General features: G+C 41.2%; 22 protein-coding genes, 1 non-coding gene and 4 pseudogenes across 39 annotated transcripts in view; 11 read left to right on the top strand and 16 right to left on the bottom strand.

Moving 5' to 3' along the window:
- The window catches only part of LOC109466074 (TNF receptor-associated factor 2-like), a 19,221-nt gene extending 7,372 nt beyond the window's left edge, over positions 1-11,849 (bottom strand). The window contains exon 1 of one of the 4 annotated variants that reach the window (XM_019763680.1): positions 11,831-11,849. The gene's annotated coding sequence lies outside the window, so the exon portion shown is untranslated. Of the gene's footprint in view, positions 1-2,971; positions 3,074-6,141; positions 6,162-7,389; positions 7,501-11,830 lie in introns of those variants that run through there. The other 3 variants (XM_019763678.1, XM_019763679.1, XM_019763676.1) reach the window with 3 other exon arrangements.
- On the top strand, positions 9,293-9,364 carry Trnae-cuc. Its single transcript has one exon. It is a non-coding gene; the product is annotated as a tRNA-Glu (tRNA).
- A 7,396-nt stretch (positions 11,850-19,245) lies between the features above and the next one.
- LOC109466097 (TNF receptor-associated factor 2-like) lies at positions 19,246-26,068 on the top strand. 2 transcript variants are annotated; one of them, XM_019763718.1, is made up of 7 exons: positions 19,246-19,413; positions 20,929-20,992; positions 22,441-22,545; positions 22,802-22,948; positions 23,124-23,285; positions 23,396-24,178; positions 24,293-26,068. In XM_019763718.1, the coding sequence occupies exons 1-7, from the start codon at positions 19,271-19,273 to the stop codon at positions 24,515-24,517; spliced, it is 1,629 nt and encodes a 542-aa protein (XP_019619277.1). In that variant the 5' UTR covers positions 19,246-19,270; the 3' UTR covers positions 24,518-26,068. The 2 variants fall into 2 exon arrangements, with proteins under 2 accessions (XP_019619277.1, XP_019619278.1); XM_019763719.1 differs by having other exon boundaries at positions 20,932-20,992.
- A 59-nt stretch (positions 26,069-26,127) lies between these two features.
- On the bottom strand, positions 26,128-36,990 carry LOC109466095 (TNF receptor-associated factor 2-like). 5 transcript variants are annotated; one of them, XM_019763713.1, is made up of 8 exons: positions 36,865-36,990; positions 31,989-32,132; positions 31,523-31,580; positions 30,440-30,547; positions 29,811-29,981; positions 29,335-29,496; positions 28,381-29,175; positions 26,128-27,723 (listed from the first exon to the last, which is right to left on the bottom strand). In XM_019763713.1, exons 2-8 carry the CDS (start codon positions 32,129-32,131, stop codon positions 27,499-27,501), a joined length of 1,662 nt encoding a protein of 553 aa, XP_019619272.1. In that variant the 5' UTR covers position 32,132; positions 36,865-36,990; the 3' UTR covers positions 26,128-27,498. The 5 variants fall into 5 exon arrangements, with proteins under 5 accessions (XP_019619272.1, XP_019619273.1, XP_019619275.1 ...); XM_019763714.1 differs by lacking the exon at positions 36,865-36,990 and adding an exon at positions 34,327-34,409; XM_019763716.1 differs by lacking the exon at positions 36,865-36,990 and adding an exon at positions 34,294-34,397 and having other exon boundaries at positions 30,440-30,544.
- A 527-nt stretch (positions 36,991-37,517) lies between these two features.
- Positions 37,518-43,663, bottom strand: LOC109466096 (TNF receptor-associated factor 2-like). Its single transcript, XM_019763717.1, has 8 exons — positions 43,439-43,663; positions 41,746-41,921; positions 41,151-41,208; positions 40,740-40,844; positions 40,305-40,475; positions 39,845-40,006; positions 38,923-39,711; positions 37,518-38,709 (listed from the first exon to the last, which is right to left on the bottom strand). The coding sequence occupies exons 2-8, from the start codon at positions 41,886-41,888 to the stop codon at positions 38,488-38,490; spliced, it is 1,650 nt and encodes a 549-aa protein (XP_019619276.1). The 5' UTR covers positions 41,889-41,921; positions 43,439-43,663; the 3' UTR covers positions 37,518-38,487.
- An 8,499-nt stretch (positions 43,664-52,162) lies between these two features.
- On the top strand, positions 52,163-72,004 carry LOC109466099 (TNF receptor-associated factor 2-like). Of its 3 annotated transcripts, none has more exons than XM_019763720.1 (7): positions 52,163-52,273; positions 68,519-68,673; positions 68,791-68,857; positions 69,138-69,233; positions 69,486-69,554; positions 69,739-70,458; positions 70,790-72,004. In XM_019763720.1, exons 2-7 carry the CDS (start codon positions 68,531-68,533, stop codon positions 71,012-71,014), a joined length of 1,320 nt encoding a protein of 439 aa, XP_019619279.1. In that variant the 5' UTR covers positions 52,163-52,273; positions 68,519-68,530; the 3' UTR covers positions 71,015-72,004. The 3 variants fall into 3 exon arrangements, with proteins under 3 accessions (XP_019619279.1, XP_019619280.1, XP_019619281.1); XM_019763721.1 differs by lacking the exon at positions 52,163-52,273 and adding an exon at positions 63,229-63,269; XM_019763722.1 differs by lacking the exon at positions 52,163-52,273 and adding an exon at positions 63,638-63,709.
- A 15,854-nt stretch (positions 72,005-87,858) lies between these two features.
- Positions 87,859-89,653, top strand: LOC109465918 (TNF receptor-associated factor 1-like). The gene is made up of 3 exons (XM_019763404.1): positions 87,859-87,994; positions 88,354-88,898; positions 89,423-89,653. Exons 1-3 carry the CDS (start codon positions 87,859-87,861, stop codon positions 89,651-89,653), a joined length of 912 nt encoding a protein of 303 aa, XP_019618963.1.
- A 2,134-nt stretch (positions 89,654-91,787) lies between these two features.
- LOC109466094 (histone H1-beta, late embryonic-like) lies at positions 91,788-94,838 on the bottom strand. The gene is made up of 3 exons (XM_019763710.1): positions 94,550-94,838; positions 93,225-93,281; positions 91,788-92,517 (listed from the first exon to the last, which is right to left on the bottom strand). Exons 1-3 carry the CDS (start codon positions 94,614-94,616, stop codon positions 92,414-92,416), a joined length of 228 nt encoding a protein of 75 aa, XP_019619269.1. The 5' UTR covers positions 94,617-94,838; the 3' UTR covers positions 91,788-92,413.
- Positions 94,839-95,455: 617 nt separating this feature from the next.
- Positions 95,456-103,840, top strand: LOC109466090 (kynurenine--oxoglutarate transaminase 3-like). 2 transcript variants are annotated; one of them, XM_019763707.1, is made up of 16 exons: positions 95,457-95,741; positions 96,779-96,811; positions 97,520-97,620; positions 98,031-98,110; positions 98,238-98,289; positions 98,559-98,657; positions 98,898-99,047; positions 99,962-100,048; positions 100,454-100,579; positions 100,836-100,956; positions 101,392-101,558; positions 102,004-102,113; positions 102,365-102,441; positions 102,779-102,852; positions 102,997-103,083; positions 103,292-103,840. In XM_019763707.1, the coding sequence occupies exons 3-16, from the start codon at positions 97,522-97,524 to the stop codon at positions 103,355-103,357; spliced, it is 1,395 nt and encodes a 464-aa protein (XP_019619266.1). In that variant the 5' UTR covers positions 95,457-95,741; positions 96,779-96,811; positions 97,520-97,521; the 3' UTR covers positions 103,358-103,840. The 2 variants fall into 2 exon arrangements, with proteins under 2 accessions (XP_019619265.1, XP_019619266.1); XM_019763706.1 differs by lacking the exon at positions 96,779-96,811 and having other exon boundaries at positions 95,456-95,741; positions 103,292-103,418.
- Positions 103,841-104,360: 520 nt separating this feature from the next.
- Positions 104,361-109,788, bottom strand: LOC109466092 (ubiquitin carboxyl-terminal hydrolase isozyme L5-like). The gene is made up of 11 exons (XM_019763708.1): positions 109,640-109,788; positions 108,702-108,765; positions 108,462-108,567; positions 107,883-108,008; positions 107,590-107,651; positions 107,214-107,344; positions 106,950-107,013; positions 106,575-106,686; positions 106,254-106,355; positions 105,795-105,893; positions 104,361-105,574 (listed from the first exon to the last, which is right to left on the bottom strand). The coding sequence occupies exons 1-11, from the start codon at positions 109,710-109,712 to the stop codon at positions 105,506-105,508; spliced, it is 1,008 nt and encodes a 335-aa protein (XP_019619267.1). The 5' UTR covers positions 109,713-109,788; the 3' UTR covers positions 104,361-105,505.
- A 370-nt stretch (positions 109,789-110,158) lies between these two features.
- LOC109466093 (serine/threonine-protein phosphatase 6 catalytic subunit) lies at positions 110,159-113,792 on the top strand. The gene is made up of 9 exons (XM_019763709.1): positions 110,159-110,284; positions 110,642-110,737; positions 111,003-111,068; positions 111,225-111,292; positions 111,540-111,613; positions 111,736-111,815; positions 112,379-112,496; positions 112,784-112,875; positions 113,233-113,792. Exons 1-9 carry the CDS (start codon positions 110,213-110,215, stop codon positions 113,479-113,481), a joined length of 915 nt encoding a protein of 304 aa, XP_019619268.1. The 5' UTR covers positions 110,159-110,212; the 3' UTR covers positions 113,482-113,792.
- A 2,613-nt stretch (positions 113,793-116,405) lies between these two features.
- LOC109466165 (60 kDa SS-A/Ro ribonucleoprotein-like) lies at positions 116,406-121,946 on the bottom strand. The gene is made up of 8 exons (XM_019763822.1): positions 121,524-121,946; positions 120,830-121,052; positions 119,376-119,596; positions 119,062-119,208; positions 118,776-118,913; positions 118,052-118,288; positions 117,477-117,582; positions 116,406-117,354 (listed from the first exon to the last, which is right to left on the bottom strand). The coding sequence occupies exons 1-8, from the start codon at positions 121,851-121,853 to the stop codon at positions 117,161-117,163; spliced, it is 1,596 nt and encodes a 531-aa protein (XP_019619381.1). The 5' UTR covers positions 121,854-121,946; the 3' UTR covers positions 116,406-117,160.
- A 778-nt stretch (positions 121,947-122,724) lies between these two features.
- Positions 122,725-129,074, top strand: LOC109466101 (parafibromin-like). Its single transcript, XM_019763725.1, has 17 exons — positions 122,725-122,901; positions 123,520-123,625; positions 123,916-123,954; positions 124,198-124,291; positions 124,421-124,500; positions 124,661-124,722; positions 124,937-125,040; positions 125,218-125,330; positions 125,439-125,555; positions 125,758-125,833; positions 126,000-126,064; positions 126,312-126,369; positions 126,522-126,645; positions 126,970-127,131; positions 127,342-127,442; positions 127,677-127,818; positions 128,211-129,074. Exons 1-17 carry the CDS (start codon positions 122,771-122,773, stop codon positions 128,245-128,247), a joined length of 1,611 nt encoding a protein of 536 aa, XP_019619284.1. The 5' UTR covers positions 122,725-122,770; the 3' UTR covers positions 128,248-129,074.
- Positions 129,075-133,316: 4,242 nt separating this feature from the next.
- LOC109466103 (glutaredoxin-2, mitochondrial-like) lies at positions 133,317-136,763 on the bottom strand. Its single transcript, XM_019763727.1, has 4 exons — positions 136,642-136,763; positions 136,544-136,607; positions 135,210-135,461; positions 133,317-134,452 (listed from the first exon to the last, which is right to left on the bottom strand). Exons 3-4 carry the CDS (start codon positions 135,459-135,461, stop codon positions 134,324-134,326), a joined length of 381 nt encoding a protein of 126 aa, XP_019619286.1. The 5' UTR covers positions 136,544-136,607; positions 136,642-136,763; the 3' UTR covers positions 133,317-134,323.
- An 18-nt stretch (positions 136,764-136,781) lies between these two features.
- Positions 136,782-139,773, top strand: LOC109466102 (ribosomal RNA-processing protein 14-C-like). The gene is made up of 5 exons (XM_019763726.1): positions 136,782-137,215; positions 137,585-137,710; positions 138,063-138,511; positions 138,676-138,834; positions 139,219-139,773. The coding sequence occupies exons 1-5, from the start codon at positions 137,089-137,091 to the stop codon at positions 139,342-139,344; spliced, it is 987 nt and encodes a 328-aa protein (XP_019619285.1). The 5' UTR covers positions 136,782-137,088; the 3' UTR covers positions 139,345-139,773.
- Positions 139,774-141,308: 1,535 nt separating this feature from the next.
- Positions 141,309-142,317, bottom strand: LOC109465919 (annotated as a pseudogene).
- A 1,026-nt stretch (positions 142,318-143,343) lies between these two features.
- Positions 143,344-145,424, bottom strand: LOC109465953 (beta-1,4-galactosyltransferase 2-like). 2 transcript variants are annotated; one of them, XM_019763442.1, is made up of 2 exons: positions 145,342-145,424; positions 143,344-144,563 (listed from the first exon to the last, which is right to left on the bottom strand). In XM_019763442.1, the coding sequence occupies exon 2, from the start codon at positions 144,450-144,452 to the stop codon at positions 143,373-143,375; it is 1,080 nt and encodes a 359-aa protein (XP_019619001.1). In that variant the 5' UTR covers positions 144,453-144,563; positions 145,342-145,424; the 3' UTR covers positions 143,344-143,372. The 2 variants fall into 2 exon arrangements, with proteins under 2 accessions (XP_019619001.1, XP_019619002.1); XM_019763443.1 differs by having other exon boundaries at positions 143,344-144,560; positions 145,342-145,420.
- A 542-nt stretch (positions 145,425-145,966) lies between these two features.
- LOC109465920 lies at positions 145,967-146,719 on the bottom strand (annotated as a pseudogene).
- Positions 146,720-150,483: 3,764 nt separating this feature from the next.
- On the bottom strand, positions 150,484-151,482 carry LOC109465921 (annotated as a pseudogene).
- Positions 151,483-153,279: 1,797 nt separating this feature from the next.
- Positions 153,280-158,386, bottom strand: LOC109466181 (eukaryotic translation initiation factor 3 subunit G-like). 3 transcript variants are annotated; one of them, XM_019763844.1, is made up of 12 exons: positions 158,285-158,386; positions 157,661-157,713; positions 157,374-157,400; positions 156,904-156,933; positions 156,333-156,418; positions 156,057-156,116; positions 155,731-155,835; positions 155,344-155,530; positions 154,635-154,736; positions 154,251-154,384; positions 153,901-154,007; positions 153,280-153,330 (listed from the first exon to the last, which is right to left on the bottom strand). In XM_019763844.1, exons 1-12 carry the CDS (start codon positions 158,305-158,307, stop codon positions 153,312-153,314), a joined length of 933 nt encoding a protein of 310 aa, XP_019619403.1. In that variant the 5' UTR covers positions 158,308-158,386; the 3' UTR covers positions 153,280-153,311. The 3 variants fall into 3 exon arrangements, with proteins under 3 accessions (XP_019619403.1, XP_019619404.1, XP_019619405.1); XM_019763845.1 differs by lacking the exon at positions 156,904-156,933; XM_019763846.1 differs by lacking the exons at positions 156,904-156,933; positions 157,374-157,400.
- Positions 158,387-172,431: 14,045 nt separating this feature from the next.
- On the top strand, positions 172,432-180,210 carry LOC109466200 (putative methyltransferase C9orf114). The gene is made up of 9 exons (XM_019763869.1): positions 172,432-172,718; positions 173,156-173,299; positions 174,845-174,933; positions 175,652-175,722; positions 176,699-176,838; positions 177,615-177,745; positions 178,157-178,431; positions 178,721-178,868; positions 179,305-180,210. Exons 1-9 carry the CDS (start codon positions 172,520-172,522, stop codon positions 179,401-179,403), a joined length of 1,296 nt encoding a protein of 431 aa, XP_019619428.1. The 5' UTR covers positions 172,432-172,519; the 3' UTR covers positions 179,404-180,210.
- A 724-nt stretch (positions 180,211-180,934) lies between these two features.
- Positions 180,935-183,926, top strand: LOC109465933 (torsin-1A-like). Its single transcript, XM_019763419.1, has 7 exons — positions 180,935-181,223; positions 181,399-181,533; positions 181,890-182,020; positions 182,273-182,448; positions 182,814-182,938; positions 183,078-183,193; positions 183,744-183,926. The coding sequence occupies exons 1-7, from the start codon at positions 181,025-181,027 to the stop codon at positions 183,906-183,908; spliced, it is 1,047 nt and encodes a 348-aa protein (XP_019618978.1). The 5' UTR covers positions 180,935-181,024; the 3' UTR covers positions 183,909-183,926.
- Positions 183,927-185,732: 1,806 nt separating this feature from the next.
- LOC109465938 (transmembrane channel-like protein 3) lies at positions 185,733-209,384 on the bottom strand. The gene is made up of 20 exons (XM_019763424.1): positions 209,242-209,384; positions 205,935-206,078; positions 204,981-205,056; positions 204,718-204,799; positions 202,321-202,427; positions 199,206-199,304; positions 198,898-199,040; positions 198,342-198,489; positions 196,934-197,028; positions 194,625-194,694; positions 192,977-193,114; positions 192,446-192,574; positions 192,183-192,250; positions 191,068-191,307; positions 189,666-189,791; positions 189,081-189,159; positions 188,433-188,475; positions 187,365-187,566; positions 186,729-186,914; positions 185,733-186,261 (listed from the first exon to the last, which is right to left on the bottom strand). The coding sequence occupies exons 1-20, from the start codon at positions 209,382-209,384 to the stop codon at positions 186,075-186,077; spliced, it is 2,505 nt and encodes an 834-aa protein (XP_019618983.1). The 3' UTR covers positions 185,733-186,074.
- A 2,958-nt stretch (positions 209,385-212,342) lies between these two features.
- LOC109465922 lies at positions 212,343-222,228 on the bottom strand (annotated as a pseudogene).
- A 740-nt stretch (positions 222,229-222,968) lies between these two features.
- On the bottom strand, positions 222,969-226,788 carry LOC109466077 (iron-sulfur protein NUBPL-like). Its single transcript, XM_019763684.1, has 11 exons — positions 226,684-226,788; positions 225,982-226,132; positions 225,556-225,590; positions 225,264-225,354; positions 225,106-225,145; positions 224,676-224,766; positions 224,340-224,433; positions 224,119-224,204; positions 223,836-223,956; positions 223,446-223,528; positions 222,969-223,125 (listed from the first exon to the last, which is right to left on the bottom strand). Exons 1-11 carry the CDS (start codon positions 226,786-226,788, stop codon positions 223,042-223,044), a joined length of 981 nt encoding a protein of 326 aa, XP_019619243.1. The 3' UTR covers positions 222,969-223,041.
- A 296-nt stretch (positions 226,789-227,084) lies between these two features.
- LOC109466076 (flotillin-1-like) lies at positions 227,085-243,428 on the top strand. Of its 2 annotated transcripts, none has more exons than XM_019763682.1 (13): positions 227,085-227,199; positions 232,815-232,890; positions 233,455-233,545; positions 236,182-236,325; positions 236,858-236,977; positions 238,562-238,657; positions 238,996-239,115; positions 239,231-239,263; positions 239,602-239,783; positions 240,082-240,127; positions 240,292-240,429; positions 240,721-240,885; positions 241,575-243,428. In XM_019763682.1, the coding sequence occupies exons 1-13, from the start codon at positions 227,151-227,153 to the stop codon at positions 241,602-241,604; spliced, it is 1,290 nt and encodes a 429-aa protein (XP_019619241.1). In that variant the 5' UTR covers positions 227,085-227,150; the 3' UTR covers positions 241,605-243,428. The 2 variants fall into 2 exon arrangements, with proteins under 2 accessions (XP_019619241.1, XP_019619242.1); XM_019763683.1 differs by lacking the exon at positions 236,858-236,977 and adding an exon at positions 237,211-237,330.
- Positions 243,429-247,003: 3,575 nt separating this feature from the next.
- The window catches only part of LOC109466078 (kynurenine formamidase-like), a 4,850-nt gene continuing 1,642 nt past the window's right edge, over positions 247,004-250,211 (bottom strand). Inside the window, exons 3-12 of one of the 2 annotated variants that reach the window (XM_019763687.1) lie at positions 250,057-250,147; positions 249,758-249,862; positions 249,462-249,510; positions 249,168-249,253; positions 248,908-248,980; positions 248,618-248,721; positions 248,355-248,433; positions 248,014-248,149; positions 247,478-247,582; positions 247,004-247,224 (exon numbers count right to left, since the gene is read on the bottom strand). In XM_019763687.1, the coding sequence (XP_019619246.1) occupies positions 247,195-247,224; positions 247,478-247,582; positions 248,014-248,149; positions 248,355-248,433; positions 248,618-248,721; positions 248,908-248,980; positions 249,168-249,253; positions 249,462-249,510; positions 249,758-249,862; positions 250,057-250,147 (858 nt within the window). In that variant the 3' untranslated portion in view covers positions 247,004-247,194. The remainder of the gene's footprint in view (positions 247,225-247,477; positions 247,583-248,013; positions 248,150-248,354; positions 248,434-248,617; positions 248,722-248,907; positions 248,981-249,167; positions 249,254-249,461; positions 249,511-249,757; positions 249,863-250,056; positions 250,148-250,211) is intronic. The other variant, XM_019763685.1, reaches the window with a different exon arrangement.

A 250,211-nucleotide genomic window follows, 5' to 3' on the forward strand; every position in this document is an offset into this window, starting at 1 on the left:
TGGTTATTGAACAGGCGATACGTGTGCACACAAATCACCATGAAAAGACGAGGAAAACGGAGATTTTTAGGGAGTATATATTGACAAGGAAAACATGATAAACTTCAAAGTGATGAGTACCGTGATAGCGTTGCAGTTCGGCGGCCATATTGCCCTCTTTCCTATAACAACATTGACTCAATTTGCTGCATTAGCGATAGAAACATAGGAGTCAAATAATTTGAAAAAATTTAATACATTTGACACCACGTTGTAGTTAACTTCTGTATAGTCTTCGAATTCGTGCCTCGGAAGTCGGAACTAGCCTGTGGGCACACTGTTTGAAAGCAAAACGGCACCAATGGAAAAACGATGGAAACGGGGACTATTTGGAGTATTTTTGACCCACGTCGTTTTTGTTCAAGACCGATGCCTCGAAACAGTTCCGGATCAGCAACAGAAACAATTGCAATGAGAATTATAGAAGCTAGATTAGTTTCGTCTCTTAGTTTTCCCTCACAAGATCGCGATTTGGCAAAGGAACAAACCTTAACGTACCCGATGACTTTTTTTTCAATCATTTTTAAAATATCCCATGGCAATACGAGTACATACATGTAGTTCAAAATACCGTTTACGTAAAATACTATAAAAAGTTGATAACGGCGAATATTAATATGCCCTATCATTCTAAAATTCGGCAGCAAACTATACTTACAAAACTTCAAAAGGCTATGATTTTTACTAGCACCCCAACCATACTGAATTCCTGAATATTCAGATAGTTGTTAGGTAAATATTATTATGATATACAATGATAACATTAAGAAATTTAATCTGGTCATTACCTACCTGGCGATGTAAGAAGAACGTCAAGTTGACGAACTGATAAATGACAAATGCGACAGACATAAGTCGCATTTTGAATAAAAAGCAAGTATGACTAAGACCTTGAGTCGTTGAAATTTTCCAGGGGAAAGGACGTGATGGAAAATTACGTATAAAGTTACATCTGAACGCGTTTTTCTCTAGAAACATTCTATTTGTCACTTAACCAAAATGTGACGTGCAGTCAACACAAAGGCTAGCACTGAGAAGCGTCTTACCTTTACTGACTCTGCCAAAGAGCTTGAAGTGAAGAAACATGACGGCCTAAAGCATTTAAATCATACATTACGTTACATTTCCTTTTTTAACGTATACCAGGAGTTTTCTAAGAAACGACGGCGGTTGTCATACGGAAACTGCGGGGGATGCCCCTCTCTCCGTAAGCTCATACAAAAATATCACGATGTCGTGTGTTGACCCGGAAACCACAACTTACGCTAGTCAATTTCTGATGGAACTATCCGATGATACTTGATAAACATATCATTTCATCACTGCAATTTGTTATATGTTTGATGTTGGAATGTTAGGGCTACTATTGAGTCTTAGAGACACCAGTCTACCCAAGACGACGTCTAGTCTTTACTCTAATGGAATCTACCAGCGTGCAAATGTGTGACAAACGTTCTAAATATAATCAGGGCGGTATGTTTACATCACAAAGGTCCCTAGTTGTACTCGTGAGGTAGGTATGCCTGACAGGTAACTATTGATGACTTTTAACATTTAGAACATGTGTCATATATGGATAGACGTATAATGGTTTTTGCTGTGAAAAATATCACCTTTGGAAACCGAAATTTACGGCGAAACCCTTTCTCTTCCGATAGTTTTCAGGTGGTAATAGTAGTTTCGACGTAAATTTACCGACTATAGTTACTATTATATTATATTTACCAGTTGAACAATCTTGATTTCTTTTCAGTCTTAACATCTCAAAGTTAACCATACAGTTACATTGCTCTATTGGCTTTTTTGTAGTCAGATCTAGTATACAATGTACCGATACTATTTTAAAGATATGTGTATAGGGCTATCTAACCGCTATTTCGTGGCATCAAAACTACGTCACAATGTAAACAATCACATGGTGTTGTTCGCAAGCGCCATGTTGTACTATGGTACTATTAAAGCTACCTTTGGCCGATTTCAACTTGTACCGGGAGGGAACATTCATGCAGTCTGCGTTAGCGATAAATAGTCAAGACACTCCTTCAGTTTCAGAGTATTGTGCTGTATTTGAAAAATCACAGCGACGACTAAAATGGTTACGTCAGGCTGGTGGATATTACTACACACAACACTGAACCCCGGACAGAGAGTGCCCTCTATAGTCTATTTTGACTGGTACCGGTGATGATGCAATACCTACAAAAACAACATAGCTCACGGTGTAGTCTGGTGAATGCAAACTTGTTTACATTTTTTTTTAAATCACAGTCAATATGGTTAACCTTATTTACCTCTCGAAACAACTGTAACTGAACATGACACACCATACGCAAAGAGGGGATTTTCGTGGATTTTTTTTAAAGTTCTGTTTCCTTGAGGAACTGTTTATGGCAGCCATTGACATGTTCACTGGGCCTGGGGGTTAACCAACTATTCACTGTTTTACACGAGCGTTGAATGTCACTGGCTGCATACATGGATCTCCTTCTGTTATGATCGTTAGGTTCATATTCATAGTGTATTTGCTTTCCACATACGTCAGATTCAGAAACATTTTGAGACACAACATGTTGTCTTTTGTAAAAAAAAGTTCCTGTGTCGACGTCTTTGCTGCATGCGCTGAGTTCTGGTGGGCGCTACCTTTCATGCTTTTTGGTGGGCGGGGGCACTGTGTGGGGGCTAGATTACCCAGGACCTACTGTGACCCCTCCAAGACTCAGTGAGAATTACGTTATGGTAAAGATGAATCACAGTTGTGAATCACACCAGTCGTCATTCTAGGTAGGACATTAGTAAATGTCATGTGTTCAAAGCTGTATTTGACTTGGCGACCACAAGTAATGTTTTCATTGAAACTTGATATGGGACCAATGCCTAAGACCCCATTAACCAACCAAGGACACAGTGACCTTAGAAAGACAGGTGCACTGACCTTACGGTGGCTGTGCACGTCTGACTGTCGTGGTAGACATTGCTGAGACCACCAGTCAGGACACTGTGGGCGCAATTTTCAACTGCGTCACAAGCGCACTATGTCTATGCATATAATAAGTGACGAAGGGGATTCCCCCTTCGTCACATGCATAGACTATAGTGCGCTTGTGACGCAGTCGAAAATTGCGTCCTGACTGGTGGTCTCAGTACAACACGACCGTTCCATTTCGAAGAGGGAAGGGGAATGCCGCCCACACCCGGAAGAAATAATGACACAAGCTTTTACTTGACAGGTAAACGGCCGTATCCCTACCGTTCACATTAAATTTGCCAAGCAGCGTAATTTTGTCATTTGCATGTACAATGTATTACATAAAAAGGGTACAGTTTGTTGAGCTAGAGTCGTGATTGTTGCTTCAAGCGGACGTTGTAGCTAATGTTGGTTGAAACCTTACACTGCATCCACAACCAACTATTGCGTGATCTTCCATTACCAACTATTATCCACTATGAATATTTAACAGTCCATAGCCATGTGGCCTTTTCTACTAGTGGTGATCTGAGGTTTGTACCGGTTAGGATATATCAAAACCAGTAAAACATTTCACAGATCTAGAGTGATCCCCACGCAACAAGTTCATACCGATTGTCGACAATCTATATCCTTCCATAGGGTCAATACAACTCACACATGACACTATCTATTTCGGATATGACGAATACTATGAACAAAACTGAAATGATATCCGATAAGCACGATTTTACGAGTAAAATACTTTCAGAACTAAATAAATAGGATACATAATCAGGTCTAAAATCGTACCTCAGTACTTTGACGTTCCTTGTAGCTATCAGAAAAGGTGGCACAAAAAGCTACTCATTGCCAAATTTTAGGCTATATACAATTTCTGGTCAATCATATGAAGCCACGTATATGCTGAGTCATATTATGTTTTTAGGCTTCTAGAACATTCAATGTTTGACATTGTCAATGACTGCTATGTCATGATGACGTCAACTAAACAGGGTAGGGGCAATTGAACGTAGCAATTGCATTTATGATCTATAGAGACCATATTCTTTATAATATATATCATCCCATCTAGCCTGACTAATTGTGCTCCTGGTGGCCGCCCGCCCCTACGGTTGCAGACTTGCAGCCCCCCAAAAGTGGGTGGGGGTTAACTCCCGGCCGAGAGTGCTTCTGTAAACGCAGGCTACCATCCTATCATGTCAACACATTTTATACACTGTATACATGTAAGGTATAGCTAACATAGCAACGTATTTCCCGTCCAACAGCCTGCTGAGTTCCAAATAGGGGAACACCCTCGCTAAGATCGACGGGAGTTGTGTATTTAACCGCGCGAGGCGGACGACTCCACGCTTGAGGGTCAAGGGTTGCCTGTCTGACGCTGTTGGTAGCCGCCCGCCCATATCTTTCTGCCAAGACCCTGGTTGCTCTATCGTCGATACAAGTCCTTCGAATGGGTTAAGGAAAAACAGGAAGGATTAACAGCTATAGTGGTAGGAAAATCCTTAATATGCTTCCATTCTAACATTAACGATCATTGTGGTTACAATCACTGCACCCTATGACGCACACTAGATAAATTTCACCTGTTTACTATGCACCATATTTATGTAGTTGTTTCTGCACCAGTCATGTGTTTGTTGACCTTCTCGTTCTTGAGTCTGGCATAAGTATTTGTGAACAATGTTAAACTATGCAGCTGAAATATCCTGTGACGTTATGATTATTATTGTCTGTCTAGACATACTACAAAAGATGTACACGTGGCAGGGCGTACGTCCAATGACTCAAAAAACAAATTAGGTATATGTATTTGCACTTCTGTCACAATGTGGCACCTGTCTAGAAAATTTAAACCTACTATTATTTACTTAAAATGCATTTAATGCAGTAATGCATACAGTTTCCATCGTTTTTCCGGTTACATGCATGTACTGGGTGTACTAATTTGCATACGCAGTCCTGCTTCCGCCGTGAACTTCCCATGAATATTTAATGTGTTGATCTGTGTGGAAGGCACATGACTAGTCTCATGTATATACAAAATGTGTGTCAGGGGATTCCCCTGACCAACACAAGATCGACGGCGCCATTTTGTGGCGCAGTAGGAAAAGTATAATTTCTACGAAACTAGTACTGCCTTTGGCAGAGTAAATTCTACGGACATAACTTAGCTAGTTTAGTTATGACCCTGATTGCAAAATTTAGGGGTATAAAAGACACAAAGCTTGAGAGAATTAACTAGATGCATTATTTCAATTCTATGAAGTCTCCAGCTAATGATTCAATGACGTTCACAGAAAGCCTACCAACATCAGTACTAAATCGCCCTGTTTTTACAAGTAAGTTTACAATACAGCTAATCTGAAGAAGTGACAAAAAAATCTGGCACTGGTGCAGGGGAAACATGATGACTTTCAAAGTGATGAGCACCGTGATAGCGTTGCAGTTCGGTGGTCATGTTGCCTTCGTTCCCTTAACAACATTGACTCAATTTGCTGTATTATAAAATTGAAGAATAAATTGAAAAACAGTTGTGGGAGGCACAAATACTCCCCGAGCCGAGCTAACGTGATAAACACGCGCGACTGGAGGCAGAAAAAATGAATTTCGGTATCATATCAATAGATGTCAGCATCTATTCCACGCAAAACCTTGTCACACACTTAACTATCCGTCAGATACCTCGGCAGTACTTGACTTGTCAAATCTTCGCGCAATACTGTTTATCGTTAATATTGACACATTAGCGATAATAAAAGATAAAAATTATCAACAAATGGCATGGCTCTAATTCCAATGGAGCCAAAACAAACATGTAGAACAACAAAGAACAAATACTTTGAAAATATGCTGTTTTCCGTAAATTTAATGATAAAAGGATCATGTCTTTGGGGTTGAGTATATCAAGCAGGTTTCTGTCTCATTATTTTTTTTTGGAAAAAGGTTCTAAGACATTCTAACTATACAAAAGCCACGTCTAGACCGAGAGTCTTATTAGCCATCACAGAGTATGTCAAGTGCCGTCGCATGCACCAGTCTATGGCCTCCATATGGAAATGTATCTTAAGCTTATTCAAATAAATGCGTAATTATGATAATTTATGTGGCATACTTATATATCCTACACGTACCTGATGATATATCTGGATACTTTAGCCGACGTACATGTAAATTCTGCTGTGTAGTCGAAAACACTGTAGCAGACAAATAATGTAAACTATGAACTCCCAGGATGCATGGCTGTAAACTACTAGCATGTAACGTTATAGACTCCAATTTTGTAGTACCTGGTACGTGCTATTCGTGGCTTACGTGCCGTGAACTTCCTGTGGCATTGTAATGTGGCACGTACGTTTTATTGGCATCTGCTTGAAACCAGCTGTATATTTACCATGAAAATGAAGGTATCTGTCTGTCTTTATGTTTGTGTTCTGCTTGTGTTTCCACACACAGTATTTCCTTTCTGGATTGTGACGGTACAAGTGCTAGTATGTTTGTAAGTCTTGGGAAGGCGAAGGGCATGCAGGGTCAAATGTGATCTACCTGGCGGCTGTCGTTCACATCTGGTTTTTGTACCTTTTGTCACATGAAGATGCCAGTTAGGGTCTTTAGGATTTTTGGGTGGCAGGTAGTTTTTGATATCAGGAAAAAGATAATTTGCATAATTAAAGGGGACATTCCATAATTCCTCTGTTTTACATAATAAGACTTCGTGACACGTAACACATGTAATGTATGATTAACGATAATCGACATTAATGGATAACGACATTAACGATACAACAAGGAGGTTAGAGAGAGAGAACATGACCTCAATGTTTATATAACGTTATATTGGAACCGCAGAAATACAGATAGACAGGCATGCAGAGTAGACACCTCCCCCCCCCCCCCGCCAAAATCACTCACTTTAGGTAAAGTAGCTATATAACCTACTACCAAACAATCATACACCGTAGTAAACACATCCAATCCAACATCGGATAGCTGAGAAACAGAGGGGCGGAAGCCGTGCCCAGAAACAGTACGTTGGGAGCTGTGTCCCAGTTCATGAATACGTGGCTGGCTGCACAGAGGCAGCCATGTTGTTTGAACAGCTCAAGCATGTAAGAGCTAGTAGTAGGGGCGTAAATTTGCACGTCGTGGTTCTGCCACTAAATGTATTCTGTTAGAAATACTAAGCATGTGCATGGCAGCCGCATTGCATTCACTACTCAAGTAAGCAATGCATTATGATCAGGAAAGCTGTCTATACTGGTCCTACTCACTAGTAGTAGCATTCAAACATCCATTGAGAACTAGTACTGTGCCATTCCAAATTCCACGGGTGCACTGGCCTGTGTCTAAACACTGAAATCGCGCTGTATATGTAGACTTACCGTCACAAGTTATGATTACACATGTGTAGTACCTATTCCGGATGTTGGGGATGGCGTAAGCTGACGGTGGGCGATGTCGTGGCCATATGGCAAGCTTTTTTACCATTCCGTGAGCGGCCTGTGTCTTTACTAAAACATTTTGCCACGGGCACTAGCTTGCATATAATTTGGAGTCTCAATGTTGAACCATCGGGTAGACGTGAAAGCCTTTCCTACCCTCCCCCTTATAATTTTGTTTCTAAAAGCTATCATTATGTCTATACTTACAACTAATCGAGTTCCATTCTAAAATCAAAGACCAATAAATTTTAAAAGTTACACTCATCCCCGCGTGACAAAGTGAGCTCGCCCTCGGAAAGGGGAATCCCCATTACGTCATGGCATCATGACATCATGAGGAAATACCATTACACAGGAGTGTTCATGTTTGGTTTTGTTTCGATTTCGAAACTAGTATTAAACCTTAGAGGGCTGTATAGTGAACAGAAAAGGGGGGTGATGAGGTTAATTCCATTTCTGAATATAACTTGATATGTCTTCAAATAAGTAACTCATATTATTCCAACTTCACAGGGGCGGTTTTCTTGTTTAAACTCTGTCAAAGAAAGTAACAAGAGGTCGTAGATCACATACCTCCATGAAATATTTGGGGCTTTTGTAACTTTTGTGCTCTAATTAGGGCTGAGACTAGCATAATCTATGTTAAATGATGGACTTTTCAACGATATGAAATTCGTACATGTCATTGTCCAAAGCGCTTGAAGCATTGTGCTGTTTTTAAGTATTTCACATACTAAGCTGCACGCTGTGATTAAAGTTTTCTGGAACTTATTTTGTTATAATTTTGAGACTTAAAGTGATGAAAATTATTGTTAGGCTAAAAGTGACAATATAGCAAAAAGGACCCGCCCCCCCCATACACACACGTGACACACACCAAAAACAATACATCCACTTTTAATGGAGGAAATAAAGAACTTAAACAGGTCTGGATATGTTAAGTACGAAAATCTGTGTCACAGGAAATTTTTAGAAATAACAAATGTAGAAATGACAGAATTTAACCTAAAAGTTTGCAAACAGCATTGCTGAAATTCAGAAATGTTTGATTTTTAAGGACTTCCCATAATTACCGTGACGATAGATGCTGCGATTTAAATATTTTTCTCTCGTTAGATCTAGAATTCACTCGTCGTCTTCGTGCCTAGTCATTTCCTTTGAAATCGAAAGATAACGTATATATAGCTTAAATATCTCACATGTACACTTGGCTATCTCCATAACACCCCTTCAACAAACGCGCGACCTTGCTAAAATATTCTAATTCAAGATAGTTGTAGCCTTACCTTGTCACGGACTGGCAACTCTTTGAATTTGGAAATGTGAATTTCAAATGATAGCGATGTAGACACAAATAAAACTGACGGTCCAGTTCGTTGTGACCTTAAGTCCATACTCCACACACAACAAAACTGAAACCGTTTGAATGTTTATTTAGTTACCAGAGAATGTGGGAAATACTGATAAGACGCCATTCTACTGGTGTTTTGAATACAACGTAATTTCAGATAGTCGTGGATTGGGACTTATTAGCAAACGCATGAAAAACACACACCAATCTATTTCCACCTGTATGACTATTGTAATTAGGGTAATATGTAAATGAACATGTGGAAAGACTTGTTATAGAGAGCTATGCACATATTAGCGCATTAGGTAGGCCCTGATTGGTTGGTGAGAGCAACCAATCAGATGAAGGACTATTGATAGCATAGTCGGTGACCGAGGACCGAGTACGTGTACATGTGTAGTTGTAGCTCTATAGATTAGTATTGTATAACTGATGGTACCTCATCTGTATAATCCTAGACCATTGTTAACTCTGTGTAACTAAGTGCTAAACTCCCATATGGTCTAGTGGTTAGGATTTGGCGCTCTCACCGCCAAGGCCCGGGTTCGATTCCCGGTGTGGGAACCACTGTTATTACACACCATATAATTACTTGCAACAGCGACATAATCATAGATTCAAGGATAGAATATGATAAATTATTACGTACAGGGCAGATTAGCAGAGAGTTAGAATTAATGAAATGGACAACAATATCAGTAGACCATAGTGTGGTCCACATAATGACCCAGTGTGAGTGAAACACATGCTGACTAAAGATTAAAACCATATATCCTTATGTCTGTATTTATGACGAAAAATCAAATCTAACTCCATACCTTAAAACTCGAAATGAAACGGATCCTTTGTGTAGACCTTCTGTGCTTTACTGCAGTTTTATTAAGCATTTCTCTCTTTATATATACATGTACAATCAGTGTTTCCATGTGCAAATATGTTATTTCTGCCCCATAAATTGTTTTAGAAAAAAATCGGGATTTTTAAAGACAGAAACGTTCATAGGAATCCTACCTTACCACACCGAAATTTGGGGGAAGATGAATAGGCTTTCAGCTAGTCACGACACGCAATTCATGTCAATACTAGTCTATAGCACAAATAGGGAAGTAATCACTTCCCCCTTATATCATTTCCGCGCGGCCTATTCAAAATTTTCTTATAGTCGCTAAAAGAGTATATATAACTAGTGGCCTACTCGTCCATGTTGGGTTGATTTTTATCTTACACCAGGGCCGCTGTTACGAATCAGCTAAGTTTGAATAGATGTATGAAAACCCCACAAATAGTATTTTTCCAACCAAGATAACCAATTTATTGTTAAATGATTAAAATGTATTGTAGTATCATATTCCTTTAATATACTCCCAAACAGACTGGAAGTAAGGACTGAGGAATAATCCTATTCAGGTAACAAAAGTTAAGATACATTAAAAATATCATAACTGTATATGCTACGTTAACAATCCGCATTATTTTATATGCTATAGCGGAAAATATATTAAAACTAATGTCAATCTTGCCATAAAGGTAACCTTAGAAACCCCTACCTGGCAACGAAGGGCCCTTGCAGCAGCGGTCTAAGTGAGTGCTTCTGTTTACCTTTGGCGGAGTTTAAGTTAAGTTTGTTTTGTTTTGGTGGTGACTATGGCGATGACCATTAACTGCCATTGTATTGTCTTCAACCAACCGTCGTTAATTAATATTGGCACGAAGTATGTACAGCTCACAAGACACAATAAACGTCAACGATACTCATTTTCATTCCAGGTGTCAAAGCATTATATTATTTACATTTGACTATTGTCTTATTTTTTTTGCCTAATATCACAAAACACAAAAATACATAAACTACTAGTATGTATGTATGTGACATGATACGCTCACTTTCAACGGAATTCAGACCTTACACCTTTGCTCTTTTCGCTTCCTTAGATTGTGAATATTTGATTTAAATGAAGAAGTCACTTTCCTCCCAGCCTTGGTTCTTGCATAATGAGCGGTAAAACAAACTTACGACACTGTCGACATTTGAAATAGATAATTGATATAGGTCTACAGCACTGCAATTATCCAGTTCACCTTCTGGATTCCGCATGGTGAGATCCACTGAGGAAGCTTGTGGTGATTCATCCAATGAAAGCAAATGTCGACACAGAACACACGTTCAGACTTAGACCAGTTTCACCAGACCGGTCACATGTATTCTCACCACCAACGTTTATACGTTTCTGCAGGCACACTGGGGAACAAGAAACAAAACCATGTCCTTTCCGTATACGTGTAGCTAATCCCAAAGTCTGTGTATAAAAACGTTGACGCAACGCCGACACCCGCAAAAACATTTCGTATAGTGCAAGCAATCGTGACAACTGTGTACGAACATGAACAACAACAAGTCGGTCATTATGTCGTCATGACAACAAGTGACGTCAATTGATGGGGATTCCCCTCCTGGGCGGAGCCTAACACACTGGCGTCGGTCACAAGACTCGCAGCTGAAAACAAACATGTTTACATTTGAAGAATAGCGAATGTTCTAGACAAGGGACAAGGGCTGCAAGTGAAACATATGGCCATGGATATCAACTGCTTAAATGAAGTAAAAATCTACACTGTAGGATACGTACGAGTATGTACATTTAATGTGCACACATTTTTTGTTCTGTTCACTTGGAAATAGACATCGACAAGGCACCATGGAGGTATAAAATTTTATACCTCCATGAAGGCACCAAGTGGTTATTGACCGAATTTGTACCGAATTCTACGATGCATAACCAATCATGAACGTCTGTTGGAGGCTAAACCATGTCCGGTTTCCCTTTAATATGCCATCCGTTTTCAATCTCATCTCAACTTGTGAAATGGAATACAAGAGTTGGTAAAGACAGATCTTTTTGAATTCACAGTACTGAAAACCAAACCTTAGACTCAGGATCAAGCTAAGGCTAAGTGAGGCAATGTCACCTTTGGCGCTACTCTACCCTGTTCGGATTCAGGGTCATTGCTGGAATAAGAAAATGCGCCAACCTCAGTGGGTAGTTGTGCACGCCTGCTTCAGGTTGATCACGTGACCCCCAACAGTCAAGCACATTTAACTGTTCTTAAATTTAGGGTGTGTTTTTTTGATGAATTCTTGCTGCGTCATCATCTGAAAAAAAAACTGAAAAAAATATGCAGGTGGATAGCATAAGGGGATTCCCCTGCACACTGCGCATGCGTGTGACAAACTTCAGTCCATTTATGGAGACGTTGTTCCACGTGAATGCGCAGAACTGTCAATTATTTATGAATGATTTTTTTGCGAACCCAACAAGTGCCAAAATGCTTGGTTTTCCTGTTAAATTTACCCTAAATTAGCACTGATACAACCGTTTGTGCTATATACACTTCAAACGACAAAAGAAACAATGTCGTTGTCGACGATGTATGTATCTGTATCTGTATAGCCGGTATAACCGCCTTTCGGCGTAACACACCAGCTTCGCAGGCACGCGGCGCGGCGGCAGCTGGCTACATTACACCGATCGACTTGTTACACCTAACCCTTCTAGCTCTAGACATTGTTTAAAGCTATCTATTGACAATGCCCCTACTGTACTTGGTGACAGTGAGTTCCACTCTGCGATAGTTCTAGGAAAGAATGAATTCTTGAACACCTCAATCCTTGGTTGATAACTCTGGTACTTGAATGCGTGGCTATTTCTTGTTCTCTTCAGGGCTGGTATTAGGTACTTAGTAGTTGGGACATCCACCAGTTTATTAGTCATTTTGTACATCATGCATAGTCTAGACATCTTTCTTCTGTCTTCCAGTGAGGTCCACTGTAGGTTTCTTTTCATTTCCGTGACACTAGCACCTCTTACATAGTTGTTCATACAGAATCTTGCAGCTTGATTCTGTACCCTTTCCAATTTGTCTTTGTCTTTCTTTGTATATGGATCCCATACTGTCGCAGCGTATTCTAGGTTCGGTCTTACAAGTGACGTGTATGCAAGTGATTTTACTCTAGTTGGACATGCCCACAGATTACGTTTAATCACTCCCAAAGTCTGTTTCGCCTTAGTTGTGATATTATTTACATGTGCACCCCACTTCAGTCCGCTTGTCAGCGTGACGCCCAGATACGGTGATTGATTGATATGATGTGATTGATATATGTGACCTCAAATCTTGTTGATTTGATTTGATTTGCTGAGTATGCAACTTCATTCACTTCAATCTATTCGGGGTAAGGATGGCCTCTTTACGCCTATGCCACACCCATGGTTTGATACGTATACCATGCCACACCCCACAACCGGACGAGACCACATCAAATGACATACCCTTTATTCTTACAGTGTCAGAGAACCTCAGAGGAGTGTTATGTATCACAATACACATAATGTATTGAATATGTATGGTTCATTTAGGGATTTCATATTTTGCACGTTGTAATAATCTCGTTGGAACGTTCACACCACCCATGAAAAATATCACGTGACTTAATTTGGTTGCGTCTTCGAGCGTACATCGCCGCATAGAGGAAGCTCTGGCAGGAACAAAGGCCACATCCTTTTAATTAAAATTAAGTTGGTGCAGAGACTTAAGAAGTAACGTCGATAGGGAAATCTTACCACCAGAGGGGCGTCAATCGTTCTATCTAAAGACGGAGAGACGTTCACAAGAAAGTAAACGTTGTGGGAAATATTTGAAGGGAAGCAAAGGCCACAAGGTCAGTAACACCGTTGCATAGCTTGCTCCAGAAAATGTTTCGTAGTATATAGCTATAGCTCTGTCTTTGTTACTTCTAGTGGCGATATAAATCGGTTAGGCCCCATACAGATTACCTTAGAAACTATGCATCTTTATTGCTCATTCTTTCACAAATGTACAGCAGCAGTATTCGTTAACTTTACTGTATTACATGTATAATAAATGAATGAATTGTGCATTATAATACTGAATCATAATGCGGTAACGAAATACCTCTTGATTGAATGAAAAGAGACTGAGGTCTCCCCTCTTTTGTGCTCACTTGGAATGGTCGGGGAATCCCCTTCGTCAAGATGCAGAGGTCAATCTGTGGCGCAGTACAAAAAGCTACCACATCCTCAGCTCATTCAGTCATTGCATAGGCGTTAGGCAAAGGAGTTTTTGTTGAATTGTCCTTTTAAACTTTTCAACTGTTCTTCATTACTCGAAGCGGAGCGGTTGGCGGGTGGGCGCCGAAGGCACACGAAGGTCGGTGCGGGTTGCAGTGATCTAGAGAATGCTGACCGGGTACCAATTTTTGCAAAACCAGAGTGTGCAACAATAATCATATAAAGGTTCGTTTTGGGCCTGCGGTGTAATTACATGCAAAATGCCATGCGTCATTTTAATGTATCATTCAAATCACTGATGCTTTTCATCTTTTTGACAGGTCATGAAAAAAATATATGTAAATAATATAATAGTATTGCGCATTAAGACTACATACAGTTGAAGAAACAACGTATTTATTATTATTACCTTCGCCAAGAAGGTTATGTTTTCAGAGGCGTTCGTGTGTGTGTCTGTCTGTAAACACGATAACTCAAGAAGGCTTAAATGGATTGTCTTTATACTTGGTAGGTAGGTAGGTCTTGATAAAAGCTAGAAATGATTAGATTTTGGGCCCCCTGGCGGCTTGTTGTGGTACTGCAGCTGAACTTCCGGTTTTGATATCTCGTGATCTGGACGTGCTAGGGTCACGAAATTTGGATGGTAGGTAGCTCTTGTGCTGGGGAAGAAGTGACGTAGGTTTGGGCCCCCTAGCAACTTGTTCTAGAACTGCAGGTGCGTTTCTTTAAAAATATTTAAAAGAGGATAACTCAAGAACCGGTTGACGGATCGTCGTGATTTTTGATATGTAGGTAGCTTAAGTGACGCTTGACGCAATTAAGCGACAATTATGCAAATCTGATGTAATTTGCATAATTTATGAGGAAATTCCATGAATCAGCTGCATTTCATTATAGGACTATTTAAGCTTGTGACATATGTAATTGATAACAAGAGAAACACAGGCAGATATTGATGATGTAAATTAACACTTAATTTGCCTGGAATTTCATACTTGGGATATTTGAAAGTTAAGTGAAGGTTACCATCATTAAACATAACTTATTCAAATAAGGACCTCATTTGCATAATTAATGAGAAAATGACAGAATGGCTTTCTTTGTGAAGATAAGGCTGTCTTTTGATGGAGAATATAATCAACTGATATAATTAATGCAAATGAGGATCCTATTTGCATAATCAGGAGAAATAATCTTTACTTTGTCAGTCATAAAGATTAACATCATTTGGCGAAGGTATGAGATCGTGGAACTCTAGTTTTCACGTCAATTGATGCTTGGCTTTCAGCCAGAAGTTTCCCGCCAATATATATTTCACGTGATGCCCGGTATGTCGTCGGACACATGTCAATTTTGAACATGTGAAGGACCAAGAACAGTAAAAGGTCCGTTTTCTAGGTACATGTATTAGGTACATGTTTTCTAGGTACATGTATAATAATTACTTTATCAACACGACATGATATTGGACATTAGGTGGCTCTTTCACATATGATCAGGGGGGGGGGCAAAATACGAATGCAAAAATGAGGAGTGTATAGAATTTTACAACAAAGATTCGACCCCTTCCTCTTCGAATAGTACAGTCCACTGATAGTCCTGCAGCCAATAGCAAGTGTAGCGGAAGGTCAAATTTGGCCAATGAACGTTCACGGTTGGACCCTCTTGCCTGTTTGTTTGCGCCCGTTTGTCTGGTGCCGGTCTAACAGAGGCTGCAGCTGATGGCGCAGTCGAAATTCTACGTATTAACTAGAGGAGTAAAACAAGCTTTCTAAGTGGTACTCAATCAATTCCATGTTGTTCCGAGAGGAATAAGGTAAGTGCTTTTTACCCGCTATTTACGCTGAGGGTCAAAATTTCGATTCGACGTGCACGCGTACGTGCTCTGTAATGCTTAGGTCACAGTTCAAGAAAGGGGCCCGCTCGGCGCGTGTTCGGCGTGTTTTTTGGCACTACCGAACGGGACCTGGACGGAGACCGGCGGGCTTCACGACGGCTGCCGGCCTATTTTTGGCCCCGCGCGGTCGCCGAATCGATTTTAACTCAGAGTTAAAAACACTTCGGGCCCCGTTCGGCGAAATACGCCGAAGCGACGCCGTAACCTCACTGCCCGGGACCCGTCGGGCGGCCGAACAGGCACCTGCCTAAGATTATGACGTCACATGTGCTGATCAGTGCATCAGATGGTCAGGAAAAGGGGGTTATAGGGAGCATATATAAACTCCTGCCGCAGACCACGTCGCACAGTTCACCACGTGTGTGTTACGAGTGTACTTGTGTGTGTTACACCTTGTATTTGTGTGTCAGAATGTCGAAGGGCAAGGGAAAACAGCCGGCACGGCTCTCTTGCCAACTTCATAAAACAGATCATAACAGGAATAGAATGTGTCTGACATTTTCTCTTGTTACATCATATGCCTTCGTAATAAAATGGAATCAGAAGTTATTGGCATTTATTTTCAGTCCAAATTTCAACAGAAGTAACGATATTCAGTGGTTTTATTGCTCAATAGCAAGGAGCTGCCACGGCACACTTCCTGCGTCACTGCTGAAGTACTTCCTGCGTCACTGTTGAAGTACTTTCGAAAGTAGGCCCTCGGGTACTTTTGCGACGCACCAGTTCTGCCTGCCTCTCTTCTTCAGCTACCAATGCCAGAAGACCTACATGTAGGTTGTCACCAATCTCAATCTCAGACGGGCTTGTAAGTTGTTTGCAGGTTGCACTGAACGCTGCATCGCCAACTTCAGTGTACTCTTTACTTGACGTGTACTCTTTACTTGAAGTGAACGGTAGCAGGCAGTGCAGCGCTTATATATGTACCTGCTCAAAAACACGAGAGGAGCCCGTCGGGATCCCGCCAGGAACCCGCCAGGGACCTGACAGCTGCCCGGCCGAACTGTAAGAGCCGGTCGGCACCCTACCACACGCCGCACGGGTCAAGACGGGCACCGGACGGGTCCCTGACAGAAACCGGCCGCAAAAGTTTATGAATATTAATGAGAGCCGCCGGCCGGAGAACAAGCAGGCCCCGACAGGGAGCCGTAAAGGAACATTTAATTGTGACCCTGACAGTACGGCGCACGCTCGGCGTCATGACGCCGGCCGGCGTCTACGCCGAGGACATGCCGAACGGGCGCCGTTTCAAATGTGACCTAAGCAACGTGGCGAACATGAGTACTAACACATGCATTGTTACACAAAGCTAGGAGGTCAAACCTCGATCCTTGCACACAATAAATTATACAAGTCCAGATTTCAGACAAAAAAAGTCATTTCACTGTTTATCTGTTCACATCTTATCAAAGGAAAACCTTTGGGAGAACTCTGTACCCATTCTATTCAAATGTATGGTCAGACCACATCTAGAGTATACCAATGTGGTTTGGGGCCACTTCAGTAGTGACCAGGCATTGATTGAGAGGGTACAACACAGGGCCACAAGTTCTCCTTACAGGAGTTACCATACTCCTCCAGGCTGCAGAAGCTTCACTTAGATACAGGAGAGTTAGGGGGGACATGATGCAGATGTACAAGATCATGACCAAAAGAGAGAGAGTGGGTTACCTGGGGAGTTTTTTAATAGATAAATAAGCATGGCAAGGGGGTTTGTCCGTTGAGAGAACATTTCGGGGTGCGGCGAAAAATAAACTTTAAATTGTGCCATTTAGAAATGCAAACGTCTTTGCACATTCATTGAAATAGGTATTATTCTGAGTTGAAAAGGTTTGTCGCCCCCCCCCCCCCCTCAGCTTCGAAAGTCATGTCAACCTCTGTGTTTATAGGTCAACAGAATAATACTTGATACACACGTAGTTTATGGACGGATAAGGCCACTGAGGTAATTACTCTACCAATGAATGCATTGCGAAGGACACGGGAGATTCCCTGGGAGCGCCAATACTAGTGACGCTGTTGTAAACACAAAGCCATGAAATATAAGACTAATGCTTAGGTCACATTTGAAACGGCGCCCGTTCGGCATGTCCTCGGCGTAGACGCCGGCCGGCGTCATGGCGCCGAGCGTGCGCCGTACTGTCAGGGTCACAATTAAATGTTCCTTTACGGCTCCCTGTCGGGGCCTGCTTGTGCTCAGGCCGGCGGCTCTCATTAATATTCATAAACTTTTGCGGCCGGTTTCTGTCAGGGACCCGTCCGGTGCCCGGTCAGTCGCCCGTCTTGACCCGTGCGGCGTGTGGTAGGGTGCCGACCGGCTCTTACAGTTCGGCCGGGCAGCTGTCAGGTCCCTGGCGGGTTCCTGGCGGGATCCCGACGGGCTCCTCTCGTGTTTTTGAGCAGGTACATATATAAGCGCTGCACGTCAAGTAAATAGTAGACTGAAGTTGGCGATGCAGCGTTCAGTGCAACCTGCAAACAACTTACAAGCCCGTCTGAGATTTAGATTGGTGACAACCTACATGTAGGTCTTCTGGCATTGGTAGCTGAAGAAGAGAGGCAGGCAGAACTGGTGCGTCGCAAAAGTAACCGAGGGCCTACTTTCGAAAGTACTTCAACAGTGACGCAGGAAGTACTTCAGCAGTGACGCAGGAAGTGTGCCGTGGCAGCTCCTTGCTATTGAGCAATAAAACCACTGAATATCGTTACTTCTGTTGAAATTTGGACTGAAAATAAATGCCAATAACTTCTGATTCCATTTTATTACGAAGGCATATGATGTAACAAGAGATAATGTCAGACACATTCTATTCCTGATATGATCTGTTTTATGAAGTTGGCAAGAGAGCCGTGCCGGCTGTTTTCCCTTGCCCTTCGATATTCTGACACACAAATACAAGGTGTAACACACACAAGTACACGATGTAACACACACGTGGTGAACTGTGCGACGTAGTCTGAGGCAGGAGTTTATATATGCTCCCTATAACCCCCTTTTCCTGACCATCTGATGCACTGATCAGCACATGTGACGTCATAATCTTAGGCAGGTGCCTGTTCGGCCGCCCGACGGGTTCCGGGCAGTGAGGTTACGGCGTCGCTTCGGCGTATTTCGCCGAACGGGGCCCGAAGTGTTTTTAACTCTGAGTTAAAATCGATTCGGCGACCGCGCGGGGCCAAAAATAGGCCGGCAGCCGTCGGGAAGCCCTCCGGTCTCCGTCCAGGTCCCGTTCGGTAGTGCCAAAAAACACGCCGAACACGCGCCGAGCGGGCCCCTTTCTTGAATTGTGACCTAAGCATAAGGTAGATCTAGGTAATAATACCTCTGTTCCTGTTATTTTGACGTTTATATCATAGACTATAGAGGGCCGGTTTAAAACAGTTGTACCATAGTTGCAGTAGATGTATTTCTGTCTCAGAATGTATACCATTTGCCCTGTAGGTGGTCGTGTGAACAAAAAGAGATTTCAGTTTATCAACCCCTACACAATGCCAGGATTTTCTGTGAAGATAAAAGGAGAGGGAACCGATCCAAAGTACTGCTGTTCGTCCTGTAATCTGCTGTTGAACGAGCCGAGACAGACGTCATGTGGACATCGGTACTGTAAATCATGCCTCGACTACCCGAGTCGGTAAGAACATTGTTGCCTATGTTGATACTCCACCCACAGATGTAATATTGTCTTTGTTCTAGCGAGGACGAAAATTATGTCTGCGATGCTTAGAGTAAACTTTGATAGCAATGTTAGTGGAGACTGTTAGAGAGAATCCTTTGTCTCGATCACCATAGCCATTCCATCCAATAATTGAAAGTTTATTGCAAATTCATGCCCGAGGGCTAATTACAAATACAAACAACATGTGTGAGAAAGAAAATACAATAATATGAGAGAATATGTGCAGAGTTATACAGCATTCTACAACTATCCACGAGTTCCACGATCTCATACCTTCGCCAAATGACTTTCTTATGACTAAGAAAGTATACATTAATCCCCCTGATTATGCAAATGGGATCATCAATTGCATGAATTATATCTGTTGATCATATTCTACACGAAAATACAGTATTGTCTTAGCAAAGAATGTCATTATAGCATTTCCTCATAAATTATACAAATGAGGCCCTTATTTGAATAAGTTATGTTTAATTATGTTCACATTCACTTCACTTTCAAATACCCCAAGTATGAAATTCCAGGCAGTTAACACTATGGAATTATAAGATTTTCTTATTAATTATGCAAATTAAGTCGTCATTTGCGTAATCGATATCTGCCTGTGTTACTCTCGTTCTTAATTACATATGTCACAAGCTTGACACATAGCCCTATCATTGGTATGTAGACAGCTTAAGTGATGCTTGACATAATGATATTACAATTATGCAAATACGGATGTAATTTGCATAATTAATTTCCTTATTAATTATGGAATTACATCCGTATTTGCATAATTGTATTATCATTATGTCAAGAATCACTTAAGCTATCTACATACCAAAAATCACGACGATCCATCAATCGGTTCTCGAGTTATCGTCCTTTAAACATTTTTCAACAAACGCCCCTGCAGCAAGCAGCTAGGGGGCTCAAACTCATGTCACTTCATTTCCAATACAAGAGCTATCTACCATGTAAATTTTGTGACCCTAGCATGCCTGGATCATGAGATATCAAAACAGGAAGTTCTGCTGCAGTAACATGACAAGCCGCCAGGGGGCCCAAAATCTAATCAGTTCCAGGTCTCATCAAGACCTACCCACCTACCAAATATCAAGACAATCTGTCCAGGCGTTCTCGAGTTATCGTGCTCACACACACACACGCGCGTGTGTGTGTGCGCGCGCGCGTGTGCTTGCGTGTGTGTCAAACGGAAGGTCCAAACGGGAGCTTTGCATATTCTAAAATAGGACGTATATAGGTTTGATAGGTTGCTTAAGCAGAAAACCATACTTAGTCGCTAAGTATTGATAAAGAGATCATAAAATGTGTGGACTTGATAGACTTGGGGGGGGGGGGGGCATAGCTCCAAGTGGTCATGTCTCTGGGCAAATCACTCTCATTGTCCCTGAACCGGCTGTCACAAGATTCGTTTCCCTTTCTGACATATATTTATGTTCATTGTTTGGGTATCATTTCTTTCAGCAGCGGACGCGAACGGTTCCAGTGCAAGGTGCCAATTTGCGGTCAACAAATTAACACTGAAAACGTGAGTTGTAAATTAAGTTAATGTCTGCACTTAAACGTCCCACCGCTGCCACCAAATATAACGTGGTCGAGGGAGGGGAGATAGAGAGATGCTCACGCGACGGATACACGCCCCAGACTGACCCTGGTCGAGGATCTTATCAGGAAGTCACATTATTATAATGTATTTATTTGCAAAATCATGCCCGAAGGCTAATTGCTTTTACAATCAAGTATAATACTCATTGCAATACAGTAACAGGAGACAGGTAACAACTGTCTGGAAAAAACTTCTACTTCTACTACTACTACGCTAGCTATTATGGGGTTCGACTTCTTCTTTGAAGGCAGTGGATAATGAATAGTCCCACATTCTGCATAATTAGTGCTTTTTGTGATCTTAGTAGAAATGCAGTTTTTTGGTGATCTTCTAAATGACGAAAGGATGGAGAAATTGTTGTAACTGTCTGATATAATCTGTTTCTTTCGGTCTCATAGTGAGGGCACTGGCTAACAAAATGTATTTCATTTTCCATTGCATTCACTGTACAATATTTACATAATCTCTCGTGCACAGGTAGTTTTCTATAGCGGCCTTTTTCTATCTCTAGTGGATGCGCACTTATTCTAATCTTACACATGGCAGCTCGCTCGTCAAATTCATTGTGGTATAGGTATTTTTCCATAGAGTAGTCGGATTTGAGAGTCTTGTAAAATCTTAGCTTGCCGTTATCTACAGACAATTTTGAGCGTTTGAACGTTTGAACATACATATCAGTTAGTCTATTTTTTATTATTGACACCAGATGTGTCGCTGGGGGGCGGACACCATTATACTGGTTCCTACACGTGAAAGTATAGACACACTGTTCTTTAAAGCAAAGAATAAACTCAGGTTATACAGACTATTAGAACATTCTTATAACGAAGGAGAATATCTTAAATTAGCAAATGTATATATCATAGATCCACCATTACAAAACTAAGAATCAGTTGTCACAATTTGCGAATCGAAGCAGGAAGACATAACCGCACTCCCCTAGAGCAAAGAATCTGCCAATTTTGTAGTCTAGAATAAGATAGAGTAGAGGACGAAGTACATTTTACCATAGATTGTCCTTTATATGACAGTGATAGATGCATACTTTTCGGACATGTTTTAAGTAAATTTCCCCACTTCGGATTCTTAACAAGTAAAGAAAAATTCATATTCCTGTTAACCTTTGATAAACCAAATCTAACTACTCATGATACAGCATCGTACATTTATACAATTACTAAGAAGCGAGAAGAAGTTGAAAAGACTAGACTACATTAGACATCTATATATACATGTACATGTAATAGTTACATGTATGTTTATATGAATATGTATTCGTATACAGTATGTATAATGTGACCTGTGCTTAGCCCAGTGGGGCAAAATGTACAATAAAGGTCTTCATTCATGTAATTTGGTGGTGATTGCAGGTCTTCCCGGACAAGGCTATTGAGAGAGAAATACAAAGCATTGAAGTGTTCTGCAACAATGACGACGACGGCTGCAAATGGGAGGGGCTTCTCAAGGAACTTAAGGTAAGTGACGTTAGTTGTACTATCATGACTTACAGTACAACTGGGAGATACGAGAAATTACGAAGCTTTCTTAGTTGTGCTACTTGTACATGTACATGGGGCTCTTTTAAGAGGCTGAACAAATCTTCGATAATCATTAGCGAGAGTTGGTAATCAGTAACAAAGCGAATATCATTTTACACGAATACCTGAATGCTCGATTCGAACATAGAAGTCCGTGGTGTCCTTTATATTCATTAGGTCATTTACATTACAGATCCATCTCGCTGAGTGTGGGTATGAAAAGATCGCCTGCATTCACCAGGACTGTGGAGAGAGATTTCCAAGGAGGGACCTTTCCAAACATCTCACCGACAACTGTGCGTCTGCCGCCTGCCAGTGGTACCCTTTCAAGGACATTGCGGTAAGACCTGATACATGATACTATGTAATTTAGCAACAGAATTTAGCTGAATAATCAAATATTTCGTCTGTGTTGATGTCATTTCAACTGTTTTGGTATTAGTTCTTCTCAATCTTTTTGCCTTTTTTATATTTTGATCAAAGTTTGGTAACATTTTGTTTTCCATGATCACCAGAAACACCAGGAATCATGCCCCATGGCGCCTGCCAGGTGTGGGTGGTGCGGTAAGAAGGGTCTGACCCGCGCACAGCTGCAGGACCACCAACATCCGCAGAGTGGCGACTGTCCCAACATGAAGCTGCCCTGTCACTTCGAACCCGTGGGGTGCAAGGAAAAGGTAAGAGAACAAGATTGTTGCATTTGCACAACAGCATCAAATCTATTCAAACTATGAAGACAATTGTTCATTAATTAGGGATTTCACGAATCGCATTCTAAATTCTGCAGCTGGAAAGGAAACAACATGGGGATCACCAGAAGAAGGCCATTACAGCTCGGCATCTGGCCATGCTTCTCCTGTTGGCAACACACTTGGAGGGACTAGTACTCCGGGACCAGGACATCGGGTCTCGCGAGAACATGCGAGCCGCAATTCCTCGCCTGGACAAGGACCAAGGCAGCAAGATTGCTCAGCTGGAGCAAAACGTTTCCGCTTACCAATCGGAGGGGGCGACGGCATCAGGATCAGGCAGTTCTGAAGCGCTGGAAAATCGAGTTGAACAGATTCGGGCTAAAGTTGAAGACGCGATCAAGAAGCTCGCCGCCTGGGAGCCCCGGGTCGGCACGTTTGAAGGGATCGTGGCCGTCCTGAACCGTGAGATCGAGAAGTGCAGCTCACAGATGGAGGCGTACGAACGACAACGTCGGCAGGACAGGGAGATCATCGAGACCCTGGAGCGGAAGGTCAGGTCTCTGGAGAGGATCATCGCTCTGAAGGACGTCGCCCTCGCCGAACAAGACCTCCGGATCCAGACCCTGGAACTGACCAGCTATGACGGCATCCTGACGTGGAAGATTCCGGATTTCATTCATAAGCGCCACGACGCCATCACGGGGAGAACAAGAAATCTCTACTCGCCATGTTTCTTCACCAGCCGTACAGGGTACAAGATGTGCGCCCGGATCTACCTGAACGGAGACGGGATGGGGAAGGGCACTCATGTCAGCCTGTTCTTCGTCGTCATGAGGGGGCACTTTGACGGGCTGCTGCGCTGGCCGTTTCGTCAAAAGGTACATGTAGATTACACTGTACATAGTAACGTTCATTGGCTTTTGTCTCAGGCAGTTATGTACGAACCGTAAGCCCTGCTTCTTCTCAATTTACACAAAATCTTTCAACTCCAGGTGACCTTCATGCTCCTGGACCAAAACAACCGTGAGCACGTGATCGACGCGTTCCGCCCTGACCCGACCAGCTCGTCCTTCCAGCGGCCCACCAGTGACATGAACATCGCCAGTGGATGTCCGCTCTTCGTGCCGCTCAGTCAGCTGGAGAGCAGCAGCCATGCCTATGTGAGAGACGACACCATGTACCTCCGTGTTATTGTCGACACAAGTGATTTAAACTGAATGGCCCTATCGTTCACGGGGTGGAAATCACAAAAAAGATCGTTGCACTTGATACGTTCAAAATTAGAAATAACATTTCATTTTCTGCCCCGGCCAGGTGTTTTGTAAGACGTATTGTGATGTTTAGGCTCCACCCTTGGTGATCAGTTGTGACCAAACTTTGTGATAATGTGACGACAATCATGTCATAACATCTGCGTACCAAAAGCTTATGTTGTCAATATTTGAGTTCAGGTAATCAGATTTTGTTACAACCAGGGACATATTTCCCGGTGACAAATTAAAACCGCTGGAGACTAACTATGACAAAGTGGGGCTAGAGACTTTGATAAGTACATGGCATGGTTTGCTAAACATTTCTGTACCCCAACTTCATAGTTTTCTGCCGATAGGCTCAAGAGGCATCCATGTGCTATATTATTTTGTTTCTGTTGGTAGCGCTGCATAACATAGTTTTGATTGTTTGCTTGTTTGTTTGTTTGTTTGTTGTGACTGAATATAACTGTAAATAGATAGCTCCAGTTTGCCCTGATATTCATTTTATAAGATTGTGCTATAGTGAGTGAAGTGTATGTGTGTACATAGTTTTTCAACCTAGGTTTGCATCATCTGCAATCCATCATTCCACAGACTTAGTGCATCAACAAGGCTCATTCCAATTTGTTAAACAAATACACCTTATTTGAATGGAGAATTTGTGTGTATTATATATACACATTACGTGAATTTGTTGTTTTTCTGTATTTTTTTCCGAATACACAACTTCCATTTAATCGACTCTGCATTTGCAGTGTATATGACTGTATTCAAGGGCTATGCATCAGATCCATTTCTTAATCTGTTACAATAAAGATATTGCTTTGTACTGGGCTAATCTGTTTTGGCCTGAAGTAGGCAAGATTTATAAGCTTTTACATCATATGATTTTGTAAAAAAAAAAAGTACTGGCATTCACTATGTAACTGAAAATGATCTTTATTTGTGTATAGCTAAAGCGATAAAATATGTCACGTAAATTAAGGTCGTAGACTTTTTTGTTTTGGGAAATAAAAAGTTCATGCATGTCATATAAACGATCGTCTCATTTAATTGCACTGCTAATTGCGCTAACAATCCGTAGATAAATATGACATAGTAAAGTATTGTTGATAGATATGGATATCCTTTCGTGTCCTTAGTACATCACGTGGCAAATATTATTATAATTCTAATATAACAATATAATATAATATAATAAAATAATATGATATGATATATTAACTCGCCAAAAAGTAATCTGCCAAAACAGCCAAACGTTTGTAAACAACAAATTAAACCAAATGTAAGACAAGTACCCACACCAATCGTATGGCATGTTAGATAATGCACACGCATAAAATGGGACAGCTGTTTTATACCCATTGAAGTACGTGACAGGTTAACGCGAAGTACACTTTAATGTTCCTACGTGAACGCTTTATAACCGTAAGACTAACATAATGGTGTATGTACTGCACCAGTGCTAAAACACGCACACATGCAAGTATAATTACAGATGACAAAAACACCTTCACCCTTTTTTTTAATGTAAGGTTATGTAACCCAAGTTCTTCATAAGAACTTGGGTTACATAACCTTACATTATTCGTCATCCTACTTCAGGAATAAACTAACAATGACAATGATTTCTATTAGATATATTTCTGTTCGATTTATCTAACTTATTTATGTTTTCATTAACCAGGGTAGCGTCCTCAGTGGCTGATGAAGAATGCTTTCCAGTGAGGTCCAGGGTACACGCATACACAACCAATACAATAACATGTACATAACAAAAGCATAGTGCTCTCAAAATCGTGTCCATACTCATAGTCCGTATCCATGCCAGGTCTTAGGGGATAGAGGTCAGGAGTCACACACAATTCTCTCGCGCAATTTGCTTTGAATGTTTGTATGAATGAAGTGCTTTTTACATCTATTGGGAGAGACTTCTAGCTCTCTGCCTCACTTTGTGCAAATGTTCGTTTTCCATATTTTAATTCAAGTCAATTCTTTATCATTCTATCAACCTAGCAGACATACATATAATGTTGCCTGAATGACACTGATGTTCACAATATTTAACTAAACACATCTATGCATCACATAAATAATGTTAATCTACAGCTGAATCTAGTTTACATGCACATGCCTATCCAATTTTCTTAAAACATATTCATAGAACTGTATGTACTATACGTAGTTACATGTAGGGATTAGGTTGGCAGGTTGCTATATACAAATACTATGCTATGGATTATCTCATTGAAAGTTAAAATGTAGAATATAAGAGACTACACCATATCAATAATCTATAAAATTCAACTGATAACCCAAACTTTCATCAGTTTTAGGTCAAGCGTTCTTTTTGGTCAAACTAATCCTGTCTTTTCTATATACATTAAGAAATATGTATCACGCTACTTTTCACAGTGACTTTCTATGATTATTATTAGTTTGAGCATGGAGTTCGAAAATCTTCTAACTCCATGGTTTAGTACATTATATGTTACGTTTACAAGTTTAAGTTGCAGCACTGTCAATGAAATACAGCATGTATCCTAGTGTAGTTTATAATAGGCAGCATTTGCGATCAATCCTACAATTTCATAGATAGCATCCCTGTCCCAATGCTCAGTTGATGTTTATCTTTACCTTGCAGGGTGAAAGCCAACAAAATTATAGATCTCATGTCATGAAAATCTCATGTTACATAACAACTGTTCAATTGGAACAAGGATGCCATCTTTCATAGGAATTACTCGTGCATATCTTACTGTCTTACAGTAAGACAGTATCTTAATATCTTACAGTTGCCGAACGTATTCAATATATTATTAATATTGTGATATGACACACTGTGTATATAGTCTTCGTAGGCCCTACAATTTACATTTGTACGGCCCCCACTTACACACATGATCAAAAACTATCCAATCGGCACAATATTTCTTATTCTACTCTTAATTCAGATCAGAGGTGTCCACGATGACCCTGATGAACAGGGTGTCGTCTCTCACATAGGCATGGCTGCTGCTCTCCAGCTGACTGAGCGGCACGAAGAGCGGACATCCACTGGCGATGTTCATGTCACTGGTGGGCCGCTGGAAGGACGAGCTGGTCGGGTCAGGGCGGAACGCGTCGATGACGTGCTCACGGTTGTTCTGGTCCAGGAGCATGAAGGTCACCTGGAGTTAATATATATAAGATAAATTTTATAACGGTTAGATATCTTAAAAACAGGAAAGAAAGTGGGCTATGAAAAATCACAGTAAAACGGAATTAGTTTCGAAACATCGGAAAATCTATTCAGTTATTACAATTGGCCACTTGTAATGAAGTCACAGAGTCACAGGGTACAAGGAGGGCAGCCATCTTGGGTGTCAAGTTTTGCACTGACTAACATTGTTTACACAAAGGCATTTACGAAATCTCCTTATGTCACAGGCGTTACCAAACGTTTGTCTGTGTCTGTCATTGTGTAGCATACATTGCATACATCTTCATTGTTCTTAAAATATCATATTGTTCTATGGAATTGATATGAGTGTGTGTTCAGCACCAAGGAGAGGACCATTTTCTGAAGGAAACGCCCATTGCCAAGGCTTTAAAAATGGTACATGGCCAAAATAAAGAAAGTAGATTTCTACACGAGAAATTGCCATAAGCACCACTGCTTTAAACGTCAGTTAGAAATCCATGTAGACATGAATGGTTTAGGGGTTATAAGTTGTTATGGGTGATATACTAAGCATATAGTCAGGTGCGCTGACCGTGTGTAACATGCAGGGTGGATATACCTGTAAACCAATTTACATTAAGAACATGCAATAATTAAAACTGACCTTCTGTCTAAACGGCCAGCGCAGCAGTCCATCGTAGTGCCCCCTCATCAGGACGAAGAACAGGCTGACATGAGTGCCCTTCCCCATCCCATCTCCGTTCAGGTAGATCCGGGCGCACATCTTGTACCCTGTACGGCTGGTGAAGAAGCATGGCGAGTAGAAACTCGCTGTCTTCCCCGTGATGGCGTCGTGGCGCTTGCGAGTGAAATCCGCGATCTTCCACGTCAGGATGCCGTCATAGCTGGTCAGTTCCAGGGTCTGGATCCGGAGGTCTTGTTCGGCGATTGCGACGTCCTTCAGAGCGATGATCCTCTCCAGAGACCTGACCTTCCTCTCCAGGGTCTCGATGATCTCCCTGTCCTGCCGACGTTGTCGTTCGTACGCCTCCATCTGTGAGCTGCACTTCTCGATCTCACGGTTCAGGACGGCGACGATCCCTTCAAACGTGCCGACCCTGGGCTCCCAGGCGGCGAGCTTCTTTACTACATCTTCTAGTTTTCCCCTCACCTGTTCGATTCTGTTCTCAAGTGCCTTCGCACCACTCGACCCCGGGGCTGTTGCTCCTTCCGACGTGTCACTGGCGATCTTCCGTTCCATTTGGACCAGTTTGCTGTCAAAGTCTTGGATGGTTTTCTGTAACTGAGGGATGTGGAGCCGCATGCTTTCACTTGACTCCACCTCTTGGGTCCGGTGCTGTTCAAAATTGGAAGCCAGCTGAAGAACTAGAGCCAACAGCATGTTTAGATGGACGTATGATGACTTTTTCTGATGTTCATGGAGGTGTTTCTTTTCCATCTGCAAAAATCGTACAAAGTTTTATCTGCTATCCTCGTCCCACCAATGATTCTATAGTTGTAACGATAATAACAATTTTCAACCTACACTATACAGCAGGTACATTATGTAGGTACATTTTGTAGCTTTCTCCTGCTATATGTTATTAGCAATACTTACCTTTTCCTTGCATCCTGCTGGTGTGAAGTTGCAGGGTATCTTCATATTGGGACAGTTTCCTGTCTCTGGATGTTGATGCTCCTGTAGTTGAGCCCGAGTCAGACCTTTCTTACTGCACCAGTCACATTTAGCCGGTGCCGACGGACATGACTTCTGATGATCCTGCACGGTGTGAACAAATACACCTCATAAAACCACATTTTTTTTACGTTGATGTAGGTCAGACATCAAGATAAACAACATTCAAAGGCAAATCAAACTCTACTACTGGATAAATAACGGAGATAACTTCCGGAAGTTTCGAGTGACATCCGTTACTCTTCTTCTGCGTCACTATAAATGAATTTCGAACTGAGAGCACATATCTTTTTTACCAGGGCAAACACTAGATGCAGGAAGCTAGATGTAACGGTTGATCAAGTAGGAGGCATGATCACACACATATTGAGACATATTGATTGACGGTTAATACAAACCTTCATATGGTTGTGTGGAAAGCTGGTCTTGCACCATTGACAGGCGTCCGTACGGAAGTCACATTCCTCCTGCAGATGTGTCGCCAGGTCCTTCCTCCGGATGCTCTTCTCACAGCCCTGGGCCTCGTGGATGCAGGGGAGCCTCTCGTAGTCACACTGAGACAGGTGGTCCTGAGAAAATATCAAAGACGTCCTAGGTTCAAAATCCCTTTAGGCTTAGCCATACAATATCATTGTCGTTCGTTAATTCAATTCGTTCTTACATGATTCACCACTTTCTAAAAGGATGAAGATACAAAAGTTTACTGTTGCTCAATGATTTACCATTGGGACATAGTAAATACGTGCAGTATTTTTTTCAGTGTATAGTTAGTTGATCATATGATCTTTATTACACTCTGTCAAACACAATAACCGTTGACCATATATGTAGAATTATGATAGACTCATAGCAACTAGTAACATTATTATTTGCCATACATTGTACCCGTGACAATCGTTGTGCAATAAACTTTAACTTGACTTTGACTTGACTATGAACGAATCATACGAAACACACGGCCTAGCAGTTTTATACAAGCAATTTCCTACAGATCCTCATTAGAATTTGTTACGGGAACAAAGCTCACCTTAACTTGCCGCACGACGCCTTCCCAATCGCAGCCATCCTTCACGTTGTTACAGACGACAGCAATGCCCCCGACTTCCCGTTCAATCGCTTTGTCAGGAAATACCTGCTAGAGGGGCGGAGGTCTAGCGAATTAAGATGTTCTTGGTACAACAATGCCACTTATACATCTAACGTTATATTCATTTCACAATTCCTTCTCGGCGTTACAAGAACTTCTGTCTATAAAGTTAAGTTTCACCTCGTCATAGACTTGGACTGAGAATCAGACTCATCAAGAATGAGAATTTTGAAAGAAGACAAGATAGGAGAAGACACACAAAGTAAAATGCAGAACTACAGAAATACCTGTTGGGGTAGATTTCAATAAGAAAGAACACTGCACGCCCAACAAGGGCTCGCAGTTCTAACCGCGTATAGAGTCCATACTTCTTGCTATTCAATGTAATGTAGTACTGCCGAGGACGCCGACCGGTCAACAGCAAGAACCGCCACGGTCACCTGCAAATAAAATAGTTGAACAATCAGTCTTTGGATACACAAAAGATTCAATGGGCAAGGCGACCCATTTCTAACTACGTGCGTGCGCGTTCGTGCGTGTGTGTGTACGCGTTTGTGTGTGCGTGCGTGCGCCCTCAATTAGTAGCCTCACAGAACAACCATACTGTGCAGTATAACCTTATACTCACCAATATTGAGACAAAGGAGCGTTGGCGGTCACCTTGAAATGAGACCTTTTGTTCCCCCAGTTGGTCTGGGCGTGTAACAGCCCTGTTGTCTTCTTCTTCCTCGGTACCTAAAAATACCTTTGCTCATAGATATACATAAACATTGTGTGCAACATTCAATGTAATCAGGGGGGCACACCACCAGGCTCCAACCTGTTTTAAAAACAAAAGCTATTTTCATGTGAAATCGGGTTATCTTTGTGAACCTAACACTGAACTTGCAACGCCGAGAAAGGTGAAAATAAAACTTTCTACTTATTTTGGGTTAGTATCTGACACTTATCTAAAGTAATACATAATGGAAAGGTACTCGTACGCGTATCACATCCTACTTGCAATGATGATCCAAAACTTACGTCGTTCAATTTGATAGTTTCTCCACACCTATGAGCTGCACATTTGCCTTCGCCAGTCCTGCAAATATAAGACGTTAAGATGTATGTAACGCAAAAAGTACATAGATGATATGGCACAATCACATTTTTGCTAAATTATTTTGAAATACACAGCCCTATCTGCTAAACTGATATTCAAAGACACAGCATTGTGAAGAAACCTAGATTCCTCGATCAAGTGAGCCATCTCATATTATGAGTCTTCTTGCTGCACTGTATTTTAGTGTACAAGTATATCTACAACTTGTAGATATACTTGTCTTGTAGTACAAGACAGAGGCTCGACCAACTAGGAAACAAACGTCCAAGCAAGTCGTAATTTTTTTTGTCAGTACAAAATCACCGAAAAAAGACCGTGTAGATCATGACGCATGCCCATGCCGGTTAACAACTGACCAAAGAAACATTTTATTGATTCCCTAGTTACCTTGTTAGTTCTTCTAGACAAGTCCTGCAGTATCTATGGCCACACTCTGTCTGTCTTGGCTCGTCTAGGAGGTTGCCACAGCTTGAGCAGCAATACTTGGGATCCGTCCCCGTTTCTTTCAGAATGACTGAAAATCCTGGCATACTAGGGGGGATGAGATAGAATGTGTTAATTTGGGAGAATGGACCGGGAATGTGATGATTGGATTACTGACCGAAATTACACTTGAGTCTACTGCAAATTACATATATTTTACAAATAATATTTGCTTTGCCTTTATTTTGTTTCGTTCCGCACTGCCTGGAACACACATATATCTACTGTATACATCTGGGCGTTTCTTTACCAACGAGACTAGTGAATCATGGGAAATAATCCAGAGAAATAGCTGATCTTTTGTTTAGTTTAATATGAATAGCCTGAGTGTCAGCCTTTTTAGCTTTCGTCCGCTCCCCACGACCCGCTGCCGGTAGCGAGACGTGGGAACGAAAGCTAAAAAGGCTGACACTCACGCTAGGTTGGGAATGCTTTAATATAAGTAAGTATTGTCAGCTGAACTGAACTGATTGTCAGCTGTTGATAAACCCCAGTTCATCGAGAGCGTGTGCCGTGCTCTCTCAAGCGTGAAACCACTGTTTACATGGGTGTCACCTTGCTGCAATGCTGACCTTTGCCCTTGCCCTGTGGTATACACCATTACACGGAGCAGGGAGTCTCTATAGCTACTACGAATATTGATTACTTATTAATTGACGCTCCGAACATTGATTACTCATACAATTGACAGTGAGGGGTTAGCTATTCAATGACACAACACTGTCTAAGTGGCAAGATGCCAACACGCTCCTGTGGTTTACAAGAAAAATTCGTCACCGATACCCATCCCTCTCCAAAACATTTTAGCTTCGCCCGTCTCCACGGTGACACACATTGACGTACGTGTCTCGTGACAATGAGCAACTGCTAGTATTGCACGATCACAACAGATCCGCTAAAGCACGCTACCGACTAGTACTACTACTACTTTGTACCTGTCATAGAATCATGATATAGGTGATAATCAAACCAGGTACTATGGATGTTGTGGAACTTTGCAGCCTAGCTCTTCTGTTATAATGTTTTCTTTTCGATCGTCAAAACATTATTATGTTTATACAGTGAACAGCATGTACTTGGAAGAAACCTTTTATCACGGAAAAGAAAAACAGTACCTTTCCATAAGTTACATTATTCGACATAAGAAAATACAATGTAAGATTGTTTCAGTCTGCTTGATATGTCTATTAAAGGCTGATAAAATCGCAATGCATAAAAAGTTGAATCTACAGATGCGAAGGATTTTAAGAAAAGGTCTTACAAATATGCACAGTAATACTAACGACATATCCTGTTATTTGACGTTTTGTACATTTAGATTGAAAAAAAAAGGATAATAATACTTTGTGTAAAAATAATTAATGGCAAAATTTACATAAGTAACATAATTGAAACAAAAAAGTCACTCATTAAAAAGTAGCCTTCGCTAAAAACTTACCCAACTCTTAGTGGACTGCCGATACTCCAGTACAAGTGTTAACTAGAACTATACTAAACAGACTTTTCGCTTTATATAGCTTATCATGACTCATCATTTCGTAATATTCTATTTGGAGTGATTTGACTCATGACTATGACTTTTCTGCCATGCTGGAATGATTTGCCAGACACGTTTTCATGTACAATTACATCATGACTTGCAACATGTTTAATTATAGTCATCATCGTGACATCACAACAGGCAACCGCAATTACCTGACCCTTCCAGGTTAGACCAACAATGGTTTAATGGTTGACTGGTACATGCGAAATGCCCGCGGTCGGGATATTCAGTGGCTTCATACAAATTCTTTCCACGCAGTGGTTACCCATACACCTGGCTGTGTAGTCAACGATAGAGAATCAATCTGATCCAACCACATTCCAATGTTTCAAGTGCCCCATAATACATACATACATACATACAGACAGACAGACAGACAGCTACAGGTCTCATGAGTCGCCTGTAACAAGTTGGCGATTTTAGGACAGAATAATTTAACATTTCATTGTCTTACTGGTCAAACTCACGGAATAGCACACAGCAATTTTGCCTTATACAAACTTATAGAACCCACGACTTAGAAGGGCAAAAAGAGTCGTCTAGACATGAATGCATGTGTCGAACTGTTCCTGAAATTGATATAGAGTGGCAAAACCAACATACGTGAAAACAGGAATTTTGACATTAGAAACGATATTTTCCATGAAATATGTGACTAAAACACACCTTGTTAAGGTGAATGACCTTGTCCAAGTTTACCTGACGTCATCATGACGAAGGAGTTTTCCAGTTTTGCAAATTTCTAGGAGGAACAAGTTAATGCGTCACAGAAAAAAAACGGCGAGTAATGACAAAGGGGATTCCCCTGGAGCCTGCTGGAGGGCAGCAGGAAGGGGAAAGTTCTCGAAGTTCAGGTTCCTGCGACACAGAATAATGACGTAACATCGAGATTGCACGACCTGCATACATTACTCCACATTACTAACATAGTAATAATCCTTATAGCTTGTGTTATGTCACAAGAGGAGATCAATGGTTCTAAGGGACTTTCCCAGAATATAGGACATCTGGACTGTTCTTGATCTGTTATCCACCAAAGAAACACATGGCTGGCTAGCCGGCTACACAATGAATGGTGGAGCAAAAAGAAGATTGTATATGTATTCCCGAATTCCCCGTCATACTTTGATGTTTCCAAACGTTTCAGACAGGCCACAAGTCACATCGATCTTGGCATGGGTCCAAAAACAACTGTACAACTGTAACATGTACCAAACCAAATACACAACCTATACATAGTATTTACCATATTTGGTAAATACTATATATATAGTATTTACCATATTTGGTAAATACTATATATAGTATTTACCAAATATGGGCATTGCACCGTGACGGCGCATAGTACGTCATACGACATACATATGGTAATAGTTTTGTCACACAACGGCGGTTGGCTAGTACAAGTTTCATGACAACATACCCAGTATTGTTCTCGTGACACGCTGTGGCAACTAGCACCCTTGCTACCTGTTGCAGTTGGCTGCGGAAGAGCGGACAGATCTACACGGGGACGTATCGTAAGGTAGGTATAACTTACCTCATTCCGGTGACACTCCTAATCGTGATATTTGAGAAATTTGCTGAAATATTGCAGGATCAATATGATACATGTACTAGTAACGTGTAGCCTCTATCAGGCTTCGGGAGGCGGCTGGAAAGGGTGGAAATCGGCCATATAGAGAGATAACATGTCAGGGGAGTCAGCTGCAGTCCGCGGTGAGAGAACAGTTTGCCGCACCCGAGACTCCGCACAGGCTTCGGGTGCGGCAAACTGTTTTCTCCCCTGACGTGTTACCTCTCTATTTGGCCGATTTCCACTCTTTCACCTCTTTCCAGCCGCCTCCCGAAGCCTGGTAGAGGCTAGTAACGTGCACATCACATGGACAGCTCAAGTTGCATGCACGGCAGAATGAGACACTTTGCATTGGCAGAAACCATATAACATAACCTACGGCAAACTGTTCTCTCACCGCGGACTGATGTTATCTCTCTATATGACCGATTTCCACCCTTTCCAGCCGCCTCCCAAAGCCTGATAGAGGCTACCTTTGCAGGCGTTCTGTGAGCGGTCGGCTTTGTGTGTGTGTGTGTGTGTGTGTGTGTGTGTGTGTGTGCACGTGTGGTTGTGAGGGGGGGGTGTATCTTCTAATGTATACGATCTGTGTACGATCTACGTACGTTTGATCTGAAAATCGTTGCAACTGTTCTCTTGAAGTGGTTGAGGATGCATATCAACGAAAAACTAACAGCTGAACTGATTGTCAGCTGTTGATAAACCCCAGGCGAGAGTGTGTGCCGTGCTCTCTCAAGCGTGAAACCAATTGCTAGTGTTTACATGGGAATACCTTGCAGCAGTCCTGACCTCTACCTTGTGGTATGCACCATGTGGTATGTACATAGCATGGTGCCCCGACAGTTCCTCATGTCATAAAATTGGTTACTCATTCAAACCTCCTTGACAGTGAGGGATTGTCTATACACAACAGCATATAAATTAACTTCCCGGCCCGCTATGCGTTTTGTTTTTGTTAGCATCTGCCCGCTGCATCTGATCCACGTGTTAGCCTCTTTTGCAGGCGTTCCGTGATCGTTCGGCTTTTTTTGGGGGGGGGGGCTTATTCCAGCAACTTCCAACACTTAGCTCCTTCTTCTAACGTGTGCGATCTACGTTTAATCAGAAAATCGTTGCAACTAAGCCCCCTCCCCCAAAAACGACCACTCCCAGAACGTATGCAAAGGAGGCTAGTCAATATAGACGTTATGTCGTTTATGTTCGGAGAGATCGTATTTTGTTCTGTACTGTGAATAGCTCAAGGGGTGCTCGTTGTTTTTGGCACTTCCTTGGCACCACCATCTTTCTTGGGTTGTTAACCGCCGAAATGACTCCTTAGCATGGTTCACAGAATAACTCATAGCGCCCTGGGTCACCAAGGCGGCCATGTTGTTGAGCACCTTCAACTTCAAGCCCTGAACTGAATGTTCTGCTATTTATACACCTAAGGTGGGTAACTACCTCATCAATATATCTATTAACCCCTATGTTGCATCAAGGCGCTTCTATCAACGTTGATGGAAGCTCCTTGGTTGCATGAATATAGATTGACCATAAGATATGATCAGTGAACTCTGTTCAATGGACCCGCTGCTGTGGTCGCAGCAGGGAAAAACAATGCCACGCCCCTTGAAAGGTAATACACCACATGATTCCTACATGTGAAAATGGACCTGACCAACCTGTTAAAAAGTGTTATCCATCTTTCGTCGAAGACATGCAGTACTGATTCCGTGTTAACGACGTCAAGACGTGGTTATAAGAACAGCTTGGAACATCCAGTTCACAGCAAAACAGATTACGTCACATGTGTTGAAGCAAGAAGGAATGAACCATTCATTTAGCTCTTTGGTCATCACGTAGCCAAGAAAATCAGCGAGCAAGAACCCATGTGGACAGACCAAAAAAGGATATATATACTTTGCTTTTTTAGAAATATTTCACTGTCACTGGACAAGTAGGAATTTTAAAAAATGCGTAAATGAGATCGTCCGCGCGATTACCTTATGACAAAGGGGAATCCCCTGTTCTCTTCCACCCAACTACGTAAACGGGGATTCCCCAACGGCGATCTCATCTTCAACATCAAAGGGGGTAGTATATGTGTGAATATGTTGATTTGTTAAGTATATCGACAAGAGCAGCTAAGATACATATATACCGTTATAAAAAATTCTTCTAATGTCTGTTTATGATTCAACACTCTTTCCCTACAAGAGTGTGAATTAGTTCAGAAAACGGTTCATTTCAGTCGCACATCCCCCTTCACCAATAGGCCAATCCTTAAGGTCATCCAGGGCTAGAGGTCATCGGTCATTTGTTTTCACCCGGATAAATAACCAAAGCTCTACATGTATATTTCATGAGGCGTGTTTTAATGTGTAACATTGATGCGTATACACAAGTACCTTTTAGTAAATGTAAAGTATCACTTCAATCCTGTATACATTTATGCTTATATTCTACGTTAGTAACATTTCCATAACCTACATTACTGTATTGACACATAGGCTATGATAGGTCTGTTTTCTGTGAGGGAGAAAACTACACAGTGAGTTTTTACAAACATTTGCAAACTGTATCAACTGTAAAATCATACAAGTAGTTAATGTATTTTTAAAGTGATGAATGCCATGCTGGTGAGCTATCAAGCTAGCGCTGCAGTACGATTTGTGATTTCTGTAACATTCCTTGCGCTGATTATCTGTATCATGGTGATACGTATAATAAAGAAGCTGCACATAGATACAACACGTACACACCCCTATGGGATAAACCTTACTAGTTAGTGTTACTTGATGATTGTTTATAGATGCAGTCACTGTCTGATGACATTCCACGTACTACTGTTTCTTATGTGAAGGTTCTCTATTAGTATCCGGAATTTTAAAGTCTCGATATTGACATTTACTAAATGACAACATTTAATAAACTGTAAGTCAGAAAAAAATCCATGCACTATGATATTTTCTAATACACTTTGTCAGACCTAGCATTTATTTTTTCCAGCATTTATTTTTGTCCTCCATCCCTTCTTTTGTTCTAAATATAACATACTGAACGTTTCTTGGAAACACAGGTGTAACCTTTCATGGAAAGTACTTAAAACTGTTCAAGACGTTTTTCGTAGGAAACTGTACATTTTAGTACTTATGATTATGTGGGATTCCTCTTCCTCAGTATTGAAAGTATTCCTGTATCAGATTGTCTTTCATCCTGTAATGTTTGTACGGCATAATGTATCTAATTCCCTACGAAAAACGGTATGAACAGCTTAAAATACTAACCTTAGTATGTTTGTTTAGTTAAAGATCTGATGTATCCACGATGACCCTGATGAACATGGTATCGTCCCTGACGTACCCATGGCTGCTGCTCTCCAGCTGACTGAGCGGCACGAAGAGCGGACATCCACTGGCGATGTTCATGTCACTGGTGGGCCGCTGGAAGGACGAGCTGGTCGGGTCAGGGCGGAACGCGTCCGTCACATTTTCTCGGTTATTCTGGTCCACCAACATAAAAGATACCTGGGGAATCAGAAAATGGACTTGTTGAATTTTACCGATGATGGGTATAGTAACATTTGATTCAGAAACTTCATTTTCAGTGTCTTCAACACTTACAACCATTATGTCACTCAGTGTTCTGAGACCTGAACTATGAGAAATGTTGACATCAATCAATCAATGTGTGCAAAAGGTCACAAAAAAATTAAAAAAACGTCAACTGTATTTATTTACCTTTTGTCTAAACGGCCAGCGCAGTAGTCCATCGTAGTGCCCCCTCATCAGGACGAAGAACAGGCTGACATGAGTGCCCTTCCCCATCCCGTCTCCGTTCAGGTAGATCCGGGCGCACATCTTGTACCCTGTACGGCTGGTGAAGAAACATGGCGAGTAGAAACTCGCTGTCTTCCCCGTGATGGCGTCGTGGCGCTTGCGTGTAAAATCCGGAATCTTCCAAGTCAGGATGCCGTCATAGCTGGTCAGTTCGAGGGTCTGGATCCGGAGGTCTTGTTCGGCGAGGGCGACGTCCTTCAGAGCGATGATCCTCTCCAGAGACCTGACCTTCCTCTCCAGGGTCTCGATGATCTCCCTGTCCTGCCGACGTTGTCGTTCGTACGCCTCCATCTGTGAGCTGCACTTCTCGATCTCACGGTTCAGGACGGCGACGATCCCTTCGAACGTGCCGACTCTTGTCTCCCATGCAGCGATTTTCCTCCTAAGCTCTTCCACCTTAGTGCGTTCCTGCTCAATCCGGTTTTCTAGAGTCTTGTTGCCACCAGATGAAGCAGCTCCTTGTGGTTGCTCGCTTGACAGCTTGCCTTCGATCTCAACAATTTTGGCATCGACATCTTTGATGCCCTTTTCCAGTTGAAGAATCAGGATTCTCATATTTTCGCGTGCTTCTTCTTCTTTTTGTCGGTGTTGCTCGAAATTGGTAGCTAAGCAGACAACGTATGTGTTGGTCAAGCTCAGATGAGGCTGAACCGTCTTCTTCAAGTGCTCTGTTAACTGCCTTTTCTCCATCTGTGCATGTCAAGTACAGAACCACAAATTATGAGTATGTACTGGTACATGGTCATCTCGCAACACGGCTTTATCATAAGATCATGAAAAACTTAAACATTTCAGAAAATGATTAGTATATAGTTCTAATTACCCTTTCCTTGCACCCCAGCAGTTCAAAGCTGCACGCTATCTTCATGTTAGGACAGTTCCCTGTCTCTGGATGTTGATGCTCCTGTAGTTGAGCCCGAGTCAGACCTTTCTTACTGCACCAGTCACACTGTACTGGGGCTGAGGGGCAGGTCCGCTTGTGCGCCTAAGCAAAAAAAGAGGAATTAATGTTAAGCGAAAGATAAAAAATGCAAAACCCTGTACAACAAAGAACTGTCACATCACTGTCACATCACTATCATGTTTATCTTTCCTAAACCTCATCTGTATAAAGGTTTGCTTGGTACAAAATAATGTATTATAATGCATATAAGGGATTGTATATATTGCCAGCCCTGCGTTGTCATTTCTGTCATAATTAATGATTAGCCAGTTGTACCCCTCCCCCTTTAAGATATTCTAATGCTACTAGATGTAACTCAGCGAGTGTTCTAACTCCTTACCTTCATGTCTTTATGAGGCGTGGTCTCTTCACACCACTGACACGTCACAGGTCGGTAGTCACAGTCAGACTGTAGATGGTTCGCCAGATTCTTCCTGCAGATAGTCGCCACACAGCCTTGGCCAGCATTGATACACGTGATCTTTTCATAGTCACATTCCGCCAAGTGTTCCTGTACAAATATTCTCGTGGTCATTCGATGTCACATAACAATATATACAACTGATCAGATAAATGGAGCTTCCGTCCTCTATTCGGTGTATGTATCACAAAGAAATAATTAGTGGCATAATTCATGAACTTCATTTTTTTTCCAAGAATATCAAACGTTGCATCGTTTGCATCGAAAGGTATATATAATTTTCGTGTTTTCTTATAATGTAATAAAATGCCAATCGTCCATAATTGAGTGCAACTCGTTATGCCAGCATCTTACCATGAGATGACGAACAACGCCTTCCCATTTACAACCATCATCGACATTGCTGCAGAATATCGCAAGGATCAGAATCTCCCGTTCTATGGCTTTGTCGGGGTACACCTGGAAAATAAAATAAAAGATCCATATCATCGATCTAGTATCAAGGTACCATCATCTAGCTTCCACATACAAACACATGTACACTACATGGTGGAATTGATATCATGAATATCAGTGTTACAATCGACGTTATCGTTTATGTTTGAAGCTACGACAATTTTCGTGCCATTTTGGACAGTATCTTGTTGGTAGTATAGTTGTATCCACCCAACACTGTTGTAGTTTTTATTGTAACACCAATTCTTCTAAAGTATTCTATTTTGAGTAGTCTCCAGAGTAATTTTAAACGTTTTTAACACAACTTACGTCCTGTGTTTGAACCACCTCGCCACAGCTCCGTGCTTTGCATTTTCCTCCCCAGCTCCTAAACGTCAGGCAAAATAATGGTTAAGACACGGTAGCCTCATCAGCCTGAGTCTTCGAATTCTTAATGCCCACTATATCAAGACTGTGTATATAAGATAGCCCTACAAATTTCTGTTATAGAGGTGAAGAAAGCTTATGTTCCCTAGAGCAATACATTTTCAGTGCATTGAAAAGGCCACGCTCTGCAGATGCATCGCACGAACTCGCCGGTAGGGGGATTGTAATGCCAATGGGATCCCGATCACAACAACGAGGGGATTCCCCGTTGCTACTGACTACATGTACATAAACGACACGGTGCGGAAGGGGTCTGATGTGACTGGTATGTATCCTGTAAAAACAACGTTTAAATCTTAACTTCGGTGTTCTAATCAAAAAGTTTGGAATATTGTTGGCATCCGTGATGCTCCATGTACGAATATGTACATTCATGGCAAACTATGGAAAAAGCTTGTCTCGAGGAACATGATCATTGTGCCCCCCACCCCTCCCGTAGTTACGTATACGCGCTATAATAACGCTACAAATATGTTACCTTGTGAGTTCCTCCACACATGACTGACAGTACCGGTGTCCACATGGTGTTTGTTTGGGTTCACGGAGTAACAACCCGCAGCTGGTACACAGGTATTTAGGATCAGCTCTGCCTCCTTGTAACTTGACAGAGTATCCTGGCATTATAGGCTGTCACTTGGCCTATCCGCAATGTACCTGTAAAACAACAAAATAATATCTAACATAACTACAAATTGATTGGTTATAAAAGTAATACCATCTATAAGCGATCGTAGACATGACTATTAAAGAAGCGTGCTTGGTTCGTACCTGTGAACATTTCTGTAGCATAAGATAGCTCGCGTATGTTTATGTACATTGTACGGTCAGTTCGTTGCTACATGCAGCTAACGCCCATAGAGACCCGTGGAGCGAGTACATGGCACTGATTGGTTGAATCCTGGACGCCTGATGCGCAAACGTTAGTCATAGTTATTGTTGTCTCTTAATTTAAGGCCACACCATTTTGAATTGTTGGTTCTCGGAAAAACTGTCACAACAACGAAGTCAAGGAGTTTTCTTCAACTGTTTGGGCCAAAATATGAGAATTTTGGAGTTGATTCAAAACCTGAATCTTTTTTTTTTTTTTTGCGAAACAGAAAAAAAATGAAGCGGGCGAATCCAAGAACCAACCAATTATATTGGTATGGCCTAACGTCCCCATTCGGTTGCCACCAAGTCAATTTCCGTCGGTCATGGTTGTATGTCTTGCCTGTATGGGGGCATCATGTATATGTCATCTGACGACAGACAGTAACACTTGCCACGTACCCCATACCTTAACTGTCAGTTCACCTTAATAAGCATTACATTGTTCTTTAGTTCCAACCCTTTCGTGTTTTTGAAGTTATGAATGAGTCACACACTGACATTGATTGTTTTAGTTATTTCAATCCAATATCCTGGTGGTTGTTCTAGTTTACTATATCACTAGTGAATGTTACCAGGGATATCATAGGGAGATCTTAAATACATACACATGTAATGACTGAATAATAGCTACCATGTGTACAGTACTGTCGCGATGTCAATCTAGCAAGACCTTTAAACTGTGTACGTGGCATGGTATGGCGCCGGGGAATCCCAAGTCACATGATGCTGCCACGTCTACATCAGCTAATCATGTCAACCGATCCCAATGTAAAATGTGACATATATATACAGTAAAATCACTTATCCTTGGTTTGAATATCTTGTATGTGCAAAATTGCGTTATTGTCATGATTTTGCATTTTGACTTCACTTTTTTGACGACCCCTGATCAGTTTAACGTTGGCTTGCAGCTAGTTTCACTTTTTCGGATCCGTTCAAGTACCGGCAGTAGTCCTCACCAGACTCTTTTACAGTTACTGCAGTAGAAATCGGCCTAAGAAGACTGTAGCTGGCCAGGGAAGTTGGCCGGCCATAGAGGGTACAGTTTGCCTACAACTACAGTCATTGTAGGCCAATCACTACTATTTTATTCCCCCTGCAAAAGAGTCTTGTGGAGACTATGGCGGCAGTACCCAACGGGCGGATGAGGCGAGTAAAGTTACAGATTATTTTATCATATTTGACTGAATTTTTAATAATTACTTTTAATAATTACTTTTACTGGAAAACTGATCAACACAGTGCATATTACGTATGACCCTACATCGAAGTTGGTGAGTATATGTATAAGGCGTACATACCGTATCTTGTATCAAGGGACTCAAACAGTGGTAAGCCATCAAGACAGCCTTCTCTGGGAAATTTATCGTGGATAAAGTCTTTAAAGTACCTCGTGACACATGTAGCACGTGCATATGATGCAATACCCTTTTCAAAATTTGGTGCGCATACTAGTATATATAGTATTTATAGTTCCTGAATTCTTCAAGGAAAAGTATGGCTATGTCCCTATTCCTTTGAGCCAGTAGGATATTTAAATGAACTTCGGCTACTAGACAGTCACAAGACCAACCTGTTGACCCTGGTTGAACTCATTTTATAATGTTAGGTGAATCGCAGCAAAGCATCTTCAAATCCCGTGTTCTTCATGACGAAACGCAAAAACCTTTTTACAATTTTGGATTCGACAATGGTGGCATTTACTTGTTACTTCCAATGGAAGCAATTTTATACCTCTACATCATTTCTATGATGGTCCTTTTTAAAAACTAACAAGAGGCCAAACCACCAATATTCAAATGGACTCGTCCAAGGGGATTCCCCATCTACAGGTCACGTGAGTGACGCTATGCAAACATTAGATCATGGTGTGGGTGTATATATTAATATAAGGTGGCTCATATCCGCTTCCCCCACTCAAACGCCAAAATTGGCAAAGGTGAGAATGCAGGCCAATCAGGACTTCAGGTGCTCACAAAGCCAACTTCTCTTTGTAGAGTCAGGTGGGTATGACTATGTGTCAAAGGTATGGTATTTCTTTACTAGTTCACTGACTATGATCTTCTTTAGTGCCCCAGACAAGTTGAGGATTGTACTAGTAGCGCTACTTGTAAGTTACTTGTTTCAGGCGTGCATGTATGTGCTGCATGTGGAAAACAGTTACCGACATTACTGTGAGGAAAAGCCAAACATGTGTTACACATAATGCAGGGTAAACCGTTTTAACTTCTAAATCCAAACGTTTCCCCTGCGTTTCCACTGGCAGTGACGAGAACGGAGGTTTAAGTTGCCGGAGGACATAACGGAAACAGTTCCACCTATAAGGTCAAGTATGCTGTGTGTTACATGTTCGAACATTCCTTTGCATCCAGTATCCCGCTGTAACCACATTTTCACACATTACAGACAAAATTAATATCATAAATCAATTCCAATAAGTAATTTCTTGTAATTGTAGCCATTTACAATTTCGAACCTTATATTTATAGGAAAACCCTACATTAGTAAATGTGAACAGTCCGATTTCCGCACAACATTCAGAAATACCACCGCGCACCTGTTCCGTAGACTTGAAAACTACACACCTTCAAAGCAGCTAAAACCTAAAAGAAAAACGTGGCGGACCTTGGGATAGGAAGGTAAACACTAACCTACCGTGCTGCCGAACAATCTTAGCGAAATCTTTTCTTGCTCGTGGAAACTCCTAACCCACACCGGACACACGTGCGCTGGCTTCTCTCGAACGTGAAGTCGGTTAAGGTGTGGCAAATTGTATGCATGAAAAAAATTTATACCCATGACGCCCACGGAAAGTGACTACCCCCCCCCCGCACCGTTCCACTAGGGACTACGCTAATTCGGCGACCACTGAACGGCCAAAGTTCAGGTCATCGCCGGTTAAAGACATTCAAAGATAAAGAATGAATCTGTTAACGTACGTTTTGCTGTCATTAAGCTATCTTGTATTATATTTCAGTGATACTGATAATAGCGATCGCCATCTAGTGGGAAGGATACTAGGCCTTTGATACAGACTTAAGTTCCCAAATTACCCTTATTATCATCGTCATTATCCTTCGACCCCCTAACATTGTTCCTATCGAGTAATAACTGCCCACGGAGTCATGAAATAGGTCAAATGACACAACATTAAGGTTGGTTGCAATTAGTGACCTCGCACAGTTATTGGTTCTCAGCAGTACGGAAGCATGGGGCCTGTATGCCCACAATAACATGACCCTGAACTTGAATGGCTAGGATAAGAGAAATCATATGGGAAGGGCAAATGCTGGGGTAGAAGATTGTGTCGATTGTTTTAGAAAAACCGCGCTTTTTTTTCAAATGGGAAAGGCAACACATGCACCTTCATGGTAGATTGTAAATACGTCATTCACTTTCAAGTCAGAACACGCCGATCACGCCATATGTCTCTCGAATTTAAAGACTGTTATTCAAAGGCAAAGGGCGAGGATTGCAAGATCTAGAGAAGACGCTGGTCTAAAAGCATCATTGTCCTTGTATACCCCTTGTACAGGTTAGATGATGCATAGTTCCAAGGGACTGAACGAGAACATAACAGCCATGTCGTCGTCCATTTGGGGGAATATGCCGTCTATATACACACGTACCGTCAGCTGAATAGAAGAGGATAGACTTACACAGATGGTCTCTTACGTTGCAAGTACGACTTGCTGGATACGATATTATCATAGACATGGACATAGACAGGAAAACTGGAGGACGAAATGGACATCATGACAGGTTCTTATTGTTCGCCATCTTTTCCATGAGAAGGGGGAAGCCCCTTAAGCTTGTCTCCAGACATTGCATCACCCTCGGCTGAGTCCTGAGTATATCCCAGCATGCACCCATAGAGGCTAGTTCGTTTGCAATGTTAAAAGGGAGGGGTTCGAGCGCATTTGAAGAAACACTGAAATAAGATCGAGATTTACGGTAAATATTGCATGATGATGATGATGATTGCATTTTAGGTCTTTTAATTTCGAGCATCGCCAGTATACGTCTGGAGACAAGCTTAAGGGGCTTCCCCCTTCTCATGGAAAAGATGGCGAACAATAAGAACCTGTCATGATGTCCATTTCGTCCTCCAGTTTTCCTGTCTATGTCCATGAGACGAGGCCAGGGCAGGTAATACACAGTGAGTAGATGGTATTGACTGTATATCTTGCTTCTTTGAGTTTTTATTCCTAGATGAAAATGTCTTATGACCTCGTTGATGGGCGTATTCTCGATTGTTCTGGTCCAGCTCTATCTTTGTGCTGAACCATTACAACCGTGAGTACGTCATCAATGCCAAACTGGAACGGAGAAATACTGAAAACAAGATGGAGGATAAATATTGCCTTCCTTTTTAGGTCTTCGAGCATCACCGGTACAACGAGACGAAGCCAGGACAAGTATTAATACACAGTAGATGGTGTTATTTTGCCCAATATCTTTGAATTGATACTTTGAGTTTCTACTTCTAGATGAGGAGGACTCGTTGATGGGCGTATTCTCGATTGTTCTGGTCCAGCTCTCTTTTTATATGCTGAACCATTACAATCGTGAGTACGTCATTAATGCCAAACTGCACTGGGCTGGATGTGTTATGGTAATGTCACAGCTTAGTATATTATTTAGGAGACGCTATTGATATGACAGATTTGTATTAAACGGTATCTCTTCCATTCTTAGTAGAAAGGGGAAGGCAATGATTGAACTTGAATAAAGAATTATCTTCACCTTGAAATATAGAGTATTACCATATCTCAGGAGACTACTACTAGTTCTAGGCTATGGTGGGTTTCTTTACGCGATAGCTTCTCCTAACAACTGCGGAGCATTGGTGTATTATACGAGGGATTGTATGGCCCCCACTTACGTTAGACATTACATATGTCACTCGAAACAAGCACACTTGAGTTATACTGCAAAAGTTACTCTGATCTCAAAGGACCAATAAGTCTCTGTCAGTCGGTCTCAAAAGACCATACTCTTAGTCGAGTCTTAGGCATACGCATATTTGCAAGCAGTCACATTGCACATGTAAATATCTGGCCCAAGCGCCATTAAAGATTATACGTACAATCCATCCTCTATCGGTCCATGCACTGTTCAATGGTTAACTCTGGAGATCTTAAGCATACGCTCCCCCGAACTGCAGACAGTTTGCGGAGCACAACTACGACCGGTTACGACAAAAAGTTTTAACGTTACCCTATGGTGTAGACCGGGAGTCAACCTCCCCTCTGATGACTCAGCCATGTTTCCTTGGAAAGTACCACTTCGCCCTAAAATAGGAACAGGTACAGGGACTTCCCCATTCTGTCACCATTTTCAGCCAACAGTATCAGTCGTTACAAACGCCTTGTTCCTAACTTGGCGACACGCTGAAAGGAACTGTGCATACGATTGGTGCTAGAAAAATGGAACCATATGCTAAATATGTATTATGAGAAAAAGAGGAACCCATTCATTTGCAGGTCATCTGTATGTTTGTATAAAGTATAAAGACTTGTGTAAGTTTCGTCAATGGCTGATAAAGGGCAATCCGGCGTAACACAATTGAGCCCCGTTGAACTGTGTGCTAAAGGATTACTTCCAGTCTAACGCTACCTACAAAATCAAAAGTTTGCTTAAGCCATTACCGTACTAAGGACTAACTAAGGTTTACTAGATGAACATAAACTTACCCTGTAAGCACATCATAAACTCAATTTGTTTTTCTGAAACCCATGCTTAACTGTGTGTGTGGACATGAGCGTACATGTATACTGCAGCTAGTAACATTTAGAGGACTATCAAAAACCTCTAGCATGATTTATCATGATACCGGAGGACAAGCAAATAGACCCGACATTTTGCCTAGTAACAGAGGCTATAAATAGTACTTCTGTTTGAAGGTTTGGTATGCATAGATTTGGGTAGGGTAGGGCACCAGACAAGAGGAACAGGTTACAGCTGGAAGGGTGTAACGCTGAAGGGTGACTCATTGCTATCCGCGATCATTCTTTCTTAGGCGGAGCACAGGTTTGAGGTTTTCTGCTACAAGAGACGACTGTAATCCCTGGATGTGTGAACAACGTTGGAATAGGCATGTCTGAGCAAGGGAGGGGATTCACGTCTCTTCCGAGTGTAGGAATCTACAGTTACAGCTTCAGCAGGTGCGAGGAGGTGACAGGTGTGTTTTGTGCATGTGCGGAACTTGAAAAGGCAAGGGGCAGGTGGTCACAAACGGCGAACTGCATAGGAAACGTTTGCATGTGGAATACTTCATACAATACATCAGACAAGTTTCCGTCTAATGAAAAGCAAGGCATGTTCACAGGAATTACGATGGATAATTGGACAGGAATATACTAGTATTTCTTCGAAGAACTAAAAGTTTGTCTGGAATTTCTGAGAGACTGTGGGGGCCCCCTTTGGGTGTTGCAGAATCAAGGGCCTCTTGCCACTGTACGTTTTCGTTCATACAACGGCAATAAAGGTAATTTACATGGATATTTTACAGGCTTCTGTATTTAATCGTGTGGATTTTTACTAGTTACTATTTTCAAAGTTGCTGGAATACATTTATTTAAAATTCAACGTGGTGAGATTTAAGTAAAAAAAAGTATGGCGGTATGGAAGGATCGGCTACATACATGTAAGGTGTCTACTCATGCAGGTGGCCTTACTACTACTATTACCACAGCCAGCCTGGCGTCTACGTCAAATGAAATGGCAACTTACAGTGGATATACGTGGATATATACCAGTTGGTCACTTATCATCACACGCCAAACACGTGTAAAACTGCGGCTAATCGAAAAGATTACTGGGTTGTGCGGTACGCCATTATGGTGTCAGGAGGGGTCACACTGTCACTACCATATTAGGGACAAAGGGAGAAAAGCCAACCCTGGCCGGGCGATCATCACCGCATTTGATATCAAACAGCGCGCGAGTGCGGAGGTTTCCTATAAACCAGGCTCCAGGCAGACAGTTGGGTGTCTATTTGGACCCTCCATTGTGTTCCGAAGACAACAGAAATCAGGTAGGTGCTGTTTGAGGTGATAATTATTGTAAAGGGTGCACGTTTGAGCTATCTTTTCTGTCACATACAAGTGAGTATATGGCGGGTTGGTACGTCGCATCGTACATTTGTAGGAAAGATCTAACTCACGTATTACCGCCTTTTCACACAAACTAGCTATTATGGCGACCACACAACTGTTTGAAGGGTTGTCTTTGATCTGTGGTATTCATGTGAACGTGTCAAACCATATGGGTATGACACAACACCAAGTGTTTCTACAAAACAGGTTATTTCCCAAACATATTTCCAACAACACATTTCCTATAATATATACAACATGTGTACACTACCATGTTTTAGTAAGTCACAATTTCGGAGTGGGACAATAATGTGTTTGGTAGATTTTGTGGCCGGTCAAACTGGATATTGCGTTCGTTGTTGCCGCCATATCTTTCTTTGTTTATGACCTCACACTACCAAGTACCTATTTTTCCTTTTCAAAAGTACACATGATGTACAGCTTTAACCAGCTAACTTGTTGCTAGAGCTGACGCAGTGCAGTATGGTATCACTATCCTCGCAGTATACTACTCGTATCAACATGTGGAAGTCTGGTCAAAAGAAGGGGTTTTGTTCAAAATGGAAATGTTGTCATCATGGACGCCTATGAACACCACTATAATATTTTCCCATTCAACCTGCTGCTCCTTCAAAGGCATACAATTCTGTATTTCGGAAAATATGTGCCTTCCTCTGGCGTCCTCTAGCAATATAAGGCACGTGGGTATTTTGTTCTTTGTCAGTGCCTATTCAACTACATGTAAGTTCCATACTCGGTTATCGTTTGGACCACTTCAAAGGGATTGTGGTGACTACACAATCACTGTGGTGGCATTTTCTCGTGACATTCCGTCTTTGATAATTGCTACTGCATATATAACCAGCATGGATAATTTGTCATACTACATTTTAGATATACTTGAAATTGTTTACAAAGAACGTACTGGAGTTTGGTTGGTCGGATGTTATCAATATTGATGGAAGTAGACGTATATCCTAAAGTGTTGTTGGGGGGGAACCGCAAACAGTATCTTGAGATGTCATTACTCTTTGGTTGACACCAAACACCCCAGATAGACTTCCTGAGAAACAAGTTAAACGGAACCAATACAGATGAGTAGGTACATGTACACGCCAAGTGGCTTGTTTTATAATGACACCAGGACACCTATTTCCGCCAGTTACTCGTACACATGTTTCCAATCTACAGAGCATAACCTTACAAACATTACCCGATATGTATACAATAACAGTTTGTTCCGCCTGTCTTTTGTCAATAAACCTATCACTGTAGACATAAATCCTATGAATCCCATATAAATTATGTTGCTATTTTGCCAGTAATGCTCTCAAGAGTAATACAGTAGTCAAATTCATGGAATACCAGGTTTTGAAAGACATGAATTCCATATAGTCACGTTGTTATTTTGCCAGTAATGCTCTCATGAGTAAAACAGTAGTCAAATTCATGAAATACTAGAGGTTTTCAAAAGGTCGCTAAGCGATAACATTGTTTTGTTACACATGACTATAATATTACCAGGAATGCGGTGACCAACTAGGGTATGGGTACTATTTTTGTTTTGTTAATATGAACATTATTCAATTTATTGCGCAAGCACACCTCTTTTTTCACACATGAATAACATCAAAGAATTATGTTTCACAGTAATAGATATGTAACTGATATAGTGCATGGTGATCATATGTTTTCTATCAAGCTACATCTACAAGTAGAGGAAGAAATCATGTCAGTAACGTAACAACGTTAGAAATATGCCAAAAATATAACCTCCATGACATGTCATGGATGTTATTGTATTATTGTCATGGAGGTAACAAACCTCTTTGGTACCTCTGCCCCAACAAATGACTATTTTTTCATTAATCACATGTATAGGTTTGCATTCCTACCCAGCACAATACAATATTTTTGCAATCCGTGTAACACAAATCACAAAAAAAATCGCGAAAATCTGCACATTAGTTACATCTTGGCCTTCTTTCCCCTTCACGACATTAACAATCTGTGAGATGACCTTGCGCTGATAGGGCCACAAAACAAGGGCATTGTATATACTTTCAAGAAGGGGGCCAATAGGTAAAGGTAACAGGTTACATATTGTAGTGTGTGAGTCATTGCACCCCTGACATTTTGGCCAATGTCACAAGATGAACGGTTCTGAAGTGTCTGGGGCTATGAAATGTGCGGCTGTTGTCACGGGTGTGAGAAATTACGGACAGGTGACTCGGCCTAGCTGTGTCCACGTGGCACTACATAGGCCTGGCGACAGGTATGTTGTATGGGGAACAAAGCGAAGCATGTCCTGCAATATGGAGACAGGTCATGCGCACGTGCTTAATGGGATATACGTATTTTACGTGAACGGCATATTCTATTGTATTTTGCTTGGGATTCTATACAGTAGTAGCAGTACCTCTGAGTGAAATGACATCTTAGTTTCTTCTCAGTCAAGTATATGTAACGCTATGGGCCAACACTAACCGTGAGGCCCCCTTGGGATATGCGCGTTAACCCTCGTAAGCGAAGTGGCCTCTCAGTTTTGTTTACATGCAGCACAGCAATGAAGCTAATTTACACCATGACACGGGTCGTTGGATTCTAGAAAATAAAATAAAAGTCTAGGTGTATAACTGTTATAAATTAATTATTTCCTGCTTTTTTCGTTTTTTTTTTTTACGTTGCGAGATATTGACAAATAGTGGGTTTGAAGATTGTTTATATCTGTGAAAAATGTGCCAAAATTGTAAGTCGCCATATTGTCTGTGCGTGAGGGGTGTCGTAACCATTTTCTGCCAACAAAACCAACGTTGTCATGGTAAGGTCTTTCATCGAACAACGTCGACCTGACAGAAATTACTTTGGTGCATGACATTGTTTTGATCATGCCCTTAATATTCTTCCGGTCCACCCCCACGATCTATCATGTGACAGAGAGGCTAACAAAGGGCCATATAAGCACGCTAAAATTCTTGGTCACTACGGGTCTACCTGGGCAACGCTCGACATCCAAGACGTGTGAAACTCTAAGCGGTGAGTACATTGTTGAATAGACAAGACTTAATATCAAAAATATGAGCTGTGGGTACCGTGGTAACAATGCAATCAGACTTACGTTAACGTTTACTAGTACTTTGATTTGCATATTTGGGCGCCAGGTGAACTGACGTGGATTTGTATTATCCGTCGGTGCAAACAGTGCTTTTTGTTCCTATAATCCAAGACGGGAATGAAGGTATTGCTATAAGAAAGTTCGTTATGATTTCTAAATCACGTATCTTTACATGTACCTGTTAATACTTTTCACCTTAGCTTAAATACAGCAGTTGATTTCAGGTCCGTTGATGTATAACAAACATTTCCGGTAACCATTCTATTTGTGTTCAGCTTTTACTAGCCGTTCCCTTCTTTCCCATGTACCACTAGTTTGTTTGATGTTACAAAAAGGATACTAGTATACATAATCTTGGGGCAATGATTTAATTGCGTTGGTTGGTGTGAACTAAGCTGAATTGTAAATAATATAACCAAGTAAACATGTAAATGTGTATAACCAAGGCTACGCCTAATTCTACGCTTGTTGATTTTCAGTTTGTTATCCTGGCTAGTTATTTATCACAGAGTGAGAGAAAAGGATTATATAGCATGTGCCTTAGCCTTATAATTGTGAGTCTTACGTTCCTATATTCATGTTTTTAAATGCCTTCAAAAAGGCAAGCTGTCACCATGAATAGGGGCAAGTGCATGGGAATCTGACAAATTCACTTCAATGAACACCATATTTTAGAGTCTGAATATTAAATTAGATATTAACTATGGGCATTAAATGATCCGTTAAGTTGTAATTCCGATATGGTATGGACATTTGCTTCGCCCCTTTGTCTCACCTAGACTTGGATGTCAGTCTACCTTTGTCTGAAAACGGTCTTGCGCGTGAGTTTCAATTCTTTCGCGTGACTGCCCTACTAAAGACATAATTACCTCCGGGGAATGAGACATCCGGAAGGGTAGAAGAACGGTTTGGGAACGTCGACATTCATTACGAGTTCCTTGCGGCAGATTGAATAGAATTTCATAAGTTCGTTGGTACATGTTATAATCTGCAGATGAAAATGTTGACGTCCTGTGTTAACACAACCTGGAACGATAATTCTAACACAGAATTCAACACCATCAACTATACATAACAAACAACATATAAGAATATACAATAAAAAGCCCGGAGGTATAAAATCTCAGATTTTACTTGTTTATCCTATTTTGTCTTGATGGCCGTCTGGTTTCCACTGTTTGGGCCGAAATGGTGCGAAATAACACTTAAATGGTTGGATCAAAGTGACTCATTCAAAATTTGAAGTACATGTATCTAGAAGAAACCTCAGAACGCAAATTGTGGTACGAGCCATTATGAATGAAAAATATCCATGTGTATACATCAATTATTCAACGTTGTGTAATGGAATTTCACTTCCAATCCGCAGTTATTAAAATGTAATCAAGATAATATTTCCCTGTTGTCTTTTTCGTAATGCCGGTGGGATTTCAAGACTAGCCAAGTGTACGTGTTTAACTATGGGTGGATATATTGCATGACGAAATGTAGGTAGTGGGCTTACAGTGGTAATGTTTTCGGCCACTTACTGAGCCTCAATGCTTCTTCTGACACCATTACAATAATATCGATGAGAAGTACACATTTCTTCAGGTTTTCCAAGTAATCTTGCACGGACCTGCTTTGGTCCGTGTTATATTACCATCTATCATCCTTATCAAGTCTTGATAAGCCTGTGCCAAACAAAGAGTGCCAAAATGTGCCGTATTTGATGGGATTGACGCTTCAATCCACCTGGATTATAGTATTTTCCATTTAAGACTTACATGTATATTGTAGAGGAAACTTTGGTTGGGAACAGCCACAATGATGCCAATACCAATTTAAAGAACCCATTTATTCTAAAAAAATAGTGGAATGACATCAGTACCTAGTATATGCGGTATGCACAAGGAAATACAAGAAATAGCACCAGAAATTTTGCACCATGACTTATGTGAAAATCGACATCTGGCATCTGCATAGTATGATATGATATACTTATACATGTATTAAAAACCAGATTACTTCTAGCCTGATCAACTCTCTTCACATATCAGCCTCAGAGTGCCAGATTATGATCTTGTTAAACTGTCATTCGTAAAGCGATATTCACAAAGACCTGAATATGATTGCATGATAAAATATTAACGAGTATAATGGATGCATGAATGAATGATCTTGGATGAATGAAGTATATGCCCTTACAAGCTAAGTAAAGCGATAAAGCAATTCGAAATTATTAATTTATGAATTACAGATCTTCCTATATATTTCACCATGCAGTTTCTAATACCAGGGGTGAGTGTTTCAGCTTTGACTCCTTTTTTTTGTCATGAAGTGAAAGAATCTGTTGTATATTACAGTCTTCATTGAACATAGTGGAAAGTATTTCACGTATCGGTTGTGGTTTTAGGAATAGCATTAGGTAGGGAGAAAGACGAAACTCAGTAGGAAGCGGCCATGATTTTGTCTGAAGCCCCCACCCCTCATTCAGTATTCACAACACCTGTGAGCCTTTTGTCTGTTGGCCTTGATGTGCCCTCCCACAGTGGTTTGTCTGGGTGGCTCACTAAAACTGATCCGATAATGCGATGGCGCTTTTTGCGACGCGCACTCAATTCAGAAATAGGACGGCCCTGTGATTTACAGCTGTGTGCTGTGAGCTGTGTCTGACTTTCAATCCAGTTCGTAGGTACAGCCAGGATATTATATACACCATTGTGACCATTGTGTACAGCATGTGAATGATATAGTGTGTTCGCAGGCTCTATTGACAATAGCTAACCGTACTTAATTGCACTAAAACAGCAAACCAAATTAGCAATATAGCACTAGGCAAGTATTACATTCCATAACTGGCAGTTAAATCACAAATTATTGCAAATTTGTCGCCTAAAATGCGATAGACGCTATCATGTATATAATGTACCTACGAAGCAACCACGTGTTGGTACCAGACAAAGAACAAAGATGGCGACCGACGCGATGCCAATGACCTGTAACCCTAGACTATAAACAAAACAACAGGTGTGCATACCTCCTTGGGTAGACAAAGAGATTAAATTTATCCGTGCAAATTGAAGTTTTCCCTTCGCTCAATAAGGACTTTGAGAAAATATGTTCTATGCCAATAGCTGCAATATAAATTCCATGCCTTTCTGCTATATCCCATTCATGTTCTTATAACTAATATTTAAGTGTCTAAGTGTCAATATAAGAGTGGTAGTTGAGTATAGTGTACATCTTACACGTGCTTATGGTCTCAACCTAACCAGGTACGAGAATGAACAGAGCACTGATAATCGACATCTTAATAACACTGTCACACTGAACTTATCCAAACTCTGCTGATGCCTTATGAAAAGCAATGGAATTTTGTTATGCTCACCTCTTTGTTTTCCACCGGTAATTCCCTGTTGACCCAAGGTACAAGCACATGGCCCAAACTTGATTGACCTATGAACTCTCGCTCACGTGATCAGCTATTTGGGTCTTTTGTTTATCCAAAATTGGACTTAAGCTTTTGTTTATCTCAAATTTTTTGCAAATGCTTTGGGTAGATATTTTAAGTTGGTGTAAATAAAAAATATAGAGGTGCACACTATAAGGTAAAAGTGTCAGGCGAATCTTTTCAAAATTTATAGTAATTTTGCTTGGTATAATTTTTTTTTATTATAGTGTATATGAGGGTTTGTATATACATGTATTGTTTGCCTTGCCTATTGTACCTTTTTTCTGTACGCAAACTCTTTCAATTCAGGGATTCTTATCCCTGCTGCAAGGTTTGCTTTTGGTGTTGAAATAAATCAATTATTCAGAATTATTGAGAAAACGTGAGTCTCACCGGGATTTTTGTTCATCCTCGTACATTTTTAGGTTGAGAGCATAAGGACGTTTAAGATATGAATAGATAAATAAAAATTTACTGTACAACAAATAATACCATAAAGATGTACTGTACTACAAATAATACCACTCCTATATTGAAAAGGATTGGTAGTAGAAAGGCATGGAATCTATATTGCAGCTATTAACATACAACGTATTTTTCTCAAATTTCTTATTGAGCGGTGTCTCACCCGGACCCATTCAATACCTTGCCAGATAGGAGTTTTTAACAATGCACGCGCGCGTGGTTGTGGCGGAAAAACAGTGAACTGTTGCGCAACACTGCCGGCGTCATACCACGCATGCGTACAATATCAATTCAACATGACGTAACGGACATTTTCCCGCCATTTCGATCTTGCGGGATTCAGACATGCGGAGGAAACTATCACGGGTGAGCCTAGAGGAAAATTCAACCCATCTGTGACCGATACGTGTATAGAGCTGGGACGCAACCACAGCACGCACGGTAAGTTGGCTAGGATACCTTCACATACGATTAAAAAATTAAAGAATGCATATAATCTCACGAGTTATTCGTTTGGCGGGAAAATGGCGGGAAACTACCCATAGGCACCTGATGCATGCTTCGGCCTGCTTTTAAAACCCTGTTCAAAGATCAAAGCCCCATAACTCATCAGCTATGATACGTCAAATCTCAACAACTTAAAAATCGTCACTTATATACGTTTAAGTGCCATCCGAAGGAGAGAAAAGGCAAGTTTTATTTGAACAATGCACGATCGAGCGCGTGGCCTTGGCGGGACTGAAACGGAACGCGGGAAGGCAGGTGGGGTCGATTACATCGGCGGGGCCAATCTCAAAAGCCAAAGTCACTGTGGTTGGTGCGGTCGTCTATTTCGAACTTGTGGCTGTGGGAGGCCCATTGTGGCTGTGGTAGACCCATTGTTTTCTTGGACCACGGTGCTTGAATTCTACATACTAGTATTTTGAAAAGGGACATTTTTACAAAGGCAAAAATTTCCGTTGGAATAGCCCTCTAGTTTGCATTTTAACGTTATATTCACGTGCACCTTCTCGATAGCTGGGACCTCAAATCATCTTGTCGACTAGTCACGAAAGGGAATAATGTCTCCATGTGAGCCGGTAGAGGGTGGGCTTCTTATAATTGCAGCTACCTAGGATTTTCCTACCCTCACGAGTAGGTTTGTGAAATATTGGGATGTCAGGTGCCAAAGTACATTACCAAACCTACGTGTGAGTTTTGAATTGATCCCAGACCGCTGCCCAACCAGTAAACACTGTTTGCGTCCGCATTGTTTACTTTGTACACCACACCACCGTAACAACGCTACGCGACGTGTCTGTTTTGCTTGGGGGGAGGGTGGGTATCAATAGCGTATCAACTTCGGAGTGTTACAAAGTTTAAAGCTACTGTGCATACAAATTTGAGCGGATAACTAAGTATCAGCACACGAAATCACAAAAGGGATCACAAATTGATTCAGCCATGATTGCTATGCAGCCAGCCATTTATTGAATGTATGTTGTCCCTACCTTCTCCATGACCGTCAGACGTCCTACGACAGTTGTTACTATCGCTATCTCACATCGTATGTTACGATCCCAAAGTCATCCCGTTTTAAGCCACATTTTGTTCATTACACGAAAAGTGACTGTTGCTGTTCACTTCTAGTTACGCGATAGACCCGAAAGCATTCTGACTCAGCACTGACGCCGTGAAGGAACTCATCTGAGTGACGCTTACCCTTGATTGGCCAACACTGACCTACAGACGCGTCATGGCAGTTGTAGCTGATCGCGTAAACAAAAACATCCATGGTTGAATGGTTTCAGTTAAACTTTGACCGCAAAGACACATGTAAGTTGGCACATGGCGCAAATGCAAAACGGCCCAGTTTCTACACATATAGAGTACGTATTAGGAGCAAATATCTGGACCGGAGTGCTTTATATTGATGTTCACGGACAATTTGTGATAATCGTCAGGTATACCAATAACCCCCGAACACAAAATGTCTTAACTTTAAACTGAAGTTAACTCGGTAATGACCCGTGATCCAGCTGGTGTCAATATAACATGTGTCACATTTCAACATTATAATCAGTGGAACAGACTTCGTACACGCCTGAGAATACAGACTTTGCATAGACCACAAACGTGAATACCCCCAAGGTACGCTAGTCACTGCAAGCTAGTAGTTGCAGCGTGTAGTTCTAAGGTATGGCTGAGCTTTTATGCGTTGTGCAGGCGATGGTCTCTAAGACTAGATGTTCCACATTTTTGCTTCAGGTAATTTCATATCTTTCCAGTCGAGCAGAAACACAGCCATTCGTCAACTACACGAATTTCCATCAATTCCATATAATTATACTATCAGACCAGTTGTTTTAGATACTTGAAATATATGAACATTTCAATACTGTATATCAAATTAAAGTCAAAGTTCATGATATCTTTTATGCAAGAACATGTGCATAAATTATAAGAAGTACAAACATACCTCTGCTTCTTTCACATGTCAGAATAAATGCAGGGATGGACGAAAGTGAAACCTCCTTGGTACTGGCGTAATCATCCCTAACAATACAAAAGCACATCCCCGTATAACTCAGGTGTGCATGACTGTCGAGGTAAACGAATAAGACTACTGTCAAGTTTGTGTTGCATAACGTTAACTCACCCAGAAAAACTGTCGGGAAAGGGAGTTAGCGCCAAAACCTGGCATGGCATACAGTAAGCCTGCCGGCCATGGTCTGCCTCTGATCACATGTTCAGGATTTCCCGCGCTTTCTTGCCCTCTTGTGTTTTGGATTGTGCCGGTCTGTTGACCTTAGTGAATAAGTGGCTATTAGGTCAAACAGTTGCCAAAGTAACGTCTGACATAAGGGGGTTCCCCAAAACGTCAGGCTACATTATGCCCGGTATGTAAATTGGTGATTGTGTATGACGTCACAGTTTCGGAAGCTAAGAGGGAGCCTGTAGTCACCACGTTTTCCTTGAGCCCATTTGCGCTCTTTTGGCCTTCACTGTACAGTTTATGACACATCAAGTATTTGGGCACATCTGTGGACAAATGTTGGCCATTGTTTCTTCTGTTCCTATTTCAACTTATTGTGCCCATATACGACAGGCTTGAATAAATATTATATGGCACGTTTGAAAGCAACGACTGGTTCAGTATACATCAAAAGTATGCTATTCGTTACAAGAGCCGCCTCCCACCCCCAAAATATCACTATCATGGAAAGACAATGAGCTAATTGGGGTACAAATATCAACTAGAATTTCAACTGGTCTGACATTAAAACATCAAACCCATGTAACGCATTTCTTTAGACTGTATATCTATTGCCTGCTACTACTACAAGCTGCACTATAACTGCATGGTAAGCAATAAGTGCCCGCCATCTTGGGTCCTTTCCTTGAACGGTTTCTCAATGTATGCCATGATTGTTGCATTTATACTTAATTGTGATATACAGCTTCAAGAGTTACTCTTGATACTTTACTTTGGATTAAAGCTATATACAAGTGGATCATTTACCTCTGTCTGCTGTCTGGGTAAAATCTTGGCGTCTAGTCTGACAGAACAGCTCAGCTCGGCGCCCAATGCAGGTCACCGTGACCGTTTTCAAGCTGCCATTTACGTGCGGGTATGTACGTCATGGCTACAACATCATGTTACATGTACTCACTCACACCTGTTGACGACTGATAGAAGGAGTTCGCCCGGTAAGAGGACTGGATGCAACAGAGGACTGGATGAAACAAGCAATGAGCCCGAGACTCGAAACCCAGGGCACAGTTTCAGACCAACCCACTGAAACTAAAATACAATACTAGCTAGTGTAGTAAAACTGTCACGTAATTCCGGGTCAGACATGACATAAGACTTATATATTCCATATTGTATGATAACAGGGAGTGACTGGATGAATGGAACACTGCTTCGAACAATGCATTTTCTCTTGCTCCCCCCCCCACATCATATTAGATATTATTGTCAACTCTTATGACAAAACATGCCCCTTAACGTAACATTATAAACATTGGCGATGGCACAGTGTGCCTTCATAACTTGATAACGATATGTTGAGAAGTTATAGCGATTCGAACGAGAGTCGAGCGCCCGAAACTCCACTTTGTGACCTGCGAACATTAACAAAGGTCAATCCCTGAAACTGATCGAGAGGTCACCGCCCGAATTGCTGCTGAAATGTCCTTTAGAGGTCACGGACTCGATCTACATTGTATTTTCTAGAAGTGAGACACCGACTTAAATACATGTATACGAAGTCTCTGGTTTCAATAGTAGACCATATATTTCAGAACGTCACCTTCAAGAAGTTAAACAAAACCGAGTAAAGGTGATTTCGCACTGGATAAATGATAAAGTACCACGTTCCGGACACTTAACTGGGAACTCTTGACATACGCAGCAGAGAAAAATACAGATTCGATTACAGACAATCTAGCCTGAGTGTCAGCCTTTTTAGCTTTCGTCCGCTTCCCACGATCCGCGGACGAAAGCTTAAAAGGCTGACTGACACTCAGGCTAGATTGTCTACTGACAATCGGGATCATAAGGAGGTGGTGGTACTTTGTAGTACTAGTGACTCACGCACGGTATGAAGCCGCTTGAAACGACGACGTCAACTTTAAAACATCTATATACGACTGGCCTCTTGACTTCATTGCTGTATTTTGAAATCGATTGCTAGAGCGCTAACCATGATAATAGATAAAAAAAGGGAAGAAGACGAGACAAACCTGATTTTCAGCCCTCTACATATACGTTGTTTTTCAAAATGATGATGCAATACAATGAGGCAATGCATATGTTAAGCGCATGACGTAATTAATCTGGTTTAATGTCTCACTTGTGATTGTTTAAATGATTACTGTGGTAATAACATGAAATCATATAGATCTTGTGAAAATTCAAAACAGCTAATATCGGCCTTACGTCGACACAGCGACGTATGTTCCCACGTCCTAGGTCTGATGTCTCAGTTTATTTGGTACGTTGAATACTAGTACGGTGTACGTGACACAACGCTGCGCATAACAATGCAATCTGCCACATGGTTCATGACTCAGTGAGTTCGCCATGATAGACTGCTCACGCGCACTGAAGTCAATTATAAGCTGTACTTCCCAGCGTGACACGTGACTGATTGAACCTGACGTATTTACGGCATGGAGTTTGATCCCATGTTTACGGTATATCATACCCCGTACGCGTGTTCTTTTCTTTTTTTTACTACAAAGTCTCAAATGAAAATATGAATCAACTGACGCGAAAAGCATTTTAAATGTTTGTGTTTATGTGTGTTGTGGGGACTTTTAATACAACAACTGAGACAGTACTGAGTTACTGTTAAAACTCAACCTGTACATGATCTGCACATACCGGCGCCACTGAGCCCTACCGTCTGATTCCCGCCCCGTTTGATTGGTAGGTAAACAAATGTGAAATGGGGCCTAGCCCTAGGCTCTTGTAGGGTTTATGTGGCTTCCCTGAATCTTGAAATGCATTGATTTTCTTCGCTTATTGCTGATATTCATCAACTGCATACAGAATAAATTGGTTTTGAAAACTGTGGCACATTCCTGGCCCCTGACGATTGTGTTTTCTTGCATTTGTTTTATTAAAGTCAATTGTAGGAGACCCCTTTGGGATCCGGGAACGTGTCACGTTCTTTGTTTGGCTAACACGCAAATCCAGTGGTTCCTTCTTAACTCAGTACCGGACCAGCTGGTGTTGTCCTCGCGATAAGGTAAGAATGGTCCCTGTCTGGTCGCTCCTTTCCAGGTAATCGTACCGATGTGCAGAAATGTTATATTCGTGTTGCGTGTAGGTGTGCAAAACAACATCAGACGACTTTCACAGAAAATGCAATGCTGTAAATCTTGTGATTATTAACATTGGGTACAGGAAATGCAGGTATGGGGGTTAAATAGAATTCATTTCGCACGCTTGCTATGCTTTTAATTTTTCCATATCACAATTAACGTGAAGCCTTTCATTACAAGGCAAAGGTAAAACTGCATGTGGCTATGATGTATACGAGTTCGATATTGTGGCCAAGCCAAAATTCGCAATGCCATGCCACATATGGCGATGTGACATGTACCTCGCCTCTAATAATTCTCATTCTCAAATGTCATACCTAAGATCAGTACTATTCCTGCGTTACAGTGGTTAACATGACATTTTTACACATACTGTATGGTATAGGCTTCTAAATACGTAACTTTAAATCATTTTGGGGGTAACAGATGGTGTTGTTTGCAAACTACTGATTGTCAAAGTTCGACCACATTGTTGACTTTTCAACGCACGCCTACCACCACCCCATGCACCCAATCGAAATCGAGGCTATACGCAACATGTATTGCGACATCGAGTAACGATAGCCATACATGTAAGTAAACATGGGTGGATACGCCATGACGCCATGACACAATGTCCGACCGGACCAATAGCAAACAGGTACGTCTATGCCCTGTGTACTGGAAACAGGTTTATGTTGACCAACGTTGACTATGTGGTGGAATGTGCTCTATTGGGATCAACTTTCCGTGTGAGAAAATAGCCCTTTTGGACGCTCAACCTCCAGATAAATTGGTGTCAATTGTGACAACGATATGACAAGGAAGGCTATGGTCTGGAATATACTAGTAGGATTCGGGGAGTACTACAGACCAAGATCGACGATTAACGTTCGTGAGCGGGAACACAGGACTGTGCATGCGAGACAAAGTGAACCAGTTTTTCGACACCGCGGGCTTGTGAACAGAGGAGAAATGAGGGCTAGTGAGTCATGTCGACAAACGACTTTCTTCTACTGGGAGAAAAGGGAACACGGCGGTGGACAAAAGCTATACCGGAAACGACTTTCGACGGAGCTTGGTTGAGACAATACTTGCCATATATCAAGAATTGGACGACATTTCAAGATAACAGTGCCATTTCGTTCTGTAAATATGGCGACCATGTTGGAATGTAACTCCACACCTAAAGTACCTTAATTTCTTGACAGCGTTTGCAGGACAAGGTACGTAAGCCAATTGGCTTAGTGCAGTTGTTTGTCAGCTTTCGTGGACTAAGAATTAACTCTTCTCAGTACATGTAATACCACTGACTCCCTAGCCTCGGTGGGAGTCAGATACACCATGGCTGAATTTCAGTGCAGCATTTTCAAATAAATTGATGAATGGTTTTTCTTGTGTCTGAGAGTATTTTCATTTGTTCAATTGGCTGAAAAACACTCATGTGACAAGCAGAAACTCACGAGGTCAATGGTCAATTTTGCTACGTGTTGCAGTCAGTTGTATGGTTGCAGTCAGCATGGGGGAGCTGTTCACATTGTGAGGGAATGAGTCATATGTGGTCTAGGTGTGTTTAGGCAGAATTAGGGGAGGCGTTGTTCTAAGTTGTTTACTAGTACTTCGGGAAGAAGCTGTTGCCTCAAACATCGTAGAGACAGGACAACAGGTAGGAAATATTTTGGTGTCTCGTCGACCACTTTGTATAGATTGCCAGCGCATGTTCGATTAAGTAACTTGTGTAAAATGTTGTCAAATCTGGGCATACATTTTCAGAGAAAAACATGTTGCTAGAACCTCACGATTACCGGTCACGATAATAACTCATGGCCGGCGAACGTTCAAGCTATCCTCTGACTTGCAGCTGTCAGAATCGAAGTTCAGAACTATTCTAGATCATGGTCGGCACCTTTATGCTGTTGTGGCCAGGCCCACGTTTTAAGTGAATGTTTTAGGGCAAGTTTGTGGGCTAGCTGGTGAGTCATGTCGACCAACACATTAGGACAATCCTGAAAACCACGAATGCCCAAGGGTGGGTCGATCACACAAACACAAATAAGCATGGCGAAGAAAGGCGTTATCCTTGTTTCCAGTCTTCGATTAACTTCTGTAGGTCTCCCTATATTATAAGCTATTATTGGGGATTTTTGCAACCGCTTTAAGTCCCGCGAACCAAACTGATGAGTTACTGACTACTGTACGTTTTTCCGCCATGTTGAATCTTCTAATCGATGTTCGTAATGTCTTCTGTAAATCAGTGTGAGTCATATATAGTTACAAGTTTCTAGACCGTGGTGCTTGTAACTCAATTCTCATTGTCTAGTAGTCTCACTCTTAGTGTTATCAGTACTGGACAAACCCTCTCTGGGGCATAATGACCAGTATGGGAGAAAAACATTAATGTTGCTTTGCTTAGAAAAGAACTCTTTTCTTGTCAACAGTCTAGCCATATATTTAGATGTTTGGTCAATACTTATTGGTTAGAAAATAAATGATTCATGCGTCAGTGATGTTACGTACGGTATGCCTCTACCCAGCCACCAATTTAGAAACATTTTGCATTTTGGGATGTACTCTCGTTGGGTTCTAGGCAATCTGTAAAAACTTCCTATGATTATGGTCTGGTCTAGGTCCATGGGAATATAAAGTACTAATATGTGGACTGTGGCATAAATTTTGAGAGGAAAACATGACACATGTACAAGTCAACGTCGAAAACTGCTACAATATGGGGCCAAGTTTTCATTCTGTGTTCGGTCCATTTGTATGCACTTGCTTACTAACTAGTGTGTACAGTTATACACTACATGATATTGTACATCATAATAGTTAGGTATAGGCCATAATGATCATAATGGTTAGGCATAATTGTTGTATGTCCATGCAAGAACCTCCTTGATCCATTGAAACGATCTAGCTACTAGCATGATATTTTGGAACTTAGTTTGACCTACTGACGTTCCATGGACTATGTTACTATTCACTGAACGTAAATTTTTGTTTTTGTTGTTAACGCTGAATAGTGCTGAGTGAGAACGCCATAATACACCTGAAATGGCTGGAAACGACGAAATTCCTATCGTAGAACATAGTTTATTGTCTGATCACTCGTCAGTGGCCATGTGTGTCTGCCTTTTAGTGAAACACAATGGTCTGTGATCCTTTTAACTATATAATGACCCCACATGCCGATATGAATTGGATAACATAACTACCAGACTTCAGAATGGTTCTGGACTAGTTGTGTAGTGTACATGGGTGGGTGCCTGGCTAAAACAGTTTAGCTTGACAAGTACAAGTTAATACTCTAGTCTTCTAGAACGAATCTTTGAAACACTTTTGAAATAAGACACATGAAGAAGTTAGATTTACCAGTAACCCAGAATATAAAGTGTACTAGTAAATTAGTAATGACAGCTCTGGCTTGTCATGTTCTGGATTGTGGCTTGAGACCTTGGCTGGCAGTTACTTGCCCAGTTCTACATACAGAACCTAAATCCATATTGTTGTATCTGACTGCAAGTAGGCACCTTATTCAGAAGCCATATTTCAGACACAAAACTTAAAAAGCTAATTCAGCTGTGAGAAAGACATTTTGCAAGTACAGATACATGCAAGTAGATATTTTGACACAACAAGGGTATTATATAGAAATTATAATGTCCTTAGATAAAACTTTGACAGGGCTGAAAGTTGGAATTTGAACACGGGTTGATTTTACAAACTGAAAGTTGCAGATAGAATTTTCATGCTTATGTGGCCGTGTAACAAGTATCTGGGTTATTCTGTCTGGTTTGAAAATGTTACATTGAAACAATGTTGTTGTTGTTGTTGTTGTTGTTACAAACCAACATTGTTGTTACAAACCAACCTTCACATTTGCTGCTGATTTTATCAATCAATACAATAGACTGCGGTTGTTTACTGGTTTGCGGACTACGCTATGGGAGTATACCAGCCAGGACCAGCCAGGGATAAATGGATAAATGACCAACCCGGGTAGTCTGTATAAATTATGAAAATTTCGTCATTCTCTGATTGGAGGCGCCCTGTGCCCCGCCTAATAGCTAAGCATGCTCTAGAGAAGCTGCAGCCGTCCCAGATTCACAGAGACTCGTAGGCCTTGGGCATACAACGCCATTTCTTTCTCACATTTCAGACGTTACTCTGACTAAGGTACGTATCTTGTAATACTAATGTTGTAGTATACCACTGAACTGTACAATACTTCACTGCATAGTTGATTTTTGAAGCTTACTAATCTTGTATGTAGCAATTTAGAGCAGACCTGAATGTCCTGTCGAAAAAGTCTAACCGAAGAAAACTACTAACGCTTCCTCCCCGGCTCTGACAAAGCCGGGGAAATTAACCATGCAATTTGAACAATTTAATGGTACGTCTTACTGGAGACATACTTAGTATAACTGTATCTAAGATAAAGCGGACAGTGGAGTGACATGCACAGGACAACTCAATGACCGAGGCCAGGTCTTAGACGTTACGTTACGGTCGACTTACACCAGCGCTAGCCAGTAGATGTACTTGTCTAGCTACTGACGTGACCAAAACTAGATGTCTCTTGTTTTGAAACATCAGTCTGGTCACCAAATTGTAGGGACATGGATTTAGAGTCATGTAATCTAAATCTATCGGGGGCAGCTAAATTCCCCGGGGCTGAAAGGGGTAAGATTGGCGGTCCGACGTGCTACGATAGCCGAGTAGACCCTTGAGTAGGCTCGCTTGCTAGAGCCTATTGAGGATACACAACAATAAGCTTGAAATGTAGTATTGAAGTTTTCATCGGATTGCTCACAATAGAAAGCAGCTTTCTAATTTTGATGACATCTACAAAACTGTTAGTAAATATGGCGAGAGGACAACGGCAGCCGGGAGAGTTAAATTGGCTCTGTCTTGAGACCTTTATGAATTTAAAAAAAATACAGCTCGACGTCGATGGTAACAAGAGGTGTCTGAAAATGAACATTTATTGGGCTCCCCACAAGTATTATACCTTACCTCATCTGTGGTGGTGCACCAGGCATTAGTTACTGTTTTCGGTCAGACCATATAATAGTCATAAAGATGTACAGCCTTGCTCGAGGAAGTCGCGATACCCTGCCCGCCATTTTGCACGACGTTGATGTCGACGTCATAGCGTCAGTGTTTTCAATAACGCGTCTTTCCATGATCTGGTATGAAATCCACCGCAGCAGATCTATGGTTTGAATCCACTGTCCACAATCTTGCTTTCTGGCCTCCTGCAGCTGCATAAAATTGTCATGATGCTCAATGCCTGACATTACATTCCGCTGTAGCCCAACGTATACCAAAAGTAAAGAGAGAGAGAGAGTAAATACGGACGCAGGTGAGGTAGCAGCTGCTTTCTCCACAACCTGGTGTTATGTGTTGGTTTAACCTGACGCTGTGACCCCCAGGGTCCTCTGTGATTGGCTGCAATGGTCGGGTAACCGCATTCGTTACAATGACGTGACGCCAACTGTTGGAGCCAAAGGATCGAGTACTGATATGAATCATATACTCGGAATTCTTGTCACCGGATACCAACATGAGCAACGCTACAGCAGTAGTAATAGTGACATTTGACATCCATAAAATGTAAATATGGAATTAAGATATGGCTCAGTCTGTACATCAAAAACATGTTTTCACAAACCGATTAAGGTAGTTATATTCAATTTGTATTGGACGTGAATGTGGGGAATCATTCGCTTGCTCTTAAAAAGCAGTTGGCTCAAAGGAACAAAAATACGTCAGTAGGTATGTGATAGGGGGACTTAGTCAAACTGAAGTAGACTTTTGTGCTGTTAAGTCAACACTTAGCCTTTTTTGAATGGGCGTTTTTCACCAAGCCACCTGGTTGGTGTTTTCACACAGTATAAACAGGACAAAAAGGAAAGGACTTTAAGCAAATAACGGTGAATGTAATTACATAATATAATGTATACCATGAAGGGCGTTATAAAGACAAACACCAGTACTGCGTTACGTAAACACTGCACAGTGAAGTCAAGGAGGTAATAGATAACGTTACATGATACGGAAATGGAACAATGAGCTGTGAACGCTTGCAGCTGCATAATAAGTACCACATGAACAAAATAATCTATGGACTAACTACTCTACAGCAGACGTTATTTGGTTCCTAGTGCTGGTGCTAATGTCACAAACTTACATAAACCAACATAAAAATTCGAAGGTTAGATAAAGAAATGATATCTACACGACAAAGCAAAAAATATCTAGATATCTACTCAAAAATATGTCACTATTATTTCTTCATAAAAATTATTATTATTAATTCATAAAACTTTTACTGAGCTATGTACACGAGCAAAATATGCGGTGATAGCATTTGTCACGGTACTAGGTAACACTAAATGGACCTCGAAAGGCAAAGTCAGTACCAGTTGTTGCATGTAAGCTGAAGTTCAAACACATAGTATTTTGTGTTTTACAGACAAGCTGCGCCATGCCTGGTTTCCCGGACAAGATCTTCAAAAGCTCGAACCTCCAGAAGTTCCGGTGTCCTATCTGTCAACAAGTTCTGAGGGATCCTGTTCAGACTGAGTGTGGCCATCGGTACTGCTCATCGTGTATTGGAGGCTTCTTGAAGTGAGTACACAACGACACATTTCCTTTGAAATAAAGTTGTACATGTAAGTATAATAGAAATCTTTTTATCATCGGACAAGACATATCTTGGATTATCGGAATTTGTTCCTTGTGCAGCACGAGTGCAGGACCAAGATGTTTGGTCTGCCCTACAGAAGAGTGCCCTTTCCTGGACAAAGATAAGGTACGTACATGTATAGTTCAACGACCATGATTCAAAGCACTTGATTATACATAGTTCATACATAGCTACACATAGACATTGCTTTCGACATGTAAAAACAGTGGTTAATCTGATTATCTGTCGGGATAGTAAGTCAGATGTTGTGATAGTACATTTTGATTTGGTTTTGTGATGTCATTCGTATCAATTGACACTAAAATTCAAAAGATTGACGTCTTTATTTCCTTATTATGCTTATCATTATTATATTGACGCTGAGATTGGGTATGTTGCGTTGTAGATGAACAAGGACAGGTTTGCCCAACGAGAGATTGAAAACATGGAGGTGAAATGCCCTACGACTGGCTGTGATTGGGAGGGAATACTCGGACAGTATGTGAGTTTCAAAGTTTTTTTTCCTATGCTTGCAAAAGTTTATATTTCCTTGCTACATGCGAGTCGAAACAAAAGTACATGTAGCATGACGATGTAGAAACAAAATCTTTAAAAAATTATGATTGAACGTTTATCATTAATTAGCGTTCTTGCTGTATAATGTATCAAGTTTGTATATATTGACAAAGTCAAGTTAGTATGATACTCGTTATAGCAAGGCACTAGTAACTTACCACGTTGACTTTACATTTAGCTCCAAATCCACAAACATCACTGTCCTGCGACGTCGGACGAAAGGTCACCACCTCCCGCTCCCACTCAGGTACAGATTTTTCCAAGCAATGTGGTCAATACCATTTCAGATAGATACACCATCTGATTAAGTTAAAATTAATGTTGTAGGCGAATAATCTGCCTTGACTAAGGTTGAGAAAGTGTACTGATAAAAAATGTTTCCAAACCAGACATTCTTGCAAATTGCAATGCATCGCGTGTCGTTATTGTAGGCGGCAGGGGTCAGCAGACAAGATCAGACGACCCGCCGTCAGACATTTCCGGATGACGCTGACAGCTTCACCCTCACCACAAACCAACATCTGATGGGCCCTTTGAGGGAAGCATGTGCACCGCCACCGCCAACACCTGTCGAAGATCGTGCGTCAAGTGCCTCAAACGACGAGAAGAATCGGGTGGTGCGTCTGCAAGGGCAGGTAGCGAAGATGAGGAAAGAGACGAGGGATCTGGTGAATGCAGGAGAGAGGCTGGACACAAGAATGCATGCCCTGGGAGAAGGTCTTACTAGTTCTCTGCGAGCGACTGAAAGATTGTCAGTCCAGAGGGAGGCGTACGAGCGACAGCACCGTCAAGACCGGGAGATCATCGAGACCCTGGAGAGGAAGGTCAGGTCTCTGGAGAGGATCATCGCTCTGAAGGACGTCGCCCTCGCCGAACAAGACCTCCGGATCCAGACCCTCGAACTGACCAGCTATGACGGCATCCTGACTTGGAAGATTCCGGATTTCACTCGCAAGCGCCACGACGCCATCACGGGGAAGACAGCGAGTTTCTACTCGCCATGTTTCTTCACCAGCCGTACAGGGTACAAGATGGGCGCCCGGATCTACCTGAACGGAGATGGGATGGGGAAAGGCAGTCACATCAGCCTGTTCTTCGTCCTGATGAGGGGGCACTTTGACGGGCTGCTGCGCTGGCCCTTTAAGCAGAAGGTGAACAATATCATATTGCATAATTTGTGAACGTTTTAACATACATTGATGTATTTCAAACCTTTATATCCATTGTAAGTGTGAAATTAGAATACCTGGAATCAATTATCAAAAATATTATTTTCATGCCTAGATTATTCGCCAACCTCAAAAATTATCGCCCCACAACTTTTACTCAGATTCATCCATTTTTTTCTATTCTACAAATGCTATTTTATCCTTGTAACACTTACAGCGTCACTGAACGATGTGGTCCACATTCCATCATTCTTACCAGTATCAATATTAGATCTTTATTTCTCATACTAACTTTCCGCGTGGTACATTTCAGGTGACCTTCATGCTCCTGGACCAAAACAACCGTGAACACGAGATCGACGCGTTCCGCCCTGACCCGACCAGCTCGTCCTTCCAGCGGCCCACCAGTGACATGAACATCGCCAGTGGATGTCCGCTCTTCGTGCCGCTCAGTCAGCTGGAGAGCAGCAGCCATGCCTATGTGAGAGACGACACCATGTACCTCCGTGTTATTGTCGACACAAGTGATTTAAACTGAATGGCCCTGTCGTTCACGGGATGGAAATCACAGAAAAGATCATTGCACTTGATACGTTCAAAATTAGAAACATTTCGTATTTCGAAGATTATCTTTCGGATAGGTTTGGACCATACCATGTTCATTAAGATCATTGTGGACACTTCGGACATTTAGATAGTCATGCTTTTGCAAGTTTTGTAGTTAAAGCTGCAATTGCTGGACATTGTGAAGGACAGAGGCGATTCTAACATATATCAAGCACTGAGAAGAAAAACTAAAACGTCTGGAAAGCTTTAAGTACTTACCGACATGGGTTAATTACAACCTCATTTCTATCAGATATCAGAGTTGGAATCCCGACTGTTGTCGTTCAGCAGACCTGCATGTTGCTGGAATTCAAAGGGCTGTAGTCTTTAGAACCCCGGCGCACTGTTCTGTTCAATGTAGATATAGTTTTGTCCATGACTGTATACACCGCCTCCGGAGCTCCTAGACCTAATTATTCATCCCTTTTGACTTGTTCAGAAAAGAACTTTTCTCGTAAAAACGTAACTAATTGTATTTAATTTGTTTAGCCCATTTTTCACCAAAGGAAGAATGCTGAATCTCCTGTTGATCAAATAGCCATGCCATGTAAATGTACCTAGCATCCTTTTTGAGGACACGACATTAAGATTTTCAGTCAGGTTTGATAGCCCAAACTGGATCTAGCAAGGCAAAGCTAATATGCTTGTGCTTAACGCTATAAGGAAGAAGACCTTATGTATGAATCATATGAATATATGTGAATTCTTTCAAAGGTTTTCTTGAATCATTTCATTGACAATACTTGTGCGAGCTCAAATCAGTTAATTAGATGCACGAATCATAACTCCGACCTCGCCTGACCCAGGGGCCATCCCTGTTGTATGGAACTCACGAGTAGCGGTGGGTGGTGGAGCTCCCTAGCCTGGGGAGCATCTCCCACCCTCCCCCCGGATTGTCATGTCTTCAACATTAAAGTTTACCAAGCCCACTCCGCCTCCTTGTATCAAGGAGCTTCTATCATCTTGCTTGTATCTCCTTGTGTCATATTAAAGCTCTGAAAACCATCGTGTCGGCTGTAGTTGAATGATTTTCCTTCGGAAAAATTAAGTAATTAAGTAAATACGTTGTCACCTTTTGCGACATAGCACAGCAGCATAGTGTAGAGAGTTTCAGATCAAGTAACAAACGTAAGAAGTCAAATTATGGCCACTGCTTTATTAAGCGCGTAACTTGGTACCCCCCTATGCTTGAGTTAGCTTAAGAGTAAATTTAACATTTAAGTCAGCTTGATTGGAAGCTAGAAAATCAGATCCAACTAACTACATGTAAAGAGTCGTAAAGATAAGGTTGAGGAAAGCGATGAGTCCTTGTTTACGTCAGATCACGTGTCTGACGCGCTTTCACCAGCCAGGAATTGACAACTGATAGGGATTTACTAGTATATTTCGTGTCACCTCCCAGTTCTCCCAAGTGTGTGACTGATTCTTTATGAGGACGTAAATATCTCTCAGTTATCAGCAGAACTGGCACATCTTAATCCCTGGACTAGACAAACATACGCCAAACCATGATGCCAAAATGCTCTTTGTCTGAGTGACATATCGGTGACATGGGCGGCCTGCCTAATCCGAAGCGAAGACAACATCCGTCGGCAATTTTCATTCCTCCCAGATCAGTCCACTTCCTGTGTTGGTCTTCGGTATGTATGGGGTAAAAGGGTGCACTGAAACCCCATAGATCGACAGGTAATTGGTGATGGGTGATTAAGGAATAAAACTACACACAAGGACTGTACAAGAACGAATCCGTTCTGACGATGGGCAGGTGACTGCAGTTCTGGTCATAGTCCATTTTCAGCCCCGTCAGTCTATAGCCTTAATTTGAATCCACCGTGGATAGGTTGTAAATAGCAAATTGTTTTTGTCAGTCATACGTCATGGACCTAAAAGTTGTTTGTCTACGTACCTCCTTGGTTACGCCCAGGTCAGGACCCAGACACCTAGAATGCGTGGGAGGGTGAGGCTAAAAATAGCTAACTGATTATATGTTTACCCGGTATACCCACCAACAGCTACCACAGGGGGACCAGAAATATTTCCTCGCACTGCGAAACAAAGGCACGGTGGGATTTTTTCAGTATACCTGAGCAGCAGCATTACCAGAATCAACGTACGAAGGTAAGAATCATAGTTGGTTATATTAGCCAGCTGTGCAGACCCAGATTGTCCTGTAGATATCTTAGTGTCATGGTGGCTGTAGCCATGGCCTACGGCTGGGTACCTAAAATGTATATGTAGGCAATCTACTGAAAGCGAACAAAACTGTCGCCGGGGTATGCTCTCTAAGTATATTTTGTTCGTTATGATATATATATATATATATGCTGATATATTACTGATGATTTTTCGTCCCATTATACTCCCTCGACTGGAGTTGTTTTTCCGATTCACTGAGGTGTGTCTATTTTTCTCTCAGACATTGTCAGACCTGACCTTTGCTGCCCCTCAGCTTGTTGTTGTGTAAGGCTATTCATACCTCGTTAACTTGACACCTTGTTTTTCCCATTTATACCTCGTCGTACGTGATGTTTTTATGTACTAGTATATTCTATTTGTAGCTCAAATGTTATTTTCTGCTACCAACTTGCAATTGTATTGAGATGACCTGCAGTTAACGAAATTATTCCTTTAATAATTGTATTTGGCTAATTCTGTTAACTGTAAATCATGCCATATGTGTACTGTAATACTTTGTTTTTTACATGCAGTGGGTAGCTCTTTTGCTCTGATTATTTTAGATCTGACGTTGCCTCCTAAGAATGGCAAGCAACCATTAAGTTAGAAACATCAAAACTAGTTCTATCAAAACTGTTTTCTTCTTTCACCCAAGAAGGGGGAGGGCCCCGGGTCTCGATTCCGTAGCCGTTACAAATGTGACTGGTTGATACATTTCATCTCCATTTTCAACAACGGTTTAAGACTTGGGAGCTTTGACTTTGTTATCCTTGGAGCATTTGGTTATAATATTACATTGATATCAGTAAACAGTGTTTCAGGTATGAACGAAAAGTTTTATTTTTTCATTATACAATATATCATTATTTTATATTTTTATTATGTCTAATGCCAGGACTGTTGCATGATACTTCACTGCATCTGTAAACTCCATAGAGGTTGAATTTAAAAAAAACCCGGAGGTCAGAATCAATGTTGAAAGACGGTAGTCGGCCTTTTATTCTAAGAACATCTTCATTCACACAATGTACACATTTATTGTGCAAGGAAGTCGTGCAACGTAACAAAGGTCTTCAAAACGTGCGTCGACTTGGACCAAAAACATACCCGGAGGTTCACCGCCATGTGAACAGTAGTTCGACGGGGGCAGGGATAACTTGTCCCGCGGAGCTCCGCGCGTTGAGCCCGTGTTACTGGATTTGTTCCGTCCTTCACTGAATTTAATTTCCTGTTCCGATTTTGAGCACCCTGTAATAACCTTAGTGGTGGATTAATAAATTTTGTGATGAATTAATTTTTACAACCTCCATGAAGAAAAGTAATTACAAGAAGCCGATACACCAGTATCCCTGGGATATCACTGACACAGCTGTCTCTTCCACAAGAAAGTAAGAAACTGAGCAAACTCAATGAATTTCAAATTTTACATTGACAGCATTATTTTAGTTCTGGCATACATTCCGAAAATAAGCACCCCAAAGCGTTCTTACCCTAAGGGCAATTGCAATGCATGGCCCTCTGCTATGTTGAACAGACAATATTAATATGCATCGACACACCCACTAGCTGACCAATCAGAGGGCATTATTTGAACACACCTCCGCTCTGCCCCTGCTTGACAATGCGCCATGTTTTGCCGATCCCAGATTAGATTCGGACTATCAAAGCAGCACAGGTGCCTTTAAGTAGGTAAGTGTCAGGTAAGATGCCATTTCTGCTAATTGCCCGTGTTTCTAGTACACTACTAGACCCTAGTCCTGTCCAGATATACCGGTCAGGAGTGCATATATGCCAAACATGCACTAGTAGTATGCAGATGCTGTATACCGGTGTTGGATCGATATAGCTAGCGCCATTTTGTGTTAGGTGATGACCATTGTATGCAAGATGAGCGTATTTGGTGTGGATATATTGGCAGTTGGGGAAGGTGACTGTGGCAAGTCGATCATACTCTCCTTGCAGAGGCTTGCCGGGCTTATTTTTGGCGTGTTTTTAGTTGTTGTTGTTTTTTAATCGGGCTCTCTTTTTTTTTACTGGTATCTTTTTTTACGCCAGCCCAATGGCCAATGATAACTGTCTGGCAAATGGATACCGCCTAGCCAGTTTGACACTATTTGCGCAGTCACCCGAAAGATATGCTTGGAAATGAATAAACTATAATACATAAATATACAAACTGTGGTGGGAACAGATTAGGGAAAAAATACCCAAACCGGCTCCTCGTGTGATGTTTTGAATATGTTAGTTTCTTGGTGACGTTCTGTTTTGTGATTGCTGCCATTTTCAAATTTTTATTCATGCACTGACCTCTGCAGATCAGGGAAAATGACAAGCAGACTCTGTGGGGCAAGGACCACCTCAGTATCCACTGACTTCCTGTAATCACTGGCCGCCCCACGCTGAGATTAAATATTAAAACTTCAGTCGAAGCTAGGGTCTGTTATGACGGCTGGACTGGGTGGAACACGCACTCGTTCACACACACACACACACGCAACGCTTCAGGAATTTCCCATTGAAGCATGCTACACCACATGCCTGGAGACAAAAAGGATTCTCCCATCCAGCATTTTGTTACTGTTAAAACGGGATAGATATTATATATTCGACTAAGAAGTAAGTAATTGAAACACATGCTCGAGGGATTGTCGTTAGTGTAGCATGAATTAGTATAGTTTAGTGTAACATAAATTAGTATAGTTTCCCACGTTATTCAAGAATACAAACGAACGTTTATCGGATTATTCCAGTCCATTAAAGTACAGTAATCATTCCCTCACATGTGTGCACACCCCTTTGTTGATTTACCTATAAAGGGTACCGGTATTCATCGTTATTTGGACTTCTATAATTACTAGGCAGTTAGGAACCCTTGGACGGTACCCTTGGACTGGGAGCCAGACTAGCATCGGACCGGTAGCCGTTTCCCTTGAGGTAGCCAAAATCCTGAGTGTCAGCCTTGTTAGCTTTCGTCCCCAAGATCCGCTACCCGCCAACAATGCAAGGTGAATTTAACAAGAGTTCTGCTGATATGAGACGATAATCGAGATTTCTTTTATCTTGCATGTCAGTCAGTTCACGGCATGTTGATAAGAGTGTTTGTCTAAAATATTTGGTTTGTGGGGCGAGTTACGCCGTTCAGCTTGTTAGCTTTCGTCCGCTCCCGAAGATCCGCTCCCCGTTGGCGCCTGTCATGTGAAATGCTAATGTATTTTGTCAAATGAAACATAGGACATTTCCATGACAAGAATCACTCTTTTTCTGTTGTTTTTGAACTCACATGGGCAGATGAACAAAATTGCTGTCAACATCTCACTTAAACAGCTGTAGGGGTGAAAGGTTTGGTAACAGAGCTTATCGCCTAAATATAAACTTTCCACTTATAAAAAGCACGTTAAACCAATCCTTCTATCACCATTGTTAAACAAATCCATACCCACCCTACAGGGTTGGCTTCTTATTGTAGTAAATCCTACCAACCCTTACTGACACGGCGAGTGAATACTCTCTTCAGAAATCAAAATGCTACTAGTATCTGTTGTCTCTCGCCTGACTTGATGACCAAAACTCCGGCGAGCTACTGGGCTGTAAAGGTCAAGAGTATATGGTCCAAAGCACAGTCCATTTTAAGAAATCATTTAAACAAGGAGCAAGGGTAGAAGAGACAAAGTGATTATCAGACTCGTAAGGCGGTGGGCGGAGCGGGCGGCCGCCGTCTGGCTCCCACGGTATATCTCTCCGAGCCTGATATTACACGATGTATCAACATGATCAAGCGCTAACAACTTTTGAAAACCCCCAGCCCGCGACACGGGGTCAAACCACACTCGACATGGTGTTCACTTTGACTTTCCGATGTGACAACAGGAAGCCCTGTGGGCGGAACACACCCATTTGACGATAACAAGAAATCGGGGTTGAGAAAGCTGAGGTTACCCCCGGGATCAGACCCGGGGACCTCTGGAGATCTTTCGGTGCACGTGGCCGCACATGTGGCCAGGGAGTATCCATTTGCCAGACAGTTACCATTTGCCACCGGTAGCTGGCCTGGGACTCTTATCAAGATTTTTTTTCTGCCGCCAAACATCTGCCTCAAGCACGATATTCCCAGTATTCGTATCTAGCCCAGTGTGTAAAAATGTGCAATAAAGGTCTGTCTTCTATGTGCAATAGACGTAATTAAAAAGTGCGTCGACTTAAAACATACCTACCCTGGATACCTACTAGTATCGGGCCGTTAGCCGTTTTCCTTCGGCAGCCGAGAGCCCTTCGCCCGCCTGCCTAAATTAGCGCTACGGAGGAGTTGAGCCCGATGGGAGTTGGCTGGCCAGCCAAACTCCCCCGGGCTAGACTCCCCCGTAGCGGTAATTTACACCAGCGGGCGAAGGGCTTTTGCGGCCCGGACAGCGAGTTTGGATTCCAGGGTAAAACATACCCGGAACTTAAGCGTCATACTTTAGTGGTTCGGCGGGGACAGGCACAGTTTGTCCCGCGGAGTTTCGTGCGGCGAGCCCATTTCCGTTACGCCTGACACACTGAAGTACGCGTACGCGTCAGCGGGCCAGGCACAGGCTTTTATTCGTTAACATGTGTACATGATCAAGCGCTAACAACTGATGCTGTCAGTGTGTGAAACTTCCCCACTTCTGGAATCCGGGCCGTTCACAGAGCTGTCTGATCCTGAACGACAGAATAATATGTGTGTTTGTTTACCTGACATCGGAATGTCAGTTCATTTCACATGGGTGAGCAAACAGTCCTAGGTAGGCAATCTGGCCAGCCCCCGCCGTCAGCCGATATCAGATTGATGTATAGTGTTATTTACCATACATTGTATCCAATGCAATTGTTGCGCAATAAACTTGACTTGTAATCTCATCTATCCCTTGTAAGGTCTTATACTGGTAGTTTCTATTACCAATCACTCCTTACCCCTGGGTTCAATGCATGATGGCTGTATCTTTAGTTATCATTCCCGAGTTCCCATCCCTTGACACGGGGTCATCGTACCACACTCGGTATGCTATATGGTGTTCACTTTCAAATTGTGCACCGTGAATTGTCACAACAGGAAACCCTCTCTACACTGTCTGATCCTTGAGTTGGGGTTTGGCCAATTGCCAGAGGGGACATGACCCCTGGCCTCGAGCACGAAGCGAATTGAACGGGGCGGAATATATAATAGTTTCGCGGTGTACACAGCTAGTCACAAGTCGAAGACTGCAGCTGGCAGCACTCCGAGGTAAACTGCGCTACCACTCGATCGGTAAGTTAGTCTTTATAACATTCGCTATAGGTGGAATTATGCGGATATACAATTAAAAATTCTGTGTTGACAAGCTGTTGCCGGAATCGCCGACTTACGGCATGGGACACTGCACTGCGAGGCACTTGGGACATGTTCTTCCGGACCCCGTGATGAATGACTGTAGCGTACGCAGGACCGGACTGTGTGTGTATGCAAGGAGTGAAGAAGGTATACAGGAGAGAAATTTATCTAGTGGCAAACACATAATATTATAAAGAATGTCTATAAGGTAGTGCCCTGAATTTCGGATTGAAACTACCTTATAGGCATTCTTTATCATATGTTCTTACAATATGTAGAAACCCTTCTAAATCACTTAAAAGTTATTCCTCAATTTATCTGGCAGAGTTGTGAAATGCATACTTGAAACTACATATATTTGATATAATTTATGTCGCATATGAATGTTTCTTCATCTGAAAAGCGAGGAAATACTTTAGATCCCACACATCTACCATGTGCAGGGGTGTGTTATGATCGCGATCTGTATCGCACGGACTCGATCAGGTTTTACCGCGCTGCCATTGTGAGCTGCTCGGGTGGCGTGTGGGGCAGGTCCCCGGGAAGTAGGTTCCCTTCCGCCTTCGGCTTTACGCAAGTTCAAGCACGATGTTCCCGGTAGCCATAATTAGCCTAGTGTATAAAATGTGCAAAGATCTTTAATGTATGTGCAATAAAGGTATTCAAAAAGTACGTCGGCTTACTAGTAGTCCAAAAACATACCCGTAGTCCAAAAACATACCCGGAAGTTCATCGCCATGTGAAGAGCAGTTCGGCGGGGCCAGGGACAGTTTCTCCCGCGGAACTTCGAGCGGTGAGCCCGTGTTACTGGGTTAGTCCCGTCCTTCACTGAATTGAGTTTCCGGACTAAGCGATTCATTTCCTGTACTAATTTTGAGCACCTTGTAATAACATGAGCGGCGGATTATATCAAGAAGGTTAAGTATTACGATATCGATGCAATCAACCCAGGTATACGTATTTTAGGGAGGCGCAGTCAGCGACCATGGGAGTCATGATGGGGCGTGTGACCTTCCCAACAAACCATGAACAGTCCGGCCGCTGGACTAGCTATAGTAAAGGCGATCCCTTGAAATAAAGCATTTTGTAAATCATACATACTACTATCACCCTTACTAAATTTATTTGGCTGCAATGGTTCATGTTGCATGTATCATCAATACTAGTACGTAATTTGTCAATATTTCACATACTGTGTTATAGCCCAGGCCACCAAAGCGCTGGACTGAATTAATTAATTAATTAATTGAAATAAGATGTGTCGTCTACTTGTAACCGATAGAATCAAAGATTGGAATCTTATATCGGGTTCAAGTCCTGTTTGCACAAATAGCACAAATCTGTATATATATTTCCCCGAAACCAGATGTGCGACATTGATCATGATGTGCCATGCCACATTAGCGGTGGTTAAAAGCACGCAGCGGCGCGGCGGCAGGTACCCCGCCCCCAATGCGCCACTGAGATATATCGTACTACCAATCTTCGACGGCTAAACATTCTTATCAAATATTCTTACAAGACCCTGACAATAGCTTGTGATTAAGAGTTGAGGCGTTTTAAGAATATTAAAATTCCATCCCGAAGTTGTAGATTTGGCTATGAAACAATGTCCCCCTCGACTCGATCAGCTAAATGCCATATCTAGTCAAATATTTTAGTAAAGCGAAGAAACTTAGAAACTTTAAGAACACCATTTCTTCCGGAAGAAAAATGAGCAGCAGACGAGGTTTAAATGGAGAGGTGGGCTCATAAGTTACATTGTAAATTACATTACAATGTAATTAACTTTAAAAAAAGCTCGGTTTACACGTGCGTCGTGTATATGTTGTCAGGCGTGGAAGCGCGGCACCGCACTGCTCCTTGTGGGGCAGGCCTGATGTGGGGTTTGACCTATGGCCAACACCGTGTTGTCACACCGTGGTTGTTAGAGCGGGCCTTTGAACATAATTGCTGCATCGTACGGCACGCACAATCACAAGACTGGCAGCACTCGGCTGGAGGGAAACTGCGCTAGCACTCGATCGGTATGTTAGACTCTATAATATTCTCTATAGGTAGAATTATGCAGACATACAAATTCTGTGTTGGCCAGCTATTGTCGGAATCACCGACTGGGCATGGGACACTGCGAGCCACTTTGAACATGTTAGTATACCCCGAATGACTGTAACCAAGATGTAACGTACGCAGTGTGTGTGTATTCTGTGAGCATAATCCGGGGCCAGGTGTGAAGAAGATATGCAAGAGAGAACTTTATATAGTGGCAAACACATTGATAGTAGCCCTACTTCTGCTAATGTACAAATCTAGCCTCAAATCTGTGCATATTTCAAATAGTATGGCTTCATTTCTGCGATTTCACGATACACTGAGACGAGCCTTATCTAGCTCGAGACCGGCGGGCGTAGCTGCCTACGGACCCCGCTGTAACCCAGCTGAGTGGCGGGTGCGGCGGTGGTGGCTGTGACGGCCCTGGCACAGCCATAGGTGGCTAATCTCCAAGCAGATCTTTCGGTGGGGGTAAGACAGTATCAAATTGGCTAGCGTGTATCCATATATGATTCAAGGTGTGCTTGGATATTGGTAGCGGTGGCGGTTGCGGTGGTGGTGGCGGTAGCGGCGGCGTGGCGGTGCTCGCTTTCTTTTTTCACCGATATCAACACTTCATCTGTTTAAGTTCTAATCTATATAACATTGATTGTTCAATAAAACTTAGTGAGTGATAAGACAATGCCTTATCTTTAATTTACATGCCTTGTTAGTCCACAATGTGCAGGGGCGTGTTATGATCGACCTGGATCGCACGGACTCGATCAGGTTTTACCGCGCTGCCATTGTGAGCTGCTCGGGTGGCGTGTGGGGCAGGTCCCCAGGAAGTAGGTTCCCTTCCGCCTTCGGGTTTACGCAAGTTCAAGCACGATGTTCCCGGTAGCCAAGTAGCCCAGTGTATGAAATGTTCAATAAAGGTCTTTCCTCTATATGCAATAAAGGTCCTTAAAAAGTGCGTCGATTTAGTTTAAAAAGATACGGAAGTTCATCGTCCTATGGAGAGTAGTTCGACGGGGTCAGGGACAGATTGTCCCGCGATTGTGCGGCGAGCCCGTGTTACTGGGTTAGTTCCAGATTAGGCGATTCATTTCTAGCTCTGATTTGTACGTTGTTATAACCTAAACGGAGGATTTCCGATTAGGATATCCATACAATCTGCACCAGCCCAGCCTGAAGTAAAGTTTAGGGAAGTGCAGTCAGGAACCGTTGCGGCGTGGATGGGCCGGCCTACATACGTACAGAATATAAAATATTGCGTGTTGTGATGATATTGGCCGGAATCCAACACCGTGAAAGTGTACGTGACCCGGGCCGCCTTGACACTGCTCTCCGCGTGCGAAAAGCTACTGTAAATCACTTTATGTCACGCGGTAGCAAAAGTTCGCGATCTGAGAAAAATGGACATGCTCGCAGAACTACACGTTCGCGATGGCGACAGGTGCAGCAAAAAGAAAGTCGGCAAATTATTTGTTCACGGTAATGATCCGTGGTACAGAAGTGACGGCGAAAACCGCGGATATGAAAGTACGGCGAAAAATCATGATTAACAGTGTATGACGAATTAAGGATGGGGTGTTTGAAAACGGCAGGTAGGAATGGGGTCCCGGTATTGGTCAGCTAAACGCGCATCAAAACGGAACCTATATGTGCCACTGTCGCCCAGAGAGGGAGTAACTCGGTAAGCGTAAGCGCAGTCACCGGGACACTTTGACTCACTCAGCTGGAGAGAAACGGCGCTAGCGCACGGTAAGTTGAAGTTTATAATATGCTCTAGAGGTGGAATTATGCAGACATATGAATTCTATGTTGGCACTATGTAGGGCAGTAGTAGCTTTCTCTGCGTAGCTTACGTACACAGTTTTCTATGTCACGGTGTTCACAACAGTTGTGTTCTACGTTTGCCTTCAGCGTAGCCCACAACACAATATCACTGTTGATTCCTGAAGTACATGTATGCCGGGCTATCGTCTCGGCTGTTTTCCACAAACACACGGTGTAACACACGCAAGTGCACGGTGTGACAAACACGCGGTACCGGTGAACTGTGCGACGTAGTCTGAGGAAGGAGCCCCCTATAACCCCCTTTTCTGACCACCTGATTCACTGATCAGCACATGTGACGTCATAATCTTAGACAGGTGCCTGTTCGGCCGCCCGACGGGTCCCGGGCAGTGAGGTTACGGCGTCGCTTCGGCGTACCTTGCCGAACGGGGTCCGAAGTGATATCGATTTTAAGTTTGAGTTAAAATCAATTCGGCGACCGCGCGGGACCAAAAATAGGCTGGCAGCCGTCGGGAAGCCCTCCGGTCTCCGCCCAGGTCACGTTCGGTAGTGCCAAAAAACAGGCTCAACCAGCACAGGGAAGAGACGAGGCCCCGACCTGCCTCCGGCAGCAGCAATCCGTCCACCTGTCCCTTCGTGCCACAGGCGGCCATGCACGCGCCTGCCGCAGCCCCCGAGGCTTCAAAATTTAGAACACCTGTCCGGCAGCCCCCGGCCGTCCTGACATCTCCGCAGTCTCTATGTTGGAAGAGTTAAATGACGTAAAATGCATGCGCCACCTGGAATCTTAAGGGTGGAGCCCCATCTTTTACTTCAAGGCGCGGTCACATTTCCCAACCCGGGGCCCGGTCGGGCAGTCGTATGGAAGGAAAATTATTACATGTGTATAAGACAGCAAAACACAAAAAAAACCTTTTAGAAAATTACCCATGAGCACTATTTGTGTATACTCTTCAGACAAATTGTTTATTTTTCGTTCACGCAAACAACCCAGCAGGGCCCCGGCTTCGAAATGTGGCCGTGCACTTAATGCCCGAACAGAGTACAAAGCGCGCGGGATTTGATACTGTCATTGGTGCATCCTTTGTGACGCTGTACGAGCGTCACGGAAACCTTGGCACACCGCACTGTACAGTGCGGTAGACCAGCGGAGGTGAACCATTGCACGTGTACCTTAAACAGTCAATAGACTGTGTATCTACACTCGGCAGGAGAAAAACGGCTCTAGCGTACGGTAAGTTAGACTTAAGTTCAAAAATTCTCTAGAAGTGGAATAATGCAGGGTCTAAAGATTGTATATATATATGTTAGCAAGTTATTACCAGACTCCCCGACTGCAGTGGGACGCAGGGGTATATGTACCGAACGAATCCCGCAGCACCTGGCGACTAGTGCGGAACTCGCGGGAAAAGTGGCGTCGGCACACGAGGAAAACTCTGCAACATTTCCATGGACCTGACCGCCTCTAGTTTTAGTGAGGAATTCAGGGACCGCTCAGCCTGTCCCGCTGATCATGCCCGTTTTTTTTTTGTCGCTAACCCCCACTTTGGGTGGCGAATTGGACCCTTTTTGGGCAATGGATACAGCCTAGCCAATTTGATACTTTGTTTTTGCCACCCTAGCATCTCCTTGGAGATTAGGTATAGTAGTCAAGACTTCCGAACAATGTCAAATACCGAAAGCACATTTATAAGTGCACAGCCACAGGCCTAGGTATACTTCCAAGTAGAGGTTTGGGTTTTGGCTCATTTTGGCGTGTTAACGTTTTGGCTTTTTTCATCGGGCGTGGGGGAGGAGCAATGGTAAACGTAACCATGTTACAAATACTGAAGGGGATTCCCCGCGGTAAACGTAACCATGTTAATATGGTCGGTCTCCGGCAGGCACTCGGCAGGTACCCGGAAGATTCTCTGACGATGTGCTTGTACTGACCTATACGTAATGCAGAATTCACGCTTTTGTTGTGATCATTTGATCTGTGACGCCACACATTTTACGAAGTATACACCTTTATTCTGTTCATCTGGTCTGTGACGTAACAAATGTGTCCCGGTGGACTGTCGGCAACCGGAGGGGTACCTCTCGATGTTCTCACGATGAGGTCACGGCGTCTTTTTGTCAGCGGGGCCCGGGTAGAATTTAAGTCAGAATATTAAATTCTTCTCGGGCCCCCGCCGGGCCCAAAAATAGCCCGGTAGCCAAGTAGCCGCAGGGTGTCCCGGGGGGCCACGTACGGGTCACGCCCGAAAGTGCAAAAAAATAAAAGCCCGGGGACTACCCGGCAGGGCCCCTTTTTTCAATTGGGACCGAAGCATAACAGGTCGCCACGGGCAGATGTCAGCCCTCTTAAACACTGTATCAGGCGCTAACGACGGCTTTTAACGCCTAATCATGTGTGAAATCACTCAATCTCCATCTGGTCCTGAACGACAGGTCGAGCAGTATAGGTATTAATTTACCTCACGTAGGAATGTCAGTTGGGTCTTTCACATGATTGGACCCAACAGTCCGCCGGGTCACGCGCTAACAAAGGGCCAACATTGTAAACAGAGGGGACCTGCCAATCATTACGTGCGGGATATTGCGTGCAAATGAACAATGATTCGTCGGTTCCCGTCCCATAGACAGTCAGAGAGACCTATACAGTTTATTTCAGTCTGCTGAAGTTACCGTGATCATCTCCTGCAATTCAAGACTTGGACACAATTTTCTACAGGATTTGCTGCATATTGCGGTAGGGTTTCCTTGTCATGTTACCAGTCATTACAACTTTATTACCTCCATGAAATGGAAGGTATTGTTTTTGGCGCGTCTGTGTGCGTGTGTGTGTGTGTGTGTGTGTGTGTGTGTGTATGTGTGTGTGTGTGTGTGTGTGTGTGTGTGTATGTGTGTTTGTGTTTCCGCTTTTTTGTACCTTCATAACTCCATAACGCATTTATGGATTGTGGTGATATTTGGTATCCTGGTAGGTGTTAAGGGGGCGAAGGTCAAGGTCAAATATGGGCCTCCTGGTGGATGGCCTTGGTACTGCAGCAGCACTTCCGGTTTAATGAGGAGTCTGCCAGACAGGGTAACAGATGTCTGATTGTGTCGAGGCTGCCCCGGGCTTGCGACCTGGTTTGATTAATGAGAGGTTCTTCCTCAGGGAATAAGGCGACCTCTGTGCGCTATGATGTGGAAAATTTGAGTGTTAGGGTGGATGGACACCCAGTGTTGACGTAATTTTGGCACTGAGATCTAGTTACCTCCATGAAAATGGAGGTATTGTTTTTGGCGCGTCTATGTGTGTGCGTGTGTTTGAGTTTCCGCATATTTGTAGTCAGCATAACTCCATAACGCCTTTATGGGTTGTGATGATATTTGGTATGCTGGTAGGTCTTAGGAAGCCAAAGGTCAAGGTCAAATATGGGCCTCCTGGTGGATGACTTTGGTACTGCAGCAGAACTTCCGGTTTTTGTATCTTTTGTCCTGAACATGTTATGGTCTTGATTTTTGGGTGACAGATAGATTGTCCTGCCAGGAATAATTGGTGTGGGTTTGGTCCCCCTAGCAGCTTGTTCTGAAACTGCAGGGGACTTTCGGGGGAAAATCTTTAAAAGCCAATAGGTCCAGACAGGAACAATGTATTTTCATCATTTTTGGTAGGTAGGTAGCTGAGAGAGATGTACATAACTTAATGCAAATTATGCAAATGAGGACTTTATTTGCATAATAAATGAGGAAATTCTCTAATTACAGTGTTTTACATTGTAGTACTTTAATACATGTAATGTATGTAATCTTTGGCAGATGGAACATCAACAGATACCAATAATGAAAATTATGACCTCATTTGCATAATTAATGCGAAAATTCAATGGGTAAATGATGGGAATTTCCTACTTGGTGTAAATTGTAAATTCATCAAAAGTTAACATCACGATACATTAATTATGTTAATGTGGAGGTCATTTGCATAATTAAAGAGGAAATTTACATTTACACGTCAAGCCCATATTTCATGGAGGTATGTGATCTCAGATCTCTTGTTGAATGAGTGTTGAAAGTCTTTACTGTCGTAATTCATCACTTGATAACTGAACGTACTTTCTTTCCCTGTCTCTCCTTCTCCACTCCACTATTCTCGATTGCGTTTCACTTACATGCAGGACGAAAAAAGAAATGAAGCAACAACATGTCCCTGTGATTTGAATGTCAAGATCTGAACATTAGTTAACTTTGTCGATGAGCAACATTCTAAAATCAGTTCATCGCGTACACTACTAGTGTTCGTGAATCTATACAACGTTGTTATCCACTCCTACTATTTGTCAATTGCTACCAGACCAAACGAGACAAGGTAGTTATATACTGGGAATGGATACAAGACTATCTAAAAGGACCCTTGAAATTTTGTAGGCTGAGTCGCTCGTTTATGGAGTGGTCATATGATTCATGCCAATTTGACGGGGTTTTCTTGCACATGGGTACTGCTCTGGAGGCATCAATCAACCGCGCGCTTGCCTTACTCCAACCTCAAGCTCACAGGGTACGGACAGGCGAACAAAGTTCTTTGAACGTGAAAGAGTGTGTGAGTTCTCGCGTGCATCCAACCATATGCCATTGTGTATGTGTGTATCGTTCACTGTGTCAATCAAGGACCACTTCCCCATGACTGCATTTTCCGTGTGGCGGAGTGTGAAAATGCAGTCATGGGGAAGGCGTGGTGGAAACAACTCATGCCTTGGGGCTCAATGGAGGGCATGGCTGGCTTATTTCGAATAAACAGCAACTTTGAAATCAGAGACTTCGTATTCACTCTGATAGCACATATAGTTTGTCTACGTCGCTTAGAGAAATATAAATGTTTCTGAAAACACTGACCAAGTCTCCTTAATGAGTGTGCACAAAGAATGTCGCACCAACTACTAGCACATACGTACATGTCGTACTCTCCACACCGGCGGTCGCTTATGTTTGCTTTTGTTCCTTGTGTTGCCGTTTGTGTGGGATAATATGTCAGGCATGTAATGGCATTTGGCCCTACACCTTATCTCTTCAACGTCAACAGCACGCGTCGGTGTAATTCTGTTATTCCACTGCTCTGTTACTCTGTTTTTGGCCTCACGTTAAGGTTCCCACCATCGACTGATACAGACTTAGCCACTTAGCTTCAGCTCAGGCAAAAAGACAAAGGCAAGCGAAGCTGACGGTGACGTCGGCAGGGTAAAACCGGGTTGGGCATTCTGGGGAATGCGGAGAAACACGGTGGGAGAAAAGAGAAAACCAGTCAAGCGACAGAAAGAGAGCCAGGACCCGCCGTAGCTCAAGGCCCAGGGGTACCTGATACCCTGGGTAGGCCTAGGGCTGGCGGGCGAACTCCAAGTCATCAATCAGATCGGCAGGTAGCTATATTTAGCCAGGCTTCCTTCTTGTTGTTCACAGGGAACGTCAAGACTATGGAAAGGTTCGGTAGGGAGAGGGCGGGCAGGAGAGCAGAAGGTAACGGCGCTGACCTGTTGGGAGACTGGATAGGGGAACTTCTGTTGGCGGTACAGCAACTCTCCGATAGGGTGGGCGCCTTGGAGGCCAGAGGTATTTACAAACTTATTGTTGCGTCACACTGTCTACTTATGTTTCATATCAATCCATTGTATTCATTGTATTCTACATTTGTACCTAAAATATTTTGCAAAACTCTTAGACACTTAGCACTTCTAATCAAAACTAGCTACTACAGATCTTTGTATACTCATTTTCATCTGTTAAGCGCGGCTAATACTTTCAAATTCACTCAATTGCGCTTGGCTAACATAGGCTTGAAGGGGTATTCGTCCCAGCTTAACCTAGATCTCGGACTTGTTGTCAGGGGTTTTCAAGCTCCACATTACGCCTCGGGCTACGCGATGAATGGAGTAATTGGAGGCAATTTTCTCCTTAACAATTTGTTCCAGAATCTGGCATCGCTGGTCTGAGGCCCCAGATTGACGGCATAGAGAGGATCATCAAGGAAATCCTCATGGGCGGAACAGCTGACATGGAGACCCGGATGGATCTTGCCGAGCAGGCTGTTTGGAGCGCTTTTGACGAAGTGGAGCGCCTCAACCACGAAGTGGAGTGGATGGAAGAAGAAATCAACAATAAAGCACGGATCGCCGGTCTGCAGAGCCTCATCCAAGCGCTGGAGATGAAGATTGCTGAGCAAGACGCCCGGCTCGCTCAACAAGCTATCCGTCTCAAAATCCTGGAAGACACGAGCTACAACGGGGAGCTTCTGTGGAAGATTTCGGGCATGGCACAAAAGCGCCACGATGCGATAATTGGCAAGATCACAGCCATCGATTCCGTCTACTTCTTCACCAGCCGTACGGGATACAAGATGCGCGCCCAGGTGTACCTGAACGGGTACGGCAGAGGCGAGGACACACACATCAGTGTGTTCTTCGTCATGATGAAGGGAGAATACGACGCAATTCTGCCCTGGCCATTCCGTCAGAAGGTAAGTACTAGTATCACCACGCAGCATTGTGTACAGGTACCATTGACAGATTGCCTTTTGCAGGTGTTAGTGAAAGCGCCGCCTATCGACCATGTTCAGGAACGACAGCCAATTGAGAATGGTGAAGTTCACCGTACAGGAGCGCCCCCTCGCGCCCGAAACGGCGCGATGTTGTTGCAGATTTGGAACTGGCCGTCAGAGGCTGCCAACGAGCCATGTAGTGCTGAGCATTAGGCACCTGACATAATGAGGCTTCGCCACTGTTTAAGATTGTTTTCATGGACGACTGCTTTGTTGTTTCTCAGAGTGTATTGTTCATGAGGCATATGGCTTATTTTTGCATCTCAAGATCCACTCCTGTGCATATTACGACACTTTGATATCTAGCCGCCAGCTTTGCCCTGTAAAAATGCATATGATCCATGATCCAAAAATACACTGTAGACTAGACTTAGTGTCCCTGTCTTACGATACGCGAAGCCTCTAACAACATGACAAAAGTTCTTCCTTCTCTTCATCCTCAGGTGACCTTCGCCCTTCTCGATCAGGAGCGCCAAGAGGACGTGACGGACTCGTTCCACGCCGGTGCCTACCCGACCAGCCCGTCCTTCGCACGTCCCGGCGGCGAGGAGAACCTGCCCTGCGGGACCCCCGACTTCGTACCGCTGGAGCAGGTGTACAACAGCGGTCGCGCCTACGTCCGGGACGACACCATGTTTCTCAAGATCACCGTGGGCACGGCTGGGCTCATCTAATGGTCCATATCTTGTAGCGATAGAAACATAGGGAGCATCGACTAGGGAGCTAGTGAGCAAAATATAGGCTACTGCCTCCTTCATACCTTCATACCCGGTAACTTCTACTTATGGCACTGTATTTCTGTTTTCTCTTCTTTCTTGCGTTTCAAGCGATAAGTGGCAAACGCCTGTATACTTATAAGGGTGTAATGGTGAAGGGTTCAATGAAGACGGATTCTGCCGTCTGACTCTGATGCTTTGTGTACATTTGCATCATTAGTAATACGGTGCATGGCCTCGTACAATGTAGATCATATAGACTATGACATTCCTCTTGAAATAGTGGCTTTATGAAAGAAAAACTGTCAGTTTTTGTGATGTCATTGTAGCGGATAACTGATCATGAAAGATCATCATGGTGTTAAAATAGAAACGTTGTTCTCTGCGTCTTATTTTGTGTGAGTGACCATGCATGTTTGTGGATGGACCAGTCCATTTTGCAGGTGGACGTTGACGCAGAAGTGTGAAAACTTGTGAATTTTAAGTGAACCACCTGTGAGACTTGACCGTTTTCTGTGCCTCCATAACGTAGGGAACAAATAACCCGGGTGTCCATGTAATGTGTAATACCTCCCCCCCCCTTCATTTCAAATGCCACGAGTAGTGAGGAGGCATGAAAAACCGCAGGTATGACCCCTCCAATTACAGTTGGTTTCTTCTAAGGTCTATCACCTGCCCGTAAACAACGACCAACAATTTTCTGAGCAGTGTCTTTCGGCTAAAGCAAGGAGCTATACGTTACTGTCACAGTAATTGTGATATAAACTGTACTTTATCTACCAAAAAGTGAATTAAGCATTCTCAGTCGTTATAAGGTTATTACAGAGTAATATTTTCAAGGTCTGACCCATATACCGGGACACTGGTTACTGGGAAAGCCTTCGGGATATGTCTGAATTCACCATGATGTGTTCCACATCTAATGGAAGATGCGTGAATAAGTTTACTTATACTTCAAGCAAAGGAGACTCGTTGAAAATATCTTATGTGTAGATTGGGTTTAAGCCGTCGGCTAATGTTAACATTAATGCCCATGCCTTCGACTCATACTCTATTGCAAAGTCTCAACATATACCAACTAGCGTCATCAAACCAAGCAAAGCAAAGTACACCTGTAAACCAAAGTACACTGATCGTGACCCGCAAACCACTTTGTCAAGAGTAGCATAACCATTAAGGTATTCCCTTTTTGAAGGTGTTATTCAAATTTTCCATGACTAGTTGTATTGATGTGTTGCCTATTGGGCGTTTGTCTATGGCCAACCGTAGCCTCTACCAGGCACCGCGGATCGTTGGAAAAATAGTAGAAATTGCCGAATCAATACAGGGATAGTATACCAGAGAAGATCCCGGGCCATAGAAGATCCAATTCTCGACCCACGGATCTTGGCCCGGGATCTTCTCTGGTATACTACAACTTTATTTCGGCCAATTTCTACTATTTTTCCAGCGATCCGCGGTGCCTGGTATAGGCTAGGCCAGCCGCCCTCTCACGAAATCACCGTACGTTCCCACACGATCCCGTCCTTGAGTCGTTGAATTGCGTGTGTAACGATATCTCCCATCCTTTGTAACTTGTGTCAACAAAAAGGACGCTACCTGAGACGTACCCAGCGTGCACCGCGCGTTCAAAGACAACAGGTGCGTTCAGTTTGCATGACAACACTTTCAAACAACGCCATGGCCGTGTCCTAGCAACTGGGTCACCACTGTCAATATCATCTGACCAATAAGTAAACCGAGCAGCGATGACAGCCAATCACGTTTAAGGTAATGTTTTAGTATTGACCAATCAGACGCGTAGGTAACATTTTGCGCATGTTTGTTAGAGGGTCGTTGGACATATTAGAGAATGCCTGAGGTAATTGAAAAGCGCGCAGCAACCAAAGCATGTACGTCTTTTGAAGGGAGGCTGGATATGTTTTTGTTCCTACCGTAGGACAGATACTTTGTAAATACGCTGATGTTGGATTGATGGTGCAGTTCACAATAGGGGGCAAGAGGGGCTACATACAGAACACTTTACATAACTGGACAACATGCACGGTCCGGGTGGTCGTTTTAGCATCAAGATACAAACCAACACAGAAGCTTATGTGTAGTAAAACTACGTTTTGATTTTATTTTACAAAAGTTGACATGGTCTACAGAGAAGTCTACGAAATATCTTCCTTTTGAAAGACACGGGTAGTACAATGGTAGGGCACTGATAGAGAGATTTTCCAAACAATAAATAAACACAATAATAGCACACAGAGGGAATAGATCTAGACTTTCTATTGATACTAGATGACAAAGAGCGTTCATCTATGGTTCCTTTCCTTGTCCTTCATACCTTCTCACACATTTGACTCTTCGTGTTTTACACACCTCAGATTCACTTCCTCTACCTGCCCTACATCCTCCTCCTCTCTTTCCACATATCAAACAAGTCGTTTACTCCATCGGAGCAAATTGGTCCTTTTTTCTGAGTTGCCTCAGTATACATTCCACAGTACAGAAAAATACCGATAACTTTGAAATACATCTCTGTATATTTGGTCGTGGCAACCAGTTGCCGTGAAGACATTTAAGAGGAATAGAGAAAAGTACATCTTCAAAACACTGTCTAATATACATCTACTAGTATTTGTGGAGAGTCGTTGTCATCACACAGTCAAACAAAATCTGTCGCAGACACAAAGCTGGACAGAGTCCGAATCTTTAAGGATCCATTCTTCACTTCTTCCTTCCACCAGCCTTCTTCTTGAAGGACTTCTTCGCAGGCTTGGCCCTGGGCTTGGCGGCCTTCTTGCGGGGTGCCTTCTTTGCCTTGGCGGGCCCTTGAAATAATGAGGGAAGCATTCTTTAATCAGTGAACAAAATACTCGCGCTGCCTTTATTCAATGGGTTGCTCATTGGAAACCTAATACCTCAAGGGGGAGAGACTTGTGACAGAATGGCAACTCAGGAAGGTCAAGAACTTCAACAAAAGCTAGATGTATTCACAAGGCTTTCATTTGAATAACTCCGCCCATTTTACCCAGAATTCCAAATTCTGGCACAACTCCAATGCAAACAAGTGGTTGTTAGTCATCGACATCCTAAACACAAGAAAACGCGTCAACTGTTGGCTACCGTTTGTATATAAAAGTAGTCATGTGATTGGCAGTTTACAAGTTAAGCGCTTTCTGATTGGCTGGCATACACGTCATCACGAGATATATGATACCACAACAAAGTTAGCCTGGGAATTTTCCACCGGTGTTGATGTTTGAACCTGCTTGACAACGGGGCCTATGAGGCCGGCGTACAACTAGAATCTGCGAGCGCATCGCTGGCTCTCCTGACTATCTAACAGACATAGAACCTTTCGATTGTTCATTACGTTTACCAGATACATATTTTGTAAGATAGTGAAGATTGCACACACAAAACAGCAAGCTTTGAGACATTTTTTGGCTTCTTTCGACCGATAGGTCAGTTAACCAGGAAGTTATCATATCTGAAAACCCATCCCTTGCCCTCAGTAAGGACGTGGTGTACTCACTTGCTTTCTTGGCAGGCGGGGCGGCGGCGGCTGCGGCGGCGGGCGCTTTCCTCTTGGCTGTAGAACACACGGAGAAAATAGTCAAAATTAGATTTTAAAGCGAACAAGAAAGGAAAACAAAGTAAATCAAAGTTTTCAAGCGGTACAGGACATGCACATTGAAATTCCCTTGTTTAAAATTCATCTCCTGATGCTAACCTTATGAATTAGATCTCCTACTTGAAAGTATTTTTTGCAATGGCAAAAAGTTTGCAGACATTACGTCCGAGCTCCAGTGTTTAGTTAAGGCTTAGGGCCGCCATGTAATCCTTTTTTTCCAACAGACTGTATGGGCGCTTAAGGTTGGAGGGCGGCTAAGTCAACCGATTGATGCGTGTCAAAAGAGATAACGTAGATAATGGAGATGTTACTCGACCCCGCCGCAAAGCAAGCCCTTGTAGCACGGTAGATGGGTCATGGACGCTTAGGGAGGACTTTCCAAATAAACTATCGTCAGGTGACAAACGGGAGAGCTATCCTGGCTTATCTTAAACAAATTCTTCTTCCTCACACAACGTACCGAAAACTGACTATCCACAATCGTCCTAGGACTGAGGTGTTTCATCTTGAAACTACGCGTTTGTCTCTGACGCGCGTCCAAAGACAAAAGATTTTTGAGAAACCCGTATCTCTGACCAAAAATTACGAAAAACTTCAAACAGAACAATTAAACTTGCTTTTTAGAATCATTGTGACCTGTCTACGTGGTACTCTGAGTAGGTGACCAGTTAGGAGGATGAAATGAACAGTTTTCTGTCCATCAGATCTTTTGTTTTTCTAGAAAGTTAAAAAAAGAGACGATTCGTTGCCAGGGGTTTGAGATTAGACTTTGACAAGGCTGCAAACGCTTTCCTTTGCATAAGCTGTACTAAAAGCTAAAAAGTACGAAAGTACGTCAAGGAGTTTGCGCAATGAATTTGAGGATGAATGCCAAACTGAGATGCGACACGAACACCCCTAACCTGCAAAATAGCGTCATCCATCTAGCTACTAGAGCGCCGCGCCGGGGATGCGTAATTTACCTCGAGCTCACGAGAAATCACAACACAAGGGCAAAAACAGGAACCTGTCCATAAAAACACCCCACTCTCCGAATTTATAATCTTAGCACGTATGCAGCTGCGGAGACAGGACAGGTGGACAGGCTGCTGGACGCCCGCCAGCTGGGAAGGTTCGGACGCCGCCAGGTACCAGGCAGCCGTCGGAGACCTTCACCTGACCACCGCAAACCAGGACCGCTTACCCCCCAGCTAAGAACCGCTGTCTGCAACGCTGCAAATACTAACCTGCCGGCTTGGCCTTCTTTGCCGCTGGCTTGCGGCTCCCAGAAGCGGAACGGGCTCTCTTAGGCATGGCTGGTACAGTTGACGGCGATCTGCGATACGCAATGAAATTCCCCGTGCTGGACGTGAGGTGCGCTGGGTGGTGAAGAGACTCGCTGCGGTGCGGTGCGGTAAAGCTCCAAGCTGCAACTGGGGTGGGGGACGCTATTCCAACAGAAATAGCTATGCGCGAACACAAAAGACCCAGAGGTAGGGACGCGCAGCTATGTGACCTGCGACATTGAGACTGGGGCGTACCATCTTGGAAAGGAAGGGGGAACGCTGCTGTACAGATTTTTGTCTAAGTGCCTTTAGAGCATTAAATTGGCAACAGAATTTCCTCATCCTCATTCAGCTATGATTCATATGAATCTTTTTATTGCTATTGATAGTGTCAGTGGAAACTGTGCAGCTTAAGGTTTTAAAAATTTTACTAGTAATATTAAACACAAAGTCTGTCCACCCCCACAATAGGAATCCAAGGTTCCATTTTAATTACAAGCCCAGGCTTCTGGTCGTCTTAGCAACGTAAACGCACGAACCACAAGGACGCTAACTTATGAGGTGTTCAGTTACTACGTCGTGACAAAGGAACTGCCACCGTTTAACTAACGGACGTGCTTTGTTTTGATCACGTGACGCCTGCTAGCAGGCCAAGACCACGATATACCTGGCACAGGTGTTTTGTAAAAACCAATGATGCATTCAGCAAATGTCCGCGGTTTGTGGCCGCTTGTGCTCTTACACGTTGTAAAAAGAAAGTGCGAATCGCATTGTACCTCCCAGGTACTGACCTGGCCAGGCCATCGGGACAAGCCACTCTCACGAACCTTTGTTTATTTTTGAATATATAGACAAAGAGTGGGCGATTCTCCACTCTCTCTGCTTTCAAACGTCCCGCGGAGGGTTTTCTTGTGTTTGTAAGCGAACCCCGGGCATTGTGCGCTTTGTTTGCACGCTATTTTGCTGATGGATCAAGTTTCGCGTCCCCTGGGGTGACGCACTTGTCGCGATCCCAGCATGCATCGCTGCATCAGCATCCCAGCATGCACCACAAGACTCACGACCTTTACCCCTTGACCCACATACGACCCTCGCGGACTGACGTGCAACAACTGCATCATCCTGATTTTCTCCTAAAATTTTGCCTTGAATCGTAAGTATATATGTATCAGCTGCAATGGCATTCATCATAAACTTCCAGTGCACCTTGTGGTTTCGCTTCAAGTGGCTAAATGTCGTTCTAAAGACTTGAGAATCAAGAAACAGTAAGTGGAATTTTTTGGGAGGGGGGCGACAAAAAATGTTTGCCGGCCGGCTAGCAGCTTTTTGTAAGAAACTGAGCTACTCCGACTTCGATATTCATTTATGTATTTATCATTGTCGTAGCAAGTCGTTCATGCCTCCTAGTTCTGGTACCTCAATCAAATCTATGAAAAGGAAGAGATGAAAAAACAACAACAACATGAGTGAACATCTGGTGACTTTTGACCTAAATTATTTTCCAAGGAAGGGGGCGTGGCTTTTAAGTAAAATTTATTACAGTAAATGGCCTGCCGTTCTGGTTTTTGCTGATTTTCAGTGTAGTGGATCAAACTGTTATGAAAAAACTAAAACTGCCAAGCTTCTGCCTCAAAGCAGTATGGATTACATATGCATATGCAGGAAGTGAATGTCACTTATTAACTGGCGTGCTTTCAGAGCTGTGTCTAAACTAAACAAACTCAGCATGTATTGAGAAAGACTGAAGAAAAAGTTGCTAAAATGCTCTCTTATGGGAATAAAATCAAAATAGCAACCATATCTAGAATAAGGTCTATTTCACCTATTCTGCAATGGCTTATCAAGTTGCAATACCAAATGCAAGTGCTCAGCTGACTAAAAAAACAAAAGCTACTCAGGGCTATTCCATTTCATGAGTTGAGGAGGGGTGATCAGAAACTTTGCTTCTTTCACCTGTGAGCCCCCTCTGTCATTTCAATTCAAACACTCCTTTCCTCTTGTAAAATTTCTGTCCCCATTTTCATATTGAAAAATTTGGAACCTACTCGCTTCAACTTTTGAAATGGAACAGCCCTTAGATAATAAAGCATCAATGCCTTGTCCTCATTGTCACAGCTGTTGCATAGTTTGTCCGACAAGAAGTAATGTCCGTATCACTATGATGTCCTGCCTTTGATGTTGTTTCTCTAGCTTCCAGCTTGGTGGTGTGTCTGTCGTCTATAGGTATGTCCGAATACCGGATGGGTGTTTGCATGTCTGGAGTACTAGTATTTAGAATGGTGGGGATGGCACTGTTGTTGCAGCTTTGCACCCATTTTCTGCTGTTGATTGTAGTCCCCACATTTTGATTTTGACTTGATGTAGCTGATGACTAATGATAGCATACTTACTGGTTGATCTACTTGATGTTGTGGATTTCTCCTTGGACTAACATGGTTTGAAACTCGGGTTTTCTGATCTTCTTTTTTGCTTGCTTGTGGCAGATGCTAATACATGTGTACCTTTTTTTTGGATGCATGGTTTGTCAGGGTGAAGCTCTTCATTTTTTTCGTATGGACTATTGTTCATTTTTAACCTCATAAGTATTACTATTAGTGTAGAGTTAATAATCATACAAATTCTTTGAAATATGTTGGTATCCCTTCAAAAGCGTACAATCGGCACATTGCAAAAAAAATCTTGCTCAACATCCGCAACAAAAGTAATGAGAGAATGTAACGGAATGATTTTGTAATCAATGAGCATAGAGTGAGAAGAAATATGAAAATAGAAGTAGATGTACATGTAAATGAATTTTGCAGAATCTTACTAGTAATGAATCCTCCTCTTTCACATACATGTTTGTCTCTCTTCTCTTTCCTGTGTTATCAGGAATGCCTCATCTTCACAGAGGTGCCGCCCTCCTGATTCTTAACCTTTGACCCTTGACAGGTATGCTCCCATTGGTCAGTGCCCTGAGATTTGTGGGAAAACTGACAAAACCTGCCTGTGGTTGTGTTTCACTGCTCGAAACTAGGACGCTATCATCTCAGGTACGTGTTTAATGTCTTCACCAAGTTCTTTTTTGACATTAGAACATGTAGGCTTCCTAAAATTTAGTTAAGACAAAGTAAACTAGAAAGATAACATTTGCAAAGCAAGAGCATAATATTTAAATTTGCAACTACTTTGTTAATTCTTACTCAAACACATTCATACATATGGTAAAAGGAGTCTAAATCCCTCCTGTGAAAAAATTGCAACATGATGTAACCCAACACCAGTTACCATGATGATAGACGTCTGGTTCCGGTCATTGACCTTTTGTGTTCTGAGAAGAGGAAACTGAGCAAAATCAGTATGTTAGCAATTAGCAAAGATAGAGCAATTATTTTCTAGGTATTTGAATCCTTCTAGCAGTCTTAAGTTGGACTTGATGTGGTTTATTGTTCTTTATCTACAGATTGACTTGCAAAGAAGGATGTCTTCCCAAAAGTTTGCCAACCCTCCCAAAAGGTTGGATGGCATCGACAAGAATGTCTGGTAAGTTGACACGATTTGTTACATAGCAGTTGAGTAAATTGCAAGCTGCCAGTATCTAGCTGCTTTTCTTACTTTAGTACATGGTGTAACAATGGAGTGTACATTTATGTTTGTTGTTTCTTTGCAGGGTGGAGTTTGTACAGCTAGTGTTGGACACCAAAGCTGTAAACCTGGGGCAGGTGAGAAAATACAATGTTCTGTTCATTATCGGAAAGGATATTACCTGTCTGGTAACAGACACTTGCTCTTAACTTACATGTAGTTAGACAAGAAAAATGTGGGTGAAAAAAATAAAAGAGGCAAAAAACTTATTTTGGAGATCTCTGTAAATGTCTTTCATTTGTTCAATGTTTGCATCATTGTGATGTTTGTTTTTATTTGTAAACTACTGTGATGTGGAAAACAAAGTTGTGGATGAAAATGATACATGCATTCTTTTTTCTTGCAGGGCTTTCCCGATTTTTTCCCTCCTGACTATGTTACCAAAGGACTGGTAGACGCTGCCCAGAACTCAGGACCTCTGACAAACCAGTACACAAGGGGCTTTGTGAGTAATGATTCTGATTATCATAATGTTATGTGTTAGCCTGGGTGCCACCCGATTTGTAACGGCAATCCCCCCCCCCAAAAAATGAAGTTGTTCTTCTATCTAATGTTTCTTAAGTATACATTTGTGTAAGTTGTAGACATTGGATATGAACAAAGATTATTATGTTGCTACATCAAGCACTTGTATGTTTTACTTTGTTTATGTGTGCATAATCTGTTCCATGTATTTATCCTGTAGGGCCATCCCAGGCTGATTGCAGCCATATCTAAAGTGTATCACAAGTTCCTGGGGAGAGAGCTGGACCCGGCTAAAGAGGTGCTGATCACAGTGGGAGCCTACGGGTCCCTGTTCTGTAGTATCATGGGACTGGTGGAGCATGGGGATGAGGTAAGGACTGTGTTGTACTCTGTAATGTCCATCATACTGTCATACATCTGTTATATGTATGTCAATGTTTATTGCAGTAGCATGAAGGTAGTCAAGAAAGAAACTTCAAAGCAACTTCATGCACTGTAGTCTCCAAACATACAGTGTGAGTATTTGGTGCCGGGCAAGTTGATGTGAAACTCATTGTTTATTTTTATCATTCAAGTCTACTTGAATGAAGTGTCTGAAGTTAGGTACTAGTAATTATATAAAGGAAGATTTTGATACAAATCTATGTACATGTATGAGAGTTGGAGAGCAATATTTGCAAGACTTTTGAACAACACAAAATTAATACTTTTCAGTAACTTATAGTTATTACACATTTCCAAATCTTAAGTTGTAACTGAGCATTATCCTTGCACTTTGGCTTTTATCAGGCCTCAAAATTAACCGTTTTTACTATTGTCCCAGAATTGTCCCAAACATAGATTTCAATTGTCCCGAACTGAGGATGGACTGTCCCAGCCTGCTTTTCAGGAAATAAGTTTATGACAACAATAAGAAAACAACGACAACTGCATTTGTACAACATGATAGTACATGTATCATGGGCATGGCACCATCTTTGAGGCCCCCTACAATGATTGGTCAAATTTAAATGTTTGATTTTTTTAACATAAATTTGAGAATAATGGGCTGCTGGCAGCCAGCAGCAGGATGGATGGATCACGTTCCTAAATGTCTTGGACGGTCTCAGAATTTTCACGTTGCCCCGAAATTGTCCCAAAACGTAATTTGAATTGTCCCGAGCTGAAAATTTAGTGTCATTTGACACTGGGACAATGTTAATTTTGAGCCCTGGCTTTTATTAATATTTCCTATCTTTGTTTTGAAGTCTGATAAACTGACCGTATGCTGTTTGCATGTTGCAGGTGATTATCATAGAGCCGTACTTTGACTGCTATGAACCCATGGTGAAAATGGCAGGAGGAACCCCTGTCTTCATTCCACTCAGACTGGTAAGGGGGAATTACTCATCTTTGTAAAAAAAAAAAAAACTAAGTTCAACACAGTTTGATAATGATAGCTTGGCCTTGTATGTGTCTTGATGATTTTTTTGCCAAGAACGTTTGAACTATGTTACGTTTGAAATTTTGCTGTACAGCTGTATTTGCTGTCACAATCAAAATGGGTAAAAGTAACTAAAACATAACATTAGATTTGATAGATATCAGCATTCATGATGAATGCTAATATGCTACTGTTGAATTTTCTTTTCTGATCTAAATTCAAATGAAAATTAGATGGATTTTAAGATTTCCAAATCTAACTTTAAAATATTCTTAATATTTGAAGTACAAACATGTAAAAAGTCAGCTTGTGGTTCACAATTTAATGCTCCAATAATTGACCTTGTGTTACAGAAAGACAGTGGGTCCAACGTCCTGTCCAGTGCTGATTTCTACCTGGACCCTGCAGAGTTAGCCTCCAAGTTCACCAGCAAGACTAAAGCCATCGTGGTCAACACTCCAAACAACCCACTGGGCAAGGTAACTCATTAAAAAGTTTAGAACAAAAAAGATTTCACAACAAACTGACAACTGACAACTTTTTAGTGTTGGATCAAAAGTTTAACTTTAAATATGTAACTACCAAGTTGAACTTTCATGATAGTAAACGTGAAAACGTGAATTCCATGTATTTTCTACCATGTACGTTTGTAAACATTTTGAAGATTGTACAGACAGTTTATTTGAAGTTTGTGTACAATGAGGCTGTGATTAAGTCATTTTTATGCCTGTACAGGTTTATAGGAGGGAGGAACTACAGATGATTGCTGACTTGTGTATAAAACATGACGTGGTGTGCATCAGTGATGAGGTGTATGAACACATGACCTACAACAACACTGAACATGTCAGGATGGGTGAGTGACAGTTACAGATCTAGATTCAAACCACAGCCAGGTCATACCAAAAGACTAAAATTGGTTCATACTGCTTCTTCTGCTTAGAACTCTTGTGACTTTTGTGAGAAAGAGTATGGCCGCAATTAAACATACACCACTAGTAGTGTGTCATTCACAAGTTTTATGATACCTTTTGAGATTTTATGCAATAATTTCTCGTGTGGCAGTACCATCGGACTAGCCCACTGCTCTCATGCACAACTGTGGGGCCAAAGGGCTGCAGAAATTAAGTGGAGATGGGCACTGTCCTATACACCAAAAGGTGTCGGAAGGATTTTAACTTTAATGCAAACCACTTGCAACTCATTGTTTCATACCGTTTTTATCTATGATATTTATGTGCCTCTATTACAATTTTACTCCAACAATATTTTTGTTAAATATTTTGCACAGCTACCCTACCAGGCATGTGGGAGAGAACCATCACCATCGGCAGTGCAGGGAAAACCTTCAGTGTGACGGGGTGGAAGCTTGGCTGGTCCCTCGGTCCCAGTTACCTGCTGAAACACCTCCAGACAGTGCACCAGAACTGTATCTACACCTGTCCTACACCTATACAGGTAGTGTATCTACACCTGTCCTACACCTATACAGGTACTATATCTACACCTGTCCTACACCTATACAGGTAGTGTATCTACACCTGTCCTACACCTATACAGGTACTGTATCTACACCTGTCCTACACCTATACAGGTACCGTACCTACACCTGTCCTACACCTATACAGGTACTGTATCTACACCTGTCCTACACCTATACAGGTACTGTATCTACACCTGTCCGACACCTATACATGCACTACACCTATACTGTACCTACATGTATACAGGTTAACACAAGACTAGGGACCATATATTTCTTTTATTCTTTGTCATTCATACTCAAAATTTTAAAAATCTGTATGGGAATCTTTTGATATACATGTATAAGTTAACATATGATTTAGGACTGAAGACAAAACACAATTGTTTAAGCTGTTTGTATTTTTCTGTTTTCTTGTAGGAGGCTGTGGCCAGAGGTTTTGAGTTGGAGTTCAGCCGGATGAATTCAGAAGAGTGCTACTTCAAGGCTCTGGCTGAGGAACTCAAACCAAAACGGGACAACATGGCCAGGTAGGAAAATCACAAGTTACATGTACACAGAGATGTGCATATTAGACGAGTAACAGTTACTACAGTATTCACAGGTTGGAGAATTAAGGTGTACATGTGTATATGTTTATATACTTCTGAAAAATAGCAGAGCATCCATTGTGTCTCATCAGAATTTTTCCAAGGTTTCACCTAAGTAACTACATGTACTAAGGTTTAGTCATAATTTTTAAATCAGATAAATAAGAAAGTTATTCCTTCCTATTGAACAGGATCTTGACAGAAGTTGGCTTCAAGCCGGTGATTCCTGAAGGAGGCTACTTCATGCTGGCAGAGATCTCCAACATGAGTAAGTTGCACTCATTTGTCAGTTTGATTGTCACAAGTTTTAGATGGTACTCTTTTGTAGCATGGTATCCCAGTCTCAAATCCATGTTTGACCCATGATGTGGTGATTACGGAAGGCTGTAAAGCATCACTAATTTTCACTATAAAGCAGGTCAATACCAGATTGAAGAAACAAAACTAAAAACACTGAAAAACTTATGCATCACACCTGTTCCTGTGTTTTAAAAAAAATAAATGATATTAGGTACGAAATAAGATTCGCAGACCAGCACTAATTCATCATACCCAGGAATACATTTCATTTTTGCTCACACATAGCTCCAAATTTTTTTTTTCAGAGGTGGACCTGTCCAGTGAGGACCCAGACCAGCCTTATGACTACAAGTTTGTGAAGTGGATGACTAAAAACAAAGTGAGTAGTCTGGGATCAGATCATGATCACCCTCGTCAGCCTGTGCTAGAGTGATGCTCTCTCAAAGTTAAACCAAAAAGTTCAAGCTAAATGAAAAGACAATAGTTTTGGGTTCAAAAAAGTTGTTGTCATTTTTCCACCCAGGGCCTGGCCACTATCCCCAACAGTGCCTTCTACTCTGCTGACCACAAGCCACTGGCTGAGAAATTCATCCGCTTCTGTTTCATCAAGGTAACATACTTCACACTATTTCAGATGGGCAATGTTTTGTCTTTTCTCATACTGTAGGGAAATGTATGAAAACAGGCAATTCTTTTGTTTTAGCAAAATTTTGCATAATGTTTTAATAGGTCATGTGGGATTATGTTAGAAGAATTCATGATGTACATTAAGTATGTGGGGAATAAGTATTAATGCTTACTATTTGTTGCACTTTCAGGAGGACAGCACTCTTGCACAGGCTGAGAAGATTATCAAGGACTGGAAGGCCTCCATCGAAGGGTGATCATGTGATGATCATGTGACCATCATGTGATCACCTGGTAACTCAGGGCTGTCTCCTGCACATCTGTACTCTTGTCTTCAAACTTTTAACAAACTAGAAAACATGCTATATACCAGGGTACTGTTTCATTAGAATGCTGTGTTACAACTATGAGTGGACTAGCTTATTTGTTGTTAATTCAAGTATTTAAATCGGCGGTATTTAAATCTTGAGGAATTGTGAATGGATAAAAGTTTTTAGAGATGACTTAAAGAATAATGCATCGGCCATTTGACCAATGATCGACCGAAAAGGAATCTACACCTTGTTGTAATGAATACTTCATGTATTTGAGACTCAATTTTAAGTAATCCTAATAATGACAGATGTGTAGTTAGAACCTGTTGTTTACTTTAGTTTGATATGTGCTGTTGATGTTTACCACCAATGCTGGTTGTGGTACAAGTGGCTGATCCAAGACAAACAATCATGATCCAATCATAGCAGACATTAAGTGCCAAAGTGTTGTACTCTGCATACAGTGAAATTGTAAACCAGATTTGTCCTGGTACAGTATTATTCAAGAGCTAGTGCTTATACTTACAATGGTTGTGTGTATTTCTTATGCATAGGATTGTTTATATATCAGGTGCGATTGTGGCTGGTTGAAAGGTGTTGTTGAATGCTGGAAAGGATCTTTAGCTATCAATCTTAAATGGTATAGTTTCCAATAAAGATTTATGGAATATTCTTCAAACTATTGTTACGTAGTTTTTTTCACAAAAGTTGTCACTGTCTGAAATATTCACATGAACTTGTTACATAGTGATGTTACAATTTTTAACATATTCAATTTTTACAGCTAGTCCAAAACATCATGAAAAACAGCAAAATTGTTCAATTATTTTTGGTAAGTATTTATTTGGTTGTAAACAAACTCTTAGCACTCTTTAGTTTGCTACTAGTCCTGCTATTAAATATCACATCTCACAAGTAAGTCTGGTTTGCCAAAAAGGCCATACGTAAATGTGTTATTATAATCTTTATTTCAGGCATTATCTTATTTGCAAGATGGTAGGAAGAAAATCAGATGTAAGTAATACTAGAAATGAACATGACAATCTTTTGCTCTCATTGTTAAGTAAATCCCCCCCCCCCCCAAATGAAACCAACTTTTCAAAGATTCCTACAATAAAAGAGCTAAGCTTTTTTCAATTCAAGGCAGAAGTACAATGAATTCCATATATCCCACACAGGCTAAACAAGCCTGAACCATTTCACCTTCAAGTTAATCATATTCTGATATGTGCCAAAATTTCAGTCTTTCAGTAAAAAGTAGAACCATGTACACGCCAGCAAACTTAAAGCGTAGTGTGACACAGTGTGTGTATCTCAATTACTGTTGCCATTCTTATACAGCAAGGCCTACTGCATAAATTGCAAGGAGTAAAGCATACAGCAACTCTAACTACCATAGAAGGTATTCATGGAACCCATGTATGCAGAATGGTACCAGAAAGGTACAATATAAAATATTGTGTACTTGTCAATGTAGCAACATTACCTTGCCAAAAAAAACAGTTATGAATATATCAGACGTACACACAGAAAAATAGCCTGGTTACCAAACCTATTATAGCTCCCGCAAATAGCGGAGAGACTGTAGGACTTGGGAGCTATAATAGGTTTGGTAACCAGGCTAACAGAAAAATGCATTGAGCTAGTAACTACCTTTGCAACACCTACATGTATACAACATTTTCTTTGAATATCATCATTCTGGGAGATTATATAGTTCAAGAAAAAGCAATACAAACTGGCCAGGGTGGCATCTTTAACAGAGGCTTTTACTTTGAGAGCTCACTGAGTGGAAGAGTTCATACATTATTGCAAGGTAACTTTGAACATGGAGTTGATTTTATATGGCTCATTCTGCTCTATAGTTCATCACTTCCAAAAGCACACTGCTTACAAAGTTTTCTTAAATCTCTCAAATCCTTTGGTACAATCCCAAAGGTGATAATAATAATATAAACTTGAGTAAAACAAAAGCTAAGTTGCATGTGCAGGCCAGGTTTTTATATGACTTGTCCAAACTTCTGCACAGATGATATTACAGCTTAACGTTATAGCCCCAGTTAGAATATACAGAAATGTAGAAACAGTGGATTAGGATTTTTCCTCTTGAGTTTTCTTTGCATCCTTCTTAGACTGGAGCTCTGCCGTCTTGTCTTTTGCCTGAAAAAAAAAGCATAACAAATAAATTAAGTACTCATAATTAAGTATCATTTTGTAAGGTTACTAATAAGTAGACCACGGTCCACAAAAACTTTGCCACTGGAACGTCGCTCTTGGTTGTGTAAAAGGAGTCTCTTTATTCAGTGACTTGCCAACCTGATGCAACTATTCGTGAATCAAATTCCGTGAGCCTTGGTGGAAACACAACGACTGGCCGTACCTTCTCCACCAGAGACACCAGTTTCCCCTCCTGTGCCAGGATCTTCAGCAGCTCCATGATCATCGGGAGGTAGTTGTGCTTCCTTCGCAGGTTTTCTGTCTGTAAGAAAACATAATACAATACAGGTTTACAAACTGGGTATCATTGTTTGCTGCCTACTGCGTCAGAATACCTTGTAATAGACCAATCCTGACTGTCCATCACAATTAGAAGTTTAAGAAAATGACAGTTAGTGGCTCAACCAATGAGTGGCTACATGTCAATCAAATATTTGCATTCGTATGATTTTATTTCACATTTTACATGATGTAGGTGGACAGGGCTTTGCAATTGGGTCTATGGTAGAAGGAAGGCCTTACTTGTTATTTTACTGGTTACTATGATGATCTAATCAATGACAATCATAGGTCTTAGCTTTACAGCATGAATAAGACTCTGCAATAGTGCCTCTTCTCCTACTTTGTATCTTCTCATCTTCTGCTCCTCCTCTCCAATGAGCATGTGCAGCTTGCCGATCTCTGTTTGGATGGTGTCGGACTGGTCAGTCTCCATGGCACTGCCCTGGTGGGAGAATAACAACATCTAATCAGAAACACATTCAACATTAAAAGACTAACTGTAAATTGTACTTCACAGTTTGGTACATATAATTACATTTTTCATTGAGGTCGCTTTTAATTGAGGTCACGAGACAAGACGCAAGGGCCAGACCAAATATAAAGATAACATCATTCTGGTAAACCCAGAATTGCTATCGTCACATATCCAGGTGGTTCTTACGTCCTGTATGGCGGCCAGTTGTGCCTGGAGGTCGGCCAGTTGTCTCTCGTACGTCATCTTCCTGTCTGACACCACCGCCATCAGGTTAAAGTGGATCTCTCCGTGCTGGTATCTGAGGGGGAATCATGGGAAATAAAACTTCTAGCAACTGCGAGAGAAGACAAAATTGGCTCCACCCCTGAGGTGTTGTCAAAAATATTCAATTGCCAATTTGATGTCATGTACAACATGTGTGTTTACAGTGATCACAGAAGGGAATAGAAGAAAACACTTCTTCAACTTGGGTGTCCCCTAGTCCACTTTAGACAGGATTCTTCATGCTTGGGTCGGTAAGAGATCAAAATAGTCTTGTTTCCAGTTAGGTCGGTTACTCACTTTTGGATCCTTTTCTCAATGACAGGCCTGGCAGTGTTCAGCCAGTCATGGGCATCACATGCACCTGAAGCGGTAAACAAAATATGTTGTTGAAGAAAGGTTGGATGAAAAATGGTATTTTCTCAAACATGCTATTATACATGTATTAAGTCATGATGTATCTCTATAAATACAGTTTACCGGTATATAACTATAGATAGTATAACCATGTGCTATAAGCAAGGATAGAAAATGCCCAAGGGTAGTTAAAATAAAAGGTTTTACCTAAATCTATTGGCCCGTCCTTGAGGCCGTCTAGTTCGTAGAGCCGCCCGTCGATAGGGATGTAGCCGACAAAGTGATACACATCATCGTCTTTACCTGCAGACTTCACATCAAACTCAAACATCTGCTGTCTGTAGGGAGGAGGGTACACTGGGGTTTACAAAAACACTGGATTCTGCACGTGCCATTGTACCTTAGAAACTTTTAAATAAAAAGAGATCTTCATTAAAAAAATTTCATGTTGACATGAATATTCTAAAAAGTGACATTTTTCCAAAGTGGCTTACCAATCTTTTTTCTCTTGCACAATATTAATTTTTTTTAAACTTATTTGCTGTCTTCAGAGTGAAATTCTGAGAAAAATCAAATTTATCACCTTGCAAAGCTGTTGTGTACATTCCTGATGACATCAGAGTTACTCAGACTCAGACCCTTCATCTGAAAAGAATGACACAATAATGAAGTGACAAACGTAAGCTTCAAGATGACAAAACAACTTGAGAATGACTTGAGAGAAAAAAAAGATCTTATGACATGAATGAATATTTGGTAACTAAGGTGATAAGTTCTATTGTTGATATACAATCTCAGAAAGAAAGTAACATACACTCAACAACTTGAGTTTTGCCACCATACAGCCATTTGGTACAGCACCTAGTTACCACTTACAGTTGCATCAAAGTGTTGAACAAACTCCTTAAAGTTTGCGAGTGTCTCTCCCAGCTCAATGTCAGGATGTCTGCAGTTCAACAGAACACTCAGGATGGCTTGTGTCGCACAGGCATTGTTGATCACCTGGGTGGGGAAGTTAGAGAAAAATTTTTTATAGTGGAAATTTATTTGAACCAGTGTAATGATGACTTTGTTAACAGTATAGTTAGGTTCTTGTCACTTAGGATTATGAATTCATATCCTTCTTGCTGGTCCAAATAAAAACTAAGGTTCAAATCATTTGAATGCATTTTCTATGTATTGTTCGTTTCCTTTCGAAGTCTCAAATGCAGTGACTGTCTGTGACAAAAGACATTGCACTGTACAAAGGCCTGCTTATCAATTCAGAAGCTCCCCCTAACTTCAGTAGATTGTATTACAGGATTGGACTGGCATTTCAAGCTATAGGACCTGATATTCCTGTAGAAGAAAAAGCTACAACTTTCTTAAAACTAACACATAGCATTTACTCAAACCGTGTTCTCAAAGAACTGCATCAGCACCACCTGTCTCCTAAAGGTGGTACTGCAGACTTACCTGTTTGGCGAAGAAGATGTGGTCGAGTCTGGAGTCCTGGACAACTGAACCACTTGGTTCCTCCTCCTGCTGCCACTTAAACAGGAAAATCAACCCATGGACTGGCCTGGAGGGGACATGGAAAAAAACATCAGTAACTACAAATGTATACAGCATTATAAAATCAAAAATTATACTTTAAACTTTGAAAAATGATATACATCATTTGTTCATTAAGGTGTTCTACTGTAAGTGACTTACTTGAGTTTGTCGAAGTTCTCAGGATCCAAACTCCAAATCTCCTCCACCTGAAGTCCCTTCACACCTGGAAAATAACAAAAAGGCATTCTTTAAGTATCTTCAAGTTACTTCTATTCTCCTAACTGTTGACATGTAGACGATCACATCTGAACTTGGCATGTTTAAAAACTGGTTAGTGGTCCTGCTTTTTGTACAAGGTGGACACCCTTTGGAGGGGACTAGGAAGCATTTAGTCATATGTATTTTATTTTGGGAGACTCATCAGGTGTCATGCCTTTGTACCTAAATATTTATCGAGTATAAGTGACCTGTTGCGCTAGACCAAATTGTTGGATAATGCCTTCTGTCCCCTCACTGACAGAGGGACAGAAGTCTCTCTTACATTATCATATTATGTTAACTATTCAAATTCCTGTTTCATATCCCTTTTCTTTCTTCAGAGTGTTAGAACGTTTCCATCCATATTTTCAAACATCTATACGTCGGTTCAATAAAGTTGATCATCACAATACTAGTGCTCTACTTATACCTCTTTTACACTTTGAATAAATAACATTCAATCAGTATTATAGATAATTTTTGGAATACCTAGATTTGTGAAAAATTATCCAACTTCCAAGTTTCGGAAATGTGTATGAAATTATGATGATGGTCTATTTTTGGATGGAATATTTTTCGTAACCTGACATAAATCAAAGCATTCTGTGAACCTGTAAGATTTCTTTCACGGGAAAAGTCAGGACTAGTTCGATTGTTGTTGACAGAAAAACACACGTGTTTCAAGGTATGCGTTCTCACCAACCCATGTCCGCCCCCCTCCCAACTTCATACACATACTTCTCTCAATTTTCACCGACCATGACCGGCCATGTGCAAAATTTGTACCCAGTATAGTACACTAAAGTTTGGAGTAACGTTTGGCATATTTTGATACCCACCAAACCCCTTAATGAGCTCGGTAAACACGCCAGGGTCACTCTCGATCAGGCACCACTCGCCTCCGTCCGACATGTTGAATCCCGCGCTGTGTCACTCATGGGCAGTGCAGTTGCGCCCCCTAACGGTTTATATTCACAGTGCAAGTCAGCAGCCAGCCTTATTGCTATGTTTTCTCACAACTGCAGGACGTATGGGAGGTAAAACGAAGCTAGGTTATTTTCCCAGCATTTTTGGTGTCGATATGATACGGTTTATCCACTTCTTTCCCTCAGAATTCTCCTTGAATTCCTTACTTGATTCATGGACAGTACAGGCGCGCTACCTGGCATTTCATATGAGTACTGCAGTACACCACCCCATCCTCTTTCCGTCAAATTTGTGATTCTGTTGCCCATGTCAGCCATACGATTGATCATATTTTTCACATGCATGGTCTAAATTTTCCAGCTTGTGAGAAAGAAATCATTTATAGGGTTCATTTTCCCGTGATTGGCGGGAAAAGGTCGCAAATCTGTAAAATCAGGTCATGAGCAATCCCATAATTCCATACGCGTAAGAGGAAGACCGAAAAAATGACGTTGGACGTAGATGTGTGGATTGAAATCGCCAAACAGTGCAAATATCTGCCCGAAAATGACCTAAAGGTAACAAACATGGCTCTTTATGATACTTAGTTAATGCATGAAAGGTTCCTGTGGTGAATACGTGACGTTGCGTTCGAGAAATATAGGAAGTTCGGTCCAGTCACTTCGAGTAGGGGAGGGGGGCGAAACTTATGTTCTAAAATTTCGGTCGTCAAAAAATATGCAGCGGACAGATAAAACGACATTAGGGACTGGAACAGTGACATATACAACAGAATAATTTTATTTTGTTAAGAATCTGGCTTTGTATGTGCAATTTGTAGAAACCGACTTCCTATGTGTCTTGCAGAAATTGTGTGACTTGTGACTGACATGACATAAATTCTGTTTCTTATTTCTGTGAATGTTTTTTTACAGAAACTGTGTGACTATGTGTGTGAGTTGCTGTTGGAGGAGTCTAATGTCCAGCCAGTATCCACACCAGTCACAGTATGTGGGGACATACATGGACAGGTCAGTATCAGTGGTCAGCCAATTATTCAGATGTACACTGTTATAGCAAAAACTCATGTGTATGTTGTATCAACACAAATTTCAATTTTGAAGCAAAATTGTTTGTTCTCATGAATATGTATATATAGCAAAACTGTATGTGTATCACTATATATCAAGGAGATACAGTATTCCTGCTTCCATTTTTTTTATTTCATATAATGTACATCTTTTGAAATATACAGAGTTGTATGAAATATGTTACCATACGTTCCTTATCCAACAGTTCTATGACCTGGGTGAGTTGTTCCGTACAGGAGGACAGATCCCGGACACAAACTACATCTTCATGGTGAGAACTGTCATCAACTTAAACAGGAACTGCTGCAATTTGTTATCTTTTCTTTTCAATGACAGGGTTTTAATTATGGACAAACAGAAAATTTGTTTGTTTGTGAGTGTAAATGTGGTGTAAATGTTTTATAAGTTTGCTCGTTTTGTTTCTCAGGGTGATTTTGTGGACAGAGGTTACTACAGTCTGGAGACCTTCACATGGCTGCTGACCCTCAAGGCAAAGTCAGTTTATCTAACATTATTCAGCAGTTTGGTAGTTGTCAAGTGAATTTTTGAAAGATATGTGTCCATTCCGCCTATACTTTGCTGTTCTTGTATTCTTAAGGATAAAGTTGAGAATAACAGCTACATGTGTAATATAGCAATTAGGGCACCTACACAACATGTAATGTTAGCAAATGTTTCCCTTATTTTACAATGCCACTGACAGTACCACCTGTTGTTTCCTCCCTGCCCCCCTCCCACCCAGATGGCCTGACCGAATCACTCTGCTGAGGGGAAACCATGAGAGCAGACAGATCACACAAGTCTACGGGTTCTACGGTATGTTTGGTTAAAATATCATAGGTCACACGGTACAAGGCTACATTTTTTGTCTTGACTGTATGTTTTGACTTAATTAATATATGTGCATTTCAACCATAGTTTTTGGGTTTTCTTTTCAGATGAGTGCCAGACTAAGTATGGTAATGCCAATGCCTGGAGGTACTGTACCAAGGTGTTTGACCTGCTCACAGTGGCAGCAGTAAGTCTCTGTCTCAGCTTTAAAGTTTGACATGCTCTTATCTTATCTTATCGTGTTCATGTACCTGCACACATAGTTATCAAACAGTAAGAATAAATGGTTGGTCTTAGACTACAAAACATTTTCTGAACTTTCTGAATTTTTTCCAACTTGAGGAGTTAGGCTGTTCTGGGGTTAAATGGCAGTATGCAGACACATAATTGTCTACTCTTCACATATAATTTTATATAATTAATGCTCCTATGGGCGTTGTTAATACAACATGGGATAGCCTTCAGTGTCTTTATATCTGTTGTTTGTATTTTATGACCGTCTTTACCACCAGTTATATACCAATTATGCATATTTTGTAAACATGTACATGTAGGCATAGGTATATAGGACCCCCTTTTTAGGAAAATTGTGGCATAGGTAAAAATATGGCAACTGAATAAGGCACAGTAAAGAGTATGACTATGAGGATACATTGCCTTTTTTTCTTAAAAAGAAAGTATGTTCATATACAATCAGTGTACATGGCCCTACATGTAGCAGATCCTAACCCAGTCCTGTGTTGTTGTTAGATCATAGATGAGTGTGTGCTGTGTGTCCACGGTGGCCTGTCTCCTGATGTGAAGACTCTGGACCAGGTCAGAACCATCGAGAGAAACCAGGAGATTCCACACAAGGGCGCCTTCTGTGATATCCTTTGCTTGAAATTCACAAGCCAGAAACTTTGTTTTCCACTATTAAAGTACAATGTACTAACTAATTGAACAACAGGCAAAGAATTCCAGTTACTAGTAGGTGTATTTGGAATCTCTGACAAGTTTTCAATGTCAAATATCTCTGGTATATTTAGATGATCACTCTAATGTTAAAAAATACATGTCTTTTAATGTAGTAATACCCATGTTTTTAAGGACATATGAGTTGAGTGCTGAGAGAGAAGGAAAAGATTTCCCCAGTTGTTCCTTAACAGTCCTCACATCTTGTCTGGTCAGACCCAGAAGACGTGGACACGTGGGCCGTCAGTCCCCGCGGCGCAGGGTGGCTGTTTGGGGCAAAGGTCACCCAAGAGGTCAGTGTTTCCTAGCATAGTACTAGCATCATTAAGTGTTTGTGACATATGGTGGTACCACAGAACCACAACTGCAGTGCTTTGTTTGAGATCCATTGTATTCACATTTCATAGGAGTTAAGATTTTTTTCTGTCAAACTACAAATGCCAACTAATGTGTCCTCAAAAACTCGTAAGTATTGAGGGAAAGTAAGGTTTGCTACTATTAAGATTAGATTTTTCTGTGAAATGAGGATCAAAGTTATTTAGCCTCTACCAAATGAAAAAAGGTGCCCAACAAACTGATGAGTCTAGTAGACTGCAAATGAAACCAATGCAATGGAATGCCATGATTTCCCCATATCTCTGTCCCCACAGTTTGTTCACATAAACAACCTGAAGCTGATCTGCCGAGCCCACCAGCTGGTGCACGAGGGTTACAAGTACATGTTTGACGACAAGCTCATCACGGTCTGGTCCGCCCCCAACTACTGCTACCGCTGCGGAAACATCGCCTCCATCCTCGTCTGTAACAGCGTCGACAACCGAGAACCCAAACTGTTCCGCGCTGTCCCAGACTCTGAGAGGGTTATACCTGCCCGGACAACCACTCCATACTTCTTGTAGACCTGTCTAGTGACTTTTGAAGTGAATATTTTTCTCGTCTGAGGAGATTTTGTATGACAGTACAGTCACTGCAGACTTCTTGTTAGAATGGCTAGCCTCACATCCTTAGACAATTACAAAAGGTGCTACATTGTATAATTGTGTATTCTGGACTGTATGGGTGTACAGTGTGCATCTTTACCAACTGAATGAGATTGTTTCCTGAAGATGTCTTTCAAATCAATGGCTTCGTGTTAGTCTGGAGTATCTGGCTTGAAAAAAGAAAAGTGTCATTCAACAAGTCGCACTCTCATTGTAACTGCTGTGTGTTTGTAAACAACAAACATCAGGAAGATAGTAGTGTAAACCAAAGTGGATCTAGTGTAAATGTTATTGAACTGAGCACAGACCAGATGAAGTCTAAGCTTGTTGCTGCCCGTTTGCTAGAAATGCATCTTTGTCAAAAGAATCCTTTCATAAGGTCAAGTTGATGTGTATATGATATGTTATCTTGTACCTAAGGACTATTGTGATGGCAGTGCCTATTGTAGTGCCTGGTAATGACTAGGGAATTATAAGCTTTGAGAAATTGTTGAATTGGGACAAATCAACAAAAAAGATTTAGTATGAAATTCTATGAGCTTGCTCTTAACTTGCTAGGGATGGGGCAAACATGGTTGTTGTAAATAGTTGTTTTAGTATTTTTCTCTGTAGTCGTAACTGGAAAACTGTAAACCTGTTTTAATGTTATGAAGGGTATCTGATGGAAGGGGAAGAATTGGTAGTTACTCTCCAAATGCACATTGCCATCCGTCACTTAATACACTAAGCCTGTTTTACTGAATGTTTAGTCAACACACAGCTACCAGTAATTGTAATCTGAAACTTTTATGTGCGTATCTAGTATACAGACTGTCACTGAACTAATAATGTTACATGTAAGTCCATTCTTGGAACCTTTATGCCATTGTTGCCTACTACATGTACTTGCTTGCTTCCAACAAAATGCACAATGTTGATTCCAATGTTTCCTTTGTACGAGACTGACAGTGTTCATTGTACATGTATGATGTTTTAACCCTGTCAATTTTCTCTGGACATTATATAACTATGTTTTCTTCTGCCCGTATATGTATGTCAGTTTTTAGCAGTATACTGTCTGATGTGTACATGTAGTTTGTGTTTTACTCAGTAAAAACCTTTCTGTAATACCATAACATTGTACTTGTCCTTTTTATGCAGCAAGTTTAAACTGTAATTTCCAACACAAGAACTTGGACTCACTTAAATTTTTGACTGTACAACTTCAGTCTTTGTCAAGGAATGAACAATCCACCGCTTCCGTGATGTCACGCAGATAACACACGTGACTCCGTGAGCAGTGGATCATAGGTTGCAGAAAGTTTTGTGAGTTTATAGATTAATAGTTCTGAAACCACAATGTAAAGAAGAAAATTGCTGGAGTGCATGCAGTTGGTGCTACAAACTTTATTTTAGCAAAAATATCAAACCAAGACACAGTATCCACTAGTACATGTGCTTGTGCAACAAAAGCTTTTTTTTCAGGTGGGTTTGACCACTTCAGTTCATGCTTAACACACTTGTCAAATCTAAACAAGTTACCATCACAAGTCAGAATATTAATTACAACATTATCAGACTTGCCAACATTTTAAAAATCCATACAAGTCACTTTCAACATTCTGCCACTTTCCATTTAAGTGCTATCACATTTTCACACTTTTACACCTTTAACATTAAGAATCCATAATTACTACCACACAATAATTCAATACAATTAGTACTTAACATTAGACTTATGATCAATTGAAGACACCCTGTAAAAGACAAGTACCCAAAACACACTGAAGAAATTCAGCTGGCCTAATCTCTTGTGAATAGCGCAGCTAGCTTTAAACATGTGATGATACAGAATAGGTCTTAAAATCAATTAAAAGTGAGTCATAACTTTGTAGTAAAGGGAACACTTCTGAAGCCACACAACTTGGCCATGCTGTAACTATTAAAAAGTAATCTTCCAAGTACAATGTATCAGTCTTTATACTAAAGCTGTAAGTCCAGCCTATGGTCAGTATATCTATCATACATCTTACCACAGTGTGGTACAGATAAGTTGTAGAATTTCCAGAGAAAGGTTTAAGGCTTGTAAACTAAGAACAAAAGAAATCTTGTCATCAACTATAATTCATTAAAAATTGCAGGCATTTCTCTATAAAACATAGAATTGATTTCCACAATACCTATGGTAACTTTTAGACTCCTACAAGAAGCAAGTAGAAACATGTACAACTCAACTCACTGTCTGAAACATCACAAAACAGATGTCAAAAACAACATCTGCAAATGCACAAGAATCTTTGCTATCAAATTTCTTCTTCTTGTCACCAGATTGGACACTTGAGTTGCTAACCAATTTTTGTATGCTTTCATACAAAAGCTCAAAAAATGCCAAGAAGTATTCTCCAGTATGAGCTGGTTCATGTTTTCAACTGTGCATTCAGGGCATGATGCACTGTGGAGAATATGTCAAAGTTCAGGACCCATGAGACATAAACAAAACATGTAAAAACCTGTATAAGGCATAGTCTATAGACAAGAACTATTTTTCAAGTTCGGGCTTTCACCCTTGACCTTGCACATGTACAGTTCAAGCCATGAACCAGCTTATTCTGAATTGCCATAAACAACATACAGACCAAAAATATTTGAACACTATGTTCCCATTATTCTACCATAACATCACATACACAGAAAGCATTGTAGCTGGTAATCTACTGTTCCTTACAAAACAGTTTTCATAATTCAACTCAAACCTGGCAGCATACAGTACTGAAATCTGTCCAGAATGTTCCAATTTGACACTACCATGATCAAGTCCAAACAGCTACATATTGCTCATATTGCTACCTCTAGTACCAAATTACGTCTTACTATTAATTATACTGCTTAGTCACTTGGAACACTTCCATTCAATTCAATTTACTTAAAATGAAGTAAATGAAGTGAAGAAGACCAAAAAAATACACCAAGGTCTTTGTTCCCCGTCTCCTTGACAAAGAGTTTTCTGTCAGCTCTTAAAATACATTCATCCTTTTTACTTTCCACTTTAAAAGTTGGTCAACATTTACTTTCAACTCAAAATCTAGTCAAATCCCTTAAAATATTTTACACAAGTTGACTCAAGCAATGAGACCATTTATACTAGTACCTGATTAACAGCCAAAGCAACATGATTTGATCTTTCAGACATTCCTATAAAATTTGGCACACCTCAATCGTGAAAAGTTGACCAATCATAAGACCATTAAAACATCCTGTCTTTACATTGTGAAGCTGCACCTGCGTGCAAAAGGCCATTCTGCGTAACAACTTTTAGCTTCATTGTAAAATACTGTAACACATATGGTCCTGTAGGATGAAATAAACTTTCTAGATCCAAACTCCTGAATTCCAAATGCTGTACAATTAAAACCTTGCAGCTGGTATTTTTAAATTATTGACACACAATAGCACATCTTCAGTTCAACGATTCTTGCGTTCTCCTTAACATGAGAAAAAGACAATTTTCTTGTATTTCTATACAAAACAACAAGGCAGTGATCACATTATACGTTTCCCATTCGTGAAAAACAGAACCCTTTCTCTCCACAATTAAGAATCTAGACTAAATGAGACGTCATTAAATGTCCCCCAAGGCAAAATTCCTGATGACCGTCGGCGCTTGGCTGTCTAGTCCGATAATGTCAAGCATCCCAGCATCCTCTGGGTCTGCGAGGGAGAAGCTGTTGCTTGACATGGCACATACACACAGCTTGGCGTCTATGTTCATGGCAGCTCGGTACTGTTTCAGGGCGTCAGACGGGCGTATATCTCCTGAAAGAAATGAAAATTTTGCATACATGTTTAAATGCCAATACAGAAGCTATTATCCTAATTCTTACCATTGATGCTACAAGAAGAAAATATTACAGCAACAAAGAATGGTGACAACCTACCTGTGCCAGTTTTATTGTCAGTGAGGTACAGAAACATGTCTACTGGGATGTTGTTGTCCTTGGCATACAGGATAGGGAGGACACAGTCTGTTCTTCCCTTTGGTGTCTACAAACAGAGGTAAATGGATCAAACTCAGAGTGCAAAAGAAAAATTCATCCCTGCTTCAATTCTACCATACAGATACATTGTACATGTAGTAGCTTACTTACTTGTACTTGATTAGGTCTTCTCAGCATTGCGAGCTGCCTGCATCAAAGTCATTCGTCAAAGTCACTAATAACTACATTGTACATGCAGTTATGAAATATTTGCCAAATTGCTAGCTAAAAGTTTTCTTCTCTTACTTTCATTGGCTACATTGCAGTCTTCCTTCAAAATTTTTTCTTGTAATGTCTACCCATGTTGACAGCAACTATGATGTACATGTACATGTACTTGCCAAAAACACTTGTGTGTTGGCAAGTTTTGTGTGTTGCCAACCATTTTTTCTTTTAATAAACAAATTTCTCCAACTTTCAGATGCCAAATACATTTATATATACTCATACAGCATGAACTACATCTAAACACTCACAGCTCCGACTATCTGTAAGATCTGGTCCAAGCGCATGTCTCCGGTGATGGTCAGCTGCACCAGTTGGTCAGTAAAGCCGAACACGTGACAGCTGGGCTCCGTCCTGGCCACACACATCGCCATGGTACCGGCAGCCATGGCGGCCGTCAGACCGGAGGACCCGTTCACTCCGCTGAAGGCCATGGAACGGCCGCAGTCAAGGGCCAGGAGGATACGCTTGTTGGTCGGCTCAACGTTCTGCGGGTGTACAGATGGTGAGATTGTTGTAAGAAATGCCAGTATACAATGTTCCAAAAACATGCTTTGCCCTCCCTTATGGGGCTACAGAAGTTTGTCAAGCTACGATAGTAACTAACATAATAAACATCTCATGGTGTCACTGAAGAAAGGTAGTGGAAGCTACCTGAAACATCTGACCGTTTCCAAAATCATATCCAGTTGCTTGAGTACTAAGTAAATGTTTTTTGCTCATCTCCTGGTAAGTCACTGATCTAAAAACTGGGTACACATTTCTGATGTAATTGTTGCATCATTGCAGACCAAACCATTCATAGAATTATTCTATCAATCTTAATCATCGCTCTGTCATATGAAACTACCAGTGGATTAGCCCCTTCTGTAGTGCTTGCACAACTGTGTGGCCTAAGGCCTATTGAAATTTTCTGATAAATACTAGTACCCAAGCATACATACTGACACCTGTTAGTCAGTATAGACCCACTACCTTGAATGAGTTGTAGAAAGCAGTGTTGAGTGCCTCCATGATCTGTGGGTCTGGTGCCCAGTGCTGTTTACCCTTGTCCCCCCGTCCCCTCTCATACTGCTTCAGGGCTGTCAGGAGGGTCAACGGATGGACTAGTGCCTGGTGGGAAGGGATGGATGAAACCTTAGCACGTGGTTTAACATTCTCCCTGCCATCCCATACTGTCGTGGCATATATATAAAGAACTTCTTGCACAAGAGTTTTCAAAAATTCTGCAACAAAACAAAACAAGCCAATCAGCTCTCACCTTTTTCAACTGCTCCTCATCAGTCAGCCTTTCACAAACTAACTGTGATTGGTCATTGAGGGGAGCCAGCAGACCAATGGTGGACAGCTTGCCAAGGTACCTGAGAAGTGATGTCATGGGCATGTCCTGGAGCAGAGAGCGCCAAACCTAATGTGATAAAAAAGCAAAGGTTGATAACTTCCTAAGGAAGAAAACAGCAAAATATTCACAGATGATAAATTTCTACTAAGGTAGTTTTATCGCTGAATTTTCGTAATTTACATTACAGGTTTCGTGCAGGTACAATACGTTCTGCCTACAAGCTGTTACAGTACCTCTTTAGACTTGAGCAGCTGGGTTGGAATGTGTTCCCTGGCCAGCCTGTGCTGTTCCACCAGTCCTGCCACTGCGCTTTCGTCCCTCATGTTCTTCACATCTTCCACTGCTCGTAGAAACGTCAGCACGTTCTTCACATCATCCGGGGCGTCTTCCTTGTCAAACTCTTTCTCCGCAGACTCGAATCCTTTGACAATGTACCGGATGACAACTGCAACTCCTGGTAGAAATGTAAGAACATTTTCATACCTGCACAAGTGGTATCAGCTTTGAAAGCAATTTAATTTCATTATGGTATGATTATGAAAACTATCAACATTCTTGAAATTTATCATATAAGGCCACACCAATTTAGTTTGTTGGTTCTCATATTTCCCACTTCATTTTTTTTAATAGTTGAAGGAAGTCCCTTCTCTTTAGAATTGTTACAGTTTTTCCATCTCTCAATGCACTGGTTTGACTAAAAGTCTGAAATTCTATGTTTGAATTACAAACCAGCTTGGCATGTTGACACTTTTGCATTTGGGGCTATTATATGATGCGTAGGCCTGTTTTTGTAGGCCTGATGCTGCTTCATATTTTTCTGAAAAAAATCTGAGAACCAACAAATCAAATTGGTGTGGCCTAAAGAAACAATTCAGAAGAATCCAGTCACCCTCCAAGTGTTCTAAATGGAACGTTCCAAAGATATGCCATGCCAGTACTACAGCCTGACCTCATGACCTACTTCAGTTGACTTGTTCCAGCTGTCCTTTAAAGGAGTTAATTACCCCATAGGGAGAAGGCAGTGCTGCTGAATTCTTACAAAAACAACAGAGATCATTTATCTTACACTTGCACTAGCATCCAGAATACTGAGTAGCTTTGAATATTTGAAACCTGATAACTAAATAACAGGACCTGTATCACCACTACGGAGAACAATGTTACATGTGTTTCTGTAAGGGCAATACCCGAATATGCTACAATTAAATGATAAGAAATGTCAGCTACACTTGACTTTTACTTGATTTATCCCTTGTCTATAATTAGTAACTGATACAGGTCTGTCTTCAGCTTGAAACACCAGGACAGATGCAACAAGCTGGTGCATATCTTTATGCAGAAAGGGAAATAGACAATTTGTATTCATGTTTTCAAATAGGAATGTCCCAACTTCCTTTGGGATAGGATCTGTATGTAGGATTTCTTTAGAAAGAATGGTTGATACCACAGTCTGTTACAAGTGTTTGAGAATCCTTGTACAATGGGACTAATCCTGTCTGTCCATTTTTCATATTAGCAGTTCAACCAATAATAAAGTAGCTGCACTTTGGTAAAATTTGTGTACTCAATGATGATGTTTGTTTTTTTTGGACTGCTACCACCCAAGGTGGGCAAGACTATGGATTGGTCTATTGTCTTCTAGGACATTTGTATTCTAGTACTGTAAAGGTGTTGTTGGCATGTCTACCTTGATTGGTGGGCTTGAGATGACATAACCTGAGCAGGTCCTTGTGGGTCCATCCCTCCCGATGTTTGTACTTGGTCACGAGGTACGCCAGTTGTCTGGGCTCCTGTTGGTTGTACCAGGCCTGCACGGCCCTGCGCTGAGCACGTCCCCAGCCCGTAGACTGGCCACTCAGGGTCTCCGCGTAGTTGATGAAGGCAAACAGCTGAATGGGGGTCTGACACACCTGAGGAAGAGAACATACTTGACTGTCGTAATATTATGTTAGCGACCAGTGAGATTACATCTGTCTTATTTTAACACACTTTGACCACAAGAAGCATTTATCCTGCTGACTACCTAGAAATGCAATGGGGAACTTTGTTTGACAACCAAGAAAAAAAAGTGTGACACTAGATATTTTTACTGGCTAAATGCAACACAAACATTACATAATTTTTTATTACTAGTAAAACTACATTTATGACAACTTAACCTGAGTGTATAAATACCCATGCAAAGCCACAGACCATTGGCTACTATTCTGGATAGTAATATTACTTGGCTTTTTATTGCCTTTGACATCCATGTGGCCATATGCTGCAGGGTGTGGCATTGGACATGTGCCAAAATGTTGTTCCAAATGTTCTGGCTGAACATGTTATACCTTATTATATCACTGTAATGCTAGTTATTAGAAAAAAATTATAATTTATACCTTGGACAATGCCTTGTATGCAGCCTGTTTGGTCTTCACGTCTGACTCCCTTGCGCACAAGGCGAGGGCAAAGATGACCGGCTGTTCTTTGACCGCTTTTCCTTCCCTGGAAAACTTGCTGATCTCTTCCACCACTTCCTCGCCCCTCCCGTCATGTATCAGCCTCACCAGGCTCTCGGCGTTCTCCCTCCCGAGCTTGATCTTTTCGTCCAGGGTGTAGGTCCCTGACTCCGTCCCCATGCACAGGAACCGGCGTGCACGCTGTAAATCTGTCACACTACAACCCCCACTAGCTGCAGAATCGTTAGATGCATCATTTTGCTCAGCCATGGCTTCCGATTTTTGTACTGAAAGTCCACAGAGACGAAAAATATGCAAATGAAATTTTTTTCCCAGTCCGGACCTCCAACGTTCGGGGTCAAAAAAGCTGGAAATTATATGGAGTACCTAGTTTCTGAGCGATTATGTAGGTTTTCTGTCAAGTCAAACAGCTCGGCGTTCACTACGAGAAAGGCAACGGCTCGGCTAAACCGGGCTAGACAATCGGGTATGTCTGCCACTCCGTCTGCCGACCCACCCGCTTTGGTATTTTGATGGGGGGAGGGGGGCGAGAATGAGTCCAGATAGCGGACGCGATATACACGCGTAAAAGGAACTTCAACTCCCAGTCTGTCAAAGATCGGTTTTCAAGCTTCTAAATCTGAAATGGTTGTTGCCCCGACTATGACAAAATCAACGAAAAGCAACAGACGCCCTTGATATTTTGCTCATACCTTTAGAAAGCGTAAAGAAGAAGGTATTTTAGGGACAACCTGGAGAAAAAACAACACGAAACCTCAAGTTTAGGATTCATGACGTCATCAAGGGTTACAAGGTCAAAATTTCGAAAATGAAACTATGTTGCATCAAGTTTTCAATTTATTTTGGAGCTTTCATCGAAGAGATATGGTCAGAAACGAATGTTGATCTTGCAATATTCAATTTATTGTATTTCTCGTGATTTTCCAGCTTCTTCCAGCCCTCTAATTAAAAATCACAGCATCAAACCATAAAGCTCAGGACCTCAAACTTTCCGATATTTTGGAGGTAATACATCATGTATGTTTTGTTTTTCGAAAGCCGAAAATAAGTTGGCACAAGAGTAGTTTTATTTATTGCTTTTTAGTCTTTTTATACTCATTTATAACGTACATGTGAAGTTGGTTTGTTGCGGTTGGCAGCGTTGAAGTAGAGGAAAACAGGGCATCATGGCGGACGCACTGAGCATTGTCCGTCAGTACAACATCAATAAAAAAGAGATCATAGAGCGCGACGACGAGGTCATCTTCGGTGACTTTTCCTGGCGAAAGGATGTTAAGACCAACTACTTGATCTGGGGGTAAGTAGATTTTGCACATCCCCACTTCAAAGAGTTTTTTCGCGCGTTTTTTGTTGGTGATTTTTGCATGGTTCAAGTCCCGATCGCTTCAGAGAGATATCGACGAAACTGCTTTAACATCTCTTATCACATTTTAACAATAACAAGTCCAAATATCATTTAGGAAAGGAAGAGAGGATGTCTATTACTAAATTTGTGTGTCTTCTATGTTACTGTTATCCTTTTATAGTTGCATTTTGCGGCAGTAAACCTTGTGACGACATGGCTCCTTTTTTCACCACGTTGTGCATGTTGTCGACAAAATTTTATATTTATCTTTAGATATGGACTTTTAACATAACGTTCCATTCTGACGTTTGCTGCCTACTTATAGAACTTACAGAATGGGTAACATGTATCTGTGCATATTGTTGTTAGATGCAGTGTTATAACATTTTTGTATAAATTATTTTAACATAGTGGAAGACAAAAAATTAAAGCTACTAAATAATTTGTAACATTTTGTTTGCATATGAGCATGCATATGATACATATATTATTCTGAGTGAGAAGAATCCTTGAAAAATTACACTTGTTGCTGTATAACGCTACATCTAACTTGTCCTTTCGTTTGTACAGAACTGGCAAAGATGGCACTCCTAAAGAGTACTACACCCTGGAATCCATCTTGTTCCTGCTCAAGAACGTGCACTTGGCTCATCCCATCTATGTGCGGAGAGCTGCGGTATGGTCAACTTTCACTCAACATCGTCTTTAGAAAACACTATGGTTATAATGAGTGTGGTCTAATATTGCACATGTAGGATGTTATACTTCTATAAGTTCATCCTTTACACATGTGTAGAAATCCACAGGTGTTTACTAGTATTGCAGGCATCAACACATGACCAGGATGCACATATCTAGTCTTTACCACAAGTTATTTGTGCAATGTGCATACAAATATTTGCATTGTTCAAAAGGACAAAAGATGTGTTTAAATAGTCATAATTTTCCTTGTTCCTTTCTCCACAGGCTGACAGTATTCCTGTCATCACAAGACCTGACAGGAAGGTACATCTTTTTTTACTGATTTCCATTGTAAAATCTTACTGTGATGCCCATTTGTATAAAATTATGTAGTACTTGGCTTTGTATATGTCATAATGTACATGTAGCAGAAGTCAAGGCAAGTAAATCATATTTACTTGTATACAATGGCAGAAAATATAGACTTACTCTTGTACTCATGAATTTTTTTCATGATTTTATATTGTTCATATTGTTTGTGACATACCATTTTCCTTTACGTTTCAGGACTTGCTTGCCTACCTGAATGGGGAAACATCCACATCTCTGAGCATTGACAAAAGTGCTCCTCTCGAAATCACCCTACAGAAACCCACACAAGGTACAGAAATGACTTTAAAATCATGACCAGATTTTAAAAAATCTGTTTGATAATCATCCTTTATCGGCAGAAAATTGCAGTGCCATTTCAGAACCATGATGTATAACATTGGTCTGTTTTAACCCCCAGTGAAACGAACAGCAGAAGATGCAGACAAAGACAATTTCAAGAAGCCAAAGGTCGAGATGGCAAAAGTCATGCAGGACAAGGTATGCTTTGGGCCTCCTATTGTATCTCATCTCTGTAAAAAAGATATAACATTACCTCTTTTTATGCAATTTCTACAGAAGAATTAGTACATCTAGATCTACATGTAGCAAAGAGACATGATGTTCTAACTTCTAAAGGTATTTTTCTTCTGTTAATCAGGAGCGATTGGCTGCTCGACTGGAAACACCAAAGGAGGGAACTGTCAACATGGAACAGATCAGGTACATTTTATGGCAATGCCTCAGGGACAGAGGCTTTCTTTTTATTTATTTCCGAATAGGTTTAAAAGTAAGTTTTTATCGAATGACTTCGTAGAGCTAATTATGCAAGCACGTCTAACCCTCGGAAGACGGGGAACAACAGACGATAAACCGGACAGTGAGTGAGTGTGAGTGTGTGTGATAGTGGGAATTGAACCCATGACCACTTGTCCAGGTCCTTGTCAGAGGCCATGTCTGTGGAGAAGATTGCTGCCATCAAGGCCAAACGTCTTGCCAGGAAGAGGACAACTATCAAGACAGATGATGACTTGGAACTGGGTAAATGTCCTGTGCAATATACTTTATAGTATGCCCTTTATAGTGAAGCATATACATTGTGCTGGTTAGAACCTGGTCATTAGATTGTGAGTGCTAATGCTTGAACTTTTTTTCGTTTAAAAGTCAAATGTATAGAACATAAGATAAGATAATCCTTATCCTTTTGTCAATCCCTAGGTCTGATTGAGCCCCGTAGTTTTGTTGAGGCTGAGGTTGACGTGACTCGGGACATTGTCAGCAGAGAGCGAGTCTGGAGAAACAGAACCACCATCCTACAGAGTTCTGGAAAGGTTTGAAATTCCCTGTGATCTAAACTGTCCTATTTGCTGTCTTTCATAAGTTGAAAATGGTGATCATGTGTGCTTTGTTGCTAACGGTGTTGTTTCGTCTCCTCGCAGCAATTTGCCAAGAACATCTTTGCGATCCTTCAGTCTGTGAAGGCCCGTGAGGAGGGCCGGGCTCCAGAGACAAGCAGCGCCCAACCAACATCAAGCACTAGCAGCAGCAGCAGAATGGTGTGGAGACATTTCCTGGAGTTATTCTTGATGGAAAACAAAAGCAACGAAAACAAAAGCAACGAACTATGCCCTCATGCATGTATTCTCTTAACCTTGGGAGCAGATTCTGGAAAAAATATCGATGTAGCATTGTTACATTGTCTCAATTCAGAACATGTGTCAGACGTAATTTTTTTAAATCTTTAATTCTATTTTACAGGAGACTTTCCGCAAACCCCAGCAGGCTCCAGCAGCCTACAACCGTTACGATCAGGAGCGATTCAGGGGGAAGGAAGGTAAAAGTCGTCTTCAACAAAGACTTCAAAACTTTTAGCAAGCTAATCTGAATGAGTAGCCATCCACATGTGGGTTGCTTTCCATTCAAAGTGCAAGCCTTTGCCATTGTTATGATTTGTGTACTTTGCATGTCTGTGTAATGATGATCACATTCTTTTCCCACAGAAACGGAGGGTTTCAAGATTGACACCATGGGTACATACCACGGCATGACTCTCAAGTCTGTGACGGTGAGTTTCTTTCTTTTTCTTGGGTTGATTTTGCTGTCAAGATGTCAGGCCCCTTTCCCACGTATGCTGCAAGCTTACTGGTGGCTGACACATCCAATGAGCAACTGTACTCCATATTAAATGGTAACTTACAGTTTCCTCTGTGATATTTCTTATGAGTAGTTTATTTTGATAAGTATGACGTTGCCAAAACCTGATTCAATAAAACTGAATAAAATCCATGTACATTGTACTCTGTGTCCCACAGGAAGGAGCCTCTGCCAGGAAGTCCCAGGTCCCTGTGCCACAGAGTATCCCCAGACCAGGTAACGTTATGTTGGAGATCCTGCTCCATGGAGTTAACAAAATAAAGTTTTCATAATTCATAAAAACAGTTTGTGAAATGTCTTTTAAAGTTTACTAATATGCAGTGTTTGTATGGAATCACAGTTATTTTGTTGTTGACGTATGAAAACAGTGTCAGCAGCCAAACCCCAGCAGCCTGCCAAGAGGGTTTCCCGTACCCCCATCATCATCATCCCTGCTGCCAGCACATCTCTCATCACACTCTACAACGCCAAGGACGTGCTACAGGACCTCAAGTAATACATGTCACATTTTCTTGTTGACCGAGAATGCTTTCTTTATACATTACTATAGATGCAGGCTAGCAAAGTTCTATTCAAAGTTACAGATTTCAGCATGAATTGTTTTTAATGTGTATACAAATAATCAATTCAAAGTTCCTATTGCAATGTGGAAAGAAGTTTAGTTTGAAAGATGGTAACAATTTTGGTACAGTTAAGATTGGTCATAACATTGTTGTGGAAACATAGAATATAATTTGTGTCCTCAGATTAGTCAGCACGGAGAATAAGAAATAATAACATTTTTGTGGAAACATAGAATCCAATTTGTGTCCTCAGATTCGTGAGCACGGAGAATAAGAAGCAGATGGGGATGAAGAAGGAGAACGAGGTACTGCTGCAGCGGAGGAAGGAGGTGGTCCAGCCGGGCGGGGTCACACAGAACGTCACCGTGCCCTACAGAGTCATCGACACCCCTAACAAACTCACCGGCGACGAATGGTACGGTCCTGGTCATACTCCTGTTCTATAGCACTTCGGCAGAACATCTCATAGAAGGTTGTATTTGCGCATATAAGGTTAACATCCCATCTGTAGTATGACAGTATGACAGTTCTTGTACATGTTTATGAGAAAAAGTAGTATTTATCAACTGTTGAAAGTCATGTAGAATCATAGCCAGTGCTAAACTGATGTTGTTCTCGTCTACAGGGAGCGTGTTGTGGCAGTGTTCTGTCAGGGCCCTGCCTGGCAGTTCAAGGGGTGGCCATGGCTGCTGCCGGATGGTTCACCTGTGGACATCTTCTGCAGAAGTAGGGCCAGAAACATACTTTAATTCTCTGTGTGTAATTATGTATCTAGTCAGTTTGTTGTTAACTCGAATTGATTCTGAGAATGGTCATAATGATTTTCACAAAGTAACAACTAAATGGTATAGATGATCAGCAGAAATACTAGTCATTCAGTTATTCCAAAAGTGATAATCTGAAAATCTGAGAGGTTAAGTAGTGTGACTTTGGGATCTCACCATTTTTTAAACCCCCCAGTCCGTGCCTTTCACCTGAAGTTTGATGAGCTGAAGCTGGACCCGAACATCCAGAAGTGGGACGTGTGTGTCCTGGAGCTCAGCCGACACAAGCGACACAAGGACAGAGCCAGTCTGCTCAGATTCTGGGAGGTGTTGGACAAGTAAGCTAACAGATCTATACTTTGGTTCTAAGTCTATTTCCCAAAAAAAATGTTCAAAAAAAATTTGGAGAGAAAATTGGAGAGAAACCTTTTGAGAAAAAGGTTTTAAAAGTCTCAAACAAAAAACCCCCTGCAGTTCCTAATAAAAACCTTAGATTGCATCCTTCCTTTTATAGGTTACATCTTTTGCAAGTAAATGACTCATCTATCAACTAATAATTGATTATCTTTAGTTCTGCATAAACAGCTTTTAGAAAGGATTTTATGAGTTCATATGTAAGATACATACATCTAGATATCTAGGTATCTAGTCTTAAAGTATGCCTCCAATGTAGAAATGTGAATATAGAACCTTACGTATGTTTAACTTCTGTTGTCTTTTGTTTCCACAGATACATGATGAAGCACAAGCCACACCTGAGATTCTAAAACATCACCATCTGGACATGACAAATCTTCAAAAACACATGCCAAAAAAGAATGATTACTTCCTGTTTTCCCAAATATTCAATTAATCTACACTCTGTCACTCAGATAAACAAGACCATAGAATAGTTTGGATGGCAAAACTTTGTATTTAAGAAGATAGCATACATGTAGTTACCAAAAGATCATTATGATATATTGATTAAGCTGTAAGTAAATTGCTTGTAGGTTACAATATATTCACTCCCATAGGTTCTGTTTTGAACAAAGGATGTTTCTGGAGGCATGCATTAGAAGATATTGGATATTGAGTCTCAATACTGTAGTAGTGAGACTTAAAATCATGGATGTATGACTTGTAAAAAAATGTGTAATGGAAATCAGTGGTTGGCACTGATACCAACCCAGTTAGAATCTTGCAATTAGAATACTTTGTATTATTTTGACTCCATAAGCTTATGTACACAATTCAAGCCAGCTTTTGTATAATGCTGCTTTCTATATCCTTGTTTGAAACATACAATACCTGTAAAAAATCGTGTGTGATAGACCTAACCTGTACCGGCCTCAAGTGTAAATCGATATGGATGGATATTTTTGGAATAGGGTATTGGTGTTTGGCAAACGATTATGTAAAAAAAAATTGAAAGGTGGACCTAGAATAGAAAAGGTACTATCCAATTACCTGCTTCAATATTTTTATAGGGAGCGTTGATTGATTTGTTGGCCTGGCTGCAAATTAGAGAGGTTAGGTAAAACATGTATTGTCAAGAAACAGAAGTGAGAATACACAGACTTAAAAATGATTCTTGAATCAGCTTGTATATAAACAGCAAGTCAATACTTTCTTGAGGTAAATGCAGGTAAAACAATGACCAATCTGACTGAAAGTACTGCCAATGGGTCATACAATGAATGAATGAATGAATGAATGAATGAATGAATGAAACTTTATTTTCGTGTCGTGCGCATACCACGCCCAGCCCGTGTGGGCTTATACGACACCGTTTGAGAATAAATAATACATAAACAACAGAGAAACAGAGGTACAGAATCCAAACAAAATGTGAACACAAATAAAGTTAGGCTATATACAATTAAGCAGAACAGAGTGAACTCATAACAGATCATAAATGCAAATAAACAAATCTGTACATAAACTTGATAAAGAACCAAGATTTCACAAAATAAATACAAGTACATAAGGTAAATCAAATATAAATAAGAGAAAACAAATGTGTAGAAGTAACAAAAGGTGAGAACTGTTGATGTGTTATGAATACAGGTATTTTCTTCTTTTCCCCCACGCTCGATAAATGAAAGTTGCTAGGTCAGATACACCCTCGTTAAAGAGCCACTTAATTCTATTTTCATCTCTTTCCCATATGATGTCAGGTGATTTTGTATAAATTTTACGAAACATATTTTCTCGAAGATCGTCATAAAAGGGACAGTAAAAAAGAAAATGTGTTTCGTTTTCTACTTCATCCAGGTCACACATGGTACACATTCTACTTTCCTCAGGAATTCCCTGGTACCGTCCAGTTTCAATATTGATAGGTAAAATACCAGCTCGCAGCTGCGCACACAATGATCTTTGGCGTTTGGGGAGACACATAGTTACATATTTTTCTATACAGTAAGTATCTTTAAACAGAGCATATGTTCTAAGTTTAGGTTTCAAAAGTACTTTGGTTGCCCAGTCTTGCTTGTATAAGTCAAAAAGCTTCCCTTTAATTTGCCTAATGTCACCCCTCAATGTGTTAAGATAAACATGTTCTTGCTCAACTTTACAGAATATATCCTGGACATTTCTACTCCAGGGGCCATGGTTTTGAAAGTCCCATAAGAATACTTGTTTTGTAATTCTATCATTTGACATATTGATAAGTCTATTCCATAAAGCGATTACAGACCCCTGCTGTCTTATTTCACAGGGCGCCCAGCCCATGTCCCCTGTTGTAGCAAGAACAGGTGCAAATCTGTGCACCCCTAAAAAGCACCTAATTGCTCTGTTCTGCACCACTGAACACTTCTCAGTTGTTTTGTATCCCCAGACACCAGCTGCATAGTCAAGGATGGGACAAACACACGCTTCATAGAGTTGTGTGTATGTGTAGTAACCCAAGTCTTTTAAAACCTTGACTTTACCCAGAACCCCACCTAGAGCTCTCCCTGCAGCCTCTGCAAGAACAGTAGTAGCTGTATTAAAAGACAGGTGTTCATCTAAGAAAAGACCTAAATATTTGTACCGGCTCACATAATCAAGTTTCAAATTTCCAAATCTAAATTCATGGGAACTCCTTCTTACTCCTTTTTTCCTGAAATGCATTATTTGTGTTTTTCCTTGATTGATCATGAGCCGCCACTTAGAACACCAGTCATTTACAATGTTTAGCAGTTCCTGCAGTTCACTTTCATTATCTGCCAATATAATAATGTCGTCTGCATACAGCAGCAGACTTAGAGTCTTCTCACCAAACCTGACTCCCAAACCAGAATCTTTGACATTTTGAGCAAGGTCATTAACATACATAGCAAACAATGTAGGAGATAGTACGTCCCCTTGCTTTACTCCGAAAGGAGTGGGGAACCAGTGTGTACGGTAGTCATTCACCTCTACACAGGCTATTGGGGATTTATACAGAGATAATATATTTTCGAAAAATTTCCCATCAACGCCCATTTGGATGAGTCTGTAGGCTAGAAGGTCCCTGTTTACCCAGTCAAATGCTTTTTGAAAGTCAATAAAGCAAGCAAAAGTTGACTTTCCTTCTTCCATTCTGGCCCTAATCACCGTACATACTGTGTAAATGTGATCAATGCAGTCTCTACCTTTACGGAAACCGTTCTGCTCATCTTCGAGTAGATTTGAGCACTCTAGATACTGGGTTAACCTGTTGTTAAGAACACTTGAGTAAAGTTTATATACAGTACTCATTAAACTAATCCCGCGGTAGTTTAAGGGAACATTGGGGTCTTTCTTAGATGACTTGGGGATGGGCTTAATTATCGATTTGTACCAAGCAGAGGGTATGATGCCACTTTCAAAACAGGTTTGGAAAAGAGTATGCAAAATATGCAGAATGTCTGGTGCTTTCAGCATTTCGTTTGAAATTTCATCTATACCCATTGCTTTTCCTGTCTTGGCTGCTTCCACAGCTGCTGTGACCTCACTAAGTGTGATTTGGGCATTAAGGAATGGGTTCGGAGAGTACGATACATCCTTCATCTCATTTTCAAGCCGATGTTTAAGAGCACAGATCTCTTGGAAGAAGTCATCATCAAATACACCTTCAGCGTTATTACCAGCAAATAAGTTGGAGAAATCTGATTCCCATCTATCCAGAACTGACTTCACATCTTGTATCAAGTCTCCAGATTCATTTACCACTTTCATAGGGATTTTAGTGCTTCTTTTTGGACCCAACTTATTTACTTCGTTCCAGAATCGCTGGGGGTTATCAGTTTTTAAACACTCTAGCTCTAATACTTGACCTCGTTGGAATTTCCGTTTGTAGAAGCGAAGTTTCTTATCAAAGGCATACTGTCTTTTCTTAAAGACATTCCTTAACTCTTCTTTACACCTTCTGCTTCCTGTACATCTAGTATACTCGCGTTCTGCATCCCTCATATGAACCCATAACCCATCTAACTCTGGATTCCAAAAAGGCTTTCCAGGGCAATGCAACTTTCTAGACCGAGGTATATTTACATTATGACAATTCACATTTACATCAAAATCATTGTAAATAATCTCACAAAGCGAGTCATAACACATATCAATGTCCTGTTGTGACTTATTCACTTTTTGTATACGGTCTATGAGATTAACCAACGCTCTCCGGCTTATATCAGAGCGCAAAAAGTTTTCTGTCACCTTTCTACGTTTACAGCGAGCCTTAGCACTAGCCTGTGGTACAGATTGTAAGGCCTCTTCAGTTTGAATGTTCACATTAAATCCTACAAATAACAAGGAGTGATCAGGAAGTCTACAACGGTCACCTATCAGGCTCATACAAGAAGTACCACATGCCTCAGCCAGGTGAGCTGGACTCAATACATCAAATTCAAAATAGTTATCAAGACAATCATGGGGCGCTATAATGTAGTCAACAACTGACCTTCCTTTTGGCGACACAGAAGTAAAACGGTTATTTGTCGGAGAAATTCTCCCGGTTTCAACATACACATCTTTGAGTCCTTCAAGAATTCAATTAAACTGGCGCCATGATTGTTAACAGTAGTGTCAAGAATTTCACGTGGCGGGATCCCGTCCACTTCTACAATACAGTCGTCTAGTCCACCTGTTCGACTATTCAGATCCCCACATATGATAATACTGTCCACATCCTCCAAAGCATACATCTGAGTCAACAGGTGGCCTAGGAATTCATTAGCATCTCGTCCCCATGGAGACTGCTCCGGGGGCAGGTAACAGGAAAACACAACAAACTTGTATTCTGAAATACGATGCTCAAACTGTAGGCCTAGTATTCCATCAACATCTTTGTCTAAGACAACAATATTGTAAGAGTCAAACAGGTCATTCTTTACAAATATACCAACACCACCAGAACCCCTGGGGGCCCTGTGGTGGACCATTCTGTTGTGACCATACCAGGCGTACCCCTCAAGTTCAATTACATCGTTGTCTTTCAGATGAGTTTCGTTCACTGATATAATATCAGGAGATAAATGTAGCAGCACAGTTTCTCTTAACTTACAGTTCAGAGAAGTCCATCCGTTCACGTTCCAGTGAGCAAGGCGAATCTGGTCCCGTACCGGCTGGGCGACGCGCTCTCACGGTTGAGATGACGGAGTGTTGTCGGTGCTAGCATCACGAGTCTCCCGTTTCTTTACTCGCCCGCTTCCGGTGATGAAGTACTCGTTGCCGCCGGGAATCTCTCGCAGGATTGTCCTGAAGTTCAGTTCTATGAGACGGTCGGTGTGGGATTTCGCAGATCTCAGGTACACTCTCTCGTAAGCGTTGTGGTTTTTCAGTTTCTGCTTCTCCCTGAGCACCGCAACCTTCTCCCGGACGGATCGGAACATGTACTAGCCAACATACATGTACTAGCCAACAGATATATCACATAGCATATACTCAGAAGTGTTTAATGCTTTTGTGTAAGAGGAAATGTGTTAGTTAACTGCCATTAGTGTTCCTTGACAAAGTCTCTCAATGGCATTTGTTTGTAGCAATTTTCTTTAGTTTTGTTTCTTCTCTGTGAGAAATCTTATATGGCTTTTTCACTTGGCTCATTACAGCATTTTGGTCAAAGGGTTTGTCTCAGTCATTGTGTGGACATTTCTTTAATCTAGGACTAAATCTAATACATTTAGTCAGTGTAGCATTTCTGGCAATGTTGCCAACTCATTGTATCATCAAATGGCATTCTTTTTCTTCCCTATCACCCATCAAGCATACAATAAGTCAGATACCACATTTACTAGTACATATACAATGGTACATGTATCTTTTTATTTTAGAAACTTATAAACACCATGAATATCATGGGAACTAAATGTGGTATACATTTTTGGCAAGTGCGTATGAAAAATGCAACAAAGCTTTGGTCATACATAACAAACTGCTAATAAATATACATTGTAGGTACTAACCCAATAGCCTATACAAAACATTGGTTTCTATTACACCATGCTAGTTCTTAATGTGCTTATACGGTAGTAACTAGTTTGTTTCCAGCATACTTGGGTAGGGAGTGAGTTAGTAGAGTTTGTCAAGGGCAAATGCTAGTTTTCTAGACAGACCTAGAATAATAGAATCTTGATATAGCATCATCAAATAAATTCATTTCTTTCTATATTTTTCAACATAAGGCTAGAAAAGATAACATTTCACTGGAGATGAAACCCATTCCTTGTATTTCATTGGGAATTCTACTGGTTCTATGATTGATGCAAAGCAAAGGTATCAAATACTTGAAAACTGACTGCAAAAGAATAGTTTTTCCTGAGTACTGACAAATGAGCATCAAAAGAAACCTTGAGAATAGTCATCACTATAACAAGACAGTATGTTACAAAAAAGTAGATTTTTTTAAAAACAGTAATCCTAATTTTCTCCATCTTGTCTAAGTCCCCCACACTCTTGGACCAGGTTGCGCAGCCTGCCCTCTTGGTGCAACATCTTGGTTGTAGCTCCTCCTCCTATACAGCTGCCGTTGATGAACACTTGAGGGACCTGTGGAGTCATATCAGAGATGTCAGTATTTTCTTCACAATCATTACGAATGTGCAAACTGTGTGCAATCTACATATATTTCATTCTACCAAGTTTGCGATACATGTATTTCAAGTACAGGGGAACTGGGGTATTTAAATGCGTAAACCTATGAAAATATTCTGGTACACCCACAGAAAAAAAACTGGGTCCACAGCTCCAAATTTGGGTGCTCCAAGGTGCACATTAGGGCTGCGTACCTAAACGTAACATCAGGTACAGGTACAGGTACCGGTACAGAGGTTTAGGTACAGGTCCGGACCTGTACCTGTACCTGAACAATTTGACAAATTAACACGTGTTCTTCACTTTTTCAATCAAGACAAAGAAACAATAATAAAGTGTTGACAACTTGTCAGTATCTTTATTTATGACCTGATTTGAGTTTGTTGACCAATCACAACCCTGGATTAGCCACACTCTCGCGATGTCTCGTGAGACTGAGGATCTCAAATCAATCGACGGTGTTTACGTCTTTTCCAGTGCTAATTTTTCGTCTTTGTGGTAGGATTTACCTATCTTTAGTCATATACATGGTGTAAACTAGCTATTTCGGTATATACTCGTTACGTCATGATCCGGTATTTTGGACCTGTACCGAAACGATTTGTACGGTATTGGACCGGTACAGTGTACCGGTCCGCAGCCCTAGTGCACATGCACCCAGTATTTTGGACCCTGCTCAAATACAACATTGTTCTACAAGTTGCATACTCACTGTTCTTTCCCCAGTCATGGCCATGAGTACATCCTGTATATCTGACATGTCCTCCCTACTGCTCAGTTCCACCACCTCATACTTTGCACCAATGTCATCCAGGCATCTCTGGGCGATTTTGCAGTAGGGACACGAGGATTTGGAGAACACTGTCACACAGTTGTCCTTGACCTTGTCCTGTACAAACTGGGCTGCCTGCGGGTTCACGATCAGGTCCTGCCTGGATTTTCTCATGGACTGGTTGCCACCCATCTGGGAGGGAGAGAGCACAGCACAGTGAAACATGGGGCATTCAATTCCATTTTCAGGCTTTTCACATCTGCCATGCTGAATTACAGTGACAGTCTGTTAGGCCGTGTCTATACGGAACCACCCAAGGCGCGATTCGGGTAACTCACATTCCTCACATCTGGTCCACGTGCCACACACACCTGTGAAACCGTGTCCGAACATAATGCTCTTGCGCTACATTTATTGCTGTTTGATGATAACACGCAAGGCGGCGTGTTATTAATGTCAGATGTTCAACGACATGATTGCCGATGCCCCCCTCCCAGCCTATCTCGGCCGAATGCCGACGTGGTCCCGCCAGAGGCGGTGAAGCTCGCCCTAGAACGGACACATTATTTCACCATTACTGCTCTGTAAGTTGCTGCCACGTAAAAGTTGGTATTGCATATAAAAAAGAAATATCACTCCGTAATCCATGACCAGGCGAAGTCACATTGAAATCACATTGCGTTCAGACGCAAATCGCGATGCGGGGAAACCGATTCGAAACCACCTCTAGAAGTGGCTCCAGACGAAGGCGCTTTCAATGTGATTTTGGACCGTTCAGACGGAGCCACTTGAAACCGGCTTCGGGGTAAACCACATGTAAACCGCCTTGGGTGGTTCCGTATAGACAGGGTCTTAAACATGCCAACATGCTGCTACTTTATATAATCAGTTTAACTTTTTTTTTAATCCGCCTACTACCAAGTCGATGATATTCATATAATTATCATGACGTCAATGAAAACCATTTATGGATATCTAACACAAAACTGCATCTGCTGTAACGTTACTTAACCTTGTGTGAGTTGTAAAATGGTAAAAAAAATACCATACTAGTATCAATTATCATTCCCTGAGACGATATCTGGGTTTATTCTGTCCACACGACATATCCTAATATTCAGATTTCGTAATATCAATAAAACATATACATGTTTAATTGTAATGGCATTGCAACGCTTGTTTACAAAACGGAACTTCACATAAATTTTGGTTCAAGGATATAACGTTTCACAGTTACACCAGAAAGCAGTCTAGAATGCCAAACTGCTTCTTACCTTCCATAGATCTTGATTAGATTCCCACAACTCAGAAAGTAAAGTCCAGTGAACTGAAATACATATGTATACATGTATACAACTGTATACATACATATGTAAGCCCACCTTGGAGACAGTCGTGAGCAGTGTTTATAACCAGTTTACAAGCAAGTTGTAAATCTCATGAGGTTGTGTTTTTCCATTCGTACCCTTCGACCTTCCCGACTGACCTTTCACCTTGCCGTATCCCATAATGCACCGCAAACTGCAGGCTCCAAACTGTCATGGCTGCCCCCATGTGCGAAAAAATTTCGTCTGTTTAATTTTCGCCAAAATTTGTAAATTCCCGCGTTTGAAAATACTGTATTCATTGCGGAAAAGTGGAAAAGATTATTTGTTATTGATTGGGGAGAAAAATAACGCGAAGGACGCTGAAGAAGTCGGACTTTTGTTTGAAACTTCTTTATTAAATAATAGCTAGGCGCACGCGTGTCTAGTGGGGGAGGGGGGCGAGCACTCTTTGGACAACAAGATTTGAGGTTGGATACCAAAAAGCAGGAAACATGGCCACTTTGATGGAGCGTCTCGAGCAGACAAACTTGTACTTTAAGCGGATGACAGATTTAATCCCTCCGGAAATCTACTTCGAAAACAATGAGCTAAAAAGGAAACGCCAAAACAAGGAGAAAGGTGAGTTTCATTCTCGTTGAATCTACATAATATTATTTGTAAAAAAATATATTATGAGTTGGTGAATTAACATATTTAAAAATATGTGTATTAGAACTACATGAATTATTGCAACTTATAGTCAGGATGCTTGTCCTATGATATATGAGTATAAATTGTATGATGTAACGTTATGATGTAAGATTTGTCCGCAATACAGGACCGACAAATTTATTATCCTCGCAAATGCAATGACTATATAGTATATACTTCATACAAATTCAATATGTCAGATTTTTCGCAGGTTCAACCAAAATTATGGCAGCTATGGCATAAAATTGAAATATATGTAAATTTTGAATTATATGTATTATATGGCTTTTTTATCAGGTGGTCCTCTGACTAAGTCTGCTCAGAGAGCTCTGCACAAGAAGATGAGGCTGGATCCAAACCAGTACAAGACTGTCACTGAGCTACAGGAAGACATGGCAAAGGAGGAGGAACCAGACAGTGATGGTTAGCTTAGCTTATGCTCGTGTATAGTATATTAAAAGTCAAAACTTTTGATCCAACACAAGAGATTGTTCTCACCTAGAACTTTCGTCCAGTCACTCTGGTCTTCTTCAATAGACTGACCCAGTGAGACTTGTCACATGACTTCTCTAAAGTGTGATGTCAACACTGGGTCAAAGGTATCTGGTAAACGATCGCAGTATAGTATATTGATGTACAGTAGGACCGACAAACATTGCTAGAGTATGCTGATTTTATACCAAAATGTCAAAAGCTTTGATTCATTGAAAATGCATGTCATTTCTTCATCACTTATTGGACTGTTAAGTAATGTAAACACAATCAACCCCTACAGATGAACAAGTAAAAGCACCCTCCAAGAAGAACAAAGCACAACAGAACAGGTCTGAGAAAGAGGAGTTACGGCAGAGACTCCAGGCAAAGATTCAGCAGATGAAATCCGTAAGGAAGGCGCCAAAACCACAAGACCTGGCAACTCAGCGGTCAAAGAGACAAGCCAAGAAAGAGAAGCAGAAGCAGAGAAAAAAGATGGCGAACAAAACTGGGACTCAGACAAAAGGAAAGGTCTTTGAAGAAGGGACGGCTGCAAAGAAACCTGACGGCACTCCTGTGTTGAATCAAGAAGGGAAGCTGGTCTTCAGCAAGTTTGACTTCACCAGTGATGTTGGAGGTGGTAAGAAGAAGAGCAAAGAATCTCCCAAGCACCACCTGAAGAAGTTGTTGGCAAAAGCTGAAGACAAGAAACAGAAGATAAAAGATCTCAAGCATGAAGATCTAGGAAAGGTGAGAAGTTTTACCATATTTTGGCACTGCATAAAAAGACCCAATATTACTATTTTTATAGCATATTAACATTGTTCATAGTTTATGTTTTTAGGCTAAGCATCTTTCATTTTGATTTTCTGAAACAATGGCTGAGTCTTTTAAAAACTCTTTTATGTCTTCAGGCACACGAGGTTGAACAAAAGTCCAAGTGGAAGTCGGCCCTACAGAAGGCTCAGGGAGTCAAACTGAAGGACGATCCAGAGCTGCTGAAGAAGAGCATCAAAAGAAAAGACCAGATAAAGAAGAAGAGTAAGAAACAGTGGAAAGAGAGGAAGGACCAGGTGAGAAACATAAGAAGAGTATTCTTTTCTGGAACCTTGTGGTTACAGGGTAAACAATTAAGGGTATTAGTAACAAACAATTAGAAGAAGAAAGAAGGTTTCCACCCCTGATGCTTTGCCAAAAAGTGTTTATCATTGCTACTTGAATGCTGCACACTGCTATGATTGATACTCATAATAAAGTGATCAGCAGAAAATGCTGTTACTGAATTACGGATTACAAATGAAGGTTAAATGTACGTAGAATTGTATTCGCGAGTATAGCAATTATCATTTTAGTATGTTGGGCTTTGAGAGACCATGTCACCATGGTATGCTGTTGAATGTATGCAAAGATTACTACTTTAATAGTTTATGACAATTATGTTTATTCATTTTTCACAGGTTGAAGCCAACATTAAGAAGAAGCAGGATAAGAGAAGAGAAAACCTCAAGGCTCGGAAAGAACAGAAAGTTTCCAACAAAATCAAAAAGGCCAAGAAGAAAGGAAGGGTCATACCTGGATTCTAGCATTTTTTTGTAAAAGATAATATTATAACTGAAGGGAGAGTACAATAATTTTTGATATTCCTACTATTCTTCTAACAACATGCCTGATGATAGTTTGCTCTAATTGGAAGTTATTGTCATATCAGTTTCCCTTTGTTTTGGATTATTATAATCCATAGTCTCTGTATAAATGACATCTTAAAAAGTGATTTTTAGCAGCTACATGTTGGATGTCAACTGTCAAGTACAAAATAGATATTTTTCAATGTGAACTACTGTTTAAGATGCAATTTTAGATTCTGTTCTCTACAGAAAATAATGTTCAGGTCTTTCTTTCAATTTTACACCCACAGGTAGAAAATATTGAATTTCCAGTTATTTGTTGCAAATATGACCAGTGCTTCCATACCCATTTGTAGAAGTTATAAATTTCCTGTCATAATATAGGCAGCAATTTAACAGAAAATGTATATGACCGTTGTATAACATGATCTGTATTACCTTGCCAAGGTGTCAGTGTGTTTCTGTGTGTGTGGATGCATTTGCTGTGCAAATGATATCTTTCTAGTTTCTGTTCCATTTCCTCATCCTCTTCCTTCTAAAGAAATTAGGTCAATGACCTGAACCACAATGGAAACCGGTGCTGTAGCCCATACCCTGTTGTGTTGGATTAGATTATGTAGCAAGTGGCAGGACAGTTGGAGAAACTGATCACTATAGATACATTATGAATGTGTTAACGTAAAAAAAAGCAGAGCAGTAATTTGTTGTGCTAGACCATTTGAAGGTAAACGTTATGCATTTGCTTCCCAAATGTTACCTTTGTAGTTAATTATTAATCTTGTGTTTTTGATAGACTGTCCTCTGACAGTTAATCTTTAATTCCTCAATAGACATCTTGAATAATATATGAACGTTGGCCAACGCTGCTTGAACTTTGTCGTGTGGTTCATACAAAATTAATACCCATTCACTAGCGTCAGAAACAAAACCACATCTAAGATTTGGTCATGATTGGATATATAAGCCAGAGTCAAAACGAGCCATGTGCACGGCATCTGTTGATACAAGAAGGTTAAACAGAGAACATGCCCTGTCATTATCGGGTGTAATTATTTAACCATATGTATAGTCACAGGTGCAACAAATCCAAGTCGACATTATCAACCATTGTCCTACATGGCCGCTCCCCTGGCAATGGGCTATGATGACAGGAATGTTTGCGCTCGGCAGTCGAGCGGTTTCCACACGCAGTCTGCCATGAAGTAAAACACCTTGCTGACACACAAATGTATAACCACGTCCGTTGTGTAGGTTTACTTTTGTTTAAACAATACACTACACCGTGCTCCAGCCAAAGTGGGTCACTGATACCAACGGCACCACGGAAATATGGAACGGGAATTATTGGTACATGGTGTGCAGAAACGGAAGAGGACATGAAATAAGGGTATATGTAACACAAACTAAGTTGTTTGTCACAATAAACATATAGATTATAGCACATGATACTGATAAGATCGTTGTGGTATCTAAAGATAACATGACCTTCTGGCAGTCTAGTGATAACCTGTCCAGTATACCCGGTCGAACTCCATTGTCCAAAATTTGGCCCTTTTTTCCCCACGCCTACGTTTCAACCACATTGAGAAATTACTAGAAGTACTTAGTTGTAGTTACTTGACAATGTACATAAAGGTCGTCATTAAATTAGACCCCACGAGGTATTTTTCTTTTATTGTATCCAATAATAGGCCCATGTTTGTAATCTCCCTTGTAATGGATTTCCTAATTTGATTGCAAATTGGTTTTCAATTCAGTAGCACCGACTGCGACCAATAAAGTGATTTTGTATCTCGTATGTCAACACATGATTTCTAAAGACTTGCATGAATACTAGTACATTGTACTACAAACGTTACGGTATAAATCTCTACACTGGCTATCGCCTTTCAATCGTACAAGGAGCTTTCTTACAATAGTTGCTACGAGAGGGTGGTGTTTGTAACCAAACTATCAGTGCCCTGTGATTTTCTACGAAAAACCGTCACAGCAATATGTGTATATAGGTGATACCGGTGTACTGACGCTAGCTCATAGTTCATGAGGTGTAGATTCTTCAGCCCGTCATGTGGAAGTCTTTTCTGTGATGTCTTCAGGAGGGAAAATCTGCTCGGGTTCAGTTTCGTTTGTTCGTGGCGCATCATTTTATACCTGGCCACTTTCTTTTCCGGGCGCGAAATCTTCAAGGCTTTCTTGACGAGTCGCTTGTACATGTCGTCGTCTTCCCCTCCCCATCCACAGAACAAGTTGGAATATCCGTTCAGAGTCTGGTAGTGAGAGGCCGATAGGGCAGTGACCCCACCAAACAACTGTTTGTAAGGCAGCGTGTAGTTGAATTTATCTATCGCGACGGACAGGTGTCTTGGAGATGCAGAGCAGGAATACGCGTTGCGGTCATCCTCCAAGAGCAAGTCCACGTCGTGGAAAACGAAACAATCGTAGCTGTGATTTTTGAGAACCTCCGAGAAGCCGACGTTGTAGAGCAGACCCTTGCAAAACATGGGCTCGTCGCCATATTGTTCGATGACGTAGACGCCGTAATCCAACAGTTGTCTTTTCAGGATGGGGTGAATGTGGTTTAGGAAGATGTGCAGATGTTCACGGCGGTCGCGATACGGTATTAGGACAGCGACTTTGTGTCTAGCCGTGCAGTTAGGAGGACGCCAGTGCCCTCCAACCCTAACGTCTGAATGATCCATCGATACGTCGGTCAGTACAGGTACATCCCGCATATTTACCTCAATGGGTCCTCTTAAATCCGGCGGTTCTGTCGGGCAGCTGCCGTCATCATCTCTGAGTTTCAGTCGCGACGTCAAAATTTCTAGCAGGAGAACGACGGAAACTAGGAGGAGCACAAGAGTTTTCCACCTCCGTCTTGTGAGACGTGGTAGCCAGGGCATCTTCACATGGGCGCGCCGTGTCTCACGTACAAAAGGTCTTGTCCCGGCGTGTTTACTCTTTCACGGGCCGCCTAGCGGAACCAAACGGTGGTCTTCTTCGTTCACCGGATTTATTTTACCAGGTCAAGAAGTATAGAACTATATTTTACTGTATCCTAAGCCAAAATCACGAGGTTTCGACTCAGTAGCGCAGTTGCACTTTCCCCTTTTCTCGACACACCTATGTTGTCACAACCGCGCATACAATCGACAAGCCTGCGGCAAACCGTGCACCAAATCGGGTAAGGTATAAGGGTAACGTTAAGGTAAACAAAGGCTTGACCCGCCCATATCAAATGGCATCGCTATGTCATACAAGCGTTAGGCTAAGGAATCACAATAAGCCCTACATCCACCACTCACAACGTAAACACATGATTGTTTCCCGAATTAAAATAGGGCAATAACATCAAACCACTAGCAGATAGCTCGATGCGTTGAAATAGTCGAAAGATGTACTAGTAATTAATTGGGTGAATGGAAACTGACTACGGTAGAGGTACGTATAGAGAAATGGGTAGAGACGTGTTTTCAATCTAGACCGAAGCAGCGGTGCGTTCATTACAACAGTGTCAGGAGTCTTAAGGGTGCTTGAGAGTCGAACGCTCGGTTTGTTAATGGTACAAATGGCGTTCAGAAACTGACGCGTTTGAAAGTACGAGTGGATCTGACATAGGGCAGGTGCAAGTGCTTAGAGGTGGGGCAGGGGAGAAAATAAGTGGACTTAAGGAGGAAAATTCTAAGAGAGAGGGAAGAACGAAAACTGAGCAGACGGGGTCTGAACGAACAGACTTTATTTTCATCGGCAATAATCGGCCATACATGTATATAATAATGCCTATAGCTAGCTAGCCTGCTTAGTTGTTTTATGATAGTATTGATGTACACGTGTTGCGCACACGTTAGTGTATAAATATCATATGACAATTGTGGAATTTGCTTTACATGGTTTTGGTCTGAAAAGTGACGAAATTAAAAGCTCCTGGATGACTATCTAAATTAGAGAATCTGAAAAGTATATTGTGTTTATAATGTTATAGAAAAAGCCTAGTGTTTCCAACGCCTTTGCTTCGCCACGCTAACTACGATGTGAGTGAACAACGGTTGACGAGACATGGAGGTTATCTTAGCCCTGGTTTTCCCCACACTGTTCAGACCGTCCTTGTTGGCCCTCAAGTCGGAGGTCTCGAGGAGAGAGAACCGGTTCTTGTTCTCAGGCGTGCCCCGGTGTTCAAACATCGTGTACCTCCCCACGTCTTTCTCGGGGCGCGAGACCTGGAGCTTGTGCTTGACCAGCCGATTGTACATGTCGTCATCCTCCCCTCCCCAGCCGCAGAACCGGTTGGAGTAACCGTTCAGCAGTCGGTACTGGGCCGGCGTCATGGCCACGACTCCGCCGAAGATTTTCTCGTGCGGCAGCGTGTAGTTGAAGGTGTCCACGGCCACGGACAGATGCCTGGGGGTGTCCCCGCAAGTGTACTCATTCCTGTAGTCTTCAGGTATGAGGTCGACGTCGTGGAAAATGATACAATCATAGCTGTCATCTTTCAACACCGATATGAAACCCATATTGTAGAGGATGCCCTTACAGAACCTGTGCTCCACGCCGCGCTGGCCCACGACGTAGATGCCGTAGTGTCTACCTTGCCGCTGCAGAAAGGGGTGCATGTAGAAGAGAAACATCTTCAGGTGATCCCTTCTGCTTCTGTACGGGACCACGATGGCGATTTTCTCCGAACTGCCTCCCGCTTTTGCGTCGGGAGCCCATCTCCCTCCCACCAGCACGTTGTCAAGCATACCCATCCACTCATCTCCGAAAAAGTCGGACTCTTCTTCTTCTTCATTGGTTTCATTTGATGGCGGGGTTGTTTCCAGAATGTCATCCTCTTCCTCGCTAGATTGGTCATCCTGAAACGCCGACATGATTGTTTTGAATGAATCAATCTTTCTCTCTGCCCACGAAGTATTGTTTTGATCTGGAAAGTCTGGCCCCTTCAGGCCTTGACTCTTCAGTAGACGTTTCTCACTTCTCTGATGAAGGAGACGGAGAATCAAGATGGCGGACAGCGCGAGCAGTAAGACGACGTTCCACCTGCGTCTGGAGAAACAGCGCGTCAGCCGGACCATCTTAGCTTGACCTTGAGGACCACTGCTGTCCGCAATATTTGCTGTACAGTGATGTTTGCTGTTCTCGACCGAAATGTGTACCGTTCGCTCTTTACATCCAGTAAAATTCTGCTGTGGTGAGAAAAAAGTGGATGATTATGAATGAAATCAAAGAGGATGATATCGATGAAAAAAGTAATTCCTTCTTGCTACTCACGGAAGTACTGTACGTGTAATGTGTATAATTCTGTACTTTACTAAACTTGAAAGATTTCAGACTCGTTCTTTGTACTCGTAGATGATCACGAAGAAAGGAAGATGCATAGATGAATGTCTCTGAAAACGACTACAATTAAGATTATGATAGACCAGCATAAGCGCGCGTGCCAGGCACCCATACCTGTTTACATATCCTGTTATGATGTCATGTCATGCGATGACATCGATATTTCCAAAATATGCCAGGGGTCGGGTATTTACTTGTGCGGTACATTTATATGTCCTCAGATGTGGTGATATATTTCCACTGAAATCCTCTAACTGATTGTTTTTAAAGCCTATTGCTGGAGGTGCATTTTAGATTTTTAAGGCACGTGTAACGTACGGTTCAAGAGTAAGTCGCAGTCCGACTGTGTACAATAATTTGGCCTAGTAGTCTAGGATATATGCTAGGATATATAATTATGTAATCACGAAAAGTGACGAGATGACTTATAAATCCTAAACGTGAAACTAAACGTGCCAATAGTTGATCAATGTCAGTTTTAGCAAACGAACTTTCTCAGTTCTCATGTCGAGAATTCTGCTCCAGTCTTAGCTAATAAACTCGCAGGTCCTAGCCACCATTCGGAAGTTTTGACTTGATCCTAAGTTCTCCAAACACAACATGTATAGCGCCAGTGTGACTTACCTGTGAATATGTACGGATCTCGTCAGTGAGATGATGTTTTTCCAAGATGAACAGAGAGATACCAGGTATGACACAGCGGCGCGTGCTGTCGAATGAAGGAATGAACTAATAAACTAAGGCACATCCTGTTATTCTTTGTGTATCACTGTTTACGGAACTTGTCCCAGAGATCTATAAGATAACAGATGAAGTCTACTGACTATGTCGAAGAATTAAATACAAACGGCATAATATTAATTATGCCGTTTAATGATCATTATCATTAATCTTTAAAAAGTTTAGAACTAACCCCAAGTCTTTCCGGTTAGAAAAAAATGCAATGATTAATTGAATCCATTAAAATCAACATAAACTTAGGAGCTTGTAATCAAAAGTACTAGTATGTCATAGATAAGATAACATGTTGTTTGGTGAACTGAATTAGCAATATGTTAAATTCCGCTAAAGCGCAACTTTGGTTCTAAATTTGATTCAACGATGCTGTCCTATTCAAAACATATCAGTAACTTGCACATTTACAACAAAACAGGTAAACAGGATTCGAATTATATATAATTAGTGGCCTGTGGGTATGACCTTGAACTCTTAACAAAAGGTATGATGTCAAATGTTGTTTTCTATCTCTTCATGATTTCCCCCGTATGTCGACGTCGACTAAGATACGTGTGTATAACCATTCACGAGTGACTGAGGTAATCTTAAAGCGTTTTCTTTGTTGTTCAAGACTGTTCAGACCGTCTCTAGCCGCCCTTAAGTCCCACAGCTTGAGAAGGGCAAGTCTCTCGGGGTTCTCAGGTGTCTTCTCGTGTCTCATCATCCTATACCTGCCGATGTCTTCCTCTGGACGCGACAGCGTCAATCTGTGACTGTACAGCCGCATGAACAAGTCGTCATCCTCCCCTCCCCATCCACAGAACAGGTTAGAATATCCGTTCAGCCTATCGTACTGCGCTGCCGACAAAGCCACGACTCCGCCCAGGAAATGTTCATAGGGCAACGTGTAGTTGTAGACGTCAATAGCGACGGATAAATGCCTGGGAGAACCTTTACACGAATACACGTTCTCGTCCCTTTCGGGAATAAGGTCTACGTCGTGGAAAATGAAACAGTCGTATCCTTCGTCTTTTAAGGCTAACATGTATCCGATGTTGTAGAGGAGTCCCTTACAGAACATGGGTTCGTCTCCGTGTTGTTCTATGACGTAAATACCGTACTCCACACCTTGACGCTGAAGAAAGGGGTGCATGATGAGAAGGAACATCTTCAGGTGTTCTTTCCTGTATCTGTAGGGTACCAATATGGCGACCTTCTCCGATGGAATAGGTAGACTGTTAGGCGGCCGCCATTTTCCATCCTGTACGTCATTCAGTTTATCCATCCACGAGGCGTCGAATAGAGATGAGGTTGTATTACTGGACTGTTGTTCAGTAGAATCGTTATATGGTGGCAAATCTGTACCAGATAGGTCGTCAAAATCTTTTGACTGGTTTGAGTGCGTAATAACTGAAGTGATGTTCTTCCAAGTAGCGTTAGACGAATTTGAAGAAGCATTTTTGTTAACCAAAAATGTTTTCACGGATTCTTTAAAAGACGTTCTGTTAGAGGAAGCGATCTGAACTTGACTTTGGTTTCCACGCACAATATCTACTGACGAATTTTTCATAATCTGTACATGTAGCGGCCTGTGTGGAGTGTTGTTGTGTTGTATGTGAATGTGTCTGGGTGTCTGAACCGTCTGGGTGTCTGAAGCCGTCTGAACTTGACTTTGGTTTCCAAGCACAATATCTATTGATGAATTTTTCGTAGTCTGTACATGTGGTGGCCTGTGTACAGTGTTGTTGTGTTGTATTTGTCTGGGTATCCGCTTTTCCGTTGTCATGATAGTAACATTCTCTATAAACTTTTTCTCAGTGATTTTGTCGTATACATCTTCACGCACAATCGGAGGTTGAAGTTGAAGTCTACTCTGCAGTTTGTGAAACTTCCTCCGCTTCTTCTCCTTACGCTTTGGCTGTGTAGAGTGTTGTTGTGTTGTATGTTGTCTGGGTATCCGTTTTCCGTTGTCATGATAGTAACATTCTCTATAAACTTTTTCTCAGTGATTTTGTCGTATACATCTTCACGCACAATCGGAGGTTGAAGTTGAAGTCTACTCTGCAGTTTGTGAAACTTCCTCCGCTTCTTCTCCTTACGCTTTGGTCCTGTGTAGAGTGTTGTTGTGTTGTATGTGCCTGGGTGTTCCCTTTTCCGTTCTCATGATAGTCACACTCGCTATAAGATTTTTCTCAGTGATTTCATCGTATACATCTTCACGCACAATCGGAGGTTGAAGTTGAAGCCCGCTCTCCAGTTCGTGAAACTTGCTCGGCTTCTTCTCCTTAGTAGTTCCTTGATGAAAAAATAGACGCCTAAGAAACATGACGAACAGCACAGAGAACAGCAGGATCTTCCACCTGCGTCTCCGGAAACGCGAGAATCGGACCATTTTGACCTTCACCTCGAAGACAGTACGCCGGTTACGTCATGTGTAGATCTACCGGCACAGGCGCTGTGGAGCCAACCAACTTCACTCTGCTCAAAATTCACACAGGTCCAATCGGTGGCATTGATCTATAGGAAGAGGGAAGTTGCATGAAGATGATGAAAATGCCAAATATACATTGCCATAAAACTATATTTATATGATATATATATGATAATAAATATTTATTTCGTACTATATATAAACTGAAGTTTTCCTGCGAAGTCCGTACTGAGTGCCATTGCCTAAAGATAATCTGAGTATTGGATAGAGTCATTAAGACATCACAATAAAGAAAGAAAATGAGGGAATTAATGGTGGCTTATGATGTAATGAGTTCAGGTGAATAATCTAAGCTATATTTTCCTCTTGCTGTGTACAACTCCTATCATTTAGCCAGCGTGGGTCAGTTCATCTTTATAAAGCTACAAATCCCGGCACACCTGGCAAAGTTGATTGACATACGTCAAAATCGTTGTTTTTTTAAACCACTCCAAGTGGTTAAAGAAGGTCAATGGACGGTGGACCAATTCAAGGACGTACATACCAGGGCTCGAAACCCTTTTTGTTGGTTACCTGCAGTAATTCTACATGTCAAAAAATTTTTATCTGCAATTTGTGAAATCGGTCCTACGTATACTGCAACTGTTGCTGTCCAAGGAAGCATATGTTATGAAACTACAGTCTACGATCAGTTGCTTCATAAAGTACATGTATACATATTGCAAAATGTTAATACTTTTACTTGCAGTCGTACGTTTTGTACAGATTGCAGGAGGTCATTTCGAGCCCTGCATATGCAAAACATATCATCTCTTGCCACGTCACGGTGGTTTCCCTACGTAAAGGCTGTTATTACCTATACACACAGACCCTCCGTTTACACATACCACAGTATCACTATGATAATGGCCAACAACACCAAAAGTATAGGCTTTACTTCCCGGACTGCCTCTATACTTACACCGTCTAACCGTCTACAGTCGTGTATACAGCCTTCACCTTCGAGTTTAAACACGACCCTCTCCTCTGAAAAAGGATTTGGGAACGGATTAACAGTTGGACATATACAAAGAAAACGTTACGCACCAGAATAGCCTGTGTGGATCCCTCAGACAGATAAGCTGTTCACGTGGCTAGGTCTCGCAGCTGCACGGAAACGTGCATGTGGTCTCGGTACACACCCCTAAACCTGGCAAGGTAAGCCACGTCCTGTTATGGATTTTCATGCATGTTTACGAAACATGTGCAAGAAATGTATAAAACGATAACACGTGAAGGATACTGTCATCAAATATTACAGTAAATATATGATATAACGTTGTGTAAGGTCTTTTTTTATTGACCTCCGGATCCAGTCCCCACCTGACTGCAAACTGGACCCTCTATAGCCGGTCAACTCCTCTGGCCAGCTACATTCTTTTTAGGTCGATTTCTACTTTTATTCAGCCTGTAATGGAGTCTGGTGGAGACTAGTCCGCGGGTGTGTCGATAGGGTTTTGACGTAGTTGCCTACTCTCCAAGCAGAGGTTTGGGTTATTTTTTGCGTGTTTTTAGGCTTTTTTATCGGGCTTTTTTTCACTGGTATATCTTTTTTATGTGTTGGCAAAAACGAGAGCCCGATAAAAAAAGCCTAAAAACGTGTCACAAATAAGCTAGAACGCAAACCTCTGCTTGGAGAGTAGTAGTTGCCGTGCTTGTGATGTTGTGTGGGTAGTTGTTGCAAGAGTGAACAAACATCAGTGATCTTTGGTGGGCTCCCTAGCGGATTGTTTTGTTTGTGTTGGTTTTGGACTTCCTGACAATTCAGTTGGCTGGCAAGGTCACAGTTTGTTTTAAACTCATAGGGGACATTAGGGGAATAGCTATACATACGAAAATATAGAAATAAATACGAACTACAAGTTTCAGGCACAGAATGGCAACCACGCCCCCACACTCCCAATGTAAATGTACATACTCCCTGAAAAATAGAATCTCTTTGTACGGATGACGGCTTGACCCCGCTGTTAACATGTAGTCTTCATGTACGCCAGTATGGTCAGGTAACGTTAAACATATATGATTTACGTACACATTTGACAGCCATATTTTTATAGTTCAGGAAAACAACAGAATCACAAGTTGATAAAACGCTGTGCTGCGTACGAATCCTTTCGATGCGACAACCGATAACCAGCAATCTAAAACTCGTAAGAACAGTCGTATCTTTGCTTCTTAATCAACTCATGGCGATGCCATACCTTCGTCATCAAACATGCCAAGTTCGTACAGTGAAAAAATCAGAGGATAAACAAGGCAAAAGTCGTTCAAACATTTTATTTTGATTTTATCGAGTGCACATTTACATTAGTAGATATGCCATGCACACTACAAACGTACTGACTTTAAACAAACAAAATGGCAACAAATCTCTATGTGGACCATTGATTTTTATGGTGTTGGCGTAGCTTATCCACACTAGCTTTTGAAGATTAATCGGCTCAAATGCAGATATGAATTTGACTGTGCGTTTCTACATTTCATTCCACGATCCTATATCTCATATCTTGGTAATATTTTATCGGAAATGTAATTAAGGAAACAAATGGAGTTGACACTAAACACATGCCGGCAGTCAGCTAGCGTTCTTTCACTCGTTTCACGTGTCGAGGCAAACGCCTCACTATTCTACGAGCATTCCTGTCCGCAATGTTTACCAAGATATGGCTGAACAACCGCTGTCTGGACATGGAAGTCATCTGATACCCCATTGTCTCTAGACTGCTGAGCCCGTCCTCACTCGCCCTCTTGATCGACGTTTTGAGAAGTGAATACCGGGCAGGATTCAAAGGTGTCTGGCTGTGTCGCATCATCTTATACCTGGCGACGTCTTTCTCAGGACGCGAGACTTCCAACCTATGTCTGTATAGTCGCTTAAACATGTCGTCATCCTCCCCTCCCCATCCACAAAACAAGTTGGAGTATCCGTTCAAAAGTCTGTAGTGAGAGGTTTTCAAAGCAGTGACTCCGCCGAATAACTGTACATAGGGCAATGCGTAGTCGAACTTGTCGATGGCAACAGACAAATGGCTTGGAGAGTTTTGACAAGTGTACAAGTTTCTGTCGTCTTCAGGAAGAAGGTCCACGTCGTGGAAAATGAAGCAATCGTAATCGTCGTCTTCCAGTGCTGTGTTAAAACCGATGTTGAAGAGCAGGCCCTTGCAGAATAGTGGCTCGTCGCCGTGTTGTTCTATGACATAGATACCGTAATGTCTTCCCTGGCGCTGAAGAAACGGGTGTATGTACGAGAGGAAGGTCCTGAGATGCTCTTCCCTGTCTCTATACGGGACCAATATGGCGATCTTTTCCGATGTACTTGATACATCTGTAGTAGGGGGTCTCCATTTCCCACCTAACGGTATATCGAGTGATTCAGAATCTACTGTGGTAAACTGTCGTCCAAACTGGGCTACATTCAGACCGAGTTGCTTTCTTGATGACAATTTTACCTCATGATTCGATGCATTCGATAGCCTCTGAATTGCAAAGTCAGACGGATTGGAAACTCTGATTGCTAGTTTTTCTCTGGATTCCTCTGGGTCTGTGGCCAAGCTTCGTGCCCCTTGCTTTCCAGACATACCTGTTTCTGATGGACCATTTTCCTTCTGAAGGTGAGATATTTGTTGGAAGTCAGCAGTCGATGTTTGCAACTTGTTTTGAGTCGGTGGTTCCTGTCCTTCGACGTTCTTGAAACGGTGATGTTCTGTTGAGCTTAAGCCCCTGTCCACGGCGCTGGGCGTACCCTCACCCTCCGCTGCTTCTTGTCTCAGGTGTTTTGTTGTTCCCAAGAAATGGACGTACGCTCCGAGACAGAAACTTCCGAGAATCTGCAAGAAGCAGACAAGACAGCGCCATCTCCACCGCATTTTCCACATCGTACCTGCTTCTTAAGACACGATACCTGCTCCCTTAAGATACACGTATTCTTGGAGAAGTTTGCCGGGTGCGACTGACGAGCCTGGACTGACTGCTAACATAGGTGTTACTCCCGTAGTATAAATCCAGTATGACAATGCCGTCGGTTATCACAACAAAGAAGAATTAGCTTTGAAAGCAAACCGATACGTTCGTCTGGCCTACTAGAGACGCCCGACTGCCTGTCATGTTTTACGAAAATAAACACCTACTGACCAGTGGATTTGGTCGATTCTTCATCACTTTACATGACAATAGGCGTCACGGTAAGCTAGCTTCGTGACTTCCTTAAGGTGAAAGACCCTCGGGATTAACCTAGATATGAAGACCAAATTAAATCTCCACTTAAATGATTGAATACCATTGCTAGACATGGCTTATGATAGGTGATATGGTCCTGCGTCTAGCAATCCTTCTACGGGAGGGTGGGGACTTCTAATAATGGCTTTTCATATCAAAGTAGTGGACGGAACGGCCATAGACGTTATAAAGACACAGCTTGAGCCCCTTTAAATATTCACCACGTTTCTACAAACGTGAGGCTTGTTGGTACATTTCAGTCCTAACTGTACAATGGCTCAAACTAAAGCTTATACCAGCTCCAAGTGCCTGGAAGTAATGTGTTTAAATGGGCCACGTGGATGTTTACAACTGTGAATGTTATGTCTTACTATCCCCGCACAGAACAAGATGCTGCTTGTTAGCTGGTGTGTTATGAGTGAGTTATGCCGAAGGGAAGTTATACCGACTATACTGATATGTTATGTAAAATAAAACTTGACACTATTCTATTTTCAAGGACGTCAGTTGGAAATACGAATCTAGGTATCTGGGTTAGAGCCAGGTGTTGCATGATACATTGTTTGTTTTGTGTGATGTCAGCTGTCCTTTGTCAAAGGTGCTTCCACTATTCAAGGGATTTATCAACAGAATAGGGACATTCCTGACTTCAATGTGGCATTCTGTGGCATTACCATGAAACAGTTGCATTGTTCAAAACTGAATGTTCCAGACACACATACATAGATAATACATGTATATCATCACGCATGTCTACAGTCTGCCATTTTAATCCATTTGGTGTTAAGATAAGGCATAAAGTCAAAAAAAATTTCTGTATCAAACAATTACGACTTGATCTCAGACCGTCTTTTTGTGATCACTAACTACATATATTGGGAAGTCTTCCTCTTGATTGTATGACCTATATGAACATGTATGCTCTTTTTGAACTCGCTGAAAATGTAGTGTACATTACACATGTACTCTCGTTTGCTTTTTTAATCCATTTGTACGTATATAGATACTACAAATTTTACAGTTCTAAATCCAGGGTCCTTAAGACTTTAACTTAGTTGTTTGTGACAATTAAAATAACTGTAGTTGAAGCATGGAGTCATGTTATGTGTACAGATATGTGTTGTTGTCTGTTGCGTTGAAGTAAAAATTCAGGTCTTTTCTCATCTGTTGTAGTTCTTTAAATTCCCTTCTTCTACTGTTGATTGGAAGGCCTGGAAGAAGAATAAAGTCAATGGTGAGAAAGTAAATTGTCTATGATTTCATTTCATTTCATTTCATTTATTTATCCAGGTGATACATATCGCCTTGTCGGCGTTTTTCAATGATACCTGGGGGGTAAACCCCAACATAGTAAAATACAAACAAAGTAACTGAGGATAAAATACAATAATAAATAAGAAGAAAATAATCACTATATACAAGTGTGCAATTAATCATAAGGTAACATAAAGAATCCAACCAAAACATAAATAAGTTAAATAAGTTAAAGCGAAAGGAATTTGCATATCAATGGAACTTATCTCACAAGCATAAAACAATGATACCACAAACCAATATCTTTACATACAGTAAACATAGCAACACAAGATACAATGAAAAATAATCCGAACAAGTTGAAATCTCTGCAAGTTAATAAGAAAACCTACGACAACCAAAAGTAGACTGGTACAAGAATAATGTGCTGTGCACTTCTACTTACACAAATGTTCAATTTTAGGGCATATTGATAGAATGACAGTTTTGTATAATTAAATGAGTTACGAGGAAATGACTAAGTTTACCTTGCCCACTCCACATTCAGAATGAGGTTGTCGTATCCAAAACCGTTGACACCAGTGATCGCTCTGGCAGCATCTTCTCTACGGTGGAAGTTGATGAATGCAAAGCCCTGAAAAAATAAATAAATAAAAATGATAAAAACATTCATACAGAACTATCTTTATACTGGTAACAGATAAAAGTGATAAAATACTTACAGTAAATGGTATAGGTAAAAAAAGAAGTAATTTCTAAAGCATTTTTGTACCTAGAGTGTTCATACTAATATACACGAAAAAAGTTGCAACTTGCAACTATCATTATATGACCAGTCTTGGCTATTTTCTAAAGTAAAGTTGAGCACAAATCTGACCTTGGATTGGTGCGTGACCTTGTCCTTTGCCAGGTAGATACGAGAAATGGCGCCGAAGGGTCGGAACAGCTCCTGGAGGTCCGACTCTCGCGTGTCCTCAGACAGGTTTGTGACACGAATCGTCGCTTGGTCGTCTGTAAAAAAAAAAGACAGTGTCACTTCCTTCTGTTGTAAACCTGTCACAGTGACACTTACAGCATACCCACATGTGTAACATTTAACGCATTTTCAACCTAAAATAAAAATGGTTAGTTTGAGCAATCTGACGCAACTTCACAAAAATCTCACATGATATTGCTTTAGAGGGTTCAAAATTAAGGTACATGTCTTAGGCCTTCTGAGATGTCCAAAAGGCCTACGTTCAAGAAAAAGAAGTGAGCTCACCCCTCCTCTGTGCCATGGACTCTCCCGGGCCCCTGTTGGCTCCCCTCAGACTGGGTGGAACATACTTCCCTCCCGCTGGTCTGGCTGCAGCAGCCTGTTCACCTACAGACAACACAACACAAACATACAGCAACTTTCACAAAAACAAACATTGCAGTCACACTGATTTTCAATTGACAATAGTTCATGAAGTGAACTGTTCACAGAAGTGATTTGAAGCGCAAAAATGGTGAAAGTAATGGTGAAAGAGAGAATAACCAAGACTTACTTTTCTCTAAGAGTGTAGAGTGAGAGTGGAAGACAGAAGAGAGAGGTTACACACAGAAATGACAAGAACATCACAAAAGTGGAGTTGAGAACACAGAAAGGAACACCAACTAGCTTGAAGAGGATCCAAGGGCAAGACTCAGTATGACATGAATATTCCAAGACTGTGGACACACATGGTCCTAGGAACACTACAAGTGTGTAACATTACTGATCAAGAAATGTATGTCCAAGCAGATGTTGGGTAGAAAGTTGTAACACTTTAACACTGCTGTATTTGCCTAAGAACTAGTTGTGGTAGAGCACTCCTGGTAGAGACTCCTCTACCCCAACATCTGCTTGGAGGAAAGGAATACATAGCATCCAAGAATACGTATAGGATTACTATCTTAGACATGCAGAAGGTTCAAGATTAGGACACATCTAAGACGTCTGCACGTACCACCCTTGGCTCCTGCCGCTGCCTCTCCAGGCTTGTCTGACTTCTCCAGCTCCTCCTGGATAGGTCCCAGGGTGTCCTTGTACGGACACTTGGTGGTCCAATGGTCGCCCTTACAGATACGGCACTGCACAATCCTGGTACCCTTCAGCTTAGCCATGGGGTCTTCTTCTTTGTCGTTCAGTGCTTCCTGTGGACATAGTAGAAAAATAACCTTATCCTAAACACTATAAACCTGCTTTTCTGACAATTTTCCAGTGTCACTGACGAAAGGTAGTGGATGCTACCTGAAACATCTGACTGTTTCCAAAATCATATCCAGTTGCCTGAGTAACTGTTTTTGGGCGTATAACTAGAAAGGCAAATGATTGAAAAACGTGGAGGACTGACCTCTTTGTTGGTGACAAATGTCATGAAGATGTCATCACAGATGGCTGTGGTGGAGGGGTTTGGACCTGGACCATCATACTCCGAGTCACCAAACTTGGGCCAAGCCTGGGGGGTTTGGGGAAAGGCAACATTTCAAAATGGTTCAGACAGATGTGATGAGTACTGGTAGCTGAAACCAAAATATAAAGGCTGGGAAAAACACTAATGTTGGGGAGACACAGCATAACATTAGAGGTACCTGGTACATGTTAATGTATAGAGAAATCTGTACCTTAGACTAAAGGTATATTTTAATGTATAGAGAAATCAGGAGCAGGACAACTCACCTTTCTTCTTGCAATAGTTTTGGAGGCTTTCCTGGTCTCCACCCTGTATGTTCTGATAATCTGTCAAACAGAATAGAATAGATGTCCTGTTAATGATAACATACAAATACTAGCTATCAATACCAAAGTTCAAACTTTCAAACGACAAGTTTCGAACTTTAACTACGTACACATGTTACATGTGAAATATGCGAAGCATGTATGGCAATCAAAACTATATGCATACAAATGTATAAAAAATGTATAAAATAATCATTCTTTAATGCAAAAGCTGACCTTGACTTTCTTCCCTTCGTCATTGATGCTGTACTCTGTGATGATCTTTGTGTCTCCATCGATCACTTCCTCGGGTGGGGGAAGCTCTTTAAGGAACAAGATATCATGACAAGGTCAGGTTCAAGTACAAAATCCGCACAACACCAAGGAAGTGTATGTATGATGTCTCCGCACATCCTCTCATGCTAGACACTTGCATTTGTCAAGTAATGGCCCTGGTGTACTAGCCTGAACTCTATGCTTCTTACTGCAATAGGATTGGTCAGCCAACAGCCAATCAGATACTCCCACTCTTATTGTTGAAAGGATAATTTCAGGCCAATCACATAACTGCTCACAGTGAAGAAGCAACGGGATTGGCTGCCTGCTCACAGTGAAGAAGCAACACGATTGGCTGCTGGTAACTTCACATATACAAGGACTAAAGGAGCAATCCTGACATGAGAGAATGGTTTCAGCATAGCCTTTCCTGGAGTGTACAGTCTTCCTCAACTGTTGTAATGAAAAGTAAGATTGGACAGAAAATCAGGGAATTCAGCCAGCACCTGTGAAGTGTGAAGGTTTCCCTTACCTTCATCAGATATGGTGAGGAGGGCGTCTACTACATTGGGTGATCACAGAAGAACAATCCAATCAACAAGAACCAATTATGGGTTTATACCATTTAAACCTTATACACTGTAGGGACTTCCTAACAACATACAAATTTGATAATAGAAGAAAGAGGACAGAAAGATGCTGTACATATACACATGTAGTCAATAATATGTCATGTATTTTGATCATGAGAAAGGACAGCTCTACAACAATCATGTAATTTTGACAACACCACAGGGAAGGAGACTCTTAAGACTGAAAATGCCAAAGGGTGGGAACAGTTTCAGTCTAACCCTTGTTGGTAACAATTACATGCACTTTGCTGTTTATCAGTCCAGACACCAACATTCACAGATACATGTAGTTCATATTTCAGCCTAAACAGACAAACTGGTCCTAACTGATCCAGTGGACAGTCTACATGTAACGTGTGATCAAACAAACCTTTGCTTGATCCAGAAGTAGTGGGGACTAATACAGGGACAGAAAGATAACATTTGTATTATCAATTACAATGTGGAATATTCTTGTAAAACTGGAACTCATACAGTTGGAGACAGTGGCCATATGTAACCTGGGTTGGTCAGTAGCAACTGTGGTCAATATAAATTTTTGGCAGAATCTTCTCCCAAGGGAAAGCAGGCTCATGCTGTAATTATGATGGTGTAGGCTCCTGTCATAATAAAAAAAAGGTAAGATGTAAATTTATTTTAATTAATTCATATACTCACCATCATCAACATCTTCATCAAGGTCTTCGACCTGGTCAGCCCAGCTAGGTTTACTACAAAACAACAAAAACACAAACATTAAGTTGTACATTTTCATATTTTTTCATACACATGCTACTAGTCCAGCCGACATAGATTAAAATTTTTATCATACTTTTTGTCCGTGCCAACACCATAATTTATGGTTTCTTACCATAATTCGTAAATAGGTAACAAAACTGATTTCTGTTGAAAGCAAAATTTGCTTGTTTTGTTGCCTTATATATGATTACATAATCATGGTCAGCACTGTCTGCAACTCCTAATAAACATATGGTAACCCATTATGATAATTTAAAAGTCATAAACATCTACTAGAATTGCTACTGAGCTATGTATAATTTTCATTTTCTGAAACATTACATAGATACAGTTTCAATAAGTTTTTATGATAAAATGGTGTCAGTCAATCATTTGCTGCAGTAAAACTTCTTTATCATAAGTCAGATGGGTGAAAATGACATGCTTGCAACACAAGGCAAAATGCGCTACGTCAAAGAGCAAATTTAGCGCGTATATACTCACTATCGATCTGAAAGATTTATATCTATGAGCTATGAAGTGTGTAAAAAGTAATTAAGTTACTTGTCTGGCTCCACAGACGGCATTTCTGCTTCTTTTTGGGTTGAAAATCGCCAAAAATATTTCACAATCCTCACGTTTCCCGCAAAGCAAATGGCGCCTGGTTTAGGGGCTGATGGGTAATTATTGACGAAGGTGTTTTTTTTTCATATAAAAGTCACAAAATGACAAAAATCTATAAATAACTTGTCTGTCAAATTTCAAATCTTCAAAATTTAAAGTTTGTGCCCCTTTTTAATGCTAATATTTCGCGAAACCAATCTTGGTTTTGTTAAAGGGTCGAAGGTCATGTTGCAGATCAACAAAGATGGCGGAAAACTTGAAGAAACTGAAGAGAAGTAGACTAGAAGAAGGCCCTGAAGGCGAAGAGGTGAGTGTGAGCGATGGAAATTCTGTACAGATATCAATATTAGGTACATATACAGAGTTGGGGCTGTGTTTTGAGTATTGGATGTGGCTAGTTTCATGGAAAAACACCAGGAAAACGTCTTGGTCGTCTGCTCTGAAACCATGTGCCTCTCTCCTGATCGCAGTCTGTGTCATAATCTTGCTGTGTAAACTCGCGTACATAGTGTCTTCAAACCCTCGGTTTGTGTAGTTCTTTAAGAAGTCGTAACTATGAACGTTATACACACTTAATCGTGATCGGTAATCATGACAGATGTGTTCACACATGTGACTGTAAACCGTCCAATAGTACCACCTACCGACTTTAGTGTAAACTGCATGTCGATTTCGGTCACGGGCAAACTTTTATCATATTGTCGGCGTTATCGTTTGTATTTAAGATATTTTAGAGGCATCCTAACTATTTTCTAGTACCACTTTTATGACACGACTGTCTCTTTATATTTTCCAAGGATGCATTTTTTTCCTAATTACAGCGAAGAGATTGGAAGAAATGGAAACAACAAAGTGAGTATTATCTGTATAGTACAGCCATACAATAATGATTAAGAGTTTTACATTAACATGTGAAATAACTATAAGCACAGTAACTAACCCAAAATCTGTTTTGGTTATGTATGTTATGTTGGAGTGGTACAGGTTAGGTGCAGGTAGACATCAGAAATACCTGCACAGCTTTGACTTTACCTGCACTAACCTGCATATGCAAGTGGTATGTCAATCCCTGATATAGAATTTGTTAATGGTTAAAGTTCATGCTGTATCCCCAAAGGGGGTGTTATGGTCTCTGTTACTTCCATGTAACCTCAGGCTAATGTTATTAAAGCTCATTAAAATGTCACAATAAACAGGAAAAGAATATATAGTGTAAGAATTAATAAAAGGTATGAAGGCAATGATTGACTATGCAAGCTTGGTACAAACTGTATCTTGTTAAGTATTCACTATAGTATGGCAAAGCTATTATCAGTTATCAAATTTAAATTGTTGCCAACCTAGTTTGACATAGCTAAAATAAGTTCCCAGTAATAAATCTGTATATGAAATAAGATTTCTCACTCAATCGCGGTCTTTAAAGTACTAGTTGACAGAAGTAAACATCACAGAGACCTGTGTTCACACACAACCCTCAGTAATGTTACAATATCATTTAGGGGGTATAATCCAAACTAATGAGTTGTGCCCTGCTGTCGCAGTCCATGTCATTACTCATTACTTTGCCTGTGTCTGTGGTTTTGGGGATGGACCTGGTATTTTCAGTTCTGATCATTTCAAAAAGGTTATCTGTTCAAGAAATTTTGAACAACCCATTTTTATTACTAGTTGTCCCCTAACACCATAATTCTCCATGATTTTTTAATGGCAACAGTATTATAAAATCGTACTTTCAATTGTGACATAGTTTAAGAAAAGGTAAAGATAATCCATCACAACAGTAAGCAGTTACGTGCAAAGGGAATTTGCTGAAATCATCTTTCTAAATGCCCTTTGTGTATTTTGTTTCAAAATATTAATCTTCATAAGCATTCCGTTGCTAAACAAGTTTTACCAGACAAAATTTTAAAACTCTTTTAAAGATGTATTGGTGATCATATCCTAATAGTCATAAATCAGCATTTTAGTATGTTTTTTTTCTTAAACAAATAGATTTTGCTTGATTAGTGAGTAGCAACTTTTGTAACCACCCCTTTACCATGCCACATCCCCTCCCTTCCCATTAAGAACACATCTACAAGCCCCTCCCCTGTGACTCCCTGCCATATGATTAGTGCTCACTCCTGCTGATGTGATTAGATTATGTAGTCTGTACTTGGTGGCTTGTAGACAGACCATGCCAACAGCACAGCACAAACAATGGGAATCACCCTGTGCTGTGTCGACGTCGAAGGTTGGTCATATTTCATTACCTTTTCAGTACCTCCTTAAACTAAAGTACACGTACATAAGAACTTTTCTGTTGTCAAGAAGTTATATACAATTTTTGCAATCTTTTTTTACAATGTTTTGAACAGCTACAAGAAATTTATGTCGTTTTATTAGAGAATATGGCAGTTTATTGACTTACGACATGATGGTACTTTATTACGTTTAAAGAAATGTACTTGCGTTATCAACAACTACATTGTATGAACACATCATAATCAAAGGTAAAGCAACAATTGGGTTCAACATAAAGGTTCAACATATAGATAAGCAAATGTTCTAAACTAACTCATTTTTTGTAGGGAAAAAACATTCTTTTGCTTTATTGCAAAAGTTATTACTAGTTACATATGTCGATGAAAAAAATAGATATATTTTGATCTTGGTTATTGTTTCACTAGACCTCTTTGTCGGAAGATTTTGCCAGTGAGTTATCATGTCTTCTTCAGTCTTCCCAATATTCCCCCAAAAGTGCCCCTTAAACACAGTATTTGTTGTATTGTATGTGTCATGATGAACTGTACCCTTCCAGGCACACCAGGGGGGAACTTAAGTGGCCAATATCTCCATCAATAATTTCATTATCTGCAGGGAGTTGAACAGTATGTCAATAGCAGACGTGTCTGTAAATGGTAGACCTTATCGATTCTGGCAAGTTTTTTTTCATACCTGAAAAAAGAAAATTTCAATTTACACATTTGTCACAAACTTTCATAATCTTTGGGGCTCAAAAGCATCTTTCAAAATTCATCTTTTTATGACTCCCTCTGTGTGCAAAACTTCCATAAAAGAAGAACTACTCTAGGGTAAACCATTCATGAACACATAGGCATGTACAAAAGTATGTGTCATTCAAATGTTTGCCATACATTTGATACTACCAATACATTTACAATTGATACTAGTAATACATTAACCTTAGACAATATTAACCTTTACCCTGCTATGAACTCTTCTATAAACATCTATTCACTGGTCACAGCATTGCCAGCAGGGATGGGGTTAAAGACATTTCCAAGTCACAATCAGGTTTGGTCCTTTCAGAAATTCCAGCTAAACCAGTTGCTCTTAGCCTGATTGCCCTTGGACCCGTGGAGAATTGAAGGACAAAGAAAACCCACAAAGACTGTGGAGATGTTGTTAGGCCAGATTGGACCGTCTGGAGGGATCAGGCCAGGACAGTGGAAGTTAAAGATTCGTTTGTCATCTTAACTGCAGAATTCTTGTACAGTAACTGGTTGAACATTGGCAGAGAATAATCACATTTTTGTAGAACTGACTCAACTTTATACTATTGAAAGAATTGATATAGAAAGGTATCAATTATTATTTTGATTGTTTGATTACCTCTCATTCTGTAATAATTGACTTGGGTAGTCCAGATATATTGCTGTGTTTTACTGTAGTGATTTTCACACATTTACTTTTATACTAGACATTCTTCACTATTTTACCCCTTATGTTATTCTTTTTTTGCTGTTTAATGCCATTGCTTGTTGATCATTATGAATCATAAGAATGTAAAATACAATACAATACAATAAAATACCTACCCCATTGTGGAGTCAATGTTGCAACTTCAAGGCCAAAAAAAAGGTTGAATATCTTTTGCTGCGGAAATTTAGGCAAGGGAAAGTGGATCTGTTCTCTACTTATTGGAGTCAATTTGTCTAGAGACACAGACGAAATTCAATTTCAGAACGGTGCGCTACAATCCTGTTGTAGCAAACATTGCTGAATAATAGATAGGACCTCTGTGTCTTGGTGCAGTTAGGAGACAACTGAGGATGTACAGGGTCAATTTGGGAAATCTCCGGGTCAGTTCTCACAAGATGACACATGGTCAAAGAAGAAGTTTCTGACAGAAGGGCACAGATACAGGAAGGTCAAACATTTTAATGAAAGGAAAATTTCCGTTTCTAAGGAAATAAGGTTAATGGATTGAAATGCTCAGGAAGTAACTTTTGGATGTTTTATATGTCGGATAATAATTAGTAATGATTTGAACTTTTCTAAAGGAATATTTTTGTAAGGCTATATGTTCATCATAAAGTACACTAACAAAATTTGATTATGAATCTGAGACTGAATTTGCTATTGAGAACATTCTGTTTCACCCAAAATGTTTGCATTCCTGATTGTGAAGTAATGTTACTTGAGTCCAACAGAGCCCCCTAGCAGAAGCTGAAGGAAATTCAAAAGATTTTTACTTACAACTTCAGAAAATCTATTGTAGATACAAACATTAAAGTTTTACTTTCTTCACCAGTGCATTGTTTGAATGTTTCTAATCACAAAATTGCATTGAATGCAAAGTTAGCATACATACACCCACTCAAACCGGCATTTCTTTAGGTCCAAGTCCATCACTTAAAGGTACATGACAATGATGAATAAGACCCTGTACAGATTACTGGTACATGACGGCTGGCATTCTGCCCTGATTGCATCAGTGCGTTTTTCGTGCACACTGTTCCCATTAGCCTAATGATTATTGTCTAAACCAGCTTTGTGTTTCTGTTCATAGCTTTTCAAAAGAAGATTGGAACAGTGTCAGATAAATGAGCTGTAGTGAGAATGGGACTATTATAGTCTCTTTGAAGTGTCTGTGATGGGGTGATTGGGCCATACAGATGGGATTAGAAACTAGCAAATGGTCATTTGCACTACCTCTTTGTATCTGTAGCCTTAATGGTCTATGAAGCCGTCATTTACCAAAATCCTTGTAGTTCAGTTCTAGTGTTGAAGAAGATTGAAAAGATTTGTTAGCATTGATAAGCTATGGGTAGCAAGCTAATTATGTTCTATTGATGCAGTTTTGTACCAATCAAAATGTCATGCCACATGCTGACCGATGACAGTGAATTAATATGTTTCTGTTCAGAACTTCAAAACTTCTTGATTGCACTTAGAAAGGCCTCCAAATCCCAATAAGTTGCCCAATATGCATGCCAATAACAAATATTGTACAATGTCAGGGTTCTCAACTTCTCACCAAGATTTTTCACAGCGTAGGGGTCAGGTACAGAAGGGCAACTTTCCTGTGGTGCAAGTCACGCATGGAGTCCCAACAACATGGCAACAGCAGGGGGTCTGGTATTGTCCCTAAACAATTTTTAAACTTATAACCCCCTGAGACACTATTTCTCACGTAGTGATGGACAGATTTTGTAAACTTAATGTTTTGCCTTTGTTATAGCTTCATTTTAAAGTTTTAAAAATATTTTTTATTTTTTGAAAGATTTAAAAATTATGAAGGTTCTCCCATAAAAACACCCCTATGCTGGTTGAAAGACAGTGTAGGGGGATTAAATAAAGCATACAGTAGAAGGTTCAAATCACAACATAGGAGGTTCAAATCACAGCATAGTGGGCCCCTATGCTCAAATACCCTACTGAGAACTGTGATGTTCTAGCAGTGCCCTTCTGGCAGTCCTGTCCTTGGTGCTGACCTTCAGGTGCTTGTCTCATTACAGACTCTCCCCTGGCACCAGCAACTCACCAGGCTTGTCTTTTAATTACCAGTTAATGTGCTCTTTTCTGTGTAGCCTCACTAAGCCAGGCAACCTTGCTCTCATTACATACTCGCATCAGTGATCTTACAGCAATAACTTTCTTGTTAGGAGTTTACAATGATTAATGCCCATCCCCCCTCCCACCTCTTGTCATTATTATGCATAAGACACATTACAAACTGTGAAATCTTCATAGATACAGGCAAGTATACAATTTGAATGAACAGTGCAGAAAGGTATAGGTCTCCAGAATGTTGTACAGTTGGCCAAACATTTGTCATAAAAGCAAGCCAGCTGAATAGGTTGGATTTGACCTATTTGTTATGTGACATTGATAGAGCTTTGTGTTTAACAGGGTAGACGTTGTGTGTGATGTTACTGTACCTGCACAGTATCCTGACTGACAGTTTCTCTCTATGGACTGAAGGGCAGTTAGAAGGTTAACTGAGCCTAACATGGCTGCTACATCCAATTCTACTACATTGTAGTCGGCTGGCTCATACTTTTTTCAGGAAGGCCAAAACCTGTGAAACCTTTCACTCCTGTTTGTTTCCTTAGCAGTTACAAGGTTGGTTGCTTCTCCCGACCTTGAAATAAAAGTGTGACGGTAGCTTCCTCTACTGGCTAAAGCCCCATAGAACCACAGTAATGACCCACACGTTATCTACACATAAAGATTACATGAAAAACCATCAGGTTTGATTCATGGTGATCTGTAGCCTGTTGTATATGTAGTAGGCAGAGACACTGCCTCCGAGAGATGGCCCATCATCTGCCCCCCTGAAGACTGCATAAGTAATTGCTCACATTTACCGGGCTTATATGCACGCTGCACTTTGTTAGAGCAGGGAGTGTGTTTAAAGTGTGGCAGACTGAGTGTCTAGACACAGGGGTTTTTGTAGCCCTGGGCTGACAGGTACTTATAGAGGGTTATACACCCCACGAGAGCCTCAAAGGCAGCCGAAAGACCTCCGCGGCCGCGAGAGAAGGTATAAAGGTATAAAGAAGTGGCAGGGTCAAGTGCACAGAAGACGAACTTGCTTGAAGATGGAAACGGTACTGCGCTGTGTTCAGGACGTGGAGCAAAAAGGTAGTGTTGGATCATTTTCTCGAGTTTGAAATTATTTTCTGCACTGATGCAAGCAGTCAGAATTTGTTTTTTCTTTGCAATTTGAGAAAGAACCTACTTGGCCTTAACTAATAAATCCTGTATTCTCTGGAGTCATCATTGTGTAAATGTATCAAGAATGTATTTTATACAATTTTGATTTCAGCCTACGTTCTGCTGCAAGCTGTCAGAATTATTTTTTTTTTAATTTGAGAAACAACCTACTTGGCCTTAAGTATTCTTCAATCATCATTATAAATGTAGCATTTTTAACTCAAGAATTTACTTAATACATGTATACAATTTTGATTTCAGCCTACGTTCTGCTTCTATTCATGATCTCGTTAAATTGTGTTCCTTTGTGACATTTAACCAGAATGTCTGCATGTAGCTAACTTGTGATCCTTAAATCATTTCAGCCTTCAAATTTGCAAATAAAACATAATTTTAATTGCAATGTTTAGCAAATTTTGTTGCCCATTGTGAGTCCTGTTTACTAACCAATGTTTATCGTTAAAAGTGTGGGGAACAAAACAGAATCTTGTATTAGAAGAAAAAGGTTAGCTCTGTCATTTACAGGCAATGTAAAGTATAAATTTATGGAAATGTTGAGTATTTTTACAGCTGTGCTTACTTTGTGGTTGATTTAACATTCCGTACATGTCATGTTTTTGCAGTGTGATCACTGTATGGTGACATAAGTGCATCCATGACATTTGCTATTTGGAACTGGTCCAAATGTGTTGGTAATGTTATATGTACGTAACCACAATTTGTCTGCAAGTCAGTCTATCATGATTTGTCTTCAAGTAGGAATTTCTGATTTGTATTCAAGTAGGAATTTCCATTTTTCAGTTCTCAGAAAGCTAACAATTGTAGCTGGTATTTTGCAATCGATATGTTACAAGTACTTTCTAAGCAGTAAATATTTATACAGTAATTATAAGTAGCTCTCTTGCCATTGATATCAAGATCTCAATTACTCGTCAACAAGTCTACTTTGACTGGCTGCTTGTGCTCTCCTCAGACATTTAGACTAGAGCAACATTTTGCTTTTGGCTAAAAGTCAGCCCCATGGCCCAAACAAACAAACAAACTTCATGAATTTCAAGAAAATTAAACAAGCAGTTGTAGACACAGTGGCTCTGAAATTGTAACAGGGATGTGCAGGGCCATTATTCCATTGCTTAGGGAGATACCTCCCACTGCTAGTGCAGTGATCCCCACTCTAAACTACATTTGGCAACTTTGTAAGTTTACGGATCCCTTAATCTATGTTTAGCATGCTGCACTGATGGACTCTTAATGACTTGTGCTTAAAGGCTGACTTCACAATTTCCCATGCAGACTCTAGGACTGATGCTATCTCAGTTCAGTAAATGCTGAGGAGACTTAAAACTCAATTCCTTCCCCACGTCTCAGCTATTTATGGCTGTTGATATGAATCTATAATTTTCTGACTAAGTCTCTCCGAAGGAGGAAAGCTTATGGTGTAGATTCCCACTCCTTCTTTCTTTCTTTCTTATCTAAGTATTATGTATGAGGGTCTTACGTGTCTAGCTAAGATTACTTTGAAAGTTTGTCAGCGTTCTTTTAGGACATTCAAACAACTCTTTCAGCAGCAGTTTTGTCAAAAGGCTACAGAGCAGTTTCACGCTTTCCATATTGATGGCCATATTGGTGGGACATTTGGTTCAATATTTGCATTTCAATGGATTGTAGGCCAAGTGTACGCAGCATTTTTGTGTTTCATTAGCAGGTTTCAAATATTCTTATGGTATATATTCTCCCCTTTGAGCTGTAAGTATTTTGATAGTACAATGTATTTGTTTAAGAGTGTCAGAAGATCTTCGACTGTCTGAAAAGCTTGAGCTTTGCCCTATGATTCAGTGAAGCACAACTATAAACACCAATATGGCAGCAAACACAGCAATGGCACCATATGAAAATGCTCCATAGTTTACTAGGCACTGGGTGATCCATAATGAAAGTCCTGCTTGTCAAAATGCAAGAGATTTATGTGAACGAAAAACCTGGTTAAGAGACAACTGGGAGTTGCTTAATCCTCATGGAGCATATGCCCTAGAACTTAAAGTAATGAAATGTAAGGATCATAGCCATAGCTATAAAAATCTTTATCCAAGAAAGTTCTCAAGCCCTGTCTTTCCTTTTAGGCCACACCAAGTAATTTTTATGGATGATCTCCGCACCTCCATTGATTTTGGCCTGTTCCCAGAAAAAAAAGTAAATTCCACTTCGTGTAACTATGATGATGACAGTGCCACAAATCACAAGATTGGAAGATGTGATGAAAGGAAAGAAACAGGGCAGGACAACAAGCGCTGTTCCACTGGTTTTCATGACAAATAAAATTGTAGGTTGTTATGCTGTGTTCTCTCATTCAATTTGTGTCCTAACATTTGTCGTCCCTTAGTATATTTCAAATCTAGGCACGTTGTCTTTTTCTGCCCTTCTTGTTTTTTTTGCACTTTCACATTAGATCTAGGGTCTTCAGAGGATGTCATCCATAAAAATTACTTGGTGTGGCCTTAAATAACATAGCGTGATGTAGATTCTGAGGATGATCAGTCCTAGATACCTCCCCTTCAGCTATGTTGTTGTAAAGGTTATCCTGACATTGATTTGTGACAGGCTGTCGTGTCCCATCACAGGTCATTGACTTTGATATTTGGATGCCCTGACGTTCCCAGCGTGGCAGCTGGCCTGAATCCAGAAGTATTTTCCCTCTGGCCACAACTGGCTGCCTGTATGAGTTTGTGCCATTATCTGACTGATTCATCAGACTGACTGACAGAACCATATTTATCACAACCACTGGTGCATATAACCTGGATGTTATTTGGACTGGTCAAACATTTAATGAGCCAGGGATGTCAACATATCAAAGACATGTATCACATTCATCATACTAAATTATTGCATTACAAAATCCTTCAATAGCTAAATTTGTGTGTTATTGTAATATCATGTCTTTACTTGGTGGCAAATGTGTCATAGTTGTCTTGAAGTCTTTCCTTCATTTAAAGACATCTACAACAGTACATATTTAACTATCCTAGGCCCTGTGTAAAATGACATCTGTTCTTGGTATTGAATACATTGTTTCCTTGTACTAAATGGTTCACAACAAAAAGTATCTCTACTTGTTTTCCTTGCATTGAATGGTGTCACAACCAGATATCTGTCCTTGGTGCTGAATAGTGTTCACACTTGTTTTTCCCTTTGCTGAATATTGTCACAATGATGAGGCATCTCTCCTTGGTACTGAAAGTGTTCACACTTGTTCTTTCTGTTCTGAATGGTTTCACAATCTAGTATCTGTCCTTGGTACTGAAAGTGTCCACTCTTCTTCTTCCTATTCTGAATTGTGTCACAATCTGGTATCTGTCCTTGGTAGTTGTTCATCCATGTTTTTCTTTTAACTGAATTGTGTCCTCACTAACTTCTGTAGAAGAATAAGAGTTGTAAAAAGTTGAAAGTGCCAAACTGTTATGCAGCATAATTCAAACTGCTCTTGTGCTTAAAATAAAACACAGTAGTTGCTATTCATGCCTCGTAGTCCAAAATTGAGTCATACACGGAGGTGAAAGTTGCTTTAGCATGAGGATAAATTTGCCGCCGTGCATGTTAGTGCCATCTCATAAATCTGATGTTAAAGAGCGATAAACCACGGCGACACAGCGGGGTCATGTTCCACTATGATGGATAACGATCCCATGAAATTACAGGCTGGCCCCGCTGTGCTGTCATCTTAGATGACAACCTTATTCTCACAAGAACACAAGGGCATGTAGCAGGTAGTAAGGTCAGTACTGTGTGAATGCACCAAGATACATTTCTTGACAAGGCATTTGTTTGTATAGCAAATGATATTTGGTGCTGTGCTGGTTGGTTTGATGTTTGCATTCTTACGTACAAAATTTTATATTTTGAAATATGAAGATTTTGAAAGCTTTGCTGTTGCTTTTATTTGGGGGTTATTGCCATTCATCACCATATCTCTTATTGAGGGTTCTCTTTCAAATTTCTGAGATATGCTAAGATACAAAATATGTAACATGGCAATAAAATTGATTAATAGAATGATGATTTTGAAACTTTTCTTTTTAATCAAAGTCTGTCATTCCTTTGTTTTCTTCTCTTTTTTTGTTGAGTATATATTTTTGTACTTTTAAGTTTCTTGATTTGTTGAACTTTCCAGACCTTTTCAATTGTTACAAACAACACAGAACATATCTGCACTTCATCAAAATGTTTGTTGATTGAATATTGCAATCTACAGCAGAAATTATCGTTCCTTATGGACCAAAGAAACACAGATCTATACCATGGTTTGTTGAGTATCATTAGTTTTGCACACCTTGTCTGATCAATAACTGTAATTGGACTTGGCGACTTTCCATACCTCCCAACTTGGTTTGAATGATGACTAGTCATATAGCTGCCTAATTAGCAGAAACTACCATGGCTGTGAGATCTACCCTTAAGCATGTTCTCAGTATCAGTGTGGGTCACTCACTCTTTAACTTACTTTCAAACTAGAGATCAATGGAACAGTGACTGTTGACCTTCTGTATCTGTATATTCTGGTAGAGCCATCCCTCAGAGTAACAGTACTAACACACTAGCTCCCAACTTACTCATTAGTGATGCTTTATGGGACTTGAATGTCTTGATTCACGATATATTTCACCTCTGTCTAGACTGTAGGACCATTCCTTGAATCAAGATGTACAGTATACATTGTACACTTCAATGTACATAATATTTAAGAAAGGCCCCTTTAAATGTGATCATGTTGAAGTTTTGGTCTGTGAGCTGATCGGTTGTGGCATTGTCTGTCTGTGTACTATAAATTTTCAAATTGTTGCAGTGTTTTTTTGGTGACTGCTCCCACAAACTCAAACGGTTTTCCATTGTGTTGTTTCTGTACAGCTATTTCAATTGGAAACTCAAAGATGGCAGAAACTCTTCACTTTGTAATACCCTGTTGTGGAATGAAAGTGCATCTTCAAATTGAAGTGACTTTGCCGTAGTCTCCTTGACATTCACATGTACATGACTTGTGAAAACCCCATTCAAATGCATTACCTTGTATTATGATAAAGATGTGATATTCAAGAGTAAAGTCAATAACGCCACAGCGCTGCCATGGCTGGAATATGTCATACAGATTCATCCCTTAAAGCACATAACACCATTTGGCACGCTACATGATTACCAGAAGTGATGCATTGGTCTGTCTACCAGCAACTGTGCTGTAATTGTCTCTATATTTGAGACCTTTATAGGATGTTTGGTTAGGAGCACTATATTATCAACCATGATATTATCTAGACTGAAAAATCTCTGTATGGGTTCATGTATTTTGCAGTTGAACAATGCCTTTTCCCTTTTGAAATCCCTTCAAGTTGTGGTTAATAGATGTTTGTTGGTGTATTCCCATCAACTATTCCCTTAAGTTCAGACCTTTCCTTTTAAAACTTGTTCAGAGTTGTGACTATCAATTGTTCCCCAGTCTTTGGTACAGAGAGAATATTTACTGTTATTTCTCCTCAAGGAACAGTTACTCTCTCAACATCAAACAAGACCATTCCCAGAAGAAAGTTGCAGTTTTATCTACAAGCAGTTAGACATTTGTAGACTGAACTGTCATTCATATCATCTGGTACCAAAGTGTGATAAAATATCAGATCTTCATTGATTTTCTACGGGTAATTAGCTCTTGGCACTTACAAAGTGCCTCTGATAAACGATGTGTATAGAGAGCTGGCACTTTTCCATATTGCTCCAAGGCAGCTGTAACGTGCTTTCATTTTAAGCCTCTTAACATTAACTTCCAAATTGAAGGGCAATGGGTTCTCCTCTTTTAAGCATTGTCTTAAAGCAGGGAATTTCCTTGAGAAAGATGAATGTTAATGTGTAAGGCTACACCAATTCAATGGTTTGGTTCTTGGATTTACCACATTGTTTTTTCTGATTTAAAAAAGATTATGATATGATAAATGCCATCATTCAGGATTGCAATAAACCTTAAGATGCTATTTTTCATCCACTGTTGCATCTTTAAAAAGTTAACAATTCCACAATTCATTGTTTGAACCCCTGGTGCATTGGCCGCCTGTGAAAGCATTTAGGTTTATTTCTTTCTAAATGTTATTTTACCTTCCCACTCCATTAACTTACATGTAACTCCTTTGGGTAGACCAGGGAATAAGTGACAAAGTTGTGGAACAGAATTTACATTAATTATAGAATTTACATTAATTATAACTCCAAGTGCTGTGCAGGTAATTACATATGAACTTGCCCTTTCCTTATTTTCCATATTTGGATCACTTATTATAATTACCCCTGTCACTGACAGACTGACAAATCGATGGTAGCGTCTGGGACTGACATGTATCTCTAATTAGCAGCTCCAGGCTTGGAAAATGATACAGACAGGGTAATCTGGAGCATATGAATTAGTCCCTTCTAGCTTTGTTTCATTGATGAATCATATCCCTCCTTGCCAAAAAAAGTTTTGATATCTGTAATATTTGTGTTATCAACATTGGCAATGTAGAGTTGAGTGGGGAAATAGTAACTAAATCGATGTAATAAAAGTCAAGAGATAGATGAAAAGCAAACATGCTGCAAGCTGGTGAGATATCAGACTTTAAATGAGAGGATTTCCATGTTATCTTTCTCACATGATAGAGTGCTGTCACTTGTAGGAAACTTGCAGAAGTTTGCAATTTTGGAAGCAATTTGGAGACTTGCCAAACACTCTGCTGTCAAGAAAGTCAATCAAACGTAGATTCCTCCGTTCCTAGTGACTGCTCCACTTCTAAAAAAACTGTATTTCTGCTACAGTAATCCTGTAGGGTTGTAGAATAATGAGCCGGAGTTGCAGTTATATTTAGGCAGACAGTATGATAGCAATGCCCTGCAGGGGAAGTACAATTGATAAGCCGCTACCCAGGTATCTCTCCTACTAAGGCTTGCTAATGAGGAAACAAACATAACCGTTGTTGAGCATACCTTTGGGAGTCGCACATACACAGCAACTAAACCAGCCTGGGGCAGCGGCAGACTGCATTGTGGGAGTTAACCCAGGTGCAGTACAATACTGTAACTGTATCTGAGGGCAGGGCTGTCTGTACATGAAGGATGGATGGTTTGTTGGCTCCACCTCGAAGGGGGAAAGTTGGTCCCGATTTTTAATTGGCCGGGCTGTCGATATAAAGACACCGCCGGGGACCGGGGACTTCAGATCAGATGGCGAGCTTCTCCAAGAGTGTGAAGCTGTACAAGGACATGTTTGGTTGCGCCTGTTCGGTAGACTACGGCCCGGCGAAAGAGCGTCCCGAGCCGAGTGGGTCAGATTTCTATGAGGCAACCAGTCTGACCGAGGGCCTGATGGGGATAGATTTTGAGGAGAAGGCGTACTGGAGAAAGGAGTTTCGCTATCCACAAGGTAGTCTAGTAGAATGGTAACTAGAATGGTAATTGACAGTTTCTACCAATATTCTTTCTCTTCTGATCCTATCTGAAGGGAAGGGTAGTGGATATTGTGGCAGTTATGGTCATAAATAGATTATTGTGTGGTATGTAACTTGAGAACACCATACTTACAGGACTGTCAATGCTTGAATTTTCGCTGTGTTTTCAGGTTCAATCATCACAGTACAAACAAATTTGTTCTGCCTTCCAGTGTGTTACCACCATTGTGTTGGCAGCAAACTCAGTGCCACAAAATTTAATTGTTTTCCTAGCTGTTCCCCACTGTTTTTACAGGTGGAAATAGCTTTCCATTTTGTTAGAAGATGAGAGAGAAGGACAATTCCTGCTTTGTTGCAAAATTGGTTCCAAGTAAAGATCATCAAAACCTGTCTCTTCTATTTTGTCATGCAGGGAAAGAAGAGAAGAAGAAATGGAAGGAGGAGCGTCTGGCGAGGAAGCTGGAGAAACAGATGGCTCGTCAGCAGGAGGAGGAGCAGAAACTCAAGCACCTCATGGACAAGAAAGCACATGCTGAGGAGGTCAGACGCAAGAAAGGTAACGTCTGCTTCAAGTGTAAAAGTAATAATGTGGCATGCAATGGTGAAACTTTGTTTTGTGCACTCAAAGAGAATGATACCATAGAAAACCATCTAATATTACATTCAGAAACCTGCAGAACTGTATGTCCTTACAAAAGGTGTAAAAATATATAGCTGGTGTGTTACGCCGAAGGGCAGGTATACTGGCTATACCAATACAAATACAGATAAAATAAAAGTCCCAGGACAGCCTTTTTCTGGGAATTTTGTCTGCCAAGCACATAATTTTGGCAAAGACTTTGAGTTGGCAATGTTCTTGCTGCTTTATTATTTTTCTGCCTCGTGTCCTATGTGCTTAGTTGCTATCACTAGTATGTGCTCTTGCCTATCCTCTCGCCTGTGATGTATCCAATGTAACTAATGGGCCCCTTGAAAATGAACATGTCAATGTTTAAGGAGCTCTCCAGCTGTTCTTTAAGATGAAGTAGCTAAGATATAGTTTATCACTATATTCTAGAGGGATCATAATTGGCTTATGGTTCTCCATCACACTTGGTGATTGTGGACACTCAGTAGGACTTAAAGCGCACTGTGGGTACCCTTACCTCCCAGGCAGGGGCTGTAAAGACAACTTTATTGGCCACCTGGAATGTAAAACCATCATTAACGGGGCTTCCTGCTGGGCCAAAGTAGATCTGTAACATGTTTCTCCCTTTATTTCACATCATTTGTACCATATAACAAGAGCATTATATAGCATTATGTAACATTATAGTTTAGCTTTGTTTTATAGGAAAGTCTACAATCTTTCTGGAGTCATGGACAGAATATTAATTTTAAAATTTGTAAAATCAGTCACAGTTCAGTTGAGAAAAAGGCAACAAAAACTTTTCTTACACTACTGATGTTTTGAATATAAAGATGAACAGGTTTTCAAAAACTGTTCTAAAATGGCATTCAAAAGAGTGGTCATTTATACAAAGCACAGGCCACCCTTGCATTTCCAATATTCCAGAGGCACCAAATGGCAAAAGACACTCCCCTGCACAAAAAAGATCAGGTTCCCATTAATATATTTCATAGCTAATAAAAGATGCAGAGGTTTTGGCTTGGCTTTTATTGATGACTATGTTCTATGGAGTCACCTTTATGAGCATGTCAAGGGCATGAGTAGATCATTTTATCATCGCTGTAGGTTTTTTAAACATCAATCAATCAAAGTACAAAATGTATGCCATTTGGAACTTAGGTTTTACATCAGAGCTTCATAAGAGAATTTCTGTAACTCCTTTAATTTCATTAGGATAAAGTAACCATATTTGTTGAGATTCTGGCATAGTTAGGCTTGATAAAAGATGACATACTATTATTAATATTATTCATAATTTTCCAAATGCATCTTTTCCCCCAAACTAAATATAATCTTGTTGGATCAAACTAACCTAAATACCAAATTACCCCTTGTTCCCTTAGCAAATGTACACCAAATGAGTACAATTTAAGTGGAAATGGGTTGTGTACACGTAGCCTTTAACTTCTGGATTTTGCCCCCTACCTTCAGGCCGTCACTACACTGTGAGTGTTGCTCTCCCAGGCTCCATCCTGGATAACGCCCAGTCTCCAGAACTCAGAACATACCTTGCTGGACAGGTAAGGAATTATACAAAAATGTACTACCAATATATTGTGCCAATGACAACAGAGAAAAATGCTTAATATAAGAAGGTATGAGTCAAATCATCATTTCTGTGGAGCTGACACATGCACATCAGCATTATTACATTTATTTATAATGTTGAATAATAATTAAAAAAAGAGATTCCAACAGTATTATTGTAGTAATGTAACACTTCTCCCTATAAATTATGCTTTAAACAGTGTGAGATACATAATATTAATGGCATCAAAACATGCTGTTGCTATGTTATGTTCAAGGACAAAATTAAGATAGATATCAAGGCAAAATCAGGAATTAACCATAAGTAAAACTAAGATGTTAATTAGTGGCATGATAAGCAAGGCAGCTGCTATCTTTTAATGATTGAGCTCTTATATGCCATGATGACTTCATAGTAGGACTAGGTAATTAGTGGTGAAACTTGATGCCACAGTAAGTAGTGTAAATTGAGCTGTTACAGTCAGAACTGTCAGGCTGTGTCTCAGGGGACCTGTGGTCAGCAGGACAAGGTTAGCAGAGGACACTGGGTTGTGGCAAATATATTACAGCGTGGTTTAGCATAAATGTAGACTGATAAGAGAAGGATACTGTAAGTGATAAAATATTCAGAACTGTTTTATGTTCACATTATCACAGTGACTTCCCTCCTCCAACTTGAGTGAATTTACAGTATTTTTTGGTGTGTTGCAGATTGCCAGAGCCTGTGTGATTTTCAATGTGGATGAGATCGTCATATTTGATGAGTCTGGCTCAACACAGCCGTAAGTCTGATTTTCCCTACATTATATGCTATATACATTATGTTCTGATACAGTTAGGCATTATTTCAAAATAGATAATCGTACCTTTCACACCCAAATGTAGCATGGGGCTTTACTCTACACCAGAGGTGTTTGAAAATGAGCCTTTTAGTGCTACTTGCAGAAGAGATTAGCTATGTTAGCTATAACATGTCTGCAGAAAAATTGATCTTTGAGATTTGAAGTTATTTCTACAGCAATGTATCTAACAAAATTGGCCTGTCATAATCCCAATTGCTGCCAGGGGTATCTTTTGAAAAGATAGATGGATGGATGGATTTGTAGATTATTCCCTGCTTGGTTATTTTTGTCTGATTGTTGGAATGGCCACAGGCTCAGGAGGATAATATTACAGTGCAGTATGATGAATGCCTGTGGGTGTAATTGTGAAGAAACATGTATCTGATTATAGTATGTGAGTTCTGGAGATTGGATAAGGTCAGCACAAGCATGCGTTTTGTATGCACAGACTGTGCTGTAAAGTTTCATATGTATGCTGGTAGCCTTTCAAAATTCTTCACAAGAAGTGGTTAATGTATGCTACTCCCTTGGAGCCATTGAACATGGGGAAATATACCATTTACTACACAATTGTGACATTTCTGGGAGAGATGGACAAAATGGTGCCATTCACGGTGTCTGTATCACGTTGTCACAGTTCTGCATACTGCCTTTTGGCAAGTAGTGTGGAAAGAGTGCAAAGAAATACAAACTTGTCTAAAATTAAACAGCTATCATTGGTATTTTTTCTAAGTACTGCTGGGACACTTCAATGTTGACATTTCTACCTTTTGTCAATAATCACCATAGCCTAGTTTCAAAACAATTTTATCCCCATCGAGGGATGATTTAAAAATAATTTACATGGAAGGCCCTTCAGCACTAAGGACAGGGTAATGTGCTGTTCATAATGAGGTGTACGTGGTTTTCCACACAGGAGCACAGAGGGAACGTTCACAGGTGTGGGTAAGAAGGGAAATGCCAACGTGCAGATAGCCAGGATACTGCAGTATCTGGAGTGTCCACAGTACTTAAGGAAAGTCTTCTTCCCCAAGCATCAGGACCTGCAGTATGCTGGTATGGCTGAAAATTTATCTTAATTCTTATCTTATCTTTATTGAAGATATATTTCACTAGAATGTTCATCCTCAGAAATTATAGTATCAGTATAACAATGAACTGTTTGGAAGTACATTTTATGCACCTTTGCAAGTAACTACATTTTTTCAACACAAAAAATTATTTCTTGTAGCTCTAGTTATAAGAATTATTATTTTTAGGGACAAGAGCCCAGTAAATAAAATGTATTGTATTACATATAATTGTTATTTAGGCCACACCAATTTAATTTGTTGGTTCTCGGATTCGCCTCTTCATTTTTTTCTGATTTGCAAAAAAAAAAAAATTTGATTCTGGTCCTGAATCAACTGAAAAATGCTCATGTTTTGCCCCCAACAGTTGAGGAAAGTCCTGTTCTTCCTAGTTGTTACAGTTTTCCCATCTATCATTGCAGTGGTTTGATTAAAAGTTCAAAATTCAATGTTTAAATTTTAACCCAGCCTTTTGTGTTGACTTCATGGCTCATTTTGTAGCATTTAAGCCTATAATAGGATGCCTAGACCTGTTTTTATTTTAATTTTTTTTCGCCCTGTCGCTTCATATTTTTTCTGGAAAAATCCGAGAACCAACAAATTAAATTGGTGTGGCCTTAGTACATCAAACATTTTTGTTTTGATGGTGTATTTTTTCTCAGATACATGCCTTGTATGAAGTGGAGGGACAACAGACAATAAATCAGATAGTGAGTTTACCAGTGCCTTCTAATATTCCTGACTTTCTCTCCCCCCCCCCAGGCTTACTGAACCCGCTGGACTGTCCCCACCATGTGCGTGAACATGAGCTGAGTGAGTACAGGGAGGGTGTGGTGTTAGACAGACCCACCAAGGAGGGGAAGGGATCCTTCGTCAATGTGGGCATGAGAAGGGTAAGTCTAACTGAACAAAATAAATAAATCTGTGTGATCTTGAAACTGCTTCTCCGTACTTTGTAGTGCACTAGTAATTCAGCATACTGTTATTCACAATTTTTTGTGGTACTTTTATGTTCATGGTTTTTGCAGTCACTTCTGTACCGCAAAGTATCATTGCCCTCAACAAATAATTCATTCACTTTCTTTTTTCTGCACCTGCCACTACCACTAACATATAGTTCCACCAGTCCTGCATGTCCATTTTTCTCAGACTGCGACCTTGTGCTTTCTTGAACATAAAGGATTTTCTCACTGGTAATTCAGCATGTTAAAGACAGATTTAAATCAGAAATCTATCTTTTGATGAGTCATATTTTATGTGTGTCTATAGACTTTCGTATGTCGTGTTTCTTTTTTCCTTGGCAGGAGGTTAGAATAGACAAGGTTCTCCAGCCAGGCCTGAGAGTGACAGTCCAGCTGGACGAGCCTGGGAACACAGTCTCCCGAGTGCTGACAGGGAAGGTGGTGTCTCCATCTGTCCCCAGGACTGAGGCAGGGCTGTACTGGGGCTACACCGTGCGGCTGGCACCCAGTCTAGGGGCCGTGTTCACAGAGAGTCCCTTCAAGGGAGGGTACGACTTAACCATCGGGACGTCAGAGAGAGGGGAGTCCACAGATGATGTCTTCTTGCCATCATTTAGGTAAGAGGCTGTGTACATGTATATGCTGGTTGCTTCATTATCCATATGCATGTGTATTTTTTAGCTATGAAAATCAAAGGCTATGGCAAGTATTAGAGTGAGAAATGTACAAAATTTCTCCCCTACTTGAACCTGAACACAGAAATGGTCAGGTCATGATTTTGTAGTACAGAAATGATTAGCCTCTGCATGTTGCTCAGTTGATAACTGCAGGTTACTGTGTACCCAATGTGTAAGTATACCAGTTTCACGGTTAACCTGCATGGAAATATGTATTTTCTTCCTGCAGTCACCTTCTGATAGTGTTTGGAGGCCTGCGAGGTCTGGAGTACAGTGTGGAGTGTGATGAAGCACTGGACATTGCCGATGCCCGGGTCATGTTTCACTACTATCTCAACACCTGTCCCACACAGGGCAGCCGGACCATCAGGACGGAGGTAGGGAACTCTGCAGCAGTGCCATTCATTTGTATTGTATTATTTCTGTAGGTAATTAAGGGGCTGTACAATTTATTGCGGGGTGAAGGGCATAGTTGGTGCCCAGAGGTTCATGCTAAGATGGATCTCCCCCAAGACAAACATTATTTTAATGGCCCTCCCTGAGGCCAAAATTATTTGTTGTCTGTGCTATCCTGTGGCCATATTTGGTGCTAATGTATTCTAGATTGAAATTTAGATGGGAAAAGTTAGGGCATTTTTCTTGTGAGAAAAAACTGATATGCACAGATTAGATTTTGTTTGTTGCGAAGAAAGTTGTGTTTGTATCATAGCACTAATTTAGGAGTCATGTACTTGTTCTCTGTATAAGTAGAATCATTTTGTTATGTTCAACTGCAGCTCATCCACATGCATGTTGCTGTTTGACATGTTTCAGGAGGCAATTCTCATCAGCTTATCAGGCCTGAGACCCAAGATTCACGAAGCCCTTTTCCGGACCAACACTTTGGACAGCCTCAGAAGTATGAAGAAGTAATCAACAGGCATTTTAAGGAGAAAGCGATGGGCAGTCTGTGACAGGCAACACTTCTTCACATCTGGAACTCTGAAGAACATCTGGACGTCTTGAAATCTTTGGAATGAGAATCAAGTTGCTGGGCAGAAGAAAAAAAAAACTCATGAAAGATGTACAGGAATGAAGGAGGAAGTTTTACCTTTATGACTGATGACTTTTTTGTGATAACTGCAACAATACTGTTTTTGTGCCTCCGTGACAGTCTCTTTTTGCTCCAAGATGTATGGATACTGAACAAGTAATCAGTGCAACAAAAATGGATTTAATAGAGGGTTAGATGTTTATCATAATGATATTAATCCCTCTAATATGATATGATAATCACACCATAGGCACAAAAGTATAGCTTTCTGTTGTACATGTTGTGTGTTGTCAATTAAACTCCTTGTTGTCAATGAGACTGAATGCAAATTTTTGCCTTACTTATGTCTTGTTGCACAGGATACCTAGTTTACATTGACTGCAAAATATATATATCTACGGCAATACTGTTTATTTACTTGTGGAATGTGTGGTAAATGTGACTTGATGATCAATTACTGTCTATCTACTTTGTTATGGTTACCACATTCTAAGGGAAATGAAAGCAATTGGATACTTGGTTTTCTGGGAGTTGAAAAAAAATCATAACGTTACACTTGCCAAAACTGCTTTTAACTTTCCAATCCTTGCATATAAGCATGGATTTGTGCCATTAAAGATGACACTGCCTTTTTTATTTAACAAGCTGTGATAGTCTATTTACACTTAAGTCTGAGGTGGAATGCCATTTCAATAAATTGAAAACTGGTTGACCTTTATGTGTCTGTCTTGCATGAGTTTGTGTGTTTTGATTGATTGATTGATTGATTGATTGATTGTCCAGAAGACCACCTGTTCACATGGGTAAGATGTTATGTATGTGTTCCACAAATAGTCTTCTTGAGTAGGTTTGACTGTATATGCAAGTAACTGTTCTGATTACATGACGTATGTATGTTGCATCCCATCTCTTCTATCATCATCTACTTTTTCTGCTCCTACAATCTCTTTACCTCATCAATATATGACTGACCTTGCATCTTATTGTTAGTTCCCTGATAAATGACTCTCTTTCCATGGGGCATTATGTGTTCACCAGAAATTAATGAAAGAACCCATACTCAGTAACATTGATCATTGGGAGCACAGAACTACTGCTGTAGTTTGTATAAAGCTAAAAAAAATGGATTGGAGGAAGAGGTATTTATTTTATCAAGGAAACACTGTCAGGGAAACAAAGTCAGCACCAAGGACAGGGAAACGCAGTTAGCACCAAGGACAGGGAAACAGTCAACACAAGGAAACAGAGTCAGGGAAACCCATTCAGCATCAGGATTATATATTTAGGTGTATGCTTCTTTATAAGCATATAAGTTTACATTATGACAACTTATTTTGCGTAAACTTAAAAACTTGTCCCATGGGATTCCCGTCGATCACTCGCTATTTTACGACAGTTGCCGTTTTGCGGCAGTAGTGTCCAAGATGGCGACGCCCATGTAAGCGGAAGTTGCTGCAGGCGTTTTTCGTTGCATGTTTAGACATTTCGCTGAAGCCAACAATGCTCCTGTCTTCGTGCATCAAGCTGTTCTTCGTCCTGAATATTTTCCTGACCGTGTCGTTGGCGTTCGAGCCTATAACAACGGGGCTAGCGGTCGGGGTCGGAGTTACAGCGTCTGCGCTCCTGGCTGGGTTCAACCACTTCAAATGTAACGTCGTTGAATGTTGTGACAGTAATTGGTTCATTCCCAACATAACAGGTACGAAATACGAATGTTCATGATAATTTCTCAATTTCAGATATAACTAATAAACACGTATGTCAGACTTAATTTCTTCACGTAAATCAAGCTAGGAGGTGCAAATGTTGCATAGAATAATAGAATTCCTTCATGACATATTTTGTTGACTGTTTTGTTTTTGTTTGTGGCAAAGGACTGCGTTCATCACTCCAAGACAAACTCCATGGACAACATTTAGTAGTGGATACCGTCGCCAAGGCTGTTAAGGGCCACATCCGCAACAAGAACCCCAGCAAGGCTCTGGTGCTGTCCTTCCATGGATGGACAGGTAAACAAACTTGAACTGTGTCATTTCTATATTGCTCTTGAAGTATTATATATGTAGTTAGTTGCACTAGTACTGTGCAAAACAGAAGGCTTTGTTTGTGTACACTAGTGTACTAACAAACTGACAGGTTATTTGAGACCAGTACAATAGCATGGCTAGAGCATGGAGGTACAAAGGGATGGTTAAAGAACTTTCTTCACATTTGTGAGGCCATGACCCCAGGACAGGTTCAAAAGTTAGTATATTTGTAAAATTGTTTCTTTCTCAGCTTTATACCTTTCAGAGAGAAAGACGTTTGTACTTTAACATATAATGATGTAAACTGGCAAGTCTTATTTCTTCTTCCTTTTATTTAGGTGGAGGGAAGAACTTTGTGAGTAAGATGATAGCTGAGAACCTGTTTGTGAAGGGGATGCAGAGCAGACATGTGCACCTGTTTGTGGCCACACTTCACTTCCCACACAAGGACAAGGTGGAGACCTACAAGGTAACATTACAGGTGTCTGTAGTCTGTAGTCATTAGTTAGTGTATGTCCAAAGTAAACAGAGTACTTCATGATGTCCTACATACAAGAAAAGGGAGGTAAAAGACTACCATTGAAAGCAAACTATGAAGATGTGAATTACAGAGTGACATGATGAACAATAAAGAACTAAGTGAGACCACAAATATGAAAGGTTAATGCTTCACTTTAGTTCCTATTGTAAAATCTCTTTTGATACCCACCTGTTCTAACAGGACCAGCTAAGAGAGTGGATCAAAGGGAACACCTCAGACTGTCCTCACTCCATCTTTGTGTTTGATGAGATGGACAAACTACCCGAGGGTCTACTGGACGCCATCAAACCTTACATCGACCACTATCCAGAGATCAATGGGGTGGACTACAGGAAAACCATCTTCATATTACTCAGGTACATTGTGCATGTATAATTATGTACAACATGAGATGTCACACCCATATACATGCTACAGCACCATACAAAGCCGCTAGATTGCCTATGATTGACCTTGACCATTGTTGTCTCAACTCCAACCTATGTACCAAATATCATGAAGATACATGCACTACACCCCAAGTTATAACTTTTGAAGACAAAAAAATAATAATAATAATAAAAAAATGATTTAAAAAATCACCAACCCCTACATACGTTGTACCTTAGACATAACATTTTTGACGAAAGTAATAACAGTACATGTACAGTATGCCATGCTATTCAGTTTACTTTGTCCTACACTGATTGTAACTTTAAGACTTGATGTGTCTTTTGTGCAGCAACACAGCAGGAAATAGTATCACACACAAGACGTTACAGCACTGGCACGAGGGGAGGAAGAGAGAGGAGATCTCACTAAAGGAGATGGACCAGCTCATTCTGAAAGGATCCTTCAATGAGAAAGGCAAGTATTGGTGCTGCTACAAACTAGTACCTGCATGTCTTTGGTAATACTTAAGTTGCCACTGGTACGAGACATGCAAATTAAAGTTTATAATACATGTAAAGCCAGAGAGATTTAATGACATGTTTTTGTACTACAGGAGGGCTGTGGCACAGCAGTCTGATAGAGAAGAACCTGATAGATGTGTTCATCCCATTTCTACCGCTGGAGAGACAGCATGTCAAACTGTGTATCAGGGATGACCTACAGGCTAAGGTAGGACCCACATGCTAACCAAGTTCTAACAAGATGCAAGATGTTTCTAGTTAGTAGAGTATTCATCAATCAGTGACTATTTTGGAAGGTAGAAAACACCTCCAAATTATTGGTGTCTACTGTTTCTACTAAATTCTAGTAACAAAACTTCATGTTTCTTTGGTGGAGAGTTTTTTGCCTTTGCCTACTCCTTGTGCGATCCATTGGATTTTGCTGAAACTGTACTGGAGGTACTTAGTCTCTAAGCAATTTCCTAGCTCAGAAGGAGACATATAGATCTTGGTCAGAAGCAGACATCTACATGTAGATCTTGGTCAGAAGCAGACATCTACATGTAGATCTTGGTCAGAAGCAGACATCTACATGTAGATCTTGGTGAGGCAACAGTATTATGCTATGCTCTCATCAGTTAATCCTTTAAGCAACTCCTTTTCCCCAGGACAAAGTTGACCATGGAAATTTTGTTACACATTGCTATATTTCACTACATCATGTTGTTAAATGTTTAAGCTAGAATACAATGTCATGTATAACCGTGTTTGTTATTCAGGGCCACCCCGTGACAGAAGATATAGTGACAAAGATTGCCGATGAGCTACAGTATTTCCCTGATAGCGAGCAGCTGTACTCCAAGTCTGGCTGTAAGAGGGTGTCCCAGAAAGTAGACCTCATCATGGAGGAAGTCTCACAGACCGTAGAGGAGATCAAGAGATGATACAACATTTATGTCCAGGAGAACTTGAAACTTGAATGCAGTTCACAATGATGCACCTGCAAACTGTTGTCCTTCTGCTACCTTCCTCAGAGCAGCCAGGGCTCAAAATACCACTTGCTTATGGATCATGGCAGAAATATGTATTTTGAGCCCTGGCAGTGCTGACTGATTTTACTTCCCACTGCTAGATGGTGCAGTAGTGCAGGGATGAAGTTTGTATCCTTTTTCATCACATTTGGGACAGTATTCTTTCTGCAACGCCACCTAGCAGTGGGAAGTTGTAAGACAGCATTGCTCAGTGAGGAACTTAAAAGAGCTACTAAAATGTTGGCATTGTGCAACAAAGAACTGTATTATCCATTTATGTACCAACCTGGTGAAACGACACTGTTTGACATGCTACTGTACATATGCAAGATAATTAAGTTATGATACATGTATATTGGCTGTGTGTACTGGCAGGTGGAGGATTATTTTTGATGTCAGACTTGAATCATGTATTCTTATGTGGTGGTGAGGGAATTAGAGCCTGAAGTGACAAGACAATTTGCTGGTATGGGAATTTAAGGGAGCTGACTGTGTTGCTTTTTGTACATGTAAGGGAAAAGGGGACAGCAATATTTGTGGAAATGTATTTTTGCACAGAATTGTAAAACAATTATGCACCAGATGGAAATGATAGTGAAAAATGTGTGATATTACAGGAAAAAATATGAGTAACATTATTGAAGATAGAGGTGGAAAGCCAACATTTGTGAGGAGAAGGTATTTGAAGCAAAAAGAGAAGCTGATTTAATCAAAGTAATGGACCATCAAAAGGTGGTGACAATGGCCAGGTAGTGCTTAATAATAAATGCAAAGGTACAGTCGTCACTAGCACAGATTTGGTTGGACTTACTGATGAGATTCCAATGGTGTTGAGTATCCAGCATTGTTTGCAATTGTAACATTATTCCAAATCACACCTCAACTTGGAGCTTCTTAAATCATTATGTCTTCATAACATACAATGTATGTCTGATGCATTTGCCCCTGACAGAACTGGGGACAGGGGTTGGCCAACAGGCTTGGGTATGACTGAAAACTGCTGGCCTTTGAGCTTGAATTTACATGGGAGTTATAGTGTGACCTCAGGGGAAATATACATGTATGTACACATAATTCAACTGATACTGTATACAACTTGGAAACAAGAACACAAAAGACAACATACATCACCAGCAAGGCATGTATTCTTTTGGAAACCTGATATTTATTTGTTGTCCAGGCTTGTGTCCTTGGTGAAATATCTGTCATACAAATGATTCCATGGAGCTTCTTATTCCTGAATGTACAACCCCCATTACACCCTTTTCTGTCAGCGAGAGTTAGAACTCTTCTTCTGCCTTACCAGAGCTGCCATGCAGAGCTACGTTTTGATATTGACATTAAATTGTGCTGTATTATACATAAATAAGCAGAACTAATTTATGAATCCAAAGTAAGTATTCAATTCTGTACATACAACTAGTCAACGGGTACAATATTTACATCAAAAATACATGGCAGAAGATTACTTGCAATAACGTATATCTTGACATCCTGCAATTGTCAAAATGACAATAAATCAAATCCTTTAAAGTTCCATTTTCAACATAGGATTCAGACATAAAGAACTGTGTAAAAAATCCGGAGGTTTCAGCGGAAAAATGCATACGTGAAAAGGAATTGTAACAATATTAGTTACATTTTATACAAACCTCGTATCTTACACGCACACACAAATTACGTGATGTGTGCAATATACAAGACCTCTGCATTCATATTGCCTTCATTTATCGCCCACTCCGAAGGGGGGCGCTCTTGCATTGCTGCTTTGGATTGTGCGAGTCTCATGAACAATGTTCGTCTACGCGTCTCCTACTCTCTTGTATTCATTTCCCGGCAATATATTGACAAAAAGGTGGTTACCGAATGTGTCTGTGATGTACTAGACCGTACGTCTTGAAAACGATAAGATAGACAAATTATGATCATACCGGATTATTATTTCATACATCACCGACCTCTTTTCATTGAGAAATTTACATAATGATAGCCATGACTCAGTCACTGTTGGAGTTAATATTCTCCGTTTAGTATGTACATATTAACGATCAAGTAAGTCTTTAATGTACAACTTTTTCTCTACAACCGACTGGCGCTCTGAGAACGGTTTGACCGGGTGTCGTCGAAGTCGTCGTCCACGAAGGATGTCTCCTGTGAGGACTGCCCGTCGTCCGTGGCGTCCACGTGCACCTGGACCAGCTCGTACCCCTCGGGAACCAGGACGGAGGTGGGCCGACTGCCCTGCCGGCTACACGTGGAGGACCGTCTGGAAAGGTAATACAAGTAAGTAATCGGGTCGTTTTGATGTTTTTTTAAAGATCGGCATTAGAATGTATCTGTGTACCCGGTGTAACACCAGTTTGGCAGACACGCAGCTCTGCGGCAGCTAGTTATATTACACCGAACGACTTGTTACACCTTGCCTTTGAACATCTAGCTCTAAACGTTATCTAAAGCTGTCAAGTGAGCATGCCCCCATTGCACTTGGAGGCAGAAAGTTCCACTCTTAGATACTTCTAGGAAAAAATTAGTTTTTGAACACTTCAATCCTTATTTGATAACTTCAAGGCATGACTATTTCTTGTTCTTTTTGAGCTGGTATTGTGTACTTTAATAGTAGCAATACTTAGCTATGCTTACACATTCAATTTTGTGAGAAGTACAGGACAGATAGTGGATTCACCTAATGTCTGCAAAAAACATCTTTTAAAGGGGATGTTCGAAAATTCTTACCTTATCGACCCCACTCCTGGCATCGCCCTGTTGGCTGTCGGTACCGCCATGAGCCTTGTACCCGGCTGCGGGGTGTACTGCACCCGTCGGAACCTAGGGGGCGCTATCGGCGGGGTCAGAATCATCCCGTCGTACGGATTCATGTAATTCCTGACGGGGATGTAGCGTACTTTGGAAGACATGCTCCTGTGGTGGATCGCAATAACGGTCCCATTACATCAATTATTGACAGAGACGTTTGGAAAACGAATATCTTAAGATATGAATAAAACAATTATCTGGATGGCCTCGTACGAGATAATGCTTCTTAAGGTTTTCCAATTTTCAGAACTTAAGTTATCTATAATATAAGCTTGGAGCTATAATTTCATGCTATAAGGGACTACATTAAAGTAGTGAATGCTATATATATATGCTACTTGAAACGTCTGGCAGTTTTCAAAACCTACCCAGTTGCTTGGGTAACAATTTTCATGTGTATCTCATTACCTGGATGTCTAACCTTCATCGATGTATAGTTATCTATATAGTATATGCCAATAAAAAAAATAGACATTACGGATAATGAAATGGGCCGTTGGCAGGCTGAATTTAGTACGTACCGCGACATTGAATATTGGAAATGCTCGAATTCACCTGTTAAAAGGAATCCCGGTAAAGTTAGGCCGTGGCCCGGGGTTGTGGAAGCGCGGCGGCAGAGTGGACGCCCCTGACGGGACCCTGCCGTTAGGGATGGGGCCGGGGTGACTCGGCGTGCCCGGGTTGGCAGGCTTCCCCGCCGGGTTACCGCTGTTCGTCACCGCTCTTGCTGCGGGAGAGTCCTGGTTATTTTTATTTCCTGTTTACGGTTTCAGCGCAGGCAGACAGAAACGAACACACGTGGTTAGTTTTAGAACAGAAAGTTTTAATACACACAGCACAAGCAAGAACAGACTTCAAAAGAAAGGTCTGGTTTTCTCGAGTGCGAAGTTTAATTACCAATAAAGTACTGTGCAGCAAATAAAATATAGGGAAGGTTGTTACTATAAGCTGTTATGTGCAAACAACGGAAGAACTAGCGAAAGACTAGCTTAAGAAAGACAGACGCACGTACAGACATGACCAACGTACCCCATTTTTTCAGCGCCGGGCCCGCTAGCACAGGACAGGGAAATGCAAGCAAGGTAAGCAGGCTAATTGCTGATATTGCATGTAATATGTCAAAGAGTTTTCAAAGGTTTTGACATATTTCATGCATTTCAGCAATTTACCAATGCTCACCACTACGAATGTCTATAATGCTAGACAAGCCGCTACAAACATGAAGCTGCGATGTTTTAAACAACTATATAGTACAGAACAACAGGAAATGCACGAACGCTTGACGCCGCTAGGTGCGTCATTATACTAAAATCAGACACTGCATCAAAGGTAATAAACTGGAAAACGTCTTTCTAGGACTACGCAGATGTCATCAAAGAAGGGTTCGTCTATAGTTGGGGCATTAATTGACTCACTCGCTTACGTACTTTACAGCTTACGTAGAGTCAATAAGCTACACAAGAGAAAACAAAGACATCTGGACTTGACAAGGCTGGGTGATAATTACCTCGACTCAACAAAGGAGTAAAGTATGTTTCAAAATCCTATTGGGACTGTCGGAATAGGACGGAGTAATGTCATTATTACACTAGAACTGAGGAAAATATTCTGTTTTAAACTCACCAGCCGACATTTCAAACACTTTTCTCTTTCCTTCTGTTCTTTCCTGTGAAGACAGAAACAAAACAGACCAAGACGTTTCATCAAGAAGCAAAGAATAGGAGTAAACAGGCGTTATTCTATTGAGAATATTCTACGAGCTCGCGTGTGTAAGTCTAAATTTGGATATATGGCGCATGTTTATCTATCGGTTTCTTTTCATTTCAGAAAGCCATTCACACACAGGCATATCTATATAGGCCAGTCCTTGGTGCTGAACACCATCCACGCAGGCATATAGGCCTGTCCTTGGTGCTGAACACCATCCACACACAGGCATATAGGCCTGTCCTTGGTGCTGAACACCATCCGCGCAGGCATATAGGTCTGTCCTTGGTGCTGAACACCATCCACACACAGGCATATACGCCTGTCCTTGGTGCTGAACACCATCCACACACAGACATATAGGCCTGTCCTTGGTGCTGAACACCATCCTCACACAGGCATATAGGCCTGTCCTTGGTACTGAACACCATCCACACACAGGCATATAGGCCTGTCCTTGGTGCTGAACACCATCCTCACACAGGCATATAGGCCTGTCCTTGGTACTGAACACCATCCACACAAAGGTATACAGGCAGATCAAATATTTTTGGGTGTACTCACATATTCCAACTGCATTCTAAGATCGTTGTTTGCCTCCTTGTACGCGTGAACCATCGACTGGAGGTAATAGATAGCCATGCTGTAAGAAAAAGATGCAGCTATGGATGAGAGATAAGATGTTACTGGAACCACTCTTTTCATCCATGTGTCTTTTCGAATTTGATGAAGAAACTCAGCTGAAACATCATATTTACAGAAAGTTTGTTCACTTTTAGGACAATTTGTATCTGTATGATTCCTCTATAACCCATACTTCCTGTCATAAACTAAAGAATGTATATGGTGAGAAAAATAACGAACGTAGGTGAGTAGAATAAAAGCGAAAAATGACAGAGCTTTCCTTTCCTTATCAAGTTAATACATGTAGAACACTGCCGATATCAGTTTTCGCGAGCAAACTACACCCTCGGTACATCTTGCATAAAAAATCAAACACCCGACCTCTTACGTATCTGGCAGCTCAAGAATTTGGCTCAACACCGGGCCACCCCTACTCTTATATATGGCTGTAAACTAGCATAGACAGAGATCCATTAACCCCATGACCCACATACAGCCACTTCCCCGTGAGTAGTCCGTACTTACACCAGCAGCATGATGACAGGAATGATGACTCCGGCGGTACTCATGTAGCTCAGCACGATGGTGAACCAGCCCGGGAAACTGTTCTTCACCGTCTCTGAGATGATGTCAAACATCCGCCGGCGACCACTTAGGAAGAAAAAAGAAATAAAAATCAAGCAGTTACTTCCTGTAAATTCAAATGACATACATGTCAGGCCTTGTAAAAGGGGCAGAAATTACGTAGTCCCTTTGAATGATTTGTGGCAGGAATCGACTGGTTTTATGTTAAAAGTATATCACTTACACAAATCAAACAAGTAAACAATATCATACATTGAAAGAAACATCCTTGTCCATTTTGCGTTTTTCACTACGTATCAAATGATAGCAATTTGTTATTTTCCTAATATAGTACACATGGCATACATGGCATCAAGGTGATTTCAAGATCGACTCCACATTTGGAGATAGCAATGAAATAACAATGGTGTCCGTCCGAAGCCATGTGAATGATTGAAGTCCCCATTTACCGAAAAACCATTCATTGTGAGCGCCCTCATTCTGTCACCCCGCACAAGGGCTCTAATGGTGTTTGGTTTGTTTTAAGAGGTACATGTTCATTTCAATTGCTTCTTCAGTCCTCTAATCAGGATACAAAGATTGATGAGAAATGGATTAGGGAGGGACTCTTGTTTGTGACCTGTAAGTGACAGTCAAAACGTCGCGCTGGTGCTGAACACCACCCTCAAACATGAATATTGGTCTGTCCTTGGTACTGAATGCCATCCACACACAGTCAAATAGGCATGTCCTTGGTGCTGAACACCATCCACACACAGACATATAGGTCTGTCCTTGGTGCTGAACACCATCAACACACAGGCAAACAGACCTGTCCTTGGTGCTGAACGCCATCCACGCACAGGCATTCAGGCCTGTCCTTGGTGCTGAACGCCATCCACGTACAGGTTTATAGGCCTGTCCTTGGTGCTGAACACAATCCCCACAGGCATATAAGCCTGTCCTTGGTGCTGAACGCCATCCACACACAGGCATATAGGTATGTCTTTGGTACGGAACACCATCTACACTCAGGCATATAGGTCTGTCCTTGGTGCTGAAAACCATCCACACACAGACATACACGCCTGTCCTTGGTGCTGAACACCATCCATAAAAATGTATAATGGCCTATCCTTGGTGCTGAACACCATCCACACACAGGCATACAGGCCTGTCCCTGGTGCACCATCCACACACGTGCACATCCGCCCACAGGCAAACACACCTGTTGGTGGTGCTGAACGCCATCCACTCACATATACTGGGCCACAGTTCCACAGTTCTATAGTACTAAGTTGACAGGGTTTACCTAAACGGTCCACAGTTCCTGGAAGGTTCTATAGGACTAAGTTGAGTTTACCTAAACGGCCCACAGTTCCTGGAAGGTTCTATAGACACCATGACGTAGCCCGTTGGGAGCATGCTGAGAAACAGCATGATGAGCAGCAGGACGAAGTAGAAGTTGTTGGACCTGGAGGCGCGGAAGACCCGCTGGTGAGGCGTGTTGCACATGATGACTGCCCAGCTCCGGAAGTACATCAGGGCGATCAACTTCAGGACGTTCAGCAGAGGCAGGCAGGGGGAGAAGAACGCGCCCATCCTGTGAGTACACATGGAGATAAATGTCCATAAATATCCATCAGGTTGGTAAGTCACTGAGTAAAGAGACTATTTTTACACAACCAAGTGTTTTATTCACATGCAGCCGACGTTTGGGTGACCGTCTGTCACCTTCCTCAAGGCAATTCTGACTGGTTCACATTGCACTTGGGGATGCATCTATAGCAGCGACACCTGTGCTGCAGTACAATGTGAACCAGCCAGAATTGCCCTGAGGAAGGTGACAGACGGTCACCCAAACGTCGGATGTGAATAAAACACTTGGTTGTGTAAAAAGGGTCTCTTTACTCATGGAGACAAATGGTTTATTTTGCATGTGTTAGCGACAACCCAAATAGGCGTTTTGAACCATTGACTGCGGTGTCAGAAGGCTAAACGTGCCACGTCTTCATCAGTTGACTTCAAACTGGCATTTTTCCATACGCAGTTGGTTTCAGGTCATGGAATATGATACTAAGACACGACCGGTGTCTTAACTTGAGGCCAAGACGTGGCCATGCACGCATGATTATCAACATTAAGCTCAGATAGGGCATACTAAAAGGCCGACCTTTGCCAGCTATATACAGCAAGCCGGCTTCGCACGCACTCTTTAGTTCACGGTCAAGTGTACAGTAACTTCACAACGGCACGTTTGGCTCTAGTGTCGTTATCCCAGATGGGGTAACATAATTCGGAAAAATATCACTTCTACTCATGCATGAAATCAGCAATACGTGAAGAGAGGCTGTCAAAAGTATTGCTATTCCAATACTGTTCAAAATAAGTCTGTGGGTACTTATAATTGAGTTGGCTGAGACACAATTGTGTATTTGCTATATATTTGCTATATGTTTATAAAAAATTATAACTTACCATATCATCCCTTGATTGTAAATTAGATGTAGGACGTTCTCTGCTACGCCAAACTCACCGTATCCGGGCTAAACAAGAGACAAAACTTTAATCATTACCGATAGTGAAAATAAAGAGACATGGGTTGCATGTCTTAATTATTTCCATGAAGAAAATCAAGGAAGGGTTGGGACAAACCAATCCGTCTAAGCGTCGTAAATAAAAGATGAAGTAACACTTACCGGGAGGGTCTGAAGGGGTTATTGATGAGGCTTAATACTCACTATTCCCCCTTCTAGATCCCAGCACCAACAGTAGTTAGCAAACCTCACAAACAGCCCCCGCAGGAAGTCGAAAATCAGGGTGGTGACTACCGTGGCGATCATGTCAAACACGGACAGCTTGAACATTTCCTGTGGGGGGAGGGGGCGCTCAAAGACAACGTTAGTTGAAACAGCCTCCGAAATGTTAAAACAATAATACTGTGAGATTTTTGCCATCAGCTCTTGAAGCAATTTCAAGAAGTTCAGAAATGCAATAATCTACAGAGCTTTCCTCTACTTACATGGGACAAGTGTAAGTTCTAAGAGAAAAAAAGTCTGCTGATCCCAAATAGCTAGCAACGCAAATCAGACTTTTTTGTTTACTCGTACTGCTAAAGAAACGTAAACTTTTGAGAAGGTCCTAGAAGGTCCTTGTCGCAATGGAATGTTATCTCTCTTTATGCACAGCTTATTGTTCTAAGGACTGTCTCCACTACAAGGAAACATCGAGTGTTCTTCTATAGCTCACAGGTTAATCTCTATCTCTCCCACCTGTCCGACGATAGTCTCCCAGCATTGCTCCTTCACACCAGCTCTCGCCGTCAGGACGTCCACGAGGTCCGTCTGGTTCTTGTTGGACAGGATGTCCGTGATGACGTCCTGGATGTGCTCGGCGACCGTGACGTTCTGCTGCGTGGTGAGCGAGACGTTCATGGAAACGTGCTGAAGGGTTTCCAGCGCCGTCCGGGCTTTCCTAGCTTCTTCTGCCTTTACATGGATAGTCACAGCAGGCATTGGTATCCTGGCGGCCGGCGGCGCTTCAGTCAAACCAGGCTGGTCAACTCGGAGGTTGGTAACACTTCACAGTGTGGTGATGCACTGACTGGTGGAGTGAAGCTGATACCATCCACATACATGCATACGGGCCTGTCCTTGGTGCTGAACTTATGATTTGTTCCTAGATGTACCTCTAGCACGTTGAGTTCATGCGTTTTTGGTATTCACATTTCATATGTTGCTGGAATGCTTAAAATGGGCATGGTTTTGTGTAGTGAATGAAATTTCGATCTGGATACGTGTATAAAACTTAAAAAAAATACATAGTGTAGTTTCACAGAATGCTTATTGTACAGCTGTTGCTTTCGATTGTAGTACCACACTATATTGAATCATGCGATTGAACTGGATACATTTGAATTAAAGTCAATATCAAGTTTTGTTTATTGCTTTTCCTCTCCGATGCCCAATGTATTTACTTTCTCCGCATTGGGCTTATGCTTCATTGATGCTTCATGTGCAGTGGAAATAATATAAACGACACGACAGAAGTCTGGATATGGTATGTAATCTCCGAGTGGACCAGACGCTGGACGAATGAATCGGCGTTGACCGTTAGGCTACCAATCTCTGCTCTTTACATGTAACAAATTAGGGCCGTCCAACATCATCAGAAAAATTATACATCTTTAGCATTACATTTCTTTTATCTTAGTGTAAGATTGTCTATTCTATTAACATGATAATGTCGGACGGTCCTTTGTTAGGCGAAGAGAATATGAAGAAAAGCCGGACATGCCAGATGCGTTTGAGCTGAGAACGAGCAAAGCAGCTTCTGCATGCTGTAATAAGCTGTGCAAAATAGCCGCCATGCTCCGCATACCTTGCCATGATATATTAGTCCTGGGATGCTACAGTACAGGCTATGGGCAAAAGAAGAAAGGACAAGCGAAAAATCTAACCAGCCTCTACATAGTTAAGCAAATGTACTGCTACTAGCAAGTGCATTGCTATTTCTATAATTACCGTAGGTACAGAGCAACAACAAAACTTCACGGGATTGGATAGCAAGTAACGCTAAATGAGTCTAAAGTAGGCCAAACGTCAATGCATTGTCACATGTAGGAGCTAGCAAACACCGTGGATATTGCATGCATTGATTGATAGAGTCTTACGCTAACAGACGACTACTACTTTGTGTTTAGCAAGCAGCAACGTTGCTAGAATGTAGGATTCAATGGTTAGGCAACATCAGAACATCAAAAGTTAACCGAATCAAACTCCATATTTACACATATCTGACCTGCAATGGACAAAGAAATAATATAAAATATTACAACGGTCTAAGATTACTACTACTATCCAGATGAAAAATGTACAAAAATTGTCAACAATAGATAAAGTTGCTCGTACTACAACCTACCAGGTTATTGACTTTCTTGAAGAGTGCGATCATCAGTGTGTACAGGTTACCGAGGTTGAGCACCATGATCCTAAGTGTAAAGAAGATAAATCGTTACTCCTGAGTTGGAAATCCATATACACGTATCCTTCAATCGGTCGAACGGAAATTAACTCTACGGACCCAGATCGGTACTTTACGTGACGTATTCGGATATAGGTTGTGGATAATCCCTGTAATCCTCACGAACTGACTTTTGTCACGTTTGCTTTTTTCTTTCTTACAATCTACTACAGCTAGCACGTTTGGGTGCAAGGCTTGGCTTGTGAAGTCTATACGTCAAGCTTGACGTCTGTACATGTTATCCTTGTACATCCTCCATAACTGATGTCGACAGTGGTTCTCGAAGGAAATACAGAAGGAACATTGATCCACAGACGACAGGCCAGGTCAATACTACACCATGTGAACTCATATCTTAGATGACTTGCTTTGCCATTTGCAATCCATCACTTGAGCTGCAGTAACAGGTACGGGATTAGCCTTACACTGTAGTCCTATTTATCACGGATAGCCCGACACCGTTGTGAACATTAGCATCATTTGTTATGACGGGGCCGAAGTGATAGGTTCGTTGTATGAAGCTTTTTTTTTACTTCCTATTACCAATATGGAGTTAAAATGCTATTTCGAAGAAAGCATCACCAGTCAACTATCTTTCAGCCTTCGTTCTTCAATATGTGTATTTTTTTAGAAATATACCATTCAGCCAGCCCCAAGTACTAGTAGCTGTAATTTTCCTATTGAAGGGAATAATCTTATGAAGGTTTCATTCACTTCTTTGAGGTAGAACTTCTGTTTTTTCTTTAGGCTGTACTTTCTAACTTGATTGCTCCCACGGGCGTGTATGTAGTGATACTGAGATCCTGAGATATGGTATCGGAGGCAGGCAGCTTAACAATCCTTCAGATTAAGTATCGATGACTCAACAAAGCCCCTCACGTTCATAAGGGTCAATATCTCCTCAAGCTTCCAAGGACATGATTAAGTCTCCAAGGTCACTGTTGTCGCCATGAAATAATCAATCAGGCGGAAAAACAGTGTTACAACTTTTCTCCCCAGCTACAATTTTGGGTGGCCCAAGAGTAGTTTGAATTATGCTCAATTCTATTTCACATAAAGATAGCGATGATACATGATTCATATGCTTTTTTGGCTTCAATTGCTATTACTACTATATTACTATTGTTACGTTATTAGCTATAGTAACGTTTTACCAGGTTTCAAAGATGAGTTGATGAACCCTATTCACAGTCGACGGATGTGACAGAATACAATTTTCTTACTCTCACTCTAAAGGGGGGCTGCACCAGAACAGCGATAATGAAATATCCCTCACGTTTTATATCGATATGTTTTATTTATACAGCATTTTTAAAAGCTCTTTATAGCCTGATTGTTAGGTATTAACAGACGATCAACAACTCCCAGCCTACCAAACACTCTCCTGGGATGTTAGATCTCCCCTCACCATATGGGCATAGCTTCAGATGAATGTACCTCACAGACAGCTCTAGTAAATCAGCTACTTTTAAAAGCAGTCTGGGCATTGAAGAAAGCATAAAGCTGCCAGAGATAGAAATATCACACTAGCATTAAGTAATTCGAGCATTATCTTTCAGGCTCAGACGACAGACTGATAGCACATTAGGTGATGAGTATTACTTTACGCAAGGGTGTCGCTTCGACGTTTCCATCAGTCTTGATACGGAGTGCGAACAGTTGAAGTTTGTTTTCTTGGAAACGAATGTGTTAAAGCTAGCCTCCTGTGCAGGCTTCCGGGCGGGTGGGAGTTTTAATACTGGGTTTTGTAGAATTTTTAACGCATTCTTTTGTCGGCCATCCTACAACCAGACGCCGTGGCGGGTACAGCACGTCGGCAGAACGTACTGCGCCTGCGCAGAACCCCGTATTTTCGCGTTTTTCGTTGGGTTTTTGGTCAACGTAGCATCAGAATTTTGCCTGTTGCAGAGGATATTCTTTCCGACATAACATTTGGAAACTACTGTCGAAATGCTAACCTTATATGAGCGAATACAACCTTATATGAGTCATTCTGCCGAAATGCTATGTGCAATACATTACGGGTTTCGCGCAGGTGCAGTACGTTCTGCCGACGTGCTGGCGGGTACAAACCTTCTCTGGGCGGCTGGTTGTAAGGCCGGCAAAAGAACGCGTTACAAATTCTACAACACGCAGTATCAAAACTCCCGCCCGCCCGGAGGCCTGCACAGGAGGCTATATTGGATCCATACCTCGCCAGCTGCCACCGTAACATGGTTCGTGGATGGTACTTCTCCATCTGACCAATCAGGTCGAAGAACACAGGGAAGACCATGGTGATGATTGACACCACCATGGACACCTGGGCGGGGAGAGAGACATCGTTATCGTGTGGGGTCAAGGTTTCTGTCAGAGTCATCGCGGCGTGTTATAGAAAAACATGACTGAGACATCTGTCATCAGAGTTCTGAGACTGTATGAACGAAGCTGCCATTTGCTACGCTACATCTTACTTTCTATGTAAAGACGAGGTACATGAATGTAAAATCTGCGTATATTTGGGAAATATGATGTCAATGTAAGTTGGATGCCATGTCGTATAATGTTGTCGAACCTCACTATCTTTAATATCACACTTTGAAACGTTTTCATGAAACATTTACACAGCTCCAGTAGTTAGTATTAACAGTGCACTATTTACGTGCAATATAATGACGCAATTTTCTGTGAAAAGAGATATAAGTAGATATTTGGCAGAGTTAATGAAGACGATACGATAGGCAAAGATTACATGATAGGGCTATCTGTAGCGAGAAGATGTCAGTAGTTCTCTCTGACCTCGTTCTGTTCCCACCATGACAGAGAGACGGGGTCCATCTTCTCGAACTGCTCGGACCTCTCCACCACCAGCTGGATCGCGTACCCGCTCCCGGCCAGCAGGGTGATGATCAGGAAGTTCGCCAGGATCCTCAGCAGGATCGAGATGTATCTACGGGAGATGTAGGAATGAGGACTGTCGGGCTCTGATGAACAAGATGTATTAAAGTGTCTATTATTCATTGAAAACGGACTTTTAACGTTTTACGATCAACTGTGTAGCTATGACAGATCAACTACAAAGGTTCCATTAAGATTCATCAAACTGAAATTAAAAATAGGGAAGTTGACAAACAAGACAAACTACCCATTGCAAATACTGTTGTTTAGTAAAGGTTCAACAAAAAGGTCTGAGTTAGTGTTTTTAAGCGTGTATTTTTAAGCGAATCTACCAGCATGTAAGTGTAAATGTAAACATTTGGTAAGTAGGTTTTATCACTCACTTTTCCTTCTTGCTGGTTATGAGATACGAAAAACGAGAGCACAGGTTAGTAGAGTTAGAGGTAGTTAGAACTAGTACTGATAAACAATACATGACATGTTATCATCTAGCTTACAAGATAAACCACATTATTGTTACATAGTAAATACAAAAAGATATGCTACGTTTACGGAATCTAAGGAAGTATATCTATACAGAACGTCAGTTTAAGGTCAGTTGGAAGTACCTTTTTTCAACTCGACACTTTTCCTCTTCTTCAATTATTGCTTCCTATAGGGAAAAGGGGAAAAGACATGTCAACAATTGCTACCCAGTTCACCTTGTTAAACAAATGAGTTAATGTACCAGTTCCTTACCCTGAGTCCGGTGGTTATTGCGGCAAACTTGTTGTCGGCCGTCTCTTGTTGGCCGATCAGGGAGTCCCACCCGCAGAAAACTTTCCAACAGAAGGTGAACTGGTCTTCGCCGGTAGACAGCTTGCTCTGACGAGAGTTGTCTGCCATTCTAGGAAGAAGAAACATGAAGAAGAAACAGATTTGTCGTTCAGAATCATAGCTTGGTAAACAATTTCTACAGGCCATTTACATCAGGGCCCATCACCCTTCACTCAACCGCGACGGGGGCCGACATCATCTACCTTTGACCCCGTGTTGACGTCACACTTCAGGAAGCCACATGACAAGCCTTACTGGGTCAGTCTACTGAGGAAGACCAGTGTGACTGGTCGAATGCTCTAGGTGAGAGAACATCTTTGTGTTGGATCTAAAGTTAAAACTATGTCTACAAGTGTTTTGCAGGCCCCAGTCCATTGGATTTTTTTCAGACCATGACAGACGATCTTTATGATTCAAATCAGGCGGCGAATCACGCACTGTTGGAATACCGTACATGAAAGATAGAGACGGTTCTCACTTTCTAAGAATGACTGCAAAACTGTAAACAAAACTTCCAATCCCGACCATGAAGTACGCCAGTGGTAGCTGGTACCCGCCTTTTCCTAAGTACCTCCGGTCGCTGTAGTATCCGTAGAACAACACGGAGTGCTTGAGGTAGCCCTGGAGAAAGGCAATATGCCAGTTGGTGCATTTGGAACTATGCTTTGTGACAACGCACCTGATCACAGGCCGCAATTAATGGTATCTTATTACAAAAGTTCTTTTAACAATGCAATCAAAGTCATAACAAAGGGTTGGTACGAGTATGACAAAATAAAGACTCACGCCGAAGTCCCAGACAGTAGCGATGTGCTGTGCCCTGTCCAACTCCGGCTCTGGGACGGTTTTTCTGGGTACGGAGCCGTACGGGAGGCCGACGATCATCTGTAGAAATGGCAGGAATTACAGTTTCAGGAATGCGGATTTTCAATCATGTAAAACGTCATGCTAGCTGATATGAGTTCACTGTGTTAATGGCACATAGAATGCCTTCTAAGTAATTGCCACATTGTTTATTGTTTATTTGCCCATATGTACAACAAAATACATAATCAGCCAAAGTTATTTCCGCCAAGAAGTTCCAATTCCCGTAGACACTACAGTTTAGGTTTACGCGTACTGCGCTTGTCTTCGACTTCATTTCTTCATAGCTCCCTTCAGGGACGAGCCATAAATTGAAAATCGCCGGTCCTCGTTACCTCTGAGTCTTTGTTAGTCCGTCTTTGGGGAATTTTGACTCAATCGTCGCTTCTGCTGATGAATCCTCTGCGGTTTGAACGATGTAAACTGAGAGCGCGTAAACTGCAATGTTAACACTTCGTGAATATACTCCACTGAACTTGAAAATTAGCTGTGTCCCCCGCCCCCTCTCTTATTTGTGCGACTTTGTAATGGGAATTGGACGTCCGCCAAGCGACGGTCACATAAGAATGAAAAAGGTGGAGATACAGTTGTAAGTTCTCGGCTATATTTTTCTTAATTTAAGACGCAATTCTAGGATGAGTTGTGGTCACTATCTGGTTCTCAAATATTCAATTTGGAAGAAGAAATATTGATTTTTCAGTACTTCAGTGCTTCCGCGGTGAACTATGTGTTTGGAACAATATGCATACTTTAAATTTTGCATGGCTGGAGTAAAGGTTCGTATTTCGTCAATGCCATACTCGTAAAATTGACCTATTCTCAGACTGGTCAGGGCATCATTTACTAGGTGTTACAGCACAAAAGGTTATTGTGTTGTGGGGTGATATAGTGACTTCGTTATGTACATAGGTTAGGGGTCCTTTATACAAAGCCACTTCAAAATTGAAATGGTGAATTTTACACTCACATTGTTGTGATCTATCGTGTATCACACTGTTGAAAGGTTTCGTCAAAAGCAGGTAGGAAAACAGTGCATTTTGTGGCAAAAAAAATTATAATCAGAGCATCAGCGCAACCGAACCTCCTTGCACAATCTAAATCCTTTCGCAATCTTGATATAACAAAAAGTCAATGAAATGACATCTATAAATTAATAATTTAAGTGATTGTTTACCAAATGGGTATAATCGTAAACTTTTCAAGTCAAAGGTCAACAAACATCTGTCCTCACTGTCTAGTTCAGTAGCCCAAAATATTGCACTTAAAAGCCTTGTTTTCTGGTGAATATGAAGTATATAAAAATGCCTTCATGTTCCTACATCTATCTCTTGTGATACATAGTCAGGTCTGTGTTATATGTTGCCGAGTGTTCCTATTGCTTTACAATTATCTGCACGGAGTATGCACGATTATTGAACAAACCGCTAATGTTGCATAAAGTCTCGATGATTCACTTCAGCAACTCCTTCCCTCTGATACAGAATACCTGAGTCTCCAGTTACAGGTTGTACGGTTTCCTGACAGAGACCATGCGTGTTTTCCCTGGGTGATTATGGCATGAATCTTCCTGGGATTATTAATGTCCACACGCGCCCCTGACCGCCGAGGCATGTTATCTACCTACACTCTGTATCCGCGGACGTGATAAATACATTCAATCACACGCTTTACGACTCCCTACGTGGTCGGGCACAGCACCTGCATCTGACATGATCATTTCGTCCACAAACGTACATATAGAGAGCGTGTTTCTTTGTAATAAATGTACAAATCTTCAGACACTGGGGTACCTGAGTCAGACAGTAATACGTGCTATATTGTGCTGTAAACTTCATAGAATATCGTGTGGATTTTGTCCCAGATTTTACAACAAAAAGTGATGTGCACTTCATAGACAGACAAAACTACTTCATATTCGTATTAAGTAATACGGACAAATCCACATTTTGTATTAGTTTGGACAAACAATCAACATCCATCTTACAGAATCATTCTTGTTTTCACACTTGTATATGCTGCAACGTGGTATTTGTAAACTCTACCTTTTTTGTGTGCGACTTGTGCGAGCTTAGCAAATGTGCACAGTAAATATCTTCATTTATCAATTTATACATAAACCTTGACATCATCGATAGAAAAGAAACTCTGATGGCTATTCACATTGTCTGAAGTTTTCCTCTAAGTCTGCCTTCGTTATCATGTCTATCGTCTCCTTGTCACATCAATGATTTAAGTTTATGAATAAGTCTTTTCTTGCCAAGAGCCTTCAAGACGCCATGGAAATGGCCTCTACTCAAACCCACCACACTGATGTATCCTCAAGGGTGTGAAACCCCCAAACTGTCGACGCTAAACTAATTAGTGCACTTGTTCCCTCCTGTCTTACGTTTCAGCCCCTCGGTAATCTGTCCGACGCAGCGCGAATGGATCATATTGTAGCCATTATTCGCGTCATATCACAATAGCAGGGACGTGGCGCCATAGGCGGGTTCCAATTTCATACCGCGGCTCTCCATTGGTGTAACGGGACCGTTTAAGTGAGATGAATCCGCAATCGTGACCGTTAATTTGTGCGTGAGATGGATGGTTATAGCCGGCCCTCTAACGGCGGGTGTCCTGAGCCATTTCACATCAATCTCTCCTGTAAAAACGTTTGCCGAGAGAGCACATCAGCCTAAAATGCACCAATAACAATGAAACATTCAACAATGATTAGCGATTCATTGGCGGTGGGTTGTACCACGGACGTAAACTGAAATAGAGCTTACGTAACGAACGGCCAAATACCTAATTCATCGCCCGACACCTGGGATAGAGAAGTGGGGGGGGGGGAGAGAAGTGGGGGGGGGCATTAGAACCACAGGAAAAGTTACGTTCAATTGGCCACAGCAACACTCCCCTGCTTGTATTGAAACTTACTACTTATATATAGAAACAGGCAGATACTATAACATAGCCCTTGACAAAAAGTCTTGTCCATTTTGTCCAAAGTAAAGTGAGGACAGGTTTGTAGGCTTGGAGAATAAGGATGACCTACCTCAGGGAGAACGACGAAGGACATGGTGACGATGGACAGGACGATGTTGATCCAGAACAACCAGCGGAGGAAGATGAAGTAGGAGGCGACAACAGAGCCGAAGTAACCTGTGGACACACATAGTCTTACTCGTATCAATGTAGCCAACACCAACTGCGTTGCAACTGGGTGCTAACTGTATGCTAAGGCATTTCTGAGATGTTAGACAACACATATTTTTACACAGAAAACGTAGTAAGGTATCTAAAGATGACATTCAATGAGGAAGCCTAAAGAAGCGGGCAGAATACTATGTTTTACCAATAGCCCTTCTTGCAAAACGTATAATATAGATGCTCATTGAACATGATGCTCAATTGTTTGAGGTCTAGATTTCGTTGCCTCAATGTGTACTATACACGGGCACATATGTCTTACTTTCACAGTTTGGATGCTATTCGAAACAGCCAACACATCTTCTTGGTCGATTCCAACACTTGACACAAGTCTCCCCTATAAACGAAATCCAAACCTAGTATCTTCTGCTTTTGTGTCCGATTCCATTGGTATTGGCAACCCCATATAACTTGTATTGGCTAACATCTAGGTTAGAGGAAATGGACTTCGTTTGCTGCTCTGTCTTACTGTTATCTTCACGTCCGTTTGTAGAGATGCCGATAAACTCAGGAAATACAATCTGTCAACTAAAGGAGACTCTGCCAAGCTATTGCGCGACTTAGCTTCGGGTATTGGGGTGGAATCTTCTTTACGATAAGTACATTTGATGTGATCTCCTTCATCCTTGTTTCCCTAGATGTCACATGGATTGGTATTGGAAGCTTTAAAGGCTTAACTCTCTTTAATTAGATTTGTTTTCAAGTCATGGGGCACAACGTGTACTATCTGAATCTCCAATTATACTAAATGGAAAAAAAGATACAAAAATACCATCATTGTCTAACAGGAACATACGCTTTTAAGTAATAGGTTTTTAAAAACTTGAAAGGGAAAATTCTAGTAAGCCTTTCCATATTTCTTTCTAAGAAAACAACTTGCCTGTCACCCTCCCCTCTCACAACCCAGTGCACACTACAATCGCTTTCCCTTCCACTTCTATTAATAACTGCAAAAATGATGGACTGTTTCCGTTCAGTCATTTAGCAATTGTCCTGATAGTCATCGTAAGAAATCACTCTGTCAAAACTGGAGAGACAACCCATCTGTTTTTAAGATGAATGCACAAAGAAGTACAGAAGTGCATTGCTCGATGAATGAATAAACGCCAAACTCATACCGGCTGCTAAGACTTTAAAACTTGAATTTATTTGAATTTACTAGTGGTGACCAACCTCTGCTATAGCTGTGAAAAGGTTATATCTCCTCTGGGGGGGACAATTTCCTACCATTTCTGTGAAGTGATATAGAAACTTTACGACAATGGTCCTTGTTTGCCAACTGTTAATTGCCAATTATGGCATATTCTCTCCCTTTGGGATGATTTTACGAAGGGCTGGTAGTAACATATCGTTCTGCAGAAAGTTTATCGTTACTGTGGTGCGTGTATTGAAAGAAGGGAGATTTTGTAGGAAAAAAATAGAGCCAGTGCAAGTATGTTATTCATAACGTCACACTCATGTGGCATGATAGGTTAAACCACCACAGAAACCTCTGTGATCCTCCTCTTGGCAAGTCAATCCTCCCCTGTACTAACCATATGTGTTTTACGCGTTTAGTACACCCTGGAGTGTAACAAAAAGTGCTACAGATTTGTCCTTTATAGTTGTGGTTTACAGCGGTCAGTTCGAGATCCCTCCAGTATTGATGCCCTGACGGTAAAACTGGAGAGGTGCGTGAGACCTCACCACCGTTACGACCTGGAGTCCTGACACCAATCTGCATAATTCATCCTGACTCCGGCCGGCATCGATCGACTGTGGCTCCAGTGTTTTATGTGGATTAGGGTTAGAAAAGGCCAAAATTGTGTGTGTGTAGTGGGTGACGAGCTACGTTCTTTATCAGTAATCATATCACACATTCTAGTATATGATCCTATGAACCTCATACGATCAAAAGGAACAGACATTGCTAATGTGTGTTCACTACAGATTAGCACAATAGATTTCAACAGGCTCAATGCTCTGTTCAAATGCAACATGTACAACTCTGCAGCTGGCAATGCAAAGATAGGTAAATACATAAAAGACTGTTTTGTTATTAGAAAAAATGCCGAAACTCCTGATTAGCCCTAATTGATTGTACACAGTATTATCTCTTGATGTTCAGTAATAATGATGTTAATTTTCATTCTATGCCCTTTCTTTCTGTACTATGTTCAGTAGTTGTTACCAGACATTGTACCTTGTACAATTGTCGTGCAATAAAGTTTTGTTCGATTCTATTCTATGTATATGTACTTACTTTCTATCATTTTGATCCGAGTTTCCCATGGTATGAAAAACGATGCAAAGTTGGCCAGCTCTCGCTTCACTTTCCTCCATATCTAGAATTGATAACAAACAATATTTTGATTGAAAAATTAATCTTTCCTTATGATATCTAGCAAAGGATGCACTTGTCTTTGTCTAGTGCTTTGTGATATGTATAATTCAAGTTTCTATCTTGCATATACAGGAACGAGTATGACATTATTGCGTTAAGTCATATTATTACTCTATACTTACCCTTTCTGTCGCTTCTTGGTAGCCCCTTTTCTTAGACAGTTTGCCCTCGTACCTAGATAGATAGTCTTGTGCCATCCTGCAACATAACATTTATAACAACATAACAAAAGATAACGTATCTAACTTGACTAATATGATATTATATAGTCATTCACACAACGCATTCGTCATTTATTGTATTGTTTCTTTCAGTGAATCAGTCCATGTATACAGAACTAATGAAACGAGATTTGTTCATGATCCCGAGTAAGAGAAATTGACCAGAGAGGTGGTGACACAACGATTTTTATTTCTAACAACTCTTCAAATGTGCCCCGTAGTTCAAGAAGTGACATCCCTCGATGTCCTGGAAGATCAGAAACAATCAGACAAGTGATTTGTCAGGCTAGAAGGGTAGGAACTTAAACTAGGTCAGGTCTTCAGATTGTAGAATGATTAAACTCAGGTAACGCCGAAGGGAACCATTGTGAAAACAAAAATCAATACAATGGAGACGGTTTGGGGGAAACATGAGCTAAACAAATACACAATTCATTAAACCTCATTCTCAATAATTAGTAGTACCCTATGGGCAATCTATTGATATTCGTTGCTTGTGACAATATTTTTGTGATCATAGAACGTACCTGGCAAATTCAGCGTCCTGATTATTGTTACCCAACTAGTAGGGTTAAAGAGTTCATGAACAACTATGAAAGGGGTGGTAGTGTCACGGAAATGTATGTGTCATTAGAAGACAGACGAAAAATGTCCAGACTATGTATGATGTACAAAATGACAACTGGTAGACGTACCAACTACTAAGTACCCAATACCAGCTCAGAAAAGAAATATTCATGCCTTCAAGTGTCAGAGTTATCAACCAACAACTGAGATGTTCAAAAACTCATTCTTCAGAGCGAAAAGAAAGTAGCCAGAAGAATGTTTGGGTTGATATGTACGTGCACGTGGTACCTTAGACAGCGGATTTTCTTCTTCATTCTCCACGGCTGTTTCCTTATGGAAGAGATGATCTCTTTCTGCCTCTCGATGTTTATCAGAATTTGCTCCTCGGTCGCGTCTTCATCGTCAGTAGGCATGAGGAAGTCATCGTCATCTCTGGAAGATACGTCAGAATGTGAAATTATCATAGACGTTGATCTGTGTCGGTAGTTCGATGCCGAACTTTATTCCAACATAAGCTTAAGGGTACACAAGAATCATATTTGCAACGACCACTGTCGCCTTCATCAGGATAGGAAATTACCAATCACTTGAAGTTCTTCCCACAGTATATGGTGTACAAGGCGGTGCAAATCTCCGTTTCTGTGGCCCCTTGGGCCACACAGTTGTGCAAGCACTACGGCGGGGGGAGAAGGGGAGTTAGGCTGTGGGTAGTGGTGTTTGTTTAACAACCATACACTATGTCATGTGTGCTTGGTATTAAGTAAATAAAATGAAAATACAATATGAACGTTACTTTTTGTGTGTAGCTGAGCTGTAGCTATGCTACTGGAAGAGACGGGAACTATACAAAATGAAACATATGAGTTCTATCTAAATGATAATCTTTAGTTTGTGTGCGACATGGTGTGGTGTGGCGTCATTATTTAAATTTAATGCAGTATGTTAGGTAAAACACAGGCAGTTCGAAAATATTTAACCCACACGAGGTGATTTTACTTGCTTCTCCTGTGAGCACATCAATTTTTGTTCTTATCAAGCGCAGAGAAGTAGCTATGGTTTAACAAACTCCATATAATGATATGCTATGGTGTGTTGTTGAAGTATTGAGAGTCGATTTGATGCTCAAGCATTCAAGACATGCACAGGAACCATTTCCTACAAAACCTAGCGTTACCTGCACATTTGGTGTCGTGTTCTTAATAAACCATACAGCCCATCTGCTGAACAAAGCATTAAATTAGACGCGAGTATGATCCGCCTACGCTTGTAGATGTTTACATCAGTGTACGGAAGTTCTGTTCTTGGTGTATCTTTCTGTATGTATGTCTCTCTGTTTGTTTGTTTGTTTGTTTGTATTTTCGTAGTCAATGGTCCCAGAAAAGGTTGTCTGCCAAAATCTTGTCTTCCTGCAATAATGTGCATGTCTGTTGCCTTCTGAGAGTCATTAGGCCTGGAAAATGCACAAACAGACTGATCAGGGAGAAATTCACAATAATGTTTAAAACAAGAAATTTCCCAAAATGCTACATATCTCACGGAGGAACGAGATCTTCGATTTCTTGTTTTAAGTTTGCCTCGTGGGAACTCTATTTCCTATGGAGACAACGCCGCGCATTAAGGAGAGACCTGTGGAATCCGCCCATTATCCCATCATTTGTCGCTTTGCAATCTTTGTATAAATTGGATTCCGCCGCGCTTGGGCGACATAGCAACAAATTCAGGGCAGACCCTACACTGGCGACTTCAGGGTCTGCCGAGCTTTATCAGCGCGTCTGGGAGTACTTCCGAAAAGCATGTTTTGTGCCAGAGCATCATGCCGATTTGTTTTGTACAAAATAGCAAGTTTTTGGTGCCTAAAAATAACATCTCAAGACAGAAAAATCGATATGTTGTGACGTATCACACGACACTGCATGTACGGAAGGTGATACCAATTAACACCATACAGGACACTAGGAAACTGATAAAATACATGTACCCGATTACTGCATCTAAATATGAGACTTAAACTTAACAAAATCATACTCTTCACCATGTTACCTTCTTTATATTGCGTACAGTATTGTTCAGTTATCATCCCATTGTTGCACAGAAGATGGTTCATAACCAGTCCAGCAACACAAACATCAGCACCTTGGCCAGAACCATTACTGAACTAAGAGCGACGCCATAGATCTACATAACGTATACTAGTATAACGTTCGTCACATTTCAGACACGTAGTTACCACCAGACCTTTGCCACCGCTGTGACCGCTCTAGACCTCGGAAGGTATCCTGTTAGTTCTCTAAAGAAACATACAGATCAGTATTGATGGGGCTATATTTAGTCCACTGGTAGCTTATTTATCCATCTGTTTATTCACTAAGTCGTTTTATGTATCTACTTATGATAGTCATGGGATTCATGGATAATATCTCACGTTACGGGGTCAATCTAACCTATCGTTCCGCTAACCAACAGCTAGAAGACATATGCATTATCTTTATAAGTAGATGTTAGAAATCCTAAGTGCTGATATGTGATTATTAAGCGATCTTATTTTTCGGTCTACTTAAGTATTTCAAGGTGAGTTGATATTCTTCGGGCATAGCTACCGTCTTGAGATTGCCGGGAGGCCTTGACAGGTGTGTTTTCTTTATCTCTCCCCTGATGAAACGTGAAGTCCACGAACAAAAGACAGCAGCGACAATTAATGAGCCGGATTAAACAGCTTGCCTGTTACAGGCATCATTTGACTTGAAAAGCACTAAAAATCCCAGCCAAGCTGTTCCAACAGGATTTCATTAGCTGGGACTTTGCAAGGCGCATCAGGGTTTCCGGGTGTAGAATTTCATCCTGAAAGATCCGACCTAATTCGGCCTATCTGTGCTACATTATACATTCTGTAGGGGATCGATGCCTTAAGTTTCAACCATCTGTTCGATGTGGCGCCAAGGGCACGGCTTTCTTTATGATGACAAGTTGTATCGTTTGACAGATTATAGTTCATATGGGCCATGATGATAGCTCTATTCTTTGCGGTGCTATAGAATTATTATGCATATTCAGATCTAACACGGGACATCTGAATCTACTGCAAACGTTCTGTTTAAATGCTTCCAAAACTGCACAACAAAATGCGACCAAACGTATTCTTACCACCCGTGGAAGAGTTATGTGCCTTATTTCCTTCAACGTAAAACAGGAAGCGTTTGGAGAAATAGGCAAACGAACGGAGAACGTGCGAGTTGCCACGGGGATATCAATTATCTTTTATACCACTCTCCTATAACTGTCTGGTATATCAGTCCGATTCCAGCGTATGGTAGATATAAAAGAATTCCATAAAAATGCCGATTGTCAATTTTGATGACATTGAAAGCGTACAGACAATGGAAAATCGCAATAAAAAGGAAATAAAATTTTTGCACTGCATTGTACTGCATTGCATTGAGTTGTGATAGAACCCCATAAAGACAACTGTTTCGGCGAGTCCATTCACAGTTGATTAATGCCCGTAGTAAGGATGTTTACACAAGAGGATCGGGTTCAAAGCACCAGCCATGGTGCTGAAAGATTTGTAGCTCTGCAAAAATCATAAAAAGCAGCGTACCTGACGTTGTCGTCATTGCCGAACTTTCTCCGCAGATATTCCAGGTTCTCCCGCCGGCATGCCCGGGCTGACATCGCCTCCTGCCCGGGGTACTTGTGGTCTAAGGTCCGCACGTTCATCCCCAGTCCGTACAGAACAGGCATTTTCCCCAACTTCCTATCTCACCAACGATTCAGACGGAAAACATAGAGCACTGCGGCTTGAAGCGGGTCTTCCAGTCTCCAAAACTGTGTCGCGCCTCCTGAAAACCGAAGATCCCCGCTGCTAATGATCAATCAGGACGGAGTAAAGCAGGGCGACAAGCCCGAGCGAAGACCAAGTACGGGTGTCTTCACGCTATCGGAGTCTGCGGCAGAACCAGTCGGCTCGAAACCAATGGAATCGCAATCCAGACTTGTGCAGCTCGCTTGAACAAGACGGATGGGGATAATCCATCTATTGACATAAGGAGGGTGTCTGGGCTACATTCGGGGAAACTCACCACCCTAGGAGTCATCCATCCATTAGACACCACCGTATCTTCAACATATACCCCAGGTATTTGACCCAAAACGTTGGTTGCACTCCAAACGTTGAAAAATATGTTTTTAATCTCGTTTTGCAAAGATTGAAAGTTTGCAGTTTCGCAAAGTGCGGCATTACACTTTATGGCCATAATCACGGGGTATATTGGAGGTCGTATTTCCCTCTTTATATAGCGGTGTAATAGGCTTTTATAGCAGGCTTAGGTGGCACAAGTGGGAATATATATTCCAGACTAAATTGCAAACCATTAACCCAGGTATTGTTATCCCCATTCAATTTTTATAATAATTTACAGCATTACTTCCATTTTAACTTACGAAAACTGCACAGGGTCAAGTGGGTATGTTCAAATGTCACGTTAACGACATACCAAGAAAATGGCAAAAAGGTATTGGCGTACAATGTTGTCTTTAATTGTCAGTTGGAGTTGTTTTTTCTTTGACAGTTGCTGAATTGACAATAATGACAGAGACTGAGAAAGAACCATAGTTTGTATGAAATTAATGGTGAAATAAATAATAACTAAAATAATGAAATTCTATCAAAACTCGTTTTATCAAATGACCGTATCGCAAAAGACCTTTACACATATACGCTGGGGTGTGGTAGCTCAGGATAAAACTGACAACACTACCGCGTTCACATTGATTTTGTATCGTGAAATATGTCGGATATTAAAACGCCTCCTTGCGATCATTATTGCAATGCAGCCCCCAATGCAGTTTTGTGAAGAAACGCCGTGGCTACACGTCACAGCTTACTTGTTCTAAAGACCAAACAAAACAACAAAATGCAATAAATAGATATCTTAAAAGCCAAATATGTATTCCTCGTCCGGCATTTACCAAAAATGTCTCGTTGCTCTTATCAGTTCCATACCTCTGTCTATAGAATATCTGTTAGAAGTTGATGTTCTCCATCACACGTTATGTGTACTACCATATCTGGGAGCCAAAGGCCACCCCACCAAGATTGCGTCCCCTGATTGCTGTTTGGAATTCAATCATGTCGTTCATGTGGGTAGATGTAAATTGGAGTGTGTCCCTGGCAGGTCCTACTCTGTCAACTTGTCATTAACCTCTTCTGGGTTTACCATCAAACACCCGCCACCGAGACTACCCAATCAAACCGACTCGTACAATATTGTTATTGACCGATCCAACGACATGTTGAAGCATCTGGGGACAAATTGCAATCTTGGGGAAAACGTTAGATTGTAGTGGATCAGAATTGTCGTAGTGCATTGAGTTTGAAAATCAGTACAAAATGCTGTAAGAAATAAGATGTAACGAAATGTGCTTAATCCGTTCTGTCTTATATCAATTATTTACGCCTTCATTAAAAAATACATGTTGATGGAATGTATTTAAAGTCATCGTTTAAATGATTTGAGCATTAACATAGATCCAGTTTTGATCAATATATGTTTCAAATGGTAAAACAACGACGACATCTAGCGGTCGGACTACAAGAGGAAGTCCTGTTATCATCGGCACCTGATAGGTTGATGTAAAATGAGAAAGGTGACAGATTTGCAGAATCAATCTCAACTGACATTAGATAGCACATGATGTCATGATACTTGCACCACGGTGGCAAGGAAAAACGTTAATGGTGTTCGAATAAGCTTGCAATTGTGTCTACACAAACTGTTTTCACTAACGTTTACTGAAGCTCTTCTCTGCGATAAAGATGTTCAGGAGTTTACACCAACGTGCCTCTCTGTTCGTTTCTCTTCCCTAAATGAATATAGCATCACCAGGGACGTCATTAGACAGGGATCCATCAATGAGTCGGATTTGGGACGCCCCTTCGCAATATTACGTATTACGTGTTTTTACATTTTACCTGGAGCAATGGAGATTAATACTGGCATGGGCTGAGGTAAATCAATATACAGGGATTACTGGAGCAAGGCAAGACCTTATGTTTAACATACACTACTGTTCGCGTAGGGTCGGAGTCGCTACGGTCTCTGTCACTCAATCACAAACATATCTCTGGAGTAGTTATGAAAGTGGCATATTATGTCTTTTCTTACATGTTATTTCTTACATGTATGTGGCAAACACGCACGCACACACAGTCATTCTCTCTAACACACACGAGCATGCACATACACACACGCATACACACAACCACATACGTTGTGGATACCAGAACGGATGAAGTTACTTCATGCTCTAAATACTGCTTGATCACTTTTGTCTATTTACATGTAGATAGCTTGTCTTCGACAGATCCATTCATCACTAATTTGGACCAAACAATGGTTTGTAAACTAGTACTATAGTGTGGATCAAATTCTTTCATATATAGTATTACATACATATAACCAGCAGAACATGATACTTATCAGACCTACTAGCATAATACAGATATGACATGCGACAGAGGCCAAAAGTGAATAACAGTTTTCCAATTTCACGGAACATTAAGACATCTTTTGAGTTGCATTTGATCCTGTATGAAAACTCTAGATCTCCCTTTTTTTCATGGAAAGATATCTTGAAACTTAAACCGGTATTGTTTTCCTCCACGAGAACATGAAATAATTCTGAAGCAACCATATGTACTCACGAGTTTAGGTCGTTGCCTCCAAAGAGCTTCCTCCTGAAGTCTTCTCCAACTGATCGGCTCGACCACCTTCGTCCCTTCTTTTCGGGTCTACTTTTGCGGCCGCTTTCGCGGTCTTTGTCGACTCTGGAAGCTGCTTTTTGTTGCGGTTCCTTCCATTGCTGCTGCCTTCAGATTGCGCCATCGCGGACCCTTGGCCAGACGTAGACCCTACTCCGTCACTCTCAACGTCAAACCTGATCTCAAAACTTTCCGTGTCCACGGAGTCGCCATCTTTGGAGCTGGAGTCGTCCCTCTGTCCTACAGAAGAAGAAGAGGAGCGTAACCAGTACCGCTCGGGTGAGGAATCGTATCCCAGATTCTGCGACATCTCAGTCAACGCCACACACACACACAGACGGTGTAAAATGCTGATTAAGACTATTCTTAACTGCACTTGTCTCGAAAGTCTCGTAAGATGTTTTAGCACCGACCAGGCTGGACTGTTAACGCACTGTAGTTATGGGTTATTCTAACGAGAATGCACCTTCCACAGACACGGTCTACCAGAGGTGACGGACGCCCCAACAGGTCGGACAATCCCGCGGAAGCGACCCTCATTACCCCCGGTATTACACACCATGTAATAACGGAACATACACATCGATGGGGTCCCGATTGGCCGGCACGGGAAGTATGGATTTTTATGAAACACCTTTTGGTAAAAAGACTCAGCCCTACACAACCTCACGCCTCAGTTTACCCAATCGTGATTGTCATGACCAGGAGCAAACATACTCCAGGAAACAGTTCGTTTTTATCACACCGAACGAGCTTATGGGGAGTAATACAAAATTTTGTGTAATGGAGGTAGCTGTTCGGCACATTATACGGTAGTATACGCCAGGTTCAAATAGAAAATTTGAGTGCCCACCTAAGCATCATTGACAGCTATGTACATCACACGGACCGACAGCTTCATTACCTGTTTGCTGCGTGCAGAAATCACGAGTTGTTAAACTAGTGTCTTGAACTTGACATCCGTTACACTGTCTTGAGTAATCAGTTAGGTACATAGATTACTGCACTTAAGTACCGTGCTTATACAGATATATACTGTACAAAATATAGATATATATCTTCGAATAATAAAACACCTTTGTTCAAAGACACATTTCTATCTATATGAACTGTAGAAATACTGTAAATCTGTTCAAAGTAAACTCACCCATGTTCACCATCGGCATCATAAGCATCCGTGGATCAGGTTAAGTCATGTTTGAGAGGGCAAAATTCGATGAGTTGAACAAGTCTTCTCCAGTGTACGCTCTATGTTGCACTATGTCCGTTGAACAGGTTGGTATTACTTCATCGATGGCTGGATAAGGTAGTTATCATAAGTTGGGTTTCTTGTCCACTGGGAGAAAAGAGATACCATTGCTACGTTCATGTACTCCTTGGAATCCGGACGTTACTGTTGCAGTAGAACCAAAAGCATCAATGGAAGGTTGTATGTTTCGTAGATGTCTTGAAGCGATACCGTCCGGGCTATCAAATGGCGCTGGGCATCAGAGTGATTGGAGTGATTGAAAAAGTAGAGTGTTAGAATCAATCGATGCCTAAAGCACTGTGTATGTAAGTCAATCAGTTCATCACAAACAGTACTCAAATCTAACACATCAGCATGTACTGGCCGTACAGAGTAAGACCAGGTTAGCAGACGTCGGCCAGCCTGTTCATGAAATCGCTTGGTATTTTCAATCTGTAAATGATATCGATATCAAACATTGATGTCGTATTTATTATCATTAATGGGAACATCACACAGTATTATGTCCCATAGAATTTTCTTCACAACTCATTTTACTTACCCCTTCCCCACCCTACATACTGACCCACCTTTAGGCAATAAGGGCAGTTCAATTACTACCAGTACTTGGAGTACGTCGTAAAGTGTGTGTTTGGGATCTTGAGGCTCATCGTTTCGTAATGCCAGTCTCCGACCTGATTTATGTAGAGAAAACGTCATTAGCTTCAAATGGCATCGCCAGGATTAACATCACGGTAAGGATGAATTAGGTTTATTAAACACGTAGTGCCTGTGCGGTACCAGATAAGCAAGTATATTAAAAACGTTCAAAATAGATGAAAACTCTGTACAGCATGTACAAATGTAGTCACGTCTTTATTAAAAGAAAATCGAGACAGGTCCTCACTTAATTACTTTTCCAATAAATTGCCAAGAGTGGTGTATGTGGTGAAGGCAATCATTTTAAGTACAATATCGCTAGTTTCCTAACAAATTGTGGGTTACTATCACTGGCCCTTTTCTAATTTACATTAACCAGTGCAACGTACATCTAATAGAACTAAGTCCTCTGAACACTCGCCTTATTTATTTACTTCATTTTCATTGGTTCCCAGTGAAATTGAATCATGTTGCTGATTAAAAGCCCTAAAGTAATTTACACCTACCATAGTCATTACAGTACCTTACCGCTTCATCATTTTCCTGGATCTATGGGACTGGCCCAAAGGTGTTGACCCTAATTAGTTTCGACAACATTAATAATTACCAACATGGAAGTTACGTCACACCTCGCTGCAAGTTTTGCATAGCCATACGTCTGTCGTATCACCTAGCTCAATTCCTAGAAGTGGTCATTTGGCTTTGCAGTGAGCAACGTCTTTAAAAACAACTTTGCCGGGCGAGTGCAGAAAGACCGTGTCTCATTTGGGTGCGTTAAACCATAATATGCAAAACTGGTGCAAATGTTATAACAGTTTGGAGAGTAATCATATATATTATGATGTTTTGATTTGATTAGATAAAATCATGACTTTGACTAAGATTTCAGATGACGTGCTACGATGACAGCCTATTATAAATCTCTGACATTAGAAGACACCTCATAAATGATAGAACTTCTACTTTTTGCTGAAGTATTCTTGAACGAAAATAAACCACTATGGTTTGCTTATACATCATAGTAAATATCCCGACTTTACAAATGAAAAGAATGAAGGAGAGTGTTTCTAGGTGATAAGAATGTCCTTTGGGACCCCCGTATCAATCAACCACACGCCGATACGAAGAAGCTTGAGAGTAAGTACTCTTACCACTCTAATCAGTGCAATGGACATCTCGTGTCGGCACTATGGAATATGGTGTCTTCTTGCCCTGACATAAAACACTATGATTTGACAACTCCTTTTTCTCACACGTATCCATTGTAAAATGGAGCACTGTTACTTTCAGCAAACCATGCGTAGGCGTGTCATATTTAGCAGAAATATGGCCATGGTAAGTTTGGTGCTGACCTATGCGTGGCAAGTAAGCTTTCTACACAGCACCATTCGTGAGAACAAATAGCACGTTCTTTATAATCAATATTTTGCTAAACTAGACCGATGGATGAACACACAGAACCAACATAGACCATGTAACATGAAATGTTACCTGTGAGAACCAACTCTGTGATGGTGTTACCGGAAGAATGCCATATCCAGACGTCGACGTGAAACTTCAGAATGTGTGAACTCCTCCGCTTTCTTCGGACCCATGAGTGCATAATAACGCCTTGCATGTGGCTGGTCACTCAACATGATGAGTAGACGGAGTATTAGTGCGTCTGTGTCTCTGGGTCATGGTATGTTGACAGTCTTAAAACAAGACACAAATTTCTTTGACGGCAACTTGCTCTGAGAATTTCAACGCATACATAAAACAGACTAATAGTCCCAGGATGTCGCATTTAAATACATCCCAGATCTTGTCTATGTCTCAGTAGATTCATTGGTGACCGTATTTGCTAATCAACTGTTCAAGGTTTGTAAAGGCCTATGCAAATGTCAGTAATTGTCTGAAGGTCTATTAAAGTATTACGATGCGAGTTTGCAAAGATTGGATATTGCTGAAATAAACTTATCTCTCTTGTTTTGATGTAGAATGCTGATTGACGTATAATGACACGTGGTTTTCGTGTCATTTTGCTTTTGCTATGCTTGGTTAGTTTTCAGGTACTTAAGCTTCAGTTGAATGCATGGAAACACGTTGAACATATTTGATCAGTGTACTTCAAACTCCACTTAACCCAGCGTTTAACGGTCCCGATAGCATCACTGTGTGCCCAGAGGGCGATAACGTGTAAGATGTGTACCTGTAAAGGTAAGTCACTCTGAAACAGAGGCCATTCAAAACGTTGGATTAGTAGATAGATAGCACGACGTACTCTCCGTTAAATGCTCACTCTATATAGAGTGCTGTGTTAATAGTCCTACTGAATCTGGCGTTTGGGACCAATTGCAATTAAAGTGAAGATGCTTAGATATGAGTTCCCATTGAGCTTCTACTTAGATCTACGTCAAATACTGTGCTTCACTCTACCTTACATCTGCTTCCCAAACTAACGGCAAAACAGCTAGACTTCTGCTAACGTGTTCCTGACATCGTGCCAACGTAAGCTCTCCCATGCATGTGACGGACTTTACCGGCCGTGACGTGAGCTTGTCGATGTGGGTGAGTGTTGGTGGCCTGAGGCAGGTGATGGTTTCCAACATCGACCTGCCTGCGCTAGCCTGGTATCCAGTCTATCGTGGTTGGGGCAGACTTTCTTCGGGGCCCTAATAGTTTTCCCCCGTTCAGCTCAACAGACCGCCTGGCAGGAGTTTTGCACGCCAGGAGTGGGACTAATCAAACTCCCGCCGTGAAAAAAACCTACCGGGGAACCAAGCTCTGGCAGTGCGGGGAAGAGCTTCAGCAGCCCCGAAGAAAACCTGCCCAAACCACGATAGACTGCATACCAGGTTAGCCTGAGCTGGCGACCAGCCTGTTCCTCCTCGCCTGGAAAATTGACCCTCCTCCCGCCTGACCACCTGTTCCTGGTGCGGTAATGAGTGCACGGGCCGCGGTGTGGTGGCAGATACACGGGCGGTGGGTGAGAGGGAAATGAAACGGAGAGGCGGTCGATATACTGCCTACCGCCGGGAAGTGTTGAGTGATAATATTAAATTCCATGGAGGTGCGGAGATGATTACATGCGTGGCTACACATAAGGGATGTCACACATTTTTATGTGAATTCCATCAAAACTAGGGCATTTCTAAACAATAAATCGGACATTTCAATTAAACAGAACAGAGGGAACAAACAACAAGAGGCGATATCTTTGACGTTTCGTATAATGAAAGTTCGCAGTGGATAAAATTTTAGCTTTTACATCAAGTATCAATAGGTACTAGTTCCCAAATGAAAGCACTGAAGAAGTCATCGAATCATCCATAACGACCTGTTCTGATAGCGATGTACATGTGTTAAACGATTACAAACCACCCAGCTGAACGTGAAGAGCGGCAAACCGAACAGCCACACCCGTGCAACTTCCCATTATATTTAATAGTTCCGAGCAATACAAAAGAACAACTTCGAATTCGTGCATGATATACGTTATTTCCTGTAAGTCAAGCACACCAAACAAGATGTGAAGCAAGTCTCGCTGGTTAGTGTACACATTGCACTAGTGGTGATCATTCTAGTGAATCACTGTGTTCTACCAAAATTAGTTAAAATTTTGCACTTTGTCCACACATGATCAGGTTCAATGGCCAGCGTTTCGAAATGTGCGTCTAGTTGACAACATCATATACAGCAGGTCTATATTTCACAAAAAGTCTCTGTCCTCGGCAACTTCTAACTTTGGCTGTCTGGCTAGGCCTCAGAAAAGCGTGTTGACTGTGCCGTCTGGCCGCGGTACGTGGAGTAGATCTCCCACGACGACAGGGCCGACATGAACCGGAAGAAGATGCACAGAGGGGCGACAAACCGCGTCACCTGGTACCACTGGACCTGTCCGTAGTACCCGTACTGTACCGGGGTAGACTCCGCGTCTTTCAGGTCTATGAAGCTGTTCAGGACCCACAGTCCCACGTTGGTGACGATGAGATAGGTCCAGACTTGGAACTTGAAGACGCCGGATGTCTCCAAACTCTGGAAGACAGGCCTCCTCCTGATGGCTGTGATCAACAGAGTCACCTGCAGCCACACCTGGATCATGTTCATCGCCACGTCAAAGAAGAGAAGCGGCGCGATGACCCGTCGGTAATCATCGCCGCTGCCTTCGTACCACCCGGCGAATGCCGACGCGAACCCGAAGTAGTCGTAGACGAAGAAGCCGATGGCCGCGATGACCAGGAGTGCGTCGTTCTCTCCGTACCCGGTCCAGACGAACTCGTACCGCTCCATGGTCTGGAACCCCAGCCAGCACGCGGCTATCATGGACAAAGTCACGAAAATCTTCACTACTAAGTACGCGATGATGTACCTGTCGTAGTTGACCTGATCCTTCAGCAGTATGGCCAGCACCAACAGGAGAGCCGAGATGAGGAAACCCGCCATGAAGCAGGTACAACCTCCCGGTTCCTTGTCCGTCCCGCCCTGAGTGAGAAGGGACGCCCGGCTGGGGTACGAGGAGGGAGGGGGGCTGCGGGCGGCTAACGTGGACGGCGCCTCTGCCACGTTTGAGGCAAAACTGATGGTTCTCTCTCCCATCCCCATCCGCGATGAGTTGATCTGGCCCGAGTCCTCCACGATGACGATAGTAGGTGACAGCGGCCTGGAGTGACTCCCTCCCTCATCCTTCTCGGGTTCCATCACCGTGACGGAACCGTCCACTGAAGACTCCACCAAGTCGTCGATGTCCACGGCGACATTGTCGTACGCAAGGTATGACGAAGGGCCGGGGTCGACGTTAGATATTCTCAGGCCTTGTTGTGCATGCCGTGCGGTAGGCGGGAGCTGTGGACGGAAGGTACCCAGGGTAGCCCCCGGGCGGACATGTACGTGGTCGTCTTCAGTCAGCGGAGTAGAATGGGCTTTCGGTAAGCCGACAGCCGCTGGGAATGAACAAGAAAAAGGCGAGGTTAGTGTGTAGAATACGTACTGGGTGATGTAAAATTATAAGTCAAATAACTTAACATTACTATTTCAAACTATCATGTGGGTTTAAAAGCTGTACATGTATATAGCTTTCAGCCTGCAAAGTTTTTCAATGGGCCGTTGAAATTTAAAGAACGTCAGGCCATCTCTTTGCGTGTAGGTTGTGCACATAGGTTCACAAAAACAAATACTTATAGGAGGTCTGAAATCATCGAAAGACCTCAAAGCACGGAGAACATGGGGGTCAATAAATCAGCTCCAACAAAATAAACTGATTCTTTAGTACCTGATGGAAGCTCCTGGTACCGCCCCTCCTCTTCCTCCGCCTGTTCCTCATGTTGTCTCTGTCCTCCTGGTACCTCATTCTCAGATGGTCGCCCCAGGGTGCCTTGGTCTACCTTGTCCCTGACCTCTCGCAGCTCCACACTCTGCCCCCCTCCCATGTCGTCCAACACCCGCATATTGGCCCACATGCCATACAGGATACCGGAGGCCAGCAGGGCGTATTCTGTCGTTTAGAAAATGACGAAAAAATGAGTATGAAACATTATTTTCTACTTTCGCATTAGCTTTGGAGTCTGCTGAAGATGCCATCCATAAAATTGACTTGCTGTGGCCTAATGTAAATTTAGGTGGAAAGCACTCTGCTTTTATTATACGTACTAATTATACATACATATAGCCTTATATACACATATTTACGTATATATAGTATGCTACAATAGAGAGGAATTTGTGAAGCACACGTACTAGTTATCACACGTCAGATTGCCTTTAGTGTGATGTACAATGTATAGCTGAATCAATAATAGAAGTAACATTGGAAAGTTTCCAAAACATCTGCACCTTTCCCGGTCATGACTACAGGCACGTACGGACCCCGATCATTACCACATTATTAAGTGCAAACACATTACACCCCGGCGGGCACAGGAAAGTTCAAATAATCAATCTCACTAACCTAGCGTGAATGGATACAAATAGGGCTCCACGTCTGTCAACAGGCGGTGTTGGTAGGTCGTCCTTTGTGTGCACTCCGTGGCGTGGATTGTCGTGTTGCCATGGCCCGTGCCATTCCCGGTGGCATTGTGTGTGAAGTCGCTCGTGCCACCGCCCTGGGTGACCGTGTTGGCTACCAGCGTGTGAACCCAGATGGAGATGTCTCCCGCCAGGACGAAGAAGAACAGGTATCGGAAGAGCGGCGCGCTGTGGAAGGTCGCGTCTGAGAACTTCCTGAGGAAGCCCATCTGACAGAGCACGAACAGGAGCTTCAGGACGTGGAAGACGAGGTTGACGACATCACTGTCGAACGTCGGCGTGGCGTCCAGGCACTGCGCAATGGCGTTGACGCTACAGCGTTAAGAAAGCATATCAGTGGAAAGTGTATTAGTCCTGCTTTATGGAAAACGTAGAGAAAGACCGACTAAAAACATCGTCAGAATTTCAACGTACTGCGTCAAACTTTCCAGTGTTTTCCGGATTATGAGTCTCATTTCGTTCGCTTATACAAGCCCCTTAAAATCGTGAAAGATAACGCATAACTATGGAAAAGAACAAACTGCAAAACACTAAATACAGCTATCAAAAATCATGATTAACGAGAAATATGTACAAGTTTATGATCTATATTACATACCTAAAGATGTCCATGAGAATGGTGCCGGCACCGAAGGCAAAGATGCCCAGTACCGTGAGTTTGGAGGACAGAGCGGTTGGTGACGTCGGCCCGGCTAGAGACGTGTCTCCGTGTGACGTAATTCCGTAGAACACCCTATAAAAATTCATTTCAGCAAAATGTTAATAAACACGTGTCCTACATGAGTAATACACGAAGTAATTCAACCATAAACCGTCGACTGAAAAAGTTGTTTCTACGTGCGACGCTCTTGGCTCGTATGTAGGTCAGATTCTACCACAGATTAATCTCCAAGCAGATCATACGGTTGCAACGCAGTATACATTGTCCAGAGTGTCCATGGACACTCCTCAGGCTGGCCAATGAATGGGTACTACCTTGCGACCGTACACATGTATCTGCTTGCAGGCTAGCGACCGTATGATCTGCTTGGAGACTAGCGACCGTATGATCTGCTTAGAGATTACCACAGATGACTTACCTGTAGTTTTTATAACAACAGAAGAATGACAACATAGCGATGAGACCCGGCCCCACACACAGGATCAGGACGATCCTCACGGTCTGTGTGGTGACGGGGAAGACCGTCCCGTCGGGCGCCAGCGCGCTGGACGTGGACAGGACCGCCGCAAACGCTACGATGTTGACCAGCAGGAGAACTGTGGAGATCCGGCCGTCCTGTTGGGAACGCCTGCTGTCTCCCGTTACCAGCGGCCACAGGCAGGCGGCCAGGCAGGTCATGTCGGGCTGCTGTAACGCGATTGAGTCACGGAAACCAAATCAACTGCTACCAGCTGAGGAATCGTTCAGATTGCGACTGTAACGGCCGAAGCACGTAGGTCCTCTTGAACTTAATTCCCGTTAAACAATAGTTTGTAACGGTCCTTTGGATGTTGACGACGGCTTTGAACTTTTTAACTTCCACCAACTTTCTCAAGACATATCCTCGTTGTACAAGGTGCCCCAGGCGGAGGTTTTAGTTTTCTTGTAGTTCATCACTCAAACGCGGAGGTTGGTAATACTTTAAGCATGAAGGTATAGCGTCACAGCCAAGTGTTGCCACGGCAATGTGACAAACACGTCACCCGTCAAAACACACTTTTCATTGTGGTGTTTTGCTGGGACCGGGGGAGAAACATTCACTACAACTCAGGGAATGAACCATGGAAAAACAAAATTTCATCCTCTGAAATAACACATCTCTCGCACCAACTTTTTTTCTAGAGTACCAAACTGGACAAACACTATCTTCAGTCGGCATCACTACCAATACCAAGTGAACAGCCCCTGACTGAGTTAAATCTTTAAGTGATTACCCCCGCCTGAAAATAAATCACCGAACAACACAACTGTGTAGTAACCGCATTGCTACCACATTGCCCCGCAACTGGATTAGCCTGACATTATTGTTTGCACTGCGTTAGTTTACCTTGGACTGTAGCCAACTGCTTCTTTGGCAAATTCAATTAACGATTAAAGTAACTGCCAGTGCTACCATGTGCGCATTGTTGCTAACTGTAGTACACCAAACATTTCTGACAACTATTGTCCACTAATATTTCAGTACTGTTACCTGCGAGGCCGTTCTTTGTGCCTGAGCTTAGGATGTTCTAAACATTCCTGAAGAACATTACCAAACGTCTGTAAAGATTCTTTTGTTACTTGTAATTTTAAATATTAATTAATTAAATGCAGAGGTCAATGACCTTTTAACAATAACAGCATTACCCAATATTGTTTGGGTTCACCCATATTCAACCAGCCACAGAGTACTGACTCTAAGATAGATAATCTGTTCTGTTGATCAAGAGATCGGACAGATCATTCACAGTCACTTGTGTACACTGGAACTTTATGGAGATCTGTGGGATAGTTTTATTTCCAAACTTTTGTGGTAATACTTTGCCACAGCACCCTTTAATACAGCCACAAACTAAAAAGTCTTGCTTTTTAGTATATACATTGTATATGTATATATTTAACAGACTACTGAGAAATTAAATTACAGCATGATTATATATACATAGTTACAAATCATTTGCAAGATAGATATAGTTAGCAGATATCACTCATACGTTTCTGTCATATGTATGGACAATACATTTGAACATGTTATAGAGCAGACTTCTACATGAATGCAGCTACTTCTTCATTGTCTTCTTTCTGGAAGGGGGTCCTCATAAGGTGGTAGCCTTGCTACTACTTCTTTTGCTAGTGTTCTGTAAGCTTGTGCCTGGAGAGATAAAAAGAGAGAAAATTTAAGCAGCATATACCAAGTTGCCAGTCAAGACCATAGTATGTTCAGGACAAAAGATACAAAAACCAGAAGTTCTGCTGCAGTACCAAGGTCAGCCACCATATTTGGCCTTTGTCTTCCTAAGACTTACCAGCATACCAAATATCATCACAATCCATAAAGGCGTTTTAAAGTTATGCTGACTACAAATGTGCAGAAACACACACACACACACACAGACAGACAGACAGACACACCAAAAACAATCATCCATTTTTCATGGAGGTAATAAGAGGTGATACTAGTAGCTAGCTGACCTGAGGACTTTCTGGCTGGGACACTGTGACAGGCTGGCCACTGTCCGATGTTTCTCTGATACTGATGTGAAGGGGTATGTCACCTGCAACAGTAACCAGGAACTCTTATCTGTACCTGTCAGTCTTAATTGGAAAAGCATCAACACCCACACAAACACGTCTGACCAGTTTGGTGGTCCAACAGCATCTTGTGCACGACAACACTAGCAGCTGTAGTTCAACCAAACATCACAAGGTGGTGCTCCTACCTGGTTGCCAGCCACTGACTAGTCAAAATTACACCAACCAAGGGTAAAGCATACAGATATTCTATAGATCAATTGTTAACATATCATGTGGACATCAGAAGTGATTTCCTTTAACTGACTTTAAACAAAAGGAATCAGTCACCTATAACTTGTAGTTCCATTTCTTCAGCTACTTTCTTGGCTCCATCCTGTCCAAATATGTGTGTCTGGTGTCCACATTTTGGACATTGAAACACACTCATGTTCTGTACAAGACCAAGCACCTGTGGAGACAAAGTCTGGACTGTTACTGATTTTACATTATACAAGCTCATAGCTTTGATGTGCCACAAAGTAGGAAGATCATCTATGAAATGTAAAACCATTCATTTGTCTAAAACATTGTACTGATTCAACAATGATTTTCCTTGATGACTGTTACTCACTGGAACATTGACTTTTCTGAACATTTCTGCTCCTTTTCTAGCATCTAGTAGGGCAATGTCCTGGGGAGTAGACACAATTACAGCACCTGAAAAACAACACAATAAAGCAAATCTTCAAGTGCCAATGAAAGGCAGTGTTAAGATGAAAATGCATTTACAATTAACATAAAATATTCAGATACTTAATAAACAAATTCTTTAGCCCATGCAAATGTATGCACCATCAATAGGGATGTTCTGTGACATGGACAGTTGAGTGTCTCCTGTCCCTGGCGGCATGTCAACAACCAGGTAATCCAGAGGGCCCCAGCACACCTGCAAAGGTACAGAACAATACATCATTATATAATTCAATTGCTTATCATGCTATTACATTACTGTCTTTTGCAAATTTATACCAGAATCTATGGTTCCTCTCTGTCAGTCAGTCTCAAAAGACTTGGATGGTACAGTTCCTTTACAAATCTTAGCTTAAAATCAAGATACAATGGTCACAATGCCATGATACAGTCTTCCCATCGGTAACATTTTAACTGTAATTACTGATAGTGTCTAACCTGTCGGAGAAGTTTCTGTACAGCAGACATGACCATCAGTCCTCTCCAGACCAGCGGGGACTTCTCATCCACCAGGAAACCCATCGACATGCTGGAAGGTTAACAAGTTGTGCCGTTATGGGGATAGGTAAAAGGTTATAGACAACAATGGCAAAGGGCCCATAGCTTTTTACCTACATATGTTGAAATGGTTTACTGTTTTTCATCTGGATGGAAGTATTTAGCAGGTGGGTAGGTGGGGTAAAGTGAATTGTGTATGTTGATTTTGCGCCCCCTGGTGATTGACCTAAGTATTGCTGTAGGTATTAAAAAAATATCTGTACTCATCACCACTCTTTAAATGGGGATAAATCATACCTCACAATCTGTTCCTTTATATCTTACTTTATGGAAGATTTCAACATAAGAACATAATGTAGTTTAGACTTACCATGATATACCAAAGTTGACAAGTGGTTTCATCAGATTTTCTGAAGAAAATAAGCAAGGTAAGAGATTCAAAATTCAGATTACATTCTTAACAAAGTATGAAGAACTAAAAGGAATAACAAGAATGGAAATTATGTTAACTGTCACACTTATACTTACGTTTATTGAGTTCCGGCTCCCCTGATAGGTTCATCATGCGAGGGATGGAGGGTCCGTACACATCAGCATCTAACAACCCTACAGACTTACCCTGTAACCACGGGCCATATACAGTCATATGTCATGTACATTTGTAATACACAGGGGTAAACTGTAGCTATTAGCCTAAACATTCTGTTAGCATAATAATGAGAGATCATCGGTGCATCATCTTACTAGTACAAATGTATATAGATAATGTGCATTCAACAAAAATACAATATTGAGATGATCACCAGTGTGTATACTTCACCTTGTCATTTGCTGAAATGGCCAATGCTAGATTTACTGAAAGGCAAACAGACATGCTATAAGTACAAAACACATTACATTAAATGCAATTTGTGATTAAATCTAGAATGGCTCCTTTAACAGATCAGAGGGGTAGTGGATACGGGTCTTAATTATTACGCATTATGCTGAATTTTCGCTGCCAATTACGAATGACGTTATATCATGGAGTACACTATATGGATTACGTTTTTAACAAGTGCATAAATATGTTGCATATAGTATGAAAATGACCAATTACATGTATATTGTAACGTTATGTGTTACGGCTAATGTACTGATTACAGATTAACTTGATCTTGGGTGACTGCCTACGGATTACAAAGACTCGAAAAGGCCTCACAACGCCTTCCAAAAAGGGCCTATAACTTATAAAATCCTCCCTCACCTGCGGTTGTTGACTTCCCCACCCCACCCTTCCCAGAAGCCACCACGATGACCTGCTTGACCCCAGCAATGGGGAGTTTCTTGGGTAAGCCTCGCTCCATCAGCCTCTGTCTGTGGTCATCCTGTCCTGCTGTACCGGCTTTGGGAATACCCTGGAAGAAGTATGAACAAGTCACACAACTACTGTAGATGTACCGTCACATCATTGTGATAACATGTGCGCATGCAATAGTACGTACATATGAAATAATACTAAGTTTTCAAGCATCGTGTTTCGATGTAGCCAATAGATTTTTCAGCAATAAGCCTAATGATACCTGAACATTGTTTGTTGTATTGGAGGGTTGCCTACTAAATACTAGTAAATGACCCGTAAATATATGAGTGACTTGATAGAAAGAAATGTATTTGCACTCTATTATTCTGCACATCTTGTTAATCAAACAACAACCAGTGATTATGCAGTTTTTATCTAGACTTCTAATCTCGTAGGAAGGAGAATGATTTTCTTACGTGAGTCTGATCGATCGTTCAAAAGAAGTAATTTATTACTATTAAGAGCTCATATGTGCATATGGACATCATGCATATGTGAACCTCATTAGCAGACGACGCAGCATGCACAAGCACTGTTTTTCTGTTTCAAATAAATGCATCACACCACAAACATTGTCTCTGGTTTCTTCCCAACACCAGTACGTACCAGCGGGTTCTCGTGGGTTGAAAACGATACCCCAAACCACAGAGGACGTTGTTTTTCTGCCTTTTTCACTAGGAGGGAACCAAATTTCTTCAAGATCGCCGCCATTTTTGTTTTGCAGCTCTCGCGATACTCCGCGAGATTGTGCGAGAGTATCTGGACGCGCCAGATACCTGTTCAGGGGGGTCAGTTTTGTTGTAAAATATCCTTAATTACCTTTACACATAAAGCCATGAAAAATGTCAAAAATTTCCCTTTCATCAAAAAAGTAGAATCATTACACATGTAGAATTATACCTATTTAACGTGTGTGTTGGAAATATCCGTGTTTGTCTATTTTAGAAAACTGTGTATCCCTAGGTAAATGTGGCCTCCCTGTTGAAGCGTTCATCTATCGGTCGCGTCGCCATAGTTGTTTGCGCTTGTAGAGTTGTAGGTGGGGTCGGGGGCTGAAACTTCGCACCACAATAATGCCGTTTTTCGAGACTTGCGGGCCCAACGAGGCCATGGTGGTATCGGGTAAGTACCCAAGGTTGTAGACACGTGGAATATTGTTCAAAAGTTGTCCGCATTTGTGGAAAAACTGTAGAAAAGGAAGCATCTGGTCTATGTTTTTGTGCTGCTGCTGATGCACACGGATGGGGAGGGGAGGGGAGGGGGGCGGTCCTGCTCTGTTATTTTTCTGTTCCCAACGGAAATGATCTTGCAATTGGTATAATTTGTAGCAGCCTTTGGAGACTTGTTTTTACTCGTCTATCTCAAGACCTCAATTACACTTTTGTTCCCGTTGATAGACCAGAGAACGCTTTGGATCACATGAAAATTATGCTCCGTATGCACAAAACAAATATTTTTTTGACGAAGTTATGATAGGGATAGGATAGGATTCGTAAAGCATTTTCTACTTATCTTTACTGGTTGTATTTTCAAAATACATCTTATCTATGCTATGATATGTTTTTCACATCTGCTCAAGTATTTCTTCAGCAATAGTCGTGTTATCAAATCATTTGTTTTTGATGCACCCATACTCATATAGTCACATGTGTTGGTAGGTGTGTTGGTAAATTTCCATGAAAATGATTTATGATTATTATATGAATGCTGATGTGAAGTAGCATGTTTGGGCCATGTTGATTTGATTACGTGGATGACATCAGCATGCACATGAATTTTCGTCCATTTCCAAAGAAAAAGCTTTTCGACCATACTGTAATTTAGCCTGGGTGCTACCTGATAGCCAGCGACATTAGGGAGCCAGTAGAAACTACGCAGGATGGCACCCAGGCTAACTGTAATTACAAAGCAGCTGCAAAGTGAAGAAGTATATGTAGTAATGTCCTGTAGCAGAAACAGATCAGGAAATAGGAAGCAGTATGTTTCCCTTTACTTTAGGACAAAGCAAGATATATAAAAGGAGCAGTATATTTCACTTCAGAATAAAAGTATTGAATTAAATTTATCTTAATTTGGGAGTCCTTGTTGTACTCAGTTTACAGTATAGATATACATAATGACAATCAATAATGACGCACAGGTTTGTATATATTGTAAATATGGAATATGGGAATGATCAACCATCAACAGGTCTTGCTTTCTTATAAGAAATTTTGAAATTTCTATGAAAATATGAGCTTCAAAATCCCATGAGAAGCTGGTTCCGTGTTACAAGCGTAATGGTGTTTTGCCATTCTGTGCTAACCCTACATGAATAACGACTGAAGCCTGACTGCTACTGTAGTTAATCATCCATGACCCCATTTCACAGTGTACAGTGAAATTTTTACTGTACACTAAAGCCAAAGGCTGAAAAAAATTTCCATTGGCTTTTGAATCGGAAGTGGATGCTTGCAAAAATTGCAATTTCTTATCTTGATGTTAAGTTCTGTCAAGATCTCCGTTCTATAAATAATGCATATAACTCTCGAGAATGGCTTGCTGGAATTAAATTATACTTTCTCATTAACTTCATTTTCCATGGAGAACAGCATACTGCATGCAGGTCATTCTTAAACCTTCATCCTATTTATCCTAAATGTGCACTTTACTGGAAAGACTAACTGGCAAAGAGTATTAAAAATCCTTGATTCGTGTTTAGCTGCATAAGCTCCTTTTTTGCCTGCTTTATTACCCTCCATGAAAATGGGGGTACTGTTTTTACTCCGTTTCATGTTTGGTCTGATATCTGAAGATCGGTGAGAAGGAACTGTACGATATTTGGCAGATTGATGGATGAGGCCTTGGAGATTGTGTAGGTTGACTTTGAGCTCCTGGTGATTGACCTTGGTACTGCAGTTTAATTTTTTTATTCTGTTGTTTTCGCGTTATGGACTGTTTGTGCGATATTAAGGTAGCATGTAGTTGTTATTACCATGGTTTAGTGGTTTAAATTTGGGTCCCCTAGCTGTTTGCGTTTGATATTTACAAAATGTTTAATGTTGGACTTTTTGTGTTGAATGTTTGGAAAATCTGGGGGATGGTTTGGTATGATTTTTGGTATGTGGGTAGTTGTTGAGTCTCTTTGTGTTTTGGAGTGCATTAGCAGGTTGTCGCATATTTTTATTGCTTAATTTAAAAGGATTTTCACTTTTTCACCCCTACTTCATAATAGGATGGTCTGTTTGACCCAAAAGTTGGGACAGAGTGTTTTTGTTTATACCTCCAGCTGGCAGATCAGACCCAGGCAGCCCTATCTATTTTTACCCCTAGACTGCAGGAAAATAAATCTTGTTTGTCTGGTCTGCAGGTCATTTGCCTGGTCATTGACCTACATGTACAGGCAAATGTAGCCTGGGTACCATCCCCAGTAGTATATTCGCAAACTATAAATACAAAGTGCCACCACAAATCATTCTGCTGATAAAAACAAAGTTTGACTCATAATATCTCTATTGAAATACACCAAAAGATTACAAAATAACAAGCTATTTCATGGAGGGATGATGTCTACGACTTCTCCTTGTTTGTTAGTGTGAAGCTAATTCTAGTAATTAGACCACATTAGGCAAGGGCCAATGACTAATCATATGATGATGATCATACTAGTATTTAAAAATACCCAGTCAGTAGTACTAATCATATAATAATGGTTAGGGCAGAAAGAGGAAGAAGCAGTGTTTTTGTAATCTACAAACAGATGTTGGGGAGGAAGATCATTTTCCCACCGCTGGATTTCTATTACTAGTATCTTTCACCCAAATATTTGAGATGCTTGGACTGTTGGAGATTAGTGTATTTGATAATGTGTGTATGCAATTTGACATGTAGTTTCAATGACATGGTATTACTGATAGATGTAATAGTACATGTTGTACTGATGTCTTTGGTGTGTTCAGTGTCTGTTGTACAGTGTACACATGTAACCCTGTTAAATGAACCATACAGCACTAGTAATCTTTTTAGATTGTTAACTAGACAAAATACCTAGCCTCCTAGGGCATAAACAAAAGTCAGGGCCACATACATGTACTGAAAATTGCCCGCACAGGTGTTCCAAAAGGGTGTTTGACGAATTTGCCTTCCAGGCCTTTTGGTTTGGGTTTGTTGAATTCTTGACTACAGTAAACATGTCCTTTTGACTAGCCCTGGGGCCTGTCAAATATGTCGCTGGTATTTTTCCACACCTCTATGCCTGTGTAAGTTAGTACAATACAGGGTTGGTGTGGTGCGTCATAGTCATGTGTTTATTTGTTCTACAGGTCATTCAGGTGAGGTCAGTGGACCTTAGAGGGTGTTATTTTTGGACATGAATATTTCATAAGTGATAATGATTTACCAGTAATTGTTTAATTGCTGTAGATAAAAGTGACTCTTCCTGATGTACAATATTTCTTCAGAAGGAAAATTCTCACTTCATACATTATAGTTATACACAACATAAGTTATGATGACAAAGAGAAGCCGTCAAATTTAGAAGTATCATCGATCTGTGTACCTGTGGGTTATTTGGCAATGCAAATGAATAACGTAAGGTTGGAGGATGAACTGAACTGATGGCCACAATATCAATTTTATGTTATACAAATGCTTTATTTCTCATGCAAATTTAGTGTAAATATAGTTTGTTATCATGTGTAGAAAGATTACAGCATGACGTAGATGAAGCACTAGGATATATATGGGCTGGATTCAGGGAGCAACAAATATAATTATAACATGTGATTGTGAATGTCATTAGATGATAAAAGTGCAGTGAACTTTTAGTAGATTGATTCTTGGTCAAAGTTGCACATGCCTGTTTTACAAACACAACATGGTATGGCTCCTCTAATACATTAGATAGGTAAAACATTATCAGACAAAATCAGAAAACAAGACATACTGTCATAAGATGATATTAGGTGTAAGTGCAGAAATTTGACACAGAAATCCCTGGCTGTAGCCCTCTACTGATGCTGTCGGCTATAGCCTGTAGCGGTCCCCACATGCATAATGGTATTACCCTAATGACGTACCAGATCCCCAGTGATTTTGCCCATCTCTGTATGCTGACATCAGTACATTAAGCAGCCTGCCTCAAAATTGCTGCAAAAATGTCAGAAACCAATGGGGAAGAGGACTCCTATTTCTTCCAAGTGTGCGGGCCGAATGAGGCTCTGGTAGTGTCAGGTAAGATTAAGGCCTACATTCCTGGAAATGTGTCTGTTTTTGGATGTTGATGAGCTTGCCCATGGGTAGAGGTCGCGCTGTGTTCCAGCCATAACAGGCCGTACGTGATTTGAAATCCATTAGCCACGCCTTTATTTTGTGGAAACGTTGCAGGCAATTTAGGACAGAAAATCACATTTGCATGCCTCCTGCTTTTATTGTCAATCGCCTTGCATATTGAGAATCTACGTGTAGCGGTAAATAAGTGTTGTCATACCATACTGATCATTTGGCAGTTGGTGCACCGTTAGGAGGTGTGGCATACACATATTTATGTGATGTGATGTCAAATTTACAGTCAAGTTTGTTGAAATTTTGCCTTGGGAAACATTTCACTGTAATAGTTACTGTATACTAAAACGTACACTGATACAGTAACCCTATTGATTTTTAAAACGTCTATTAAATGAACAGTGAATGGTCCTTTGTTATTTTTGCAATGGGATGATTCCATGTTGGCAAAGCTAAAGGGGAAGGTGAATGTGTTGTTTACATGCCTTGCACATTTTGCTTCAAATACAAGACCAGATCAGAAACAAGCCATTGAAAACTTGACATTCCTTTAGCTTGTGTTAAAATAGTCATCAGCATAAGCCTGGTGTCCTTAAAATGACGGTGGTAAGCGGTTGTAATTTGGTTTTCAATTTTGCTGTCTATAATTGATGAGGCTGTGACGCAGGCTACAGCAATTTCTCCATGGAGGCACCATTACGCAGACATTACGTCTAGCTGGTAATACACTGGAAAGGCATTGAAATATTTAAGTGTAGTAATTCAAATGCAGCATATTTTTTCTTGCTTGTAATGCATGTAGGTACGTGTTATGATTGCGTGTTAGTTGTGTCCAGAGAGTAGTTGAGTTTGTGAACCAAAAAATAAATATCCAATTGGAATGCTTGAAGGACACTTTCGATTTAGGTTAAGAATTATGCAGATTCTATTAGTATTAAAGACATTCTGATGTATAACTAAATTTTGGTACAGGAAGCATAGAGTAAAGGAAGATCTATGGTGTTGATATTCTCTGTATCTAATTTAGATTATCATTTAATATTCTAAAGCAGACTGGAAAGGTTTGTGGATTTGAGAAGGAGGCGTGTCCATGTAGTGAGGATCTAAATAAGGGGGTGTGTAGTCAGCATGTGCAGGGCTTCTCTAATAGACGCTACTTCAGTTGCTCATACTTTGGACTGAATATTGTTTACTGTCATATGTTGCAAATGTCATGGTTGTTTAGGACTGGGCTTGTAACACTGTGAGAGTTAAATGTTGGAAATGGCCATTTTACTGTAACAATATAACCTAAAAAATGTTCTGCATATTTATTTATTTAGTATTACCATTACCTTGTATATTGCATTTCAGATGTATAACATGCCATGCCATGCTTTGTGGGTGCAAGTTCTCTACACTAGTACACATGGAATGCCAAAGGTTCCAAATATCTGAAATGGCTGGCTGATTGTTGTTGTTGTTGTTTACCCCAGGATGTTGTCATTCCCGACCCCTCATGGTGGCTGGAGGGCGTGTGTTTGTCATCCCATGCATACAACAGCTACAGAGGTAAGGAGGCTAGATACATGTACACAGTCTTGTTGTGCTTTATATACTTGGCATAGTGTGACCATGAATGATTCTAAGAATGCAATATTTGGTCATTAATGTGTTGTATACAATTACGTTGAGGTCATAGTACTCCACATTTTGCTTTTGTAATGTGATGTGAGATATTGCACAGCTGTACAGAAAATCTATGCTTCTAGAGTCTATTATCATATTAGTAATTAGATCATAACAGTAAAAACCAAATCATAAAAGCTTTTCAAATTATTTCAACAACTGGTTTCAACAATTGTGTGAGAAATTGTCTTCCTTTTGCAAATTGTATTGAATCTAAAATTGTGTATACATTTGTATGTGTGTTGTGCAAAGCTAATTATGATTCATGAATGTACATGTAAGGTAAAATATTATTGTTCTCCAAGTGCTAATTTTATTGTACAGCAATATTTGCATTTGTTGAACATGATGATGATTTCATATGTTGTTAAGTACCTACATGACATGTTGTTTCATGTTGTACAGTTGATGTGTACTTTAACGTTGATGATTTTTGTCACGACCCAGGATCCCCCTGAACACGCTGACTTTGAGCATTGACAGCCCCACAGTTTATACCCTAGCGGGTGTGCCCATTTCCGTGACGGGGGTGGCACAGGTAATGTCAACAAGCTTGTGTGTTCAACAAAGGTGGTGTCATTTCAGCAACTTGTGTGTGTGTGCATTCCTCAAATGGAATTGCTTGCTTTAAGGTTCATTACGCTTATGACTGAAGGTGTCTTTTTGAAAAAGAAATATTCATCATTGGATCAAAACATTAAGGAACAACTAAGTATTTTTCTTGAACATGTCTTTCATCTATAACCTTACAATCCAATCAGAAATATTGAAATCTTATCAAAATAACATCGGATTTACTCTCTTGGAGCATAATTGCAGTGAGAAATGCAGCACCAAGTGTTGAAATGTTGTTGCTGTCACTAATCCTTCTTTGCTCCTACTAATGATATTGTTCTTTCAGATATTGTCAACCCTGGAACCTCTAACATACTCGTGCTACAGTACTGTCATCTTTAGGCTACAACACACCTGACTGAGTGACTCTCTCTTGTTTTCCCCCTTGTATAGTCTTCCAGTTCAAAGGTTTAGACTAGATTTCAGGTAGACCAATGTTACAAGGCATTTTGTCAGACTAACATCATCCCAGTTTCCTTTTCCGTTTGTTTTTTACTAACCAGGACACTAAACCTCTTTCCCTCAAATGGAAAAGGTTGGTGTCGATACTAACCCACCCGTCTTCACTGTCTGTTGACACAGAATCCCCCTTACTGTGATGACCCTGAATATCGAGAGCCCTAAAGTCTACACTAATAACGGCGTGTCCATAACTGTTAATGGTGTCGCGCAGGTGCTCCATCTATCTCCAGATAACAGTACTGTAGTCGTGCTTGCTCTAGCTGTAGTTGCCGAAATGCTGCTGCTGGATTGAGTCAGTTGATCAAGTTCATGGAATGCTTTTTTGTTTGTTTCTAGAAGTCTGCATGTAGGTTGAGTTTTGAATTGCCAAAGTTGTTCAATATGTTCAAATATGTTGATGTAAAACCTGAACAGCAAAAAATACTAGAACAAAACATACAATACACAGCGTTTCATTATCTAAATCTCAGAGTTTATTGTGCAAGTATTTACATGTACATGTATACCTATATGGGAAGTGTTAGAGGGGTGAGTTGACAGTGCAGCAGCAGTAAAAAAAAGGCCACCATTGGTATAAAAGCACATTTGCAGTTGTTTTCTTTGACTTCACGCACATGTGCCAGAGCAACTACTCATGTACATAAACCTGAGATATTATCATGCATGTACTAGTAGCCATTGGGAGCATTCCTTTGCAAAACAATACTCAGTCATTGTACCTGTGGATTGCCTTTGATAGACTGCATGCAGTGTGCATTTTGTGATGAAAAAGAAAGCATGGAAATAGCAAACTTGATAACATTCATGCAATTCAGACATGAGCAACATTGGAGCTGATATCTGTTCACACAACACAAGGGCACAAGTTTGATTACTCAACAACATTGCAATCACTTTTCTATAATTTAGTCCACTCACTATCAACTGGACTATCATCAGTCAAACATTGATAGCCTACAGTGTACATATACTTCCTATCTCTTTCTTTTTTCAGCTATATCAAGATAAATAGATAAATGCATTTTATTTTGAATTTCTTTTGGAAGGTATTACTTGGGGATGTTCCATGTGAAAATTCTGTCAAAATTGAATCATCACTGCAGCAGTAAATCCTTAAGCTCAAGACAACTGCCCCTGCTCAATCCAGTTCATTGTTTTAAATGTTGTGTTCATTAACCACTTCTTTGTTCTTTCATTAGATTTTTGAAGTTCTCTCTCACCAGTACGTTACCGGCATTCTCCCCTTCTTACATATTGGTTACACACAAATTCTTTACGCATTTACCCTCTTTTGCTTCTTTCCTGTGTTTGTTTGTGTGTGTGTTTGTGTGTGTGTGGTGGTGGTTTTCTGCAGAATTCCCCTGAATACAATGACCTTGAATGTAGAGAGTCCCCGAGTGTACACCCATGAAGGAGTGGCTATCTCAGTCTCGGGTGTTGCACAGGTTGTTGGCCACTTCTACCTTTGTGTAGCCTTTTTTTTTTGTTTCAGCTTGTCGGCTGTAATATGATTTAACAACCCTGCACACCCACCTCCCCACTTGTTTCTTTTTACTTGTACATGTATTATCACTTCAATGCAGCTAAGTGCACCGTTTTTGTATGTCATGTTATGTATATTTGTGTTTTGTGCATGTATTTATATTGATATTCTATGATTTCACATTCTTGTCATTTGCTTATTTCTTAGTTTTAATTTTGACCTTGAGTATATAATGTCAATGTGGTCCTGCTGCTACACTACATTTTGGATACTATATTTCTGCACAGTAAATATGTAGTATAGAGAGGGTTTTACATTACTTTTTCTGCTAGTTACTAGTATTACATTTCATCATGAACTACATTGTACTGGTAGCTATCCTTTTAGTGCTTGAGAATAATGTTCAGGTAAGTACTTTTTCTGTCCATACAAAAGCTTTAAACATGACAGTTGCTGAGTTTTGGATGAAATGGCCCCAAATTTGTGTTACGTTGCACCTCACTGCTAGAATTATATTGCTGGCAATGGAAATAAAAACAAGCTCTAGCATGCATGGCGTTTCTCCTTTCTTATTTTATCACGTACTGAAGTGCAGTTCTGTCCTGTTCTGCTAGGTGAAGATCCAGGGGCAGAACCAGGAGATGTTGGCAGCAGCCTGTCAGCAGTTCCTGGGGAAGTCTGAGGAGCAGATCCGCCGCATCGCCCTGGAGACACTGGAGGGCCACCAGAGGGCCATCATGGGCACCATGACTGTAGAGGTATGGGGGAGCTAGGGGTTAGTCTCCCAGCAGAGGTTTGGGCTTATTTTTGGCATGTTTTTAGGCTTTTCGTTGGCGTAAAAAAAAAAGCAGTCCAAAAAAGAAAGCCAGATAAAAAAGATTTAAAAATACCTAAAACATGACAAAAATAAGCCAAAACCCAAACCACTGCTTGGAGAGTAGCTAGGGGTAGGTTCAAGGAGCCTCAGACTTTCAAATCAAAATTGCTGTGGAGGATTTTATTCTCTGTTTTGGTGATTGAAACAAGAAACATACAGAAACTAGGATGATATCTCAGGCTTTCACAATCTTTCTAATCTTTATTTTCTGATCTTAATTGGTTGTGGTATTTGTTCTGGGTTTTCTAAAGTTTGAAAAAATGCATGTTGAAGATAAATAGAGGTTTATGATTAACCTTAGACATGCTTAGTGGGTGACCCCAAATTGGTGCTGGACCAGGTGTGCTGGTACATGTAGCTCGGCCTGGTAAAGGTTAAGCCTCACCCCTCCTGTGTTTAACCTGGATGTGTAGGAGATTTACCAAGACAGGAAGAAATTTGCCCAGGCCGTTTTCCGTGTCGCCTCGACCGATTTCGTGAACATGGGCATCATCATTGTCAGCTACACCCTTAAGGATGTTCGGGATGAGGAGGTATTTACTAATGTTGCCATGGCAACAAGACCCTTAAAGACTGTGGTCAGCAGTGGCTCAGATTTTTAAAAAAGCAAATGATGGAAAAATTTGGGAAAAAGCAAATTATGGAATAATTTGTACAAATCATAAAAAAGAAGTCACTGCCGATGACAGTATTTAAGGTTATGGATATGTACCGCTCTGCTTGATAATTAATCTGCTTTTTTTTACCGACCAATGTCTTCCAATAGGAGATCTACAAAGATCGGAAGAAGTTTGCCAAAGCCGTTTTTGAGGTTGCCTCGACGGACCTCGTTAACATGGGCATCAGTGTGGTGTCGTACACACTCAAAGACATCAGAGATGAAGAGGTTTGGCCTCCAACATTTCCCCGCAATTTGCAGCCATTCTAGGAAATGTCTTACCTCCCTCCGTCCATTTGTACGGAGCTCTACTAATCAACTAAAGAATAGTCTGAATAGTCTATCACTCTGTGCACCCTTTACTGTACTAACAGCAATCATTAAGAACTAATTCAGCATTTGTCCTATATAGGGTTTCACCAGTAGTCCACAGTTGTAGCTTGTAATGTTACTGTTGCTGATACTGATACTCTGTGGTAAAAACTACACACCACATCTTACTGTTTCTGATGTCTTACTGGGGAACTTGGAAAAAATGAATGTACTGTCAACATGTTCCTAAGTATGGTGAGAAGTGGTGAAGGTCTTCATGCATGTCAAATTACACTATCTCACTGCCATTCTTCAAATCCATCTACACTGTAATTGATAACTGCTGATTTGTTTATGGATGGAGGTAATACTTTGTTAGAATGCTGTAAGCTGCTAGTAAAATCTGGAACAATCCGTGACCTCACCTTCAAATTATTTTTAAGCATTTTTCCCCGTGCGTGAATACTTTATTTTAACCACACATCTTCATATCTATTTTACCCAAACATTCAATCATAACATTGCGATTTCTGGTTTATTTTTCTGTCGCCCTCTTGCTGTCTTTGAGTGTTGTCGAGAGTTTGAGTAGACATCTTTTTTGCACGAGCATTGTTCTTTACTAAGTTGCATAACAGGCTGTGATTTACACTTCACCATCAGATATGTGATGACTAAGTAAGAAGTGAGACACTTTCACTTAAAGCTGCATTTCATGTTTGTCTAAAGGGATAAAAATGACTACTGTTTTGTATAGTGTGTCCTAGGCAAAGACTGCAATGTAAGCCATCCAACTAGCTTGAAAAATATAATAACTAGAAATGATTAAGTTCTACATATATCATGAAATACAGCTTTTTGTTATTACACGTTTATATGTATGTTTAGAGTTTAAACTTTTGGTCCAACACAAAAAAGTTCTCTAACCTAGAACTTTCGACCAGTCACTCTGGTCCTTCTCAGTACATGTAGACCAGTACAGTAATTTTCTACAGAACTTGGATAATGTAACTTTTGCTTTCTTGTAATAGACACAAACAGGTCTTAAGCATTAACTGACATCAAAAGGTTGAGATTCATGTAATACAAAGATGCATACCTGTGTAGTTGTACTTAAGACCCTTCCTTGTGCCTCCTCCGTTGACCACAGGGCTACCTGAAGGCCCTGGGTATGACTCGTACAGCACAGGTGAAGAAGGACGCTCGCATCGGTGAGGCAGAGGCACAGAGGGACTCAGGAATCAAGGCAAGGCACAAACTGTGGTTACTGATTTTGGACAGTAATTTAGGCACAGTAATTTGAGTAAGACATTGTCCATGTTGACACAGTACTACACTTGTAATAACTTCAAGTACAAGTGTTCTAAGTAATGATACCTTTCTGCTCAAGAAACCTGTCTGGATGGATGAAATTTTCCTAAGTTGACATTTTGTAATGATTCAACTAGAGCCTGTTACATGGGGTAAACACTGCTAGTGATATTAAGCTGGTTCTAAGATTGATCTCCATACATAGAACATCTTGCAGTCTTGTAACATACATGTACTTGTAGTAATCATGATTTAATGTCTGTACATTGTTAGGAAGCAAGTGCAGAGGAACAGAGGATGAAGGCTCGCTTTTCCAATGACACTGAAATCGCAGCTGCCCAGAGAGACTTTGAGTTGAAGAAAGCTGCTTACGACATGGAAACCCAGACCAAGGTATACAGGGGATCTTTCTGTGTACCATTTGTTCTTGGTACTGAAGTTTTGAATATGCTTTTTTATTACCTTATGGTTATGTTTATCTAAAGGTTTTGTTCTCTTCTTTCAACAGAAAGCAGAGGCAGAGCTGGCTTATGAACTACAGGTGAGTGAGTGTGTTTTCTTTCACATGGATGTCAAGCCCATAGCATTAGCCCAGCCCCAGTGGGTAAAATGCATACTTTGCTTTAGGATGTCATGGGATCTGGGATCTTGAAAATGATACATGCTACATCCTCTACTCATCACTATATGGGAAAGAGTATGAAAGTCGTACATACAGAACTACCAGAGTTCCTCAAGCTAACCAAAATCTATGACACCACAGTCATCCCTCAGTAAGACATATTATGGAGCATGCATGGTTCCCGTTAAGAACTTTTATTCACGGCCCATTTGTTTAGGAAGACGTGATGTTAAAGAACCACCATGTTTTCCCTCCAGGCTGCAAAGACAAAGCAGATGATTAAGGAGGAGCAGATGCAGATTAAGGTTGTGGAGCGTGCCCAGCAGATCCAGGTGCAGGAGCAGGAGATCGCACGTCGTGAGAGGGAGCTGGAGGCACAGATCAAACGTCCCGCAGAGGCCGAGAAGTACCGGCTCGAGACGCTTGCTGAGGCCAACGCGTAAGTGAGGTTTGAGAAAAAAAAGGAAGAAACATGAGAATCAAATGCATGTTATAGTTGTTGTCAGTCATCTGACATGGCAGGATTCGAACCCAGGACCTCTTGGGTCTGAGCTGAACACTGCCGTTGTGCCACACGACCCCACGTTATAGACTGTTGTCAAAATGGGTTCATATTCATCAAACAGCCTTTGCACAATCCTTAAAAGAGGGACAGAAAGATACAGCACCAACTATAGAATTGACCGTGGTAAGCTGTTGTGTTGGTAAGCTGATCTTATTTGACCTTCACCCTGTAGGAAGCGCGTGCTGATGGAGGCAGAGGCTGATGCTGAAGCTGTCAGAGTAAGACATCATCATTTTCTTTTTCTGTACACTTTCTGTGCACTTCAAGACTGGGTAATGGTCTTAGATTTGCAGTTTGATTCCTGTCCACTATACACTATGCTTACAGTGAGTAAAGTTTTCTTGGACCTGTAGTAACCCAGTGTTCCGTGTTTGTCCCACAGCTGAAGGGAGAGGCAGAGGCGTATGCTATTGAGGCCAAGGCTAAGGCTGAGGCAGAACAGATGGCCAAGAAGGCTGACGCCTGGAGGGACTACCAGGAGGCAGCCATGGTGGACATGGTGCTGGAGACACTGCCCAAGGTACGCACATCTCTGTGTCTGATTGCACTCAGACCTGGCTACATACAGTAAGAACCACCTGGCCAATCAATCTGATCATGTTTTGGTGGTCCCTTAGATGTTTTCCCTTTGACACAAAGATTAAGAATCCCATATATAGTGCCACCTGTCCAGATTTTATCTGTCCCCTGAGTGGTCTTCTGGGCAGTTTTGACTGTATATCAGAACAGTCATACGTACGGCAGTGTGTGTTTTGAATCAAGGATGCTTCTTCCCTGTTAAACCACTGTAAAAACTTCTTCCCATCCCCAGGTTGTTGCGGAGGTTGCGGCCCCGTTGTCCCAGACCAAGAAGGTGACGATGGTGTCTAGCGGGAAGGGCGAGCTGGGCGCCGCCAAGATCACGGGCGAGGTCATGGACATCGTGGAGAGGCTGCCGCAGGTTGTGGAGTCCATGACGGGCGTCGACATGTCAAAGGTCAGAGGGCGCAGCCTCATACAAGACACAGTAGAGTTTAGGTTTACAAAGAAATCTTATAATACAGCTACTTTTTATTGGTCTTCTACATGTACAACTAACAAGTTGACATGACAGTTTTCTTCTTGCTTCAAAGTAATAAATTTTAGGCTAATTTTTTTCACGAGTAAGTAGAACAGCACATATAATGGAAGGATAGTCTTGCTGTCATGGATTGAAAAGTTCACAATAGCTGGTAGAAAAAGTAGATTCAGCATCATGACGTACAGTTACAACAGAGAATTTGGAATTTATCATTTTCTTTTATGGAACAGCTCCACATACTTTCTGGTACACTCACACAGTAGGGCAGTAAAAACACCAAGCACGCAAGGTGTAGAAACGTTGTTGTGAGTATCATGATATAATGTTCCATGTACATGTAGCCTTCCTTTGGTGTTGCAGGTCATTCCAGGATTCAGTAGAAAGGCCCTTTTTTTCTCAGCACAACGTTTTGCACAGTTAGGAAACTTAGCACCAGACATGCACACTTTTGTGGGGCTTTTTTCTTGGGTCAAGACAAGGATTTTAGTTGCTTATGAAAAAGCTTCTGGTCAAATCTAGCATGTTCTGTGTGTGTGCAATGGTTGGTTCTGAGATACACCATATTATGTTTTGTAACTAAGTGTGCTTACTGATGTATTTTTCAGGCCTTGAAGATGCAGGCAAGGTCCGTGTAGATGCCATCACAGCTAATGCTGACATCACATCCTGTGTGGATGTCATCACAGATTTGAGTGGATGTCACCGCAGCCCCTGCTGACACGTACACACTGGCGGTCCAAAATGGCCGCCAGGATAGTGTTGTTATGTACGCTAGATGTTCATGTTAACGTAGCTAGTAGTTATCCTTCATCAACCCTTTCTAACTCAAGCCCATTTATATTCAGGAGTTAGGACTCTACTGTTGGTTTAATGTCACGGTTGTTTGTGAACTGCCTCCAAGATGCATGCCTTTTGGAATACAACAGGACCTAAAGTAATCACAATTGTACAATGTCTAGATAAGTAGTTACTCAGTCCCCACCTTTCTACTAAGCATAGTTGAGCGGAATTAGTGTTACTGCATCTATATAAGCATTTCTGTAGTTAAGTGTAGTGCAGCAGTGTTTTATAAATTATAAGAAGTGTCTCATCAAGATGGGATGTTAGACATTGGAAGGCACAGCCAAAATCTTTGTAAGCTTACATTTTAGTTATTTAAGTTCTGCCATTCACTATTGCCTAAGAGTACATGAGTAGTTGAGGCTTTCATTCCAGATGATATTCCAGTTAGTAAGAGCTACATGTGCTCTGTACAGGGGAAACTTAACAACAACTGCTGTGAAGAACTACATGGACATGTTTTTAAGTGTAATATAAGCAGATCTTTTGATTTTTTACTTGTAACATGTGGACACTTTTTAGTCGAATCTTTTGTAATCAATCCAAATGTTTTGTGTCTGATTGAAGGTTAATATTTCTTTATATATGTTACCTGCAAATAGACTCTCAATTTCACCACTTTTGCACCACACAGAAAAAAATCACTTATCTAATATATTGGATATTAAAAATTGAAAATGCAGTGTGTTGAGAAGCACTTTAATGTTATTGTAGTTGGGACAATGTTGTGGTGAAGAAAAAAATCACCAAGGAAAACTGAAGCTGCAACTAACAAACTGACAACTGCCTTGAAACCAGTAGTAACCAGTGATGTGTTGTGACTCACTCTTGTACAGTTTTGCAGGTCTTTCATGTATTTGTAAGTTTATATGTAACCAAGAAGACAACAGATGATGATCATTTTAAGTCACGTATGTGTACATTTTTGATTGAGAAGTGATTTTAATTCTCTTCGTTATGGAGAAGGGGAAAATTTTGCTGACCTGAAATGGCCCAATCTTGTACTGCAAAAAACAACACATATTGCCAAATCCATCAAATTTTCCAAACGTTTGTGACATTTTGAGTATAATAAGACAAGCTAGCACTTCTAAGTTGTCCAATGTAGATGTCCCTATATTTACATTATCAATGTTCTTCATTCCTTTACATTTTATAGACACTTATTAACTGAATGTGGAAATTAGAAGGTGTGCAAGATTACTGAATACCATTTACTCTTGCAACATTTTCTACAAAATAAGTGCATTTACACAAGATGTCGAATTTGGGAACATCTGGGAACAAAAAGGCTTTTTTCAAAACAATGATGGTTTTTACTCATTCTTTTGATAACAAAACTGGCAACAATGGAGCAAAAATGTTTATCCTTTTTGGAAAAACAATAAATTGGTTTTATACCATGTTTGATTTTACAAGCAAAATGATAAATTTTTCAACATTTTTTTATTAGGTACTAATCTGACTCTACCTTTGGCAGCATTTTTGTGGGGATGTACTCTTAGTATCTCAGGTAACGTTACACTGAAATGTATACTCTTTTGTCTCAACTAATATTCACATTTCTATTCAATGTATATAATTGTGTGATTCTGCATTAAAATTGTCTTAAGGACTGATGATGGATTCAATGTCTTTTTTTCTATGAGATTTTTTTATGAAACATCAGTTAAATATTTACCCTGAAGTTTACTAAATAACTTAAATTATTGGACAGTTATTGGAAGAATGCAATGAATTCATGTATATCATACATAATAGAAAATAGCTTGGGTTTGATCTCTCAATATAATCTGTACACAGGACACGGAACGATCGTTAATAGTCTACATTATACATTTACCGGTCATAGACCTACAGTTGGTGTATGAACCCCCAAAATCATTGACGCAATTCTTGGCCGATTGCCTCATACATGTACATGTTTTATTATTTCTCTGAGGTTTGCGTCCTCCATCCACCACAAAACCTGCCCTGTTATAAGTCCCCTATAAGTTGTCCCTTTCACAAATTTTCACACACCATAAAACTATAAAAAAAAGTTTCAAAACCGTGTTCTTGGGTGTTGAGGTTCCCAAATAAAGAAGAATTCAGTCAGCCCTGGAAGGCGTTGTTGCATCACCGGTATTTCAGCACCAAGGACAGCCATTGTCCATGTTTTCAAATACACGGCTGTAGGGGTTGTTTTATTACTACAATCTCGGAATGAATCGGTATCTAACCAAGATCTTTATGACGAAATAAAGAAAATCACACTGGTTTGTTTGGTTCCAGAATGCATTGTGTCACGTGCTTTATTTACATTTGTTCGAAACATAAGTTTTAAGCGCGTCATAATTACTAGTACCTCACCTCTCGTGTTTCTACCCCTAACTTTTTAAAAGATCGACTCATCACACCAGCCTTGTTGTAATTTCACCACCCTCTGACCATCTCTAGCTGTCTGCCTGTGTTATAGAGCCGTAGAACATGGCATTGTCCTGGTTTGTTACTGTTCGAGAACACACTTCTCGTTAACGTTGCCTATGGCGACGACTGACAAACAGACCCATGTTCGACGTTCGACACAAAACGCGCATCTTTCAAGCGGCGATTTTATCTGGTAACATTTCAAAGTAGTGCTGAGCACCGTGAGGAGTTAGAATGCCGCGATCGGTGAAACAGAAAAAGTACGCCTCCCGCTGGGCGAATGAGGCAGCTTCTCTGGCAAAAACGTTGACCAAACGGAGACATGACCATGACAACAACACAACAACAACACAGCGTACAGTGGAGGCAGCTGGTAAACGTTTGTTTTTGCTTACTTCTTTGTCACGCATCATCACCTTACATACTTGGGACTTCCCCGTGATAACTGACAGGACCTGGACTTTCGTAATTTTTCCAATTTCCTCTTGGAAATCTTCGTAACACTAGGAATACAATGGTCACGCCTGTACAAGAGCACATATTTTAGGAGTATAACGTTACTAGCATGATTATGTCTGTCTGTATACCTATCTTTTCCTTACGAATGTCTGTTGATGAAATTACTTAAAGTGTTTACTTAGTTTAAATCTAGGTAAAAGTATCATTGAGGAGAGTTGTGAAGCGTCTATTCTGTGGTCATTTGTGGGAAGGTTGCAACTGTCTGGATATCATTACTGTACAGATGTGAGCCCCCTTCCCACGGTGGATGAACTTACTGAAACACAAGCAACCCAGGATAATGGAAGAGTAAGTATTCTTTTCTTTGCTTCAGTTGACTTTCTTCTTCCACGAGACCTATTGTACACCAGCAAAACAAGAACTGGGGGTCAGAGAAAAAGCTTGATTCACAAAGACGTTTATTTTTGTTAGAAATATGCAAACAATTGAGATGGTTATCTGTAATAGTATAGGATGCACTGGCGATCTAACATTTCTTCCTAAAATGCGCATGTGTTACTTTCACAGAAGAACGCATCCAACCTGACAGTAATTGATACCAAGGATAAGAAGAAGAAAACACGTCCGGTACAGCGGACCAGTAACGTTGTCTCAGACGACTCCTCCGGAGATGAGTGGAAACCTTACTCGAGACGTCGGAAACGTCACAAGAAGAAGCACCGGTCGGGCCGCGGGAGGACGTCTGCATCAGGTAGCACGACTTCCTCCTCACTTCAATCAGAGCGCAATGATCAAGACCAGTCTACGGTGGAAGAGAGGAAACCGTCCGCACATCAGATTACGTTTACGTTCAGTCCGTGTACACCTTCTACTGATAGTAAAGGTAGCGACGGAAGGAATACGTCCGAAGAGAACGCAACAGGTGTCATGACAAAAGGGACGGCATCAGACGACGCAAAGAAGAGCGAATTTGGTATCACTTCCACCAAGCGGCCGTACGCCGTTTGGTCAGAATTTTGCGCCAAACTGCACCATGAGCTTGAGGAAAACAGACGCCACCAAGACAAACTTAAGGCCAAGCTGAAGTATGACGCTAAGAAGACGTACAAAGTGTACGTCGCCAAGAAAGAGAATGAACGGAAGAAGGAGACTGCACAAAGGAGGGAGAGGGTCAAAACGAAGTCCACTGACATTGTGACAAATCTCCACAGGAGTCAGAGCATTCCAGATGTAGTAAAGACAACCTCCACCCACCTGGATAGATCCAGACGTTCTGCTGGAGTAAAGCAGGTTACTTCACAGGGACGTGTTCATGTACAGGCTCCCAAGAGAACGGCTACCAACCTGACAACGTCTGCCAAACACCCTGCCCTGTTGTCAGCTACATTGCCAATGGAGTCCACTAGTTGCTCTACCAAACACCCTCCCTTATCTATGAGTGTAGCTGCACAGCCATGGACTTCCAAACATCGGCGCAGACTTGTCCTCCAATGGTTGAAGACATTGCAGAATCCCACCGAGAGGACAGGCAAGAAAAAGTCAGTTAACAGTCTGACTGTTCCCCCTGGGCCCCAGTCAACTGTTCCTGACCCTACACTTCCCCAACACAAACCGAACGACTGTTCTACGTCCCCTCCGTCGGATAAAGGCCCCCAGTCAAATAAAGCCACACAACAGTTGTTCTTGGGAGCTGACAAGGCCACGAACAAGGCCCCTAGTGACAAACTTGAAGGTGAAAACGTTGGCATCTCCAGCCATCAGAATCCATCCACCCAGGACCCTTGTGTAACCACCGAAAAGGTAACATGCTTTATTGGTAACCACCCTGTGACGTCACTCATTAGTACATTTGTCTGCTCTGTGCGACTTCAATTTTACTTTAAAATGACTGTATTCGTTTTTAACTTTCTTCTGTTCCTTTCTAAAACAATAATTGGAGTTAGTGGACCAGAGTCTCTATTCTTGTATGTGTATTTGCAGAGGATTGGCGATGATGTCCAGTCAAAGGGCACAATAAGTAAGGAGACCAAACCCCAACATTCTGTGTGGTCCAGTGACTCAGAGTCTGACAGCTCATCCAATAACAGTAAAACCATGCTGGAGGTTATCACTCCACAACACAGTACCACAGAGGGCAAAGGGAAGGATGAGAAGTCTCCTGAAGTGTCTACCTGTCCTCCATTCACACATACATCATCAGTCAACACCCCTGTTGAAAACCCATCTTCTTCATCCATACATGCTTGTGACAAGGACAGTGATAGTCCTTCCACACCAAAGAATAACTGATGACCACATGATAGAGTGAACTTTTTTTATTATTTTTGGCACACATAAAAGCACAGAGTTACAGATTCAGAGGCATATTAACTTAAGCTATAGTCACTGCTTTATCACAAAATCCTCAAACTTTTCTTAAACTGTTTTAGTCATTTATATTATTCTATGTCCATTAATCATAATAAAATTTCTTACACTCTATCATCTACAGCAGCATTATCTGCTTTCCACACATGGTTAAGAAGTTGTCATTTCCTTGATTATCATCTGAAAAACAGAAGGACAAATGTGATAAAACAGATAAAATGTACATTCAACAGACTACAACAAACTCTTCATACTTTCTATGGATATAGTCTACTCTACTCTGCATATTGAAAGCAGAAAAATCCTGCAGTATTAGACCTTTACCCAACACACTGTATACATGTACATTCTAGTAACACAGAAAGTATATATATTTTATTTTCATTCCCAACAATTTAATACAAAAAAAAAGCCATGAGAAACCTGCTGGTACCTTTGTGAGTTGGTACTGTTCCTGTGAGAGATCATGTATAACGTTGAAGTGATCTGTGTCTGGGATCTCCAGACAGGACACATCCATACCCAGTCCCTTCAACTGCTGCTTGGAACATTAGGTTGGACATAGTGACATAGTCAGCTAAACACTCCTATGATTTAGCACAAATGATTGTTTCCTGCTTATTACAAAAAACCTGAAAGCTCTTTAATTTATCAGAAATATTGCATACATGAAATGAAATGCCTCAAGATGAAAATTTTGAAAATATTATCATTTGCTATATAGTACACGTAGATCATAAGTCATCTGAACACACTGTAAAACTTTCCTTTCATTTCCAAACATAGGCTAGTACAAATACAAATAAACTAGTTCTTTTCCACATTTTCATAAGAATGACCTTTGGTTAATTGATGTTTAAAATCAAATATAAAGATTCTAATAAAAAAATTAATAAATTAAAAAAGTACATGTACAGTATTAGAAAATGTACAGGAAAGCAAAATTGCAACAGTCTAAACATGACAAACCTCTGTGTACTCCTTTGACTGCCTGTGAAACGTAGGAGGGTCATGCTCTCCAAATACTACCAGGACCTTGCACTTTGGATGGTTTTTCACTACAGCATTGCTAAATTGGCAGGGAGAGTTCCTCTGGGCATCCTCCCTGAAGATCACAAACATTGAAATCATCATTCATATAATCAATGAATCAATCAATACATTGCAGGGACTGCAGTAACAGTAAAGAGTTGTGAGGACACTGTGATACAAAACTATTTCATCAAGTTAAAAATCAGAAGCTGAAAAATTAAGGACATGACATACTTAAGTAGCTTTTTAAAAGTTACATGCTGACTGCTTATACTCACTCTGTCATCTTCAGAGGTTCATTTACATATGTCTTCACAAGAGGTGTTACGTCATACACTCCAGACACAAGAAAGGCACCTGCAAAAAAAGGAAATGGACACTTATTATGATATCAACATAAGCCTCAGACCATCTAGCAAGATGACAACAGCCCAAGCTTCTTACATATACTTTGATCCTGGAATACAGGTGTCTAATGTAGTACAGTGTGAACACCAAAGTCTTTCATGACATAGGAAAGTGCAATAGAGAGTGATGTTACCTTTTATAACTGGCACATGTCCATCTCTGACTTTTGACCAGTCACTAGACAGGACCATGGCACACAGATGACCGCCAGCAGAGTGTCCGCATATGTACAGACCCCTTCAACACAACAACATGAGTAGGTGCAGTGTAAGATGCTTGAAAAATGTTAAAATTCTGAACATGGAGAAACAGTATACCAGGTACGTTAGATGAGGACTTTGATTTCCTAGCTTGTGATCCAGGACAGTATTGCTTCACATTACACAATAATATACAGGACAATCAAAGGTACATGGTTCATACCTTGACGAGGGGAATTTTTCACTCAGGAAGGAGACAGCCCTTCTAACCTGGTCAACCATCACATCTATGGTTCCTGTAGATGGGGACAGTTGTTACATACATAAGGATAATATCCAGTAGTGCCCATCTTCTTGCAGTGCAGTGTAAACTTTGTTAGGTCCTAGACTCTGTCATTCCTAACAGCATGTACATGCAATGTAGACTGTCCTTTCATCCATTTACATACTGTACATCTGTTCAAAGTCGTATCTGGTACCAACCTTTTGGTGCAATGTCATAGTCCACAGCCACCACCATCACACCTGCTGCTGTCAGGGGGAGAGCCATGAACCCTGACTGATCCTTACTGGTGGACACAATGTAATGGGTTACCGTATGCCGTCTCTGATCTGTATCTTCTTGCAAGCAATTGTTGTCTGTGATATTGATTGAATCTTTTGTATGATACACAAAAAACATTCCTAAAATTGTTTATACATGGACATTTACAAATATTGGAATGTATCAAACTCTGATACATGTAAGTTAGTTCAAGCTTAAGACAAAACACTTACCTTAAAAACTGCCAGTATCCTCCATGGATGTATACAAATATTGGGGCATCTAAAGAATTGAATGGAAAATATCTGTGAGGTTCTTAATCACTGATGCTTTTGATGAACAATCATGTAATATTACAATAATGAGCAAAACTTTTACTCCAATTTTAGAAAGACATTCTGTATCTGTATAGCTGGTATAATCATCTTTCGGCATAACACACCAGCTATATTCTGGATAGAATTAATATTCTGGCCTTCCTTGTTGATACCAGTAAAACTTTGCTGTTTTATAATACATATAAACCTACCACTCCTGCAGTTGTCTGGTTTGTAGATGTCCAGTTTGTCCCCTTCCTTGTCTCCATAGGGGACGTCTAGCTCACACTGCAGCTCAGCCCTGGATTTGTCTGTAGCTATGGAAACAACACCAGGACATTACATCTTAGAAAAAAACAATGTCCTGTCAATATATGCATGATCTGCTTATACATATTTTGTTTGTTGACAGGACATTTTTCTTATATTAAGAAAGAAAGATTAGGAAATCATGCAATAATGTACATTTCTGTATCTGTATCTTACAGTAACTACCCGAAACCAGACCTACCATTTTGCGTAACTTGGACATGGTCCTGTACCGCTGCCTCTGCTTCTAACCGGTGGGACCAGCGACTGGGCGAGTACTGGTAATCCAGGTCCTAATCATACAAACAAAATGTGAACAAAAACAAACTATAAAGCATTAAACATAGAGTTTAGAAG

The sequence above is a fragment of the Branchiostoma belcheri genome, unplaced genomic scaffold (assembly GCF_001625305.1).
Source record: "Branchiostoma belcheri isolate BF01 breed outbred unplaced genomic scaffold, Haploidv18h27 scaffold16, whole genome shotgun sequence".
NCBI classification, from domain to species: domain Eukaryota; kingdom Metazoa; phylum Chordata; class Leptocardii; order Amphioxiformes; family Branchiostomatidae; genus Branchiostoma; species Branchiostoma belcheri.

Excerpts from the sequence above, each read along its gene's own strand:
- LOC109466102 (XM_019763726.1), top strand. The coding sequence starts at position 137,089 with ATGGCCACTTTGATGGAGCGTCTCGAGCAGACAAACTTGTACTTTAAG. Across the intron at positions 138,512-138,675 it reads AGCATGAAGATCTAGGAAAG|GCACACGAGGTTGAACAAAA; the intron begins GTGAGAAGTTTT and ends TTATGTCTTCAG. Across the intron at positions 138,835-139,218 it reads GGAAAGAGAGGAAGGACCAG|GTTGAAGCCAACATTAAGAA; the intron begins GTGAGAAACATA and ends CATTTTTCACAG.
- LOC109466099 (XM_019763720.1), top strand. The coding sequence starts at position 68,531 with ATGCCTGGTTTCCCGGACAAGATCTTCAAAAGCTCGAACCTCCAGAAG. Across the intron at positions 69,234-69,485 it reads AGGGAATACTCGGACAGTAT|CTCCAAATCCACAAACATCA; the intron begins GTGAGTTTCAAA and ends CTTTACATTTAG. Across the intron at positions 69,555-69,738 it reads CACCTCCCGCTCCCACTCAG|GCGGCAGGGGTCAGCAGACA; the intron begins GTACAGATTTTT and ends TCGTTATTGTAG.
- LOC109466094 (XM_019763710.1), bottom strand. The coding sequence starts at position 94,616 with ATGCCTAAGAGAGCCCGTTCCGCTTCTGGGAGCCGCAAGCCAGCGGCA. Across the intron at positions 93,282-94,549 it reads AAAGAAGGCCAAGCCGGCAG|CCAAGAGGAAAGCGCCCGCC; the intron begins GTTAGTATTTGC and ends TGTGTTCTACAG. Across the intron at positions 92,518-93,224 it reads CCCGCCTGCCAAGAAAGCAA|GGCCCGCCAAGGCAAAGAAG; the intron begins GTGAGTACACCA and ends CATTATTTCAAG.
- LOC109466096 (XM_019763717.1), bottom strand. The coding sequence starts at position 41,888 with ATGCCAGGATACTCTGTCAAGTTACAAGGAGGCAGAGCTGATCCTAAA. Across the intron at positions 41,209-41,745 it reads TGTGTGGAGGAACTCACAAG|GAGCTGGGGAGGAAAATGCA; the intron begins GTAACATATTTG and ends CCTGACGTTTAG. Across the intron at positions 38,710-38,922 it reads GCTGGCCGTTTAGACAAAAG|GTATCTTTTATGTTGGTGGA; the intron begins GTAAATAAATAC and ends CTGATTCCCCAG.
- LOC109466101 (XM_019763725.1), top strand. The coding sequence starts at position 122,771 with ATGGCGGACGCACTGAGCATTGTCCGTCAGTACAACATCAATAAAAAA. Across the intron at positions 124,723-124,936 it reads GTCAACATGGAACAGATCAG|GTCCTTGTCAGAGGCCATGT; the intron begins GTACATTTTATG and ends CCACTTGTCCAG. Across the intron at positions 125,331-125,438 it reads TCCTACAGAGTTCTGGAAAG|CAATTTGCCAAGAACATCTT; the intron begins GTTTGAAATTCC and ends GTCTCCTCGCAG.
- LOC109466092 (XM_019763708.1), bottom strand. The coding sequence starts at position 109,712 with ATGTCGGACGGAGGCGAGTGGTGCCTGATCGAGAGTGACCCTGGCGTG. Across the intron at positions 106,687-106,949 it reads ATTGAGAAAAGGATCCAAAA|ATACCAGCACGGAGAGATCC; the intron begins GTGAGTAACCGA and ends ATTCCCCCTCAG. Across the intron at positions 105,894-106,253 it reads AGAAGATGAGAAGATACAAA|ACAGAAAACCTGCGAAGGAA; the intron begins GTAGGAGAAGAG and ends GTTTTCTTACAG.
- LOC109465918 (XM_019763404.1), top strand. The coding sequence starts at position 87,859 with ATGGAAAGGTTCGGTAGGGAGAGGGCGGGCAGGAGAGCAGAAGGTAAC. Across the intron at positions 87,995-88,353 it reads GGGCGCCTTGGAGGCCAGAG|AATCTGGCATCGCTGGTCTG; the intron begins GTATTTACAAAC and ends AATTTGTTCCAG. Across the intron at positions 88,899-89,422 it reads CCTGGCCATTCCGTCAGAAG|GTGACCTTCGCCCTTCTCGA; the intron begins GTAAGTACTAGT and ends CTTCATCCTCAG.
- LOC109466200 (XM_019763869.1), top strand. The coding sequence starts at position 172,520 with ATGGCGAGCTTCTCCAAGAGTGTGAAGCTGTACAAGGACATGTTTGGT. Across the intron at positions 177,746-178,156 it reads TCAATGTGGGCATGAGAAGG|GAGGTTAGAATAGACAAGGT; the intron begins GTAAGTCTAACT and ends TTTCCTTGGCAG. Across the intron at positions 178,869-179,304 it reads GCCGGACCATCAGGACGGAG|GAGGCAATTCTCATCAGCTT; the intron begins GTAGGGAACTCT and ends GACATGTTTCAG.
- LOC109466093 (XM_019763709.1), top strand. The coding sequence starts at position 110,213 with ATGACGTTGGACGTAGATGTGTGGATTGAAATCGCCAAACAGTGCAAA. Across the intron at positions 110,738-111,002 it reads GTGGGGACATACATGGACAG|TTCTATGACCTGGGTGAGTT; the intron begins GTCAGTATCAGT and ends CTTATCCAACAG. Across the intron at positions 111,816-112,378 it reads ACCTGCTCACAGTGGCAGCA|ATCATAGATGAGTGTGTGCT; the intron begins GTAAGTCTCTGT and ends TGTTGTTGTTAG.
- LOC109466077 (XM_019763684.1), bottom strand. The coding sequence starts at position 226,788 with ATGGCGGCGATCTTGAAGAAATTTGGTTCCCTCCTAGTGAAAAAGGCA. Across the intron at positions 224,205-224,339 it reads ACAGAACATCCCTATTGATG|GTGCTGTAATTGTGTCTACT; the intron begins GTGCATACATTT and ends GTTGTTTTTCAG. Across the intron at positions 223,126-223,445 it reads CCCAGCCAGAAAGTCCTCAG|GCACAAGCTTACAGAACACT; the intron begins GTCAGCTAGCTA and ends TTATCTCTCCAG.
- LOC109466181 (XM_019763844.1), bottom strand. The coding sequence starts at position 158,307 with ATGCCGTCTGTGGAGCCAGACAA. Across the intron at positions 156,117-156,332 it reads ACGAAGGGAAGAAAGTCAAG|ATTATCAGAACATACAGGGT; the intron begins GTCAGCTTTTGC and ends TCTGTTTGACAG. Across the intron at positions 154,737-155,343 it reads AGCGGCAGGAGCCAAGGGTG|GTGAACAGGCTGCTGCAGCC; the intron begins GTACGTGCAGAC and ends TGTTGTCTGTAG.
- LOC109466165 (XM_019763822.1), bottom strand. The coding sequence starts at position 121,853 with ATGGCTGAGCAAAATGATGCATCTAACGATTCTGCAGCTAGTGGGGGT. Across the intron at positions 121,053-121,523 it reads CATACAAGGCATTGTCCAAG|GTGTGTCAGACCCCCATTCA; the intron begins GTATAAATTATA and ends TCTCTTCCTCAG. Across the intron at positions 119,597-120,829 it reads TCTCAAGCCCACCAATCAAG|GAGTTGCAGTTGTCATCCGG; the intron begins GTAGACATGCCA and ends CATTTCTACCAG.
- LOC109465933 (XM_019763419.1), top strand. The coding sequence starts at position 181,025 with ATGCTCCTGTCTTCGTGCATCAAGCTGTTCTTCGTCCTGAATATTTTC. Across the intron at positions 182,449-182,813 it reads ACCATCTTCATATTACTCAG|CAACACAGCAGGAAATAGTA; the intron begins GTACATTGTGCA and ends TCTTTTGTGCAG. Across the intron at positions 182,939-183,077 it reads AGGATCCTTCAATGAGAAAG|GAGGGCTGTGGCACAGCAGT; the intron begins GCAAGTATTGGT and ends TTTGTACTACAG.
- LOC109466076 (XM_019763682.1), top strand. The coding sequence starts at position 227,151 with ATGCCGTTTTTCGAGACTTGCGGGCCCAACGAGGCCATGGTGGTATCG. Across the intron at positions 236,326-236,857 it reads TGGGCACCATGACTGTAGAG|GAGATTTACCAAGACAGGAA; the intron begins GTATGGGGGAGC and ends CTGGATGTGTAG. Across the intron at positions 240,128-240,291 it reads CTGATGCTGAAGCTGTCAGA|CTGAAGGGAGAGGCAGAGGC; the intron begins GTAAGACATCAT and ends TTTGTCCCACAG.
- LOC109465953 (XM_019763442.1), bottom strand. The coding sequence starts at position 144,452 with ATGGTCCGGCTGACGCGCTGTTTCTCCAGACGCAGGTGGAACGTCGTC.
- LOC109466090 (XM_019763706.1), top strand. The coding sequence starts at position 97,522 with ATGCTCCCATTGGTCAGTGCCCTGAGATTTGTGGGAAAACTGACAAAA. Across the intron at positions 98,290-98,558 it reads AAGCTGTAAACCTGGGGCAG|GGCTTTCCCGATTTTTTCCC; the intron begins GTGAGAAAATAC and ends TTTTTCTTGCAG. Across the intron at positions 101,559-102,003 it reads CCTGTCCTACACCTATACAG|GAGGCTGTGGCCAGAGGTTT; the intron begins GTAGTGTATCTA and ends GTTTTCTTGTAG.
- LOC109466103 (XM_019763727.1), bottom strand. The coding sequence starts at position 135,461 with ATGGGTGGCAACCAGTCCATGAGAAAATCCAGGCAGGACCTGATCGTG. Across the intron at positions 134,453-135,209 it reads CCATGACTGGGGAAAGAACA|GTCCCTCAAGTGTTCATCAA; the intron begins GTGAGTATGCAA and ends ATGACTCCACAG.
- LOC109466095 (XM_019763713.1), bottom strand. The coding sequence starts at position 32,131 with ATGCCAGGATTTTCAGTCATTCTGAAAGAAACGGGGACGGATCCCAAG. Across the intron at positions 30,548-31,522 it reads AAACTATCAAATTGAACGAC|CAGGTATTTCCTGACAAAGC; the intron begins GTAAGTTTTGGA and ends CCGCCCCTCTAG. Across the intron at positions 29,176-29,334 it reads CAGCAGGATGCAAGGAAAAG|ATGGAAAAGAAACACCTCCA; the intron begins GTAAGTATTGCT and ends CGATTTTTGCAG.
- LOC109465938 (XM_019763424.1), bottom strand. The coding sequence starts at position 209,384 with ATGCCTGTTCTGTACGGACTGGGGATGAACGTGCGGACCTTAGACCAC. Across the intron at positions 189,160-189,665 it reads CCTGTCATCATGCTGCTGGT|CATGGCTATCTATTACCTCC; the intron begins GTAAGTACGGAC and ends TTTTTCTTACAG. Across the intron at positions 188,476-189,080 it reads TTAGAATGCAGTTGGAATAT|GAAAGAACAGAAGGAAAGAG; the intron begins GTGAGTACACCC and ends CTGTCTTCACAG.
- LOC109466097 (XM_019763718.1), top strand. The coding sequence starts at position 19,271 with ATGCCAGGATTTTCTGTGAAGATAAAAGGAGAGGGAACCGATCCAAAG. Across the intron at positions 20,993-22,440 it reads AACAAATTAACACTGAAAAC|GTCTTCCCGGACAAGGCTAT; the intron begins GTGAGTTGTAAA and ends TGGTGATTGCAG. Across the intron at positions 24,179-24,292 it reads GCTGGCCGTTTCGTCAAAAG|GTGACCTTCATGCTCCTGGA; the intron begins GTACATGTAGAT and ends TTTCAACTCCAG.